The sequence below is a fragment of the Gorilla gorilla genome, chromosome 23 (genome assembly GCF_029281585.2).
Source record: "Gorilla gorilla gorilla isolate KB3781 chromosome 23, NHGRI_mGorGor1-v2.1_pri, whole genome shotgun sequence".
Classification (NCBI taxonomy): domain Eukaryota; kingdom Metazoa; phylum Chordata; class Mammalia; order Primates; family Hominidae; genus Gorilla; species Gorilla gorilla.
In genome coordinates, this window is record NC_086018.1 from 42,003,171 (window position 1) to 42,247,857 (window position 244,687).

The 244,687-nt window shown below is 50.0% G+C and overlaps 2 protein-coding genes, 1 long non-coding RNA gene and 1 other non-coding gene across 10 annotated transcripts; 3 read left to right on the plus strand and 1 right to left on the minus strand.

Moving 5' to 3' along the window:
• Positions 1-19,378: 19,378 nt before the first annotated feature.
• LOC129529544 (uncharacterized) lies at positions 19,379-22,071 on the minus strand. The gene is made up of 2 exons (XR_008675087.2): positions 21,551-22,071; positions 19,379-20,177 (listed from the first exon to the last, which is right to left on the minus strand). It is a non-coding gene; the product is annotated as an uncharacterized lncRNA (long non-coding RNA).
• A 14-nt stretch (positions 22,072-22,085) lies between these two features.
• PARVB (parvin beta) lies at positions 22,086-162,278 on the plus strand. Of its 5 annotated transcripts, none has more exons than XM_031005333.3 (13): positions 22,086-22,280; positions 89,599-89,688; positions 95,686-95,756; positions 111,358-111,460; positions 124,041-124,181; positions 125,432-125,547; positions 128,997-129,055; positions 132,662-132,681; positions 140,300-140,361; positions 143,896-143,964; positions 151,034-151,135; positions 156,901-156,973; positions 161,655-162,278. In XM_031005333.3, exons 1-13 carry the CDS (start codon positions 22,169-22,171, stop codon positions 161,729-161,731), a joined length of 1,095 nt encoding a protein of 364 aa, XP_030861193.2. In that variant the 5' UTR covers positions 22,086-22,168; the 3' UTR covers positions 161,732-162,278. The 5 variants fall into 5 exon arrangements, with proteins under 5 accessions (XP_030861193.2, XP_063560695.1, XP_055230803.2 ...); XM_063704625.1 differs by lacking the exon at positions 22,086-22,280 and adding an exon at positions 24,192-24,215; XM_055374828.2 differs by lacking the exon at positions 22,086-22,280 and adding an exon at positions 35,589-35,662.
• On the plus strand, positions 143,081-143,164 carry TRNASTOP-UCA (transfer RNA opal suppressor (anticodon UCA)). The gene has a single exon. It is a non-coding gene; the product is annotated as a tRNA-Sec (tRNA).
• A 12,465-nt stretch (positions 162,279-174,743) lies between the features above and the next one.
• Positions 174,744-204,278, plus strand: PARVG (parvin gamma). Of its 3 annotated transcripts, XM_019018491.4 has the most exons (14): positions 174,744-174,807; positions 175,179-175,355; positions 176,755-176,845; positions 179,238-179,302; positions 181,209-181,311; positions 182,547-182,687; positions 183,989-184,104; positions 185,481-185,536; positions 187,201-187,223; positions 189,512-189,570; positions 189,703-189,771; positions 191,975-192,076; positions 199,153-199,225; positions 199,711-200,576. In XM_019018491.4, the coding sequence occupies exons 3-14, from the start codon at positions 176,767-176,769 to the stop codon at positions 199,818-199,820; spliced, it is 996 nt and encodes a 331-aa protein (XP_018874036.2). In that variant the 5' UTR covers positions 174,744-174,807; positions 175,179-175,355; positions 176,755-176,766; the 3' UTR covers positions 199,821-200,576. The 3 variants fall into 3 exon arrangements, with proteins under 3 accessions (XP_018874036.2, XP_055230806.1, XP_055230805.1); XM_055374831.2 differs by lacking the exons at positions 199,153-199,225; positions 199,711-200,576 and adding an exon at positions 203,598-204,278; XM_055374830.2 differs by lacking the exon at positions 175,179-175,355 and having other exon boundaries at positions 174,751-174,807.
• Positions 204,279-244,687: the final 40,409 nt, after the last annotated feature.

Below are 244,687 nucleotides of genomic sequence, written 5' to 3' on the forward strand. Positions count from 1 at the left end.
ACTAAGTAATGTCTTTGCATTATTATAAATATAGTTTTAACCCAATGGACTCCCTGGAGGAGTATCAGGATCTCCAGGGGGCCGTGGACCACACTTCGGGAACCACTGATCTATCGTTGTCCAAAGCTAATTTTTTCAGCTTTCGGGGTCCTCCCCAGGTGACTTGCAATACAGTAATTGTGAGAATGCCCATAAGGGCTAAGCTGGGACTTAAGCACCCTCCTTTTATTTTCAGATGTAAATCATATTCACCTCCCTGCCGCAGATCCTTTGTGAAATGGGGTAGTCAAGCCTATCAGTATCGAGAGAAACAAAAGCGAAGTGCCTGGCACGTGGTAGGAACTCAGAAGTGGCAGGAGGGGGCAGTGGGTGTTGGTGGAGGGGCAGAGGCGGGTGCATGGTCTCTGCGCTCCTTGGGGTGGGTAAGAACCTGCCAGTCCCAGTGGGTTCTAGTAAGAGGGATGTCTTTCCTGCGTGGCTGTACACAGGAGAATGCTGTAAAGAGCAAGGACTGGCATTAAATTCTGCATTAAACGTGAGGCCCATTTTTACATTTACACATACAGATTTCAGTTTGCATAGTGAACCGTGGGAGGCCGTCTCAGTCGTGCCTTCCTGGGGTCAAACCAGCTGGCCTGTTTTCAAGAATGAAAAATGCTTTGCCAGAAAGTGGGGCGAATGGTAATCACAGACACACACATCTCGGTGCCAGAGTTGTAGCTTTATACATAGTGACTTCCTGACAAGTAAATTACTGGATTCCTTTGCCAAATCATTAGATAACTTTTTTAAGAGCAACAAACGTTCATGCAAAAGGAGATTCAGCATTATCTTGTTAGAAAAATAGTCATCATTTTTGAAAAGCAAGGACATTCTGTGAAGTTTGACCAACTGTGAAAATTACAGCCTTTCTTCCCTGTACTTCCCCCGTGCTTTTCAATCAATCAGTTTCTAATGGATGAAGCATTCCCTACATTTGTCACTAGATGGATGTGCCAGTCAATTAAAATATTCTGACTTCGCAGGGTTGAGATAATAGCCAGCCTGGATCCATCCGTCACTGTGAAATAGAAGGTGACCTTCCTGTATTGAGTCAGAGACCCAAATACAATTGCTTTGATCTTATTATCATAGCCAGAAATTACTGTTCATCTAAACGTAATTTCCCTGAAATACTGAGCGGGCAGAGCTACTGCTGGAAATACCAGAACATCATAAAGAGACTGTGGTGTGGCCTTGGGGATGAAAGGTGACATCTTGACTTGACATCCATTCCACCTGGCTGCAGAAATCAAGTGGAATGGAATTTCCTGGGATGTTCTGTATCTAGTAAAAACTAAGTAGGATTCATCACCAAACCTTAACCCAGAGAGATTAAGCCCTGTTATAATGTGCTGCGGCAGCCACGCCAGGACTGGACTCCCTGGAACCTGACCCTTTCTTTCCATTCCCACACTCCCAGGCCAGGGTCCTAGCCTTTCCTGTCTGTCTGAAAACTGCTCTTCCAGGGGTGGGGAGCAGGAAACCTTGTGTTGGGGTGGAAAGAGCCTGTGTTTAGGAGTTGGAGCTGGCTTTGGATTCTCACTTCCTTTGTTCGCTTATTCGTTCCTCCAACCTGGACATTGGGCCAGGTGCAGGGTGTTGTACGGGTGGCTCTTCTGGCAACCGCCGTCAGGTTTGCCCTCCTCTTTAGCCCCAGAGGTCCCACAGCCTCCTGTGTCTGCCCATCCCTTGCCTCCGATGTCCCCTTCCCTGAAGTTGTTCCAAATGACCTGTAGTTGCCGCTGCTGGGCCTGGCTTCTGCAGGGCTGGCCACTCCCCTTCTCCAGGGAGCCCCTAGTTCTGTTTGGAGAACTTTGCCAGGTGCTGGCCCTTCCCCACTCTTGGGATGGAAGCCTCTAGAACAGGATGGAGAGGGGTGTATCCATCTGCATGTCATTCTCTGGTCAGAGAAAATAAGTTCCACCTTTTCTGAGCTTGAGTGAGAAAAAAACAATCAAACTAGATGTTTGCCAAAGACATCACAGCAGACACGAAGTAGCAGAGCCATGGGCACAGAAAAGGGAGCCTGAGTACCCCCTGCTGGCAGAGGTGCTGGGGCAGGAGCAGGCGCTCCAGGTGGCGCGTGAAGTCAGTGAGGACCCTTTTGAGCTCCCCGCAACTGAAGAAGGAATTAATAAAATCAACTATAACCTAACAGTAGTAGTAATAGAAATTTTAAAATCCTCTCAAAGTTGCTGCAAAGTGTGACCCCCCCCTTACTCTCAAGTTAAAAGAGAATATTAACAGTCTGTCTTCTCTCTGTGGACAGTGGACCTTAACTATACTCCCCAACTCCACATTCCTCAAAGTTTATTGCAGGCCCAGCGAGTTCCTGCTTTCCTCCCTAGCATGGCTGCAGGGTCACAAGACCAATAAGTTTAGGTGGCAAGACATGTTTCTCTCAAGATATAAGAAATGTTGTAATGCTGTCTTTGTTTCTTGCTTCTGTAACTTGCTTCCCGCCTCACGTAGTTCCTGCCTTAAGATGTTTACAAGTAGAAAAAGCCCTTTGTTCGGGGCTCAAACTTTCTGGACCTATGTCCGGCTGAGCTGGTGATCACCTTAATTTAATAAACTCTCCTGAACCTTTTCGGTCTCTCCAGTCTTTGATTGTCCTGCAACACAACGTCCGGTTTGTGAGCATGCACTGCTTTTGTCTTCTGGGCTAAGCCAGAACAGGCAATAGGGTTAAGCACCTGAAGTACATTTTAAGGAGAATTAGGAGCCATTGTTCCAAAAAGATTCTAAAAATGGATGATTGATTTAAAAGGTTCTCAGGGACAGTGCTGTGTACTCAACAGACTCCTGATCGACCTTCTTATGAGCCTTGAAAACAGAAAATCTTTATTTTCCAATAAAGGTGGGAAAAATACAACAGCTCTTTAAAAATCAATGATTAAAAAAAATTTTATAGTTTTATTTATTTATTTTTGAGAGAGGGTTTCACTCTGTCGCCCAGGCTGGAGTGCAGTGGCACAATCACGGCTCACTGCAGCTTCAACCTCCTGGACTTAAGCAATCGTCCTGCCTCAGCCTCCCAAATAACTGAGACTATAGGTGTGTGCCACCATGCCCAGCTAATTTTTTCTTTTTCTTTTTTTTTTTTTGTAGAGACAGGGTGTTGCTATATTGCCTAGGCTGGTGTCAAACTCCTGGGCTCAAGCGATCCTCCTGCCTTGAACTCCCAAAGTGCTGAGATTACATGTGTGAGGTACCACGCCTGGCCGTTTTTTTTTTTCCTTTTTACGCAAATAATAGCATACTGTAGTTCCTGTTACATGCTTTTCTCTTTCTTTTCTTTAATTTTTTCAGAGACAAGGTCTTGCTCTGTCACCCAGGCTGGAGTGCAGTGGTGCTGAGGCAGGAGAATGGGTTCTGGAGGCAGGGTACCTAAGGCTGATTTGCACTGATTTCCTAGAGCTGAATCAAAAGGAAAACCCCACCTCTGCACACCCAAGTAACGAAAGGATCAGAGGCTACTCAACCCTCCCACCTTTCCACTGCATGGCAGATGAAAAATGGGAAGTTCCTCTGATTGGTCCCCTCCCACAACCAATCAGACTGGTCGCAGGCCACTTCTTCATTTACATCGGTTGTAATCAAGTAACAACCTAGAGGGTATTTAAACCCCAGACAATTCTGTAACCAGGGCTCTCAGCCACTTGCTAGAGCCTGCTCCCACTTTGAGGAGTGTACTTCTGTTTCAATATATCTGTGCTTCCGTTGCTTCATTCTATTGTTTCTTTGTTTGTGCATTTTGCCCAATTCTTTGTTCAAAACGCCAAGAACCTGGATGACTCATAATCAAGACCCTCCACTGGTAACAGTGCTATCATAGCTCACTGCAGTCTCAACTCCCTGGCTCAACGGATCCTCCCACCTCAGTCTCTGGAAGAGCTGGGACCACAGGCGCATGCCACCATGCCCAGCTATTTTAAAAATATTTTTTATAGAGGCAGGGTCTTGCTATGTTTCCCAGGATCGTCTTGAACTTCTGGGCTCAAGTGATGCTCCTGCCTCAGCCTCAGCCTCAGCCTCCCAACCCTTTGGGATTACAGGCACAGGGCACCACGCCAGGCCCATGGAATGCTTTCAATAGTGTATATCCTAGCATCTTACGCCACTCCAAGTGTAGTGCAGGAATCTGACGATACATTAGAAATGCAGAGTCCTGGCCAGATGCCGTGGCTCACGCCTGTAATCCCAGCACTTTGGGAGGCCAAGGTGGGCAGATCACGGGGTCAGGAGATTGAGGCCATCCTGACCAAAATAGTGAAACGCTGTCTCTAACTAAAATACAGAAAATTAGTCGGGCGTGGTGGCATGCGCCTGTAGTCCCAGCTACTTGGGAGGCTGAGGCAGGGGAATCACTTGAGCCCAGAAGGCAGAGGTTGCAGTGAGCTGAGATCGTGCCACTGCACTACAGCCTGGGGACAGAGCGAGGCTACATCTCGGAAAAGAAAAAAAAGAGAGAAAAAGAAATGCAGAGTCCCAGGCCCTGCCCAGTCCACCCTGTGGTTTTGCAAGATTCCCGGGTGGCCTGTGTGCGCAGTCAGGATTGAGGAGCACCCTCTAGGTTTGAACTCAGCACACTTTAATACCTTCAGCCCTCTCCTCTCATAGGTAACTCAGCTCCCACCTGCCACGTGGCAGGATCTCCTGGACAGGCAGCCAGAAAGCTAGTAACAGCAAAGCTTTGTTCCCTAACATTTCCTTCTATTTGTGTGCAGTACCTCCCCCTGTCATGCCCCGTGTGAGGGCAAATCACCTTCATCGCTGAATCTTTCACCTGGGCAAGTGCAGGAGGGGAGCCCCAGATCAGCTGCTCCCATCCATGCGAGTTCTGCTGCGCGGATGCAAACGGCACAAAGATCCCAGGGACCCATAGGAAGCTTCACAATGGTTACCATCCACCTACTGTCAGTAGCCACTACCTTCCGTTCATTCAACCGTTTGGGGGACAGCGATCAAGCTCTTAGTGTGTGCGAGGCTGCGTTTGCGGGTACAGCGGGCGGAGATGACACTTCAGGTCTAGTGGGGAAGAACAGGTCAGCAGGGGGTACCCAGGAAAGATGGGGAGGGGGTGCCCAGCTCCGCCTATGGGAGGAAGGTGGGCTGGGGGGAGTGGAGTCTCCTCCGAGAAACCCATCCTTTCCCGTGCTGCTTTGCAGTTTAGCATGGGGCCTGCATCAGGCTCTGCACTCCCACGCTGGAGGCCAGAGATTCATGTGAATTTCCAGTCATGGGTCATGGCCAGAGCATCCTTTATTCTCTTTCCCAAGGGCGGGCTCTCTGTTCACCCTCTTCTGCCTCTGGGAGCCTCTGGACTCATTTCTTCCCTCCCGCGCTCCTCAGCGGGAAGTCTCCATCTCCTTCCTTCCTGTAGATTCCTCTTCTCCACGAGAAAGTTTTAGAGGCTTTTCCAATCCCCCAAGGCAAGACTTTGAATTACCTTTAGTTTCAGGCCGTGATTTATGTGGGTTTGACAACAGGCTTTAAAAAAGTTTTTTTTGGTAAAATGCACATAAAATGTACCATTTGAGGTCTACAGTTCAGTGGCTTAAATCCATTTACACTGTTGAGCAACCATCACCACCACCCATCTCCAGAACTCTCTCATTCCCAAGCTGAAACTGCACCCATTAGGCACTCACTCCCAATTCGGTCCTTCCCAGCCCCTGCAGCCACTGTTCTACTTCCTGTCGCTATGAATTTGACTCCTCTAGGTGCCTCATCTAAGCAGGATCATACAGTATGTGTCCTTCTGTGACTGGCTTATCACACTTAGCATCATGTCCTCAAAGTTCATCTGCGTTGTAGGCTGAGTCAGAATTTCATGTATATATGCATGCATACACCACATTTTCTTTATCCCTTCATGTGTCAGTGGACGTTTGGGTTGTTTCTACCTTTAGAGACAGGTTTTTTTGTTTTTGTTTTTGTTTTTTTTTTTTTTTGAGACGGAGTCTTGCTCTGTCACCCAGGCTGGAGCACAGTTGCACGATCTCGGCTCACTGCAACCTCCGCCTCCCAGGTTCAAGCAATTCTCCTGCCTCAGCCCCCCCGCCCGTCTCCGAGTAGCTGGGATTACAGGTGCGCACCACCACGCCCAACTGATTTTTGTATTTTAGTAGAGATGGGGTTTCACATGTTGGCCAGGTTGGTCTCGAACTCTTGACCTCAAGTGATCCACCCACCTCAGCCTCCCAGCGTGCTGGGATTTCAGGCGTGAGCCACCACGCGCGGTCTAGAGACAGGATTTTATGATTGAGTGAATATACCTGGATGCCTACTATGTGCAAGGAAAGCATGCTTCTGAGAAAAAAAGATTCATTTTGCATTTTTCTTTTAGATTTTGAGAAAACCATACCATTTAGTTATAGAAAAGTATTTATCTTTTGCAGCGTACTTTGGCTGACTTTGATAACACTCAGACTGTATTAGAGATAGATGCTTGGGTCTGCCACCCTGAGGACAAGGGTCCAAGAGTGCTGCCACAACCTGCCTGTCTTTCTTGCTTGCTTATAAAAATAGAGATGACAGGCTGGGCATGGTGGCTTATGCCTGTAATCCCAGCGCTTTGAGAGGCCGAGGCGGGCGGATCACGAGGTCAGGAAATCGAGATCATCGTGGCTAACACGGGGAAACCCCATCTCTACTAAAAGTACAAAAAAAAAAAAAAATTAGCTGGGTGTGGGGGTGGGTGCCTGTAGTCCCAGCTACTCAGGAGGCTGAGGCAGGAGAATGGCGTGAACCCGGGAGGCAGAGCTTGCAGTGAGCCGAGATCGCACCACTGTACTCCAGCCTGGGCGACAGAACGAGACTCCATCTTAAAAATAAATAAGTAATAAATAAATAAAGCTCCATATTTTAAAAGCTCATTATAGTATTTAAGTAGCAGTGATGTTTGAATAGTCTTTTCATGCCTTCCATTTTACTGATTTCCTTGCGAATTTGAAATTTTGACTGTCTTAAGATAATTTAGCACACAGAATTGAGCTTTACATTTTAATATTTTCCTGATTTAAGAGGATAATTTGCTTACAGCTGTTCAGACCTCTGATCTCAATTGGTAATGAGCTACAGTAGGTATGCTATGTGGATGAGCATGAGACAGATTTTAACATACAAGTTGCAAACCCAAACCCATGAAAGTTTCTATCACTTTTATGTCAGACTGAGTTTTTAACTGATGATAATGCCTGTCTGAGTATTCATTTTCTCAATCAAAATATATTCTAATCAGTTTTGAAATCAGTTCTATTTGCTCTAAATAACATCAACTTGTTATTTTTTTGTACGGACAGATACAAAGGCAGAGTTCAAATCAGCAATTCACCATTGACAAAGTATTAAGGTAAAGTGGCATTCTGCCATAAAGCTTTATATATATATGTAAAAACCTATATATATACACACATACGTATGTAATATATAATATACATGATATATGTAATATGTTTTACATATATATAAAATAGGTTTTAAAACCTATTATATAAACTCTCTTGTTAATATATAAACCATTATTTAACCCTTTAAAAACCCTCTTTTATATAATAAACATTATATATGTAAAAACCTATATATACACATATATATGCTCATATATGCATACATATGTGTGCATATGAATCTTTTTTTTTTTTTTTTTTGAGACGGAGTTTTTCTCTGTCACTGAGGCCGGAGTGCAGTGGCATGATCTCAGCTCACTGCAACCTCTGCCTCCTGGGTTCAAGCAATTCTCTGCCTCAGCCTCTCGAGTAGCTGGGATTACAGGCACCCACCTCCAAGCCCAGCTAATTTTTTGTATTTTTAGTAGAGACAGGGTTTCACCATCTTGGCCAGGCTGATCTTGAACTTCTGACCTTGTGATCCACCCTCCTCGGCCTCCCAATGTGCTGGAATTACAGGCATGAGCCACCGCGCCCGTCCCCATATGAATCTTTAAAATTGCAAATGTAATTCCCATTAGAATGTAAGCTTGGCAGAGGAGGTCTTGTTCATTTTGTTCACGAGTGCACCCCACGGCCTGGAATCACACATAAACTGGCACTCAGTATTTGTGGAATGAATGAATCCATGAGTGTGCAAAGGAGAAAGCACAAGTTGCTTTTCTGCTTAACCCCATGTGATGAATGGCACCACGTCCCACTGAGATCACTCTGCCCTTTCCCCTGCCAGGGTGTCTCATAATGTTCCCTGGGGCGGCTGCACTGTCCTATAATTTGTGTAATCAAACAGGCACATTTAGGTGATCCCCGTTCCCCTGTATGACAAGCAGTCCTGCAGTGTGCTCATACCTTTGTATAATTGTGCAGAAACTTTCATGGAATAAATGATGAGAAGTGGAGTTGTTACTGACCCACTTTTGGAAGTACTGTGCTGACGCATTCCTAATGAAGCTCCCTTAGAGTTCAGAACAACAGAATCTGAATCACTGTTGTTTTCAAACATCGGTTTTTGGTGGTACCATCAGCATCACCACTATTAGGACTTTCAGGTAAAATGTGCAGTAAATGAATTGAATTTTGGCTGCTCTCTGCTCCCGAATCTGCATAGTATCTGGTTTTGTATGGCCTGCGAGTGAAGGATGAGTTTACGTTTTAAATGTTTGGGACCAAAAAAATCAAAAATTTTATGACATATGAAAATTATGTGAAATTCACATTTCTGTGTTCTTAAAAAAAAGTTTTATTGGAATTAGACACCATGCCTAATTTTTTTTTGAGATGGAGTCTCGCTCTCTCGCCCAGGCTAGAGTGCAGTGGCGCAATCTCAGCTCACTGTCAGCTCTGCCTCCTGGGTTCACGTCATTCTCCTGCCTCAGAGACAGGGTTTCACTGTGTTAGCCAGGATGGTCTCGATCTCCTGACCTCGTGATCCTCCCGCCTCGGCCTCCCAAAGTGCTGCGATTACAGGCATGAGCCACTGCGCCCGGCCATGCCTGACTAATTTTTTAAAAATATTTTTCATAGAGATGGACTCTTCCTGTGTTGCCCAGGTGGTTCTCGAACTCCAGGGCTCAAGTGATCCTCCTGCCTCAGCCTCCCAAAGTCCTGGGATGAAGGTGGGAGCCACACGCACCTGGCCTGCTTACACATCATCTGTGGCTGCATTCAAGCTACAATAGCAAAATTGAGTCCTTGTAGCCAGGCACGGCGGCTCACGCCTATAATCCCAGCACTTTGGGAGGCTGAGGCAGGTGGATCACTTGAGGTCAGGAGTTTGAGACCAGCCTGGCCAACATGATGAAACCCTGTCTCTACTTTATACAAAAGTTAGCCGGGCGTGGTGGTGCATGCCTGTAATCCCAGCTGCTCGGGAGGCTGAGGCAAGAAAATTGTAAGCCTGCTGGTGCTTGAACCTGGGAGGCAGAGGTTGCAGTGAGCCAAGATCGCACCACTGCACTCCAGCCTGGGTGACAGAGTGAGATGCTGTCTCAGTAAATAAATAAATAAATAAATAAATAATATTAAAAAAATTGAGTCCTGGCATCAGAGTCTGTCTGGCCCCTTACACACCCCTGCCCTAGACCACTGTGTCCTCCCTGGCCACAGCAATGTTCTCATGATGTGCTATGGCCGCCACATCCTTAGCTCCAGCATTGTAGAGCAAGTTCCCTCCCACAAAGCCCTACACTTCAGTTCTCCCCTACCCCCGTCATCATTCTCTCCTTCATCCAAAACACCACTCTCATCCCCTCACTGCTCTCAAATTGGGTGGGAGGAGAAAATAAAAACCTTTCATTTTGTAAGCAGGTGATACCTGGATGGCAAATGAATGGCAAAAGAAATTCAGACTAAGGTGTGAATGTCTAATAGACTTGGCCTTTGTTCTCCCACCCACCTAAGAGGTCCTGGCATGTTTCAAGGAGCTTGCTCATCCCCCATTTTCTCATAGCTGGTCAGAGGGGAGTCTTTTTTAAAGGGGGCATAATCTTTGGGGGACTTTCCCAGTTTTCCCCCATGGAAGACTAGGAACCAATAACTTGGTACCATGTTATTTATTCCATCTTCATCTATAAAATATTTAAGGGAACAAAATGCATATGTGGTTTACTCTGCCTGGTATGCAAAAAGAGAACTCGGAGGAATTGCTAATAAATGAAAATCCAACTTCCCTTGTCTCAGAGTTTGCTGATGCTTCCAAAATCATTTGAGTGAAAGACGGTTGATCAGTGTAGTCGGTGATTCATGTTCTGCTCACACGTGGCATGGGCAGAAGTGTTTCCATCACAGTTTTAAAATTCTAGGCAAGTCTGGTCATCTCCTCCTGCTCTTAGTATTTACTGTGAACATCGCAGGTTACTCTCTTGCCAGATCACTAAATTAGCAGACTGATTAAATAACACCATTTCAAAATGCTAGTTTAGATATTATGGTTACAGCGTGCTTGAAAAGCCTACCCCAAAGTGCAGTAAGATTGCCTCAAAAGTATAACCTGGGGGAAATAAGGCATTTTCTCCATCGCACATCAATTAAATATTTCCATCGCTTCTCTACACACTTCTAACTCGCCTAAAATTGCTTGGAGGTTTGAAAATGAGCAACACAAGAAGACATTTCACAGTCTTAGTATTCCCTGGAATGAGTTCCCTTTTCTCTCCCAAAGAGCTACAGGCGGTATTTATTTATTTATTTATTTATTTATTTATTTATTTATTTATTTTGAGAAATATCAGCTTCTTTTTAGTTCTATTAAAGAGAAGTGAAAGAAAGCTTACAGCTTTATTTACTTAACTTTTTTTTTTTTTTAACTTTTTTGAGACAGTCTCGCTCTGTCACCCAGGCTGGAGTGCAGTTGCGCGATGTCAGCTTACTGCAACCTCCCCCTCTCGGGTTCAGGCAATTCTCGTGCCTCAGCCTCCCAAGTAGCTAAGACTACAGGCACGCACCACCACGCCCGGTTAATTTTTTTGTAGTTTTAGTAGATACAGGTTTCACCACGTTGGCCAGGCTGATCTCGAACTCTTGACTTCAGGTGATCCGTCTGCCTCGGCCTCCCACAGTGCTGGGATTACAGGCGTGAGCCACCGTGCCTGGCCGCTTGCAGCTTCTAAGACCCTCTTTAAGCACTTAGAGTGCTGCCGTGTCATCCAGAAGGAAACTCACACCTGTAAAGAATCCAAATTATCCCATCCAGGGGTATCACATATTGACTTTCTTTTCCCCAAGAATTTATTGAGGTCTAATTTATATAGAGGGAAATGCACACGTTTCAGTGGAACGTCCGTTGACTTTTCACGTTTGTGTACACTGTGTGACTACCGCCAGATCACGCTGCACATCACCCAGCCAGCCTGCTGGTGCCCATATGCAGGGGAGATCCTCAGTGCCCCTCACCACGCCGGCGAAGCCACTATCAACACAGAACAGAGGTCACCTGCTCTTGAACTTCAAATAAGTGGATTCACGCAGTCTGTGCTCTTTTGCATCTGTCTGGCCTCTTTCATTCAACATAATGTTTTGGAGATACATTACATTGTTCTTTTTTTTTTTTTGGATGGAGTCTCACTCTGTCTCCCAGGCTGGAGTGCAGTGGTGCGATCTCGGCTCACTGCAACCTCCACCTCCCCGGTTCAAGCTATTCTCCTGCCTCAGCCTCCTGAGTAGCTGGGATTACAGGTGCCCGCCACCATGCTCAGCTAATTTTTGTATTTTTGGTAGAGACAGGGTTTTGCCATGTTGGCCAGGCTGCTCTCGAACTCCCGACCTCGAGTGATCTGCCCACCTCGGCCTCCCAACGTGCTGGGATTACAGGTGTAAGCCACCATGCCTGGCTCGGTGTAACTTCTATTGAAAAAGATTTTTCTCAGCACTCTGGGAGGCTAATGTGGGTGGATAGCTTGAGGACAGCAGTTTAAGACCAACCTGGGCAACACAGCAAGACCTCCATCTCTGTTTGAAAAAGAAAAGAAGAGAAAAAGATCCACATGTAAGTGGACCTGCACAGTTCCAGCATGTGCTGTTCAAGGGTCGTGTGTTTGGGTACTATACACAGAGAAACAATGTTTCCGTTTGTTCAAACACACTGGACTCCGGTCCCTCTTTCTGCAGGCCCAGATTCTCCAAGGCAAGAGTGTGGGTAAGGGAGGTTGACTGAGACCACACAGTGCAGGCCCCAGCATGGGGCACAGAGTGCGTGCAGCACCAGCTCAGGAAATGTTTCCTCCTTGTCCTTAATTAAGATTATATGGAACTGGCCTCTTCAGAAGCCACAGTTCAAAAGCAAACCAAATGGTTTTCTTTAATAGGGGCAGCTGCATGTAATCTGATTTTCATAATCATTTTCCAAGTGTACAATGTATGCATAGCCCTGGCACGAGGCATATGTGGGGAGCATATTAAGAAGCAAAGGCGGCATTGATGGAGAAGGAGCTAAGTTCATATTTCTGCATCTCATTAAATTCTCTCTTTTTATTAGAAAGTGGCACTTTCCAATCTTGAAGTTAATATTTATGTTTGCTGCTCTGCAAAGCAATTTGGAAAGTAGTTTTAGTGAGATTACCCCAGAGAGAAAGCTAGTTATATAAACTCCACAGGAGCCAGGCCAGGAAGGAGGAAAGTTTTTCCGGTTTGATCATTGTCCTTCCTTCCTCTCACCTTGAAAAGAAATACAACTTAGTCCACAGCCATCAAGCCAGTTCTTGATTGTCATCTGTAGCACAGACAAGACAAAAAAATCATTACAACAGACAGAACAATTTTTTTTTTTTTTGAGATGGAATCTCACTCTGTTGCACAGGCTGGAGTGAAGTGGTGCAATCTCAGCTCACTGCAACCTCTGCCCCCTGGGTTCAAGCAACTCTCCTCCCTCAGCATTCTGAGTAGCTGGGATTGTAGGTGCCCGCCACCATGCCTGGCTAATTTTTGTATTTTTAGTAGAGATGGGGTTTCACCATGTTGGCCAGGCTGGTCTGAAACTCCTGGCCTCAAATGATTGGCCTGCCTTGGCCTCCCAAACTGCTGGGATTACAGGCGCGAGCCACTGCGCCTGGCCCAGACACAACAATTAAAAAAAAAAAAAAGTTCTAACCTGCATTTAATAATGATACAGGAGATAGAAAGAAATTATTTAGACAGATAGTGAGGGTGAAAGAGTCCTTGACAAGATCTCTCTTCTAACAAAAAGCAGCCCCCCAAATTATTTTTTTTCTAACAAAGAGCAGCCTGAAAAATCAAGCTGCAAACATAGATAAACATGCTAAAAACTTACATGGGTGAATGCAGACAGCTGTGCCAGTAGAAAAGGGCTACCTGGGGCCAGGCGTACCCAACATGAAGACTCCATCTTTCCTTTTCTATTGTTACCACGTATACAATAAAGAAACGAACAACATGACACTGGCCAGACAGAGAATCCATCTACATAATACATAGGATTGGGGCTGGGCGCGGTGACTCATGCCTGTAATCCCAGCACTTTGGGAGGCTGGGGCGGGCAGATCACCTGAGGTCAGGAGTTTGAGACCAGCCTGGCCAACATGGTGAAACCCCATCTCTACTAAAAATACAGAAATTAGCTGTGGGTGATGATGCACGCCTGTAGTCCCAGCTACTTGGGAGGCTGAAGCAGGATAATCATTTGAACCCAGGAGACGGAGGTTGCAGTGAGCCAAGATTGTGCCACTGCACTCTAGTCTGGGCAACAAGAGCAAAACTCTGTCTCACAAAAACAAACAAACAAAAAAAGATTAGGGTGCAGACAGCCAACTTTTAACACCTTATACAAATGATACACCTAGCTCTAACCAGTTTTTCACGCCTTATACAAACGGCACACCTGGTCCAACCAATCGTTTGTGCCCTATGCAAATCAGACACCACCTTCTCAAACTAATCTGTAAAATCCCCTGACATTTCACCATGGAACCAACAATGCATTTTTTTGGGATTTCTCTCTGGGCAGAGAGCTCTTCTCTGTCTTTTTCTTTTTCTTTCTTTCTTTCTTTTTTTTTTTTTTGAGATGGAGTCTCGCTCTGTCGCCCAGGTTGGAGTGCAGTGGTGTGATCTCGACTCACTGCAAGCTCCACCTCCCAGGTTTACGCAATTCTCCTGCCTCAGCCTCCCGAGTAGCTGGGACTACAGGCACCCGCCACCAGGCCCAGCTAATTTTTTGTATTTTTAGTAGAGACGGGGTTTCACCGTGTTAGCCAGGTTGGTCTCGATCTCCTGACTTTGTGATCCGCCCGCCTTGGCCTCCCAAAGTGCTGGGATTACAGGCATGAGCCACTGTGCCTGGCCTAGCTCTTCTCTTTCACCTATTAACTTCCACTCTAAACCTCACTCTCTGTGTGTCCATGTCTTAGTTTTCTGTGGCTGTGAGACAATGAATCTCGGGTATCACCCCAGACAAATGAGGCCACTTCAATAAGACATCATCCTATCCAAGTGTAAACATGAAATTCGCTTATGTTTCATATACACCTTGTACACAGAGTCTGAAGGTAATTTTATACAATATTTTAAATAATTTTGTGCGTGAAACAAAGTTTATGTACAAGAGATATTACAGCTGAAGGGGGCTGGAAGGGTCTTTTTTCCCCTGGGGCTGCTGAATAAACTGTGTGTTATGTGCCTGGTGCTTCAACTGTAACCTGTCATGTAAGGTCAGGTGTGGAATTTTCTACTTTTGGCATCACGTCAGTGCTCAGAAATGTTCAGATTTTGAACCATTTCATTAGGGATGTTCGACCTGTGGCTGTCTTTACTTCCCCATTTCATTTTATTTTATTTTATTTTTTTTGAGATGGAGTTTCACTCTTGTTGCCCAGGCTGGAGTACAATGGCATGATCTTAGCTCACTGCAACCTCTGCCTCCTGGGTTCAAGTGATTCTTCTGCCTCAGCCTCCCGAGTAGCTGGGATTACAGGTGTACACTGCCATGTCCAGCTAATTTTGTATTTTTAGTAGAGATGGGGTTTCGCCCTGTTGGCCAGGCTGGTCTCGAACTCCTGACCTCTGGTGATCTGCCTGCCTCAGCCTCCCAAAGTGCTGGGATTACAAGTGTGAGCCACCGCGCCTGGCCAACTTCCCCATTTGAGATGTGAGAGGTAATCCACCCTAACCATAAATTAGTTTTTCATAGTGTTAAATAAGAAATAAATCATCTTACTCTCTAGACAAAGAGGTGCAAGGAAAATTGAGTGAATGAATGCAGTGCTTTGGGTCTGAGAATGGCAAAAGGTGAACGATGATAAACTTTACCAAGAAGGCCCTATTTACATGGGATTTCTTAGTAGCGAGTACCACGCTTGCATTTAACATAGGATTCCATCTGTATACAAATTAGGTCTATAAAATGCCAGGAACCCTTCAGTAACGCAAAGCCCAAGCCAGTTCCTCTTACAATTAAGCACCACTTGGTTGTCACTAGTTCTGCTTGAAATGTGGGGCCACTGTTCTTTCACACTGTAATGGCATATTCAAACTGTCTCTGCCATGTTCAAATTAGCAATAACCAAATGAAAATTGTAAATTCTGTGTGTTCACTGGCAAGCCGGAACCACTGACGAAAGCTTCAAAAATCCATTATTTCCTGGGCACTCACCAGACCCCCCACAGATGCATCTGTGTCTTCAGCCTCTGGACCTCGGCTTTTGCCCATTCACATCCCCCATGAGGATGGCTCTTGTCCATTTTCTCTCCCAGTTGGTGTTTCTTCTCCCCTTGCTCTCTCCTGGTTAGAGGCTCTTCACTGGGGGTCTGTGGGGTGCCAAGGGCAGTGGGGGTGTCAGGGGGGCCTTCCAAAGCAGGCTATTATTTCAGAATGATGTTGCATGTCACATGTCACACATGTGACATTGTGTGTGCTTCTCCAGACTAGAGGGTCTGTCCCATGCACCAGATTCTCAAAGAGGCCAGAGACCCCTGCCCTAGATGACAGTCTCACCCCAGGATACAGAGAGTACCCGGATCTCTGTTCAGCCCTGCTGTGTCACAATCCCACTGAGATGTCAATAACCACATCTCGGCCAGGCACAGTGGCTCACACCTATACTCCCAGCATTTTGGGAGGCTGAGGCGGGTGGATCACCTGAGGTCAGGAGTTTGAGACCAGCCTGGCCAACATGGTGAAACCCTGTCTCTACTAAAAATACAAAAATTAGCTGGGTTTGGTGGTGGGCATCTGTAATCCCAGCTACTTGGGAGGCTGAGGCAGGAGAATCACCTGAACCCAGGAGGCGGAGGTTGCAGTGAGCTGAGGTCTTGCCATTGCACTCCAGCCTGGGCGACAAGAGTGAAACTCCATCTCAAACAAACAAACAAAAAACTAACCACATGCTCGATGTTTCTGTGTCTTCCCTGCTGGTTAGTGACATCCAAGGCAGGCCACATGAGTAAGAACCCTCTGAGATCTTCCACCCTTCACTTCCCTAACCTGGAATCCAGTCATTCTCCAGGTTTTGGGGCTCCCAACTCCAAATGTTCATTCCTCTTTGTCCCCCACTTCCACGTGACACTGCCTGGGTGTGTAGCCTCAGCACCCCTTTTGTTGAATTGGTCTCTGGCTCTGGGGTTTCCTCGCTTGGTCCTCCACACTGGGTCAGTTCTCTCAATGGCCACCTCCTTCCTTGCACAAGATCAAGTGCAGACTCCTGACCTGGGTGCTGGAGGGCAGTCCTTTCCATCGCCCCCGTTTTCCTCACCCAGGTTCTCAGGCCACATGGGCGGGCTTGCCATGGTTATGGTTGACTCGTGCGCTGCCCCCATCTTGGTCCATTTGCATTGCTATAAAGGAATGCCTGGAGCTGGTAATTTTTTATTTTTATTATTTATTTATTTAGAGACAAAGTCTCGCTCTTGTCCCCCAGGCTGGAGTGCAATGGCATGATCTTGGCTCACTGCAACCTCCACCTCCAGGTTCAAGCGATTCTCCTGCCTCAGCCTCCCCAGTAGCTGGGATTATAGGCGCCTGCCACCATACCTGGCTAATTTTTGTGTTTTTAGTAGAGACAGGGTTCCACCATGTTGGCCAGGCTGGTCTCGAACTCCTGACCTCAGGTGATCTGCCCGCCTCGGCCTCCCAAAGTGCTGGGATTACAGGCGTGAGCCACCATGCCTGGCCTATTTTTATTTTTTTATTTTTGAGATGGAGTCTTGCTCTGTTGCCCAGGCTGGAGTGAAATGGCATGATCTTGGCTAACTGCAACCTCCGCCTGCCGGGTTCAGGTGATTCTCCTGCCTCAGCCTCCTGAGTAGCTGGAATTACAGGCATGCATCATGACACCCAGATAATTTTTGTATTTTTAGTAGAGACAGGGTTTCACCATGTTGGCCAGTCTAGCCTCAAACTCCTGACATCAGGTGGACTGCTGGCCTCGGCCTCTCAAAGTGCTGGGATTGCAGGCATGAGCCACCGTGCCCGGCTGAAGCTGGTAATTAATAAAGAAAAGAGGTTTCGTCGCTCACGGATCTGCAGGCTGCACAAGCAGCATGGCACAGCATCTGCACGGGTGAGGGCCGCAGGCTGCTTCTCCTGGCAAAAGGAGCAGTGGAGCCACATGCACAGAGATTACAGGGCAAGAGAGGAAGCAAGAAAGTGCGGGGGACGGCCAGCTCTCAAGGGAGCTAACAGAGTGCAAACTCACTCATTACTATGAGGATGGCACAAAACCATGAGGGATCCTCCCCAGGACCCACACACCCCCCCATCAGGCCCAACCCCCAACACGGGATTGAATTTCAATATGGGGTTTAGATATTTGGAGTCAAATATCCAATACATAGCACTCCCAAAAGATGCTGAAATCCTAATCCCCAGTACTGTGACTAAGACATTATTTGAAAATAGGGTTGTATGGAAAAATCAAACTGCCTTTCCTCTTCTCTCACACCACAAGAGTCAACACAGAGGACTCCTGTGATGAACGGGCTGAGGATTTCTCCCCGCCAGCAAGTCGGCACTCAGTTCTGCAGCGGTGCCAGTTGGATGTCCCCCAGTCCAGTTCAATTCCAGCACGGTCCATCTGCAGACATCACAAGATCCCACAGGGTGATGGCTCAGTCCCACAAGACAGTCACCACTTTTTTTTTTTTTTTTTTTTTTGAGGCAGGGTCTGGCTCTGTTGCCCAGGCTGGAGTACAGTGGCATGATCATGGCTCACTGCAACCTCGACCTCCTGGGCTCAAGTGATCCTCCTAGCTCAGCCTCCTGAGTAGCTGGGACCCCAGGCATGTGCCATTACACCCAGCTAATTTTTTATTTTGTACAGAGGGGGTCTTGCCATATTGCCCAGGCTGGTCTCGAATTCTTAGCCTCAAGTGATTCTCTGGCCTCAGTCTCCCATAGTGTTGGGCTCTCAGGCATGAGCCATTGCATCCAGCCACCTGCCCCCACTTCTGATGCCACTCACAAGCCCCAGCTAGTTCTGCCTGTGCTTCTGACTGGCTATAAATTGAGGTTCTTACCCCGCTCAGGTTTGATTAGCTGGAGTGGCTCATAAAACTCAGGGCAACACTGACATTTTCTGGATTATTACAAAGGGTGTTACAAAGGCTTCTGATGAACACCAGAGGAAGAGACTGGTAGGGCAAGGATGGAGGAGAGGCATTAAGCTTCCTTGCCCTCCCCAGGTGCACCACCCTCAGGAACCTCCATGTGTTTAGCTATTTGGAAGCTTCTCCAACTCTGTCCTTTTTTTTTTTTTTTTTTTTTTGAGACTGAGTCTCACTCTGTTGTCCAGGCTGGAGTGCAGTGGCGTGATCTCGGCTCACTGCAACCTCCACCTCCTGGGTTCAAGCGATTCTCCTGCCTCAGCCTCCCAAGTAGCTGGGATTACAGACATGCACCACCATACCTGGCTAATTTTAGTAGTGACGGGGTTTCACCATGTTGGCCAGGCTGACTCCTCCAACTCCTGACCTCAAGCGATCCACCCACCTTGGCCTCCCAAACTGCTGGGATTATAGATGTGAGCCACCGCGCCTGGCCCCCCTTTTGGGTTTTTATGGAGCCTTCATTGGCTAAGCACAATTGAAGCTGGACAATCATGTTGAAGTGTGATTGGACAAAAACAGTATGACTCAACACCATCAGTCAGAGTGCTGAAGCCCCGCAAGGCCTGTCTGTACAGCATTTCTTCCTCCTGGGCAGGAGGCCGGACTCCTCCTGAAATGGGGGTCTCGTGACCCTCAGTCAGACAAGGCAGGTCAGAGAATTTCTCCGTGGCCAGCTCCAAGATGGAAAGGTGGGGGAAGATTCAAGTATATTTTCATTTTCTATGGCCTGACTTGGGGAGAAAAAGGAGCAGGGGAAAGGAGGGAAGGAGAAAGAAGGTCAGAAAGAGAGAGAAACTACACCTGAAGCCTGCTTCCAAGGATCCAACATGATAACACAGGACTATCGTTCCCCTTTATTGCTCTGAAGCTGTTTCCACACTGCTTCAGGAACCAAGGAAAAAAGAACAAATATTGTAACAAAAGATCTGCTTATTGCTATAGTCACTGAGGAAATAACAAGGGTGATGGGAATTATGAGCCAGGCATGGTGGAGGAAAACCAATGCATAAATATCATCGTCTCACAGGGTCTTTGCGGATGATGAGGTGAAGATGAATCACCAGGATGGGCTCTAATCCAACATGACTGTGTCCCTGTAAAGTCTAGACTCAGACACACACACACACACACACACACACACAGGGCCTAGTAGAGATGGAGGCAGAGACGGGGCAATGCTTCTATAGGCCGAGGAACATGGAAGATTTGTTGGCAAACCCCAGGAGCCTGGAGAGATGCAGGGAACAGATTTGCCCGTGCAGCCTCCAAACGGAAACGAACCTAGCCTACACTTTGATCTGGATTTCTGGCCTCCTGCTGAAATCCTAATCCCCAGTACACAGGGGTATTACAAGGACACAGTCATCTTGGATTACAGCCCACTCTGGTGACTTCATCTTCACTTGATCATCTGCAAAGACCCTTGTGAGATGATGATATTTATCAATTGGTTTTCCTCCACTGTGCCTGGCTCATAATTCCCATCAACCTTGTTATTTCTCTCCAAGCTGTGAGAGAAGACGTTTCTGTTGTTCTGAGCCCTCCAGCTTGTGGAACGTTGTGCTGGCAGCCCGAAGACACCCCAGTGTCCTCTCCCTGTCTCTTCTGCCTGGTGGGTCTTCTCCTCCTTTACTGAAAGGAAAAGGGCATTTGATCCTTGTTCCAGGTCAAATGTCCCTTCCCTGCAAGCCTCCTCTGCCCACAACACTTCTCCCCCACCCCATCCACATGGTCCCTGTCCCTACTCCATGCTGGCCACGCTACATGCCCACTGTGTCCTGTGCCCATGTTCTCCTTGACCACAAACTCCTGGAGGACAAAGCTCTGTGCCCTTGGTCTTCACGCCCCTGGCTGAGGACTGGGCCTGGCACCAACTTGACCAACAGAAGCATTTACTGCATTGGGGGGACTGGGGGGCAGCCAGCACAAAGGGAGACAGAAAAACCATCTCAACCCACACACCCAGAGCTGAACCCACTTCTCCCCAGGTGCCGTCCTCTGCTGAGTGATCCACCATGGCCTGGCAGGACACCCAGCCTTCACTCCTCCTACTTCTTTTTTTTTTTTTTTTTTGAGACAGAGTCTCGCTCTGTCGCCCAGGCTGGAGTGCAGTGGCATGATCTCTGCCCACTGCAACTTCCACCTCCCAAGTTCAAGCGATCCTCGTGCCTCAGCCTCCCAAGTAGCAGGGATTACAGGCATCCACCACCATGCCCCGCTAATTTTTGTATTTTTAGTAGAGATGGGGTTTCACCATGTTGGCCAGGCTGGTCTTGAACTCTTGACCTCAGGTGATCTGCCTGCTTTGGCCTCCCAAAGTGTTGGGATTACGGGTGCGAGCCACTGCACCTGGCCTACTACTCCTCCTACTTCTTCAAGGCTGGGGCTTCTGGCTGTGAGCATCTCAGAAATCTGTTTGCTTTTCTCCTAAGTCACCGTCCCCCTGCCTGTGCCTTCTCTGTCTCCAGCACCTGCTGAGCAGCCATCAGCCAGAGGCAACATCTGTGACATCACAGCTCAAAGCCCTGCCTGGGTATCTAGGCTGGGCTTGGTGGCTCACACTTATAATCTCAGCACTTTGGGAGGCCGAGGCAGGCGGATCACCTGAGGTCAGGAGTTCGAGACCAGCCTGGCCAACATGGCAAAACCGCATCTCTACTAAAAATACAAAAATTACCCGGTCGTGGTGGCGTGCACCTGTAATCCCAGCTACTCAGGAGGCTGAGACAGGAGAATCACTTTAACTCAGGAGGTGGAGGTTGCAGTGAGCCGAGATTGTGCCACTGCACTCCAGCCTGGGCAACAAAGCAAGACTACGTCTAAAAAAACAAAACAAAACAAAACAAAACAAAACAACAACAACAACAACAACAACAAAATAGCCCTGTCTGGCAGTCCTCGGGATGAAGCCGCTTCCTCTGCTTCCAACACATGCGAGGCCTGCCTCCCCTCCTTTCCCCTCCTTGGCACCCCACACTGTCCCCAGGGCCTGCTCTTCTGCTCACCTCATGGTACCGGCCTGCAAGCCATTTCCTGGGGCCTCCCCGTCGCCTCTTCCAGAAACAACTCCTGGAACTCCCCTTGGAGGTCAGGCCAATGACCTGTGCCCCGCATTGCCCTCCATCCTCTAAGCTTCCCGTGGGTAGGGACAATTCCCAGTTCAGAAGGGCTCCCCCTGCCCCGGGCCTGGCTCTTGGCAGAAGCTTAACAACAGACCGGCCACGTTCGTGTGACCTGATTCTCTCCGGCTTTCAGGACGTCCTGAGGCTGCACCCACGTGGCAATGGTGTCTGTCGCGCTGTCCCCTGGATCCGGCACCACTAGGGGAGCCGAGCAGAGCCCAGGGCTCCAACGCGTGGGGAAAAGGCTGCGCCGCTCCCGGGGTGGCCCCACGCCCCTTCTCTGAGCTTGAGCGGCGGCGCGGGACGGGGACGGCTCTGCCTGGGACCAGCAGGCCTCGGGCATCCGGGACGCCGGGGCCGCGCTCCAGGCCAGGGGCGGGGGCGGGGGCGGGGGCGGGAGCGGGGCGGGGGCCGGCGGCGGGGCCGCGCCCTCGGCCACTCCCCGGGGCGACCAGGCGGCTCCACACGCGCTGCGCCCGCCGCCGGCCCCACGCGCGGCCCATGTCCTCCGCGCCGCGCTCGCCCACCCCGCGGCCCCGCAGGATGAAGAAGGACGAGTCGTTCCTGGGCAAGCTGGGCGGCACCCTGGCCAGGAAGCGGAGGGCGCGCGAGGGTGAGTGCGCGCCCGCGCCCGCCGACCCCCTGGGGACCTGCCCGGCGGTGCCCGCCCTCGGCCCCCAGCGCCCCACGAGGCCGCCCCCGCCCTCCCCCGCGCACCCCGCCCGGCCCACGCGGCTGCGCGACCTTCGGGACAGGCCAGGCCTTTGACCCAGGACCCGTAAACACCGGCCGGGACCTGGCGCGTGGGGCCGCGGTGGCCTCCGGAGTCTGCCAAACGCGCGTGCGGGCGCCTGCGCGGCGGGGACCTCGGGCCACCGTGCGGGGCCCGCGCCTGCTCTGACTGCCGGGTGTTCAGCTCTTCCCTGGGCCAGCGGCATCGCCAGCCGCGCGGGGTGACCGTTCATTCCATGAGCAGTGACGCTCACGTGTGCAGGGCACTCTGGGCAGACACGGCCTGGGGGACCCACTACTGGGTGTTGCGCGGGCGCCCTGCAGGGTGCGGGGCTCAGGGCGTGCAGGGCTGAGGCCTGGGAGGCCTGCGAGCAAGAATTGCAGAGATCCCATTAAAAAAAATTTTTTTTTTTTAAATTTTTTACTGCGTGTGCTCACGAAACACTACCAACCTCGTACGTTTTAAAGATTGTTAGAGTTGCAAGGGATAGTCTGGTGTCTTTAAGTGTACCGCTTGCCCAGGGCCTCCTGGGAGATACATTCTGGAATTTTCTGCTTGGGTGGGGAGGTTCTGCCCCGGGACCATGCCCTATAGTGAGATTTCGGATTGGTGAGAGGTGAGGGGAGCTGCTGTGGAAAGGCAGATGGAGAAAGGCCGGCCTCAGGTGGGTCCCCGGGAAGGAGCCCTCCCATAGCGGGTATGCAGTACGGTTTCCTTAAACCACCTGGGCCTGACATATCCCCTGGGAACTCTTCCTGTGCCTCCAGGGATTAGTGTACCCCGGGATGCAGGTCCCCCATTCATTTCTTCCCTGGGACTCTTGTATTCCTAGGGATGTGTGTGCTCTGGGAAGACATATGACAGATTTGCCTCTAGGCATGTGTGTGCCCCCATGCACCTGCTCCCCAGGATTTTTGTACAGTGCAGGGAAGGCTTGGTTCGCCAGACATTTTCTCCCAGGGATGCCTGTGCCCCCAGGGATGCGTGTCTTCCCACCCGTGATCCTGTTCCAAGAGGGCAGGGTCTTGTCCCCTTCAGTAGGTCTCCTGGCGGATAGGTCACTCTTCTCTCAAGCCTTACGCTGGAAGACCCACTGTAGCTTGTATTGGTCGGTGTTTGTCACGTCTCCTAAATGACATGATTAGTGGCTGTCACCCTTCTCTCTATCATCCCCACTGTTCTTCCATGCAGTCATCAGCACCCTCACCAGAAATCATTTCGGTTCCTCTTTATGGCTTGCAACGATTATAGACGCAAGTGACGCTCCCCTCCCAATTCAGCCCACAGCCTGTGGAGCGCCCACCATGGGCCAGGTGCTGCTCAGACCCCAGGAAGAAAAGAGCGGGGGCGGGGTGCTTGCTTTCGTGGAACGGGGAATGAATATATAGACAACTGGCGCTGTGATGACGTGCCCCGGAGCACATAGAACAGGGCGATCAGAGCCAGGGGAGGCCTCTGAGGAGGGGACACTTGAGTGGAGGCCAGAAGGAACCAGAGGAAAAAGTCTTCCATAGAATGGCAAGGAACCGGAATGTTCTGGGCTATTACAGCTTTTTCTAGGTGCCATTTACGCTCTCGGAATAGGAAGAACACACACGCAAAGTAATGGACTGGGCCCAAATTCCAAAGTACGCAGTGCTTCTCCTCCTTGCCTGTATGAATTGATGTGTGTCTAGAAAATTCAGGCCCAGCCTGGTTTAATTCAAATGCACCAAGAATTCCAGTAGCAGGAAGCATCCTGTGCAGAATAGAACGGGCGTGGAGGCAGGAGGAGGAGCAGGACGCCGGGCACTGCTGATGCTGCTTTCGCTGGGGGTGAGCTGGGCGCCCTGCCTCGGTTCTCAGGGTTGGGGTGCCTGGCAAACAGAGGGCCACAGACCCTCCTTGGATCCAGGCACAGGAATTGAGGGACAGGCTGGATTGGGAAGGGTTCCTAGCGGCTTCTGTGTGGTCTCTCGGGAAGTGGAGGAGTCAGGAAGACTGGATAATGAGGGCTTGAATAACAGAGTCGCTGGTATTTCTGCAAGCCCATTTGCCTTGGCAACATGCGCTTCTGCCACTCCAGGGTTGAGCAGCCCCTGGCTCTGACTTTGGGCCGTCAGAGCTATGCTCGGTTGCCTACCAGGGAGTGACAGGGCGCTTGGGAGGTTTCCACGACCCTGCCTGCTGCACCGTCGGCTTCATTTCCTCCTTTGTTAGAAAGTTGAGGGTGGATTTGGGAGAACGGATGTGGCTCCGACGTGTTCCTGAGTTGAGGACTCTAAGGGAGGAGGGGGAAGCTGGGGGAGGGGGCGGGCTCATCGGTGAGGTTCCAGATTCAGGCAGGGGTGTGACAAGGCACGGAGGGACTTTTGGGAGGGATGGTTGGGATGAGTGACTTGGCCTGTTCCAGAGGAGAGGGGTTAGGAAATGTGGGGCCCTGGGGTTTGGAGGAAGCAGTGCAGGAAGTGTCTGAGAATGAGCTTCACGGCGGGCGTGATTAAGACTGATGCGCTACGGGAGGCGTGTCACGTGGTGGGCTGGGTCAGAAAAGGGAACCGTGACAAACTGTGGGCATTCGGAAAATGGAAGGGAACGCCGGAAACCCCCAGGGCTCCCCCACAGAAGCTCTGGGGACATGAAAGGACAGCGTGTTTCAAACTTGGGTTCAGCTTTACTGGGGCTTGGAGGAGCCCGTGTGGAGAGAAGACCAACAACACACAGGGTTCCCCACTGTGACCATGTGATGAGAGGCCCCGTAGGTCCAGTGGGCCAGGATGGAGGTCGGGGACAGCCCAGCTGCTGCTGGAAGTCCTCAGAGGCGGACGGCCAGCCCTGGCCAGTGTGGAAGAGGTCGGGTGGAGTGCTCCACACTTTTGCCACAAGAGGCCTGTTCTGTGCTGCACCAGGCCCTGGACCTCAGGCGCCACTGCCCAGTGGCCAGGGTCAGGTTTCTCAGAGACAGCTGAAGCCAGCAGGGTGAGAGCAGCCAGTCTGGAGGTTCTGTCCCTCTTTTCTGAGCAACACGTTCAGGAAGTTTCTATCCCCTGATTACCTTAAAAAAATATGTATGTGTGGGCCAGGCGAGGTGGCTCACGCCTGTAATCCCAGCACTTTGGGAGGCTGAAGCGGCAGATCACCTGAGGTCAGGAGTTTGAGACCAGCCTGGCCAACGTGGTGAAACCCCGTCTCTACTAAAAATACAAAAATTAGCCGGGCGTGGTGGCACACACCTGTAATCCCAGCTACTCAGGAGGCTGAGGCAGGAGAATCACTTGAACCCGGGAAGCAGAGGTTGCAGTGAGCTGAGATCGCGCCACTGCACTCCAGCTTGGGAGACAAAGTGAGACTCTGCCTCAAAAAAAAAAAAAAAAAAAAAAAAAGAAAGAAAAGAAATCACTAGGTAGCTGCGACATTGAACTGAAGGTTGAAAGTATTAAGTTTCTTTATGGACTTTAAATAACCTTCAGGAGAGAAATCTCAAAGCTCTAAACCAGCAACCGAGAATTTCCTTCAGGGCATCCATCTTTTACATGGAGCCATCAGTTGTGTAGATGACGGGTTGCCCCAAAACACTAAGACGCACCAGTGAAGGGAGGGGAGCTGTGGCAGGGGGGCCTGCACTGCCCCCGCCTTTCCCCCAGCAACGCCTGGGCTGGGAGCTGGGGGTGGGTGAGACCCTGGCTCAGGCCCCACTCAGGATAGTTTGAGGGACAGGCACATGGGGGGACTGATCCATGGGGGTCTCACCACCCAGACTTGGGGTTTTGGGCCTCCCTGGAGGAAGTGGTCCTGGCTGAATGTCTAGGATGGATGGAAATTAGCCCAGGGATGGGGAGGGGGCTCCTGAGGAGACCCCCAGGCAGGCTCCCAGTGGCTGAGCCACGGTGTAGCCTGTGGGCTGTGGCCAGCCCTGGTCGGGGGCCAGAGAGGTGAGCAGCCCTGGCATCCCACAAGCACGGGAGCTTGGAACCCTTGCTGGGGTTTGGCAGGGGTGGCCGATTTCAGTGGGGCTTTAGGGAGTAGGGAATGGACGGAATGGGGGAATGGCGGGGAGGCAGGCTGGCAGGAATGTGGCACGGGGCACAGGCAGTGCCCCGAGGAGGCGGCGTGGGTGGGCGCAGGCGTGGCTGTGATTTCCACGCTGTTTTCTAGCGGGCTCCAGCCCCTCTGATGCTGAAATGAAAGAGGACCCAGATCCTTGTTTGTGGGAGGGGTGGGAAAGGATTTGCAAGGAGTGTAGTCTCTTTTGGACGATTTTTCAGACTTCTTCTCATTTCCAGGCCCTCTGTGCTCACGTGACCCCTCTGATAGCGTCAGGGCCCGTAGAAAAGTGGCTGTGGCATGTCGGGAAGGCCAGTGGGCCTCCTAGCCAACGAAAAGGGGGAGTGGCTGGTCCGAAGTTGGGGGATATAGACAGGTGAGGGACCAGGGCCATAGTCACTGTGGTTTCTATGGGGAAGAGGGGATGGTGGAGGTCCTATTTGGAGCTGTTGTGTTGTGAGGCTCTTTACAGACCCTGCCAACAAAGAGAAAGACAATTCCACACTGTTATCTCTAAACCCAAACCTCCTTCGAGCAGAGGCCGTCTCCGTTTGGGGATGGACAGCTGTTGGTCCCAGAAGGAAAGGCACAGTGAGGTCACTGCGATGCTGCCCAGCACCTTCATGGGAAACGCTCCTCAGGGTGGTGAGTGGAACTCCCTGGAGACCATTTTCCAGTGAGGGCCTGTCTCTTTCCTCTTGGGCTGAGAGGAAGTGGGTGGTTCAGCTACATTTCCTTTGATTATTATTCTGACTATAATCTTCAAACCCTACATTTCTCATTGTGTGTTCCGCCCATGCGTTCTGTTGTCCGGGGCAGCAAAGTCGACCTGCACCACGTGGGTGTTTTTGTTTTCTTTTGTTTTGTTTTGTTTTCTTGAAGGCCTACTAAGAGCTGTCAGAAACTCTGCTTCTGTAGAAAAGGTAAAGGCACTGCTTGGCCACAAGTGATGACTCTTCCCTGCCCTTCGGGGCTTGGGGAGGAAGGGCAGGTTCTCGGTGGTTCTCCTAGCACCTTGGTTACAAACCTCCCAGCAGAGTCAGATCACCTTGGCAACCCCACACTCATCAAAGGGACTCTGCCTTGATTCCCTCCCCACCGCTGTGGAATTAATATTGATTGCACATCCTGAAATTGCTTACCCTTGCGCTCCCTTTCCAGTCGTCAGAATAATTAAGGGGTGTTTATTGGATGTAAGTGGGTTCATCCCTGCTGCGAGTATGGATTTTAAGTGCTCCGTTGGATTGATTCCTCCCTGCTGTGGTTGGCACAGGGCAGGTACCTTTACCTAGCTGTTTGCTTCTTTTCGAATATGCGGTTCCATCACATAAAAGACATACCCTATGAAAATGTCTCTGCCTTAGCTGTACATGTTACACTTTAGGTTTCAGGTGAAAAATTGGTTTATCTCCTAATATGTTTGCTATTTGTTACATCACATAGAGGCTGCAAAACAGATTAATAAGCTTTGGAGGATATTATAAGCATATGTTGGCCCAATGGTATTAATTTGCTTATCCATACTAATTGCTGTCTTGGTAAAAGAAGGCAGACACAATGCAATCAATCCTAAAAGTGTTCTGTGGCTTTGCATCATGGAGATACCTCAGGCTGACATATTCAAATGAGAGCCTTCTCTCTGGTTACAAGAAAAAAATGGAATGAGCAGCAGTTTTGGCCTCGTCCAGTCTCTAGGGCTCCCAGCATCTGGGTAGTAACATGATCAGCCCTGGGAAACCAGCGGAGTCTTTTACCTCCTCTGATGTTCTGACTAAGAGTGTCTGGGCCGTGGGGACTGAACACACCCTTTGAGGCTATGTGTGTTAAAGTTTGGGGGCCCATTTCTTCATTTCTAATATGGGACAGTGTGGGCAGATCCCAGCTCTGCGTTTCTGAGCTGCTGAGTTTGCCCTGGTTCTGAGAATGCCCGTCGCGGTGGTGCAGCCCGCCTCCTTGCACTGGATCTGTTGCTTCTTCTCTCTAAGCCTCTGTTCCTGATGGTCCCTTGTGGAGCAAAGCAGCACTTGTGGTGTAAGGAAGGAAAGCCTCATCAGCAGTTGAGTGAGCGCTCAATCAGAATTCGTTATGGATGAATGTGGATGACTGGAGGCATTGACGCAGACACCAGACTCCAGAGCTGGTACATGGTACAGCAGAAGTGGCAAGTCAGCTCAGTTTAGGACAAGTACCTAACCCTGTGTTGAGAAGGATTCTGTGGCTGAGTCTGGGCTTAGGGAAAAAGAATGCTGGGTCCAGTCAGCCACACTACCAGTGTGTATGGAGGGTTAGTTGCTGAGTGGCTGTCACCTCCAGAACAGAAGCCTTTTCCAGCTCTAGTGCTGTGTCATTTCAGCAGCACTGGCTGCTTTATTCCCATTGAGTGCCGTGCAACAGCTAGTTGGCTGTTGGTAACAAAAGTTGTGTAAATCCTTTAAGATATTGCAATGAGAATGTTGGTATCTTAACTCTTCCCCTAGCTGTCTGTGACTAGGAAGCATCTCCAGTACTATTTTTTTTTTCTAGAGACAGAGTCCTGCTCTGTTGCCTAGGCTGGACTGCAGTGGCATGATCTCGGCTCACTGCAGCCTTTGCCTCCTGGGTTCAAGCGAGCACATCCAGCTAATTTTTTATATTTTTAGTAAAGACAGGATTTCCTCATGTTGGCCAGGCTGATCTCAAACTCCTGACCTCAACTGATCCACCCACCTCGGCCTCCCAAAGTGCTGGGATTGCAGGAGTGAGCCACCACTCCCGGCCCCTAATACTTTTTTGAGGTATACTTGGCTGAGTAACTGTTTAGCGTGTGCAGAGAAGCAGGTGTTTCTGAGCTGGAATTCCTTGTACCCAGAAATGTGAGGGCAACTCAAATGGGCACCAGGAGGCATTTTTGCCTTCCTCACCAGCCTACGGCCTCTGAGAACATTTGGCAGTCTCTGAGTGGGAGTTCTTTACGCTTGCCTGATAGTAGTTGGAGGCCTGCTCCTTTAAGCTTTGCCACTTGAAATGATGAGCTTGGTTTTGGCCTTTGAACCTTTACCTGCCAGCCACCCACAATCAGTCGGTAATGTTGGTTTCCCCAAGCAACGCCATCTTAGGAATTTCTTTGCTTGTTCTCTTACAAAGTCATGCATTATTATACTTGTTTTCATTTGAAAAATTACAATTCCACAGGATCTAGACTTGAATGTTAAGCTATTAAAAAGTTAAAGAGGGAGTGAAAATGTTAGCACTCCTAGGGCCTGCGTATGTTGCTTGCTCAAATCCAGACACTCCTGGAAGCAGCTGTCTCAGCGGAGCCCCGTCTGCCCTTGTTGTTTTCTGCTTCTCAAGTTACTCCAGACTCCAGGGAACTAGAACTGACCAGGCCTCACTTTAAACATGTGGATGGAGTGCCCCTGACAAGGCTGGAGAAAGGGGGAGGTCCGGGGTGGGGCCTCATGTGCATATGGTATTCAGAGTTTATTTTTGCTATAAATGGAATTTGAAGAATATATATATATATGAACATACAAATAAAAATATATAAAGAATATATGTATAAAGAATATAAAGAATAATTTTAGAATTCATTGCATTGTGTCTGCATTCTTTTACTGCAACAGCAATTATAATTATAATTATATTATAAAGAATATATATTCTTTATACATATATATTTGAGATGGGGGTCTTTATACATATATATGTTTGAGATGGGGGTCTTGCTGTGTTGCCCAGGCTGGAGTGCAGTGGCTGTTCACAGGCCAGATTATCAGACACTGTAGCCTTGAACTCCTGGCCTCAAGGGATCCTCCTGCCTTAGCCTCCTGAGTAGCTGAAACAATAGGTGCACACCACCATGCCCAGCTCTTGAGAAGCATCTGGCCCATAGCTTAATTTGAAGTGTCTTCATCCCTGTCTTTTTTCTTTTTGTTTTAAAATTAATAGAATTGACCCTTGAACAGCACAGGGGGAAAGAGGCGCTGACCCCCATGCAGTCAGAAATCCACGTGTAACTTTTTTTTTTTTTTTTGAGATGGAGTTTTGCTCTTGTCACCTAGGCTGGAGTGCAGTGGTGCAATCTTGGCTCACTGCAACCCCTGCCTCCCAGGTTCAAGTGATTCTCCTGCCTCAGCTTCCCGAGTAGCTGGGATTACAGGCGTGCACCACCACACCCAGCTAATTTTTGTATTATTAGTAGAGACAGAGTTTCACCATGTTGGCCAGGCTGGTCTCAAACTCCTGACCTCAGGTGATCCACTCACCTCAGCCTTCCAAAGTACTAGTATTACAGGCATGAACCACTGCACCCGGCCACCATGTGTAACTTTTGACTCCCACAAAACTTAACTAGTGATAGCCTGCTGTTGACTGGAAGCCTCACTGATAACATAAACAATTAACAATATTTTGTATGTTCTATGCATTATGTACCGTATTCTTACTACAAAGTGAGCCTGAGGAAAGAAAATGTTATTAGGAAAATCATAAGGAAGAGAATATGCATTTATAGTACTGTGCTGTGTTTATTGATGCTGCACGTTTACAACATGTGTTTACAAGATGAATACTCTGAAGTGGCCGGCAACTGCAGCTGCAGACCTCACCCTACCATACAACATCTCAAGCTATTCAGCTTCTTGGAATGTCAGACTTTTCTTTTTTTCTTTTTTCTTTTTTTTTTTTTTTTGAGACAGAGTCTCGCTCTGTTGCCCAGGCTGGAGTGCAATGGCGTGATCTCGGCTCACTGCAGCCTCCCCTCCTGGGTTCAAGTGATTCTCCTGCCTCAGCCTCCCAAGTAGCTGGGATTACAGGCATGTGCCACCATGCCTGGCTGATTTTTTTGTATTTTTAGTAGAAATGGGGTTTCACCGTGTTAGCCAGGATGGTCTCAATCTCCTGACCTTATGATCCGCCTGCCTCAGCCTCCCAAAGTGCTGGGATTATGGGTGTGAGCCACTGCGCCCGTCCGTCAAGGCTTCTTGGGAGCACTTACAGCAACACAAGTGGTGCTTTGTATGAGTCCCATAGTGTTATTCAGGGTTTACGGTATTGCACTAAACATGGTGAAAAATATGTAGGAACCCAAACAGATCACTTTTTTTTTTTTACTATGATATGGAATTTACTGGAGCGGTGAACTGCTCAAGTGGAGATAATTAACACCAAATAATGTTCTAAGCAATGCAATAGCAACAGGAGGCGGCTACTATTACAGTGGTGCAGTATGGACTGCAGTTAATTTTATGCAGTTATTATTGAATACTGCATCTTGGCTGGGTGCAGTGGCTCACGCCTGTAATCCCAGCACTTTGGGAGGCCGAGGCGGGTGGATCACTTAAGGTCAGGAGTTCGACACCAGCCTGGCCAAATGGTGAAACCTCGTCTCTACTAAAAAGATAAAAATTAACCAGGCGTGGTGGTGGGCACCTGTAATCCCAGCTACTCAGGAAGCTGAGGCAGGAGAATCACTTGAACCCAGGAGGCAGACGTTGCAGTGAGCCAAAATCATGCCACTGCACTCCAGCCTGGGTGACAGAATGAGACTGTCTCAAAAAAAAAATAAATAAATAAAGTAAATACAATACAATAAATAAATACATAAGTACTGCATCTTTACATTTGTTTACATTTCTCTCAACTGTGAACACAGTCTGCGTGTGTGTGTAAGTTTTGATACATTTTAACTTTTTATAGTAGATTTGTATGTATTTTATGGTGGTAAATGATAAAACAGACTAGTATCTACATATATTTTATGCATTTGTCGCATATCTAACTTTTTCTTAATTTTTAAAAATATTTCTGGGCTACGTGGTTTGCAGTTTTTTCAAATTGTCACAAATCTCCAAAAAATTTTCCAATATGTTTATTGGAAAAAATCTGCATGTAAGTGGACTCATATAATTCAAACCTGTGTTTTTCAAGAGTCAACTGTAATGTCTTTCAAAGTAAAATCTAAATTAGTTTATACTTGATATATATAAGTTTAATAGAAGGAGTGTGGTGGCTCATGCCTGTAATCCCAGTACTCTGTGAGGCTGAGATGGGAGGATCACTTGAGCTCAGGAGTTCAAGACCAGCCTGGGCAACATAGAGAGAACCCCTTTTTATTAAAAATTAAAAAAAAAATCAATCAGGCATGGTGGTGCACGTCTGTGGTCCCAGCTACTTGGGAGGCTCAGGTGGGAGGCTCGCTTGAGCCCAGGAAATCAGGGCTGCAGTGAACCATGATTGCGCCACTGCACTCCAGCTGTGTGACAGAGTGAGGCCCTGTATCAAAATAATCATCATAATAAAGATAGTCTGAGAAGTGAGGGTAAAAGTTAAAGGAAGATTAAAAACGAAAAAAATGCTTATAATCCCAGTACTTTGGGAGGCCAAGGCAGGAGGATCGCTTGAGCCCAGGAGTTTGAGACTAGCCTGGGCAATATAGTGAGACCTCGTCTCTGCAAAAGAAAACAAAACAACAACAAAAAAAGAAAAAACAGCTGAGCATGGTGGCACATGCCTGTAGTCCCAGCCTGGCCAACATGGTGAAACCTTGTCTCTACCAAAAATACAAAAATTAGCCAGGCATGGTGGCTTTTGCTTGTAGTCCCAGCTACTCGGGAGGCTGAGGTGGGAGGATCGCTTGAGCCTGGGAGGTGGAGGTTGCGGTGAGCTGAGATCATGCCACTTTGTTCCAGCCTGGATGACAGACTGAGACCCTGTCTCAAAAAAACAAAAACAAAAACAAATCGGAATGGAGCTTATAATAATGACGCCGTAGCTAAGACTCGGGCACTGCTGATGTCCCAGGTGCTGTGCTAGATGCTTCCTGCATTATTACCTTGTTTACTCCTCACACCAAGCTGGGAAGTCGGTGTTATGTGGTTATTCCCATTTTGCAGATGGGCAAACACAGGCTCAGAGAGGATCGAGGTCATCCTGCCAGCAGGTGAGATTTAACTCCAGGCAGTGTGGCTCTTCATTACCGCTGACCCTGCTTAAACTGGAAGAATGATTCAGATGGGCGTCATCTTCCCAGCTGGCTCCTAGTAAGCTGATATCATTCCTGGCATTTAAGCTGCACCCAGCCCCAGTGTTAGGAAGACGCGCTAGAGGAGACACATTAGATCCTTTTTCTGCTGAATGAACTTGTTGGTGTTTATAAGAAGAAGACAGAACCCTAGTGGCTTCATGCTACTCCAGGACCAAGTCCAGATTCTCGCCAGCCACCCAGCGCCTGTCCAGCCCAGGCCAGCCCAGCTCCAGCTCCAGCTCCCAGGTCTTCTCCCTTGGCCTGGCCATGGGGTCTTCGTTTGCTTTCTGTGGGTCCCATGATCTTCCTTGGCTGAAAGCCCTCACGTCCCCTGTTCTCTCTGATCTGACAACTCTCTGCCCTGTTGACTTAAATGTTGCACCTCCAGCAGGGTGGGGGCCCCTCTTTGCCCATTGGCACCATCATGTCCCTGCATTCCTGTTTCAGGTTGTTGGCACAGTTCCTGTCTTCCTGGGGTGTGGTGCGTTCCCATTTCACTGGGAGATAATGATGACCATTTACAGTGATCTTTGTGTATTTGCCCAGCAAGCAAGAGGCAGTCTAGTGTAGTGGTTAGGGTGACTGCTCTTGAGGCCAGACTGCATGGGCTTGAACTGATCTTTCTGGGCCCTGGAGCTGTGACCCTGGGGAAGGTACTTCCCCACCCTGTGCCTCAGTTTCTTCTTCTGTAAAGCCTACTTAACTCATAGGGTCATTAGAGAATTGAGTGAGTTATTAAATGAAATGATGTACTTAAAACTGGACCTGGGGCCGGGCGTGGTGGCTCACACCTGTAATCCCAGCACTTTAGAAGGCTGAGGTGGGTGGATCACTTGAAGTCAGGAGTTCAAGACCAGCTTGGCCAACATGGCAAAACCCCATCTCTACTGAAAAATACAAAAATTAGCTGGGTGTCATGGTGCACGCCTGTAATCCCAGCTACTCGGGAGGCTGAGGCAGGAGAATAGCTTGAACCCAGGAGGTGGACGTTGCAGTGAGCTGAGATCACGCCACTGCACTCCAGCCTGGGCGACAGAGTGAGACTCCATCTCAAAAACCAAAAAAAAAAAACAAAAAAAACAAAAAAGCTGGACCTGGTCAAGCCATCGAGTGGGAGAAAATGTTTGCAAAACACATGTTTGATAAAAGCCTGGGGTCCAGGAGATGGAGAGAACTTCCACAACTCAAGAATAAAAACGCAGTCAACGCAGTAAAAGAATAGATAGATAAAGGGTTTGAACAGACACGTCACCAAAGAAGATTGACAGATAGCCAATATGCATCTGGAAAAGTGCTCCCCATCACCAGCCACCTGGGAAATGCACATGAGAAGAACAGAGAATGCCCCGCAGACCCATGGGAAAGGCTGGAAGATGTGGTGAGAATAGGACAGCTGCTACTCACTCAGGCTGGAGGGATGTGCAGTGGTGTGGCCCCTCAGGAAATCAGCTTGGTAGTTTCTTTTAAAATCAAGTAACCATCCTTCCTATGACCCAGCAATTCCAGTAAATCTTAGATAGATTTGCTCAACAGAAGTAGGAATCTATGGCTGGGCACGGTGGCTCATTCCTGTAATCCCAGCACTCTGGGAGGCTGAGGCGGACAGATCACCTGAGCTCAGGAGTTCAAGACCAGTCTGGCCAACATGGCGAAACCTAAAAATATAAAAATTAGCTGGGCGTGGTGGTGCATGCCTGTAATCCCAGCTACTTGGGAGGCTGAGGCAGGAGAATCACTTGAACCCGGGAAGTGGAGGTTGCAGTGGGAGTCAATATCGTGCCACTGCACTCCAGCCTAAGCAACAGAGAGATACTCTGTCAAAAAGAAAAAAAAAAAAAAAGTAGGAATCTGTAAGAAGACTCTTGTACAGGAATGTTCATAGCAACTTCATTCATAAGAGCTGGTACTTGGAAACAGCTTGGGGACCATCAGTAGGTGAATTGATACACGGACAGCAGTAATTGACAGGACGGAATGCTCCTGGGCAGTGTCAAGGAACAAGGTGCCAGTACAGGAAATCACCTGAGACTCTCAAAACCACTATGCTGAGCAAACCAAGACAGACCAAAAGAGTACACACTGTGTGATTTCATTTCATTTCATTTTTTTCAAAGATGAGATCTCACTCTGATGCCCAGGCTGAAGTGCAGTGGTGCAGTCATAGCTCACTGCAGCCTCGAACTCCTGGCCTCCAGTGATCCTTCTGCCTCAGCCTCCCGAGGAGCGAGGACCACAGGTGTGTACCACTACGCCCCGCTGATTTCACTTTTACAATATTCTACAGCAGACAGAGCTAATCTGTGGTGGTTGCCTCTGGGGCTGTGGGCAGGAGTTGCTTGGGGAGGAGCAGGAGGGATTTTCTGTTGCTATGAAAATATTTTTAAAGTGAGAGTGGTTTGAGATACGCAGGTGCAGCATTTGTCAAAACTCTGCATGTGCACTTTAAATTTGTGCATTTCATGGCATGTACCTTTTAACTCCAAGGAAATAAAAGAACTATAAATAAATACTGAACTCTAATTAGTGATGTGTGTGCTTAGAGGGAAAAGTACTGATGTCTGCAACTTACTTTGAAATGTGTTAAAAAAAGATGGTATGGTAGACTGAATAGTAGTCCCAAAAATGTCTATATTCCAATACCTGGAAACTGAGAATATGTTCTCTTATGTGGTCAAAGGGAATTTGCAGGTGTGATTAAGTTAAGAACCTTGAGATGGGATTAGCCTGGGTTATTTGGGTGGGTGCAGCGTGATTACCAGGGTCCTTATGAGAAGGAGGAAGGAGGGTCAGAGTCAGAGAGAAGTGACGATGGAGGTGGAAGTTGCAATGATGTGGGGCCAGGAGCCAAGGAATGTGAGCAGCCTCTGAAAGCTGGAAAAGCCAGGAAATTGATTTCCTCCTGGAGCTTCTAGAAGGAATGCAGCCCTGCTGACACCTTGATTTTAGCCAGTGAGACCCATTTTGGAGTCCTGGCATCCGGAACCACAAGATAGAAATTTGTGTCCTATGGAGGCCGGGCGCGGTGGCTCACGCCTGTAATCCCAGCACTTTGGGAGGCCGAGGTGGGCGGATCATGAGGTCAGGAGATCGAGACCACGGTGAAACCCCGTCTCTACTAAAAATACAAAAAATTAGCCGGGCGTGGTGGCAGGCGCCTGTAGTCCCAGCTACTCGAGAGGCTGAGGCAGGAGAATGGTGTGAACCCGGAAGGCAGAGCTTGCAGTGAGCCGAGATCACGCCACTGCACTCCAGCCTGGGTGACAGAGCAAGACTCTGTCTCAAAAAATAAAAAAAAAGAAAGAAATTTGTGTTGTATGAAGTCCCAAAGTTTGTGGGAATTATTTCCAGCTGCAATTGGAAATGAATGCTGATGGATTGCTGGATAGATAGAGGGATGGACGGGTGTGGAATAAAACAAGTATAGACAAAGGTGGGTGGTGGACTGTAGGCTGTGGGTATACAAGTGTTCACTTCAAACTTTACTTGGCTGGGAGTGGGGGCCCATGCCTGTAATCTCAGCACTTTGGGAGGCTGAGGCGGGTGGATCACTTGAGGTCAGGAGTTTGAGACCAGTCTTGCCAACATGGTGAAACTCCATCTCTATAAAAATACAAAAAATTAGCTGAGCACAGTGACATATGCCTGTGGTCTCAGCTACTTGGGAGGCTGAGGCAGGAGAATCGCTTGAACCCGGGAGGTGGAGGTTGCAGTGAACTGAAATTGCGCCACTGCACTCCGGCCAGGGCGACAGAGCAAGACTCCCTCTCAAAAAATAAAATAAAATAAAGTTCTTTAGATGTTTCTATGTGTTTGAAACTTTTAATAATGAAATACTGGGGGGAAATGACTGGGCCTGATACATAATAAAAGCCCTACAGGCCAGGCACAGTGGTTCACGCCTGTAATCTCAGCACTTTGGGAGGCTAAGGCAGGAGGATTGCTTGAGCCCAGGGGTTTGAGACCAGCCTAGGCTACATAGTGAGACCCCCTCTCTACCAAAAAATAGAAAAAAATAGCCAGGCGTGGTGGCCCATGCCTGTGGTCCCAGCTACCCCGGAGGCTGAGGGGGAGAATGGCTTGAGCATGGGAGGCTGAGGCTGCAGTGAGTCGAGATTGCACCACTGCATTCCAGCCTGGGTGACAGAGCGAGACCCTGCCTCAAAAATAAATAAATAAATAAATACATACATACATTCATACTTACCCTACATAGGTGTCAGCCTTTGTTCTCATTGGCATCTCATCTCCATTCTTATTGCCACCACGGCTACTCCCCCACTTTATCCATCAAGTGGAGAAGAGGCCTGGGAAGAGAAGAGACCAGGGGCTGGGTTGGTGGTGAGCAGACGAAATAATAAACATACAATGAGGCCATATGACATATTGGGAGAATTGCTTTCACTTAAGAAAATCTAGGCTGGGCACGGTGGCTCATGCCTGTAATCCCAGCACTTTGGGAGGCCGAGGCAGGTGGATTGCCTGAGGTTAGGAGTTTGAGACCAGCCTGGCCAACAAGTGAAACCCTGTCTCTACTAAAAATACAAAAATTAGCCGAGTGTGGTGGTGGGTGCCTGTAATCCCAGCTGCTCAGGAGGCTGAGGCGGGAGAATCGCTTGAACCCAGGTGGCGGAGGTTGCGGTGAGCCGAGATTGTGCCACTTCACTCCAGCCTGGGCGACAGAGCGAGACTCCAAAGTGAAAGGGCTGGGGCTTTGGAACTGTAGAGGCTCATCTCCCCAGTAAGCTGTCACTTGTGATGTGGTTACAGCTGTAGGCATTTGCAGAGATGGGACGAGAAGACACGCCACCCTGGGAACTGGCCCGTGTCTTCACACGTCCTGCACTGCTGCTGCTGAGAACGTCTGCACTTTGTTAGGGGAAGAGAGTGTTTTAGTTAAATTTATCTGGAAAACATATTATTAGTATAATGAGATTTTAATGATTTGAAATTTTGTTGGAGCAGCGCAGGGAGAATTTCAATCTTACTGTGTGCAGCTGGGCATTGTTTCTATTTTATTTTGTTTCTTTGCTTGGGCCTCATTGCAAGGACACGTTTCTACAATTATTCTTTAGTTTTTCTTTCCTAGAGCCCTGCTTTGTTATAGCTCTTAATTTTCTTGTGTAGAAGATCTGCTGGAGAAAAAAGAATATCCTTTTTGTAAATACTTAGCTGGCTTGATCAGAACCAGAGAATGAGCATTGTTACCGAAGGAGACTTGTGTTTGTTTAAGGTTTACTGGCACACTCTGTGGTTGCCGTGGAGTGGACCCAACCCAGATGTCCGTTAACTGATGAGTGGATAAGCAAACTATGCTCTATCCATACGATAGAATACTATTCAGCAATGAAAAGGAATGACATATGGATCCATGCTACAACATGGGTGAATCTGGAAAACAGGCTCAGTGAGAGAAGCCATTTGCAAAAGGATAAATACTGTGTGATTCCATTTATTTGAATATCTAGAATAGGCAAATTGATAGAAAGTAAGATTAGTGGTTCCCAAAGCCTGGGGAAGGTACAGTGACCCCTCATGGGTACAGGGATTATTTTGGGGGGTGACAAAAATGTTCTTACATTGACAATGGTGATGGTTACACAGCTCTGTGAATATACTAAAAATCATTGAATTGTACATTTATTTATTTATTTATTTATTTATTTATTTATTTTGAGACGGAGTCTCGCTCTGTCGCCCATGCTGGAGTGCAGTGGCGCAATCTCAGCTCACTGCAAGCTCCGCCTCCCGGGATCACGCCATTCTCCTGCCTTGGCCACCCGAGTAGCTGGGACTACAGGTGCCCGCCACCACGCCTGGCTAATTTTTTGTATTTTTTGTAGAGATAGGGTTTCACCATGTTGGCCAGGATGGTCTCAATCTCCTGACCCCGTGATCCGTCTGCCTCAGCCTCCCAAAGTGCTGGGATTACAGGCGTAAGCCACTGCGCCCAGCCGAATTGTACACTTTAAAAGGGCAAATTGTATGGAATGTGAATTCTGTCTCAATAAAGCTGGTAAAAAAATAGCGTGGTACTGAGAGGCAGCGCTCAGAGCTTGTGAGATGTTTTTCTCCAGTTGGTATTCCTTGCATGTTTCCAAGGTGAGATCTTTCACCTTGGGGTGAGGGCGGGTGGATCCGGGACAGACATGGAATTTTCAGTCTTCTTCCTCCTCCTCATCTTCCTGTTCATTGCCCCTGCAGTGGTGGCAGCTGTCCCATATCAAGGTCTCACACTGGCCAGGGGCTGGACTTGGTGCTGTACGCAGATTGTCTTATCAGGACTATGAGGCTTTTGAGGTAGGTATGATAATATGTCCTCATTGGGCAAGTGAGAATAGGAAACCCCCAGAAGTTGTGTGCACTGTTTTGCCTGATCTCACATACTTTGGACAGAGACTTTGATCACATTCTTAGGGGCCCACAAATGGTCAAAAACCTCTGAACTGAGACAGCAGCATTTTTTGTGTTGTTTTGTTTTTTTTTTTTTTTTTGAGATGGAGTCTTGCTCTGTTGTCACGGCTGGAGTGCAATGGCCCGATCTCGGCTCACTGCAAGCTCTGCCTCCTGGGTTCACGCCATTCTTCTGCCTCAGCCTCCCGAGTAGCTGGGACTACAGGCGCCCACCACAGTGCCTGGCTAATTTTTTGTGTTTTTAGTAGAGACAGGGTTTCACAGTGTTAGCCAGGATGGTCTCGATCTCCTGACCTCGTGATCCGCCCGCCTCGGCCTCCCCAAGTGCTGGGATTACAGGCGTGAGCCACCACGCCCGGCCTGTTTTGTATTTTTGAGATGGAATCTCGCTCTGTCGCCCAGGCTGGAGTGCAGTGGCATGATCTTGGCTCACTGCAACCTCTGCCTCCCGGGTTCAAGTGATTTTCATACCTCAGCCTCTAGAGTAGCTTGGACTACAGGCATGCACCACCACACCCAGCTAATTTTTGTATTTTTAGTAGAGATGGGGTTTTACCATGTTGGCCAGGTGGGTCTCAAACTCCTGACCTCAAGTGATCCACCTGCCTTGGCCTCCCAAAGTGCTGGGATTACAGGCATGAGCCACTGTGCCTGGCTTGAGAGAGCAACTTTTAAACTCTCTTTTTATTTTGGATCCATGGTAGGAAATATATTTCCATAAAAACCCCAGTTCAAGCATACATTTACCTATATCCATGAATAAAAGTTTCATGAAATTATATCTTCCTATAAGCACACTGATGTTTGCTACTCTACTGTTCTTTCATTTCATTAAAGAAACGTGCTGTCCAGGCAATCTCAGTACTTTGGGAGGCTGAGGCAGGAGGATTGCTTAAGCCCGGTGGTTTGAGACCAGCCTGGTCAACATAGCAAGACCCCATCTCTACAAAAAATAAAATTAGTCTGGCGTTGTGTTGCGTGCCTGTGGTCCCAGCCACTTGGGGCAGGGGCAGGGGGGTTTCAGGTGGGAGGATCGCTTGAGCCCAGGAGTTTGAGGCTGCAGTGAGTTATGATTGCACCACTGCACTCCAGCCTGGGTGACAAAGAGAGAGTCTCTGTCTAAATAAATAAATAAATAAATAAATAAATAAATAAAATATGCTAGTCACAGTTTCCTAAATGGATTTTATGACTCATTGAGTCAAGATGATAGTTTAAAAATGTTGCTAAGAGAGATGTAAGGAGGAAAATGTGTTGGTGAGTGTTGAGGAGCCCAACTTCTTTTGAGGAATCATTGTTGGATCTGGTGTCTCATGTGTTACCCTGGGGTTTCAACTCCTGTTTTCTCATTCAGTTATTCATTGATCACCCCGTCTTCCAGGCATGCAGTCATTCATTCAAGGTGATTATTGAGCTCCCCTTGAGAGCAGGTATGGGGCTGGGGGTTGGAGATCCAGTGAGTGGTCCTGCTTGAGAGACTGGCCCTGCCCACGTGGCACTAGTGGGCTGGGACTCTCCCATCACTCTTGTCTCCATCTTGTCGTGTACTGTTGATGCTTCATTGAATGATCTTGGCACCTTTGCTGAAAATCAGTTGATCATCAATGTATGGATTTATTTCTGAGCTTTCAATTCTATTATGTTGATCAACAGGTCTGTCTTTATGTTAATACCACACTGTCTGTATCACTGTAGGTTTGCAGTACGTTTTGAAATTGGCAAATGTGACGCTTCCCACTTTGTTCTTCAACCTTGTGTTGGCTATTTGGGATCCTTCGAGATTCCGTATGAGTTTTAGGGTGTGATTTTCTATTTCTGCAATGAGCCACCATTGGAATTTTGGGAGGAATTGTACTGAATTTGAGAATTGCTTTAGGTAGTATCTTTAACAACGCGAAGTCTGCCAGTCCATGAACATAGGATGTCTTTCCACTTCCTTAAGTCTTCTTTAATTTCCCTTCACAATGTTTTGTGGTTTTCAGGGTACGAGTCTCTTGCCTCTCCAGGCAGATTTATCCCTGGGTGGCTTATGCTTTCGGATGCTGTTGTCAGTGGGATTGTTGTCCTTGCCAGTGGTCGCTGAGCCCAGCTGCAGCCTTGTCTTGCACTGCGGGGTGTCTGTGTCACCTACTTGCCTAGTTCTGGCCACTTTTCTTGCAGGAAGTCAGAAGTGTGCTTATCTGGAGTAGGACCCTTAGCACAACAGAGCTGCTCCTTGGTGCTAGGAGATGCATCCTGAGGCTGGCCATCCATGTCAGAGGACCTGGCGCCTCACCCTCATCATGGGATATCACTGACCACCACTGGGGGATGCACCTCTGCTGGGCTTGGCCTGCAAGGTAGGAGCTGACTGCAGGAGTGGGAAAGAGCCCATGGCCCCTGAGGGGGCCTACAGTTGGCTCTCCTGTGGTTACTTGGCATGTTTGATAGACGCCTGGGTCTGGCACAGAGAACACTGCCCGCTGACAATCATTGAGCCTCGGCAGGCTGGCCTCGATGACATGTTATCTCCCCACACAGCCCCTGGACACACTTGATTAAAGGTGCTTATTACTTTCATAGTGTTGGCTGGAGTGATGTGATAACTCCATAAAAGGTTCTGGCAGAATCCCAGACCTTGGGGTGTTCTCACCAGTGTCTCTGTGTTCAACGTTCAGCACAGTGTGGGGTGGCAGGAGATGGGAACTTGGAGACTGAGGCCAGAGTCTGCTGACTTGAGCCTCTGCTGAGGTCCTTATCAGTGCCGGGAGAGCAGCAGCCTAATCTCAAGATGGTTTAGAGGATTAAGCGGGGGCGTGCATGCAGAGTTGAGAACTGGCTCCTGGGTCGGTGTGTGTGTGTGGGGGGGGTGGGGATGGCCCGGGGGCCGTAGCTACAGTTTGTCTTCCTCCCCCACCGGCAGAGGTGAAGAGAGGTGTTTTGTCCTGGGGCCACCAGGCCTATCCACGGAGGAGCAGAGCTTCACATGGAGCCTGTGCCCCGTCTTAGTCTATTTCGTGTTGCTATAAAGGAACACTAAGGCTGGCTAATGCATAAAGAAAAGAGGTTTATCTGGCTCCTGTTTCTGCAGGCTGTACGTGGCACTGGCATCTGGTTTCTGGGGAGGCCTCAGGGGCTTCTCCTCATAGTGGAAGGTGAAGAGGGAGCAAGAAAGGGAGAGGAAGGAGGTGCCATGCTCTTTTCTAAGAAAACAGAAACACAGCTGCATTATTTTAAGCAAAACACATATTGGCTTAGGTCACTGTATTCATCTCCCAGGGCTGTGGCACCAAGGCACCAAACACTGGGTGGCTCTTTGGGAGGCCAAGGCAGGCAGATCACTTGAGGTCAGGAGTTGGAGGCCAGCCTGGTCAACATGGCGAAACCCCATCTCTACTGAAAATACCAAAATTAGCCGGGCATGGTGGCATGCACCTGTAATCCCAACTATTTGGGAGGCTGAGGCAGGAGAATCGCTTGAACCCAGGAGGCGGAGTTTGCAGTGAGCTGAAATTGTACTACTGCACTCCAGCTTGGGCAACTGAGCCAGACTCCATCTAAAAAAAATAAAAAATAAAAAACCCAGCAGAAGTGGATTCTCTCACAGTTATGGAAGCCACAAGCTTCTAGGGGTTAGAACTCCAACATATCTCTTTTTGGGGAAAGAGGGGCATGATTCCCCATAGAAGAGCCTGTAATCTCAGGGAGCCTTGGCCCAGGTATTTGACGTTGGTGTAATCTACTTGTGTATGTGTATTGGTGGACAACGGGGACTGGCCTCACATCCCTTCAGCATCTTGGGGGTGGGCGGTGCCTCCCCTCCGGCTCCCCTGAGTCAGCCCCAGGGAAGACCAATTGTGGGGCTGGATGGTGTGGGAACCCCCAGCTCCGTCCTGTCTCCAGCCATCAGTGAGGTGTGCTTGGCCATTCCCCACAGGACCAGTGGGCGGGATGGGGCAGCTTTGCAGTTGGAGAGGATGGGGGGTTCAGGCAGGCAGAACAGATGCACGGACACAGAAGAGCTGTGCAGAATGTGGAGTTGAGCTTCCTGGAAGGCCCATAGGAGAGGCGAGACTGAAATCTTCTTGATACTTTTTCACTGGGGCCTGAAAGCCTGGTGCAGAATGAGACTGAAAGCACTTGTCTCGTTGAGCAAATCATTCAACTTTGTTATTTCTGTAATTGAAATAATTCCTGGCATTAATTATTTGGAGAGCACTCATGACCATGTGGACATATCTTTTGGGGGCACATGAACTGAGGGTAATAATTTCACTCGAATTTTTTTTTTGAGATGGAGTCCTGCTGTGTCGCCCAGGCTGGAGTGCAGTGGCGTGATCTCGGCTCACTGCAACCTCCACCTCCTGGGTTCCAGCAATTTTCCTGCCCTAGCTTCCCCAGTAGCTGGGATTACAGGTGCCCACCACCATGCCCGGATAATTTTTATATTTTTTAATTTTATTTTTATTTATTTATTTTTTGAGATGGAGTCTTGCTCTGTCACTCAGGCTGGAGTGCAGTGGCACAGTCTCAGCTCACTGTAACTTCTGCCTCCAGGCTTCAAGCGATTCTCCTGCCTTAGCCTCCCAAGTAGCTGGGATTACAGGAGCTCACCACCATGCCTGGCTAATTTTTGTATTTTTAGTAGAGACAGGGTTTCACCATGTTGGTCAGGCTGGTCTCAAACTCCTGACCTCATGATCCACCTGCCCCGGCCTCTCAAAGTGCTGGGATTACAGGCATGAGCCACTGTGCCTGGCCTAATTTTTGTACTTTAGGTGGGATTTCATCATGTTGGCCAGGCTAGTCTTGAGCTACTGATCTCAGGTGATCTGTCCACTTTGGCCTCCTAAAATGCTGGGATTACAGGTGTGAACCACTGCGCCTGGCCTATTTCACTCCGTTATGCCGAGGAGGGAACAGAAGCGTGGAGTCCTCCCAGCCACATGGCCTCGGATCCGGGCTGCAGGTCCAGGCTTTCCGGCTCCAGGGCTGGTGCCCTCTGTCCTGTGCCACTTCCCCTGCAAAATGAGATGAAAATGAGTCTCATTTTATGATGAGGAAACTGAGGCCCTGAGAGGGGGTGAGAAACCAGGTCTCTGGCTGAATGCACCTCTCACTGAAGACATCTCTGGGTGCAAATGTTCTGAGAGCTGCTGTGTGTGCTGGTGTCAGAATGAACAATACCCATAGTGCTCGGCGTAGACAATCAGCAAAGCTAGGGACCCGTTTTCTCCTCCCAGCCCCCTTTCTCACTTCAGACCCTAGACAAGAATCGGAGGTCCGTTTCTCAAGTTTAGCTCCTGTCTGATTAAATTTGAGGTCCGTTTCTCAAGTTTAGCTCCTGTCTGATTAAATTTGGATTTGCTCCACTCTTTTTCACTGGCATAAAAATATCTGCGGAGTGAAAATGTGTGCAGAGGATGCACTGCGTGCAGGCTGCGACTTGAGGTCAATCAGATTCCTCCAGCGATAAAAGGCCTGCTGAGGAAGCGGCCCCACTCCCAGCACAGCCCCATTGATTGGTTTTTATTTTCCTCTGTTGCTGGAGTGATCCAATTTGAAGCCCTGTTTCTGAGCATGTTGCAAGGAACCCTAGGGGCTGCAATAGCCCTGGAGATACTGGCTGGAAATCAAATTCAAATTGGTGCTTTCTTCCTATTAAAGCAGGAGACCTCTGCCCGGGAACGGGCCATTTGGGGGCTCAGCCATCCGGCACACGGAGTGAGTAGGTTTTATTGCCAAAGCCGTCCCGGCCTCGGCCTCAGCCTCTGTGTGGCTCTGGTGGGGAGTGTGTCTCGATGTTGTACTGTGAATAAGCCCCATGCCTACTTGAGTTTGGGGTTTCTGTTTTACCTACACTTCCATATTGTGGGCATGTGGCTGCGGAAATGTGCCTGCACCTGGACTTGCTGTCACTCACCGGCTTCTCATGGTACAGCCTAGGGAGGGTTGCCCCAGCCGTATTTAGTTCTTCCTGCCTCAGATGAACGGGCCTCCTCTCCCGGCTCCTAATCAGGAGGGCAGAGTCTCGTTGGCGGCTCTCCCGTCCTGCTGCCGCTGCCTTTACACTTCTTCAGATACGCGGCCGTCTTAAGGTGTAAATGCCTTCCTCTGTTTCCTAGTGGTTATCTACAGCAAGGATTGGCAAACAGAATCCACACCATAGATTTGAGGTATGTTTGTAGTCCTCTTTCCTTCTTAAATTGTTAGCAAATAAGACATTCCTACAGGTGACCCCTTTCGGCCATTTTTTTTTTTTTTTTTTGAGACTGAGTTTCACTCTTGTTGCCCAGGCTGGAGTGCAATGGCACCATCTCAGCTCACCGCAACCTCCGCCTCCCGGGTTCAAGTGATTCTCCTGCCTCAGCTTCCCAAGTAGCTGGGATTACAGGTGCCTGCCACCACGCTAATTTTGTATTTTTAGTAGAGGTGGGGTTTCTCCATGTTGGTCAGGCTGGTCTCGAACTCCTGACCTCAGGTGATCCTCCCACCTCAGCCTCCTAAAGTGCTGGGATTACAGGTGTGAGCCACCGTGCCTGGCCAGTCCTGCACTCTTCAAGGTTCTGTGTGTTGCAGACTGGTGGGGTAGCAATATCAGTTAGAGAGACAGGACTGGGGTCACTTGTCCCCTGTTAGCTCAGTGACCTTGAGCTCAGCTTAGCCACATTGTCTCTGAACCACTGTGCTGATGGCAACACCTCCCTCACCTGTGTTGCAGTCTTATTTGAGGAATTAAATGCAATAACCTGGGAGAAAGTGCAGGTATGAAGTCAGGGCACACAGCCCGTCACCAGGAGCTTGAAGGAGGAGAAGAGTGGGTGGGGATGTGAGCACAGAAGCTGAGGTGGGGGCTGAGCCGGGTGTGTATTTCTGCCTGTGCCACAGGGACACCCCTTTCAGGCACTGGGCGCCTAGCTCCTGTTGTCTCATCTCCTAAGAGAGTCCCGGGAGGCCTGAGACTCCCTCACTGCTGCGGGCTTCAAGAGCAGCATCTGTGCTGAGTAACAGCCATGGGGGCAGAAGCAGAGATCTCCCGTGACAGAGTAGTTAGGCAGCCATAAAAATCCTACCGCCAGCTCGTGGAAAAGGTCTCATTTGACAGGTGCCATGCCGTCAAAGACCTGTGCTCTGCAGCTGCAAATTCCCAACTGAAAAATATCAACAATTCTTATGAAGAGAGAAGGGGAGCCCTGCAGAGCTGTTGTGTCACCCCATCTGTTTGTAGGCCATGGGGGGCTTGATGATGAGGTGGGGACTGTTCGGCTGGCCACACTGCCACTGTAGATAGCCTGTGACTCTGTGGCTGGCACCTGGCTGGCTTCAGTGAAGCCCTTCAGTCCCAGCTCTGACCATGTCTCTGGAGAGACAAGCAGGTGATAGTGTTGGGTGGGCAAGGCTGTGCTGGTGGCCTGCTTAGCAACAGCAGGAAAAGGAAGGGGATAACCACCCCAACCTTTCTTGCTGGAAGGAGCCCTTCCTGTTGTCGGCGCTGCGTGTAACCAATGAGGCGAATGCCGGGAAGCGCTTGATTTGTGTCAATCAGGGGAGAGGATTGTGCAGAAGTGCAGGAAGGGACCATGGGAGGAAATTGAGTGAAGGTCTCTGTTAGGGGTTTGTGTTCCCCTAAAAGGTATGTCCAGGTCCTAGTCTCCAGCCCTTGGGACTGTCACCTTATTTGGAAATAGGGTCTTTGCAGATGTGCTTAAGATGAGGCCTGTCTGAAGTAGGGTGGGCCCCTAATTCAATGTGACTGGGGCCTTTATGGGGAGAGGAGGCAGGACACAGACAGACACGGGACACAGAGGCTGGACAGAGATTGGAGAGATGCTGCCACAAGCCAAGATGCACCGAGGACTGATGGCCACCACCAGAAACTGGGAAGAGGCCAGGACGGATCCTCGCCTGGAGCCCTCAGTGAGAGCACGGCCCTGCCGACACCTTGATCTCAGACTTCTGGCCTCCAGAATTGGGAGAGAATCGACGTCTGTTGTTTTAAGCTGCCAGTTTGAGGTACTTTGTTAAGGTGGCCACAGGATGCGAATAGTCACCATCTGGCCTTTGATCCTCTAATTGCCTCGGCGTTTCTCCTGCCAGTAAGGGTTGTGAGTGAAACTTGAAGGTCACAGTTGGAAATCAAGTTAAAAGAATTAAGCTGGAAGTGCAACATGAGAGTCCGTCACCCTGAGAGGCGGTGTGAATGCCAAACACAGGCAGGCAGGGCTGGACCTGCATAAATTGTGGTTTGACAGCACCGGGAGAAAGAAGGCCCGGGCCTGCTCTCCTCACCTGATTCTGGGAATGCTGAACCTACCTGTGTTCCTGATATCACCCCAGTGCTAACTTCCCACCCCTTGAAAATGTCAAAACATTGTGTTATGAATGTTCTTCATTGAGCAATTGCGATCTCTTTCTGTAAAGATCCAAAGAATATTTCAGCCTCTGTGAGCCATCCTGCCTCTGTAGGAATCAATCAACTCTGCCTTGGAAGCATGAAAGCCCCTACAGACAGTTCATAAGCATAGCCGTGGCTGCGTCCCCCTGAAGCTACAAAAGTAGGTGGGGGGCTGGGTGTGGTGGCTCATGCCTGTAATCCCAGCACTTTGGGAGGCTGAGGCAGGTGGATTTCTTGAGCCCAGGAGTTCAAGACCAGCCTGAGCAACATAGCAAGACCCTGTCTCTACAACAAATACAAAAATTAGTTGGGTGTGGTGGTGCACACCTGTAGTCTCAGCTACTTGAGAGGCTGAGGTGGGAAGATCCCTTGAGCTCAGGAGGTCGAAGCCACAGTGAACTGTGATTGTGCCACTGCACCCCAGCCTGGGAGACAGAGCAAAGCCCTATCTCAAAAAACAAAACAAAACAAAACAAAACACCCAAAAAGACAGGTGGTGGGCCAGATTTGCTCACTGGCTGCAGTTTGCCAATCTATGGTTTAAACCAACAATTTAAATAACACACACACATCTTTGTATGATGTTACGCTTCTTTTTTTTTTTTTTTGAGATGGAGTCTCGCTCTGTCTCCCAGGCTGGAGTGCATTAGTGTGATCTCGGCTCACTGCAACCTCTGCCTCCTGGGTTCAAGCAATTCCCCTTCCTCAGCCTCCCGAGTAGCTGGGATTACAGGCATACACCACCTCGCCCAGCTAATTTTTGTATTTTTAGTAGAGACAGTGTTTCACCATGTTGGCCAGGATGATCTCGAACTCCTGCCCTCGTGATCCGCCCTCCTTGGCTTCCCAAAGTGCTGGGATTACAGGCATGAGCCACCGCGCCCAGCCTGATGTTACATTTTCTAGAAGTTCTCAGTGATGGGCATTTAAAGGATTCGGCTGCTGCTCCCTGTGGCTTTCACAGCGCTGCCCTGAATGGGTGTTAGGGCACCGTATGGGTAGCGGGGATGCCTGGGAAAGCCCAGACTCACAGCAACACAACAACAGTTAACAGACTCCAGTGACCAAATGTGTAGGTTTTTCCTGCACCAACTGGCGGATACCAGCTGGATGTCCCCTAATTCAATTCAATTCAGTTCTGACTCCACCTACCTGGAGATGGCATCAGATCCCACAGGGTGAGGGCTCAGTCTCCCAAGACTCTGAACAGTCGGCTGTAAGTCGGGGTTCCCACAGCCCCATCTTTGGGTTCAATTAATTTGCTAGGGTGACTCACAGAACTCGGGGAAACGTTTACTTATATTTCCTGGTTTATTATAAAGGATATTACAAAGGATACAGATGAAGAGATACATAGGGTGAGGTGTAGGGAAAGGGGTGCAGAGCTTCCATGCCCTCTCTGGGCGTGCCACTTTGCAAAAACCAAGCATCCAGTCTCCGGAAGCTCCCTGAATCCTGCCTTCCTGGGCCTTTTATGGAGCCTCATTGGATACGCATGATTGACAGCCATGTAGAAATAGGATTGGACAGCAAGGGTGTGATCTAACACTAACAGATGGACTGGGGAGGCCCTGCAAGACCTATCTGTGCAGCCTTCCTTCCTCCAAGGTGTGGGGGCCCCTCTCTGGAGTGAGGGTCTCATTACTCACAATCTGATGAGAGTCCTGCCTTGGGCAGGTGAAAGGAGGGCAGAAGGTTAGAGAGATTCTGTTTTCTGAGGCTAAAGTGCCCCAACATCTTTTATTATTGTTATTATTATTATTTTTGAGACAGGGCTGGAGTACAGTGATGCAATCTTGGCTCACTGCAACCTCACCTCTCGGGCTCAAGCGATCCTCCCACCTCAGCCTCCCTAGTAGCAGGCACTACAGCCGCGCACCACAACGCTTGGCTAATTTTTAAATTCTTTTGTAAACACAAGGTCTTGCTATGTTGCCCAGGCTGGTCTCGAACTCCTGGGCTCAAGCAATCCTCCTGCCTTGGCCTCCCAAAGTGCTCAGATTACAGCATGAGCTCCTCAGCTAGAAGAGTTAAACTCATAGAGAGAGGAAGTGGAATGGCAGTTGCCAGGGGCAGGGGTTGGGGGCTGGGCAGGGAGGGGACAGGGAGTTAGTGTTTCTGCCTTGCAAGAAGAAAAGAGTTTGGCGGATAACAGCGATGGTGGCACAGCAGTGAATGTCCTTAGTACCACTGAACCGTACACTTCAAGATGGTTAAAGTAGCCGGGTGTGGTGGCTCACACCTGTAATCCCAGCACTTCGGGAAGTCGAGATGGGCAGGTCACCTGAGGTCAGGAGTTTGAGACCAGCCTGGCCAACATGGTGAAACCCCCTCTCTACTAAAACTACAAAAATTAGCCAGGTGTGGTGGTGGGCGCCTGTAATCCCAGCTGCTCGGGAGGCTGAGGCAGGAGAATCACTTGAACCCAGGAGGCAGAGGTTGCCGTGAGCCGAGATCGCGCCATTGCACTCCAGCCTGGGCGACAAGAGTGAAACTCCATCTCAAAAAAAAAAAAAAAAAGGTTAAAGTGAGAAAATTTATGTATTTTATGTTAAATGTACCTTACTACAATTGAAAGAATGAAAAAAAAATACTGGGAAATACATTACACATACAAAAGAGTGTACATATGTATAGTTTACTGACTAATTTTAAAGAAGTACCCGCGTTCCTGCTATCCAGCTTAAGAAATAACATTACCTGTTCCCCGAGCCATATGCCCCGTACCTCCTGTGCGCCTCCCTCCCCACCAGAGGTGACCAGTGCCGCCTTGAACATTGCATTTAGCATGTTGTATTAGTTAGAGTTCTTTGGAGAAACAGAACCAATGGGAGATATGTAGCTCTCTCTGTCTCTTTTTTTTTTGAGAGAGTCTCGCTCTGTCGCCAGGCTGGAATGGTGTGATCTCGGCTCAGTGCAACCTCTGACTCCCTGGTTCAAGCAGTTCTCCTGCCTCAGCCTCCCCAGTAGCTGAGATTACAGGCACTGGCCACCACACCCGGCTAATTTTTGTATTTTTAGTAGACACGGGGTTTCACCATGTTGACCAGGATGATCTCGATCTCCTGACCTCATGATCTGCCCGCCTCCGCCTCCCAAAGTGCTGGGATTACAGGCGTGAGCCACTGCGCCCAGCCTGTCTGTCTGTCTGTCTGTCTCTATCCATCTCTCTCTCTCTCTATATATATATATATTTGAAGAGATTGATTATAAGTTATTGGCTCATGTGGTTACGAGACTGAGAAATCCCAGGATCTTCAAGCTGGAGACCCAGGAGGGCCAATGGCGTCCGCCCAAGTGCGGGAGGAGACCCACGTCCCAGCTGAGTGAATCCCCTTACCCTGCCTTTCGGTCTATTCAGGTCTCAAATGGATTGGCCGAGGCCTATCCGCACTGGGGAGGGCCATCTGTTGTACCCAGTCTACCGGTTCGAATGCTAACCTCATCTAGAAACACCTTCACAGGCACGCCCAGAATAATGGTTAGCCAAGCACCAGGCCACTCCCCGCCCAGTCCAGGCAGCTTGTCGGCAGGCCCTGCCCCACTTGCTCGTCTTTCCTTGCGTTTTGCACGCGTGCATCTCTGTCCCTCACTTTGTTCAGTTTTGCCCGACTTTGACCCCAATATGACGGGAGCCCCACCGTGCATGCTGTCCTATGACTTGAGTTTACGCAGTAGCCTAGCTTTGGGGCACAGCCCCATTTACTCGGGGCACCGCTGCCTCTGCCATGTGGCCGTGTGGGATCCCACACCAGGAGCACCGTCCCTTTGTCACCTGGGAGGAGTGATTCTGTGCCTGAGTTGCATGTGGATTTCCTCCTGCTGAGTTTTAATTAAGAGGCAGGGAGCAGGTGGGTGAAGGACACACACACAGATGCAGGGTTGCCTGGGTTCGAATTCTGCCTGCGCCATTTCCTGCCTGCTGAACCAGATCGGACAAATTACTCTACCTCTCTGTGCCACAGATTTTTTGTTGTTGTTGTTGTTTTGTTTTCATTTTGTCTCGTTTTGTTTTTTGTTTTTGAGATAGGGTCTCCCTCTGTCACCCAGGCTGGGGTACAGCAGTGCAATCACGGCTCACTGTAGCCTCGACCCTGTGGGCTTAAGCAATCCTCCCACCTCAGCCTCCTGAGTAGCTGGGACGACAGGCGTGCACAACCACACCTGGCTAATTTTTTAATTATTTGTTGAGATGGGGTTTCACTATGTTGCCCAGGGTGGCCTCGAACCCCTGGGCTCAAGTGATCCTCCTGCCTCAGCTTCCCAAAGTGCTGGGATTAAGTGTGAGCCACCTCATCTGGCCTTTGTGCCCCAGTTTTCTCGATCAAGTAATGATGATAGCTCTCAGGTGGTGAGGGTGACTGTATAAAATGTCTGGAAATGGCACCTGCTCTGTGCCCAGGGGTTAGAGGCTTGGGACCGAGCTGGGGGCTGAGCTGGGGGTGGAGCTGGGGGCTGAGCTGGGGGCGTTTTTGTTTCAAGGCTTTCTTGCTGATAAGTTTCTCTTTCTCTCTCTCTCTCTTTTTTTTTTTTTGTCCTGCGTGTCTCAACCTGACAAAAATGCTCAGTTTAGAAGCATGTCGTTCCATTTGTGGGAAAATTAAACACATTTAAGAGTAAATTAAATTAGGGGACTTGTGATCATTAGCTAAGTAAATTATTTTTTTAAAATGTAATGTACCAAGCATAACACATGTGGCACGCTCAATAAATATTTGTTAGAATGAATGATAATTTTATGAGCCAGTTGAGTCATATATAATGGGATTATTTGGTTCTAGAAGTAATGAAGTGACTGTAGAGCAATAAAGCTTCTAAAAAGAATCTCTGTGCTCACAAAAAAATCCAAAAGTGGGGGAAGAGGCTCATGCTGGATTTCACCCAAGAGTGAGGCCCGAGGTCGGCTGGGATGGTGTGTCCTGAGAGCTGTCCAAGGGGGGCCCTTGTGACTTGGCAGGGGTGGTTTTGGAGCCTGAGTTTTAGCCGCACTCTGGGTGGACTGGGTCTCGGGGGAGGCCTGCCTCAGCTCAGCTCAGGAGACCAGTGGATACAGCAGGAGGCCCACTTGCAGTTCACGGTTTATGTCGTGCCAGATGTGCAGGGGGCCCGGAGTCTCGGCACTTGGCACCTGTGGGACTGAGAGAGGAGTCAGTCTAGCACCAGACCCCCGCTTGGTGGGGGAGGGGAGTGGAAGAGGAGGGAGAGGAGAGAGAGGGGGCTGGAGCCCCAATCCCACAGCCTAGGTCCTGGGAAGCCCTATGGGTTCATGCTTGCCTTGAGGGGAGGTTGGACGGCTCAAGCAGGGACCAGGAGCCTCCCAGTGTGGCATGAGCTTTGCTGGAAGCCTGGGCTCTTTGAGAGGGGTGGGGCTGAGAGCCGCTAGACCTGGCGTCATCCTCCTGCCTGCTTTCCTGTCTGGGGTGTACCCTGGGAAGGGACATAACTTCCCTGAACCTCCGTTGCCTCCCCTGTCCAGTGGAGGAAAGGAAGGCACCTGCCTAACTGGGCTCTTGAAAATAATAAATGAGATAATACAAAATCTGCATTAATTTCCTAGGCCTGACATAAAAGAGTACCCCACACTGGCTGGCTTACAGAGCAGAAGTTTATTCTCTCCCAGCTCTGGAGGCCAGAAGTCCAAGATCAAGGTGTCGGCAGGGCCTCGCTCCATCTAAAGTCTCCAGGGAGGGATCCTTCCTGACTCTCTTGGCTTCTGGGGATGGTGGGCAGTCCTGGCATATCTTGATTTGTGGCCATGTCACTCCAGTCAGCCTCCATTGTCACAGGTGTCCCCCTTCATGCCCCTCTGTGTCTTCCTATGGTCTTCTCTCTGCATGTCAGCATCCAAATTTCTCTCTCCCATGTGGACACCAGCTGGGCCCACCGCAGTCCAGTATGACCTCATCCGAACTTGATTACATCTGCAAACACCCTGTTTCCAAATAAGGCGCATTCTCCAGTTGTCCAATTCCAGGTGGACGTGGATTTTTTTTTTTTTTTTTTTTTGAGATGGAGTCTCACTCTGTAGCCCAGGCTGGAGTGCAATGGCACGATCTTGGCTCCCTGCAACCTCCTCCTCCCGAGTTCAAGCAACTCTCCTGCCTCAGCCTCCTGAGTAGCTGGGATTACAGGCACCTGCCACCACACCTGGCTAATTTTTGTATTTTTAGTAAAAATGGGGTTTCACTGTGTTGCCCAGGGTGGTCTTGAACCCCTGAGCTCAGGCAATCCACCTGCCTCAGCCTCCCAAAGTGTTGGGATTACAGGCGTGAGCCACTGCGCCCATCGGACATGGATTTTGGATGAGACACCATTCAACCCACAGTACCTGGTGCTCAGTTAGTGACTAAAACCCACTAGTTATGGTCACTCAGTCACCCTTCTTGTTATTACTTTCATAGATGAGGGTGTGATGCGGGGGGAAACAGAAGCAGAGTTGATTGTATCTTCTTAGTTCTGCACACCCTGTGGCTTTTTTTTTTTTTTTTTTTTGAAAGGGAGTCTTGCTGTGTTGCCCAGGCTGGAGTGCAGTGGCACGATCTCAGGTCACTACAACCTCTGCCTCTCGCATTTAAGCGATTCTTCTGCCTCAGCCTCCTGAATAGCTGGCATTACAGACATCCGCCACCACACCCAGCTAATTTTTGTATGTTTAGTAGAGACGGGGTTTCACAATGTTGGCCAGGCTGGTCGCGAACTCCTGGCATCAAGTGATCCACCCACCTCAGCCTCCCAAAGTGCTGGGATTACAGGCATGAGCCTCCGTGCCCAGCCCCGTTGCTAGTTATTCGACTGTTCTAGGTCTTGATGGGAAAGGGGAGGAGGACTTGTTCTTCTCTTTGGATTAATAAAACACCGTAAGGCTTGTGTTTGCACAGTGCCCACAGCTTGCACACTGACAAGCCCTTTTAGGTTGACTTCTGCTGAGTCATTTCATCCTGTTCCATTTGTCAGCCATAAGGTAAGGAGCAGTTTTTCTGATGTACTCCTTTTGCATAAATGCTACTCTCCGTCAGCCTCGGGAAGTAGAAGGCGCTGGTATGGTATCCCAAGCTCATTCACAGGGGAGAAGAAATGCCTGTTGCCACAAAATGTGAATGTTGGGTGTACATTCAGGTGTCACGTACGTGGTGTTGATTGTCTCAGCTTAATAAAGAAAGATGCCGTACACCTTTTCCTTTAAAAAGTCTCGCTTGGCTTGTTTGACAGGCACAGAAGATGTGTTATTAAATACTTGCAAAGCCTGCTGTCATTTGGTTTTAAACAGCACTCGTCGTCTTTGGCGGGGCGTGTTCGCTCGGCATCATGGAAGGGGGATGTGAGGTACCCAGGTGGCAGTTTCTCTACCACGATGCTTTCTCTGCTTGCTATCGGGAGAAATGTTCTTTCCTATGTTGTGGGAAGGCGGAAAGGGCACTCTGAAATGCAAGGTGGCTTTTTGTATTAGAATTTCATGGCTGAGACCAGGCGTGGGGGCTCATGTCTGTCATCCTAGCACTTTGGGAGGCCAAGGCAGGTGGATCACCTGAGGTCAGGAGTTTGGGACCAGCCTGGCCAACATGGTAAAATGGCATCTCTACTAAAAATACAAAAAATTAGCTGGGTGTGGTGGCAGCCACCTATAATCCCAGCTACTTGGGAGGCTGAGGCAGGAGAATCACTTGAACCCAGGAGGTGGAGGTTGCAGTGAGCTGCGATTCTGCCACTGCACTCCAGCCTGGGCAACAGAGAGAGACTCTTTCTAAAAAAAAGAAAAGAAAAGAAAAGAATTTCATGGTTGATTGTCACAGGACCATCTGTAGTCCCAAGATCTGAGGCAAGGGAATCATTTTCAATAGGAAACTTTTAAATGTTTGAGCAGCAGAAAGGGAGATTGAGCCAGAAGAACTTGCTGGTGGAAAGATGGTGGAAGCTGGGAGCTTTGAGGTTCTAAAAATCCTGGTGTGTCAGGTCAGGTAGTGGGGCAACCGGAGCTTAGGGTGAGTTATACCTGATGGGACTTAACTGGGTAAATGTCATCTAGTAACCCAACTACATTAGGCATTAATATCTGGACAAAAGGTGGAATACACCCGGGGTCTTTGGGCACAGGCGAAGGAGAGGTCTCATAGTTTGATGTTGCTCAAGAAGGGAAAACAAGCAGGATGGGAAGAGGTCTAATCAGCCGGCTGGAGTGGGGTGCTGGGTTTAGTTCATTCCTTCTTAAACTCAGCCAGTTCTCATTATTCATGGTGGTTTTGATCTATAAAGTTGCCACAAACCCCGAGTTAGCCAATACTGAGCCATCACTCCTAGGGCAGTACAGCGCTCGGTTCCTGCGAGCCTCTGGTCACAACATTTTCAGCAACAGATCAATACATAACTTTTTCTTATATATGTTTCTTTTTAAAGATACGTTATTTAAAATGTATTGTTGATTGATTAACATTGAGCTCACGGCCAACAGCAGTATAAGTGCTGCCTGAACGAAGCTTCTCTGACCTGTGCTTTCTCTGCAAGGCATACCTCAGCCTTCTTGCACTTGGGAACACTAGGAGTACCCCTCGCCACGCATGGGGACCCACTTTAAACGGCAAATTTGGCTGGGCACGGTGACTCATGCCTGTAATCCCAGCACTTTGGGAGGCCGAGGCAGGCAGATCACCTGAGGTCAGGAGTTCGAGACCAGCCTAGCTAACATGGGGAAGCCCAGTCTCTACTAAAAATACAAAAAAATTAGCTGGGCGTGGTGGTGTGCTCCTGTAATCCCACCTATTCAGGAGGCTGAGGCTGGAGAATTGCTTGAACCCAGGAGGCAGAGGTTGCAGTGAGCCGAAGTCGCGTCACTGCACTCCAGCCTGGGCATCAGAGCAAGACTTCATCTCAAAAACAAAACAAAACAAAACAAAACAGTGAAGTCACCAACAAAAAGCAGAAAAATGTGAAAAACATGGCATTAAATAGACCATGAAATGGACACTTGTTTATGATGTGAGACCTCAGGCAAGAAGGCAGAGCGCCCCATGTTTGACCTCAGGTGGGGACACATCCAGCAACTCAGATTCTTTTTTTTTTGAGTGGAGTCTCACTGCGTCACCCAGGCTGGAGTGCAGTGGTGCAATCTCGGCTCACTGCAACCTCTGCCTCCTGGGTTCAAGCAATTCTCCAGCCTCAGCCTCCCGAGTAGCTGAGACTATAGGTGCGCACTACCACACCCAGCTAATTTTTGTATCTTTAGTAGAGACGGGGTTTCACCATATTGGTCAGGCTGGTCTCGAACTCCTGACCTCAGGCGATCCACCCACTTTGGCCTCCCAAAGTGCTGGGATTACAGGTGTGAGCCACCACACCCAGTCAGATTCTTTGCTTCTGTGTGCAGGTCTGTGAATGAATGTAGGCCAAGAGTATTGATTCTGAGCTTACAAATTTTAGCGAGTAGACACATTTACACATACAGAATCCATGAATCAAGGCGATTGACAGTACTTTGACAATTATTTGTTTAGCACTGTAGGAGGAACCCACAAACTGTTCCTTCCCTCTGCTCACATACTGCCCAGGGTAAGACTTCTGACACCAGAGGTGCAGGGATGCCTTCTGCCGCACCTGGCAGTTCTGCAGCAGACACCAGCTGGGTGTCCTGCAGTTCAGTTCAATTCTGACACCATCGACCTGTAGAGAGCCTCAGACCCCACAGGTGAGGGCTCAGCCCCACGAGACTGCACCCCAAATCAGGGTCCCCACGACTGCTTCCTCGGTTTTGATTAATTTGCTAGGACTCAGAACTTGGGAATGGGCCGGGCACGGTGGCTCACGCCTGTAACCCCAGCACTTTGGGAGGCCAAGGCAGGTGGATTGCTTGAGGTCAGGAGTTCGAGACCAACCTGGCCAACATAGTGAAACCCCGTCTCTACTAAAAATACAAAAATTGGTTGGGCGTGGTGGTGGGCACTGTAATCCCAGGTACTCGGGAGACTGAGGCAGGAGAATTGCTTGAACCTGGGAGGTGGTGATTGCAGTGAGCTGAGATCGCACCACTGCACTCCAGCCTGAGCAACAAGAGCAAAACCCTGTCTGGAAAAAAAAAAAAGAACACAGGGAAACACTGCATTTGTGCTCCCTGGTCTATTATAAAGGAGATGATAAAGGGTGCAGGTGAGCAGAACAGGAGGAGGCACACAGGGTGAGGCCTGGGAGGGCCCCCAGCGCAGGAGCTTCTGTTGCCCTGGAGTTGGGGTGTGCCACCCTCCTGGCACCTGGATGTGTTTACCCACCCGGAAGCTCTCTGCACCCTGTAGTTCAGGGATTTTTACGGAGGCTTCATCATGTAGGCATGTCTGGTTATTAGTTCAATCTCCAGCCCCTCTCCCCTTTCTGGAGGGTGGGGTTGGGGGGTGTGGAGCTGAAAGCTCCAGGCTTCTAATTGTGTCTGGGTCTTTCTGGTGCTCAGTCCCCACCCAGGAGCCACCAAGAGTCACCTCATTAGAATAAAAGATCCTTTTGTCTCCCCTGGAAATTCCAAGGGACTTTGTGTCAGGAACCAGGGTCAAAGACTAAATATTAGAACAAAAGATTGTCCTGGCACCTGGAAATTACAAGGTTCTTAGGATCTGTGTGCCAGGGACTGGTGGCAGAGACCAATATGAATATTTCTTTTTTTTTTTTTTTTTGAGATGGAGTCTCGGTCTGTCACCCAGGCTGGAGTGCAGTGGCGTGATCTCAGCTTACTGCAACCTCCGCCTCCCGGGTTCAAGTGATTCTCCTGCCTCAGCCTCATGAGTAGCTGGGACTACAGGTGTGCGCCATCATGCCGGGCTAATTTTTGTATTTTTATTAGAGACGGGGTTTCACTATGTTGGCCAGGCTGGTCTCAAACTCCTGACCTCAGGTGATCCACCTGTTTTGGCCTCCCAAAGTGCTGGGATTACAGGCGTGAGCCACCGCGCCTGGCCCAATATGAATATTTCTTATTATTTTACAAGCACTTGCCGTGTGTCCTGTGGTCTCCGTCCTCAGCGTCGTGGTTTAGAGGGTGCCTGACAGGCAGGGTGTGGGGTTAGTGGGGTTGGGGAGTGATTTCCGGGGCACAGTGGTCCCCAGAGTGTGTGTGGTTGTCCAGTTCACTCACTCCTCGTGGCCTGCTCGGTGCTGGGGGTCCACACTCACAGAGGGCATGGTCTGTGCCCCAGGGGATCAGGCAGCTGCTCCTGGTACAGATGAGTTGGGAGGTGACTTCCTCCAGGGCATGTGAGAAGCTCTCAATGACCAGGCCAGCTCGGATTCCCAGTTCTGGCCGAGCCGATGTGCTCTCTGTTGCCACATTCCGTGTCACTTCCCAGGCCTCCCCGGCTTCCCATTCTTGGGGCCAGGTGTTCCGTGGATGGGGTGCAGTGCGGCCTTTGATACCAGAGGCCTGGGATCGCTTTCCTCCTCGGTTTCTGTGTGGTCAGTGGTGCCCTCACCCGTCTCATGCCCTGCCATGCTGCCATGCAAGGGCAGAGGGCTGGTGCTGGGGTGGTGCTGGGGCCTGGGGAGTGGAATATCCTGCTCTGTTAAGATGCTGGGGATCGCATGTGTGATGCTGGCCACGTCAGCCAGTCTTCCTTCCTGCCGAGACCACCAGCCCTCGGTGCAGCCAGCCGTATCACCTGGTTATAGTCACGCCGAAACCCAGCTGTTTGGAAGAGTGGCTGTGGGGCCTTGGATCCCTTTTCCTTTCCACGTGTTTTGTGGAGACGAATAACACAGGCATGCGCCGTGCCCAGGTGGAGGCAATGTTAGGAAAGCAGGAAGGAGCTCAGAGCAGGGAATGTGTGTGGACTCGCGTTTGTTGAAGGGCCTGGCCGAGTTCCCCAGAGGCTGGGGTCAGTGTTCAAGTTCTGATGCTTCACGTCCTTGGAGGCCAAAGGACGTGACCTTGAAGAAGGGGCAGTTCTCACTTGTGGGCCTAGGAGAGGTCGTTGGCCTTAAGACATTACTCCAGGTAATTATACGTGGTTCCTACCTATAATCCCAGCACTTTGGGAGGCAGAGGCTGGAGGATCGCTTGAGCCCAGGATTTGGAGACCACCCTGGGCAACAAAGTGAGACTCCTGTCTCTACAAACAAAAACAAAAATAAACAGTTGGCTGGATATGATGGCATGCACCTGTAGTCTCAGCTACTCAGGAGGCTGAGGTGGGAGGATCACTTGAGCCCGGGAGGTGGAGGCCACAGCAAGCTGTGATGGCACTAATGCACTTCAGCCTGGGTGACAGAGTGAGACCCTGTCTAACAGCAACAACAGCAGCAGAACATTAATCCGGATAGTTCTAGGATGAGGGTTCTCAGAGCTAGATGGGCCTTTGCAAGTTCTTTGCACTGATCCCCAGGTTTGGTTGATTGTATGAAACCAAGAGGAAATGTACAGGGTTTTTGTGAAGAAAGGAAAGTGTCATTTCTTTGGGCTTTACTTTGAATGGCATTGGATGAGGTCCTCAGAACTTATGTGGGGCTAGCCCAGCCTGCCCCATGTGCCCCACTGAGACCCTGGAACCTCGGCTTTCTCCCACTGTGCTCCCAGTGCTCACTGACTAGTTTTGGGGTTTTGTGGGGACCCTGTATCTATCTGCTTCGTCTTCCCCAGATGAATCAGGGGACGTGGTGGTGCCATAGTGGTGCTGAGGGCTGCTTCTGGGTGGGGGTTCTCAGAAGGAGAAGTCTGTCCAGGAAGATTATATTTTATTACCTTCTCCCTCATCTTATTTATTTTCTGTTTTTTTTAGAGGCTGGGTCTCTATGTTGCCCAAGCTGGTCTCGAACTCCTGGGCTCAAGCGATCCTCCTGCCTCGGCCTCCCAAAGTGCTGGGATGCAGGTGTGAGCCACTACGCCCAGCCTCCCACCTCTTTCTTATTTCTTTATTGTTTATTTCAACAGGTTTTTGGGGAACAGGTGTGTTTGGTGACATGAATAAGCTCTTTAGCGGTGATTTGTGAGATTTTGGTGCATCCATCACCCGAGCAGTGTACACTGCACCCACTGTGTAGTCTTTTATCCCTCACCCACCTCCCACCCTTTCCCCAAGTCCCCAAAGTCCATTGTATCATTCTTATGCCTTTACATCCTCATAGCTTAGCTCCTGCTTATAAGTGAGAACATATGATGTTTGGTTTTCTATTCCTGAGTTACTTCACTTAGAATAATGGTCTCCAGTTCCATTTCCATCCAGGTTACTGCGAATATCATTATTTTGTTCCTTTTTATGGCTGATTAGTATTCCATGGTGTGTGTGTGTGTGTGTGTGTGTGTGTATACACCAAAATTTCTTTATCCACTCATTGATTGATGGGCATTTGATTGGTTCCATATATTTGCAATTGTGAATTGTGGTGCTGTAAACATGTGTGTGAAGTATGTTTTTTGTCTGATGACTTCTTTTCCCTTGGGTAGATACCCAGTAGTCTCCTACTTCTTTTTAAAGGAAGCCTTGCTCTTTCTTAAAAGCTGCTAAAAAGGAATGAGAATGGCGCTACAGCAAACATCTATTGAGCACCTACTGTGTACCAGGTGGGTGGCTATGGTGGAATCTACCACTTCTTAAAAGTCACCATCCAAGTTACCCTTTTTCTGAAGTACTTTGTCTTTCAACTGAATGCTTTGTTTTTAGTGATGGCCAGTGAAGGGCCCAATTCAAACAGAAGCAGAGCCGGGGGATACTGAAGGGCCTTTCTCCCTGTGAGCCCCTTAGAATTCAGGCAGAAATATTTTAGCAAAAAGTCGAATCTGTACTTCTCTGGCTTTTAATGGGTTATATTGAAAAGGATATGACCTGCCTATAAGGTTGTAACTTACTTTTGGCTCAGTCTTAATTATCTTAACAAGGGTTGCCTCCCCACCCATCATCCCCATACCTTGTATTTATGCATGTATTGACTTTTCTCCCACTTTGATAGCTTGAAGGCAGGGCTGCAGTGTTTCTCACCTTGGCACCCCAGGTTTGAGTGATGCCTGGCACACAGTAGGTGCACGGCACACAGTAGGTGCACGGCACACATCTGAGTTGAGATCCTGATACGCACCCTGTATAAGACCTTCAACAGCCTGTCGACCCCTCACTGCCTCCGTTTTCTCATCTGTTAGATAGGGATGATCATAAGGATTCTTCCTTGCTTGCCTTATGGGGCCTTGATGAGAATCAAATGAAATGATGACACCAGTCCCTTAATTATTTCTCCTCCTCCTCCTCCTCCTCCTCCTCCTCCTCCTTCTCCTCCTCCTCCTTCTCTTCCTCCTCCACCTCCTCCTCTCTTCTTCTTCCTTTTTTTTCTTCTTTCTTCTTTCTTTTTCTTCTTCTTAGGCAGGGTCTCACTCTGTTGCCCAGGCTAGAGTGCAGTGGAATGGTCATAGGCTCAAGTGATCCTCCTGCCTCAGCCTCCTGAGTAACTGGAACTACAGGTATGTGCCATTGTATCTGGCTAAGTTTTTGTAGAGACAGGGTCTCACTATGTTGCTTAGGCTGGTCTCCAACTCCTGGGCTCGAGCGGTCCTCCTGCCTTGGCCTCCCAATGTGCTGGGAGTACAGGTGTGAACCACTGTGCCAGGCCCCCTTAATTTATTCTGAAAATGGCGTGTCAGGAGCTGGGTCTTGGCTGCCTTGCTTGCATTGTGAAATCCCCTTGCCTGGCAGGTAGGAGGCAGTCGATGCATACAGGGTGAGTGAATGAAATGTTAGTTAGTTGCATTACATTGAAGTGGTCTAAACCTGACTCTAAGATGTGACTACTAGGCTGCTGATCCTTTTATGATTTTTCAAGTGCGTAGTTATTTTCCTTTTGAAAGCTAATCACATTTCCTTTCCTGACTGATCCTCTGTTATTTCTGCCTCCTCCCCCAAGGGGCTGAGCACCAGCCCCAGGCATCTCCTTGGCCAGCTCAGTGGATACACACATGTCAGGAAGACCCTCCCTTGCCCCAGCCTTCCTTCGTGGGTGGCACTGGACACTGGGCAGATGGAAAGGCCCTCTCCATGGAGCACTGGGCTGGCGAGGGCCTTCCTGTCTGTGCCTTCATGATGTCCTCACTTGGCTGTTGAGGCATCTCCTGGGCCATGAAGTGCTGTTTGCTGTCCTGGCCTTGGATTCCTGCATCAAGTCTCCCAGCAGGAAAACTGCTAAACCAAAACCAGTGTTGGGAACTGCATCAGAGTTGAGGACTGCATCAGCGCTGGGGACCTGGATCAGCATTGGGGACCTGGATCAGCACTGGGGACCTGCATTAGTGCTGGGGACTCGCATCGGCATTGGGTGTCTTTGTTGCTTCCTCAAGTCCTAGTTTTGACTCTGGATGAAGCTTGGTTTGTGCTGTGGGAGTGGAGTGTTGGGGGACAGGGGTGACCGGCGGGTGAGCCCTCACTGTTGATCCTGGCCTCGAATGGGAGAGGGGCACTAGTGTCCCTGGGAGTGGGCCAGGCATGTCCCAGTCCACTGGCTGCCCCAGAGCCCCGCCTGGAGCACCTGCTGGGTCGGGACATGGGCCTCCCGTGGGCCTCACCGCTTCCTGCTTCAGCAGAACTGGGAATTGTCAGTTAATCGAGCAACACCTCCAGGAAGCCAGCCTCAGGAAAGAGCTTCCACAGGGAGTTGGAGGACTGGTAATTGGAATAAATAAAAGCTAATCGTGCTTCCTGGATGCCAGGAACCACTAAAATTTGTGGATTCCCACAGCAGCGCATGAGGCTGGTCATTGTTAATAACCCCTTTTTACCGACGAGGAACCCAGACCAGACAGAGAGCCCGCCTGTGTCACCTGGTAGGGAGGGGCTGGGCCTGGTGTTATAAACCAGGAGAGGGTTCAGGCTGAGGAAAGGGGGAGCAAGTTGCCGGCCAAGGTAGGTATCATGCGAGTCCTGCTTCTCCCCTCATTCAAGGACCTTCCTTTGGGGAAGTGAGTGCTCCCGAGAGCAGCCTGCCGCCTCCGTGTCGGGGCAGCCTCAGCTTCTGCTTTCTGTGTCCGATATTTGATTTCTGTTGTCGTGGAAACGGGGTGACAAGTGTTCCATGTGTTAGCATTTGGTCCTCCTGACGTAGTCGGCACACGGGAGATGCAGCTGGGGTGGCACGTGCCCACGGTGGTGCCACTTCTTGCTGGGGGTCAGGCAGAGGAGACCCAGCTCCGTGCCAGCTTGCAGACCCCCAATCACTTCTCCTGTCTCAGGGCCCAGAGAGCAAAGGCAGTGGGAGGCCAATGTCTGTTGTTCAGTTTAGCTCTGAGCCACGTGCATCTTCAGTCACCCCAGGGGCCTGGGCGCGCCCTTCCTTCCTTCTTTGTGTGTGGGGGTTTTCCTGGGGAGCAGTTGCCCTGGCCCATGAGGCTGCTGGGAGTCAAGACAGAAATAGTGGTCTGTGGTCAGCAAGGAGCTATCGCTGGAAACACACCGGTCCTCCCACAGCCTGATCCTCTGTGACCTTCCTCAAAGGCTCCCCAAAGAGGCTTTCCCTTGAAGTGCAAGTCATAGTGGCGCCCCTGCCACGTCCCTATATGAACGGGGTGTGTGCTCTGCCTGCCCTCCGACATCCTCCGGCCGTGCTGGTCTGCAGAGCTGCCGCCAGCTGCACCCTCCTCACCAGTGAGTTCTGTTTGCTTTCATATCATTTTCAGCAGGAGCTAAACCCAGGCCAGCCCTTCTTTTCTTTTCTGCTTTATGGCAGAATGTTGTTTTGCAAGAATGGACCCTGGGTGGCTGCTTGACTTTTCCCAGGAAGGTGATGGGGAAGTTGGTGTTAGGACGATGGGCAAGGGGGTCCAGGTTGTCTCACTGCGGCCCCAGAGGGATGAGGGTCTGACTTGTGGAGTGAAATTTCCAGCACTTTGCTGGGGGCAAGTAGATCTTTGGGCCCAGAAGAATGGGATTTGGAACATTCTCAGGCACATGCTGCAATTAAGATTTTCTTTTTCATAGGGGTACCTGATACTGTGGGTTTCTCTCTCTCTGTCTCTTTTTTTTCTCTCTGAGATGGAGTCTCGCTCTTGTCACCCAGGCTGGAGTGCAATGGCGCGATTTTGGCTCACTGCAACTTCTGCCTCCCAGGTTCAAGCGATCCTCCTGCCTCAGCCTCCCAAGTAGCTGGGATTACAGGCGCCCGCCACCGCGCCTGGCTAATTTTTGTATTTTTAGTAGAAACAGGGTTTCATCATGTTGGCCAGGCTGGTCTTGAACTCCTGACCTCAGGGATCCACCCACCTCGGCCTCCCAAAATGCTGGGATTACAGGCGTGAGCCACCACGCCCGGCCGTGGGTTTCTCTTTAGTGGTCTTCAGTTCTGTGTTTCCCCTCTAAGTAGCTGATCGTGGCCAGTGCCTGGCTTTCCCGTGGTCACCACTAGATATTCTGTCTTGTCTGTGGGAGGCAGAGTCAGTAGAAGGTGCTTTGCACTGGGCATGCCTGGGAGTGAGCCCAGCCTTGCTGTTATTAGCGCCCATCGTGATGGTCGGCCAGGCTGCCCTATGTTCGATTTTTCCTCCTGTGAAATGGGAACAACAGTAGAGCTGATGTGTTCTGGGCTTTCTGCATCCCAGGGACTATCCCAGCTCCTTAACATGCTTTGCTCAGTGCTATCCTCCTAAAAAGTTTTCTTTTACAGTTGAGTAAGCTGAAGCCCAGAGAGGTTAAGTAACCTGCCCAAGATCACACAGCAGATTGGAATGGGAATCAGGAGTGTACCCAACAGCCTGGCTCCCTAGTCAGTGCTCTCAACCTCAGCTTGAAGGCCACCTCCCTGGGCCCTGCTAGGGGACCCAGTAAGATGATGGTTATTCACATTCTCCTTTGTTTCTGATACCAAGCAAACTCCTGGTAAATGCTCCTTCCCCACTTTTGTGGAATAAAGAATGCACATTTTTTTCTGAGCTCTGCCTGGGTATCCTTAAGGAGAGGGACGCTGTGCCTGGGACGCAGATGAACAAGATAGGAGCTATTTCCTGGAGGAGCTCCCAGGCTGATTTTTGCCTTTGATGTTCTGCATCTTTTTCACAGGCTTTTTGTAGATGTGTGGGGATATTTCTAGAGGAGAAACCAGAGGTGGAAGGAGGGGCATAATGAAATTGAATGCTGGGCATCTCTTAGCTCACATTATATGAGGCTCTTCAGGGACAATAGACCTTGCAATAAAAGGCAAAAAGGTGATTGCGCACAGAGTGCTCTTCCTGCACAGTGCCGGGCGGGATGGGATGGATGGGGCTTGGCGGCTGGAGGAGGGTAGACCCTGCCCGCGCCTCCTGGGACCTGTGCGGGACTTTGCTCACCTTGCTGTTTCTAACCAAGGTGCCAGATTCTCTTCACTCAGGTGTGTCAGATTTTAACCCTTGAGGCTAGAACCTTGCCAGGCTTGTTCGAAGTCAGTGGTTCCTAGTAGTCACAGGGCCCCTGCCCTAGACCCCAGACCAGGACCCCCCGGCCCCTGCCCGCCCGCCTTGGCCTGGTGGGGTAGGAGTCACTGTGAAAGGGGTCCTGGAGCCCAGGATCACTCCAGCAACATTTCCCAGAGAGCATCCTGGGGCCAGTGTGGGGTGTGGGGGAACAGATACTGAGCGCTCTGTCCCCTCCCCTTGGAGAATCTCACAGTACATTAGCAGAGTCAAGGCTCTGAGAAGTCCGGTAGGAAAAGACACCTGCTTTGCTTCCCTTAACTTCACGACTCCTCCACCTCCTTGACCTTTGCTTGATTCATGTGTGACCTGTGAACGTCTAAACTGCAGGACTCACTTTGGGAGATACTGATGGAGACCAAATAGGTGTCCTGCTCATATACCCTCCACTTCCTCAGTTTTGCTCAGGATCCACTGGGCTTCCTCAAATGCAAACGAATTGAAAAGCTGTGCTGAATGTGTTTTTCTCTGTCTGAAAGTACAGCCACCCATGAAAGGAGGAGGTCTCCTAAGTTTTCTTTTAGAAAAGGGGTCCCCAGGCTCTAAATGCTTGAGGACCTCATTGGGATCACCCCCTCCATTGTGGGCTACCCATTCTCCACCCACTGTGGCCTATTGATAACCTCCCAGCCACCACCTATGCTCCTAGAGGCCCTGACTGGAATCCCTGTCCTCACCCTGAGTTTGTCATCTCCTTCCAAACTTCGTGTCCTCTGTTGCAGTTGAGGACCTGGAAGTCATGATTGGGCTGATTAGTGATGGGTGTTTATTTTGAATTCTTAACTAAACAAGGAGGAATCACATCCTAGCTCCATATTTTACTAGTTATGGGACCTTGACTTTCCCAAGATCTACTTTCCTTGTCAGTAAAATGGCAATAATCGGGGTAACCCATACCTGATTGCCGAGGACCCCTGTAGGCGTCCATGCCTGGCCCAAAGCCAGGACCCAGGAAGGGAGGCGCAGCTGGGCGGCCTCTTCTGCGTCTCTGCCAGTTGCTGGCTTGGATTCTAACACCCTCCTTCCCTCCCTCCCTCGCTCTCTACCCGTGGGATCCAAGACCATGAGAACGTTTGAAGGTTTCTCAAGTGTCTGTGACTGCCCCACGTCTGTCGTTGGGTGGAAAGGACTTTGTAATTGAATGGAGTCAGTTGTAATGTGAGTGTCATGTGGAGCTGCTTTTCCTTGGCAAGTCCTTGCTGTGTGAGCCATTGTTTCCATATCTGTAGAACCCTCCCTACCCTGGCCCCCTTTCCGGGCTATTGGGAGGCTGAGCGAGCTCGTCATGAGGCCCCTGAAAGATAGTTTCTGTGCCCTGTGGAGCTGAGTCCCCGAGTCTCTGTCCCCACCTCACAGGCCCTCTCTCACCACCCTTTTGGGTTGGTGAATTTCAAGTTGGGCATCAGATAGGACAAGGGAAGGGGACTGGAGAAGGAAGAGCTGACAGTTTGCCCTCAGGACTTCAGAGTCACTCTTTTTTGTTTGTTTGATTTTTTGAGATGGAGTCTTGCCCTGTAGCCCAGGCTGGAGTGCAGTGGCGTGATCTCATCTCACCGCAACCTCCATCTCCCGGGTTCAAGCGATTCTCCTGCCTTAGCCTCCCGAGTAGCTGGGATTACAAGTGCATGCCACCATGCCTAGCTAATTTTTGTATTTTTAATGGAGACGGGGGCTTCACCATGTTGGCCAGGCTTGTCTCGAACTCCTGACCTCAAGTCATCCACCCACCTTGGCCTCCCAAAGTTGCTGGGATTACAGGTGTGAACCATCACGCCTGGCCCAGAGTCACCCTTTCTTTTTGTGCCTTATTAGACATCTTCCTGCTACAGGATAGCCCAGAGGAAAGGAACAAGCTTCCGTCATGAATAAGTCCCCTACCTACTAGGGATGTAGGGATAAAGGACTGAAACTCTCTTTCTTCACCCTGCAGGGCAAACTCCTTCAAGACTCAGCTCCAGGAAGCCTCTCTGGACTACTACACTCCCTCCTGAGCCCCCAGCCTTCTCACATACCTCCCTTATGTGTCTCCTGGGTGCTGGAGCCCTCAGAGCAGGGCCTGTATCTAAGTCCCCCTGTGGCCCACCCAGTGTCCTGTGCCAGGCCTGACCATAGTGGATGTCACTAAGCAGTTGTTCGATGAGTGAATGAACAAATGCAAACTAGGCCCAATCTTATCAAATTATACTAGAGTAATTGTATAAAAAACCAGACTTCTTTAAGTGGAGGAAATTTAAAGTTAGAAGTGGGCTCGGCACAATGGCTCACACCTATAATGCTAGCACTTTGGGAGGCTGAGGCGGGCGGATCACCGGAGGTCAGGGGTTCGAGACCAGCCAGCCTAGCCAACATAGCGAAACCCGTCTCTATTAAAAATAACAAAATTTAGCTGGGCGTGGCAGCGCATGCTTGTAATCCCAGCTACTCTGGAAGCTGAGGCAGGAGAATCACTTGAACCCAGGAGGCAGAGGTTGCAGTGAGCGGAGGTCGTGCCATTACACTTCAGCCTGGACGACAGAGTGAGAGTCAGTCTCAAAAAAAAAGAAGTGAGTGAATACGACCATACCTGCTTTTCCAGCTCTTGACTCTTAAACGTCTCAAATACCAATGCCAAATAAAGGGAACCAAGAGATGAAAGGTGTCACTGTCCTGATCTTCTTCAGATGCAGAAATTTCTGTGTAGCTGAGGAGGTGGGGCCCGCTTGCCCCCCTTTGAATTTTGGGGTGTACTTGAGCAGAAGCATTCATTGCTTGGAGAAAGCAGAGGAGACCCCAGAAGCACTTCCCTCTGAAAGGGAGAAGCAGGTAGGCCAAGGCAGTGGTTCTGGGACCAGCTCTGGGGCCACCTGCTTTTCCCACACTGGGTCTGTGGTGTGCTTGGCAGCTGGCCTGCACACAGGAGATCCTCAAAACAGATGAGCGAGCATGATTGCCATTTTTACACTCCCTCATTTAATCCGCAGCACTGGAGGAGGTGTGATTATGGTGTGTATTTTGTGCAGCCACTTGGTGGACACCTACCGAGGACCTGCCGTGGGGCAGGCTGCCGGCCGGGCTCTGAGGATGCTGACGAGGACCCTTATTTGGGATCATCTGTTCAGGTTGAAGACAGTTTATGAAAACATAAGATAACAGAATGGCCGACTCCGAGGCAGGAGCCAGGGGTTTGTGAGTGGGGGTCCTGGAAGGGGTCTCTGGAAGCCAGAGGAGGAGTGGTCCTCTGAGGCTGGCCAAGGCTCCCAGCAGAGAGATGGGGGCATGGGCAGAAGCCTGTCGTGCTAGTGAGCCCTGGCATTTCTGAGCCCCTGATCGGTTCTGTTGCCTGCACGACGGCCTGGGTGAGCAACACTGACAGGAGACCCCTGCTTTAGTACCATGTCTCCTGGGCTCTGGGTAGTGGCGCCTCCTGGCTGCAGCTGCCCAGGCCACACAGGATGCTGGCTACATGCTTGGCTGGTCTGGCCATCCCTGCATGGCCCCACTGTCACTGGTATCTGGAGATCACACCCAGCCAGAGCCCAGTGCCACCCTCAGATGCTTCCTTGGGGAGGGAGGATGCCCTGTTTCCATGGCAACCCTAGGTGGGAGGCCAGGGCTTCAGGCAAGCTGCTGAGCTTTTCATAGCCCTGGGAGTGAGGACCAGGGCAGGCTGACCCTGGCCTGTGGGGCAGAATTAGTAGAGGAGGATCCCCACCATCGCTGAGAAGAGGAGGGGAGTGGGGCGGGGAACATTAGACAATGTTCACTGCCCCTCCCTCAGCTTCCCAGCTGCCCACAGCAGTCCCAGGCCAGGCCAGTGTGGGCGTGGGGGGCAGTTAGAGCGTGGCCGTGTGGTGTGCCAGCAAGCAGTGCAACAGCCAAGACAATGGAGCCATCCCCTGCCCTTGGGCCCTTCCCTCCACCCCACCTCATGTCTGCACTAGGTGAGGAAGCAGAGGACGGAGGAGCCCGGTGGGCTCCGGGAGCTCCTGGGACTCCTGAGTCGGTGGGGACGGGGCTTCCCAGCCTCAACACTGAGGATTCTTGGTTGTGGAGCTCTCCTGAGCATTGTGGGGTGTTTAGGGGCATCCCTGGCCTCTACACACGAGATGTCAGTTGTGACAACCCAAAGTGTGTCCAGATGCCACTTCATACCCTCCCAGTGTGGGGGTGGAGGAATCATCCCCAGTTGAGATCTGCTGAGCTGAGAGGCTCCCTGGAAGCAGGGGGTGAAGGAAGGGAAGGCCCTGGGCCCTGGAGACATGGATGCCTGCCTGGGACACCCACAAACACGCACACACATGCACGCATGCATACACTCACTCATATGCACACATGTTCATGTATGCACCCACAGTGACCCTGAAGGGACACCCCCGCTGCTCTTTTAAATAATCTTTTAACTAGACTATTTTTAGAACACTTTTAAGTTCACAGCAGAATTGAGTGGAAGGTGCAGAGATTTCCCCTGACTGCACGGCCCCACCACGCACACTATCAACATCCTCCCCCTCTATCAACGTCCAGACCAGAGGGTGCATCTGTGGTACCTGGTGGACCCACGTGGCCATATCAGGGCCACCCAGAGTCCACAGTTTCCATGAGGGGCCCCTCTTGGCGTTGGACATTGTGTAAGGACAGGGACCCCCATGGTAGCAGTGACACTGCCCTGAGATCCCCGTGCCCCACCTGCTCATCCCTGTCTCCCTCTCACTCCTGGCAACCTCTGCTCCTTTCACTGTCTCCGTAGTTTTGCCTGCCCCACAGGGTCGTGCAGTTGGGATCACACTGTCTGCAGCCTTTTCAGACTGGTTTTTCACTCAGTGAGATGCATTTAAGTTTCCTCCACGCCTTTTCACAGCTGACGGCCCGTTTCTTCTTGGTTCCGAGTGGCTCTTTCTCCATTGTCTGGACGGATCCATTTGTTCCCTGTTCGCCTCCCAGAGGATCCGCTGCTCTTGCTGCAGATGTATAGCCCAGGCGCTGTGGAGTTGGGATGGAGCAGTCGAGCTGGGATCAGAGCCCAGGCCCCTGCCCTGAGGTTGGAGCTCTCTGACTGCACCTGGCCTAGGCCTGTGCATTGTCTAAACTGATGGCCGTGGGGCAGGGGACCTGGAGCGCAAAGCAGGAGAGGATGCTGAAGGGGGCAGGTGGGGCCAGGACTTGGGAGTGTCTGGAAGGAGGACCGCCTGCCTCAACCCAGGGCTGGTCTGTGGAGGCCAGAGCGCTCAGCCCCTCAATGCTAGGCCTGTTGTGAGTTTCTCCATGAGGTGGCCCTCTCAGAAAGAGTGGCTGCACAGCAGCTGAGTTGGGGGCCCCATGGCAGCTGAGTCGGGGACTCCATGGCCGCTGAGTTGGGGGCCCCATGGCAGCTGAGTCGGGGACTCCATGGCCGCTGAGTTGGGGGATGCGTGTCCTTGTAGAGACTGTCACCTCTAGGAATGGTGAAAGGGCGGCCACCCGCAGCCCTGTGTCCTCTTTCTAGTCCTCTGTCTTGTAAGCCCGGTCCCCACAGTGGCCCCAGTCCTCCCCTGCCAGAAATTCGTTCTCCTCAGAAATCCGTTCCCCTCTCTTCTTTCAGGCCTAGAGACAGGCTCTTCCCTCCGGAGGGTGCAGTCCAGGGGTTCTGGTAAGATACAGAGCCCAGCCTCAACATACCAGGAAGTTTTTCCACAAATGCACAGTTCTTCAAGACCACATGCAGCTGTGCGTGGGGTGTGTTTTGAAGGGCAATGGCAGGAGCAGTGTATGCCTCGTGGTGCAGGGAGCACGAGTTGTTCGTAGGCGTGCCTGGGTCCTGGGTCTCTGTGCACCCTCCTCTAGATTCGTGGGGCATCTGCCCACCGTGAGATAGATAAGCCAGGGTGCCTGCCCCTTTCTCAGGTGAGATGCTGAGGGCCAGAAACATGCTGCTGTGTGCCATGGAGGAGGTGGCCTGCCCCAACTCTCCTGCACCCTAGGGAGAGTGCCCACAGGCTGGGGGCTGGGGCTGGGTCCTGCGCCCCCTCCCCAGCCCTCGGTATGTGGCTCGCTGAGGTGTGCGCCGGAACGTTGGGCACATCCTGTCTGATACCAGCTTGGCTGGAAGTCGAATTATGATCAGAACATCACATGGTGTGTGGCCTGGGTCCCCGTTTGGTTGACATTCTTGAGTATGGGTCCTGTGCCTGCCCGGGGCCAAGCAGCAGGTGCAACCAGGCCTGCCCTGGGGCAGCATGGGGTGTGCTAGTGTCCTGGGGCCACTGTAACAAAGCACCACAACCTGGGCGGCTTAAACAACAGAAACATAGTCTGTCACAGTTTTGGAGGCTGGAAGTCCAAGATCAAGGTGTCAGCTGGGCTGTGCTCCCTCCAGGGCTCCGAGAGGATCCCCCTTGGCCTCTTCCAGGCTGTGGTGGCTCTGGTGTTCCCTGCCGTGGGCCACATCACTCCAGCCTCTGTCTCCCTCTTCACGTGGGCCTCCTTCTCCGTCTCTGTCTCTGTCCTCTCCTCCTCTTGTAAGGACACCCGTCATTGGATTAGGGCCCACCCTAATGACCGAATCTGCAACTTGATTACATCTGCAAAGACCCTGCTTCCAAATAAGGCCACAGTCACAGGTGTGGGGGGCCAGACTCCAGTGTGCCTTTTAGGGGAGATACAGTGCAATACACAGCACACAGTGAGGTCTTCCAGATCCCCAGACCTATCTTCTTCCAGACCGCCGGGCAACACCGAGAAGGGTGAAGTTGTCTCACGAGTCCTGGCCGGGATGTGACGGGGAGTCGCCAGGTGGGTGCCGGGGAGGTGTGAAGCTCTGCAGGGGATTGGGGAACCACATGTTGTTGCCCACATGTGACTTTAAACCTTAGCGATGATATTGGATGGGGGTAGTTACTCTTTTTTTTTCTTTTGAGACAGTGTCTCATCCTGTCATCCAGGCTGGTGTGCAATGGTTCTAGCGATTCTCCTGCCTCAGCCTCCCGAGTAGCTGGTATTACAGGCGCCCACCATGACACTCGGCTAATTTTTGTATTTTTAGTTGAGACGGGTTTTCACCATGTTGGCCAGGCTGGTTTCGAACTCCTGACCTCAAGTGATCCGCCCACCTCAGCCTCCCGAAGTGCTGGGATTGTAGGCAGGGGATATTACTCTTTACAGCTAGGGAAACAGTTGGGCTTGGTGACATGATAGAGACACCAGGTCCCTTGAGGACAGGGGGCCATTTGCAGAGCCGTGTGGTGGAAGGAGCCTGAATTTGGAGCCCCAAGCTCACAGCGTGGGTCCTTGTCACATGTCCTGTGAGCTCTGTTTGCATCCTTAGCTCAGGCAAGCTACTGCGTTGAACTGGCTGGACACAGTGTGTCTGTCTCTCCCTCTTCCAGAGAAGTCCTCACTTAAGGTTGTGTCACTGTTTTTACTGATGTTGGAACTGGCACTTGGAGATGTGAACTTTCCCAAGGCCACACACCCAGATGAGTGGTTAGACCCGGACCTGCCTAACTCCAGCATATCTTTTTCGGGGGGACACAATTAAATCCACGGCATGGACTGAGTTCCCCTCTTCTCTGCCACCATCCTGACCTTTTCCTGGCCAGGGTTACCATGTCGGGGCAGGCATGGGGGAAGTGGTAAGGGAGGTATCTGGACCTAGTAAAAGGCTCTGGTCCTCCTGCTTCCTCTTGTAAGGACCCTGTCAATCACATCGGGCCCCCTGAATAACCAGGCTAATCTCCCACCCCAAGGTCCTTACCTAATCACATCTACAAAGTCCCCCTCTTGCCATGTAAAGTCACAGGTTCCTGGGACTTGATGTGAACATCTTTGCAGGGACCATGATCCAGCCTTCCATAGAGGCAGTGACAGATGGAGTAGAATATAGGTCCTTTGAGTATTTATTTATTTAAGATGGAGTCTCACTCTGTCGCCCAGGCTGGAGTACAATGGCGAGATCTCAGCTCACTGCGGCCTCTGACTCCTGGGTTCAAGCAATTCTCCTGCCTCAGCCTCCCAAGTAACTAGGATTACAGGCGCAGACCACCAAGTGCAGCTAATAATTTTTTTGTATTTTTAATAGAGATGAGGTTTTACCATGTTGGCCAGGCTGGTCTCAAACTCTTGACCTAAGGTGATCCACCCGCCTCGGCCTCCCAAAGTGCTGGGATAACAGGCGTGAGCCACCGCACCCAGCCCTTGTGAGTTTTTACAAGAGACACTGCAGTAGAGAGAATGGTAGAGTCCTCAAACCCTGATTCAGTCGTTCATGAATTCACCGAGCACTCAACGATTCCTGCAATGTGTGTCCTCTTCTTTGCCAGCCTGCTGGTGTGCTCCTGGTGCTTGGTCCACCATAGATGGGTGTGCTTGGTCCAGGAGGCTGATGGTGCTGACATCTGGGCTGATATTCACTGTTTTTAGTGACTTGAATGACGTCCATGCAGAAGAGTTAGTGCACCATCCTTGTGTTTGATAATGCCCGGGCTCCAGCCTGAGAACCTGGTAGGCCAGTACTTGGAGGGACAGTAGCAGGATTGAGAAGCCATCTGTGTCACATGTTCTTGGGGACAAAGAGGAGACACAGGCTTAAGGAACAGCAAGGTTTGTGGGACACAGCTGTGTCTGAAAACGTCAAGCAATTGGCTCATCCCTGGCTACTTCCTGTGAACCCATTAAATCCCCAGGCTGAGGAGGACAGAGGGTGAGGGAATCTGACCCCTTACTCAGCCCTTTAGCCAGCGGCTGCTGTGCTAAGCCATTCTGAGAAGCCACCGGTGGAGAACTGACTTCAGGTCTTGCTGACTGTGAGGCCATCTAGTTGTTTTTGCACATTGAAAACAATACATTACACTTTGGGAGGCCGAGGTGGGTGGATCACTTGAGGTCAGGAGTTTGAGACCAGCCTGGCCAACATGGTGAAACCCCGTCTCTACTAAACGTACAAAAATTAGCCGGGCATGATGGTGGGCGCCTGTAATCCCAGCTACTTGGGAGGCTGAGGCAGGAGGATCGCTTGAACCCAGGATGTGGCGGTTGAAGTGAGCCGAGATTGTGCCACTGCACTCCAGCCTGGGGGACAGAGCAAGACTCCTTCTCAAAAAAAACATTGTTCCGGATTTGCTAATAAGGAGGCAACCTCCTCAGACCTTGGTGTCACAGGAGAATGGCCCGCGGCAGCCTTGGGGCCAGTTGTGATTTTATCCACAGTGTTGGTCAGATGCGTCCTCTGTGCTTGTTTAATATTCATTCTGGTTGCGTGAACAAAGCCATGTCAGTTTCAGTAACGCTTGTGTCAGGGGGGCACCTGGTGTGGAGCAGGGCTCAGTAAAACTGCTACAAAGAATGTTCCAGGCCTTTTGAAATTACTTGGAGTTGCTGGGGCTCTCTTGAGGCTGTTAATTTACTTAGGGCTGCTGTGACAAAATACCACAAACCCAGTGGCTTAAACCAACACAAATCTATTATTTTACAGTTCTGGAGGTCAGGAGTCCCAACATCAAGATGGCAGCAGGGCCGGTTCCTTCTGGAGTCTCCAGGGGAGAATCCCGTTCCTTGCCTTTTCCAACTTGCAGAGGCACCTGCGTTCCTTAGTGCCTGGCCTCTTCCTCTGTCTTCAACGCCATCTCCTGATCTTTCTTTGTCTCCTTCGCCACACCTCCTCTGGCTCTGGCCCTCCTGCTTCCTCTTGTAAGGACCCTGTCAATCACATTGGGCCCCCTGCATAATCCAGGCTAATCTCCCACCCCAAGGTCCTTACCTAATCACATCTGCAGACTCCCTCTTGCCATGCAAAGTCACAGTTTCCTGGGACTTGATGTGGACATCTTTGCAGGGACCAAGATCCGGCCTTCCATAGAGACAGTGACAGATGGAGTAGAAAGTACATCCTTTGAGTTTTTACAGGAGACACTGCAGTAGAGAGAATGGTAGAGTCCCGAAACCCTGATTCATTCATTCATGAATTCACCGAGTGTTCACTGAGCACCTGCCTCAGTCCAGGCGTCATGTTCGGAGCGGGGGAGACAGAGCAGGCCATGCATCTGTCCTTTCAGAGCACTGTAGACGCAAATCCTGTAGCACAGATGCACGGATGTGCCTTAGACTAATAGTGCCTCGAAAGGAGAGGAATGGGAATGGATGCGGGGAGTGGGGAACCTGACCTGCTTTGTGGGGCCACGGAGGGACTCTCTACCTGCTGTCATCCCTCCATCCCTTGTTTGGGGCTGTTCCTCCAAAGGTGCAGTCTCCAGCAGGGGTGTGGGGACCCCTGTGGGCCGTGAAGGCCTTTCTCCTTTGCTGCTGTGGGCATTGCATCTGTTCCTGATGGGTAGAGTTGTCTGTGCCCGGTGGGGCCCAAGGCAGTGCCACGGTGGTTCTTTGAGTATCTCAGGTGGGAACTGAGCTGCCAGCACCAGAGGCCAATGGCTTCCAGCACTCCCCAAATCCACCTGCTTTTGGAAGGGGCCTGTGTCCCAAGCAGGCCGGGTCCTCCTGTTGGGGGAAGCTTTCAGGCAGGTATCTGTGTCACTTCTGCAGGGGAGACAGCCGCTAGAGGGCACTGTCCTTCTGGCCTTTCCCACGTCCCCGTTTCTATGGCAGGTGCATAGTAAAGCCTTTTTTTTTTTTTTAAATGATTTAATCTTCTTATTTTCTCAGCAGACAACGCTTTGGACTTCCCTGGATACATTGGGACGTTACCAGTCACATTAATTAATACGAGTTTCACAACTCGGGAACCAGCGAACGTGCTTCTCCAGACTTAGCTTCTGCACGGCCGTTTCTGCTTTCCTTTTATGAAGTGCATTTCTCTAAGAGCCTGGCAGTCTCATGGGGCTCGTCTGTTGCTGGAAGTGAGCAGCGGGTTCCATTGCCCCCCGCCTCGGTGGGGCTCATTGTGCAGCTTGCTGGCAAGTGGCTGGGCTCGGAGGGGCGGTGACGGTGACACACGCCAGGGGAAAGGTCGGCATCCTCTTCTGAGAATTGTTCCTTTTGGGTTTCACACCCTGCCCCCACCTTCTGCTGCCTCGAGGCTCTTTTCTTCTTATTATTAACTAATGACAGATTTCATGACCAGTGACTGAAATCATTTGGAAGTACCCCCTGAAAGCCAGTGTGATGGGTTGGAGAAATGTGACAGATGCAGCCTCTGAAAATCACAGAGGCAGAGGCTTGCATCGAAGGACTTGCTAAGCAATTAGGATGAGAGTGGTCAGGAGGCAGTGGCTGCTGGGCACTGGAGCTGAGGGTGAGGGGCCGAGAAAACGGGAGGCAAATGGGGTAGCTCTTTTTCGGGGCGGGGGAGGCTGGCTTTGGGGATGTGTATCCCACTGTTCACCGCAAGGTGGGGGCATTGGGCGGTAGGTTCCAGTGCTCCGGAAGGGTGGCAATTGAAGGGAGGAATTAAAGAAGTTGGCCAGGTGCGGTGGTTCGTGCCTGTAATCCCAGCACTTTGGGAGGCTGAGGCAGGTGGATCACTTGAAATCAGGAGTTCGAGATCCACCTGGCCAACATAGTGAAACCTCATCTGTACTAAAAATACAAAAATTAGCTGGGTGTGGTGGTGCACGCTTGTAATCCCAGCTACTCAGGAGGCTGAGGCAGGAGAATCGCTTGAATCCGGGAGGTGGAGGTTGCAGTGAGCCAAGATCGAGCCACTGCACTCCAGCCTGGGCGACAGAGCAAGAGTCCGTCTCAAAAACAAAAACAAAAAACAAAAAACTGACTCACGTGGCTTTCAGTCTGAGAAACCAATCAGATCATCATTGTCTCTAAAGAATGCGTCCTCCTTTGTAGACAAGAAGCTCACCGGCCCCTCCATGCCCCGGTTTCTCGCCCAGGTGGGTTAGACGGCCAACCTGACATTTTACCGTGCACCTGGAAGTCTTTCTTCCTGTTCTCCTTCCCACAAAGGATTCATTTTTCTGTGGTTCTAACATTTTCCTGATCACCCCAGGGACAAAGGGGAAGAAAAGACCGTGTTTCTGGGCCAAGGGAATCATCTGTTTAACATGGGCTTCGGAGCTTTTTTTTACATTTCTATGTAAGCAACTTTTCGTATTCAGAAGGCCCAGTTTCCCTGAGCCAGATGGACTCCTTCCGTCTCGGGGTGGTCTGTATTTCAGATTCCTGCAGCAGGTGGCTGGTCTGAATGCACACCTCAGGAGGTGAGGCTGGGGGGATGTTGGCTCCTGGGCTGCTTGTACTAGCAAGTCCCTAATTGCGGAGCGGACTCCTTCCTCCTGAGCCCATCAGCCTCTGCGTGGCCACATCAGGGCATTTGGGTTCCTGGTGAACCATGACTGCCAGGCTAATGTAAACCTTAATGGAAACCCTCTTTTTCCACCCAATTAAGTGGCTGGAGGTAGGATGCTGTGTGAGAGCCGTCCGTTCAGTTCCCTGACTTTCTCTTGTAGAAATTATCTATGTAGCTCCATTTGGCCTACATAAGCTTAGCGTTTGTGTTCATTCATTCATTCATTCATTCCACAGATATTCACAGAGAAGTTATCCATGTGCTGGGTTTTATGCAGGATGTGAGGCTATGGTCATGAATGGGACCTGGCCCCTGTGCACTCCTTGCGGGGTTGGGGGGTGCAGGGAGGTGAGCACAGCCCACAATCACATGATCGGGGAATAGGGTTTGTCATTGTCGTGTGCACCGGGAGCTGTGGAAACCCAGAGGAGGGCCCCGAACTGTGCCCAGGGATAGAGGATGTGCAGAGTGTGCTTTCCAGACAGGTGGGAAGTGGGTAGAGCTAGCTGACCTGAAGTGAAGGGCATTTCAGATTGTGGGGACAGTCGAGGCAGAGGGGCAGAGATATGACCTCCAGAAGTGGCCTGGAATGGCCTCATCAGACGATGAGTGTGGAAGCATGGGAGCTACAGCTGTATTGATGAGAGGAGGGGTCTGCTCATTAAGAGTCATTGGGTACCACTATGAAGGGTTTGCGTTTTACCCTGGAGCTGGTGGGAGCCATGGGGTGCACTGCAGCAGGGAGTGACCAATGCCAGCTTTGTGTATTGGAAGGATTTCTACATCAGACAGGACTCTCTTGGTTTGCAAAGGACAGAAAACCCAACTCAAAATGGCTTAAAAGCAAAACAGAATTCACTGGTACATTTGACAGAATGGTCCATGGGGTTGGATGGCCTCAGGTAAGGCTTGATCCAGCACATAGAAGGTGTTGCTAGATCCTAGATTCTGTTCTCCCCTTCCCTGGGCTCTTTCGATCTGGTGCCTTCATCCCCAGGCTCTGTATAGTGGTAAGATGATGGGACGGCTTCAACCTCCATCCTTTCTGGGTCAAGGCCAGTGGGAAGGAGTGCCTGTCTCATTCTCTATTCCTGGTAAAGTCTCAGTGCAGCTCATTAGCTCCAACTGGGCCATGCCCATCCCTGACTGTGTTCCTGGGAGGCCAGTGTGCCAGCTGGCTTTGTCCTGGGATGCCTGCTCCACCCCAGAGCTGAACTACAAGGCCCGAGCACGGTGGCAGGAGGGGTAGCTCTCTCTGAGGGAGGCTGAGTCTTGTTTGCCTGAAAGGATCAATGGATGCTGGAGAAGAAAAGCAATGGTGTCCATAACAGTCACCTCCAGAAGGGGAGAGGCTGGGCTGGGGTGGGAAGAGTTTAGGGCAGGGCTTGCAGGGGCCAAGGTGGCCATCCTGGTGAGAGAGCCCCACTGGCCAACCCAAGAATAGCGCATGAGATGTGAGCCTGCCAAGGGTACTCCCAGGTCTGGCATCTTGGTTCTTTCCTCTGCATTCTTGGCACAGACACTCATGCCAGGGCCTTTGCTGTCACCCATAGTCTCAGAGTCATGTTATTATTCTGCAGTCATCTGTGGGGTTGGGACCATGCAGGACTTTCCCTCCCCAGCTTCCTCCCTCCTTCAGGGTAGCTCACTGTGTCCCCCGAGGCAGCCAGTGCTGCCGGGAGAGGCCCGAGGCTCCTTCTGGGTCTCAGAGCCATTTCTGTGATTGAACCCAGTGTGTGTCCTTCCCTGTAGAATTGGCTGCCCCTTTGTTTCCTTTAGGGTCCCCACTGCACCCTGTACATAACCCTGCCAGGACATCTGTTTATTTTCCATTCTTGTAGCTTTATTTTTATTTCAAAAGGAGTACAAGAACACAGTCTGGTGGCAAAGCCTCCCTCTGTCTCCTCCTTACCTTCAGCCACTGGGCCTTGCATCAGTAATGCTGCTCTTGTCATTCTGGAGTGTGCTCTTTCATTTCTTTTTCTGTGAATTTTGATACGTACACTTAGAAATAGATAGTGCTGAGTTTTCTAGTTGTATTTTTTACATAAATATCATGCTGTATTTATTTTAAAGTGTCTCACCATGTTGCCCAGGCTGGACTTGAACCCCTGGGCTCGAGTGATCCTCCCACCCCAGCTCCAAGTAGCTGGGACAACAGATGTACACCACCACACCCAGCCTTTGCTGTATTGTTCTGCAACATGCTTTCTTTTTCTTTTTGTTTTTAATTTTTTGAGACAAGATCTGGCTCTGTCACCCAGGTTGGAGTGCAGTGGCGTGATCTTGGCTCAATGCAACCTCTGCTTCTTGGCTTCAAACTTTCTTCCCAGCCTCCTGGGTAGCTGGGGCTACAGATTCACACCACCATTCCTGGCTAATTTTTGTATTTTGTGTAGAGATGGGGTTTTGCCTTGTTGCCCCGCTGGTCTCGAACTCCTGAGCTCAAGCCATCCACCTACCTCAGCCTCCCAAAGTTCTGGGATTATAGGTGTGAGCCACTGCAGCTGGCCCAACCTGCTTTTGCTTTTTAAAAAAATCTCAACACCATGCTATGTATTGCACTTAATTAATTGTGCATCAAATCCTTCACGAGCCTTCTGTGCCAGGTGCGAGGTCGGCTGCTGGGTGGAAGTGACCAGGATACGTCTTCCCTTGGCTACACGCCGACTCTCCATGGTGCAAGGGCAGGGCCTGCCCAGCCCCATGCCCAGCCCTTTGGCATCCATCCGCCAGTGTTAGATCAGCAGGCTGTCATGCCAGGGCTTCAGCAGTGAGCTCTTGATGTGGAGTCCGCGCCACCTGTTGACCTTCTTTGGATTTACCTTATTGAAATGTTCACACATTTCTTTTAGCTTCTCAACTTATTTCATCTTGAGAAATGGGCTGGAACCTCATGCCCCAGCACAACAAGCCCCATAAATCAGATGTTCAAGCTGAGCGATCCTTCCGGTTTGGGCCACAGTCACGAGGCTTTCTTACTCCTCTAGTCATGTCAGCACCGTTCAGAAACTCATCCTTGGCTTAGAGATGACAGTGAGTTACATGTATATAAATACACCGAGCTCATTACCCTGGGCCGGCATCCTGCATGACAAGGGCCCACATCCATTTCTCGGCAAAAACAAACTACATCTGCCACTTGAAACGTCAAGAAGCGCTTTCTTGTATGTTGTGCTCCATGGATCACTGGAAGTCCTTTCCCTCTTTTCCCATGTCCGGGCCAGGAGGAGCAGCTGCTCTCTGGCACTGTTAGCCTTTGCTGCCTTTTATCCTAGGCAAGACACTTTGTTATTCCTCTGATTTGTAATCCCAAGAACCTTGGAGACTGGACTTGGAGTTCGTAACCTCCTGGGGAGGGCCAGGCCTCACATTTCAAGGCCTTTGCATGCGTGATGTGCCAGCAACAGCTCAGCCCTTTGAATTATGATCCGCGGCTCCACCCAATCACCTTCTTTCTGCGTGTCAGGAAAGACTGCCCAACAGCTTCTCCTCCCAGCTGCCGAGGCTGATGATGTTTTTATTCTTATTTAGATCTCACTTAGGTCTTATTTTAACTCCACTGAGCTGCAAGATCTTCACTGAAGTACAACTGGACTTATTTTTAGAAAAACTGCCCTGTTAAGAAGACCTTCGTGCCTGATGAAGTTAATTATTCTGATAAATTACAGCTTCTACGAAGAAACCACACCCCTCTGAGTACAGATGGAAGTTGGAAAATTCATAGAAAGCTGTCATTTCATGGCAGAGGCCTGGAAAACCTCATTTAACAGAGATGTCTTTGGGTTCCTGCTTAAGCCCAAGCGAAGGATCCCGATGCCCCCTCCCCAGCTGGGAAGAGGAGCTGGTGGCGTGAGTTGGCACAGGGCCGCACCTTTCTTTCTCCTCCTGTATCCTCCCGCAAGCTCTGAAGACCACTGTGTTTCTTTGAGCAGGATCAGTTGTAACTAGAAGTGGGTAGGGCTTGAAAAGGGCTGGTTAAGTGTTTAAAATTGAGGCAGCTTTCCTGCCATTTTCAAGTTCTTTTAGATGTGCAGGGATGGAGAATGGCTGTTTTTGTTGGGGTTTTCTCTTTGATCCTGGTTCACATGGGGCCGTCTGAAATTTCTCGCCCTGATCTTTTGTTCTCTATGAAAACCAGGAATTGCATGGATGGTGTAGAAAGTCCCCATAGGTGGAAAAGCATCTCTGCTGTGTTGAAATGACACGCTTAGAAAAGTGTCAGAAAATGGAGTTGCCATTACTCTGGCCCCCCAGGGCCTGTGGCTCAGCCTCCATTGGGCCTTTGTGTCTGGGCCAGATCCTCCAGGCAAGCCCCCAGTGAGGCTCTTGGGCCCATGATTGCAAGGGCGCGTTGCCATCCCCCGTGTCCTGCCCTGGTTCTCCTAGTGGAGCAAGAAGCTGATCAGCCTTTGTGTTTTCAGATTTCTTCTCTCCATTAAGGTAACCTTGTTCTTTAAACCAGCTTGCTTTCAAAGTTGTTTTCCTAATAATATCAAAAGGGGGAAAAAAAAAGCTGCCTGAAAATCCTTTTTTGGGAAAGAGCCTGGGCATAAATAAATAAATACAACCATACAAAGAAGAAGATTAAAAAAAAAAAAATCAAAGATGGAACTTTCGCATTTGGCCTGAGGTATAAATGGCAGGCTTTTGATGACATGCTTTTAGTTTTTGATTCTCTTTCTTTCCTTTTATGTTCTTGTAATTCCAAATCAGGAACGATGGTGTTTTTTTTTTTTTTTTCTTTTTTCTTTTTTTTAAACCTTGCCCAATCTTTGGGTGGAGGCTTTGGAAGCTGCACATACTCCACCTTTATAGTTACTCAAAGCTGACACTTCCCGAGGGGTGGCTGCATGCTGGTGACTGTGCCGAGTGTGTGTCTCGCTGAATCTTTGTGATATCTCTGAGGTGTGTTAGGCCCCACTTTACAGATGGAAACTGAGGCACACAGAGCCGTCAAGCAGCTTGCCCAAGATCACACACCTTGTCAGTGGTCAAGTTGGGATCCAAAACCAGCAGCCTGGCTCTGGGATTCTAAGCTATCTGTTGTGCTGCTCCTTGAATATATTAAAAGGCCTACTATGTGCAGGAACTGGGTTGGCACTGGCAGGAAGGCAAGTTCGGGAAGGAGATAGTTACATGGCTGTTTGGCTTCAGCTGGGGAGAGGGGAACACCCAGGAGGGCTTCTTGGAGGAGGCGGCCAGTAAGATGAGGTTGAAGATAGGTAGGATTTAGTAGGGCACAGTGAGGTGCAAGATCAGGTAGAACTGGCTTTAGTCCTGACTCTGGGGCTTCACATCTAACAGCACAGGACCAGCCATTCCCTCACATACTTGTTTATTTATTATTATTGTTATTATTTTTGAGACAGACGGAGTCTCGCTGTGTTGCCCAGGCTGGAGTGAAGTGGCACAACCTTAGCTCACTGCAACCTCCACCTCCCAGGTTCAAGCAATTCTCATGCCTCAGCTGCCCAAGTAGCTGGGATTGCAGGCACCCACTGCCACGCCTGACTAATGTTTGTATTTTTAGTAGAGACAGGGTTTCATCATGTTGGTCAGGCTGGTCTCGAAGTCCTGACCTCAGGTGATTTGCCCACCTTGGCCTCCCAGAGTGCTAGAATTACAGGTTTGAGCCACCGTGCCCGGCCTCCCTCAGACTCGTTAGGAGACAAGGTGAATGGCTGGCATGGAAGATGCCCTGCACATAGTAGGTGCTCAGGAAACGTTAGTGGTGCTCTCCCCCTTTCCAATGGACAGTCAGCAATATGGGTTGGACAAGTATGTTCTGTAATCCGAGGTTGTGTGCCCTCTGGCTGGCCCACAAAATTTGAATTAATGGCTTATATTTATAAATGGGGAGATTCCACACCAAACCCCACATTTCCAGCTTTTCTTGAAAACTCAGATCTGGTGACTGCAGCCTGCACTTCCCACTCTGCCATCCCGGGCTGAGCGAGGAGTGCCTGTCTCCAGGAACAGTGTGCCAAAGGGCCCTCCTCCTGTCAAATGCCCTCCTGTCTCTCTCTTCCTACCTGGCCCCCCGTGCAGGCCACAGAGCGTGGTGCTGCAGGTGAACTCTGCTGCGGTGGGAACGAGTTGGCATCAACTCCCTCGTGGCTGGCTGCTGGGTTTCGTGTGGACAGAGGCATTCATCTTAGAACAATGCAGACACTTAGGAAAACAAGCACAAGGCGGTCTTTTTCCCTTAATCACCCATCTCATGAAATCAAGCCCCAGTCCCTTGGAAGCTCACACCCTCCACACCCTCCAGACACTGAGAGAATGCATGCCAGGATGCCTGTGCCAGCGTGCCTGTGCCAGCACACCCGGGCCAGCACACCCGGGCCAGCAGATCTTTCTCTGTGACTGAAGACAGCCGGCACTTCACATCTTTGAAGGGTTTGTCTTTCTGGCAAGTAGACCGGTACTTTAAAAACCAAAACATTCCTGGGATTCACTGAAAGCCACTAAACTGGCACCGTTCAGGTGGTGGGGGGGGTCGGGGGAGGGGGGAAGCCAAGGGTGTGAGAGGAGCCCCTCCTTCCAAAAATCACACCAATCCTCTGAAGGTGACGATCAGATCCAGGCTGCAAGTTCTTCTGCAAAGGAGCTGCGTCCATAAGGGAACCCAGGCTGCAAAATATAGCAAGGCCTAGAAGGGCATCCCTCAAACCTTCATGGGGTTCAGCTTTGGACATGCTGGCTGTGGTTTGTCTCCACTGCACTCTGCACAGAGCCCCGAAGGCCCTTTCTTTAGCCTGGCCATATTTCAAGGCCAGTTCAATTGCTGCCTCCTCCAGGAAGCCCTCCATGCTTCTCTGTGGAATGGAGGACCTCGCCTGCCTTGTGGTCACTCTTCCTCCAGTCTGTGTCTCTCTTGGAGCCTAATCACAGAGACCCTGTACATCCACAGCTGCCTCTCCCACTTGCAGGGAGTGGTTTGTGGGCCATGTGTGGGTGCTCACGGTTCCCCTTATTCCTCAGGAAATGTGAGGAAGTTCCTGTGAGGCCAGTATTCCCACCACCCCATGTTACAGATGGGGAAACTGAGGCTTAGTGCGGTGAGGGGACTTCCCCGAAGCCACACACCAGCAAGTGGCGATGCGAGATTTGGACTGGGGCTCTGTGGCCACAGGCCTGGGCTCCTCCTGCCAACTGAGGGGTCTGCCAGCCTGTGCCCCCCTCCTCCTGGTCCCCGAAGCCTTTGCTTCCCTCAGGCCATCGTGCATAACCAGCCCCTTCAGAACGCGCTGCTGAACAGGCCCTAGGCGGTGTTCGTGAGCGCGTTTCTCATTTATTAAGGTCACAAAATCCCTGGCCCTGTTTAGTGTCATCTTTGATGTTCAAGGGCGGTGTGGAAATCTCTGTTTTGATATGACCCAATTTCTAGGCTTTCAAAATGTGGCTTCTCTCCTCCTCCCTCTCTGTGTTTTTCAAATCAGGTGAGCAGGGCTGCCTCGAAGCGTTGACCACTTGCCCCGAGGTCTCCCTCCCCACCCCTCAGGGCCAGGCACATGGGTGCAGTGCCAGCTCTCGGGCCTTGCCAAGAGGACTCACGGGCGTAGCCCACCTGTATAATCCTCCACACATAGGGAAACTGGGTCTTTTGTTCTTCCTCTGCCATCAGCGTGAGCACTGCAGGCAGCTGTGCTGGACGGGACCTCTCTGCCCCTGTTGTGTCCTCCTATGATGCCAGCCAGGACATGGAACTTCCACCCCGACCCCCTGTGCTCCAGGGCTATCATATTCCCAAGGATTTCTGTGAAAAATCACTTTTCCCTGTTTCCTTTCTGCCTTTTAAGACTCTCTGCTGGTTACAACTCTCTTTGTAACTCGTCATGTGGTACAAATACTTGCTGAAATTTGGTCCGTGTTTTCTCAGCTGATCTGGGTGACCTGTGGGGGATCTTCTGGATTATTTTTAGGGAGGTGGGGCAGAGGGAGTCTCAAAACTCTATGTCTGTATCATTTCCCTGTGAAGGTATTTAACATTTGTCCACTGCTGGTGTAGAGTTATGCTAAGGATGTTGGAAATTCAAGGATGAGTGGTGCCTGGATCTTCCCTTAGGATGCTGGCTGTGGGTGGAGGACAGTGTGTGCGACAGCCAGGCTGGCTCGCGGCTGGAATGTGGGTTACCTGGAGAGGGCCTGCTTTTTTTTTTTTTTTGCTATTTAAAAAAATTGTTTTAAAATAGGCATAACGTAAACTTTACCGTCTTAGCCATTTTCAAGAGCAGAGTTCACTGGTATTAAGTGCGTTCTCATTGTGCAGGCATCACCACCACCCACCCACAACTCTTTCATCTTTCCAAACTGAAACTCTGCCATCATTCAACACTACCTCTCTATTTGCTACTTCCCCCTGCCCCTGGCAGCCACCAGACTGCTTTCTCCTCTATGCATTTGCCTGCTCGAGGGACCTCCTATTGGTGGAATTGTACAGTGTTTGACTTTCTGTGTCTGGCTTATTTCACTGAGCATAACATTCTCAAGGCTCACCCATGCTGTAGCCTGGTCCGAATGTCCTTCCTTTTTAGGGCTAGATAATATTCCGTTGTACACGTGGACTATGTTTTGCTTACTCATTCATCTGGTGTTCTCAAATGCCAAGACTCAGTGACTGCAGCAGTGCCCGAAGGTTCCCTCGAATCAAAAAACTTCCTAACCCCAACCTGTACCTAGGCTCTGATACTCCTGCATCAGGCAATCCTCTAGGATAAGGTGCCTGTTTAAAATGCAAATATATTACCTTCGGGGGAGTGGGTAACTGGCATCCTGGGGCCCCGCTGCCATTGTCCTTATGAGGGAGGGAGGTTGTGTTGTCCTGGAAGTCGGGTCCACGGTCGCGTCCTGAGAGTCCCATCACGTGCCATGCTCTGGGCTGGGGACTTGATGTTCATGGTTTGGTTACATTTAGCCCTTCCAAAGACCCTGGCGTTTTTGCAGTGTTACCTATAAATTCCATGTGCAGAAACATGGGTTATTTCCACTTTTTTTTTTGAGATGGAGTCTCGCTGTGTCACCAGGCTGGAGTGCAGTGGTGTAATCTTGGCTTACTGCAACCTCCACCTCCCGGGTTCAAGCAATTCTCCCACCTCAGCCTCCTGAGTAGCTGGGACTACAGGCGCACGCCACCACACCCAGCTAATTTTTGTATTTTTAGTAGAGACAAGGTTCCACCATGTTGGCCAGGATGGTCTCTATCTCTTGACCTCATGATCCACCTGCCTCAGCCTCCCAAAGTGCTGGGATTACAGGTGTGAGCCACTGCACCCGGCCTGGGTTATTTCTACTTTTGGGCTATTTTGAGTCCTGCAGCTATGAACATGGGAGTAAAAGAGGGTCCGCTTTTTAAGAAGCTGAGTATCGGCCTTTGCTGACATGAGAGGAGCTGGCATCCTTGGGCCCTGCTGCCATTGTCCTTATGAAGGATGGAGGTTGTGTTGTCCTGAAGGCTGGGTCCACAGATGTGTCCCAAGAGCCCATCACGTGCCATGATCTGGACTGGACGCTCAACATTCATGGTTACATTCAGCCCTTCCAAAGGCCCTGGCATTTTTACAGTATTACCTATAAATGCCATATGGAGAAACAGGTGCAGAGAGGTGAGTGGGATGTACCTGGGGTCTCACGGCCAGCATGAGTGGGGCCCTGTTGGCCTGCTGCTCCAAAGCTATCATGCCACACCCCCTTGCTATTCCATCATCTGCCACTGTGGAGTCTGGATGTCCAGAGCTAGAGGTGTTCAAGGTTTGAGGTGATTCTGGTGTTAAAAGAGGAAATACCGTTTTACTTCTGAACCTGTTTCATGGAGAAAGAGGTACAGCTCCGGGCACACTGGCCTGGGTACTTTTGCAGCATGTGATCAGGGACTGCTCCCCAGTGGCCCTCCACCAGTGCCATGAAAGTGGCCAGGGCCCTACCTGCACCCGGCACCATGGATGCATCTTGGGGCTGGAACCTGGAGTCCCACATGCAGCAGAGGCTGAGGCTGTAACTGTGGAGAAAGCGTGACATTACAGAAGCAAGGGTTTTGGCACCTGGTGTCTGTGTGGGTGGGTATTCCTCCCTGGTGGATGTGGCTGAAAGGCCTGCAGGGTCTCACTGGTGCAGGGAGATGAGGGGTCGTTTCTGGTTCTGGGATTGTCCCTAATCACTGGGCGTTCCAGATCCTGTAACTGTTCAGCACTCCCTTGAGACAGGAGGTCATGGTGTTTCTGACTTGGAGCCTCTGGCTCTCTTTATTAGATTCTGTTGCATGTTCCAGCCATCCTGACCTGGGTGTTCCATCAGATTTCTGTGCCTGTGAATGTGGCCATCACCAGTGACCCCACTTTAAACTCCAGATTCACCTGTATGCATGACCAGAGGGGGTTAGCATCTTGAGTCCGTGGTTCAGGACGCAGCCCCCCGGCAGAGGGAAGGCAGCCCCACTCTCTCATGCCCCATCGCTGTGGTCCATGCTTTGTCTGCCTCAGCAGTCTTGGTCAGATCTGGAAGCATCTGGAGGCATCTGGAAGCTTTGGTGTCTTAGTTATGAGTTTCAAAGGGCAGTGAAAACAGACTGGCAGAGCTCAGCGAGACCTGGGAAATATTTGGGGTGGGGAGGAACTGCAGAATGTATTCTTGGTTCGGAGCATTTTTCCCTCTGACTCTTTCTGGGCAACAGACCTTTTAGGAATGTTTGTTAAATGCTGAAAAAACAGGAATTGATTTCTCTCTGCATCCACAGCCAACATGTGAGGCCATGGCACTCTGTGTATACTAACCTGGTTTTTCTTTCCTTTTGCTCAACAGTGAGTGACCTGCAGGAAGAAGGCAAGAATGCCATCAACTCACCGATGTCCCCCGCCCTGGCGGATGTTCACCCTGAAGACACCCAGCTCGGTACGGGGGTTCCTCCGCTCCCTGCCCTGAGACAGTTGAGCTTCCGTGGCACTAAGTTGGTCTTGGGGAAGCCAATGAGGAGCCCGATAGATCTGGCCCCTTGATCAGATGCTGGGGGCATTTGGGAGTCTAAGTTCTTAGCTTAAGGTCATCTTTAGAAAAGTCCATTGGGAAAAGCAAGTCCTTCTTTAAGGGTTTCTGCCCTAGTCTTAAAACGTAAGTTTTATTATTCAGGTGGTGAAGCAAACAGATTGGGAGAAGACTGACTTGAAAAGATAGTTTGTTAAACTCATAGTTCTGAAAGGAGGTGTAGCAGGCCACTCAGGGCCATGCCATGCCACGCCATGCCACGCCACACCATGCCAAGCCACGCCACACCATACCACACCATGCCACAGAAGGCCACATGGAAAACACTAGTGTCAGGCAGAGGCAGAAGGAGCAGGGCTAATGCCTTTATTTGATATTTTATGTATATATTTTTTGAGATAGAGTCTCACTCTGTTACCCAAGCTGGGGTGCGGTGATATGATCACAGCTCATGGCAGCCTTTACCGTCCAGGTTCAAGTGATCCTCCTGCCTTAGCCTCCTGAGTAGCTGGAACTACAGGCATGTGCCACCCCGCCCACCTAACTTTTTAATTTTTTTGTAGATATGGGGTCTTGCCATGTTGCTCAGGCTGGTCTCCAACTCCTGGGCTCAAGCAGTTCTCCTGCCTTGGTTTCCCAAAGTGCAGGGACTACAGGTATGAGCCACTGCGCCTGGCCCCAACACCCTTACTGTGGCTTTCTCTGAAGGGCAAGGCTGGGTCAACAGGCCTAGGCCTGGCTTGTTGGAATCATTTCATTGGGCCTTGGGGTGCAGGAGCTGTCCTGAGTCTTCTCAGTAAGAAGACTCTTCTTCTTCCACACCACGTGGCGTGGCATGTCACCAGGGCCAGGGGAGATTGGGGTGAGGATATTGGCTGGGAGTGTAGGAGCCCCGTGAGAGCCCAAGGAAAGAGGTGGCTGGGGACTCTGGGCTCTGGGTCTCAGGCTCTGAGTGGTTTACATATGAAAGGTGTGCTCACAGAGGGTGGTTTACCATCTCTAGGAATTAGCTTGCCCTGGAGGTGCAATCTCTCCAGAGTCAGCAAGGCCCCAAGATGCCAAGCACCAGAAAATACAGAAAACAGGCCGGGCACGGTGGCTTACGCCTGTAATCCCAGCACTTTGGAAGGCCAAAGTGGACGGATCACTTGAGTTCAGGAGTTTGAGATCAGCCTGGCCAACATGGCGAAACCGCGTCTCTCCTAAGAATACAAAAATTAGCCGAGTGTGGCTAGCCTGTAATTCCAGCTACTCTGGAGGCTGAGGCAGGAGAATTGCTTGAACCCGGGATTGGGATGTTGCAGTGAGCCAAGATAGCACCACTGCACTCCAACCTGGGTGACAGAGCGAGACATCTCAAAGTAAAAAAAAAAAAAAAAGAAAAAAAGAAAATGCAAAACACAATTAATATGCTTCTTCCCTTTGGGCCAGCCAGAGCTGCCCGCGGCCTGGGCTTGCAGGGTGGGCCCTGCCAAGTGGCCCAGGCCCCTGCGCTCACTGCCTGATGTAATGGGTAACAGCCAAGACACATTTTCCTTAAAGTGTGTTTTGGGATCCAGCTGATCTGGAAGGCGATTATGGAACATTCCGCCTATTTCCAAACCCTGGTTCAAAGGGAAGTCCCGGTTCATCCCTTTTTTTGTGGTTTCCGTGACGATGCCAGGCCATCAAGAGCTTATGGAGAAGAAACGCTGATGCAAGTTCAGCCGCCAACCGACCCAAAGCCAGAGCTGGTGATGCTGCCTGAGGTCGCACCAGGGTCCACGGGGCTTTCTCTCCCTCCGCTTAGAAGAGAGTGGCCCCGCCAGGCTCGGTGGCTCAGGCCTGTAATCTCGGCACTTTGGGAGGCTGTGGCGGGTGGATCACCTGAGGTCAGGAGTTCGAGACCAGCCTGGCCAACATGGCAAAACCGTGTCTCTACTAAAAAATACAAAAATTGGCTGGGTGTGGTGGCAAACACCTGAAATCCCCGCTACCTGGGAGGCTAAGGCAGGAGAATCGCTGGAATCCAGGAGGCGGAGGTTGCAGTGAGCTGAGGTTGCACCACTGTGCTCCAGCCTGGGCAACAAGAATGAAACTCCATCTCATAAAATAATAAAATAAAATAATTAGCCAGGCATGGTGGCACACGCCTATAGTCCCAGCTACTCAGGAGGCTGAGGTGGGAGGATTGCCTGAGTCTGAAGAGGCTGAGGCTACAGTGAGCCAAGATCACACCACTGCACTCTAGCCTGGGCAACAGAGTGAGACCTTGTCTCAAAAAATAATAATAATTGAACTCACTCACTGAATATTTGCACAGCACCTGATTCTTTCTGAAGTCCTCTTTGTATATTTCATATCCTTTGGGCTCATAAATGTCGTCATTGTAGCGAATATTGGGGGTCCACTGCGAATGCTTCTACTCCTCAGTCCCTTCAGTGACCCTGTGAGGTGGGTTGTATCATCATCCCCATTGTATAGATGGGGAAGCTGAGGCACAGATCTAAGATCACAGAGATCACTAGTAAGTGCCAAAGTCTTGAACCCCGGGCATTTTGCCCCCAGAGCTAGGCTCCTCCCCCTGCTCTAGACCCTCTCAGTGAAGATGGTGGCCCTCATCAGAGGTGAGTAGGACAGGTCCCCGTCCTTGGGCACATTTTATTGCAGCTGGCTGTGATGCACAAGGTGGGGAGGGCGGGGGCTCGGTTCCCACAAAACACTGGCACAGAGATACCACCCTGGCCTCTGGGCGCTGCTTCTCCTCTGACTGAAGTGGAGAGAAACCTGATCCAGGCCCACCTAGCCTGTGTGGACCCAGACCTGCTGAAGATTCTGAGCCCATGTCTGACCCCCCGGCACCCCCTGGACTGGGCAGCGCTTGCTCTACCCACTGTGGTGTCCCGGGACTGTGGGCTCCTCGAGGGGTCCTGCCTGAGTCTTGGAGCCACCGAGAGGAGCATGGCACAGTTTAGCGACCACTAAAGTCACACAGCTCAGAGATGGCATGGTTGCTGGTGTCTGCTCTCAGCTTCCTTTTAGGAAAAACAGGGAGCCTCTCACAGCACTTTTCTTCTCTCCCAGAGTCCCTGGAGTCCTGTTTCTCAATGCAGGATGTCAGAAAGTCCCAGGGCACTTGGCAGTGAGGGTTCCTGGCCACCCCAGGACCTACCAAATGGGAGTATGCGGGCCCAGGCCCCTCTGCTTTAAACATGCCTGCAGTGACTCCGGGGCCCACTGAGGTTTGGGAATTGCTCCCCTCTAGGCCGCGTGAGCAGCCCGTAGCAGACTGAGGGCCATGATGTGCAGTGGCCTGCAGGGGCTTCATGTCCAGGGTGCCAGGTCAAGGCTAGCAGGTCCTGAATGCTGACAGGCAGCAAGGGCTGACTGTGAGCTCTGGAGCCCCCAGATACAGAGGTGTTTCTCATCTGGAGCAATTGCCTGCTCTGAATCAGGCCCCTGCCCCGTGAGACGCAGCTGCTCCCTGGTCTGTGCAGAGCCTCTGATTGTGGCCTACTGTCACCATCACCAGGTGGCCAGGAGATCCCGGCGGGATCTGCAGACACGGACACACTGCCACACATAGCTGCCTGCCTGGGGCCTTCCATCCACCCTCTCAGGCCCACTGTTCCCCTCTAGGTGGGGTCAGGAATGAAAGGTACCCCACGGGGACAGTTAAAGACCGGAGATGCCTCTGAGAAAGTGATTGGTAACAGTAAGCCTCGAAACGGCATCTCTGTCCTCCACCTTTCATAGTCCGTGGGTCAGACGCCCCATTCCTCTCCGTGGTCCCGCCGACTGAGGCAGGACCCCTCAAGATGCACGCAGTCCTGGGACATCCGAGCCACCATGGCATGCTGCCCAGTGCGGGGTCAGACGTGGGCTCAGAACCTTCGGGAGGGAGCAGCGAGTTCCCTGTGGGGGCCACATGAGCTGGGCGGGCCCGAATCTTGCTTCTCCTCAGTTCAGCGAGAGCAAGGTGTGGGGACATGCTAGATAGGGCAATGCTGAGATTTTTACTGTGGGTTGAAGGGGATGTTTCCAGAAACGGGCTCTCTGAAAGCTGGGATTGGGTAGTGACCTGCTCACTCTCTGTCCTGCACCCCCTCCCATACACGTGTGGACTCACGGCCTGGCCCTGCTCCTTGCATGCCTGAGATAGGTGGTCCAGAGGGGGTCTCAGACATGGGTCACACAGGCACACAAAGTCCTCTTTGGGGCTGGAGAGCTTGGAAGATTTGGCATTCGGGCTCAAGGATCTCAGCTGGGGAGCTGAGGTCTGAAGGGTGAAGGAAACATGGGCCAGGGAGAGAGTGTCGGACAGCAGGAGCAGGTGCCAAGGCTCAGGGCAGGTGGCAGCAAGGCTTCAAGGAGTGAGGGAAGGCCGGATGGGCTGGAGCAGATTGCGTCAGGAGGGCAGGAAATGAGGCGGGAGAGGGGCCTTGGAGGCCACATGGAGGACACCGGCCTTGATCCCAGCAGGAGTGGGAGGCTGCGGAGGCCTTTGCAGAGATATCATCAGGACTCCCGAGAACTCCCTGCATGTTACCTGGCGTGTCCTTCTCAGGCATCAGATCTGTATGACTTCAAAATTAGTTTCTCCACGTTGTCAGAGTTTACACTCTGCTGCTGGGAAGTTGCATCACATCTGTGTCAGCAGCAAAGTTTCACTCAAAGCCATTTTCTTTCTTTCTTTTGTATTTTATTTTATTATTTTATTTATTTTTAAAAATAGAGACAGGGATTTCACTATGTAGCCCAGGTTGGTCTGGAACTCCTGGGCTCAAGCAATCCTCCCGCCTCAGCCTCCCAAAGTGCTGGGATTGTAGGCATGAGCCACTTACGCTCAGCTTCAAAGCTGTTTTCATTCTGACCAACATGGTCAGTGTCCCCAGCCCCGTGGGAGCCTGTCTGGGCTCTGGGACCCTGGTCTCTACTGTGTCCTGGCCATCTCCACTTGTATGTCCTGGGGGTAACTGGCTTCTGCCTGGAGCCCCTCTTGTGCCTTTTTTCCTCTTTAAGAGAGAGGTGTGGTATAGAGCCTCCCGGTGAGTGGAACCTGGGCCCCACCCGATCCATGCTCTGTGCAGGTCCCGGAGCTGGACAGTGTGGCAGCCTGAGACCCCCTTGCCCTTCCCTGTGTGTGTTCAGAGGTGCTCGGCGCCTGCTGGCTTCTGTGTGGTGCTGGGCATTTCTGCTGTGGAGCACGCCTAGCCTTTGTTGGTGCTCCCCTCCGCAGTCCCGCCTCCCCACTGTCTCCACGGCACTGTCCTCCATGACGGGCTCGGCTGGCTGCCTGGTGTCTGTGGGATCCAGGCTGAAACATGGAGGGAAAGCAAACAGGTAGAGAAATAGAAAGAGGGTGAGGATGAGCCATTTTGCTGTTAAACATCATCCCCCCCCCACTTTTTTTTGCTATTTATTTCTCAATGTTTTTTCTGCATGTTATTTTACATACAACATTGCATATTGATTCTTTTCCACTGAATGTACCAAACATTTTCCATTTCATTATAACCATCCAAACTCTTCAAATGTATTTATAAATAGTGGCCACAGGGAACTACCTGGTGCCTGAAGCTTTCCCACATACCAGATTCCGGCCAGGGGAGGCATCTCATGCCCTGTGAATGCTGCTCTCTCCTTATTTCTCCTGAAAAATAGAAATGGTTTGGACCAGCTGCTGGCGGAGTCTGGGAAGAGCGAGGCCGGGCAGAATGATGAGTTTGACTTCATCCCTTTCCAGAAGAGGGGAAGGCGGGAGGATGCCCCATCCACCTTCCAGAAGGCGGTTCCTTGCAGTCACCCTCCCCTAGTGCTGGGTTCTCTGCTTCTCCATTTGTCAGAGAAGAGTTGGCCTCCCCCTGGTTCCCCGTGTCCCTGCCACCCCCACAATCGCTGACCGTGACTTCCTTTTGTCCCTGGCAGAGGAGAATGAGGAGCGCACGATGATTGACCCCACTTCCAAGGAAGACCCCAAGTTCAAGGAACTGGTCAAGGTAAGGAGCTCCGTCTTGGTTGGAATCTTCCTCTTAGGACGAGGACTTGGCTTTGGGGTTCAGGGCTCTCATGGACAAAGGGAGCTAAACCCGGGGCTCCTGAAAGGGATGTTGGTGCTGCGTGAGAAGGTGGGCAGACGTGTCGGCAGAGGAGGACGGCAGGGAGGATCCAGCCCGAAGTGCCAAGCGCCTCCCATGTGCCCTGCTCGGCTGGGGCTTTAACGACCAGTCTTGTGAACTCTTTGCTGGACAGAGCTCGGCAGGAGGGGATTTTAGGATTAGGAATGAGTGCTGGCGTGAGCTAGTGTAGTACCTTACAGATGGAGTTGGAACTCCGTCTGGAGCCTGGTGGGGTCTAGATTCAGATTTAACCCTGAAAAGCAGGAGGGGTCACCCTGGCCACTCCTGGCCAGGAGCCATCTGATGCCGATGCCTGCGCTGAGTGGACAGTCAGTTTCCACCACGTCTGGAGGCGTGAATCCCAGCTGGGCAAGGAACCTGGCTGCCCCCCTCCCAGAAGTCAGGGAACAGTGAGGGAAGGGGCCCATGGTGCTGGCCTTCTTGGGCAGTGGCTGTCCTTCTCCAGCGTGGCTCCTGCTCACCGTGAGGCAGTGCTTGTGTGGGTCCAAGGACAGATTGCAGTTTTGGTTGCTCTGATCGAAACCACGGTAGGGCTTGAGAGAGAATCCCCTGAAGAGGAGAGGCTGTGGGCTCTGCCTGACCTTGGTGAACCCAGGGTGGGCTCTTGGGCAGACGGCCGTGGCAGGCACTTGGCTTCCATAGCCCACGGCGAGCTTGGGCACCTCGGGATTCTTGAAAATGCCGATGGTGACAGTGTCTGCCAGAAACAGACATTTTTCTATTAAAAGTGCTTTTTAAAAAGCTTCTCCACCTTCACCACCACAGTGGACCCGATGCTGGGCTGTACAACTGTGTTTTCATGAGGGCTCATTCAGAATAAGTAAGACGGCTTGCAAGTTATATTCTTTTAAAATCTACATTGAGGCTGGGCGCGGTGGCTCACGCCTGTAATCCCAGCACTTTGGGAGGCCGAGGCAGGCGGATCACGAGGTCAGGAGATCGAGACCATCCTGGCTAACATGGTGAAACCCCGTCTCTACTAAAAATACAAAAAATTAGCCGGGCGAGGTGGCGAGCACCTGTAGTCCCAGCTACTCAAAAGGCTGAGGCAGGAGAATGGCATGAACCCCAGGGGGCGGAGCCTGCAGTGAGCCAAGATCGCGCCACTGCACTCCAACCTGGGCGACAGCGAGGCTCCGCCTCAAAAAAAAAAAATAAATAAAAATAAAAATAAAAATAAAATAAAATCTACATTGAGACCGGGCGCAGTGGCTCATGCCTGTAATCCCAGTACTTTGGGAGGCCAAGGCAGGTGGATCACCTGAGGTGAGGAGTTCAAGACCAGCCTGGTCAACATGGTGAAACCCTGTCTCTACTAAAAATACAAAGAATTTGCCGGGCATGGTGGTGGGTGCCTATAATCCCACCTACTCGGGAGGCTGAGGCAGAATTGCTTGAACCTGAGAGGCAGATGTTGCGGTGAGCCGAGATCTCACCACTGCACTCCAGCCTGGGCACCAAGGGTAAAACTCCATCTCACAGAAAAAAAAAAAAAAAAAAGAAATTCCAAATGTCAGTTTTAGGGTCCACCCAAAGACGTTGATTATTAATAACTTAAATTATTTAATTTGTTTTATTTTTTCCCTCTGAATACCCACTTTGTTATTTCAAATAGAAGAATATTGATGAGGAAAGTCACTGTCTTTTAGCCACAGAAATGTTGTTCTTGGGGGATATTTAAGCAAGGGATGCATGAGAATTGTCAGGCTTCTACAAAGAAACAGACCCAATTGTGTCAATATCTAGAGAGAGGTTTATTATGATATTGGCTCACTTGACTACGGAGGCTGAGAAGTCCCACGACCTGCCGTCTGCAAGCTAGAAAGCTGGAGGGCCAGTGGTAGAGATGCCGGCCTGCGTCTGCAGCCCTGAGTACCAGGAACAGGGTGGGAGAAGATCCAGGTGCTGGCACTAGCAGTCCCCGGCAGAGAGAGGTGAATCCCAACTTCCTCCACCTTTTTGTTCTGTGGGATCAGATGAGGCCCACCCGCTTTGGGGAGGGCTGTCTGCTTTACTCCATCCACCAATTCAAATGCTCATCTCCTCTGAACACCGTTCCAGACACACCCAGAAAACAACGTTTCATTGGCTATCTGGGCACCCCAGAGCCCAGGCAAGTTGACACAGAAGATGAACCATCCCATGCACCTTTCTAAAGATTTTTTTCTTTGATTTTTGGGCAATGCTTGAGAGTTCACAAACTCCATTCACAGGATTATCTCCTTGAAACAACACCCTGGGGAGCTGTGTCATTCTTGCTTCCATGTGGAGACTCAGAGAGAGGTGAAGGGGCTGGGCGCCGTGGCTCACACCTGAAATCCCGGCACCCTGGGAGGCCAAGGTGGGGGGGATCACTTGAGCCCAGGTGTTCAAGACCAGCCTGGGCAACATGGTGAAACCCTGTCTCTACCAAAAAAAAAAAAAAAAATTAACTGGGTGTGGTGGGAGGCACCTGTAATCCTAGCTATTCAGGAGGCTGAGGTGGGAGGATTGCTTGAGCCCTGGAGGTCAAGGGTGCAATGAGCTAAGATTATGCCTGTGAATAGCCACTGCACTCTAGCCTGGGTGACAGAGCAAGACCCTGTCTCAAAAAAAAAAAAAAAAAAAAAAAAAGACAGGTTTAAGTAACTCCCCACCCCCAGGTGCTGGGGTTAGTGATGTGTCTGGGCTTGAATGACTCTGTCCATTTGGTGCTGTGTTCACTGAGCCAAGTTGAATGCGGGGTCCTGTGCTGGGCCCTGGGATTCGGGGATGGATAAGTGACTTCCCTGCTATGCAGGATTTGATTTATGTTCCTCCTGGATGTCTGCAGTGCCACCCACCCCTGCCTTTGCTGCTTTGCTGCCGAAGACCCCCAGGCTGTTTTGGCCTTGGTGAGGCGAGGGCTGGGCTGCTGCGTGTCTGCCAGCCCACCATGGAGGGGCTGCAGTGTCTGTGGCAGCCAGGGCCAAACTGGAGGGACCCATGGAGGCTCCGGCTGCTTCATGTCTTCCAGGTTTCAGATTGAGAAGAAGGCCACATTGAGGGGCATGGGGTGGACTGATTGGGAAAGCTAATTAGCATCCTTTGGGGCAAAGTACAACTATGAGGCAAAATACAACTAAGAACAGGAAGGAGCTGAGGAATAAATGCCTCTCCCTGACTTCCCTGATGTGGGCTTCCGAGACCATGGCTCATGGAGATGGGCCGCATGGCTGAGCATCAGCTGGGTTTTCTTCTGAAGCCATAGCCAGCTCATGCACCTGCCTCACCTCCCTTCCCCTCCCTGTTGCTAGTCTAGGGTGCCCTCCCCTCACCCCCAAACCCCTGCCAAAGAAAATGCATCAGCAGTGAGCTTTGTCCTGGCTCTGTTTTGCAGGGAACCTGGGTCAGAATCATGGTCCCCAAAGATGACCATGTGATAATCCCTGGAGCCATTGACTATCATCTTACATGGCAAAGGGACATGGTGGGTGTAGTTAGTGGCCTTGCAATGAGGACGTCATACTGGATGGTCCAGGTGGGCCCAGTGTGTTTGCTAGTGTCTGTATAAGAGGGACATGGGGAGCTTTGACTGCCCATGAACATGGCAGCTTGACCCTGGAGGCAAGGTGGTAGCTTCTGGCTCTGAAGATGGAAGAAGGGGCCATGCACTAATGGATGCAGGCGGCCTCTGCCTCTAGAAGTGGAAAAGACAAAGAAATGGATTCTCCACTGGAGAACCCAGAAGGAACCCTGGAGCCTCCAGAAGGAACCAGCCCTGCTGACACCTGGATTTTAGCCCAGTGGAACAGATTTTGGACTTTGACCTCTAGTACTGCAAGAGAATCCACTGAGCCATTGGAAGCCCCTGGGTTTGTGTTAATTTGTTACAGCAGCCGCAAGCAACTAACACCATCCCGTTCTCCAGGCTGCTGCCTCCAGCTGCAGCTGGCGGGCCCTGGCCACTGGGGCCAGGCAGGATGGGTTTTGGTACCTGCAGTGGCAGCATCCTTGGCCATTTCCTGGAAGGGCCAGTTGCCAGACACTGAGATGCCTGTTACTGCAACTGTCCCACCAGCCTGGAGCACGTGTTTCTGGAGACAGGCAATTTCTGGAAGCCTTCACCTGCTCTCAGACTGCAGGTTGCGTCTCAAAGCAGGCTGGCAGACGTTTTCCACTCCTGATCAATCATTTTCCAAAATAAGCATAGACACAGCAACCCAGAGAGCAGCTTCGGTTTGGCTGTCAGTGGCGTGTTAGTTACTGTAGTGGTGGCACAGAGGCGATGTACGTTAAATATTAGTTCTCACTGACTATAGCCTTTTAAACAAAGCAGCGTGTGGGTGGCAGCAGGTGAGTTGGCTACGCTGAGCCTGGGCTGCCCTTGATTGATTCTCGTTTGTCAGGCATGCAGGGGGCTCTCTGTGCATCCAGGCATTTTCCCTGTCTGGATTTGCTCGTGTTCGTGGATTTTCAGCACCTCCTTTCTTCTGATTTGGGAATGAGTCAGGTCCTCACTACACAAGGCCAGAGCAGCATGCGTGTGTGGGTAGGGCTGAGCAGGTGTCATTCCCTGCCTCTGCTCCTCCTTCACTGCCCCGGCCACCCTGACCACCTTGCTGTTCCGAGGACACACTGAGCCAGTGCCCACTGGGCATCAGGTGAAAGGGGACATCCCACAAGCCCACCCTCACTTCTGACACCAATGGCAAGTTCAGGATCTCCAACACTGCCCTGAGGTTTGATCATTTGCTAGAGGGACTCCCAAAACCCACTTAAAGCTGTCACCCTCACGGTTACAGTTTCTGATGGTGAAGGGATACACATGAAAATCAGCCGAGGGAAGAGTTGCCCAGGGCAGAGTTGAACGCACCCACACAGCGCCTCCATTGTCCTTTCACCATGGGGTCATAGGCAGCGTTACTCTCCCGGTGATGTGAGACAATGCGCATGCAGTATTGCCAGCCGGGGAAGTCGTCTGAGCCTCCGTGTCCAGAGTTTCTGCTGGAGCTCACTTGCATGGGTGTGGCTGACTGTCCACATGGCTCATCTGTCTCCAGCCCCTCCAGCAGCTGGCTGATAGAGTGCAACCCAAAGCCCCCTCCCTGAATCACATAGTTACTCCTTGGCTGGCCCGAGGGCCCCAGGTAAGCAGAGGTACTTTATCTGGCAGGGCATTTCGGAGCTTAGGAGATCACCTCCCAGGGGCTGAGGTCACAGGCCCAACCTCTCTGTGGGCAAGGTTAGGTTCATTATCACGTACCTGGTCTTTGGACTTTCAAAGGCCCATGCCTGGAGCTGTCTTCAACACTTCTTTCAGTTTTCTCTCAATGCTTCCTCCTTGGAGACCTATTTCCTGCCCCTGTCACTCCATCACTCTCCTCCTAACCCCAGTTACTTTTTCTTTGCTGGGCTTGCTGCAGCCTGGTGTCATTTCCTATTTACTAGTTTGTTTTTGGTCTTTCTCCTCCCCTAGAATGTAATCTTATGCTGTGGGGGACCATGACCATTCTCTTCCCAGCTAAATCCCCAGGGCTGGAGTTGTGCTGCACATGCAGAGCTAATTCATCATTGATAGATAGTAAGAGAACCGATGGGGGTTTGTGTCAGCAGCACCAACATGAGGTTCACACCAGCGTCTCCCAAGATGGCATGCGGCTTAGAGACAAGACAGATGTGGTTGCTTTTTGTTGTTGTTGTTTTGTGTTGTTGTTTTGAGATAGGGTCTTACTCTATCACTCTGTCACCCAGGCTGGAGTGCAGTGGCATGATCTCAGCTTACTGCAACCTCTGCCTCCCAGGCTGAAGTGAGTCTCCTGCCTCAGCCTCCCAAGTAAATGTGATTATAGGTATGCACCATGATGCGCGGCTAATTTTTGTATTTTTAGTAGAGAGGGGGCTTCACCATGTTGGCCAGGCTGGTCTCAAATTCCTGACCTCAAGTGATCTGCCTGTCTTGGCCTCCCAAAGAGCTGGACTTACAGGCGTGAGCCACTGCATGCCCAGCCAGATGTGTTTTTTTTGTTTTTGTTTTTTTTTTTTGCTCTACCCCAAACCTGTGAGATGGCAGGGAGGAGGCTCTGGGAAGAGGGGGTGAGGGTTGGGGTAAACCTGTGGATTGGATGCTGATGTAGGTGGTCCCAGGTGCTCCCTTGGAAGGTGATGGACAGTCCGGATGGTGCAGACAAAACACCTCCATCCACATTACCTGCGTAATTCTCTTTGCTTTCCAGAACATCCTTTGTGTACTGTGGACTGTGATGATTTAATGCTAGTGGATTACATCTAAGTAGGCCTTAGTAGAAGCCACCTCCCAGTGGTTCCTCGGAGGCATTTGGTCCAGAAGCAGATGATTTTAGTGCAAAGCACAGACCGTATGCAGGCCTGAGCAGATCAGGGGACAGGCAGATCTGGCTGACATCCTGACCCGCTGGATATGGTGGTGTGGCCATTGCTTGTAGACACATTGCAGTCTTGAATGTCCCCCTTGGAAATGGGGGACATTTCCAAGGATGCCTGCCTGGTCCTCTAGTTTTCTCTTTCTCTGTTTTCTGTCATCTGCACTTTTTTCCTCTTGTCTTGATTGCTTGTCCTGTCTCCCCTAGTAGATACCCCCTCTGACCTCTGCTGCCTCAGGACTGTTGCTGTATAAAATGTGAGCTTCCCTCTGCTCCTGTTAAAAAAAAAAAAAAAAAAAATCCTTAGCTCTGGGTAAGCTAGGCACTGAGAATGAGGCCAGTCATTCAAAACTTGTCTCTGAGCATTGATTATACTCATGTATTATACTGTTAAGGGGTGAAGGTCGGCTCTAGGGTCAGCTTCCTGGATTTAAATCCCAACTCAGATTAAAGTGGGAGAATAATAGCACCAACCTGACAACCTCAAAGTGTCATTTGTAAGGATAATGTTAGATCATACACTTGATCACCCGTTAGCAGTGTCAGGGCAGTGCTGGGAATATGAGCATGAACAGGGCAGCCCAGGAGGGAGTTGAATGGACAGATGGGCAATGCCAGTTTGGAAGTGGGTGCATGCATCCGGTGGGTTCAGGAGCCTGGAAGACTTATCCAAAAGTCATCTTTGCTGGTGTTTCTTCCTGTGTATTTTCTCTAATGTTCTCCAGCAGTGACCTGAATTACTTATGGGTGAACACTGAATGCTGCCCAGGCAACTAGAGGTTTATAGATGAGATACTTTAAATTTTTAATGATTCTTAAAAGAGGGAGTGGCTATTCTTATGCTTTCCAGAATGAATAGCCAAGGGAAACCTATACAGTTGCCATATAAGGAGAAACCTAGACCTGGCCTTAGCCTCTAGGTCCTGGTGCAGATTCTTAGCACGTAGCACCTAAAACCTTTGCGATTTCCTGAGTGATAGGAGCGTCTTTTGTTATTCATAATGAGATCTGGGTTTATGCTAATGAGGTGACTCAGGGTGGGGGCTGGCCCCAGAGTAACCAACACAGGATTAGAGGGTTGGGGCTATCAGTCTTACCCACCCCCAGCCTCTGGGTGGGGTGGAGAGGGGCTGGAGAGTGAATCAAATCACCAATAGCCAATGATGTAATCAGTCACACTTACATAATGAATCCTCCGCAAAACCCATCAACAGTGGGGTTCAGAGAGCTTTGGCGCTGGGAAACACACATGGAGGTGCTGGAGGGGGACACGCAGGGAGAGGGCATGGAAGCCCCGCCTCCCTCCCTGAAAACTCTGTCCTGTGCAGTGTTTCTTATTAATTACACTGTCCCTGAGTTCTTTTTTTTTTTTTGAGACGGAGTCTCACACTGTTGGCCAGGCTACAGTGCAGTGGTGCAATCTCAGCTCACTGCAACCTCTGCCTCCTGGGTTCAAGCGATTCTCCTGCCTCAGCCTCCCAAGTAGCTGGGATTACAGGCGCCCGCCACTACGCCCAGCTAATTTTTTGTATTTTAGTAGAGATGGGGTTTGACCATATTGCCCTGGCTGGTTGCGAACTCCTGAGCTCAGGCAATCTGCCTGCCTCAGCCTCCCAAAGTACTGGGATTACAGGCATGAGCCACCGCGCCTGGCCTGCTGTGCCTGAGTTCTAACCTTTATAGTAAGTTGGTAATCCTCAGTAAAATGCTTTTCTGAGCTCTGTGTGTTCTGCCAAATCACTGAACCTGAGGTGAGGGTCCTGATTTGTAATCAGTGGGAAGAGGCTCAAGTAGCCTGGGAGCCCCATCTGCAGCTGGTGTCTGGAATGAAGTCAGTTTGGTGGGACTGAGCCCTCAGCCTGTGGGGTCAACTGTAGCTAGTGTTAGAATCAGACTGAACTCTAGGACACCCCATTGGTATCAGATAATCAGAGAATTGCTGTTGGAATTTTCATGCGCGTCCCTGTGAAGAGACCACCAAACAGGCTTTGTGTGAGCAACATGGCTGTTTATTTCACCTGGGTGCAGGCGGGCTGAGTCCAAAAAGAGAGTCAGCGTAGGGACATAAGGGTGGGGCCGTTTTATAGGATTTGGGAAGGTAATGGAAAATTACAGTCAAAGGGGGTTGTTCTCTGGTGGGCAGGGGTGGATCTCACAAAGTACATTCTCAAGGGTGGGGAGAATTACAAAGAACCTTCTTAAGGGTGGGGGAGATTACAAAGTACATTGATCAGTTAGGGTGGTGCAGGAACAAATCACAATGGTGGAATGTCATCAGTTAAGGCTGTTTTTACTTCTTTTGTGGATCTTCAGTTACTTTAGGCCATCTGGATGTATACGTGCAAGTCACAGGGGATGCGATGGCCTGGCCTGGGCTCAGAGGCCTGACAGGAATGACACATTGGGTGTCAGAAAAAAACCACAGAAAACTCCCTAAGCAGATTGGTTGAAAGCAGGCAGACTGCATGTCATCTGGGGGTGCGTCTCCCCTCAAGAGCAGGTTTCACATCTCATTCCCCGGTTGATTGGACAAGACCCTTCCTGTCTTTAAGTTCTGTTTTCTTCCTCCCTTTGTCGCTGCAAAGAAAATCAGCTGCATGAAAACGATCCTCTGGGCAGAAATTGGTGCTGTTGGAGCCGCACAGAGGTGCCCTCCTGTGCCCCCTGGCCCCCACCGGGCCGTGTCTCCTCCTGCCTGTTGCAATCAGCCCTCGTCCGACTCTTTTTGGAAGTGATTAAAACATAACTGTCATAGCTCTGGGGGAGACAGGCTGCAGATCCTGATTATAATTCAGAAGGATCTAAAGAAAAAGTAATTTTTTAAAAAAATTCTGGTTAAAGCCAAAGCTCATAAGACGTGTGTGATGGAGTGGTATGCAAGAGCACAATTAATGTATGTCCTAGACATCTGCCCACAGGATTCAGGGCTGGCAAATGAGTGCATCCCTAAAAATAATGACTAGTGCTATCTTTAAAAAGTCTTTTGTGGCATAGCAGATTAAGATGGATGGCCTGGGAAGTACAGTGGCAGCGTGTGCTGTGGTATCCAGGAATAAGTTGTACCTCCTCGGGGTGGCAGTGGAACTGGGCCGTGAACAGCTTTTGCTTCCCAGAGAGGACTGTCATGGCCTGCTGCGTGGAATTTGATTTTAATCTGTTTGTTATTTTTGGGTTTCGTCTTGGACTGGGTTTGAAATCCAGATGTGACTTTTTTTTTTTCTTTTTTCAGTTTTCTTTATAGCAGCAATGTTGTCTCTTGTGTGTTTCCTAACAAGACTGAGCTCTGAGCAAGGCAGCCTCTGGAATCAAATGTCTGCATGCCCAGGAGACCTTTCTAGAAAGTTCATAGGCGGTTCTGCAGTTTGAGCCCCTTCTGTGGGTCTGTGCCTGCTTTAGCCGCTGGAGATATGTCATTGAACAAAACACAGGCCCCGCCTGGGAGAAGCTGCCAGGCCAGCTGGGGAGACAGACCTGATAAGTGAAAATGAGATCACATGGCCTGCATGCTCCGAAGAAGACTAAGGCAGGAAGCAGGACTATTTTCTCCCGACTGAATTGTCCTGGTGTCCTTGTTAATATCAGTTGACTGTGACTTGAGACATATCTTGGACGCCCCTTTCTGTTCCATGGGTCTGTGTCTGCCTTGATGTCAGTCCCGCAGTTTCGATGACTGGAGCTTTGTAGTCAAGTGTGAAACAGTGGAGTGTGGGTCCTCCAGTTTTGTTCATCTTTTTCAGATTGTTTTGGCAATCCAGGAGTCCCTTGAATTTACATATGCATTTTATTTTATTTTAATTATTAATATTATTATTATTTTTTAGATGGAGTCTTGCTCTGTTGCTGGAGTGCAGTGGTGCAATCTCGGCTCACTGCAACCTCTGCCTCCCAGGTTCCAGCGATTCTCCTGCCTCAGCCTCTCGAGTAGCTGGAATTACAGGCATGCACCACCATGCCCAGCTAATTTTTGTATTTTCAGTAGAGACAGGGTTTCACCATGTTGGCCAGGCTGGTCTCAATCTCCTGACCTTAAGTGATCCACCAGCCTCGGCCTCCCAGAGTGCTGGGATTACAGGCGTGAGCCATTGCGCCCGGCCTATATATGCATTTAAGACCTGCTTGTCAAGTTCTTTAGAAGCCATCTGGATAGTGATTAATTTGTAAAAATGATACTTATTATCTTTTTGAACTGCCAAAGTAATATATGCTGCTAAAAACCTGGAAGACAGAAAAATCCAACAGAAGGCAGGGCTAATTTTTTTTTTTTTTTCATGTATGTCCCTTCAGGCTTCTCTGTGTTTTTCATTTTTCCTACCCAAATTTGGAATCATTCCAGAGCTAGTAAGCATCTAGGGCCACATTCGGATTAGTACCTTGGGATAAATTAGAGCTGGAATTGCCGGGTCATATAGTGTGCACAGGGCTAGGGATTGACTTATTTTCCTTTCTGAATGAAGACTCTGAGGTCTAGAGAGGTTAAGTGAGTGACTCAAGGTCACACAGCTAAAACTCTGGTGGAGCTGGGTCTTAATGCAGACCCTACATATTCATGCCATGCTGTATTTACACAGACATGTACACGAGCAGGTCGGGATTTTAGGGGGTGTTTAAAAATTTTGCCTGCAAAACCTTTTTTTTTTTTTTTTTTTGAGACAGGGTCTTGCTCTGTTGCCCAGGCTGGAGTGCAATGTCACCATCACAGCTCACTGCAGCTTCCTCCCAGGCTCAAGCAATCCTCCTGCCTCAGACTCCTGAGTAGCTGGGACTACAGGTGTGCACTGCCACACCTGGCTAATTTTTAAATTTTTTTGTAGAGATGGGGTCTCATTTTGTTGCCCAGGGTAGTCTCAAACTCCTGGGCTCAAACAATCATCCTGCATCAGCTTCCCAAAGTGCTAGGATTACAGGTATGAGCCGCTGCCCCAGGCAAACCCATTTTAAAGCCATGAGCCAAAAATTATAAAAGACATGCAAAATATTATGAGTAGTCACTTATCTAGTATTTGTGGCATCTCTCAGGCTTGGGGCTTTGCTGGGAGCTCTGAGGAGGTGGAAGAGGCTCTGTCACTGGCCTTACCTGGCTGTCAAGGGCTGAGTGGTTGGTGGAGGGAAGAGGTCTGCAGCCTGGGAGGCTGCAGGTCAGAAGGAGGTCAGCCGGGGAGCTGGGAGGATCATGGGGAACCCGTGGTGGAAATCAGGGTGGCGAGAGAGTGGAAGCAGGCAGAGGAGGGCTTTGAAGACCAAAAAGGGTAGTTAGGATTGCTGCTCTGTGTGTCTGTGAACTTAGTGTTGTCTCTCGAATTTAAATGACACGCTTTGAAAACAAAACAACAAACAAAAACCAAACCCATAAAATCTGACTAAGTGGCCAGAGCAAGTTCCCAGGGGGTGGCGCATAGATGCAGCGGTCTGGGTTCTGTGGCTGGGGGAGTTGGCTTGGGGTCCGTGGCTGGGTCAGTCTTCAAGAGCCACCCTGGGTGGCACTCCAGGTCTCTTGGTCTGGGGGGAATACCCTGACCCGAGCGGTTTCACGGCCCCCTCCCCCCTCAGCCTGGGGGAGAGTCCAGGGTTGGCCCTGTCCCCCTCCCCCCACTCCTGTCACTATCAGTCCCCTGTGCTCAGCTCACTGGCAGGGTTCCTCCTGGCTGTCCCCTCTGCCTCCAGTGCTCTTTCCTCAGGTGTCCACGCAGCGCGTCCTCACCCTTTTCTGTCTCTGCTCAGATGCCGACTGAGACTCCCAAAACAGGGTCTCACTCTGTTGCCCAGGGTGGAGCGCAGTGGTGCAATCACAGCTCACTGCATCCTTGACCTCCCAGGCTCAAGCGATCCTCCTGCCAGCGAGCTTGTTACAATTCCTGCACCAACACGGATACATTGTTACTAAGGCCCTGTACCAACACAGATAGATTGTTACTAAGGCCCTACACCAGAACGGATACATTGTACATTGTTACTAAAGCCCTGCACCAACACGGACACATCGTTACTAACTAAGGCCCTGTACCAACACAGATACATTGTTACTAAGTAAGGCCCTGCACCAACACGGATACATCCCATTACTAACTACGGAGGTGCTTTATTCAGATATCCTCAGTGTCACCTGCTCTCCTTTGGCCGTCTCAGGGTTCCTCCCAGGACACCACATTGCATTCAGTCCTGAGGCTTCTCTGGGCTCTGACAGTTTCTCAAACTTTCCTTGTTTCTGTTGACCTTGACAGTTTTGAGGAGTACTGCTCAGAGAGTTTGTAGACTGTCCCTCTGTTGGGGTTTGTCTGATGCTTTCTTCATGATTTGATCGGGTTGTCACTTTGGGGAGAAAGTCTGTGAGGTAAAGTGCCATTTTCATCGCATATCGGGGCACACCCATCTGCACACCTTCGCGATTGGCGTCGGTCGTCATCACCTGTGCAGGTGTGCTCACCCGGTTTCTCCACTGGATCCAGCTTTATTTTCCTTTCTATCAACCATCACAATCTGAAACTGTGGGCGTCCGTGTGTCTCTTGGTGTCTAGTAGAATGTAAGGCCCTCAAGGCAGAGGCCTCGTCTGTCCTGTTTGTCACCAGAGCCTGGTCCGCAGTGGTGCCTAGTAAGTTAGTCCACTGATTCACCACATCCTTACAGAGCTCTGGTGCCAGGCAGCAAGTGCTGGTGCTGGGGACAGAGCCACAAATAAGCTGGTCATAGCTTCTGGCCTCATAGACCGTGGAGTCTAACAGGGGAGAGCCTTTCAAAGATTTGCTCCCATTGCTAATGGGACTGGATGAGACAGGGTGCTGGGGGACTGAGAGCTGTGATGGGGGATGCTGCCTGGAGGGCTGGGGTGGTCTGAGCTCTGGAGGAGGGAGTGCTGCTCAGGCAGTGAGGGAGGGGGTGGTATCTGGGTTAGGGGAAGTGGCGTGTGCAGAGGCCCCGTGGCGCAGATGAGCTTGGGCTATTTGAAGAACCCCAGCGAGGAGGCAGGGTGTTCGGGTGGCTGTGGCCGTGGCCCAGGGGCAAGAGGGAGATGGGGAGGAGTGGAACCGGTTAAGAAGTGGACAGAAGTAGGGTGAGAAGGCAAAGTCCAGGATCTGAGACAGGAGGATGGTGGCCTTCCTGCCTCCCTTCCTTCCTGCCTTCCCTGGAAAGGAGCACGCCTGGGGTGTGGTGAGTCCTGTTAGAGATGCTCACGGAACCGCCCCTCCTCCCCGCCCCACCCCGTGGCAGGGGCATGGAGAGGTGGGCCCTGTGCTTAGGGGGTCCTGGGTTAGGGACGGTGCTGGAAGTTGCAGGAGGGCAGAAACCGGCCTCTGAAGAGAGTGGGGAGGGAGAAGTGGAGCTGTCCAGGGCCCTCAGGCATGCACCATGTAAGGGTCACGGGAGTCAGGGAGGATCCCCCAAAGGAGGCTGTAGAGGGTGAAGGAGGAGGGCAGGAAGCCAGTGAGTGGGGGGGTCTGTGGGCCATGGGGGGTGGGGGAGGCAGCTCTTTGGGAACTGAGGGGGTTCAGGTGCAGCCCTGGGACTCCCAGGCCAGTGCTCTCCCTCCCCCTGCCAGCCACCTCGCAGAGAGAGCCCGGGGTGGAAGCAGGGTAGTTGGTGCTGTGCCCTGACCTTCAGAGGTGGCATTGACAAGACCAGAATGCCACAGGGCCATGCACCTCTCCCTGCAAGCCGCCCTTTAATTTCTTTTTACCTCTGTTCCTTGTGGGCTTGTGTGTCAGGTTCGATATTTTTATGTTACTGGGAAAATAGAATGTGCTTCACAGAAATTTGCCTTGTGGCCAATGTCGCAGGTTGCAGCTGTTTCAGAGTGACAGGGGACGGTATATTCTGGACTTGTGCCCTTTTGTTCATCTCTGAGAGGGGCCATAAACTCCCATTTCCGAGAGGTTACTGGGACCAATGAGATCATTGTATTAGTTTTCCTTGCACAGGAAAATCACACACTCTGTGCCATTGATTGAGTCCATTTTATTTTGTGGAATAGACGTGTCAGAAGCAGGATTGGCCAGGTGGAATTGTGTTTGGCGGGAGTCCTGTCTTTCCGTAGGTACTTTCATAATGGAAGCAATCTCCTTCTAAAGTGTATCACCCAGTGAACTGAATGGAAAATCTCTTGTGAAAAGGCTTAAGAGGAAGGCTGGCCTGGAAAAATGAAACTCACATCCACAGAGAGACTTGTACCTGAATGTTCATGTCAGCACCACTCACAGTACCTAAAAAGGGGCGATAACCAAAATAACCATCAACCAAGGGATGGAGAAACAAAATGTGGTCCCCCATGAGATGGAATATGATTCAGCATAGGCATGAAAGAAGGACGGAAACATGCTATAACATGGATGAACCTTGAAAACATGCTCAGTGAAAGAAGCCACACACGAAAGGGCAGACATCATCGGCTCCTATTAATATGAAATGTCCAGAAAGCCAAATCCATGGAGAGGGGAAGTAGATCAAATCACACACTTTTAAAGGATGAATTGTGTGGAGTGAGAATTCTATCTCAATAAGGGTGCATACAAAATGCAGCTGACGGTGGTCACACCAAGCTTGTCAGTAATGATGCATAACTTCCCTTTGCTGTCCTGGGTTAGGGTGGGTTGAGGCTTAGGGTGACCAGGGAGGAATGGATATCTTGTAGGTCACCTTGACTGTCTTGGGGTGATGAGAGGGCAGTATTACCAATGCTTAATCATTTGCCCCCCCTCCCATACCAAGGTGAACACAAGACGCTCTGGTCCTAGTGGCTGCAGAGTTGTGCAGCCTCTGTCCCTGTGCTAGCTCTGGACCTGGTGGTGGCCGCAGAGCTGTGCAGCCTCTGTCTCTGTGCTTGCTCTGGTCCTGGTGGCCACAGAGCTGTACAGCCTCTGTCCCTCCGCTTGCTCTGGTTCTGGCGGCTGCAGTGCTGTGCAGCCTCTGTCTCTGTGCTTGCCCTGTCCTTGTGGCGGCTGCAGAGCTGTGCAGCCTGGCCCCAGAGCTGTGCAGCCTCTGTCCCTGTGCTTGCTCTGGTCCTGGTGGTGGCTGCAGAGCTGTGCAGTCTCTGTTTCTGCACTTTCCCTGGTCACTGCCTCATCGCCATGGCACTGGTGGACTGAGGCCATAATGCCTGCATCTCCCGCAGGTCCTCCTCGACTGGATTAATGACGTGCTGGTGGAGGAGAGGATCATTGTGAAGCAGCTGGAGGAAGACCTGTATGATGGCCAGGTGCTGCAGAAGCTCTTGGGTGAGTCTATAGCAGGGACAGCTCTGTCCCACCCCCATCTCCCTGCAGCGGCCCTGGGCTGGGCCAGGATTCTCTGCATAGTGACATCGGCCACAGGTCCTAGGAAGACACTCAAAGCTGCAGTGTGCATCTCCCAGGTGGTGCCCAGGCCCTGGGCTGTGGCTTCAGGGTCCTTTCTCCCCTTGCCGTTTCTACAGAGCACCCAGCCATGGGGCAGCAGCAGGTTGGGGACAGCTTCCAAAACTGCCTGCGGCTCCCATCCTGTTGGGTCTCAGGCCCACTTTGTGTCCCTGCCACCCTCTTTTGACTTGAACTCCTTCAGTTCAGGATGGGAGGCAGCAGGAGGGAAGCGGGTCTGCAGCAATATTCTGTGAGTGAATGTGTCACCAAATACATGATAGCTCATGTTCCCTCACCAGGGGTGGGCTCTAGTGTCTGCATTTGCTGGGTGAGGGCAGTTTAGTGATCTTCCCGGGACTGACTGATGCATGGTTTGATGTGCAGACAAACCGGTTGTTTATTCATCAGATGTTGGATGAGTCCCGAGGGCTGGGTGCCAGGGATACAGTGATCTTTGAAACAGACGTGGTCCCTGTCCTCAGAACTTACAGTCTGTCTGAAAAGACAAATATTTTTGAATAGTTACAGTTACTGTTCAGATTGCTTGTGATGAGGGCCTTCGGAGATGCCGCAGGTCCTGAGTAGAGGACGCCGGCCTGGCCTGGGGGTGGGGCAGGCTTGCAGCTCATATGGAAGAACGAGCGAAGAGTTGCCAGGCGAAGAACAGAAGAGCAGAGTTCGCAGATGATGCATGAGAGGAATTCTTGGACTTGTAGTGGGTTCTCACGGTGCCTGGCAGTGTCATGTCTCATTGTCACAATGGTCCTAGGGGGCAGTACTGCCATCGCCTTCGACAGGTGGGGACGTTGGGGCCCACAGTCTCCTGGTGAACAGCCGGGAAGCCTGGCCCCAAGCATAGCTCTTGAGCCCGGCCGCGGGGCCTTTCTCTGACCTGTTTACGGAGCAGCCCCAGGTACAGGGCCTGGGTCAGGCGCTCCTGCATGATCACAGCTGGTTCTCACAACAGCCCTGGGGGTCTGGCTGAATGAGCAGATGTCCCTGGTTGTCCCCACGATGCCTTTTGTTTGGATCTAGGAGTGAATCACACATGAACGTTTGTCTCTTCTTTTAGGCTTCTTTCATCTGGAACCGCCTTCCCTTTCCCTCTCTCTGTTCTGTTCTGTCTTTCTGTCTTTTATGACGTTTTGGAAGGGTCTGGGCCTCTTGTCTTGTAGAATATCCTCCCATCGGGATCTGTCTGTCTCCTCACGATGAGATCTGGGTCACATGTTTCTGCTGAGAGTGTGACTGCGCTGCCTGCTTGTCCTCCTGGGGGCATCATATCAGTAGGAGCACACAATGCCAGGCTGCCTGTCATTGGTGGTGCTAACAATTTGATCACTGGGTTAAGGCAGTGGCCTATGGGTTTCTCCATTGTAAAGGTGCTTCTTTCCTGTTAAAAAAAACCACTTTTTTATGTTCTATTTTGGTAGAGTCAGGGTCTCACTCAGTTGCCCAGGCTGGGGTGTAGTGGGGTGAACATAGCTCACTGCACCCTCAAACTCCTGGGCTCCAGTGATCCTCACACCTTGGCCTCTAGAGTAGCTAGGACTACAGATGTGTACCACCACACCTGGCTGTTTTTTTTTTCTTTTTTTGAAATGGAGTCTTGCTCTATCACCCAGGCTGGAGTGCAGTGGTGCGATCTCAGCTCACTGCAACCTCCGACTCCCTAGTTCAAGTGATTCTCCTCCCTTAGCCTCCTGAGTAGCTGGGATTACAGGCACATACCACCATGCCCAGGTAATTTTTGTTTTTTAGTAGAGATGGAGTTTCACCATGTTGGCCAGGATGGTCTTGATGTCCTGACCTCGTGATCCACCCACCTCAGCCTCCCAAAGTGCTGGGATTACAGGTGTGAGCCACTGTGCCTGGCCGGCTAATTGTTTTGTATTAAATTTTTAAATTTAATTTTTTTGTGTTAGAGACAGGGTCCTTGCTTTGTTGCCCAGGCTTGTTTTGAACTGGCCTGAAGCAATTCTCTCGTGTTGGCCTCCCAAAGTGTTGGGACTACAGGTGTGAGCTACCATGCTCAGCCCTTCTTTCCTTTTTAACACATGGTCTCTAGAGGGGCAGACTCTGGGACTGTGTGAATGTCCTGTTCACCCATGATGTGCTCCCTATGATTTTATCATCCGCTGATTATCATTCTCTAAATTATGCTAAATATCATCTCTAAATATTATGCTGGAGGTTGCAAAATAGTGATTTCTGTATCTTTATCATGGCTTCCCCACTTATTAGCTGGCATTTTCTTCTGTAAATAAGTGCTTTTCTTCTCCTGTGTCCTTTTTTTTTAAAAAAAAAATCCCCTAAAATAGAATAATACATTCCCCTGGACTGATGAATTATTTTATGTTCAAAAGAGAATGATAATTAGATAGCAAAATCTGGGCCTTATGGGTGCTTGTGGCTCCTGGGGTGTCATTGCTTCTAGTCTCTTTAAGCCAAAAGAGGTAGCAAATATATAGTTTTTTAAAAATTGTGAGTTCACACTGCTACTTCTAATTCCAGTTCAGTGCTACAAGTTTATCCCCTAACTGTCAGCATTCTGTATTCCAATCTCCAGGGAGAACCTTGGTTCCAGAAATATATTTGCTATTTACTCTGATTGCATACAAAAATAGTGTCAGAATTACGATACCAATACCTCTATCAACTACAAACATGCTAGGTACAAGATTTCTTTGCCATTATTTTTTAAGTACAATATATCCACTAAGAGTATATAGTCAGAATTCTGTGTTCAGAACTTAACTGAGTTATTTTCTTTTTGAGTGGTCATGTCATCCATTTAATGTATAAATAAATTAATTTGTTTCTCTCTGTATTTAGTTTTTGTGTATATGTTTACATTTAATTTTATTTAATATTACTTTTAAAAATGTAAAGCATTTACATGCTTCAAAAGTCAAAACTATGGAAATGACATACCTTGAAAGGTCTTAGCCAGGTGTGGTGGCTCAGCCTATCATCCCAGCACCTTGAGGGGCTGAGCCAGGAGGATCACTTGAGCCGAAGAGTTTGAGAACAGCCTGGGCAACATAGTGGGACCTCGTCTCTACAAATTACCAGTGGTGATGTGTACCGTGCACCTGTATTCCCAGCTGCTCAGGAGGCTGAGGCAGGAGGATCACTTGAGCCTAGGAAGTTGAGGCTGCAGTGAGCCATGATTGTACCACTACATTCCAGCCTAGGCAACAGAGTGAGACCCTGTCAATTGAGAGAGAGAGAGAGAGAGAGAGAGAGAGAGAGAGAGAGGTCTCACTGCTTTCTCTCCCACATATACACTCCCAGGTAACAATTTTCAATGGATTCTGATTTTATCCTTCTTATGTTTCTTTACAAAAATGTCCATACACACACCTACTCATTTCCCTTTTATTCCTTGCATAAAAGGTGATGTATTTTATACATTCTTTTACACACCCTGCTTGTTTCACTTAATATATTCTAGGAATCCTTGCATGTGGAGATCAGCTTTCTTTTTCTTTATGGCTGCATTGTACTCCACTGTGTGGATGTTCCTTAGTTTATTCACCCAGTCTCCTATGTGGGGCATTTTTGTCATTTCTAATATTTTTCTATCACCAGTAATATTGTGGGAATATCCTCGTGCAGATGTTAAAGAAACTAGAATTGTTGACCTCAAGTGTAATGGGTTGCTTCCTTGAGCTGACCACTGTAGAGGAAGGAATTCTCAAATTCTGAGAGGCTTCACCTCTCTCACCTCTGGCCTTCCCAGGTCTGTTGTGCCTTGGTTGATCTTTTCTGTAGTCACTTTCTGTCTTTCCTGGACTGTTCGGTGTGCAGACATGATGTAATATTTCCATTAAAAAATGGCTCCCTTGCTCCTGCAACACTCCAATTTCTCTGCATCACTCAAATGTATTGACCATTGGATGTGGCACCGGATGGGTCATTGGTGGCCCAGATGAGAGCAGTTTTGGCACAGCAGTGGGGGTAACACACTGATCGGGGAGGGTCCAGGGGCAGAGAACTGTGCCTTTGAGGTACATGATTTTGAGAGGGAGAGAGAGGAAGGGAGTGAACCTGTGGTTGCTGCAGCTGCTTTTCTTTTCAAGACAGGGTCTCACTCCATTGGCTGGCCTGGAGTGCGGGGGTACAATCATGGCTCACTGCAGCTTCCATTTCCTGGGCTCAGGTGATTCTCCCACCTTAGCCGTCCGAGTAGCTGGGAGTACAGGTGCATGCCACCATGCATGACTTATTTTTTGTATTTTTTATAGATACGAGGCTTTGCCATGTTGCCCAGGCTGATCTTGAACTCCTGGGCTCAAGCAATCCACCCACCTCGGCCTCCCAAAGTGTGGGGTTTACAGGCATGAGCCACTGCGCCTGGCCAATACGAGGCTTTGCCATGTTGCCCAGGCTGGTCTTGAACTCCTGGGCTCAAACAATCCACCCACCTCGGGCTCCCAAAGTGTGGGGTTTATAGGCATGAGCCACTGCGCCTGGCCATAGTAGCTCCTTTTCATGTCTGTCCACTGGGAACCATCCAAGCTGCCTGCTGAAATTACGTGGATGGAGCCCCTGGCACAGTGCCTGGCACAGGTCTGTCGTCAATAAGCAGGAGTTGTTATTGCTGTTGTTTTTTAAACAGACAAATAAATGCCAAGAGCAGAACTAAGGAGTATCTGGCTCGCTGCTGGGTACCCCATCCACCCCAAGTCCCCTGGGTGACTGGCACATGATAAATATTTGTTGATTAAGTCAATGAAAGAATTCCTGCAGTTTCATTACCTATGAAGATTGTGGGGTCCTCTTGTGGGACATGAAAGGGGGACAGATAGATGAGTATTGTTTGGATTTTTGGTCCTCAGTGCCATCCACAGACTCCAGAAGGGATCAGCTATTTGCTGAACAATCTTTCAGTTCTCATAGAGCCCTGATATGTTTTCAGGGTCCACAAATGCCTGTGACAGTGGCCTCGAGAACTCAGTGTCCCCTTGTAGGTGGGATAGCATACCTCTTAAAGGTCAGCATGAGATTCCACCCATGTCATCCCCAGCATTGGTGGGGTCATCAGATCCTCTGTCTGGGGTTTCTTTTCTGCTCAACCTCCCTGCTTTGATGGACTGCACAGACAAGCCCCATCTTGGTGGAAGGGTCTCCCCATGGGCTGTCCTGGAGGGTCACTCCCACAGATATGCCCCATCCTGGTGGAAGGGTCTCCCCGGGGGCTGTCCTGGAGGGTCACTCCCACAGACAAGCCCCATCCTGGTGGAAGAGTCTCCCCATGGGCTGTCCTGGAGGGTCACTCCCACAGATATGCCCCATCCTGGTGGAAGGGTCTCCCCGGGGGCTGTCCTGGAGGGTCAGTCCCACAGACAAGCCCCATCCTGTGGGAGGGTCTCCCCGTGGGCCATCCTGGAGGGTTAGTCCCACAGACAAGCCCCATCCTGGTGGAAGGGTCTCCCCGTGGGCCATCCTGGAGGGTCACTCCCACAGACAAGCCCCATCCTGGTGGAAGGGTCTCCCCATGGGCCATCCTGGAGGGTCACTCCCTCAGGGCAGGGCTGGTGACTGGGGTGGGATCATGTTTTTCTCCACTGTTGTGACAGAGGAGTATCTGCTGCAGGGGATACGTGGACTGCGGGGGGACTGCCACAAGGATGTGAGTGGGTAGGGGGTGGGGTGCTGTTCAGGAGAGAGAGAGACTAGGGGACCCCCTGCCAGAGAAACTTGGCCCTGGAAACACAGGGGTGCAGCATCTGTAGCTGCCTCTGGACAGAGTTTGCACACTCTGCACAAATGGCTCTTACAGACCAGCTCTTGGAGGGAAACCTCCTAGGCTTGTGACAGGTGGTGGTGAGGGTGGGGGGATGAGGTGCTGGGGAGGCCATGTCCCATAACTCACTCTGAAGGACACAGTGATGCTTGGACCACATTGTTTGTCCTTATTCAGCTGGCCCTCAGAAAGTATATTTGGAGGGAAACATGTCTGTGTTTGTTTTGGTCACACATTCATTCATTCATCTGATGAATGAATGTTCATTGGCTTACATGTGTCGGGTGGCTCTTGGCTCTAGAGACACAGTGGGAAACAAGAGAGATGAGCCCCCACCCTGTCCCTGCCCACTCCCCCAGCACACATTCTAGCAGAGTGAAGAAAGAGAAGTATTATGGGGTGGAGTGGTTCAACCTGAAACATAGATGATGTTTTAAAGGAATGACAAGTGCTAGGAGGAAAGTAATAGGTTATGGGGTACAGTGGTGGGTGGGGGTTGGGGAAGGCAATCCAGGGCAGCTCTTCTGGGGAGGCGACATCTGAGCACATGTCTGCACAGTGAACTTGGGAAGGGCGTTCTGGGCTGAGGCTCTAAAGCAAGAAAGAGCCTGTTGTGTTGGAGGAGCAGTGAAAAGAAGCGGAGGCGGGGCCGAGGTGGCAGAGAGGGAGGGAGAGAGCCAAGAGATGAGGCTGGGGCCAGATCTCATTCAGCCCTGCTAGACAACAGTCTTTATTCCAAGTGACAGGAAGCCATCGGAGGTTTTGGGTAGGGCTGTGACGTGGATTGGGTTAGAGTTTAAAAGGTCACTTAGGCTTCTGGGTGCAGGATGGATGGGGAGGAGAGTCAGGAGTTGGAACTGAGAGATCAGTCAGGACACCATTGCCATGGCCCAGGCATCTGATGAAGTAGCTCAGCCCCCAGAGTGGAAGGGCAGACATGGGGAGGTACTGTGCAGTTAAACTGCCATAGGAATCAAGACTGATGGCCAGGTTTGTGGCTTGAGCAACTGGTAAATGGGAAGCCCTTGGGAGTAGGGTGGGAGGTTGGGAAGGTGGGGGTCTGTGTTGTACATGCTGGGGCTGAGATACCTGCCCTCTTGGAGGTGATGCTGAGCAGGTGAGCCTGGAGTCCAGGCTGTAGTGTACGTGTGAACCCAGCAGCACTGAGCTGATGTTTAGCACCATGGGACTGCACGGCTTCACCCAAAGGAGGGTGTTCCAAATTTTATTTGGCTGAATGCCGAATGCCCAAGAATTAACATCTATATTTGGCTAAGGTGAGAATCCCCATCTTAGAATGAGATCCCATGGTACAAGAATAAGTCTGAAATGTTCATCAAGATTGTGTCGTAATTATCACAATTTTATTATTAAAAACGTTAGTGGCCAAAGTTTTGATGTTTTGCATTGCAGTATCAGTACAGTCACACCTAGCACTGTTGGGTACCAGTTGCTCTTGAGGTCTTCAAACCAGACATTTGTGATGCTAGATGCTCACTTTCAACTCAGAAGGCTGGAGGAGCACATGGACCTTTGGCTGATGCTGTCTGAAGGGATACTCCTCATGTGAAGCTGCCCCTGGGCTGTCAGTTTTTCTCTCTCTGAGTGGCTGGTTATGGTAGAGACTTACCTCCTCTTTGATCTTGGATGTGAAGATTTGGCTGTTGCTGGTGATGGCCCTTTGTTGAAGTAGTCCGCCCAATTGGTAGTTTGCTCCCTACCTGAAGCAGATATTTTCTAATATTTTCAGAAGCAAACTTGAGTGTTTTGTTCACTTTCATTTTTCATTTCTGATTCTTTTGCCTGCACCTGTGGCTTCTCCCACCCAATGACTTGAAACAGTATGTCAGCAAGCCTTGTATCTGGCAGCCTGGCTGTGGAACTGGCCCTCAGAATCTCAGGACAGGCGCTGAATTTGCATCTGCATCTCAGCCATGGTTGCCTGTAAACCATGCCAGTGCCTTCTATAGAGTAGAATTACAGGGGCATCTTTAAAGCCACATCTTCCCCTCTCAAGGCACATCCTTTTGGTTCCCTCTTCAGTTAGTGCTAGCAAATGCAGCACTTACTCCGGAGTTGCTGTGATTGTCCATGAGTCCTGCTATATCAGTTGTGTTATCCATAAAGTATAACATGAGGCTTCCTTTGGCTCAAGCAGCCTTTTTCTTGTGGAGTAGCTGCTGTTCCATCTTGTTTGAATAATCACATAAGCACTTGAGAAGGCAATTCTAAAATCTCTTGAGTGTCAAGTGGTTTGACATATTAAAACCACTTTTTTTTTTTTTACTGAAGAAAAGAACAATGGACTAGAATATTCAGATAGTAACAGAGCATCAGAATGTCTTGCCTCGTTTTGTGAATGTTGTTACACTGAAATGACATAATATACTGTTGATGTGATATTCTCTTGATGTGATCACCTGATCCTTGTGCTCTGGGATGCCAGGAATGACACTGATGTAGGCATTCAGCTCTTTGGCTTTCCAAAGGCAGAAGCCCAAACCAAATAGGAGATTTTAGCTGAATACCAAGGTCAAAGCCAACTTCTGTGAGTCTGTAGTAGAGAAGAGGTCTGAGGACTGGGTCTGGGCTGTCAGCCATTTGTGGTCAGGAAGAGGAAGTTCTGGCAAAGGTCAGTCACAAGGGAGGGGAGCCACAGGAGTGTTGCATTCAGGAAGGGTAAAGGAGGTGTTTCTAGGACGTGAGAGGAGGAAAGAGAACAGACTTCTGGTTTGGCCATGTGGAAATTGCCCAGAGTGAACCAGCAGGACCCCTGAGGAGTCCCTCTTCTTTTTTTTTTCTCTTGAGATAGTGTCTCACTCTGTTGCCCAGGCTGGAGTGCCGTGGCATGATCACAGCTCACTGCAGCCTTGACCCCTAGGCTTGGATGATCTTCCCACCTCAGCTTCCCCGGAAAGCTGGGATCACAGATGCATACCACCATGCCACCATGCCCAGATAATTTTTGTATTTTCTGTAGTGCTAAGGTTTTGCCATGTTGCCCAGGCTAGTCTTGAACTGGGCTCAAACGATCCTCCCACCTTGGCCTCCCAAAGTGCAGGGATCACAGGGATGAGCCACTACACCCAGCCGAATCCCTCTTCTTGAGAGAAGATTCTGGAAGCAGCTGCCGGGTTCTCTGCCACATGCCAGATTTCTGGGGGTGTAGCTCCCCTGTGTTTGCAGTGCAGCCCTCAAGGTAGACTGCATATGGCCAGAGTGAGGTGCCCGTGCTGTGGGAGCTCCTGGCTGTCGTCCTGCTGGTCACTCACGGGCACACCCTCTCCTTGTGTAGGTGAAGTTCTTCATCACATGTGTACTCAACCCCACATGTGGCCATCACTCAGGGTCACCTGCTACATGGGAGAATCCTCCCCAGTTTTCTCTCTTTCTGTGCTAGGAAGATAGGGGTCCTGGCCGCAACAGAGCCCTGAGCTGCTCCTGCGGCCCCCGTCAGTGGGCACAGTGATGAGCTGCTCCTGCGGCCCCCGCCAGTGGGCACAGTGATGAGCTGCTCCTGCGGCCCCCGCCAGTGGGCACAGTGATGAGCTGCTGCTGTGGCCCCCGTCAGTGGGCACAGTGATGAGCTGCTCCTGCGGCCCCCGCCAGTGGGCACAGTGATGAGCTGCTGCTGTGGCCCCCGTCAGTGGGCACAGTGATGTCTGATGATGCAGGTGATCATGTGCCGTATTCTCTGTTGCACAGGAGTCACCCAAGACCCAGCCTAAGGCAGCACACAGGCATGGCCAGTCTCTTTGGTCTCTGTTGCCTGCTGTTTCCACCACCAAATTCATATTTTCAAGTCCTACATGCAGGGCCCACCCATGTGACCTCATTTTACCTTAACTGCCTCTTTAAATACAGGCACATTGCAAGGTATGAGAGCCTCGCCCACTAGGAGAGATGGGTAGCCTGGCAGCCTCCCACTGTCCCTGCTACCAGCCAGCCCTGCAGGTTGAACCTCGGAATGTGACTGTATTTATAGAGATAATAATAGGCTGGGTGTGATGGCTCACACCTGTAATCCCAGCTCTTCCGGAGGCTGAGGTGGGCAGATCACTTGAGGTCAGGAATTCGAGGCCAGCCTGATCAACATGGTGAAACCCTGCCTCTACTAAAAATACAAAAATTACCTGGGCGTGGTGGCACATGCCTGTAATCCCAGCTACTTGGGAGGCTGAGGCAGGAGAATCGCTTGAACCTGGGAGGCAGAGGTTGCAGTGAGCTGAGATGGTGCCATTGCACTCCAGCCTGGGTGACGAGAGTGAAACTCCATCTCAAAAAAATAAAAAAATTAAAAGAGGTAATGAAGGTAAAATGAGGCCGTACGAGTGGGTGGGCCCTAATTCAATATGTCTAGGGTTCCTATAAAAAGAGGAGATTAGGACACAGACATGCACAGAGGGAGACCGAGTAAGGACACAGGAAGGAGAGGGCAGCCATCTACAAGCCAGGAGAGGGGCCTCAGAAGGGTCTACCCTGCCGGTGCCTTGATCTTGGACTTCTGGCCTCCAGAGCTGTGACATAAATCTCCGTTGTTTAAGCCACACGGTGTGTGGCATGCTTCGTTGCAGCAGCCCAGGCAAACGAATCCAGTGTCCTCCGCTCCTCTGCCGACTCCTCTTCCTCCACCCTGGGTGACGTGGCCATGTTCAGTCTGTGGGGCTGGATGGTGGCAGGTGCAACGGGGGCGCGTCAGGCTTCCCATCTCCCTGGTGGGCGAGGCTCTCAGACCACCCAGTTCTGTATGATCCTATCTCTGTCCTTCCTTCTCCAAGCTGCCCTGCTCTGCCCTTTCCATGGTTGTTGAACACCTGTGGGACCTACTTGCTCTCTACTTCCAGGGCGCAAATTCAGACAGACAGCTGTGGATGACTCAGCGAGGAGCTGTTAGATCCAGATGGAGGGAAATCAGATGAATAAGCGGGAATCGTTTCCACTCCCCTGCAGGATGTGTTTTGTTGGGCTGCTTTGTCTTTTCTCTTGCAGTCATTGCCACCCAATCAGATGTTTTTTACGGGTGTTTATCTCCCCACTAGGGACCTCTGTTATCTGTGCCATATCCAGCACCTAGGACAGTGCCTGTCCCATAGTAGGTGTTCAGTCCCTATCTGTGAGCCTACAAACGCATGATCGAAGGGGTATTCCGAGCCCAGCAGGCCTTGCTGTAGAATTTTATTATCCTGAAAGGGATGCCAAAGCTGTTTGTTTTCTAATTGAGGGAGGGGAGGCTGCTGGGGAGATAACACTGAAGACATGGGGGCCTCCAGCTAAAATGTTTTAAACAGAACTTTGTGCTGGGAACCACTTGCAAAACAGAAACCCCATTTGTGACTGGCCTGGACTTGATTGCTTTCATGATGGCATGTCAATGCCGGCGTCACTGACAGCAGCTGTGTATTGAAGGCTCTGTGCTGAGTGCTTGCAGTCACCCTCCCAGTGAACCATCTCACGATGCTCTGTGATGTCGCTTTTGTTGTTTTGCAGAGTGGATCTATCAGTAAACACTGGAGTCTTAGAATCGAAGACTAGCAGGGAAACTGGGGGTCCTTCCTGCCGTGTGGCCCTGCAGTGAGTGTGGGGTGGGGCGCTGGTGGCCAGCACCTGCCAGTACCTACTGCTAACAAAAGGGAAATTGAAGGAGGTGCAGGCTCGGCTGGAGCTCAGTCTCAGTAATTGAATCTTGACGAAATGTGACAGTTCTTGTCCGCGCTCCTCCAGATTGTTTCCTGTTCATTCTTGGTAATAAAATCATCGCCAGTTCTGTGAATATCTAATCTAACTTCCTATTGTGGTGTTAGAATGTTTAAGAAACAAGAATGGGAGCCTCAGGTGTGTGGGGAGGCAGAGGCAGCTTTTAAGACCTTTTTTAAAATTATCTTTATCAGTCCTCTCCCTTTTGGGACCCACAGGGACAGTCTTCTCACCTCCTGACTTCCACTCTCATTCTTCCCAGGTAACCTCCTTGCCTCTCAACTACATCTTATTATGTTTTTTCCATTTTGTATGCATAGAATGTTCCCGAGTATAACACCCACAGTTTTATCCTTAACTCTTCTTCCCTTTTCAATCTGGCATCATTCTCTAAGGAAGATTAGTGACCTGGAAGCTCAGAGTTCATGGTTCAACATCTCAAGACGCCCCCATGGCCACATGGTAACCTGCCCCGCTTCGGGGACCTCCTTGAGGCTGGGGTCTTGGTGGTTCTGAGTTCCTCCAGTATATCTCTCTCCCCTTCCTTCCTTCCTTCCTTCCTTCCTTCCTTCCTTCCTTCCTTCCTTCCTCCCTCCCTCCCTCCCTCCCTCCCTCTCTCTTTCTTTTTTCTCTCTCTCTCTCTCCTTCCTTCCTTCCTTTTTCTTTCTCTCTCTCTCTCTCTTTCTGAGGCAGGGTCTCACTCAGGTTGCCCAGGCTTGGGTGCAATGGCGTGATCTTGGCTTACTGCAACCTCCACCTCCCGGGTTCAAGCACTTCTCCTGCCTCAGCCTCCCGAGTAGCTGGGATTACGTGTGAGTGCCACCATGCCTGGCTAATTTTTATATTTTTAGTAGAGACAGGATTTCACCATGTTGGCCAGGCTGGTCTCGAACTCCTGGCTTGAAGTGATTCACCCAGCTCGGCCTCTCAAACTGCTGAGATTACAGGCGTGAGCCACTGAGCCTGGCCCTTCCAGCTTTTTCTGACCCTCTTCTCTTGTGCTTCTCATTGCAGAAAAACTGGCAGGGTGCAAGCTGAATGTGGCTGAGGTGACACAGTCCGAAATAGGGCAGAAACAGAAGCTGCAGACGGTGCTGGAAGCAGTACATGACCTGCTGCGGCCCCGTGGCTGGGCGCTCCGGTGGAGCGTGGACTGTGAGTTCCACGCCACAGGGGGAGGGACTGTTTGGAGGGAGCCCGTCCTCTCGACATTCGTCATCCACGTTTGTCATCCACATTCATCATCATCCCATCTGGCCTTGCATCTTAAAATGGGGTTCATCTCCCTGCTCTGTAAGAGGTAGAACATTGCAGGGGAGAAGAACAGGAGAAGGGTTAGGGAGATCCTAGAAGAGGGACCTGGTCAGGCCACAATTCTCCATCCTCCCCATGCTGCAGAGGAGAGAGGCAATGTTTATGGATGGGTGGATCAGAGGGACTTTGAGAGAGAGAAGCTGCCTTGGGGGGTTCTTGTTGGGACTCAACCCCAAATACTGGTGGCAGCAACACCTAGTGGGCTGTTTGCCTGTGACCCTGGCATTATGAGATGTGACATCACGGTATTTTCAGCCAAGACATGAACCTGGCAGGTGAAAGACTAAATCAGGAGAAGCTGGAAAGTTCTCCTCGGTCCTGCCCACTCCTTCCCCACCTCCTTCCCCTTGAAGCAGGGCCGTGAGGGTGTGGCTTCAGGGCTCTCTGTGCTGGGCCAGAGGTCTCCGTGCTTTGGTGAGCTGGGCTATCAGTGGTAGGCAGGAGACCCTGGAGCCTGGCTTTGCACCCGGTTTCTTGGTATCGAGACCTTGGGCAGACCCAGGCTGTCTCGTGGGTGGCTGGGTCCGTGGGTGGGGAATCGGGTGCCTTGTAAACTGTAAAACCCTGCAGGAGAAGTGGTGATGCTGACCAAACCTGAGTCCGCATGTTGAGGAAGAGAGAGGACAGACTCAGGCAAGGCAGGGGCTAATGTCTAATGTCCCCAGAGTGGCCTCTGCTCTTGGCAGCCTACCCTTGTTGGGATGGTTCATTGCGGAGAGGGAGCCCTTTTTAGTGCCAGAGATAATAATGCACATCCTTGTGATGGGTAAGTGGCCGTGACCTGCTTTCCATGATCTTTTCCCTTCTGTGCTAATTTTACTATCCTGTTCCTTCCCCTCATCACTGCCCAATTTATTGCTTTTAAAAACGTGCTTCTAAAAGTGGTTGCACAAGTCACCTTAGGCCAACAGGAAAGGAGACATTGAAGCTAGAAGTAAATTCACCAGGTTGCTCATCAGCTTTCTTGATTTGTCCACACTTCGCTCCATCCTTGTCTCGCTGGGGTCTCATTTAGATGCCGTGTCTCTGTTGCCTTCTGCACGTGGGCTCAGGTTCCTGTGTAACCTTCCCCTTCCTCCTTCCTCCTGCAGCAATTCACGGGAAGAACCTGGTGGCCATCCTCCACCTGCTGGTCTCTCTGGCCATGCACTTCAGGGCCCCCATACGCCTTCCTGAGCATGTAACGGTGCAGGTGGTGGTCGTGCGGGTGAGTATAACCGAGTGGTCGGCCTGCCCGTAACTCCGCCAGAGAGGCAACATCTTCCTCCTGCAGTTTTCCTGCCCTTCCCCTCCTTTTTTCCCCCCAGGAGGCTACCTTCTATTTTTCCCTTTTGACAAAATGTGTGTCTCACCCTGGCTCGGAGATAAATGATTGGAACGGGAACAATGGCATTGATTTGATGAGAGGCAGAAGCAGAGGCATGAGGGTGTTGAGGTTTAATTTTCCACATTTTTGAAAAGAACATTCATTTCTCTCCAAAGCCAACTGGTTGGAATTCAATCCCCTTGAATGTGCTTATTACTCATTGGAGGAGGTTGGCCCCGCGGGATGAAACAGACACCCAAATTAAAGCCGCTTTGCATTCGTCGGGGATTATTCATCATGCCCCATCATCTCTTTTTTTGGGTTCATTTCTCTTGATTCACTTGGAGAAATGGAACCAGAACCCAGGTCCTTCTAACAGAGGGTGAAGTAGAGTTACCTTTCTCTTGCTATTTCCCTTACATTTATTTTTTATTTTATTTTATGCTTTGCGAAAGGGGTTCACTCTGTTGCCCAGGCTGGAGTACCATGGTGCAGTCATGGCTCACTGCAGCCTCAACCTCGGGCTCCAGCAGTCCTCCTGCCTCAGCCTCCCAGGTAGCTAGGACTACAGGCACATGCCACCGTGCCTGGCTAATTTCAAATTTTTGTAGAGACAAGGTCTCGCTATGTTGCCCAAGCTGGTCTCGAAGTCCTGGGCTCAAGCGATCCTCCCATCTCAGCCTCCCAAAATGCTGTGATTATAGGTGGGAGCTGCCATGCCTGGCCTTATTTCCCTTACATTTAAGTGGACAGTCGCTGCCTAGGGTTCGTGTGTGCAGTTTCCCTCAGTAAATGTGCAATGAGCGCCTACTATTCTCTAAGCACTCAGCATAGGCTGCCGAGCCACTAAAGGAGGAACACACGCCTGGGGTCTGCGGGGGTGACCACTGCGGCCAGAGTTGAGGTCACGCTCGGAACCTTGGATGCCTCTGTGTTTATTTTACTCGAGACATCCGGCTCCACTTTCCTCTGGTTTTTAAACTTCTCAGTCCCGTGGTCTCTGTGGTCGGGGAGGACCTGGCTCTTACTGTGTTTTCCGAACCCATTCTGGCCCCTCTGTTACCCTGGGAGCTCAGTCTTGACCGGACGGGAATGCTCCTCTCTGGCATCCGGCAAGGGCCACCTGCCATGTCTCCATGTTTCCTTCCTAAGGAGGATGTTTGTGGCTGGTGGTGGTGACTCGGGACCTGGGGGGCCATTCCTATGGCCCCGTGTCTTGGCCACTGGTTCACAGGCAGCCGGCCTGAAAAGGCTTCCCTAGGACACATTGGGATGTGGTTCCGAAGCCTACCTACGTCAGCTCGGGGCCCCAGGAGCCCTGTGCAGGCTCAGAAAGTGGAGTATTTCCTTTCAGGCTTGCACTTGGGTCCAAGATAATCTTTGGGGTTTGCAGAAAGTTTGAACCAGGCAAGCACTTGCTGGTCCTTCCTGCCATAACGGGTTAGAGGAGTGTTGTTTGGACCACGACCAAAGCAGAATGAAACGGGAGCAGGGGGTCCTGTGAACCGGGCGCAGTTACTCCCCAGACCTTAGAGCCGCCTTCTGTCTTCTCTGCAGCCCCCTGGCTTCTGAGCTTGCTCAGGGGACCCCTTATCTAACCCCAGGTGGAGTGGTTGGTGTAAGGGATGCGGCATTTCCAGGGTGGAAGGAAGGAAGGAAAGGGCCTTATTTACTGCCTGGCCACGTGGCTTTGGGCTGATCACTTGCTTTTGCTGAGCTGCAATGCTTTTCCCCATAAAACCAAGATTTTACTACAAACCTATAAAACATCCAGCTTCATGTCTCCAATCCTAGACCTGGGCCCAGCACCTGGTGGGTGCCTCAGGCATGTTTGATCCTTGACTAGGTGAACACAATGTCTGGACCTTCCTTGGCAGGCACTCCTGAGAATCAGGATAAGTGTCACCCACGCTGTTGTTCAATAACAAGCACCAACCCTGAGTATTCCCTGGAGGTCAAACTCAGGAAAGGGATGGAAGCCCAGATCTTGGTGGTGTCCACTGTGGGCTGGCCCAGTGGGAAATGAGTTCCCAGTCCCTTGAGGGGTTCAGTGGTGGTTGGATTAGCCACCCAGGCTCCATCTGGAGCTCCTGTGACAGGCAGGCTGCCACCCCTACCGTCACCACTGCCATGCCCCCCTCACTACCATCATTACTTTTTTTTTTTTGAGACGGAGTCTCACTCTGTCACCCAGGCTGGAGTGCAGTGGCACGATCTCAGCTCACTGCAACCTCTGCCTCCTGGGTTCAAGCGATTCTCCTGCCTCAGCCTCCCAAGTAGCTGAGATTACAGGCACGTGCCACCACGCCCAGCTAATTTTTGTATTTTTAGCAGAGACGGGGTTTCACCACGTTGGCCAGAATGGTCTCAATCTCTCGATCTCGTGATCTGCCTGCCTTGGCCTCCCAAAGTGCCGGGATTACAGCTGTGAGCCACTGTGCCCGGCCATCATTGCTTTTCTATACCTGCCACGCTCTGGGAGAAGTGTGACATATACTGTGTCAGTTTCCTAGGGCAGCCATAGCAAAGTACCACAAACCGGGTGGCTTAAAACAGCAGACATTTATTCTCTCGCAATTATGGAGGCCAGATGTCTGAAATCAAGATGTTGTCAGGGTAGGGTGTCCTCCCTCACGTCTCCTCCTCTAGGGGAGGGGTCTTCCTGCCTCCTCCAGCTTCTGGTGGTGGCTGTCAGTCCCTGGTGTTCTTGGCTTGTGGCCACATCTCTCCAGTCTCTGCCTCTGTCATCACATGGCCTCCTCCCTCTGTCTGTTTCTGTGTCTGTTTCCTCTTCTAATAAGGAGGTGAGCCATATTGGATTAAGGTGGGGCTCACCATAATCCATGATGACCTCATGTGAGCTAGTATCTGCAAAGACCCTTATTTCCAAATGAGATCATGTTCTGAAGTTTGTGGTAGATATGAACTTTGGGGGACCCTCTTCAGTCCTGTGCACACACATGATTGCAGGGGATGTTCCCTGTTATTTATGCTCCTTCCAATTGCATGCCTCACCTCTCCTGGCTGCAAAGCATAGAGGATCCCTTTGGGGAATCCTGACCTGGGGTGTTTCTCCTGAGACCCACACAAATGCCAACTCTCAAGGCCACGTGGAGACCAGAGGGTGGGGAGGAGGATAGGGACAGGTTGTGGTCGCTGAAAGGCACCCTGCCCAGGGTCCCCTGCTGTGTACTCACCCAGGCCTGGCATGCGTGTTCAACACCACCCCTCCTTCTCCTGTTGCTCTTTTCTAAGATGATCTCCGGCCCCACAGCTTCATCTGCCCTGTCAGTGCATCTTTCCTCAACTCTCCACTGCCTGATTTTGTATGTTTATTTTGGGATTTTCAGAAACGGGAAGGCCTGCTGCATTCCAGCCACATCTCGGAGGAGCTGACCACAACTACAGAGTAAGTGGACCCCTGTCTTGCCCTTCCAGGCCCTGCTGCCCCGAGTGAGCGGGACCCCAGGCTGCCACTTCAGCCAGGGACACCAGCGCCCATGGGGCTGCTCCCACTCCACACCCCTTCTCTGTAGCATGTGATTCTCATGCTGGTTCCCACCCCAGCTCTCCTCCCTCTGCACACTTTCTTCAGAGTTTTTAACATTAGAACTGAGTTATCTTCCACAGACTTTGAATTTTTTCATTCCTATCTTAAAAGGTGAGCTGTAAGAACATTGCAAAGTGGGGCAGGCAGAGAGAGTTCAGGATGGTTAGAGAGAACCATTGTCTCAGTTCATTTATCCATCTACATTAGCCCCATCAGAGGCGGGAGCTACATCTTTAAACCAGAACTTTCCTTTGACAGACACTACTAAGCCATCTGTTATCTCCTAGAGAAAGCCAGAGGGCAGGTGTTCAGAAGTCTAAAAGGCTTCAAATCTATTGAAAATAGCAAATCAAACAGTATCTGTGGTATGTGGTTTTAAGGACTCCTTGTGATAACCTGCTAAGAATCTTTAGAATTCACTGCATTTGTGCCTCTTGACTAAACCTGTTTCAGATGAAACAGAACATTTAAAAATTGATTGTCTCAGCTAATCCATCAGCTAAGTTCACAGAGTGATTAATTACTGTGTTGTGAATTCATGGATGGTATTTCAAAACTTGGAGCTGACACAGGAAACCACTCGTGGCTTGCAAGCTGTCAGGGAAGATGATGGGACAGTGGAGTGCAGGCTGATGCATGTGCAGAGGCCCATGAAGAGGCCTCCCAGTCTGCCCCAGGCCCACGAAGGGAACAGGGAGAGCTGGAAAAGGGGAGGATGAGAATGTGGTTCTGTGCCCAGCACAGTGGGCCTTTGGCAGCAGCTCTGCCTATTCAGCAGTAGGAGAAGGGCTGCTCGTGAGGAACTGGGATTGGGCTGGTGTCTTAGTTGTTTATTGTTGTGTAACAAATCACCCCCAAAGCCAAGTGGCTTAAAACAACATCTGTTTCATTTGCTGCTCACAATTCTGTGGGTCAGCAATTTAGGCTGGGCTCAGCTGGGCGGTTGTTCAGCTAGTCCCGCCTGGTGTTGCTCATATGATGCAGACACCTGAAGGCTGGATGGAGGCTGGGGAGGCTGAGATGGGCTCCCCCACCTCTGGTGGTTGGTGTTGGCCTCCCCTGGGTCTCTTTCCTCCTCACAGTGCTGGGCATCTTCCCAGGGTGCTCTCAGGGTCCTGAGAGAGTGAGAATGCAGCTGCAGTCCCCTTGAGGCCTTGTCTTTGACATCCATACCCATGTCCTCAATTCTGTGAGTCAAAGTGAGTCACAGGTCATCCTGGATCAAGGTGCAGGAAACAGACTCTGCCTCCTTGTGCAGGAATGGCCTGTGCACATTGTTGGGTGGTGGGCATGCTGTGATAGGAGTTCCCCTCTAGGTGAGGGGGTCCCATATGAGGACAGCAAGGAGGAGCTGGGCCCCCTGCCATAAAACTAGAATGGTCCAGAGACAGAGAATGAGCAAGTGGGTGGGAGAATTGTCTCAGCTATTCATCAGCAGTAAGTGGCCCCAAGGACCTGCTGCATGCCAGCCTCCCTGCTGGATCAACAGAGACACTGAGAGGTGGGCTGAGTGCAGTTCCTCTCCTCCAGGGCGACCCATCCTGCTGATGAGAAAGGATGCATCCACAGACATGTACAGTCTAACACAGGGGCTTGTGGGAAGTGCCTCAGGGCCCTAAGGGAATTTCCAGGAGGAGGGGAGCACCCCAAAGTTAGGGAAGGGGAGATTTCAGTGAAAGCCACCTCAATCAGATATCAGATGGCCCTGAGCAGTGAGGAAGGGAGTTGGGATTTTCTAGCCTGAGTCAGCGTCCCTCTGCCAGCCAGGGCCAGGGTAAAGGAGAGGCTGGGTCACCTCTCCAGGATGATGCCCCAGGTAGGTTCTCCTCAGGGCTGGTCATCCCATCCTTGTCTCCTGTTCCTTCCCCTCCCCATGGCTGCAGAGGCTCTGACGGAACATTTGAATCATTGGATGTCTGCAGAAAACCAGCGGCCCAAAGATCCACATTCAGTTTCCTAAGGCAGCATTGCCACCTCCTGTCCAGTCTCAGTGTTCCCCTTTCTCTTTCAAGAGGTGGCTATGAGGTCACCCCTTCCAGGAAGCCCTCCTGTCTGCCAAGCAGGAGTGCTTGGCTTCCTGTTAGTTCCTGTAGCCTCTGGACACATGTGGCCAACATTGAAATATTGGCTTACGAGGTCTGTCACTCCCAGGCATCCTGAGGGCAGGGCCACATAGTGTTTATCTCCAGGGGATGTTAATTTCTGTATCTGCGCAGCCTGCACATAGTAGGTACTCAAGTAAGTGCTTGTTAAATAAGATGGAGCCAAAGGACTTGAGCCTAGAGGGATTTGGGGACAAAGTAAAGACTTCCTTGCCTCTCAGGAAGGCAGTGCATGGAAAGGATCTGTGCACTCACTCACTGGGAATCTTTGAGGAGAAGCTGCTCACCACTCCCGTCTCCCCCATTGCTTCCGCTGCCGCCTGCCTGAGATCAGGGCCTGGCCTCGTGGTTCTCCAGGATCCTTTAGTTCCACGAGTCCTGCAAGTACATTGTGTTTACTCCTGGAAACATGAGTAACCTGCAACCTTGTGTGTGTGTTTCTTTGTTTATTTATTTATTTGAGACAGGGTCTTGCTCTGTTGCCCAGGCTGGAGTACAGTGGTGCGATCCCAGCTCAGTGCAGTCTTGACCTCCCAGGCTCTAGCGATCCTCCCACCTCAGCACCCGAGTAGCTGGGACTACAGCGCACGCCATGACACCCAGCTAATTTTGTATTTTTCTTAGAGGAGGTTTTGCCACTTTGGCCAGGCTGGTCTCCAGCCTTGCATTTTTTTGTTGTTTTGTTTGTTTGTTTGTTTGTTTGTTTTTTGAGACGGAGTTTCACTCTTGTTGCCCAGGCTGGAGTGCAATGGTGCAATCTCTGCTCACTGCAACCTCCACCTCCTGGGTTAAAGTGATTCTCCTGACTCAGCCTCCCATAGCTGGGATTACAGGTGCCTGCCACCATGCCCGGCTAATTTTTGCATTTTTAGCAGAGATGGGGTTTCACCATTTTGGCCAGGCTGGTCTCGAACTCCTGACCTCAAGTGATTGACCCGATTCTGCCCCTCAAAATGCTGGGATTACAGGCATGAGCCCCTGTGCCCGGCCCAGCCTGTGTTTTGAGCGTTCCACGGCTGCTGGAAGACCTGTTGTCTGCTGAAATCTTCATATTAACCACTCTTCTGATTTAAGTACCTCCCCTCCAAACAACATTACCAGGGTGGTTAATGTGCAAATAGAGATGGTGATTTGCTGCTGACCTTGTGCAAACATTAATAATTCACACAAGCACTTCTCGTTTATAATTAGAGCAGGCTGGAACACAGCACCATGTGACTTGCATTCTTATCAGTAGGCCTTTACCTGGGCAGCGAGGGCCCAGCTTTCTGGCTGGCTCTGTCCCTCATCCTCCATTGTGCTGCTTGTGAAACTGTGTTCTGAGTGACCCATCTCATGGCTCTCTCTGTGTTCTTGTTTGCAGGATGATGATGGGCCGGTTCGGTAAGTAACCCCGGGGAAAGTGGGGAGACGGAGGCATGTTAGGGCTCCCCCAGGAAGCTCCCAGAGAGTGTACATGGTCATCTGGAGGGAGTGGGAAACTAGATGGGTCTCACTGCCCCCATAGTTCTGGAATCCTAGAGAAAGTGCACAGCCCACCCCCACCTTTCTGTACAACGGGCTTGTTTCTCAGAGCTGAGAGTGGCTGGGTTGTGCTAGGAGGAGTGGGGTGGAAGGCTGGGTGACCAGCTAGGGGAGCAGGAGGGGCCTGGGATGTAACACTGGCTGGAACTGTCAGGGGCTGGAGCAAGAGTGGTTGAGGGTAAAAGGGAGGGAGGAGAGGCGGCCAGCACATGGATCGTCGTTAGCTGGCTGGAAGAGAGTGGCTCAGCTCTGTGGATGTCCTTCCATGTGTATTATTTCCTCCTGGAAACCACTGGTTTAGCAGACTTCCTTAGAGTCAGGCAGCCAGGGCTCATCCCTGGCTGGTGGCTTGTGGCCTGCCCCTTCCTCTCTCTGCTCCTCATCTGTGAAATGGGAGTGTAAAAGGCTCTCCCCAGGCAGGGGCTGCTGTGAGTATTGGGTGAGATCACAGGTGAGCGCCCTGCTTGGCCGGGGGACAGCCCTCTATGTGGGGTGGTTTTATTAGTGTTGGTTTTCAGTGGCTCTTCCCAGAGAGAGAGGTAATCACTCTCTCTTCCCTCATTAAAGCCTAAGACCTCATCTTCAACTCGGTGAGGGGTGGTAACGTTTCAACCCTCAGTACCAGGATACCCCGCCCTCGGCCTGGCCAGCCTCAGTGCTTTGGGAAGCATTTCAAAAGAGAAACCTCTTGACCCCCAAATACCCTGTTCTCCAGTGAGCAGGGAGGGGAGGACAGCTCTTAAAAGGAAAAATGGAAACCAGATAGAAGTTTCCCACCTGCCTCTCTAGTGGAGCTGATATCTGTCTTTTGGGGGCCCTCTGGGTGGGGGTGCCACCCCCTGAGTCCTATACAATGAGGGCTGGGCCAGCTTGGCCATGGGGCTCTGTAACCTCAAGTTATTATGGGGACCAGCTAGGATGCCATTGCTGCTTATCTATTGTATTAGGGTTCTCTAGAGGGACAGAACTAATACGATAGATAGATAGATATAAAGGGGAGTTTACTAAGGGTATTAACTCACACCATCACAAGGTCCCACAATAGTCCTTCTGCAAGCTGAGGAGCAGGGAAGCCAGTTTGAGTCCCAAAGCTGTAGCACCTGGAGTTTGATGTTCGAAGGCAGGAAGCATCCAGTATGGGAGAAAGATGGAGGCTGGGAGACTAAGCCAGTCTAGTCTTTTCATGTTCTTCTGCCTGCTTTTTGTTTTGGCTGTGCTGGCAGCTGATTAGATGGTGCCCACCTAGATTAAGGGTGGTCTGCCTTTTCCAGTCCACAGATTCAGATGTTAGTCTCCTTTGGCAACACCCTCACAGACACACCCAGGAACCACACCTTGCACCCTTCAATCCAATCAAACTGACACAGTATTAACCATCACGCCTGTGGAGAGGGGAAGTGGCTCAGATCCTGCGGGGCTTGAATTCAGAAGATGCAGCCAGTGTGTGTCCCCTAGGCTTTCTTTACTAGACCTTAAGCTGTGCTGGGAACATTCACAGGCCTCTGTTTTTTGTTTGTTTGTTTTTAAGGAGAATTCCAGCTCTTTTAAAATGTCTCTATTATTAAAAAACAAATGCAGGAAGAGAAAGAGAAACATCCTGTATATAGTTGCTGAGGGAGGCGAAACCTCAGTGGGGTCACAGCTCATGGGGCCGGGGTGAGGCGTCTCCCCACCCTGCGTCTAGGTAGAGGTGCGTTTTGGGGGCACAGTGCCCCCCTCTGTCACCTCCTCTCCATCCTTTCTTCCTGGAAGAGGCTCAGAACCCCTTTGGAATTGTAGAGGCCTAAAGATGAGGAGAGGGCCGGGCGCGGTGGCTCATGCCTTTAATCTCAGCACTTTGAGAGGCCGAGGTGGATGGATCATGAGGTCATGAGATCGAGACCAGCCTGGTTAACATGGTGAAAGCCCATCCCTACTAAAAATACAAAAAAATTAGCTGGGCGTGGTGGCGGGCACCTGTAGTCCCAGCTACTCGGGAGGCTGATGCAGGAGAATCGCTTGAACCCAGGAGGAGGAGGTTGCAGTGAGCCGAGATTGTGCCACTGCACTCCAGCCTGAGTGACAGAGCAAGACTCCGTCTCAAAAAAAAAAAAAAAAAAAAAGATGAGGAGAGTGGGCCCCTCAAGCATTTTTGAGTCTTTTTGTTTTTTTGTGGCGCTGTCACTTTTGTGTTTGGTTCGGTCCTTGTTGGAGGTTTAGGGAAAAGACAGTCTGTTCAGTTCAGTTGGGAGCACATGGGCCTCAGGCTGTGTATAGCACCCTGTGGCCCGAGGGCCCAGAAGCCTGGCCCCGGAGCCCCTGCCACCCCATGAATGAGCTTTAGGGTCTGACGGCTGGGGCAGTGGCTCCCTAGGTAAGAGCCAGGTGTCACATGTGAAAAGTGGACCCAGCTGCCACTCCAGGGGTGGGAGGACTGTGGAATCGCAAGACCATGTACAAGAGGCTGATGGAGTTGTTCTCGTTACTTTGTAGGCTTTATGTGCTGTGCTTGAGAAAATGCAAACAGGCTATTAGTCGGTGACAGGCAATTAGTTCCGCCCCCGGCCTTGCTGCTTCTGCTGACGCAGGTTCCGAAGTCTCCTGGTTACCCAGCCTGGCACCCTCAGGCACAGCAGGGTGTCTGGCCCGGCACCCGCCCCTGTGGGGGCAGCAGCACGCCTTGTCTTGGCTTCCCTGCCATGCCATTCCCCTCCTTCAGCCCCCGAGAGCACCCCAGGGTGCTCTCTCCTCCAGCAACCTTCACCTGAATGCTCTCCCTCTAGATTACCCCATGGCTCACTCTTTCAGCTCTGCCAGCTCTTGGTTCAAATGTCACTGATCAGGGAGGCCCTCTCTGACTCCACTGCCCCAAACTGGCCTCCACTGGCTCTCCTCCCCACCCCTGCCTTAGTTCTTTCTGTACTCATGTGACACACCAAGCAGCACTCAGCTCATGGGGATGGCCTGGCTCCTCTTCCCTGCGCCAGTGTTTACACAACGAAGCTTGCACATGTCTGGCAGACACTGGTGCCAGCAAACTTTCAGGGGCACCCACAGCCCCTGCCTTTCTCCTTTCACACATGGCTCCTTGACCCAGAGGTGCTCTGTGGGCTGGAGCTGACCCTTCCTTGGGGTGCACCCTACCCCCTGCCAAAGCAGCCAGCCCTGGCCACAGTCTGCACGCAGCTGGGGGCAGATGTTTTAGGAGCTTCTGGAAGGCCGGGCAGACCCTCCTTGGCTAATGTGCTGGGCTTTGCCAGGAGTGGTCTTCTGGGCCTGAGTTTCCCCAGGAGTACCCTGAGCCAGGGAGGGATGGGGACTCTGTTCTGCCCACTCCCCATCATTCCGGTGAGGGAGGTGGCTCCACAGGTCCTCGCTGCCTCCTGACAGCATCACTGTCCTGGATGAGGTGGGTGAGGAGGCTTCTCTCCACGGAAACAAGTCTCAGGGGATCCAGGGAGGTTGCAGCCTGGTCTCCATGGCAACGGGTGAGCTGGTGCGGCTTCTCCGCGGGCGGCCCTTCCCCCTCCTGGGCCTGCCCTGGGCTGGAGGCTCTTCCTGAGGCAGAGGGGAAAGAAGGGGGATGTGCCTTCCTCACTCTCTTCCCCCTCATTGTAACTCCTAGTAATTCCCCTTCACGTCTCTCCCATTTCTGCCAACAGGGCTTGTTCCAAAACCTCTGGCTCCATCCCATCACCCGTGGCTCCTGACTGTGCCCTCCATAACTCCCACGTTGCAGGCCACAGCCCCTGTTAACCCCTCTCACAGTCCACCCGGCTCTTGAACCTGCGCTGGGCTTTCTGGCATCTCTCTCTCCTTGTGCCTGCTGGTCCCTCGGTGGAGCGCCTTTCCTCCTCCTCTTGCCCCAGCAAGCCTGGCTTGAACCCCAGGGCTGCTTTGTGAAGCCTTCCTCAGGTCCCCCCAGCCCTTGGTTCATGGGTCCCAGACTCAGGTGTCTCCAGGGACCAGGCTGATAATATAAAAGAGGAGAGTGTCTAGATTATGCAATGATAATGTCATCTGCCCCTTCACCCCAGGGCTGGGTCTGGCGCAAACTGGAGAGTCCACACCCCCATCCCCAGGGGCAGCTTATTGCTGCCAGGTGGGAGTGCAGGCTCACTGTTGCCACAGCCTCCACTTCTTCAAGAGAAGCCAGAAGTTCAGAACTTTTGGACAAACTTTCCAATTTAAGAACTGTTGACTCTCGCCAGGTACCGTGGCTCACACCTGTAGTCCCAGCACTTTGGGAGGCTGAGGCGGGTGGATTACTTGAGGTCAGGAGTTCAAGACCAGCCTTACCAACATGGCGAAACCCCGTCTCTACTAAAAATTCAAAAATTAGCCAGGTGTGGTGGTGCACGCCCGTAGTCCCAGCTATTCAGGAGGTTGAGGCAGGAGAATTGCTTGAACCCGGGAGGCAGATGTTGCAGTGAGCCGAGATCACGCCACTGCACTCCAGCCTGGGTGACAGAGTGAGACTCTGTCTCAAAAAGCCTGAAGACCAAAACAAAACAAAAGAAAACAAAACAAATGAAAACTGTTGACTCAAATCAAAACATTACAGGGACCAAGCTGAGCATTCCTGCAGATTGAGCTTGGGCAGCCCTGGCATATGGTCAGGTCGGTTGGCCCCCGTCTGGCTTCCTCTTTTCTGACACTAACAGGGTTGCAAGATCATAGTTTACTCCCTCTCCAGGCCCTCCCCCAAGTCTGTGCCTCTTCCAAGAGCGGAGTCCCTCCTTGTTTATCTCTGTGATGTCCCCAGAGCCTGCGGAGGCTCTGGGGGACAGGACGAGCGGGAGCTGTAAGGACTGAGGACCGACAATGCTCCTGCCAGGCTCCGTGCTCCTGCCTCTACTCACTGCCCCACTTAGTTCCACACCAAGAGCGAGGCAGGGGCTGTGAGAATGCTGCCTTTATGGAGGAAGAAAGGGGGTTGGAGAGGGAAGGATTTGCCCAGTCATGGGGTGTGAAGTGGGGCAGCTAGAACAAAATAGGATCTATTTTCGTTCCCAAGGCCAAGCACATCACAGGGTGCAGTATTCTGTCTCTGTCTCTCTCTCTCCCCTAGGTCAGGGTGGTCCCTGGGGAGGCCCCTGGGTTACCCCAAGACAGGTGGGAGGAGCTTCCTACCCCACCCTCTTCCTGTCAAGCTGGGCTCTGCGGCTCCCAGGGCTGCTCCTTGTATTGGGGCCCCAGCCTGGCTGGTAACAGAGGGTCCCTCCACTGGGCTGTCTTCTGAGCATGCTCTGCCGCCAGGAACCTGGAGGATGGAAGTTGGGGGCCCTGGGTCCCTTCCAAATGCCCTTGGGTCCTGTGCCTGGTCCCCAGTGCCCATTTTCAGAGCCCCTGGCCCCTCCCTGCCTTGTGGACTGTGTGATGTGATGCCAGTCCCCTGGGTCCAGGGGCATGGCAGCCGGCGGAGAGGCCTCTGCAGCACCAATGTCTCCTTGAGTGGCTTGACTCTGCCAGCCCAGCGGTGGCCCAGCTAAATATACCCTGGCTGACGTCAAGCACTCTTCTGCTCCTGGGGTTTTTCTTAAGCTGCATTTATGGTTTGCGTATTGCTTTGTAAAGATGTAAAAATTTCACTTTTTTTTTTTTTTTTTTTTTTTTTGCCTCTTAGCAGACTGTCTTATTGAGTGTAGTCTTAGATGATTATGAAAATCATTTACAGCTGCTGCATTAGGAAGCTGGCGTGTGTCCAGAGGCAGGGCATTTTGGTCAATGTTGGTCTTTAAGTGAAGAAAACTTCCCTCCCCTCCCCCAGTCACGCACATGCTCACACACGCTCACACACGCACACACACGCTCACACACACGCTCACACACGCTAACACGTGCTCACACGTGTACACACGCCCTCACACACGCACACACGTGCTCACACATGCACACACGTGCACACAGGTGCTCACACGCACACACGCTCACACACGCACGTGCACACATGCGCACACGTGCCCACACACATGCTCACACGCGCACACACACTTGTACACACGTACACACACTTGTGCACACGCGCACACACACGTGCACACGCGCACACACACGTGCACACACGTGCACACACGTGCACACACATGTACACATACACTTTCCTTCTCTCCTTTCCTCTTTGTTTCTCACCACCTCCACAAGGCCACGGAAGAGGCTACTTGGGCTGGGCTGGGCAGGGTGGTGTGAGCTGCCTCCTGGGGCCCAGCCTGGGAGGAAGGGTCAGCATGCTTCCTCTGGGAGGAGGCCTGGCCGACTTCTCTCCCTAGGTCTCTGGTTTACCTGGTCCTAATCCCTTCCTTCTTTTTCTGGGCTCTCTTTGTCTCTCTCCTAGGCCAGGGCGGTCCCTGAGGAGGCTCCCCTAGGCCACCCACTAGATGGGCGGGAGGAGCTTCCTACCCCACTCTCTCCCTGTCAAGCTGGGCTCCGCAGCTCCCAGGGCTGCTCCTTGGGTTGGGGCCCCAGCCTGGCTGGTAAAAGAGGGTCTCTCTGCTGGGCTTGGTCCTCTGAACATGCTCGGTCTCCAGGAACCTGGAGGATGGAAGTTGGGGGGCCCTGGGCCCCTTCCAAATGCCCTACTCCCTGTCTCTTCTGTCCTGGCAGTGATGCCCCACAGCTCTGTGTCTACCTGGAGACCTCAGCCCTCTGCTTGGGGTCCAAGTCTCTGTTCCATATACCCCTATGGAACTCCCCCCTCCATGGCAGCAGGAGCAAAGGCTCTGAGGCAAGTGTGCACCAGTGTCAGCAGGAGCAGCTGGGAGGCCGGTTGGTGGAGTGAAGTCAGGGAGGGTGCGTGTAGGAGGTAACGCTGAGTCTGAGTGTCCCATGGCACGTGGGAGAGAGGATGGATTTTATCTGAGTGTCCCATGGCTCGCAGGAGAGAAGATAGATGTTATTCTAAGCATGATAAGAAGCAGTTGGAGGGTTTTAGTTGTGGTGGGAGTGGAGGGGGGAAACAAATGATCCTGTTTGCACTTGGAAGGGCTCACTCTGCCTGCTGGGGAGAAGGGCTCAGGGGCCAAGAGTGGAGTAGGAGGCTGCAGCTGCTCCCAGGCGAGGGGCAGTGAGGCGTGAGCAGGACATGGCTACCGTCGCGGGGGAAGTGGTTGGATTCACAGGTGACATTTGCCAGTAGACAAGGAGTGTGGGAACAGGGAGAATTCAGGACGCCTCAAGTCCTAGGACGTGGCAGGGGCAGATGCCAGATGCCATCTATGTGTTTCATATGAGAAGGTAAAAAGCAGGTGGAAGGGACCTTCTGCAGGCTCTATTCCACGCTGTTCTGGTTGTTCCCAAGTGCTCTTGCTCGCCTTGGTTTGGCCGGGACTGATCATTAGGGTCAGCCCTTTCATTCTGGTAGGAATTGGAAGGATTCTAGGCAGGTGTGGGAGTTGAGGCTGAACCTCCTGAGGGATCAGAAGCTGGCAGGTCCCTGGATTAGGGCAGCACCGCGGGTTTCCATAAACGCTCCTTCGTGTCTCTCTTTGCATGTCCTCAGAGCGGGATGCCTTCGACACGCTGTTCGACCACGCCCCGGATAAGCTCAGCGTGGTGAAGAAGGTGAGCTATTGGTGGGATGTTGGATGTGCTCTCCCCTGGCTTGTGGCTTTTTGACAGCACAAACGCCCCGCTGGGAAGAAGGTGGGAAAATGTTTGGAATCTCAGAAATGTTTGCCACATGGATTGAAATGTAATTACAGTCAAAAACATAACCACATTGCATAAAATTAGCGCCTTTTAACTCAACCTCGCTGCTCCCTGGGTGTCTTCCTGCCCGCCCGCTCCACTTCTGTTAAGTGAATTACCCAGCCCCCATTTCTTTCTGACTCGAGGCCTTTTTTCAATGTGGAAATGTTTTTAAGCATGTCAGCCTGCTGCTCTCGCTGGCCTCATTTACCATCTACAGCCTGCCCAGTAAACACGCAGGCCTGTGCAGCTGAGCTGTGCCATGCATGGATTTGGCCCGTTTCCCTCCAGACAGAGAATGGGCCCTCACTAGCCCAGGCAGCCTGCTGGTCAATCTGTGGGTGGAAAAATCTCCGAGGCTCTGGAGTTGGGGGCTGGGTGTGATCAGCTTCTGGGGGATCTGCCAGGGAGGCTTGTTCCCGTCTAAAGGAACTGGAGCCCACTGGCTGCTCATTAACTTATCCGAGTGCCTGCAGGCATCCCATTCAGGAGGCTGTGTGCATCCCTCCTTCCCATAACATCGGAAGAGTGCTCATTTCAACCCATGGTGCAGGCAAGAGAGTTATCCTTTGTCTAGGACAGCTTACCCAAACAGCTTTCTTAGTGCAAGACTTGTCAGAACCTTTAATAGGCTGACCTATACTGTACTTCTCCAAGAGGGAGCTTGGTAGGAAGCATTTTTCAAACTTGTTTGTTTATAGTGGGATTTATTTATCTATCAATTTTGGGGTAGGACGCATTGTATTTTAGTGGAACCCACTTTTGGAAAATGTTGGCCTGGGTTTGGACGATGAGATCATTCATTTTTGGAAGCATTTTGCAAAAGGCTGTTGGAACCGTGCTAATGGTCCTTCTGGGACAAAGCCTTCTTAGCACTCTTGGGTGGTGAGGGATATACTTGGAGCCTCAGAGTCCCCCACCTCCACCTCGTCACATGTGGCCCCCAGGGACCCTGACAGAACTGGTTCAGGGAATGAATCAAATCCAGCTTCCCCACTTATCAGCTGTGTGACTTCTGGCGAAGGGCGAGATTATACCCCCCAGCCTCAGTTTCCCCATCTGTCAAGCGGGGACAGAGATGTTACCCACCTCTCAGGGCACTGTGAGGATAAACTGGGATTCTGTCTGTGCATGGGCTTAGCCTGCAGCGTATAGTCATTGGTAGCATTGAGAATGGTGTGGCCTGAGGTTGCTTTCATCTCTCAGGAGATACCATGTTAATTCATTCTGCGAAAGACACATTTTTGGCACTGGAGCCACCAGCAAGGAAGAAGACAGAATCCTTTGATTTGCCTGGTAGCTTCCCACTCCAGCCTGTCCCTTCCTCACCTCCACATTGCAAGTTTAGGTGTCTGTAGCTCTCTGTGCCCCAGAATGAAGTCAGGGGCCCCTGCCCACCTCTGCAGGTTTCTCTCTGGGTCGTCCCCTCCTACTCCTTCCCATCCCACCCACATCCAGCCACAGCCTGAAGACCCCAAAGGGTTTGCAGATGTGTCTGGGTGCCCACTCGGCTCACTCTCACCTTGCACTGGCCCACCCTCAGGCCCAGCTCCAATGCTCCCTCTCCATGGTCTTAACGGGGGTCCGCACACCCGTTAATGGCTCATGAAATCTCCCCTGCATTGCGTGTTTCCCTGCAGTGCCCTATCTCTTGACTTCTCCGTCCCACCACTACACGCATATGGAGAATCACATCACAGGCCCTTTGGCGGGGGCCAGGGGTTCAGCTCACTGACGGTGTTTGTGTCCTTAGCACCAAGCAGCATGCCTGGGACATAGTAGCTGCTCAGTAAATTTGAGCAGAATGGGTAAGAAATCATATCATGGGCAGGCCGGGCGCGGTGGCTCACGCCTGTAATCCTAACACTTTGGAAGGCTGAGGTGGGTGGATCACAAGGTCAGGAGATCGAGACCATCCTGGCTAACATGGCAAAAACCCGTCTCTACTAAAAAATACAAAAAAATTAGGTGGGCATGGTGGTGGGCACCTATAGTCCCAGCTACTTGGGAGGCTGAGGCAGGAGAATGGCGTGAACCCGGGAGGTGGAGCTTGCAGTGAGCCGAGATTGCGCCACTGCACTGCAGCCTGGGCAACAGAGCGAGACTCCGTCTCAAAACAAAACAAAACAAAACAAAGAAATCATGTCATGGGCAGTGGTGGATGATATTGAGTTTCCATCAAAGTTGGGTTTGGTCACTGAGGAATTACAGGTGACAGGTTTTAAGCTTGTGCCGGAGAGAAGCCAGTGCCCCTTGGTACCTACATAATAGGGCTCAGAGAGATCACCCTGGGTGGATCTCCCCATGTATTGCAAATCGATAGGCAGGCTGGGCATCGTGGCTCACACCTGTAATTTCAGCACTTTGGGAGGCCAAAGTGGGTGGATCACCTGAGGTCTGGAGTTCGAGACCAGCCTGATCAGCATGGGGAAACCCCATTTCTACTAAAAATACAAAATCAGCCGGGCTTGGTGATGGGTGCCTGTAATCCCAACTACTTGGGAGGCTGAGGCAGGAGAATCGCTTGAACCTGGGAGGTGGAGGTTGCAGTGAGCCGGGATCATGCCATTGCACTCTAGCCGGGGCACCAAAAGCTCGGATGATCCTCAGTGGTCTGGGGTGCAGGCTTCAAACCTGTAGCTGTCTAGCGACAGAGTGGTTCAATTCCACCTTTGTAGGCCCGGTGCAGTGGCTCACGCCTGTGATCCCAGCACTTTGGGAGGCCGAGGCGGGTGGATCACGAGGTCAGGAGATCGAGACCATCCTGGCTAACACAGTGAAACCCCATCTCTACTAAAAATACAAAAAAATTAGCTGGGCGTGGTGGCGGGCGCCTGTAGTCCCAGCTGCTCTGGAGGCTGAGGCAGGAGAATGATGTGAACCTGGGAGGCGGAGCTTGCAATGAGCCGAGATCATGCCACTGCACTCCAGCCTGGGCGACAGAGTGAGACTCTGTCTCAAAAAAAAAAAAAAAAAAAAAACTCAGTAGGTGTGGCTCAAGGCAGCACTTTCCTCAGTCCTCTGAGTGTGCCGTTTACCGTTCCAGGTCACACCTAAGATACATTTGCAAATGTGATGATCCTCCCCTGGCAGTTTCATCTTTCTTAAGAGCACAGAGTGCTCTCCAGTATGATTGTTAAATATGGCATGCGTGCACGGATTGGCATATGTGTGCATGGGTTGGTGAGCAGAGACATGTGTAGCCAGGATAGATGTGGGCATTATGCCATGAAAACTAGGGGCTACTGTCAGGATGTTGAGTTTGAAACATGGGCTTTTTATTTTAGCAAACAGGAGATGATGAAAGCGTTTCGCAGAGCTGGGGCTGGCAGATGTCAAGCCTGCCCCTCCAGATGGGACCTGCACGCGGGCCATTCATGGCTCCTGTGTCTCTGTTATTCTTGGCAGTCTCTCATCACTTTTGTGAACAAGCACCTGAACAAGCTGAATTTGGAGGTGACGGAACTGGAGACCCAGGTATGTGCTGCTTTGGCTTGAAGGATCCTTTGTCCACTGCCATTTTCAGTCAGTGTTTTGATCCCAGGTGGGGCGCGTGAACAAAGCTGGCGCCATTTTGTTCATCTCACAAGGAACTCCCGTGGTGCAGGCAGAAATAACCACCGTGGCCTTCTCAGCCCCTCTGTCTTCCTTTCCTGGGGCTGCTGCCACAAAGCACCACAAACCTAGTGGCTGAAACAACAGACCTTTGTGTCCTCGAAGTGCTGGAGGCCTGAAGTCCAAAATCAAGGTGGGGCCCGGGTGGGTTCCCTCCAAGGCTGTGAGGGAGGAGCTGTTCCTGGCCTCCCTCCCAGCTTCTGTGGTTTTGCCGGGATCTTTAGCATTCCTTGGCTTGTACACACTTCACTCCCTTCTCTGCCTTCATCTTCATGTGGTGTCGTCCTTGTGTGTGTGTCTCTGTGTCCAAATGTCCCCCTTTTATCAGGACGTGGTCATGTTGGATTAGAGCCCACCCATGGCTTCATCCCAACCTGACTGCATCTATGTAAACCCTGTTTCCAGATACGGTCACATTCAGAGGTCCTGGTGATTAGGGTTCCACTGTATATTTTTTTTTTTTTAAAGACAGAGTCTCGCTCTGTCACCCAGGCTGGAGTGCAGTGGCGTGATCTTGGCTCACTGCAACCTCCACCTCCTGGGTTCCAACGATTCTCCTGCCTCAGCCTCCCGAGTAGCTGGGACTACAGGTGCATCCTACCATGCCCAGCTAATTTCTGTATTTTTAGTAAAGACGGGGTTTCACCATGTTGGCCAGGATGGTCTCGATCTCCTGGCCTCATGATCTGCCTGCCTCAGCCTCCCAACCACTGTATCTTTTTTTGGGAGACACAAGACCCCAAAACACCTGGGTGGTGTTATTCAACCCATAACACACTCCAGGGCTCCACCCCAGCCCAACACTGGGGCTTTGCACACGCAGTTCCTCTGTCTAGAACGTGCTGGCCCCTTCAGCCTCTGCTCAGTGCTGCTGTCACACTGTGGCCAGGACCTAGCAAATGTTCCCCTGGTAAGTATGTACAACACATTTCTTCTGCAATAAGTATATCAAGTCTACTTCCTCAGCCCCGACCCCTACTCAAAGCTAAAGGAGCATCCTTAAATTATGTTTTTGGGCACTCCGCGAGCATTAAAGACAAAATATGATTTTCCCAGGATTAGCAGGGTGCTTGAATGCGGAGGTTTTTGAGCTCTTGGTACAGACATCCCTAATGCACAGCTGATCCTTCTTAAACCCCAAGGTGAATGCATTCATTCCCTTCTCTTTCTTTAACTTTTCTCATTTGCTTTCTAATTAAAAAAGTAATTCAGGTTCATTGTAGAAATGTCTGAAAATGCAGATAAGCAAAACAAATAAAAATCACCCATAATCCCGTCACCCGGAGATGAATGCACAGAGGGTTTTGTTCAGGCCTTTTCTCTACACATACAGTGAGTCATGGACAGCGTGGGTCTGTATATAAAAGCATCACGGTCTGTTTTTAATGTGTGTATTTATTTGTGTATCATTGGCCAACACATTTCTTATTTTCCGCAGTTTACAAATGTTGCACATTTAGCCTCAGATTATTTTCTGTTTGAGACATTAACACCCCAGAAGCCGCTGAGGTGAAAAGTAAAAATCTTCCTTTCTCCTTTTCTGGAGACCTCCCCCTTCAGACTCTCCAGGGGCAGCTAACTGCAGTTCATGGTTGGATGTGTATTTTTCTAGATATTTTCTTTTTCTTTCTTTCTTTTTTTTGAGACAGAGTCTCACTCTGTCCCCCAGGCTGGAGTGCAGTGACACAATCTCAGCTCACTGCAACCTCCACCTCCTGGGTTCAAGCAATTCTCCTGCCTCAGCCTCCTGAGTAGCTGGGACTACAGGTGCGCCTCACCATGCCTGGCTAATTTTTTTGTTTTTTTAGTAGAGATGGGGTTTCACCGTGTTGGTCAGGCTGGTCTCGAACTCCTGACCTTGTGATCCACCTGCCTCAGCCTCCCAAAGTGTTGCGATTACAGGTGTGAGCCACATTTTCTATGCACAAAGGTATTTTTCTAAATAACAGTGGATCTTACTGCCCACTGTTTTGTAATGTGTTTTGTGTCACTAAATACACTGTGGGCATCTTTTGGTGTAAGAGAAGGTGTGTGTGTGTGTTTCTGTCTGATCCTGTTTCCCTTGCTCGATCTATCGGTCTGTCTATATTTTGTCACTTTTAATGGGAAGTGTATCTCATCAGCGGGAAGGCTGCACTGCACCTCATTAAACCAGTGCCTCACGACTGGATGTTTTTCTGCTCCTGTAAACAGCAGTGCAGAGAGCAGCTTTGTGCACGGCTGTCTGTGCTCGTGCCTGCTTCCTCGGAATAAAAGCCTAGAAGTGGAGTCATTAGAGCGAAGCCTGCACCGCACACTTTGAAGGCTCAGGAAGATTTGCTGTGTGGGGGCCCCTGGTACTGTCATGGGGCGTGTGAGGGGCACTGCTCCCCCACATCCATACCAGCTGTCCCCACAGCCCTTCTCAGAGGTGTCTGCACATCAGTATTAGCAGCTGAGCCTCTTACATTGAGACTCTAAAATTAAATTTGCATTTGTTTTTATTTACTCAATATCTTCATTTTTTTTTCCCGATTAATCGTACTATATAGAGTCTTAAAAGTACATTTAACCACTGGTCCCCCAGAAAAGGTCGCTGGTCACAGAAATGCAGGGATTTTTGTTTTGTTTTGTTGCAGAGGAATTTGGGTATTTTTATAAATACCATATATCATTTATGAAGACTGTAAATCGTTAACGTCTTGATGCCCTAGGAGTCGGAGAGGCCCTGGTTTAATTTCTTCAATTTCTGTTTGTGTGTGGGTGTGTGTGGTTTATGTAGTCTGGTGTGTGTGTGTGTGTGTGTGTGTGTGTGTGTGATTTATGTAGTCTGGTATGTGTGGTTTATGGTGGGGGGTGTGTGTGTGTGTGGTTTATGTAGTCTGGTGTGTGTGTGTGTGTGGTTTATGTAGTCTGGTGTATGTGTATGTGTGTGGTTTATGTAGTCTGTGTGGTGTGTATGTGTGTGGTTTATGTAGTCTGTGTGGTGTGTGGTGTGTGTGGTTTATGTAGTCTGTGTGTGCGGCTTATGTAGTCTAGTGTGTGTGTATGTGTGTGTGTGCATGTGTGGTTTATGTAGTCTGTGTGGTATGTGTGTGTATGTGTGGTTTACATAGTCTGTGTGGTGTGTGGTGTGTATGGTTTTTGTAGTCTGTGTGGTGTGTGTGTGTGGTTTATGTAGTCTGGTTGTGTGTGTGGTTTATGTAGTCTGGTGTGTGTGCATGTGTGGTTTATGTAGTCTGTGTGGTGTGTATGTGTATGGTTTATGTAGTCTGGTTGTGTGTGTAGTTTATGTAGTCTGTGTGGTGTGTGTGTGTGTGGTTTATGTAGTCTGTGTGGTGTGTGTGTGTGGTTTATGTAGTCTGGTGTGTGTATGTGGTTTATGTAGTCTGTGTGGTGTATGTGTGTATTTGTGGTTTACATAGTCTGTGTGGTGTGTGGTATGTGTGGTTTTCGTTGTCTGTGTGGTGTGTGTGTGTGTGGTTTATGTAGTCTGTGTGGTGTGATGTGTGTGTGTGTAGTTTTTGTAGTCTTTGTGGTGTGTGGTGTGTGTGTGGTTTATGCAGTCTGTGTGGTGTGATGTGTATGTGTGTGTGTGGTTTTTGTAGTCTGTGGTGTGTGTGTGTGGTTTTTGTAGTCTGTGTGGTGTGTGTGTGTGATTTTTGTAGTCTGTGTGGTGTGTGTGTGTGTGTGTGTGTGGTTTTTGTAGTCTGTGTGGTGTGTGTGTATGTGGTTTATGTAGTCTGTGTGGTGTGATGCGTGTGTGTGTAGTTTTTGTAGTCTTTGTGGTGTGTGGTGTGTGTGTGGTTTATGCAGTCTGTGGTGGGGATGTGTGTGTGTGGTTTTTGTAGTCTGTGTAGTGTGTGGTGTGTGTGTGGTTTATGCAATCTGTGTGGTGTGATGTGTATGTGTGTGTGTGGTTTTTGTAGTCTGTGGTGTGTGTGTGTGTGGTTTTTGTAGTCTGTGTGGTGTGTGTGTGTGATTTTTGTAGTCTGTGTGTGTGTGTGTGTGTGTGTGTGTGTGTGTGGTTTTTGTAGTCTGTGTGGTGTGTGTGTGGTGTAGCTGTGTGTTTTCCCTCCTTTTCCAAACCATTCTTACATTGCGGACAGCGTCCCAGCTCTGTGATGGTGAGTGAGCTCCTCAGCCTCCCTGAGCTTCTGTCCACAGGATTAAACTGGAGGCAATGGGCAGTGTGAGGACTGGGTGAGATGGCGCACTGAGATCAAGTGGGCAGGGCTCGGCAGGGGTTAGCACTGCGGACGAGGAGGTGGTGGTGGGGCCTCTGGGCCTCCGCGGGGATTCTGCTCCCTGCTGAGCTAGACAGCAGGTTGTGGAGAGAGGGCACCACGCTGGGTGCTTGTGAAAGTGGAGGGTCACCCGCTCGCAGCTGGGCCCCCCAGCCCTGCCCTCTCCGTGTGGCCGTCCCTCCCTCCTTCCTGTGACACCATGTGCTGGGACAGTGAGGAGACACCACGGAAGGAAGAAAAGACTCAGCAGGCTCAGGGCCTGCGGGAGCAGTGGCGTGGCCACCCCAGACCTCCTGGGGAGAGGTGTGGGTTGGTGCCTTCATTCACGTGGCAGCTTCCATTCCCTGGAAGTTAGTCCACGGAGACATGGGCATGGCGGCTCAGTGTTGTTCTGCTGGGAAAGTGCCAGCACGCTTAACCAGGGTGCTGTGGGCATGAAGCTTCCATGTGGAGACACACTTAAAAGAATTCTTCAAACCCGTCTGATCTCCTTAATGAAAGGAGTGGCTGGCTGCTTTGTGGTGTGGAAGGCTGAGGGCATGTGACATGGAGGCCAAGTGCCATTTGCCCATCAACTGACAGCATGTTGAATTTCCAGGGGCAGTGGCTCATGCCTGCAATCCTAGCACTTTGGGTGGCCGAGGTGGGTGGATCATGAGGTCAGGAGTTCAAGACCAGCCTGACCAACATGGTGAAACCCCATCTCTACTAAAAATACAAAAATTGGCGGGTATGGTGGCACGCGCCTGTAATCCCAGCTACTCGGGAGGCGGGGGCAGAAGAATTGCTTGAACCCAGGAGGCAGAGGTTGCTGTGAGCCGAGGTTGCAGTGAGCCGAGATCGCACCACTGCACTCCAGCAGGGCCCAGACCCTGTCCTGAGTCCCTTAAGGGACTGTTGCCCACTGGCACTTGCTTTATGCTTTACAGCTCTAGCTGCAGCTCCCCCTGCTAAAGGTCAGGGCTTCTGATATTGGATGTTTGTGATTTCGACTTTTCATCTTTTTTTTTTTTTTTTTTTTTGAGACAGTTTCGCTCCTGTTACCCAGGCCGGAGTACTGTGGCGCGATCTTGGCTCACTGCAACCTCTGCCTTCCAGGTTAAAGCGATTCTCCTGCCTCAACCTCCCGAGTAGGTGGGATTACAGGCATGCACCACCACACCCGCTAATTTTTGTATTTTTACTAGAGACGGGGTTTCACCGTGTTGGTCAGGCTGGTCTTGAACTCCTGACCTTGTGATCCACCCACCTTGGCCACCCAAAGTGCTAGGATTACAGGCGTGAGCCACTGTGCCTAGAAATTTTTAATTTTAATTTTTTTAAAAATTCAAATTTAAGAATTCTGGAGATTGTTTGTACACTAATGTGAATGCACCTGACATGATTGAACTGGACAGTTAAAAGTAGTTAAGATGGTAAATGTTATGGTATATTTTATGGTATATTTTACCACAATTTAAATTAATTAAAGAGAAAGGTTAGCATAAGCAAGACACAAAAGATAAATGGATATGCGATTCCACTTACGTGAGATACCCAGAGGAGTCAAATTCATAGAGACAGAGAGCAGAATGATTGGTGGTTCTCAAGGGCTGGGGGGAAGGTAGAATAGAGAATTGGGGGACAGAGTGTCACTTTGGGAACATGAAGAAGTTCTGGAGATGGGTGGTGGTGAGGGTGACCCAACGATGAGGATGTACTTAATGCTACTGGCCTGTGTGCTTACACACAGTTAAGAGGGTACATTTCAGCTTATGTATATTTTATCACAATAAAAAATAAGTTAGCAACTTTCAAACAAAAACATTTTAATTTAAATAGCTGCATGTGGCCATTGGCTACCATGTTGAATAGCAGCTCCAGAGGCCCCCTGGAGAATGGGGCCACAGTCACTGTGGTCTCTGCTGCAAGACAGAGTGGTGAGGGCCACCAGGTCCCAGCTCTGCACCCTGCAGATTTGAATGAATCCTTCCAGCAGCTGATGCTGATGGAGCACTCACGTGTGCTAGGTGCTCCCTCCCAGCTGTCTCGCTGTGTCTTCATGACAGCCCTGAGTGATGGGAGTCACTACTATCCCTGGGGTCAGGAGTGGGGGACAGTTCCAGAGGCACGGTCCTAGCCAGGCAGCTGCACTCAGCTCCAAACACTCATCATATTTGGTCTTTGCAGTGCCCCATGTATTAGAGCCCCCTCCCCTTTTGCTTTTTTCTAGATTAGGAGCCAGATCTCAAAAGACTTCACATTCAGGCCTTCACTTGATTCCAGATTCTCCTGCCTAAAGTGAGAGGAGGGATGGATTGCTTTACTTTAAAATATTTCCAGCTGGGTACAGTGGCTCCCACCCGTAATCCCAGCACTTTGGGAGGCTGAGGCAAGTAGATCACTTGAGCCCAGGAATTTGAGACCAGCCTGGGCAACATGGTGAAACCCTGTCTCTACAAAAAATACAAAAATTAGCCGGGCTTGGTGGTGCGTGCCTATAGTCCCAGCTACTTGGGAGGCTGAGGTGGGAGAATCGCCTCAGGGAGGATCACCTGAGCCTGGGAGGCCGAGTGGCAGTGAGCCTTGATTGCATCAGTGCACTCCAGCCTGGGTGACAGAGTGAGACCCTGCCTCAGAAGAAAAAATATGCCCCTCTTAAGTTTGTGCAAAGCATTTGCCAACTCCTTACCCTGCCCGGAAACATCACAAGTCTTTCTCTGCAGTTTGCAGATGGCGTGTACCTGGTTCTGCTCATGGGCCTTCTGGAAGACTACTTTGTTCCTCTCCACCACTTCTACCTGACTCCGGAAAGCTTCGATCAGAAGGTATGTGCATGGTCTCCATCCTTGGTAGGGGCTCAAGAAATGCTCATTGAAATGCAGAGCATAGACTATCCCAGCAGCTCTTCCTGCAGCCTGGCTGCATTCTTCAGAAAGTAAAAAATGCACAAGTGATATTGCAATTAGATGTAACTCTCAGCAAAAGAAATAAGAAGCCCATCAGCTGTCCACAACGCATCCGAGTTTTTTTTGCCACATTTTCTTTGCAGTCTTTTCCATGGGACCGTGTAGTTTTTAATAATTGTGATCACATCTTGGTAGAGTTGTAAACCCTTCCCCCATTCTGCTGCAGCTCCAGCACCTGTGGTTTTCCCTGCTGCTTCCCAAGCTTTCCAAATACCATCTCCAGTGGTGGCACGAAGTCCCAAGGATGGCTCTGTTACCAGCGTCTTTCCATTCCCCATTCTTGGGCAGTCAACTTGAACATGTTTCTATTGTTTTTCCCTACTGAAACAACAGAGCATCTTTTTGATACAGATTTTTTTTTTCATTCCTGTGGATTGTTTTCTTAGGAAAATTTCTCAAATAGGGTCAAATTTGGGGCACTCCTTTCAATCTGGGCTGGCCCACGCCACCCGGTCCTGCTGTCACTGCCCTCGTGCGTGGGCCTCTCCCTGCTGTCTGCCCTCTGTCCAGGGCTTCCCGCAGCCAAGCCTCTCACAGCAGTATTTAGCACATTGCCTTTAAAAACTTGGCCATGGATGGTCTATGTTGCTTTGGATTCATGGGCATCTGTCATTTTATTTTCCCAAAGTGTTAGACCCGTGAGTCAGGGAGGCAGACAATGTAAGCTGGTGGCGGCAGCCAGAGAAATAGCAGAAATGGGGCCAGTGTTTATCAATCTGCCCACTTCTGGCACGTTGCAGTCTGTTTGCTTGTGGCCAAATGTTGTTCCTATCTTGCCTGCTGAGATGGAATCAGGACAGATTAGAGAGGTCTTGGCACATGGAGTCCATGTTGAATTGAGAGAGAGAGAGAGCGAGCGAGCGAGCAAGAGGGAGTGCAGAGGGAATGAGCAGAATTGTGCAGAACTCACCAGGAAACTCACCGGGTGCCTGTGCTGTCATCCTGGAAATGAAAGGTCAGACCATCCAGCGAAGAAGCGCATGCATTTCCAGGCCCTGATATGGCTGGTTGCAGACACATTGTTTTGGAGAGATCTTTTCTTTGTTCAAACTAATAAGAACGCTGGCGAGAACAGTGAGTTTAGCCAGGAGACCTAGAGCTGGTTTCTTTCCAAGACAAGGCTTTGTACAAATGTCAGAGGCATCATCTCCTGGGCCCTGGCCTTCTTCCCTTTGAAACTGGGATGAAAGTCTTTGACAATTGCTGCCCTGGCCTGCGAGGCTTGAGGAGGCTTGAGTCATCTGCCTTCCCCTCTGAATCGGAGCGAGGAAGGGAAGGCTATTTTCAGGTATAGCATGCAGCACACCATTCATCCTGTTCACTCAGGAGAAAGGGAGCCTGGGGTGGCGGTGTGGCTCTGCGGGTAGCTGGAACACTCTCCTTCGGAGGATGGGAGGCTGTCAGTAGTTCCTCCTCCAGCCCCTGCCTTTTTTCCCTTTGTCCTCATGGCAGCTGCTGGCAAGGTCTTCGTGAGCCCATAGTATTTATTATCTACCTTGTAGTCTTCATGAATCCTGGACAGGTGGGTGGTCCCTGCCGTGGAGGACTCACCCACTTCAGGCTGGGCCCAACACCCGTGTACTCAAAACTGCTTGCGGATGGGACTTTGATGGCATCCCTTGCTAATGTCTTCTGTGGGCTGAGACCCCAAGGTGCGTTTGCTCTGGCCCTGGGAATCCTGACAGCTGCTCCACATTTTTGGAGGAGGGACTGAGGTTCAGTGAGCAAAACCAGAGATGCGTCGTGAGCTGCTGTCCCCGAGGGTAGTAATGACTTATGGTTTAAAACAATTGCATTGGATTAAAAAAATATCACACTGGACAGCTCAGAGCCTGTAGGCTCATGCCCCGTGAGCTACCTCAGAGGCATGAGTGTGGCCTTTGGTTTTTTGTTGCAAAGCCACTGTTTGAGCCTTACCCTGCACTGGCCACGTGCTGAGCACCTTGCACCCATTGGTCATCATTTTGGGAGACTCTGCAGGCTCCCTCTCTCTGTCGAGTGGGGTGCATCCTGGAGACGTGGAGATCTTTCCTAGAAGAAGACACGAGTTGCTTCCCCCTTAGCATTACTGGATGAGGACAGGGAATCTCGGGAAGGCTTAGAGACCAGCCCAGGGTTGCACGGCCAGCAAGGGCAGAGCCAGGAGGGTCAACTCCTATTCCAGAACCCTCTATTCTTTCCTTACCTGGCCAAGTTGATTAAAACCTTTTGAATTGCAGAGAGAAAGGATTTCTGCCCATGTGGCTGGCTCGAAGCAGGTGTGTATATGGCCTGGTCTTTGCTGGGCCTTCGGGCCTCCTACTGCAGTCACAGCTGGGGTGAGCGGTCCCCAGGCCTCGCCGGGAGCCGTGTGCTGGGTATCCAGGGACCTAGGCTCAGGGGACACTTCTCTGCCTGGCATGAAAGAGGGCTGGGGGAGGAGGCATGGCCTTGAGAGATAACAGGCATGGGAGGGTGGCAATTTCCTGCCTGGCATTTCCTCAGCCTGAGAAGAAAGCAGAAGGAAAATCTCACGTCAAAACCACTTACTGTGGGGCCGAGTGGCTGCAGAGCAGTGAGGCTTGGAAGGGGCTTTGCTCTCCCCTTAAACTGTTCTCTCATGGTGTAGGGGTGACCACCTCGTCACCCGATCACACTCTCCAGCCGTCTCTGAGTGTCTCTGCGTGTCATGCATCTCATCCCCAGCCCCTCCTGAGCATCCACTCCCTCAGCATGGAAGAGGATTCCTCAGGCTTAAGAGGTGCACGGGAGAGGCATGTGAAAAGACCAGTCCAAATTGGTGCTGACTTTTACAATGGAGAAGAATCTTTTCTTAAAAGAAAAATCTTGTCCCGCTATTCCCCCTCTTTGCTATCCTGTCTCCATCTCGATGTGGGGTCAAGCCTGTTGTGTGTGTGTGTGTGTGCATGTGTGCATGTGCATACGTGTGTGTGAGCTCATTTGATGATATGGACGGTGGTCAGCTAAAGGGAGCTGTGTTGCTAGGGGAGTGGAGGTGGGAGGCTCTTGGAGGAGAACGGGCACAGATTCTATGTTTCAGTCCTGGTTCCATGCCTTTGAGCCCTGTGCCTTTTTTTTTTTTTTTTTTTTTTTGGAGGTGGGGAAGGAATCTCACTCTCTCACCCAGGCTGGAGTGCAGTGGCACGATCTCGGCTCACTGCAACCCCCGCCTCCTGGGTTCAAGCGATTCTTCTGCCTCAGCCTCCTGAGTAGCTGGGATTACAGGCACATGCCACCATGCCTGGCTAATTTTTGTATTTTTAGTAGAGACGGGGTTTTACCATGTTGGCCAGGCCGGTCTTGAACTCCAGACCTCATGATCCACTCGCCTCAGCCTCCCAAAGTGCTGGGATTACAGGTGTGAGCCACTACATCCAGCTGCCCCATGCCTTTTTAGGGCACCAATGTCCTAGCCCATCTCAGCCCAGCACCACCCTCCTTTGTGAAGGAAGATGATATCCACCTCATACAGGGCTGGGAGGGGAAAGGGAACCTGTATGGAATACACTGACCCCATGGTGGATGCCCAGCACCCGCAGGTCGCTCCCTACTCTCTCCTTAGGGGAACTGCGTTCTGCACCCTCCGCACAGGCCGTTCTCACTCCTCCCCCATTGCCAGTGTTTGGCCATCCTCAGGCCCAGCCCTGGTGCAGCACTCCCGCATCTCCAGGCAGGCTGTCCTGCAGGGTTGGGGTGTCTGCCATGTGGCCCAGTGTTCCCATTGGCAGTTTCTGAGTTGGCCTCTGGAGCAGGGTCTCCGTCTGCTGCACCCCCGCCCCTGGGTGGACATGGCCTGCCCTCCTGCCGGGCTGTGTCTTCCCCACTGACCCTATGACTAGCCAGACCCTCTTGCGGTTGGCGCTGGCAGGTCATTCGCCCCTTTGCTTCTCCAAGCACAGGCTGTGTGCATTGTGGAAGCTTTTCCAAAGCACCCCACACTGTTTTCCAGTGTTGTTCGTTTGATTAACCCAGGGAAGCCTCTTTTTCCTGGTTAATTATTAAATTACATTGCAAGTAAAATTGTTCTTGTTTCTGATTCATTGGCCTCAAAATCATGAAAATATGATCGTTGAAAGGATTTTTTGTTTGTTTGTTTGCTTGTTTTTTTGAGACAGAGTGTTGCTCTGTCACCCAGGCTGGAGTGCAGTGGCACGATCTCAGCTCACTGCAACCTCCGCCTCCTGGGTTCAAGCGATTCTCATGCCCCAGCCACCCAAATAGCTGGGATTACAGGTGTGCACCACCATGCCCGGCTAATTTTTGTATTTTTAGTAGAGATGGGGTTCCACCCCATTGGTCAGGCTGGTCTCGAATGCCTGACTTAAACTGATCCACCTGCCTCGGCCTCCCAAAGTGCTGGGATTACAGGTGTGAGCTACCACGCCCAGCCAGGATGTTTGATTACTAAGAGCCCTGAAGTCCCTTGCACTATGACATCTGTGCTTGTTTGCTGTTTGTTTGTTTGATTTCCCCTCCTCCCATCAACCTTGGCTTGCGGCAGGTGAGTGGCTGGGTGTAATCTGGTTCATTGCCTGCATCCGTCTGAGTGGTCTTTAAACACAGCCCAGAAGGCTTTTATTTTAAACCTGTTCAGCTATCATTAGCAGAATAAAAGCTTCAGGTACATTTGGGGGCTGAGGAGTAATAGACCCTTTAATTTCAGGGGAAGTCACGGTAGGGCGGAGGTGGCCACCTTTCTGCAGCATCTAACAGGACCAAGGTCCTGCAGGCTGACGCTTGCAGCCACCATCGGTCTGACTTCCGTTCTGACTGGTCCACTGTCCCTACTCAGTGCTAGGGCCCTCCCTCCCCTGAGGGCACCCCATCCTGCAGAGACACAGCCTCACGTGGAGGTCTTTACAGCCCTTCCTGGGGCAGTGCCAGGCCTGCGTGCCTCTGCACGGGACTCATCCTCTCTGGGCCTCAGTTTCCCTGTCTGTGAAATGGGGTCACTGTGGGCCAGGTGCAGGGGCTCACGCCTGTAATCCCAGCACTTTGGGAGGCTGAGGCGGGTGGATCATTTGAGCCCAAGAGTTAGAGACTAGCCTGACCAACATGGCAAATCCCGTCTCTAAAAAAAATAATACAAAAATTAGCCGGGCACAGTAATGCGTGCCTGTAGTCCCAACTACTGGGGAAGCTGAGGCAGGAAGATGGCTTGAGCCTGGGAGGTGGAGGTTGCAGTGAGCTGAGATCTCGCCACTGTGCACTAGCCTGCACTCTAGACCCTGTCTCAAAAAAAAGTAAATAAGTAAATAAATAAACAAAGAAATAATAAATAAAATGGGGTCCCTGTGACTTCTCATCATATGGCTGGCATCTGGGGCAGAGCAGGCTCTTGGTGGCCGTGAGCCCTCGAGAGCAGGCCAGGCACCTCATCCTTCCATCTCTCAGCCCAGATCACTGGTGTGAGGGGTGAGAACCACCTAGTAAGTGCACGTGGCCCTCCGCAGCCTTCCTCACCCATCTCTGCCCACCTTGTGGCCTGCCCCGGGCTCACTGGGTCCTTGTGGACGTCAGCGTTGCAGAGGCTCGGTCCTGTCCATGCCGGCTGTCCTCCAGCAGTGGGCAGTGTGTGGGAATGACTGTTGGACCCTAACGCTGACCCACCCCTTCCTTGGCAGGTCCACAATGTGTCCTTCGCCTTTGAGCTGATGCTGGACGGAGGCCTCAAGAAACCCAAGGCTCATCCTGAAGGTAATGCCCCTGGCTCAGGTTCCCCCAGGAGGGGTGTGCATGGAGGGGAAGAAAAACGGGTCCTAGAAGTGGCTGGAAGGCTGGCATGTTGTTCCCCAGATGGGCCCCACGTCTCTGGCTCTGGGGCAAGGGTCTGCCAACCCCAGCTCCTCAGTCTCCTCATTTTGGGAACCAGGAGGACTTCGCTGGTGGATCTGGCAGTGCCGGTTCTTTAATAACCACTTGACTTTCAAGGACGTGGCCTCTGCCCACAGACCTCAGGATTAAGTATGTCTCTAGCTGGCCACTCAGGCTGGAAATGCAGCTTCGTGCCCTGAGAAGATATTAAAGGCTTACTCAAATGTAATGACTCTTGGGCTGGAGGTCCCCTGATGCTCAGCCAAAGGCAGTACTTGGTAGCAGGGACTTGGCATGCTCCTGCTCTGCGTGGGTTGGAGCTGGAGGCAGGAGGCCAGCAGAGCCAGGGCGGGCAGTTGCTTCCCTGTCCCCCCCGGCTCCTGTGCCAAGTTACCTATGGGAGGACTCTCTAACCTGAGTGAGCGTCACAGTTCCTGGGAAGGCTTCTTCCTAGGTGTCTGGGGACAGCCAGGCTCAGCAGAACATGGGTGGCACTGCCTGTGAACCCTGCTGGAAAGTTACAGGGCAGAGCTGAACATTAAAGGCTTTGACAAGTCCTACATAAAGATGTCTGTTTGCCTCCATCAAAACCTTTGCCATGCAGGAGGAGCCCACAGAACTCAGACACTGTGGTTTAGTGCCGTGGGCCCCCACTTTGACCGTGGCCCCCTACCTAGCCCTGCTCCCTCTCCTGAGTCCCCCGTGGCGCTATATGAGTTGGGCGCCCATGATGCTTCCTACACCTGTTGCCAGCATCCGCTCAATGGCGGGCTTTGTAGAGTCTCCAAAATAGCTAGAAAATGGATCCTGTCCCTTCCATCTACCCGCTGCAGCCACCGCTTCCTGCCAGTCCACGCGGAAGGTTCCTGGCCGGTCCCTTCCTGCCTGTTCATCCTCCTCTTGGGGTTTCACAGGACAATTTCACACCCTCCTGTCTCGTGTGTATGGCTGTTTATTCTTTTTTGTTTTGAGACAGGGTCTCACTCTGTTGCCCAGGCTGGAGTGCAGTGGTATGATCACAGCTCACTGCAACCTCTTCCTCTTGGGTTCACACCATCCTCCCACCTCAGCCTGTCGAGTAACTGGGACTAAGGTGCATACCACCATGCCCAGCTAATGTTTTAACTTTTCTTTTTTGTAGAGACAAGGTCTCACTATGTTGCCCAGACTGGTCTCGAACTTCTGGGCTCAAGCGATTCGCCCATTACAGGCACGAGCCCCCATGCCTGGCCTTGTTTATTTTTTATTGTCCCTCCCTCCCCACTAGAACAGAAGCCTCAAGGGAGCAGGGCTTTGTCCCCTGCATGCCGGTGCTGAGAACGGTGCCTGGCCTGGAAACTGCTCGACAGCACTGGATCAAAGCACACGTCCAGCGGGGAGTGTGGCGAGCTGCTGCTTGTAGAGACCGGCCCGGCCTGGGTCTCTGGGACCCCTCGTTGCTGCTGCCCTGCAGCCCTTTTGTTGCCGCGAGGCAGGGCCATGAGGGAGTGGCTAAGGGCCCGAGGGATGCTGCTTTGCCTCTCCCCAGCTGTGCGTCCTTGAACAGGTTACTTTGCCTTTCTGTGCCAGGGCCTCCTCATCTGTTGAGGGGAGTGATGATGGCACCTGCCTCCACGCGTCTCATGGGGTCGCTGGGTGGGGGGCGGATGTTCATCACACAGGACTTGTCAGAGCCTTCACTGTTCAACTCTGCCCTGTAACTTTCCAGCAGGGCTCACGGGCAGTGCCACCACGTGCTGCTGAGCCTGACTGCCCCTGAGCACCTATTACGCTCAAGTGAGCTGCTCCCGTGAGCACTGGAAGAGGGTCCTGCCCACAGAACACACCAGGTCCCTGCTGATGGTGGCTGCTAGCTCGGTGTTAGTGTCTGGCGGGTCGCACACTGTCAGGGAGGAGAAATCCTTGCTCATGTCCACTGTGGGCTTGGCTGGGGCTTCCTTTAGTTTCCTGTAGCCCAAAGCCTGGGCCCTATCTGCAGCATGGGGTGCTTCCCCCGTACCCTCAGAAGAGCCCCTGGTGGCCCTTGGCCTCTGAGCTGCTGAGGGAGCCCTGCTCCTTTGTCCTCCCGAACCCCCGACTTTTTTTTTTCTGAGACAGAGTCTTACTTTGTCACCCAGGCTGGAGTGCAGTGGCGCGATCCCAGCTCACTGCAATCTCTGCCTCCTAGGTTCAAGCAACTCTCTTGCCTCAGCCTCCCAAGTAGCTGGGATTACAGGCACCCGCCACCATGCCTGGCTAATTTTTCTATTTTTAGTAGAGATGGGGTTTCACCATGTTGGCCAGGCTGGTCTTGAACTCCTGACCTCAGGTGATCCACCTTCCTTGCCCTCCCAAAGAGCTGGGATTACAGGTGTGAGCCACCACACCTGGCCCTTTGTCCCGTTTTTGAGAAGTGAGGCAGGAGCCTGTCCAGAGGCCAGGATATCCTCTGACAGGCCGGCCTCCTAGGAGGGTGTTTGCCCCTGAGCCCGGATGTGTTTCCTACGCATCTGCCGCTGGAGGGCACATTAGGGAACCCACCACGGACATGTGGGAACCAGGCCAGAGGCAGAGGCACTGGTCCAGGGCAAATAGCAAGTTCTGCAGCCTCCGAGGCAGGGTCCCTTGGGTGTCCCAGGGCCTCTGTCCAGCCCAGGCAGGGGGCAGAGCTGGTCTGCAGTGCTCATTAGCACCTTCGCTGGGCCAGCACTGGGCAGGGGCCAAGCCGCAGAGATTTATGAGATGGGGTCCCTGCTGGGCCTCTTTATTTTGTGGCTGATGCAATGAATGAGAGACTTTTCCTTCTTCATTCAAAATCAGCTGGGGAGCAAGAATCAGGAGGTAACAGAGATGAGAATGACACGGAGAATGGGGTGCAGTGGCTGCGGTCTCCCTGACACCCTCCTCCGAGCTTGGCAGACTTACCCGGGTACCCAGGGCTGGTGGGGAGGGAGGCAGTGGCTGTGGCCTCCCCTGCAGGCCTGAGACTGCCCTGTTGGTCCCCACCCGGAGGAAGCAGAGCAGTCTCACACCCCCTGCACGTGGGCGGGTCTGAAGAGCCAGGCCCGCACCTGGTTCCCTAGGCCCCCAGCAATGATGGGCATCCTGGCCCCCTGCCCCCTTGTGGGGACCTGGCGGAGACTCCAGTGGGGTCCCCGACCCTGCTCTTAAGGAGGCCCCTTGCCTGGGAGAAAGGCTTGTGGCTCGCTCCAGATTCACAGAGCCGAGTGCAGAGCTGGATGGTGGGGTGGGTGTTTGGGGAGCACAGAGGGACTGAGGTTCATGGGTCACAGAAGGGGATTCCTATCCCTGGGCGCAGGTGCTAAGGGGTGGCTGTGGTTAGCAGGTCTGGCAGGGGTGTAAGGGTTGAGTTCTGTTTGTCCAGCGAGGCTGTCTCGAAGTTCTCAGAGCTCAGACCTGGGGGCTGCTGTGTGGGGGCATCGGTGTCAGACTGCTGCTCTGGTCTCCCTGCGAGTCCACCATGGGAGTGGAGTCAGAGGGGGCCAGGAGGTGATGGCCCCCACCCCTGGGAGCTCCTCTGTCCTTGCTGCCCCCCTCGCCTTGGCCACCTCCAACTCCATGGCCGCCATTCTCCCTCCCCTGCCTCCACTGGGCTGTTGGGAGCTGGGGTGGACTCTTCAGGTCAGGGGGAGACCCTGGGATCCCCGACAGAGCCCCGGGTGTGTCCCCAAGCCCGCCGAGTCGAGTTCCCCGACAGAGCCCCGGGTGTGTCCCCAAGCCCACCGAGCTGAGTTCAGCCCTGCTTTTGCTCTGACAGCACACTCGTGGGCAGGTCATTTCTCCATGTGAGTCTTGGTCCTCTTTGTAAAACGAGAGGGAAGGAAAGGAGGCTGTGCAGGCTCTGATGAGGGTGTGCGAGTCGAGAAACTCCATGCCCAGTGACAAGGACAGTTGCTGATTCTTAGCATCCACCCCACCTGCTCTCTCAGTAACCGATGTCATTTCTTACTCTTGTGATCAGGACTAAAGCACAGGGTCATCCCATGGCTGCTTTTGGATCACAGGGAGTCGGGACTCCAAGGGCCTCGAGCATTATCTGGTCCAGGCCCATTTTACAGATGAAGACACTGAGCCCCAAATCGCGGAAGTCACTTAGAGGTCACAGAGCAAGTGAAATGAACAAGGTGTCTGATTCCCAGGAAGGTTCTTGTCCACATAAGGAAAGTGGCCCAAGACTTCCAGGGCCCCAGAGGGAGCTGTCGGGTCCATTAAGTGTTACTGGGGTTTTTGGTCCCGGTAAGTGTCATTAGCCATGTGCCCCAACCGGTTCTTAGACATGTCCTGATGCAGATCCAGGAAGGGCTGTGGGAGTGTCTCTGTTCTTGTCACCCCAGGTGCCTGTCCCCGCAGGGTGTCAGCCCGCACCGGGAGCTCTCACACAACCTGTGTGTCTGGGGAGGCAGTGCCCAGAGCGTCCTGGACATGGTGGTGGCCAGTCTTTAAGGGGAAGCACTGTGTGTGGATGCGGCAGCTGGTGTCATGCTGGAGACATGGCTTCTGAGAGTACTTACCGCAATGACAGGAGGATGGCACGCCTCTGAAGTTTCTCTGTTTCCTTCTGCAGACGTGGTTAACTTGGACCTCAAATCCACCCTGAGGGTTCTTTACAACCTGTTCACCAAGTACAAGAACGTGGAGTGACGGGGGAGCTGTGGATGGTGGCAGGAGTGTCCCAGCAAGAAAGGCGGCATCCGTCTGTGCCCTGTGCCTTTCCAGGGAGCCAGGCGCCATGGGCTTCTGGTCCAAGCTGTGTTGACTGTCATCCCCACCCCACCCCTACCTCACGCCTGCCCCACCCCCTGCCTCTTTCGGTTGTTGTTCTTAATCTCCTCTCCATGTAGTTCCCAGTGGGCAAGAGCCTTTGAAAATGCAGGATTCTAAACACTCGTGCTTGCGTTTGAGGCCTCGCGTCACTCAGTTGCGTGGGATGATGAGTCCGTTGTTGTCTGCCTTGGCTGAAAGATGAAGAAAAGCCTGAACCCCAACCCCCAGCTGACTGAGAGCACCCTGCATTCTGCCTCATGGTGCAATTAGCGATCACAGGCCTTCAGAAGTACAACATCAGCTCAGCAGGAACGCCAGCTCCCCGAGGACCCGGGCTTGACGATTCACCGGGGATCTCCTGGGCTGGGCTCTCCTTGGAAGTGAGGCCTTTTATTAAAAATAAAAGGGTTTTGCAGTTTGAAAACCTTTAAAGTCCCAGAAGCTTAGATGTGACATGGGTGTCCTCCACCCACATTCCTATCACTTCTTGGTCACTCGTTTTAATGTAGCTTTTGCACAAACATCCAAGACTCAGGATGGCCCAGCTCCCACAGTCCTTGAAAGGAGCTGTTTGCTGGGGACGTTTCTTAATTTCTTGCTGTGGTTGAGGGGCTGGGTCTGGAGATGGCTCTAATTGTGCTGCTTGAGACAGCTTGGGTCACAGCTTTCCCCTTCAGAGGCTGTTTTTGGGAATGAATGCATCTTTGGAAACTTTAAAATGAGGGGGTGCATTGGTTCACTGGCACTGTGTAGTAAAGTGCCACAGGGGAGTGGCTCAGACATCAGAGAGTTACATCCTCAGCCTTTCGCCTGGGCTTGTAGATGCCGGCTTCTCCCCGTGTCTTCACATGGTCTCCCCTCTGTGTGTCTGTGTCCTCACCGCCTCTTTTATTTTATTTTTGATTTTTATTTTTATTTTTTGAGACAGAGTCTCGCTCTGTCACCAGGCTGGAGTGCAGTGGTGCGATCTCAGCTCACTGCAACCTCTGCCTCCCGGGTTCAAGCGATTCTCCTGCCTCAGCCTCCCAAGTAGCTGGCATTACAGGCAGGTGCCACCACACCTGGCTAATTTTTGTATTTTTAGTAGAGACGGGGTTTCACCATGTTGGCCAGGATGGTCTTGATCTCCTGACCTCATGATCTGCCTGCCTCAGCCTCCCAAAGTGTTGGGATTACAGGCGTGAGCCACTGTGCCCAGCCTATTTTTTTTTTTTGAGACAAATTCTGACTGTGTCACCCAGGAGTAAAGTGGTGCCATCTCAGCTCACTGCAGCCTTGATCTCCCAGGCTCAATTGATCCTCCCACCTCAGCCTCCCAAGTAGCGGGGACCACAAGTGCACACCACTAGGCCCATCTAATTTTTGTATTTTTTTGTAGAGACGGGGTTTCACTGTGTTGCCCAGGCTGGTCTCAAACTCCTGGGCTTGAGCGACCCGCCCACCTCAGCCTCCCACAGTGCTGGGATTATAGGCATGAGCGGCCATGCCCAGCCTGCGCCCCTCTTTTTAGAAGGGCTGCGGTCCTATTGCATTAGGGCCCACTTATATGACCTCATTTAATCTTGATTACCTCCATAGAGACCCTATCTCCAAATACCATCACATCAGAGGTGCTGGGGTTAGGACTTCAGCATGTGGATTTGTGGGGGGCATAGTTTCCCTTGTACCGGGAGGAAATGAAGTGTTCATCTCACTCTCCCTGTAGCCCTGAGAGCATCTCCCTTAGAGTATCCTATAAAAGGAGTCACTGCTCACTCAGTTATGGGGTGTTCAGCCCCTCGCTCACCCCAGCTCTGCAGAGAATTGGGGATCCCATCGGCCATGCTTTCTGGGCTGGCCTCTGGTCGCAGTCAGTCCCTCGCTGTGGCGCCCCCTCCCCAGCTCCTTCCCAGGGTTATGACCCTCTGACCCCCTGGGGTGCTTCTGCTGCAAAGCAGCCCCCTTCCTTGGCATCTCTCAGCATTCTCCATAGTGAGCCTGGCCTTTCTGATCTTGTTAGCTTTTTTTCTTCCTGCCACAGATCAGAGCTGTGGAGTAAGTTTTAATATGAAATCGAATGCCAACACCGAAGTTTTAGAAAACAGTTTAATATTCCCTCTCAGTTCCGGCTGTTGCTAGGCTGGGGATGGGTTCAGAATAGCCATTTTGATGGAGGTGATTTCCCAGCAGGGGAAAGAAATAATTAAAACAGCATTACGGTGTCTCCTGCGGGATGCAGTGACATTAAAGAGCCACACTGACAAAAAGCCTGGGGCTGGAACGTTCTGTGCTGCCTGCATGGCATGTACAGGACCGCGGCCCCCTGGAGCTGGTGGAGTGGCCCAGCCTTGCCCTGCTCACAGGTGAGCCTGGATAGGGCACTGTGCCTTCCCAGGGGTTGGGATTTGAAAAGAACAGAGCTTGGCCAGGTGTGGTGGCTCATGCCTGTAATCCTAGCACTTTGGGAGGCTGAGGCAGGTAGATCACTTGGGGTCAGAAGTTCGAGACCAGCCTGGCCAACATGGTGAAACCCTGTGTCTACTAAAAATACAAAAATTAGCCATGCATGGTATGTGTGCCTGTAATCCCAGCTATTCGGGAGGCTGAGGCAGGAGAATTGCATGAACCCGGGAGGTGGAAGTTGCAGTGAACCGAGATCATGCCACTGCACTCCAGCCTGGGCAACAGAGTGAGACTCTGTCTCAAAAAAAAAAAAAAGAGAAAGAAAGAAAAAAACAAAACAAAACAGAGCTGTGATTTTCAGCCAAAATGAGCAGTCCTGGCCCATTCTGTGTCATCAGAGGGGAGAGGACAGTTACTCTGGGCGGGGGCTTCAGCTTCTCAGGGAGGTCCTGGCGGCCCCCATCTAGTAAACCCATGCCTATCCTCATGCTCACGTCACACTCTTGTGGGTTTCAAGTCGAACAGTAAAAGGAATCATAAGATCTGTGGGGAAGCTACATGGGCACTCGTGTTTCACAACAGGGACCCTTAAAGGCGATGTTTCCAGCAAAGGACGTGATTTTTTTTTTTTTTTTTTTTTTTGAGATAAGTTCTCACTGCGTTGCCCAGGCTGGAGTGCAGTGGTCATTCACAGACACACACATAGCAGACTACAGACTACAGCCTTGAACTCCTGGGCTCAAGTGATCCACCCGCTTCTGTATCCTGAGTCCCTGGAACTGCAGGTGCACACCACCACACCCGGCTTGGATGTGATCTTTTGTCCACATTTTTTTCCAATTGGTTCAAAGGTGTAGGTATGCCTTTTGCATACCTGGGAAGGGCCCCATTAGGCTCGACTCCTCCCATTTTTCTCCATTCACTGTCAGTTTGAGTCTGAATTCATAGCATGGCCTGGACAGATGCATCAAGGGGCCAGTTCCAAGGCAGAATTCAGGGTGAACTCGATTCCTATAGGCTTGGGATGAGTGGCTGCTGGGACATGAGGCTTGGGTGTGAGATGCCCCGTCTGCTGCTGCTCTTGGTTCTTAGTTCAGAGAAATTCTGGGACCCTTCCTCCTCCCGGCACCACATTTTCAGTGAATGGTTCTTTGAAGAGGAACCCTGGTCCATAGGAACTGAGTGAAAGCAAGGCCAAGTGTGTCCACCCATGGGGACAAACGTCCCAGCACAAAGGGGTCTCAGGCCTGCAAGGCCCAAGTGGACGCTCGGACAAGGGCAGGAAGGTATTTGCTGATTCTCCTTCTCTATGTGACATGTCTCTCAAGCCACACCAGTTAGGGGAGCCTCCCGCAGCTTCAGTTCCCCTTTGACACCCACACAGTGTTATGCAAGCACCGAGCCCAGAGTCCCGCTGGGCCGTGGTGTCCTAATTGTCTTGGTGACAAAGAGCAATTTTATTTTAAAGCAACTGAATCCTTTCCCCCTGTTTTGTGTGCCAGTATTTTACTGTCTTCTTAATTGTTTTAAGCAATGTTTACTTTGGATTTCTGGATGTTATATAAAAGCCACGAAAACCCTGGCCATGCTGTCTGTCAGGCCCACCTGGCTGAGTGCAGGAAGCAAGCGCTTTTCAGGAGCTCACTGCAACACCGGGCAAACACTTCTTCAGCCAGAGATGCGGTTAGGACAATGCCGCGTGGCGTCATAGTATGCTGTTATTTATTCCAATAAAGACCTCATGAGCATGGGCCTGTCCACCGTCTTTGTTTGGCTGCTGTTTTAATCTTTCATGCATTTAGCAGTCATGGATGGTGCCAGCGAAGGAGCAGGTGCCAGGGCATTGTGACTCCACCCAGCGCTGCTTCCCGGGACCTTCCAGTTGGACAGGAGCTGGGGGAAGAGCTGGTTCACAGCCCTTTGTGGGGGATGGGACTTGGGGAACCCCAAACTTCTGCTGGGACCACAAGGAGAAGAGGGCAGCAGAGTCACAGCTGCAGGTGAGTAATAAAGGCTCATCTGCCCCTCTGCCTGGGTCCAGACCATACGTGCACAAAGCTAGCGGCCAGGGGAACAGGCTGCATGACCCATGGAGGTGGTCTCCTTACTTTTCATGATGTGACGTCACTGGGCCTTGCATGCTGACCAGTAAGTGACCGCTGTTGACTCTGAAAGGCAACGAACCCCTGTGTGACGGAGATGGTGGCCTGCCCTCCGTGCTGGCCCTGCCATAAACCCTCCTCGGCACAGGTCGTAGCAGGTTTCAGGCGCGTCAAATTTTACAAAATGATGATAAAATTGTGACTAGTCCAGGATGGGTAGCCTGGAGAGAAAGGCAACCACGCTATTAAAAAAAAATAAGCTAAAAATTATAAACTGTGGATGGAAGGAATCTGGGCTTTGGAGAAGTGCCTGGGTTTGTGTCCAGGTTTGTCACTGTGTGACCATGACTGTGGGGAGCGAAGTAATCCACACCTTCCAGCTGAGGATTCTGAGGGACAAATTCAACCTCCTTCTTTCAAAGTCAGCCATCGTCAGCGGAGAGGGAGGGTCTGCCCCTTGGGGGATCTTTGGCAATGTCTGGAGACAGTTTGGGTTCTGGGCAGGTAGCTGGTGGGACCTGGGTTACAGCTTAACATCCCACAGTGCACGGGACAGGCTCCCTTCTCCCCAGCAAAGAATCACCCGGCCCCCCTGTGCACTGTGCTGAGGATGGAAAGCCCTGCAGTAGAGTGCCAGGTCCTTGAGCTGGCCTGTCTTCGCCTGTGCTTTTATTGGGTAGGACTTAACTGTTACTATTAATGAGGATAAAATATTTTCCACTGAAATGCCGAGTTTTCAAGGCCAGCAATGGTGCAGAACCTTCTGGGGATCTTCCGATTGGTTCTGTTCAGTAGTCATTTACCAAGGGTCTGGTTTGTCCAAGGCTGGGGCAAGTGGCCAGTGAGAAGAGTGTCCGCTGCCCTTGAGCCGGTGGAGTGAGAGAAAACACCCAGAAAGGAGGGGTGCGGGTGGGGCAGGGGAGTGAGAGGGAACTCCCAGAAAGGAAGGGTGCAGGTGGGGCAGGGGGGTGGTTACCTGTCTGGAGAGGGACAGCTGAAGCCTGGAGATGGTGTGGTGGAAGCCAGTCTTCGAGAAGGAACAGGACCTGAGTGCTTCGGGTAGACCGGAGTAGGGACTAATCCAGGTGGCTTTAATTCTTTGTCTATTATAAAAATTGGTTTTGGGCTGAGACTAGTGCGCTCTGGCTCATGCTGTAATCCCAGCACTTTGGGAGGCCGAGGTGGGTGGATCACTTGAGGCTAGGAGTTCAAGACCAGCCTGGCCAACATGACAAAACTCTGTCTCCGCTAAAAGCAAACAAACAAAAAAACCTCACAAAAAATAAAAATTAGCTGGGCATGGTGGTGCACACCTGTAATCCCAGGTACTCGGGAGTCTAAGGCATGAGAATCACTTGAACCCGGGAGGCGGAGGTTGCAGTGAGCCGAGATCACCCCACTGCACTCCAGCCTGGGTAACAGAGTGAGACTCTGCCTCAAAAACAAAAAAGAAAAGTGTAGGTGATATAGGACGGTTCTGAAGATGCTCTTAGCCTGACCTGATTCTCCGACCTTTCTCACTTGTTCTCAAATATAACTGCCGTCTGGGCCCAGTGGCTTATGCCTGTAATCCCAGCACTTTGGGAGACTGAGGTAGGTGGATCACCTGAGGTCAGGAGTTCAAGACCAGCCTGGCTAACATGGTGAAACCCTATCTCTACTAAATATAAAAATATTAGCCAGGCGTGGTGCCAGGCACCTGTAATCCCAGCTACTAGGGAGGCTGAGGCAAGAGAATCACTTGAACCCAGGAGGCAGAGGTTTCAGTAAGCTGAGATTGCACCATTGCATTCCAGCCTAGGCAACAAGAGGGAAACTCGGTCTCAAAAACAAAACAAAACATTGCTTCTGTCCCATTCTTTCAGGCCAATGCACTGGTGTGAGCTGCATATCCCCAGAAAGGCCCCCCAATTCAGCTGTCACCTCCCCAGGGGGCCATGGTGGGGAGGGGGCTCTCTGCTTAGGACAGGGCCCCTCCTTTCCTGGTGGCCAGTTTCTGGGGAACTGACATTCCATGGCCACTTGCCCTCAGATGTGACAGAACTGGCAGAATCTGAGAATCTCGAGAAGGAAGGGACCTTCTGAGGTCACCTCTGTTCATCCTTACCCAGGCAGGAATCCCCGGCCACTGCAGGGACAGGCATCTCTGTTCCTTCTGCAAGTACAGTGCCCTGGGGTTGGGCAGCTCAGAATTAGTGAAGTTTTCCATGGAAACCCACTCTTTGGGGTTTAAATTTGATTTAATACACCGTCATCATCTTCACCAGGGTGAGGCTTTGCCCTGGGGCAGGGGGTGGGGAATCCCTGTGTCCAACCCAGTAGGACCTAGAGCATTCACTGGGTCAGTGAGTATTGGGAGCCTGCTGTGTGCCGCTGAGGTGTTGGGTGTGGGGAGGGGGGGGGGTGCCAGGGCACAAGAACCAGGAGAGAGTGGAGTGGCAGGTGGACAACACAGTGAGGCCGATGAAGAAATGCAGCTGGGGGCAGGTCTGGGACGAAGATGGAGCAGAGGGCTGCATCTGGGCATAGAGGCGGGTAAGGAGGTCTCTGACACCAGGGAACTGGGGCAAAGGCCACATATTCTTCCAGTCCCCAGCCCCTCGGATTTAGGTGGCCATGTGGCTGGTCCTAACAGCTGGGACATGGTCACGCCAGACAGCTTTTAGGAAAGACTGTCACCTTAAAGTATGCAACACCTTTGTGGATGTTTGGTGTGTTTTCGAAACATCCACACAGGGTTCTGATGTTCTAGATGGCTTTGGAATGTAGTGCTAGATTTCCTCCCACAATCTCATTCTTAAAATGTATTGCCAAGGTGAGCCTGAAACACTGTGCAGGAAAGCAGGGAAGCACAGTCGTCCCTGGTATCCTCTGTGGAGGGAATCCGGGACCCTGGAGGATACCAAAATCTGAAGATGCTCAAGTCCCTGATATCAAACTGCACAGTATTTGCATATAACCTATGCACATCCTCCTGCATACTTTAAACCAGCTCTAAATTACTTATGATACCTAATACAATGTAAATGCTATGTAAATAGTTGTTACACTGTATCACTTAGGGAATAATGACAGGGAGAAAAATTCTGTATGTGTCTGGTACAGATGCAATTTTTTCTTGATATTTTTAATTCGTGGTTGGTTAAATCCATGAATGTGCAACCAAGGATATGGAGGGCCAACTGTACTCAAGGAATGATGGGGACATGTCAAAAGGACAGAGGCACAAACAGCTTCCACATTTTGGATACTTCAAGCATCTGAAGGAGCAATGTGGAGTATAACACATTGGATTTTTTTTTTTAATTCGTGCACTTAGAGTGATATTAAACTAGGATGAGAGCAAAGGCTTTTTTTTTTCTTTTAACATTTTACTTTTATATAGTTTCAAACCCGCAGAAAAGTTGCAGGAATACTACAAAGAGTTCCTATGTGTATTAATCCATTCTCATGCTGCTAAAAGAGACATACCCAAGACTGGGTAATTTTAAAAGGAAAAAGGTTTAATGGACTCACCGTTCCACATGGCTGGAGAGGCCTCACAATGATGGTGGAAGGCGAAGGAGGAGCAAAGGCACATCTTACATGGCGGCAGGCAAGAGAGTGTGTTTAGGGGAACTGTCCTTTATAAAACCATCCAATCTCATGAGACTTATTCACCATCATGAGAACAGCATGGAAAAACCCGTCCCCAGGATTCAATTACCTCCCACCAGGTCCCTCTCATGACACGTGGGGATTATGGGAGCTACAATTCAAGATGAGATTTGGGTGGGGACACAGCCAAACCATATCACTATGTTTACCTGGAGACTCATGAATGTTAACATTTTTACTTTATCCTCTTTACTCTCTTTCTGTCCCTGCCTGTCTGCCTCTCTCAATATAATAATAATGATATATATTTCTTTAGATGCACACATTTACCTGGTGATATATATATTTTCTGAATCTTTGAGGGTAAGTTGCACGCATTATATCCTCTTCACCTCTAAATACATCAGTGTATGCTTCCTAAAAGTAAAGACATTCTTTTCCATAATCTCAGTATGTGTCGTAATCAGGAAATAACACTGATACAATGGCATTGTTTAATCTACAAACCTTAATTGTGTTTTTTTCCATTTGTCTCAATGATGTCCTTTATGCCAAAATAAGAGGCAGGACAAGGCATTGAATGAGTTGTCCCATCTCTCCAGCCTCCTGTAGTCTGGAGTGGCCCTTCAGTCTTTCCTTATGTTTCATAGCCTTGATTCTTTGGAGAATCCAAGCCAATTATGTTCCAGAATGTCTTGCAGCTTGGATTGATCTAGTATTTTCCTCGTTATTAGATCCAGGTTATGCGTTTTTGGTAGAAGTGATGTGTTCTTCTCAGCGCATCATTACCAGGAGACATGTCATGTTGATTGTTTTACTTTCTTATGATGTTAATTTTGATTACTTAGCATGTGAGCACACGTCTGTGGTCCCAGCTACCCGGGAGGATCACTTAAGCCCAGGAGTTCAAAGCCACAGTGAGCCGGGATCACACCACTGCACTCCAGTCTGGGTGACAGAGTGAGACACTGTTTCTATTTTTAAAAAATATATATTACTTAGTTAATATAGTGTTTATCAAATTTGTACACTAAAAAATGTAACTCTTCTTTGTAATCGATCAATATTTATGAGGAAAGAATTTTCACTTTTGGAGTTACCTTTCCATCAGGAATAACTAGAAGCCTCCACGAAACACAGGAAACGGTTACTTCAGACATTGGACATGCCTTTGCTCCCCCTTCACCTTCCACCATGACTGTGAGGCCTCCCCAGCCATGGTGGAACTGTGAGTCCATTAAACTGTCTTTCTTTATAAATTACCCAGTCTTGGGTATGTCTGTTTTAGCAGCATGGAAATGGACTAATACACATAGGAACTCTTTGTACTTTCCTGCAGCTTTTCTGTGAGTTTGAAACTATATAAAAGTAAAATGTTAAGAGGCAAGTCAGATCTGTGATCCCCAAGAAAAGGGTGGCAAGTGAGGTGAGCCCTACCCTGGTCTTGGCTTTCTGCGTGGACATAATTCCTGGACTGTGCTGTAGTGAGGGGGACCCAGACAGAGCCAGGTCTCACTGATTTAAGGAGACAAAGATCAGAGCTTGCAGAGATTACGCTTATTAAAAACAGACACCAAAAGAATAGTTCTGCCAGAAAAATTCCAACACTTCTTAAAGAAATGCAACAAAATTCAGCACGCAACGACATAAAAATTTAATGTCTAGCATTCAATAAAACATTATTATAAAGAAGCAGGAAACTGTGACCCACAATCAGGAGAAAAATCAGTCCACAGAAGCAGACCAGGAAATGACAGAGGTGATAGATTCTACAGGACAACTGACCTGGATGTTTAAAAAATGTTAGTGTCGTGAAAGATTGTTCTAGATTACGGGGCTCTAAAGAGACATGAAAACGAAATGCAATCACATGTGCTGTGTGATGCCTGAATGGATCTTGGAGTAAAAAAAAAATACAGCTGTAATAGACATTTTTTGAAGCCTTGTTGAAGTTTGAATGTGGATGAAATATTAGAAAACCTTCTATCAATGCTAATTTTCTTAGGTATTATAATGGTACTGTGTTATGCAGGAGAATGTTTTTAGGAGAAACATTCTGAAGTATTTAGGGATATCCCTAAAGTGATATGATCCCTGCAATTTATTTATTTTTATTTTATTAATTTTTAAAAATTTTAGTTGTGGTTAACAATACACGTAACATAAAATGTACTGTCTTAACTCTTTTTAAGTATACAATTCAGTAGTGTTAGGCATATTTGCACAGGTATATTTCACACCGTGTCTCTGAAAAAAAAAAAGGCTGGAATAATTCCCTTCTATCCATGCCTTTCTCTTAATTGGGGTTTGGGGGTGCTTGGACTTATCTCCATGTTACTCTTCCAATTCTTAGAGTCCCTCTCTTCCCCTAAACAATGCTCTACACACGAGAGGCTTTGTGAGTTGTGGATTTAGTCTGTTGTAACTCCACACCATACAGGATTAGATTTCGCGTCTGATTCTTACATCAGCCCTGCAGCCCCAAGAGGTAAGAGATGCTTTGAGGGCTATCAGAGAACTCCCTGTATTCTGCACATACCTTGAGCTGAGAATGTAAAGCCCTGGGACTGTCCTTTTCTTGCTTTAAACTCTTTGGTGTGATGATAACAAGCTCACCCCACAGTCCTTAGATAACCTGTGCTTGCATTGCGTATGGAAGCCACAACTCTGCCAAAGCCACAATTTAATAGGTACTTCGTTCTGAGTGATGACAGGTAATTATTTTGCCATCACAGGCTACGATCTATTAGAACTCCATTCTCTAACAGTTACTAGGTCCCCACTGCCTTTAAATCAACCAGAACAAGTAACCAATCCCAGTTTCCATCCTGGAGGTCGTGTTGCCTGCAATTGTTTCAGGTAACAAATCCGAAGTTAATTGGGATTCAGTTGCCGATGATTAGAGTCTCTTCAGTTGTTTGGAGGAGAAAGGAATCTAACACAGGAAGCTGTGTGATTCTCAAGCTGTTGGCAGGCTGGAGGCAGCGCCTCCAGCAGGGACTCTTGGAAGAATACTGCAGAGCTGGCTCCTGAAGGAAGCTGCCGAGTCAGGCTGGCCCTAGAAGCATGCTTTCTGGGTTGAATGCTTTAGGTTCACCTCTGCAGATCCACTCCCCACCATTTTCTCTCCTCACATCTATGGGCCGCAGCAGGGGACTTCTTTTCTCTGGCTTCTGGCTGGATGTGGGCAGGGGAGGCCCTGCCAGGAGGGAGGAGAGTGAGGCTTGGTCATTGATTCCTCCAGCTGTGCCCTTCTGCTGGTTCACCATGAGCTGGCTGTGTCCCTCTACCAAAGGCCACAGCTCCTATCCCGAGGCCCCTCTTAGAGCTTTAGTGATTCTGTTCCTGGGCTCTGCCACCCACTCCCTCCTTTGCCCTCTAGGTTTTGAAGAAGTAACAGCTCCCCATGTTGCTAGCCTGGGGTGTAGCGCCGTCTCTTCTGGGTTCCTTTAACCCTGCCCCAGCTGTCCCTTTATTAAACAGTCTTCAGCTAGCACATGGGAATATACCGTCTCTTTGCTGCTGGGACTGTGACTGCTGCTACATCTATGTGGCTGTGATCCAGAGTCAGAAGCCACCACCAGAACCACTGGGTCCAGAGCTGGGCTGAGCCTGCTACACACGCCCCAGCAAAATAGGTCCTGCACGGTGGCTTCTCTCCCCACCTGTTACAAGCCCCAGTCTAGCACGGGCACTTCAGAATGGCAGGGACCGACTCATGTGCCTCAGTGTCTTCCTCTGTAATATGGGGGTGATGATTGTACCTACCTCACAAGGAAGTTTCCAGTAAAATGAAAGCCCTTAAAATTATGTTTGTTTCATCACCAATGACTCCATAAATATTAGCAACAATACCAGTACTAAGTTTTGTCATTTTTTATTAACTTCTTGTAAACAACCCTACTTTCCTGCTCTCACACACTCCTTACACCTGCATCCCACCTGATTTAGCCACTTTCTGCCTAACCTGTCAGAAAGGGTAGATAGCTTCCCAGTCACCTGTTGCTAGGGAAACTCACCATTTCAGGCCGGATGGTGAAGATTCCAGCTTGAGAGACCAGCTCGGGTCTGAAGTGTTTCTCTATCTACTGTGCTGAGATCTCTCCTTCTCGAACCCTGCTATGCCTTTGCATACGCTGTTTTCTCCACCTGCCACGTTCTCACCCCTTCTTCTTCGACTGCAAACTCCTATGCAGCCGTCAAGGCCCCATTCTCCTCTGGAAAGCCTGCCCGATCCCCTTGGCAACAACCACCACCAATATTTATTCACTGAGCCCACTTTGTGCCAAGCATTGTTCTAGACACGGGTATGTAACCGTGATTGAGAGAGACAGACCATAGCAGCTTCTGAGGAGCAAAGGTCTGGTGGGGAGGCAAGTGTCACACACCAGCTGACTGACTGGCTGAGCCAATAATGCCATGGGTTTAAGTGCCATGAAGGAAAGCTCCAGGGGCCGTGCTAAATAATTATAGGGAGGACCTACTTCAGGTATGGCAATCAGGGAAGGCTTCCCAGAGGAGGAGGCGTTGAAGCAGGTGTGAAGGATAAGGACTCAGCCACATGAAAACTGGGGCAGGGGCTTCCAGGTGGAGGGAACAGGACATGTGAAGATGCCAAGGCAGGGAGGCAGGTGGTCGCTGTGGCCGGGAGAGAGGTTAGGGAATGAGGACGCAGGTGTGGCTGGCAGGTTACTTATGCTGGGGCTCATGGGCTGGGCTGCACAGCCTGGATTTTATTTTAAGAGCTATTGGGCGCCATTGGTGGGTTTGAGTGAGTGGGGACAGGAAGTGACTCACTCCTCCGAGGGCCTGTGGGAGCCTCAGCTCAGGGGCGGGCAGGGGACGTGGGGAAGTCTGCAGTTAAGAGTCCAGGTAGGAGTCTCCTGCGTGGTCCCGGCAGAGGAAGGGGCCTGGCCGGGGGCGGGGTGTGGAGGTGGGAGGACGGTGGTGCGGGATGGAGCGTGGAGGCCAGGCTGACAGGGTGCTGGTGGTGGGTTGTGGGGGTCGACCCCAGGCTCTGGCCTATGTAGCTGCCGTTTTGGAGGTGAACAGCCTGCGGGGAAACTGGCATGGTTTGGGGAAGGCGGGGAGAGGGGGAGAAATAAAAGCATTGAGTTTAAGTGGCCTGCAGAACCCCGGGGGCCCAGGCGGCACGGCGGGCGCTGGGGCTCCGGGCAGAGCTTTCTGGAGGTTTGTGGCAGCTTCACTTTCACGGCATCCACCCTCCTCGGGCTCTGCCGCAGAGAGGAGGAAGCTCCTGCGGGCTGAACGGGCCCTGGAGGAAGTGAGCAGCGGGGCTCCTGCCTCCCGGCCTGGTCCCCGAAGACCCCAGAAGAACCCGGAACTTGCTTCCATTCGGAACCCAGGGACCACCCTTTGCACCCACTAGGCCTTTGTTTTCCTGCGTGGAAAGCGGTTGGGTGAGTTCTGGCATCGGGGCCACCATAGTTGAGTGTTGGGGGTCACGGAGGGAGGGGCCCAGACACCACCTGGGAAGGATCCCAGAGTGCAGTCCCAGCCCAGGCCACCCGGGGAAGGGAGTGGGTAAAGTGGGACCTTGAGTCCCCATGGCCCCTCCCGCTGCCCCTGCTCAGAGGCTGCTCGGCGTCCTCCCTCCCTGTTCTACTGAGGAGTTGCCGCCTCTGAACTTCAGCCAACCCCTCCGTCTCCAGGTGAAGAAACTGAGGCCCTGGGGTCTGGAAGGGGCTTGCCCAGGCTGCTGATCCCTTTGGGCAGCATCGAGTCCAGGCCCTCCTTGTAACCATGCATCAGGACCAGAGAGGGCAGGGGGTTTGCCCAGCGTCACACAGCCTGAGTGAGGAGGAGCTGGCCTGGGACCCAGGCTTCCTGATGCCCAGGCCAGGCGCTTTCGTTTTCTCTGGCCATGGCCCTCAGCTTGGATATTAAGGGGCTGGGAGTCAGTTGTGTCCCCACCACCTCCATGCTACAGGGCAGGATGGAGTCTGGCATCCCCCACCCCAGGCTGGCTGCTGGTGTGACATGGGTGGCTCCAGTCGAGCGAATGCCTCCGTCTCCCACAGCTCAGGGGGCTCCCTGCTCTGGCCACCAACTTCTGCCGTGTGACTCCCCTACCTCAACGTCTGATTGAGTTTGAAAACACTGACAAGACTCAGGGGCTGAAAAGGGAGGAAGAGGGAGGCCAGAAGGCGCCAGCCGAGCCAGTGAAGCCTTCACAGGAGAGGAAGTGGGCCAGGGGAACAGGAAGGAGGGCTGGGCTGGCCTCTGGGTCTGCCCCTGTCCCGGGCATGTGGTGAGCCCAGCCTTCTGCCTGTAATGAGGAGGAGGAAGATGAACAGTGCCTCTGTCAACTCTCGCCCTTCCGGTTTATGGGATGGGAGATGTCACCATTCCACGTATCCACCTCAGCCAGCCCCACACAGGCCGACCGGGGAGGTTTCCCTTGAGCTCAACCTGACAAGCTCTGAGGAGTGAGCTGTACCTACTTTGTCCTGTCTGGGATAGGGTGGGGGGTCCCTGGGTAGGGGGCTGGGGGTGCAGGAGCACGGTGGGCGGCCGCTCTGCACCTGCCTGAGGAAGGACCACTTCCTCCACCAAGCCTTTGCTTGGCTGTGCCCTCCCTCAGCTTCTGTGCCTTTTTCTACCCCATCACCCCGCAAGGGTTGGCTCAAGGGCTCTTTCTCACAGGGCCCGTACCCCCTGCCTAGGCTGGCATGGTGACGTGTCCCCGGAACCTGGCTTCTACCCTCCTTCTGTGCCTCCAGTTCTAGAGGAAATGAGGGGCTCAGTGAGTTTGGGGCTTCTCAGACTGTGACGCCCTCTCCTGCCTCCTCTGTACAGGCTTGGGAGGCGATGGAACCAGAGTTCTTGTACGACCTGCTGCAGCTCCCCAAGGGGGTGGAGCCCCCAGCGGAGGAGGAGCTCTCAAAAGGTGTGTGCCCACGCAGGTCTGAGGGTGGAGGGTGAGGGTCTGTGTGGCAAGAGTGAGCCTGGCCATGCCTGGGACTTGCAGTGCCTTCCCAGCTGTCAGCTGAGTGCCCAATTCTGCTCACCCCTGCCTCCACCTTCTGCTTTATGCTTGACCTAACTCCTCCTCCTGGGACCTTCTGCAGAGCTAGAACCTCTTCTCTCCAGATGAGAGGCGGTGTGGATTACGATGGTGAATACCGATTGCTCTCGTCCTGTGAGCCTTCTGAGTGCCCCTACTGCACCAGCACGTCTTACCGAGAGCAACTCATTTATTCTCAAGGGCGGGCATCAGTGCCTGCTTTATACAGATGAGGAAACTGAGGCACAAGGGGTAACGTGCCACAGTAACAGGAAACTCTTAGCAAGTGGTGGACCTGGGTTCTGAGCCCAAGGAGGGTGGTCCCAGAACTGAGGTTCCACACGGACCACACAGCGATGTCCACCATGGAGTGATACTTTGCAGGGTGTGGGGCTCCTGACGTGCTCCCCTCACACGTGTGGGTCTCTTTCAAAAGTGGGGTGAGCATAGGATGGAGCAATTCAACGAGTGTAGGTCGCCCTTTCAGTAAAGCTCTGTGTCATGAGCCCTTTGGGGGGTTGGCGGCCACAGTTCCTGCAACCTCCCTTCTAGGAGATGGCTCAAAAGAAGGACAGGGGCAGGTACCCAGAGCTGTCACCCTCTCTGTGTTCTCTGAAAGAAACAAATGAACAACAGCATGCAAGGAAGCAGCCAGATGTCCCAGTGGGGAGGGGCTTTAGGTGAACTCATTGGAATTTATGTAACCACAAAAACATAAATGTGCTGACAAAGAAAATGTGTGAAATAATTTAAGGGAAGGGAGCAGAATGCGGCTTTCTCCAGCTCCTGTGAATACCGCCTTTTAATGTTTATTTATTTATTTTTTTTCTTGAGACAAAAATCTCACTGTGTCACCCAGGCTGGAGTGCAGTGCCAGGATCTCGGCTCACTGCAGCCTCCGCCTCCCAGGTTTAAGAGATTCTCCTGCCTCAGCCTCCCAAGTAGCTGGGCTTACAGGCACCTGCCACCACACCTGGCTAATTTTTGTATTTTTAGTAGTGACGGGGTTTCACCATGTTGGCCAGCCTGGCCTCAAACTCCTGACCTCAAGTGATCCACCCGCCTCGGCCTCCCGAAAGTGCTGGGATTCCAGGCGTGAGCCACTGCACCCAGCCCTGAATGCCGCCTTTTAAGTGGGTATTATGGAGCGAGAACTCCAGCGCCAACAGGGTCCCTGGCACGGCAGATGAGACCCCAGAAGGGACAAGCTTGGTCCAGAGTCACCTGGCTGTCTTCCTCACCATCTGGTATTCTGTGTTTAAAACATTGAAGATTAGAAAGTGTCCTGAGGAAAGCTACTGAGTTAGAATAGTAGGACTTAGTTACTACCAAACAAAACAAACAAAAAAACCCGTTAATTTTTTGTTTTACAACTGATTTAAGATACTAAAAGTTCTGGCAAGCAGAGCTGGGACATTGGATGATTCAAGCGGCAAGAAGTCTGCTCCAGGAAGGAGCAGCACCATATCCATTCACTCATTCCTTCATTCCTTCATTCATTCATTCGCCTGCTCACTCGCCCAAGTGTTTGCTGAGAGCCTGCCCTGTGCTGGGCACAACAGCCCATGACGCTGTTGCCTTCCCTTTCATCAGAAGACATGGGTCTGGGTAGTACTTGAAGGTTTTCAGAATATCTAGGAAAAGCCTTTATTGGGGTCACATGAGAGATGATGCATTTTGTGAATTTAGGCAAGACAGTCGCCACTGCTGACTCAGTATCCCCCCATGTACATTGGAACTAGTTGATCTCAGAGGTCCTTCTTGGCCCTGACATTTTGTGGGTTCTGTGAGTCTAAAATGTGGGCAGATGCTGGCCATGGCCTTGGGGAAGGGGAGCTGCTGGGCCTCTGGGGGCCACCCCGGGGAGTCTGACTACGAGAGGGGCCATGGAGGGGCCTGGCAGACCTGGGGTAAGTCCCACCTTAGCCCCTTAGAGCCTGGTGAGCCTGGGCACCTCCTCCCCTCTCTGGCTGGGGTTTCACTTTACCTAAATAGGTAGGGTTGCCAGATATATCAAACAAAGGATACCCAGTTAACTTTGAATGTCAAGTAATCAAGAAATAACTTCCGAGTTTATGTCTCAAAGTATAAATGCTGCAGTGTCTGAGGATGAGCTGGTGTTCGTGAGGGAAATGAGGGAAAGCACGCTGGGGCGGAAGTGGCAGGACCGGTGCCCCTGGGTCTGCGGTGCTGAAATCTGTGGGTGACCTGCAGGGAGTGTGGCCAAGCACCCCACAGGGTCCCCATGCGCTTGTCTTACCCACTCTGCTTCCAGGAGGAAAGAAGAAATACCTGCCACCCACTTCCCGGAAGGACCCCAAATTTGAAGAACTGCAGAAGGTACAGCAGCCTCCACAGCCCTGACTTCCCTGGGTGCCTCTTCTTGGCAGACCAGGCAGCGGCCTCCACGGGGCGGGGACAGCAGGCCGTCCCCACTCCTTGGCCTCAGGCTGGGGGGTGGCGACCCCCGAAGACCCCTGGAAGGCCTGTTGAATGGAGCAAGTCACCCACAGAGCCTGCATGAACAAACATCTATTGAGCACCAACTGTGTGCCTTCACATACACCATCCCAGCAACCCCATGGGATTTGAGGGGAATCTATTATCCCTTACATCCCGGGGACAGGACAGACAGCAAGGCTTAGACAGGTGACCTCATCTGTCAGGGGCACGCAGCTGCCCGTAACGGAGCTGTGGTTTGACATGAGCTGCCAGCCCCTAAGCCCGTGCTCCTCCCCAGCTTGTCTGCCCAAGGTGTAGGAGAACTGGTGAGGTGGTGGCGGTGGGCCTGGGTCACCCATTCTTAGTTCTCTCCTTGGTCATGGGTCTGCTGCTTTGGCCACTGGACCAGCTGGGCACAGGTGGGCTCCAGGCCTCTGTTTCCCTCAGCCTCTGTGTCTCCAGTCTCCACATGGCCTCTCTGTTGCCTCCTCCAGGGAGGCCTCCTGGCCTACACCATCTTCCATACCCAGAGGCTTTGTGGGCCATTTCCCATCCTCCTTCCTATTCCCTCACTCCATCCATCCACCTTTCCCACCTTTGACCAGCACACATGGCCCAGCCCTGTGACTGGCACTGGGGACACCATCCGTGGTCTTGCCCGGAAGACTTGGTGGGGTGCTGACACGTCGTCCCAGCTCGGGCTCCTCCACAGGCTGATCCAGAGACAAGGATTTGGATGCCAGTAGTTGAGTTGGGAGGTTATCCCAGGGGTCATGGGAGGGAAGGGGCCAACACACGGTTAGTGATGGAGCTGGTCATGGTTCTGGGGGCTCAAGCCTGCTGGGTACCCTGGAGCCAGCATAGAGCAAGTTCAGAGCATTCCTGCCCAAGGGGTGATGGAGCTGGGGTATTTATACACCACCACCCCTGCCCCGACAACCTCCTGACAACCTTTAGTGAACAGCTGCTCCCTGAGAAAGGGCTGGGCCTTGATTCCCTGGCACTCTGACCTTTTGAGCACAGCAGAGTGGGGACAGTTTCGAGCAGAGCTGCAGATGGGAGCTGGGCCAGTAGGCACCAGTCAAGGAGTGGGCAGGGCACCAGCAGCCCCTGCATTAGCTTCCTAGGGCTACTGTAACATGTGACCACAGACTGAATGGCTTAAACCACAGAAACCTACTGTCTTACAGTGCTGCAGGCCAGAGGCCCTCAACCAAGGGGTCGGCAGGCTTGGCTCCTTCTGGAGGCTCTCAGGGGACCCCTGTCTTCTCCCTTTCCCCCAGCTGTGATGGCTGCAGCATCCTGGTCTCCCAGATCTGTGGATGCATCGCTGCAGTCCCCACCTCCATCTTCACATCCAATGTCATGTCCCTCATTTCCTCCTAGGACCTCAGCAGGGGCACCTTTAACATCCATATTTCTACTGACCACCTCTTCAGGGCAATCTAGGCTTTTTCTATCAAGTGCTTATTGTCCAGTTCTTTCCATTCCCCAAGCCATTTCCCCATTTTTGGGTATTTGCTATGGTAGTACCCCACTTCCTGGTACTAAAACCTCACACATGATAATGACAGCCCCACACTGCTCAGGTTTGTGATGGAGAGAAGCAGGGAGTCTGCAGGAACCTGGAGCAGGCCCCTAACAGCCTGGGAGATCAAGGAGGGCTTCCCAGTGGAGGTGACATTTGACCAGGCCTTGAAGGATGGGTAGGAGTTGGCAGGCGAGAGGCAGGCATTCCGAGCCAGGTGGAGGGCCAGATGAGAAGTCTCCATCCCCCCAAAAGTTGTCCCCTTGGAGCCTGCAGGTGTTGATGGAGTGGATCAATGCCACTCTTCTCCCCGAGCACATTGTGGTCCGCAGCCTGGAGGAGGACATGTTCGACGGGCTCGTCCTACACCAGCTATTCCGTAAGTGGCTGTTTCCGGGGCTGCCTGGGCCTCGGCCCCATCCCCCTGACCCGGCCCCTCCAGGGCCCACAGGTAGGCTCTCCCCTTCAGTCCCCACAATGGTCCCGGGTTTAGGGACACCTGTCTCACTTTCTAGATGGGCCTGGGCTGGGGAGATGGAGGCGCCGTCCACAGCCCATGAGTGAGGGGGCCGAGCTGGGGCTCAGGGTGGGGCTCTGACGCCAGGGTTGGTGCTCTTTCTACCACACCACACTGCCTCTCTAACACTTATTGAGTGCCTGCTGTTTTGAGGTGCTGGGAGTTAACAAAAGAACCCATGGTCCCCGCCCTCGGGCTGCCCTAGGCTGCTAGAGAGAAAATGGGTAGTCCTGGGTGGCTGGGGGCAGGGCTGGGCTCCTGCCTCCATGTTCCTCCTCAGTCTGGAAAGCTCCAAGGGGCTTTGCAGGGGGTGTGCATTCTCAGGGCCTCCTCCTGGTCCCGGGCAAGTGTTCCCCACAAGCCCCAGAGTCACCCTCTCCTTTGCCCTTGTGTGGTCATGTCTGGTCTACGCATCTCTTCTGCACACAACTGTGGTCTCGGAGGCCACAGAGAGGCCCAATTCCATGTCCTTAGCACTTGGCCTGAGGCCAGCCTCCGCAGTGTTCGCCGAGCTCTTTGGAGATGGGCTGCACAATCCCACTCATGCGGCTAGCACTTCCGGGCATGTCCCATGTAGCAGGTGCAGTTCATCCTCAGAATAGCCCTGTGCTGTTACTATCCCCATTTCACAGATGAGGAAAGGGAGCCTCTGAGAGGCCTCATAATTTCTCCAAGGTCTCATGGTTAGGGAAGCAGGGGGGTCAGGATAGAAGCCTAGGAGTGTAGGCTTTAACCACTAGGCCACACTGCCCTGCAGAGATGAAGTGGACACAGCTATACAGAAGGGCAAGGGCTGCAGGCACAGGCTGATCAAGGTGAGGTGGGCTCTCTCAACCAGCTCAGGGGGCTGAGGCTTGCTCATGTCATGTGGCCTGCATGGCCCACCAATCCTGTTCTGTGTAGATGAGGGTCTCCTGGAAGCTGGAGGGCATACCCGATTGAGGCTATGAGTATGGCCCAGGGTCCAACACCAAGAATGGGCTCTCCAGACCCATGTTCCCTGAAGCACCAGGCAGGCTCAGCCTCCTGGAGGGTCCCTGAGGTGCTCTCTGGTCTGTCCCCGGCCAGGGGTCCTCACCACCCTCTCCTGCCTCCAGAGAGGCTGGCGGCACTCAAGCTGGAAGCAGAGGACATCGCCCTGACAGCCACAAGCCAGAAGCACAAGCTCACAGTGGTGCTGGAGGCCGTGAACCGGAGTCTGCAGCTGGAGGAGTGGCAGGCCAAGTGGAGCGTGGAGAGTACGTGGGCCACAACCTGGCCACCCCTGGGGAGTGTGGGGCCGCTGGGGTCCTTCTGCTCCAGGCTTCTCACCCACCAGGAAGGCGCACTCATCCTTCTCCCAGCAGGGGTACAACCTGGGAGTCAGGAAGGAGGTAGAAGCCTCAGGCAGCCACAGTCAGGCATCTGGCTGAGCAGCCAACAGCCCAGCACACGTCTGTGCCCTAGAGGGTGTTACTGCTGCAAAGTGCAGCCCAAGGATAGCAAACAGTCTCTGTTTGCTATCTGAATGACAGCCACTGTTGAGTTCCAAGTACCGTGGTCCACCCATCCACACTCTCATTTCATTAAAGTATTGGAATATCTGCAGGGCCTGCTTGTACAAAAAATGAGTGTGCCTGGCCGGGCGCGGTGGCTCACACCTGTAATCCCAGCACTTTGGGAGGCCGAGGCGGGTGGATCACCTGAGGTCAGGAGTTTGAGACCAGCCTGGTCAACATGGTGAAACCCCATCTCTACTAAAAATACAAAAATTAGCTGGGCGTGGTGGCGGGTGCCTGTAATCCCAGCTACTCAGGAGGCTGAGGCAGGAGAATCGCTTGAACCTGGGAGGCAGAGGTTGCAGTGAGCCCAGATTGCGCCACTTCACTCCAGTCTGGGCTACAAGAGTGAGACTCCTTATCAAAGAAACACAAAAACCAAGAGAGCGTGCCAAACACCTAGACTTCCCCACCCCACCTGGTTCACAGTTTGGTATAGATTTCCTTCCCTTCAATTCTCTATATCCCCCCACCCCACACAGATGAGAAAACTGAGGCTGGAAGAAGTTATGCAGCTTCTCCAAGGTTGGGCGGTGAGGATTTAACAGAGTCCATTTTCAAACCCAGGTTTTGTTGGGTCCCATGCGCCTGCATTCGCAGCCTGTATTGTAAGGTCTCACAATCAGTAACTGATGTTGATGAAATCAACCCTGAATTAAGTCACATGCAGCTGAAATCTAATGATCGTTCAGCCGGTGCCTTCCCAGAGGTCACTTGGTTGTTTCCGATTGTAAACAGTGCTGCAGTAAACATCTTTGTGTCTAGAGCTCCTTCCACAAGGTAGATCATACCCCTGGGCTATATTCTAAGAAGTGGGACGATGGGGTGAAGTGTGATGATTTGTACGTTCTGAACACGTATCTCCAGATCTCTGCTCTCCAGAAGGCTGGACACAGACCTCCTTGGTCTGCAGATGGTTGTTCTGACAGTGAGGAAGCCTCCATTTGGCTGCATGTTTTGGCGGCCTCCTGGGCTCTGACCTGTCTCCACTCTCTTCCCAGGCATCTTCAACAAGGACCTGTTGTCCACCCTGCACCTCCTTGTGGCCCTGGCCAGGCGCTTCCAGCCCGACCTGTCCCTCCCAACCAACGTCCAGGTGGAGGTCATCACTATCGAGGTAGCAGCCTGGGCCCCAGGGATTTGTAAGCAGAAGCTGAGCCTCTTGGGCCCCCGTTGCCGTACCCTGCATGGGTGGAGCTGGCTGGGGTGGGGCTGACCCAGGGTGAGTTTCAGGGAACCCTGAGAAATAGAATCCAGCCAGGATGGTCAGGGGGTGCTGTCTGGAGCTGGGGACGGGCTGGTAAGGGTCTAGTGGGGCTTGCAGAGGCCTGGGGGCATGAGGAGGTCCACGGCTGGCCAGCTCCACTTGACCTCAGCAGAGGGCATCTGGCTGGTGGAGGCTGAGGCCAGGGGCTGTCAGGCCATATCCCTGAGCCATGTGTGGCCGTCTGTTCATTGCCACGGGGAGCCTTCACGCCCTGCGGCAAAACCAATGCTCTCACCATGAGGGTACTGTCTCCTGTGAGATTACCGATGGCTGTGACAGTGCCCTGTTCTCTTTCTAGGAACCTTGCCGGGTTTCCCCACCCTCAGATGTTCTGTCTAGCATGCGGCCTGCCTGTGCTGCGGTTAATACCCAGGAATCCATGACTTCCCTCTCCAGACAGACTCTGAGCATCACAATAGGGGGCCCCACCAGCCCTTTGCTTCTCATGACCGCCTCCACCCCACCCTAGCCTCGGGTCCCTCATGCATAGGGGCTTTGTGTCTGAGGGCTTGCCTCTGACTCGCCCCAAGAGAATAAGCCAAGTTTGGCCACACCCAGTCAGAGTCATTTCTATTTTTTTATTTTTTTTTTTTTGAGATGGCGTCTTGCTCTATTGCTCAGGCTGGAATGCAATGGTACAATCTTGGCTCACTGCAACTTCTGCCTCCCCGGCTCAAGTGATCCTCCCACCTCAGCCTCCCAAGTAGCTGGGACTACAGATTTGAGACACTGTGCCTGGCTAATTTTTTGTATTTTTGGCAGAGATGGGTTTCACCGTGTTGCCCAGGCTGGTCTCGAACTCCTGAGCTCAAGCCATCCACCTGTCTTAGTCTCCTAAAGTGCTGGGATTACAGGCGTGAGCCACCACACCCGGCTTTCTACTGTTTTTTAAAACCATTGATTATAATTCCCTACCAAGCAGTTGTGTGGCTTGGTCTATACTGCCAACATAAATCAGAAGTGACTTCGTTGATTCACTCCTTCACCATTCATTTGTTCATAGTCACATGCTCATTGATACTGCCCTCCTCCCACTGTGAGACTCTGGGGATGCCTTGGGGAGTGAGGCAGACACATCCCCAACCTCAAGACTCCTGGGGAAGAAAGACAATTAAGCCAGAGGCTGTCCTGAGGAGGGATGATACAGAGCAAACGGATCACTGGGGCTTCTTTGGGCCCCAGAGTTTTCTGGATTATTTAATTTCTTCCCCCTTTATTTTTCTTAGAGCACCAAAAGTGGTCTGAAGTCAGAGAAGTTGGTGGAACAGCTCACTGAATACAGGTGAGGGAAGGATGAGGGCCCATGGGTGGGGCCGGGGCTCACAGCGGTGGATGGGGGCAGGGCGGGGGCCAGGGCAGATCTGCCTGACCTTTGTGGGAAGGGCCCTCACATTCTGTGGCTTTCTCTCAGACCCGAAAACGCTGCGCTGACCTCTCAATCCCACGGCAGCACACAGGACCCCTTTCTAGCCTCCAACCAGGTCCCTGCCTGGCCCCTCCCAGCCACCCTGCTTTGTTCTCTAGGGTGGGGGCCCCTGGGTTTGGGGTACAGGGCCCAGTGAATCTGTCTCTCTAGCGTGAGCAGGATGTTCCTCTTTCCTTGCAAAGCTGTTAAGAGTTAGAGGCCCCTGCATGGCCAGGGGCTGGCCGTCTTGCTGCCTGCCCACTTTAGGGTGTGACTGTCTTGCTCCCCGCCCACTTTGGGGGTGTGGCCGTCTTACTCCCCACCCACTGGGGGGTGTGGCCATCCTGCTCCCTGCCCACTGGGCATGGCTACCTGTTCCCTGCCCACTGGGGCATGGCCACCTGCTCCCCACCTACTGGGGTTGACCATCCTGCTCCCTGCCCACTGGGGCTGGCCATACTGCTCCCTGCCCACCGGGGGTGTGGCCATCCTGCTCCCTGCCCACTGGGGCTGGCCATACTGTTCCCTACCCACTAGGGCTGGCCTTCTTGCTCCCCGCCCACTGGGAGCATGGCTGTCGTGCTCCCCATGGAGCAGAACAGGTGGGGCCTGAAGAGGGATGGGCCCAGGGGCTGCACAGGCTGCCAACAGGTCCACCTTTGCTGGCTTCTGTGTGGCGCTAACTCACGATCTCTCACAGGGATGCAGCCAAGATGCTGGCCAGGTGGGGCTGCCATCCTCTGAAGGCTTGGCTGGGCTGCAGCTGTGTGGACAGCACATGGTGTCTGTCTCTCCTGGCAGCCTTGGCCTCTGTGCTGAGCCCAGGTCTCTGTCACAGGCCGCTGGGCTCTGCCCCGTGGGCCCCAGCTCTCTTCTGGAGGGCTGTGGTTAGAGAGACTTGGCCTGCCCTGGACGTACAGAACTTCTCTTCTATGGGGTAGGGGTGGATCTAAAAACGTGACCAAAAAAAAAAAAAGAAGAAAAATTGTTCAAAAACAATAAAAACGGAGTGAAAGAAGCCAGACCCAAAAGAGGACACGCAGTATGGTTTCATTTTCATGAACTTCCAGGACAGGCAAAACCAACAGATGGCAAGAGAAATCGCAGCTGTGGTCAGCGTAGGGAGGGAGAGGATGGAAGGGAGAACACGGTGGGTGCTGGGAGGTTCTGCAGCATGTAAGTGGGGGTGATCACACAGGTGTGTATGTGTAAAACGCACAAGCTGTGAACTTACGATTTGTGCACTTTATGATGTGTGTGATGTATCTCCCTCAGAACAGAACACGAACAACAAAACCAGCAAAGTCCAAATGTTTCTAGGTGTGGAAGCCTCAGGGAAGGGCATGAACCTGTTTCTGCCCTTTGCTTCCCACAAAGACCTTCTCTGCTATCTGCCCTACCTACAAAGCTGCCAGGAAAACCACAAGCATGCCAGTTTCTTTGCAACCTTGCCAGCACTGAGGCTTGTCATACTGAGAAATTGTAGGTTTGCAGGGTGTTTTTTTTTAACCATTTGTTTGCTTTTTCCACCCCCTGCACAGCACAGACAAGGACCAGCCTCCAAGTGAGTACTTTCATCATTTTTGGAAATCTGTTCCTATCTGATGCGTGTTAATGCAGACAAGTCTTAATGCAGGGTTAATTGCTGAGCATTCTCTCATTTCCCTGTCACTTGCTGTTTGTATCTCAAGCCTCATTCTTATTCATTTGTCCCTCTTTCTCTCTGTCCATCCATGGAGCTGGCTGCTCCTTCTCATGATACTGTTCCTGTGGGGAGAGAGATTTATAATTCACATGGGCAGTGATGGTGGAGTCTGTTAAATGTGTGGGCTCTGGAGTCAGTGGCCTGGGTTCAAACACCAGTGTTCCCACTCATTAGCCACTTAAGTTTGGGCAAGTATCTTAACTTGTCCGTGCCTCAGTTTCCTCATCTATAAAAGGGCACTCACCTTTTAAACTGGCAGTGAGGGTTAAAGGAGATAATGTATGAGTGTGTTCAGCATGTGGGCAGTGCTCAATAGTGAGTGGGCAATAATGTGGCTTCTGCTCTTCTGACAGAGCTGTTCACCAATCAGTTGATTGTTCTAGTTGTTACTTCTTTCATGCATCCATTCCTTTGTCTCTGGTCTGGCCAGCTCTTCCCCCTCCCATCCATTAATCTATTTATCCATCTATTGATCCATCCTTTCTTCCATTCATCTATCTACTTACCCACTTATCCACCCACCCACCTATCCATCCATCCATTCATCCACCCATGCGTCCATCAACCCATTCTTCCATTCATCTATCCACCCACCCATCCGTTTATCCATCCCTCCATCCATCCATTCATGCCTCCATTCATCCATCCACCTACCCATCCATCACCTGTCCATCCATCCATCCACCTATCCACCCATCCATCCACCCACCCACCTATCCATGCATTCATCCATCCATCCATCCCTCCATCCATCCATTCATGCTTCCATTCATCCATCCGCCTACCCATCCATCATCTATCCATCCATCCATCCATACACCCACCTATCCATATATTCATCCATCCATCCATCCATCCACACACACACCTATCCATCCATCCGTTCATCTATCCACCTATCCACCTATTCATCCACCCATTCATCTATCTACCCATCCAACCACCTATCTATTCACCCATATCCATCCATCCTAACACTATTTTTCCTCCCTATACCCTCCCCACTTAGACACATAGCTATGTGGGCAGGGATGCTATGAGGGGCACCTTCCCTGCAGAGGTAGAGATAATAACCTGCCAGGAGCTTCTGAGAATGGGGGCTGAGGAAGGCTGAGTTTGGGGAGAAAGGAGGGGCAAGGAGGGCTGGCTGAGGATCTGTGTATGTAGCAGGAGGGGCAGCCTGAGGACATGAGGGGTTGCCCAGGGAGCAGTATTTTGGGCAGGGGGCAGCATGAGAAGTGGGTGTCAGAGGGTGAAGAAAGGACACAGAGCAGGGGCATTTTAACGTGCATGATGCTATTTGGTGCTACTTTTCCCCCTTCACTAACAAGGGAACTGAAACAGAGAGAGGTGCTGTGACTTGCTTAGAGTCACACAGCTGCCGAGTGGCAGAAGCCACAGCAAACTCAGGCCAGTCTGTGTATTTGGTGCCCAAGGACCAGTGTCCCCATGGGAGGTATGTTAGCTGCAAATAGCAGGAATCCAGCTAGTGCACAAAGGGCATTAGCCTGAGGACATGGGCACCCGAGGCTGGACCCCAGGGCCTGAGCCGCTGTTCCCAGACCCCAAGGGAGTGACTGAGTTGCTGAAAGAGCTGGCCTTTTGCAGGCAGCAGGTTCAGACACTCTTGGGGGTGGGGGGAGGCAGCAGGGAGCAGTCCTCACTCAGCCAATTTAAAACCAAGAGGAGGAGACTCATGGACCCTGATCACCCACCTGTGGCAGCTCCCGTGGCCCTGGGGAGTGGAGTAGGGCCCTGGGAGGAGGGAGTGCCAGCTGGCAGATAAAGGGATGCAGCTGTGCCGATGTAGTAACAGGTGTCAGCTGCAGGAAGAGTGGCTGTTTATGAAGTCCTACTGTGTGCCCAGTCACTGTGCCATGGGGCCAGGTGTGTTATCTGCTATCGAATTCCATCTCTGCAACAACCCCAGCTAGGGAGGCACAGAGAGAGAAGGTGACTCCCCCGGGGCCACACGGCCAGGAGAGCAGTGACTCAAATCCAGGTCTGTTTTATTTGAGAACCATGATGTAAAACAACAGCTCCCTCTGGACTGGTTATTCTAAGAAACTTTTGTGAAAAAAAAATTCCCTGTTTGGCACAAAGATAATAGCATCGTAATGAGGTGTTTATTGGATCTGTGTCTGCAGAGGACGTCTTTGATGAATTATTTAAGCTGGCTCCGGAGAAAGTGAACGCAGTGAAACAGGTAGGAGAGATCAAAGCTCTTAGCGGCTCTCAGGCCGCCCACCCCACCCACCGCCCACGTGCGCTGTAGGAGGGAATCACGGGTCCTCGCATCCACCTGCTGTGTGCTAGGCCCTTGTTCTTCCCTGGTTAGGCCATCGTGAACTTTGTCAACCAGAAGCTGGACCGCCTGGGCCTGTCTGTGCAGAATCTGGACACCCAGGTAGGGACTGAGCTGCGGCGTCCCCAGGCAGGGCAGGGCCACTGGCCGTAGGAAGGAAAGAGGGTTCTGCAGGCCCTGGGAACCTGCTGTGTGGTGGGGGTTGCATCACCTCTTGGAGCCTTAGGGTCCCCCTCCCCGGTGGGACTGTTGCTGGCAGGCAGCAGTGGTCACCAGGGACATGGTGGGATCCTGGGGGTGGAGGTGTGGGAACACTTCACAAAGCTGGAGTCACCTCGGCTGTCACTGCTTCTCATTGTTATAATTTTATTTTATAATTAATCTCAGACTAGCTGATGCCAAGACTTGAAGCATATGAGTCTTCCCTGCGTGGTTGTGTTCGCCCAAACAGAATTTATTAGATTTGTCCCATGTGCCAGGCGTAGGTGACAGCGCAGCCCCGCCGTCTGCAGGCTCCATGTCTCTCACAAGCACCCTGAGGAGCCCAGCCCCTCCCCCGGCTGGCTTAAGCCGAATTTTCCCAGGAGCAGGAGCAGAATCTCAGGGGGTCAGCACCCACCATGGGCTGTGGCTTTCCACAGTGAAGCTGTGTCCCTGTAGGCTTCCCACACTGCAGGGGAGCAGGGGGTGCACAGTAGCAGAGCGGCTGCCAGCCCGGGGCCTGCAGAGTGGGCATGGAGTCTGCTGGATGCCAGTGGCCTGAATGGGACATGACGTAGGCATCTGGCCACCTGGGTTCTGCTGGGTGCTGGGGTCTGGGGTGGGGAGGGAGTCTGGTCCCAGATGGACCAGTTGGCTCATGAAGATCGTAGCCAGAGCTGCTGACCTCTCAGAGAGACTCTGGATGGGCATTGGCTGGGGAGGGAGGGGTTAATGTACTCCCATGCCTAGTAGCTAAAACCAATAAAGCCCTCACTATGTGCCAGTCCCAGGGCAAAATGCTTTCCATGCTAACTCATTGAATCCTCTCCATAATCCTCTGAAGTGGGAACTGTACTACCCCACTTACAGAGGAGGATGTTAAGGCACAGAGAGGTTAATTAACTTGTCTAAAGTCACACAGTGATAAGTAGTGGACCTGGGATTTGAACCCAGGCAGCTGGGGCCAGAGTTAGTGCTTATAACCACCTCACATGGTGGCCACGTGAGAAGTTTGTGTGTGATATGGTGTGGCAGCATGGCAGGGTGGAAGTATCACGCTCTGTAGCCAGACAGACACATTTCCCTCCTGCCTCCACCACTTATGGGCCCTGGGGTCTGCTGAGAACCCTCCACATTTGCTGTGTGACCTTGGGTGAGTTACTGGACTTCTCTGAACCTCAGGCTCTTCTTCTTATAAAGTGGGTACAAGACAGCAACTTGGTAGAATTGTGAGTGATACATGAGCTGGTGAGCCCCACGTGTTTGGTATATTACCTGGCACGCTGCCAGCATGAAATAAGTGAGAGATTTGTAGTTTTATTATATTTTATGTGGGTATAAACAGGATGATTTCTGAGATTTACATTCTACCTGTTCTATCTTTATCTCTCCCTTGGTAAAATAATGGGTTTCAGAGACTCATGGCATGTGCAAAGGTGGTATTTAGAGACTGTTCAATAAAATGGGGTAAGGAAGTCCCTTGCATTTCAGTTGTATTACCAAGGAATAGCGGCAGAAAAGATTTCAGGCCCAAACTAATAACATCGAAGCAGACTTAATATGAGGAAATTCCATTAAGGGCTTTGAATGGCAGTTCCTTCCAGTATCCCATCCTGTGTTTTGTATCTTTGAAGAGACTCAATAGGATTATATTAACATATGATATGCTGGCGGCAGGGACGACAGCTTTATCTCTGAACATACAGACAGAACAGACAGAAATATTAATGTGGCAGCCGGTGAGATGAGCCTGGTGTGCTGCTCTCTGCCTTTCCCTGATGGAATAATTTTACACTTAACTCTGTTTTCCCCTGTGTTTCTGTAGCTTGTGGAAGAGCGTGCTGTTTAAAAGCTGATATGAGGCTTTTCTGCAGTAAGTTTAGAAAGCACTCTTTTCACTGAGCATGTACTATATACCAGGCAGCCTGAAACCACTTTTTACCTGCAACCCTGTGAGGTCAGGCATGTCTTCCCCACTTCTCACCAAGGAACCAGAGGCTCAGAGAAGTTGTATGACTTCCTTAGGGCCACACAGCCTGTAAAAGACAGAGTGGGCTTTTCCAGGCTTCTTCCATGTGACTGTCTCCAGTTCCTTCCTTTGTAGTTTGCAGACGGGGTCATCTTACTCTTGCTGATTGGACAACTTGAAGGCTTCTTCCTGCACTTAAAGGAATTCTACCTCACTCCCAACTCTCCTGCAGAAATGGTAAGTTTTCCAAGGATTTTTCTTTATGGTCTACCTCTGGGTGAACAGATATACAGAACTGACATGACCAGTCTGTTTATTCACTTCCAGGTGAAGTGAACGGTGTAGGGGAAGCTTATTTGTCTATATGTCTGCCTATCCATCCATCCATCCATCCATCCACCTATTCACCTATCCATCCATCTACCATCCATCCATCTACCCATCCATCCACCCACCCACCCATCCATCGATCCACCCATCCATCCACCCATCCATCCATCCATCCATCCACCCACCCACCCACCCATCCATCCATCCATCCATCCATCCATCCATCCATCCATCCATCCATCATCTACCTATCTATCCATCCCCATCTACCCATTATCTACCTACCCGACCGCCTATTAGCCCTCCTGTTCACCTACCAAGCCACCCACCATCTATGCACCCATCCATTTAACTGCCTACCTGTCCATCCACCTAACTGCCTACCTGTCCATCCACCTACCTGCCTGTCCATGCACCTATCTTCCTGTCTGTTTATTCATCTACCCAGTCCATCCATCCATCCATCCACCCACCAACCTGCCTGCCTGTCTACCCCCCCATAGGAAGTTTATCTATATGTCTGTCTGTCCATCCATTCATTCATCCATCCACTTGCCTACCTGTCCATTCACCTGCTTGTCCTGTCATGCATCCATCTGTTTGTCCTTCAATCCATCTTCCTGTTCTGTTTATTGATCTACCCAATTTACCCATACACTTGCCTGCCCATCCACCCACCTGCTCATCCACCCATCCCCTACCCACACGCCTGTTCCCCCATTCCCTGAGGGCCTGTTTAGTGCCAGGCCCTGAACTGCATGGGATGTTAAGTTGATCCAACATAGCTCTTGCTTTCAGGGAGCTCTCAGTCTGTGCCCACTGTTCTCCTAGTGACGTGTGGTCTTGCAGGGCCACAGTGAAATGTGTTGGTTCAGATGCCTGGGTCAGAGGAGGGGCCTGGAAGAATGAGGGCTTAGAATAATCTCAAGGAGTCAGGAAGGGCATTGCATCAGAGGGGAGCTGGGAAGTTGATTAGGGATTGGTTTGCAGAGTTATCAAGGAAGGGCTTGCAGAGGGGAGAGAATAGCATCAGCAAAGGCTCAGAATGTGGCAAGAACAGGAATGAGTCAGGGAGGTGTCGGTGCTTCACTCTGGCTAGAGGGGCTGGAAGGGTGGGGCCTGACCTGGGGGGATCAGCAGTTCCCACGTGGACCCTAGAGGCTGGTGGACTGGCTGGGATCTGGCTGCCTGCTTCCAGGCATGAGGGCTGTGGCTTGACCTGGGGAAGAGGGATGAAGAGAGTGATGGAGGTGAGGTGGGAGGGCAGGTGAGCCTGCAAAGATGCAGCTCCCACTGCCTCTTCCCCAGGTACAGCCTTCAGTGCCCGCTGGCTAGTCCTGCCTCCACCCCCACCAGACCCCTGTTGTGTGTGCCACCACTTCCTCCAGCTCCCTGGGCTCTCCCATCTCTGGGCTTTGCCACAAGCTGTTCCCTTCCCAGGAGCACCATTCCTACCCGGTAGGCCTGGCCCATGAGAAGGGATTTTACTACTTTCCAAATAAGGAAACAGAGGTCCACGGGCAGCCAAGGCTTACCCCGGGTCACTGCCAGGCAAGAGGCCTGGGTCTTGTGCTCTTCACCACCAGCTCCCTGCCTGCCTGGACCTCAGGTTTTCTGTCTCTGAAAATGGGCTGACAATCCCTGCCCCCTACTCAGGCCACACAGGTAGTAAGAAAGAGTTTGGAGAACCATCGAGGAGAAAGCATTGAGGGACATGTGGTCCCTAGTATCCCCAGGCTTGCCTCTCACAGGAGGTGACATTGGAGGCGTGCATCCCAAAGGACAGGCTGGAGTGTTGGTGGCTGGTGGCGTGCCCAGGATCCCGGGCAGCCAGCTTATCTCCATCCATGCCAGGGTTCCCGTGGCCTGGGGCAGGAGGACCTCTTTATCTCTCTGCAGCAGTAGCTTTTTCTAAAGAGGTGAAGCAGGAGGCAGGACCACATGCCCAGTCCCAGGGCCAGCCTCTGGGGCTGTTGCTGGGAGAGACAAAGGCTTCCATCCCTTTCACATGCTCAGGGCGTCCTTGGCCCTGGATCAGGCCTCTTGGCCTATCTGGGGCCCAGTAGCAGGTGAGGTCCCCCCTGGACCCCTACCAGACTCCCCTTCCACCTGGGCCCTTCTTCTAGGCCCCTCCCCTTAACCTTCCTGGACACCCACCCTTGTGCCTCTCCCCTACTTCAAGTGGAGCACCCAACTGCCAAGCCCCATCTGCCTCCCCGGCCACGTCCCCTCCTCCCTTCCTGCCGACTCCCAGCCACAGCCACATGACCTCTGGCCCCCTTCCAGCTCTCCAGGGCCTGGTCCTCCCCCATTCCCTCACATCCACGCAGGCTGTGCTCTCAGCCCAGCCTACCCTGGCTTTGCTTCCCACCTGCTTCCCTGGGCGGGCGGCCAGCTCTGCCCACCTTCTCAGCTCCTCTGCAGTCCCTCGGCGCTCTGTGGGGCCCTGTACCACGGTCCACACTCCCTTGGGGTTAGCTCCCTGCACTTTGCCTCTCCTGGCCGTCTCCCCACTCACCCTCCCTCCTTGCCCCTGTGAGAGCGGGGCAGGGCTGCATCTCCATTTTACAGAGGGGAGCCCAGGGCCCGAGAGGCTTACCCAGTACCACCCAGCTGCTCAATGGCAGCCTCACACCATCACAGCCTGCCGCCCGCAGCCTGCCATGTCCCTGGCCCCCACGGGGATGCATCTTGAGTGGGTGTGGCCTCCACCTTCCCTGGAGGCCAGGTGCTCTGGACTTGGTTCCCAAGAGCTGGGATGTTGGGTCAGAGCAACGAGGCCGGGGCAGTCAGTGTCTACGGTCCTGGTGGTTGTGGCAGGCACGGTGGCTGCTGCTTCCTAGGTTCTTCCATTCAGAGGAGCCGCATCAGCCAGCCATTGCCACAAACGTGCTGCTTAACAAACCACCCGAAAACCTAGGGGCTGAAAACCATGCTCATTTCTTCCCACAGACCGGCAGGTCGGCTGAGTTTAGCTGCTAGAGGCTCAGCTAGGCTTTGTCACTCCTCCGAGGACTGGATGGGGATCAGGCTGGGTGGCTTGGCTCTGTGCCACAGCCTGCCATGTTCCTTCTGGGACCAGCAGCTGGCCTGGGCACGCTTTCCTCCTGGCAATGGCAGACACATGAGAGACCAGGCAGGAGGCATGAGGCCCTGGCTCAGAATGGGCAGGCTGCCACTTCCATCGAAGCAGGCCCTGTGGCCTTGACAGTGACATGGGACAGCCCTGCAAAGTGTGTGGGTGCAGAATTGGGCCGATGGTGGGATCTCCCACGGGCAGTGTGGACGAATGTGCTAGCAAATCCTCATGTTGGGTCTTGGAGTTAGGAACTCTTCCCATCCGCATTTCCACAGAGGAAACAGTTGAGAGAGGCACAGAAGTCTGGCCCAGAGCACACAGTGAGTTAGGGTCCTCCCTGTTTCCTCGTGTGGAGCCAGTGTGAGTCTCTGGGAGATGGAGGGGTGGCAGGGCTCAGTGGGGTTGAAGCCAAGGCTGAGACTGGGGTCAGAGCCTGCCTCGGGAAGGCAAGGCACTGAAATGTGAGCGGTGAGGAGAGAAGGTGGAGGAAGGGGGCAGGCAGGACCACCTGCGGGCTGAGGGCCTGGGGCTCGGAACCCAGCTCAGAGCCACTCTGGGGTGCCCCTGGGCTGCAGGGCCTCTGCTCAATCTGTTGCAACATCCAAGCCCCAGTTACAAGACGGGAACAAACGTGCAGACTTCCATGTTGCTGTGCAGCCGCTTTGCTGAATCCACTGATTTTAGAACTTACTTCTGAATATGAGTCAGATTAGATGTGGGGGAAAAGCAGCAGCCTCTTAGCTCAGACTCCAAGAATGAATTTTTACAGCATATTGTGGGCAATCTCTGCTGCAGGAATGTGTAATCAAAATGCTGAAGAGGTCGTCAGCTGAGGAGGGCGGGAACACCAGCCCTTGCTGAAGGTGGGCCTCTGCGGAATTGTTATCTTGGCAGAGTAGCCTCTTGAAATTGGATTTCTCATTACCAGACCCTCTTTGCTGATGGTGTTTATGTGAGATAGTTATTCGTTGTGGGCACGGAAGTTAAGGACGGAGGGAGAGAGGATCATTCGCTCCCAGAAATAAAATCCCCGGAGCCAGGAATCCTTGGCGTCCTTCCACGTTAAATTATTTTCCCCAGGAGGATTTGCACGTACCCTCCCGGGTAGTAACCTTCTCTCAGCTCCGTGGAAGGTGGTAGTTTTATCTTCATCTCAAGCCACACGCGGAAGAAAAATCTCTGGACAGAGGATCGTGAGATAGCTCTGGAGCCAGGGTCAGCTCTTCTGGGGGATGATCTTTTGTTCAGATTGAGTGTCATTGAGGAAGAGTATGACAAACAGAAGCAGATGTCATAATTTTCAGTGTTGATAGCAGTTCCCAAAGCATAAGCTCCATGAGGGCAGGAGGTCTGGTCTGTTTTGGGCACTGGTTGTATGGCTAGCTCATAGTAGATGACAAGTATTTTTTTAAATAAGTGAATGAACAAAGTGTTTCCAAAACATTGGTCCCAGGAGGTGTTCTGTGACAAATGGGTTCTATGAATAAATAACTTGGGGAAACATGTCTAGTCTTGAAGGTTCATGAGACCCACTAACACATTCAAGGCTCTGATAAGTCCTGCAGTGAAGGACTTCCATATTATTTTATTTAATCCAACAATTTCTAAAAACGTTTGGCCACAGATATCCCCTTTCCTGTCCATCTTAGATCACAGTTTGGGAGATGCTGGCTCGCTGAATGTATCAAAGGCGGAGCGTTGAGGCAGGAGAGCACAGTGTGGAGTCTGGAACCTCAGGTTCCTCAGGGTCTTGTTCTCACTCTGACATTTATTCTCCATGTAACTGCAAATAATATTCATGATGAGAATGCGAACAATAGCAACAATTGCAACCCTAGTTTCCCAGAATATTCCAGTCTAGGAGGAAGAACTGGGGACACAGTGATGGGAACTTCCGGTGATGCTCTGGTCTGTCCACTCGGAGCTTCCCATCCATCTTGGTCTGGACAGCCTCAGAGTTTCACCCCGCATTGGCCCCTGCAGCATGCTGCAACATTGGTGCCGTGTGATAGCCTTTGTTTCACTCTTGTCACCCAGGATGGAGTGCAATGGTGCAATCTTGGCTCACTGCAACCTCCGCCTCCTGGGTTCAAGCAATTCTCCTGCCTCAGCCTCCCAAGTAGCTGGGATTACAGGCACGTGCCACCACACCCAGCTAATTTTTGTATTTTTAGTAGAGACAGGGTTTCACCATGTTGGCCAGGCTGGTCTCGAACTCCTGACCTCAGGTGATCTGCCCACTTTGGCCTCTCAAAGTGCTGGGATTACAGGAATGAGCCACCGTGCCTAGCCTGTTTCTTCTTGTTGGCTGACTACAGAGGAGTGGCCCTGCTGCTGCTGCTGGGCACCCTGCCCATACACTCCTTTCCATCTGGGACCCGCCCTCCATCTTCATGTCCCCAAGTGGAGAAGGACTCTGCTCACCCACTTCCAGCTCCTGTGCCTTCATCATCCTCACCTTCAAATCTTGCTTTGTGGCTTCAATTCTGTGTCCGTCATCACATTGGACGCACATGGCAGCCTTGGAGAGGAAGGCAGACAGGTGTATCATCCCCGTGACACAGATGAGGCACCTGAGGCCCAGCCAGGATTTGTGACTTGTCTGAGGTCAGACACTTAGTGGCAGGGGTGGGGGTGGCAGTACACAGACATCCAAGCTAGATCCCAAGAGTCCTCTTGCTCGGGCCATCCAGCAGGTGGCTGGAGGTGGCCTGGGCCAGGCTGGCATTTCTGGATGAGTCTTGCCTGGCCTTGCTCATCCACCGCTCGGCCAACCTGGCCTCTTGGCCCCTGGTGGGTTGCCATGGGAACTGCCCTGCCCTGGTGGGGCTGGTGTGGCCAGGCAGATAGGGAGGGAACGGGACCAGCACAGCTGACCCCCAGGCTGGGATGTCCACCCCCTCTAGTGGATCTACGGGTGGCTAAGACATTGAAGGGAGGACCTGTATGAGGTCACAGTGAACCAGGAGTTCATCCCTCTTCACCCACACCAGGCTGCTGCCCTAAGGCAAAGGGCTGGGACCTACTCTGCTTGTAGATGAGGCCCAAGGGAGAAGCTAGAATGGAGAGGGAGGGGACCTACTGTGGGAGGGCCGGCAGGCTCCTGGGCTCTCACCATATCCTGTAGCAAGGCACAGGGGAACTGTGATGAGCCCACTTTGCAGGTGAGCAAGGGGAGGCCCTGGGCAGGGACTAAGCTGAGCTCTGAATCACTGGGGGACCTGACTGATGCCCGGGCGCTCTCCACCCTAAAGGGAGCCATCTCTGAGACTGCAACCCAGGCAAGGAGTGGCGGAAAGGACAGCCACCTGGGTGGGGGCCGCTCCAGTCTCTAGCCTGCTTTGCATGAGCATTGGAGCGGACAGAACTGGTTTGAGCGCTTTCTGTCTCGTGAGCTCCAGTGATCCCCTTGGCTCCTCTGAGCCTTGATTTCCTCACTGTGCTTTGCCCTGGGAAACAGCTGTTCTCAAAGGGGCTCTGCCACCCCAGGCCCTTGCTCCTTTCCCTGGGTAGTTCTCCCTGCCTGGCGGGACTCACCACCAGGCTTCACCTCCACCAGGAAGCCTTCCCTGATCCCTATTGGATATCCTCCTTGGTGATTGCCTTTTTCACGGGCAGTGGCCCCTGGACGCAAGCGTGTGCCCAGTGTGGTATAGCACCTGCTCAGAGTGGGGCCTGTGAGTGGCTGAGGAATGAGACATGGGTTGCTTGTGTGACAGAGTGAGCTGTAGGGAGATGCTGGATGACCACGGATTGTGGTTGTGGTCAGGGATGCCCACCTTGGATGGGAGTTTAGGCTCATGATGGACATCACAGACAACAGGAAGGGCTTGGCACTTGGGACCCAGGGCCTGGCCTGGGGCTGCTGCTTGTGCCCACATCTGATAGGGCCTTGTCATCATAGCTGCACAACGTCACCCTGGCGCTGGAGCTGCTGAAGGACGAGGGCCTGCTCAGCTGCCCTGTCAGCCCTGAAGGTGAGTGCAAGGCAGATGCCCATACGGTGGCCAGCCCTGGGTGGCAGCCTTGTGCGAGAGCCACAGAACAGGGTGCAGGGCATTGGGGGATGAGAACGCATTGGCAGAGTCCTCTTGCCTGGCAGGGGTGGAGAATGGGCGCTTGCCAAGGTTTCCTGGGAGGGCCACTGCAGCCTCAGGGGAAGAGGTTCTGGGAAGGGGGAGACCAAGGTCTCTGGGGACAGGCTGTCCAGAGAAGCCAGACCTTAAGGAGTTGCTGTGTTGGGGGCCCCACAGGAGGGTTCAGAGGAGGGCTGGCCAGGAGGAGGAGGCAGTCACGCAGCGGGCGCGGGCTCAGGCCTGGAGGGACCAGCTGTCCTGGCTTCCAGGGATTCTCCTGGGATTAGCACTGAAATCCTGAATGCCAGGAAACCTTGACCACATTGGGACAGTCGGTCACTGCCACCCAGGCCTGACTGGCTGCCCTGCCCTCCTCTGGCCCGCAGATATCGTGAACAAGGATGCCAAGAGCACACTGCGAGTGCTCTATGGTCTGTTCTGCAAGCACACGCAGAAGGCACACAGGGACAGGACGCCCCGTGGAGCCCCGAATTGACCCTCACTGCCTCCAAAGCCCAGAGCCTGCCTGTCAGCCCAGCTGGAGGGCCCGAGGCTGCAGGGTGTCCTCCCACAGTCCTGCTGTTTCCTGTGCATTCGTGACCCGCTTCCCTCCCACCCTGTCTCCTGTCTCCATCGTTGGATTATCTTTGAACCCCCTTGTGTGGATCATTTTGAGCCGCCTGACCTTGCTCAGTTTATTTTAATAAAAGTATTTCTGGGAGGGATTCTGGGAACGTGCCAGGGTCCTGGGGAGGGCCCTTAAACCTGCAGCCTCCCTCCCATGGGGTGAGTGTGTGTCACATCAGTCTCTCATCTCTGGGCCCAGGCTAGTGACCGCCCAGAGAGGTGGCATCACTCAGGGCTGGGGACTCTCAGGGACAGGGCCCACAGCCCCAGACCCCACCTTTTCCAGCCCAGCTCCCCACACCCACCTGCTTCTCACTCGGGATGATGGGCCCCAGAGTCACCCTCCAGGGCAGGAGCCCGAATGGCTCCATAGCCATGCCCCCACCCACCGGGAGAAGTGGATTCAGTGACTGTCAAAGCAACCCGGGCTGTGTCCTGCAGCTGCCCTCGTGAGTTTTGCCCAAAAGTCACAAAGAAGCAATCTTCGTGGTTGATTAGTGGGTTCAGGTCATCTCCAGTCTGTCCTCGGGAGCTGTGGGTTCCCACTCGCTCCAGTGAGACTTGGCATTTTCTGCACATAAAGAAGAGTCGTGTGGGAGAATTGCACATAGTCAGTCCAGGGCATCCAGAGTGGGGCAGAGCTGATGGCTGTTGGGAACCGGGGAGGAGGCTGGCGGGGAGGGGTGAGATTGGTGGGGAGGGCTGGGGCTGGCCGGGAGGGGTGGGACTGGTGGGGAGGGGTGAGGCTGGTGGGGGGTGAGGCTGGCGGGAAGGGGAGGGTTGGTGGGGATGGGTGAGGCTGGCGGGGAGGGGTGGGACTGGTGGGGAGGGGTGAGGCTAGTGGGGGGGTGAGGCTGGCGGGGAGGGGAGGGTTGGTGGGGAGGGGTGAGGCTGGCGGGGAGGGGTGAGGCTGGTGGGGAGGGCTGGGGCCTGGCGGGGAGGAGTGGGACTTGCAGGGAGGAGTGGGACTTGTGGGGAGGGGTGAGGCTGGGGAGAAGGGCAACCACAGCCCCAGGCTGCTGCTCCTCCCTGGACCCTGAAGAGGCCTCTGGGTCTGGGGTTTTCACAGTTTGACAGCTGAGGCCTTGGGGAGGGGCTTTAGATGGGGGTTAGGGGCTAGGTCATCATTGACACCCACTGGGGGCGCCTGGGCAGATGTCTTTCGGGGGAGCAAGATGGGAGCCAGGGACGCAGTGCCAGGTCAGCCCTGGGAGCTGGTGTCTGGGTGTGAGAAGGCATTGAGAGGTCTTCCCTTCACCTAGCCTCCCATCTGCCTGCCCCTCTCAGCTCCCAATTCACAGGGCAAACCCAAGCCCATAAGCGTGTTCCACGTGAGCACTCAGATGCACCCCCCTTCATGGATACCCACCCTACTTCCCGGCTGCCTCTGGGAAATGTGCATCCTCCCACACCAGGTACCTGGAGCCCAGCTCCTTCCACCTGCTCAGGTGCCCCCTCCATTGAGATGCCCCCTCCAGCACCTCAAGTCCTCTCCTGGAGCTTCTGGGGACACAGGCTCAGCCTCTCTCAGCTGGCTTCATCCCAAAAGGCTGAAATCCAGCCCCACTTCCTGGGGCCTTTGCATCCTCACTTGCTTGGGCCCCATCCGCTGCAGGCTGGCTCTGCCTGGCTGTTCCACGTCCTCACTCTTGTTCTATTTGACAGCAATTTAAAAAAAAGTGACTTTTTTAATTTCTGTAGCTTTATTGAAAAATAACTTCCCAGTTTGAAGTGTACAATTTGATGAGTTTTGACAAATGCATGCAGTCATATAACCACCACCATCGTTATCCAGACATGGGACATTCCCATCACCATGCAAGTTTCTGCATCTGTCTGCAGCCAGTTCCCTTCTCCCAGCCCCTGGCCCTGGGGACCACTGATCTGTTTTCTGTCACCATCATTTAGACTTGTCTAGAATTTCTTATAAACTGTATCCTATGGTATGTTGCTTTTTGTGTCTGATTTCTTTCACTTAGCATAATGCTATTGAGAGTATCTCCATTGTTTCTTGTATCAACAACTCATGTCCTTAGTACACAGCAATTTGTGTATGCATTTGCCAGTTGATGGCCCTTTGGGGTTCTTTTGGGGTTTTAGTTTTTATGAGTGGCATTGGTATTCATGTTCAAGTCTTGATGTGGGGCCTATGTTTTCATTTTTCCTGAGTAAGTACCTAAGATTGATGTGGCTGGGTCATATTAGTGTATGTTTTACTGTATAAGAAACCGCCAACTAGGCTGAGTGTGGTAGTGCATGTCTATAATCCCAGCACTTTGGGAGGCTGAGGTGGACAGATCACCTGAGGTCAGGAGTTCAACACCAGCCTGGCCAACATGGTGAAACCCCATCTCTACTAAAAATACAAAAATTAGCCAGATGTGGTGGTGCACACCTGTAATCCCAGCTACTCGGGAGGCTGAGGCAGGTAAAAACTCTGGAACCTGTGAGGTAAAGGTTGCAGTGAGCTGAGATCGCACCACTGCACTTAAACCTGGGCAACAGAGCAAGACTTTGCCTCCAACAAAAAGACTGCCAACTGTTTTCCAAAGTAAATGTACCATTCCAGCAATGTATGAGAGTTCCAGTTGCTCCACATCCTTGCCAACACTTGGTATTGTCCATCTTTTCCATTTTAGCCATCCTAGAGGGTACAATGGTATCACATTGTAGTTTTAAATTTATTTCCCTAATGACTAATAGTACTGAGTATGCGTGTTAGTCAGCTCAGGCTGCAGAATACCATAGAGATTTATTCCTCACAGTTCTGAAGGCTGGTAAGTTCAAGATCAAGGTGCAGGTAGATTTGGCTCCTGGTGAGGCTCTCTTCCTGGCATGTAGATGGCTTCCTTCTCTCTGTCCTTACAAGGTCAAGGGAAGAGAGAGAGAAAGAGAGACAGACAGAGAAGGGGAGAGAGAGAGAGAGAGAGAGAAGAGAGGAGAACAAGAGCATCAGAGTGCTCTGGTGTTTCTTCCTCTTTTTATAAGAAAACGAATCCCATCATGAGGCTCCATCCTCGTGACCTGATCTGACCCTAATCACCTCCCAGAGGCCCCACCTCCAAATACTACTACACTGGGGGTTAGAGGTTCAACATGTAAATTTTGAGGGGACACAGACATTTAATCCATAACAACATCTTTTCATGTACGTTGCCATCTGTATATCTTTGGTAAAGTGTCTGTTCAAATAATTTGCCATTTTTTTTTAAATCTAGAAGTTTTATAATTTGAGCTCTTATATTTAGGTCTATGATCCATCTTGAGTTAATCTTTGTATATGGGGTGAGGTAATAGGTCATTTTTAAAATTTTCTTTTCTTGCCTGTATGTGCGTATATATATATATATAGATGCCTAATTTTTCCAGTACTATTCATGTAAAGATTTTCCTTTCCCCATCAAATCACATTGGCACCTTTGTAGAAAATCAATTCACCATATATATTTGGGTTAGTGTCTGGACTCTCTATTATGTGTTATTCTGTTCTGTTGATCTACATAATCTACATCTTTATGTGGATATGTGTATTTTTATGCCAATACTATAGTGTTGTGATTACTGGAAGTTTACAATAAGTCTTGAAAGCAGGTAGTATAAATCCTCAAATTTCTTTTTTCTTGAGATGTACTTTCACTCTATCCAGGTGGATCAGCTGAAGTCAGGAGTTCGAGACCAGCCTGGCCAACATGGTGAAACTACGTCTCTACTAAAAATTCAAAAATAAGTCCTCCAATTTTGTTCTTCATTTCAAAAATTATTTTGGTTCTTCTAGGTCTTTTTAATTCTTTTGGTTTCTACATAAAATTTAGAATCAGTTTGTCATTTTCTGCAAAAAAGCCTGCTGAAATTTTGACTGGAATTGTGTTCTTTAGATCAAACTGGGGAAAACTGACATCTTAAAAATATTGGGGAGCTAAGATCACTGATTTGAGAATATTTTTCTTTTATATAAATATTTAATGCTGGATTTTTTTTCTAAGCACAGCTTTAGCCGCATCCCACAAATACTAATATGTTGTGTTTTCACCTTCATGAAGTTCAAAATATCTTCTAATTTCAAATGTGACTTCCTCTTTCACTCATGGGTTATTTAGAAGTGTATAATTTCCAAATATTTTGGGATTTTTTTTGCAGCTATCTTTTGGCATTGGGTTTTGTTGTGGTCAGAGAAGATACTTTGTATGATTTAAATCACTTAAAATGCATTATGACTTGTTTTATGTACTGGATTATGGTCTATCTTGGTAAATATTCTGTATGCACTTGAAAAAGAATGTGTGCTCTGCTGTTGTTGGACAAAATGTTTCATAAATGTCAATTAGGTCAAGTTGGTTGATTATGTTGTTCAGATCTTCTATATCCTTACTAATTTTCTCTCTACTACTTCTGTCAATTACCAAGACAGAAGTGTTAAAATCTTCAACTGTAACTGTGCATTTCACTATTTCCCCTTTCAATTCTATCAATTTTTGTTTCATACCTCATATAAGATTATAATGTCCTTTTGTCTCCTTTATCCCTTGTAATATCTCTTACTCTGAAATCTGCTTTGTCTGATATTAATATAGCCACTCAAACTTTCCATTAGTATTAGCATGGTATATCTTTTTCTATACTTTTAAACTGCGTCTGTTTAAAGTAGGTTTCTTATAGACACAAATAATTGTGTCTTTTTATACAATCTGGAAACCTCTGCCTTTTAATTAGAGGGTTTAGTCCACTTACATTTTTTATTGTGGCAAAATATACATAGCACAAAATTAACCATTTTAGCCATTTTAAGTGTACAATTCAGTGGCATTAAGTACATTCATACTGTTGTGCAACCATCACCTCCATCCATCTCCAGAACTTTTTCATCGACCCAAACTGAGACTCTGCACCCAGGAAATACTAACTCTCCATTCTCCCCTCCCTCAGACCATGGTAACCACTATTTCTCCCCTCCCTCAGACCATGGTAACCACTATTCTACTTGCTGTCTCTGTGAATTTGACTATTCTACGTACCTCTAGTCCATTTACATTTAATGGAATTATTAACGCCATCTTGCTGTTTGCCTTGTTCATATGTTTTTCTTATTCCTTTTGGATGGAAGACTTTTTAGCGATGTGAATTTATTTCCATTATTGGCTTACCAACTGTATTTCGTTATTTTCATTTCCTAGGGGTTGCTCTAGACTTTATATACACATTTGCATTCATATCCTGTCATTGCTGTAACAAATTACCACAAACTTCTTGGCTTAAAACAGCAGAAATTTATTCTCCCACAATTCTGGAGGCTAGATGTCTGAAATTAAGGTGTTGGAAGGGGCACGTTCCCTCTGGAGGTTCTAGAGGGAAAGCTGTATCTTGCCTCTTCAAGCTCCTGGTGGCTACCAGCATCTCTGGGCTTGTGGATGCATCACTTTAATATCTACCTTCACAGTCACTTTGCTTCTTTCTCCTTTCTCTGTCTATCCCTCCTCTGTGTCTCTCTTATAAGGGCACTTGTCATGAGATTTAGGACCCACCTAGATAATCCACGATTATGTAATCTCAAGATCCTTAATTTAATTATATCTGCAAAAACCTTTTTTCCACAATTATCTAATCTCAAGATCCTTAGTTTAATTGTATCTGCAAAAACCTTTTTCCCAAAGAAGTTAACATTCACAGGTTCTGGGGATTAGCATGTAGACAAATCCTTTTGGAGGTCACCATTTAATCTACTATAACATCTTAACTTATTACAGTCTACCTTTAAGTAATATTACTTCCATTTTACTCTTCTGTGTCCTATTGTTGTCATGTGTCTCATTTCTATAGAATAAATTTAACAATATATTATTTTTGCTTAAAAATGTCAATTGTCTTCTTTTGAGACAGGGTCTCACTCTGTCACCCAGACTGAAGTGCTCACTGCAGCCTCGACCTCCCGGGCTCAATTGATCCTCCCACCTCAGCCTTCTCAGTTGCTGGGGCTACAGGCATGCACCACCACACTTGGCTAACTTTTTTAGAATTTTTTCTTTTTTTTTTTTTTTGTAGAGCTGGGGTTTCCCTATGTTGTCCAGGCTGGTTTCCAGCTCCTGGCCTCAAGTGATCCACTTGCCTTGGCCTCCCAGTATGCTGGGATTACAGGCATGAGTCATAGTGTCCAGCCACATCGATTGCCTTTTAAAGAGTTTTTTTTTTAATTGAGAAGAAAGTCTTTTATATTTACCCATATACTTATTACTCCTGGTGCTCATCGTTTCTTCTTCCATTTGGTATCATTTTCTTCCTGCCTAAAAGACTTTCTTTATCATTTTGTGTAGTGTTGGTTATATGTTAGTGAGCTTGTGTACCTACAGAAATAGATTCAGTATTGGTCCTTCCCACTCCAAACAGCTTTCCTGGCGATGCCTTCTGCTTCTAAAATTCCTGTCCCTCCTCCCTAAGGGTCACTCTCCAATCTCCACTGCAGCTCTAGCCCTGAGCTCCAGACCCACATTTCTTTCTTTTTTCTTTTCTTTTTTCTTTTTGTGTGTGGTAAAATACACATAACACAAAATGTACCATCTTACTATTTTTAAGTGTATTCAGCAGTATTAAGTACATTCCTATTATTGTGCAACTGTCACCACCCTCCATCCACAAAACTCTTTTCATCTTGCAAAACTGAAACTCTGCATCCATTAAACAATAACTACCCCCATCTTCCTCCCCTAGCCCCTAGCAACCACTATTCTACTTTCTGACCTAATCTACATTTTGAACTTCCCAGGGCATAGCTGTGCCTGGGGTGCCCACCCCAAGCTCACCACATCCAAGTCAGAGCTTGCCCCGTTCCCTAATCTTCACTCGAACTTTCCAGCTGGCCTCCCTTTCACAAGAAAGGGACTTCTTTCTTGTGACTTCACTTCTGCACCAGCAGCCAGGGCGTTTTTGTCCTGGGAACCCAGTCTCACTACCATCCTGCTCTAACCTTCCCAGGCCCAACCTCCGGGCAGCATCTGGACTGTGGGTGCTCTGGTGCTGCTGGCTTTGTGGTCCTCCTGCTCACTATGTTCTGTGTCCGTCCCTGCCTCAACTTTTCCACACTGCTTCCAGTTATATCCCTGACATCTCTGCGATCTTTCCAAGTCTTTCTGATGCTGTTCCCTCTGCCCAAGATGCCCTCATCCCACCTGCCCCAGGAACTTGTCATTCAGAAAAGGAGTGGGGACATTCTTTGAGAAGAGAGTGGGGAAGAGGGTTCACCATGGGACAAGGTGGATGCCTGGGGGCCCTGGGGGCCTGGGGGTGGGTGGAAGAAGTGGTTCTCACAAAGAAATCTGAGAAGAAGCAGGATCAGGGAGCCCTTTCCTCCCCTTATTTCACTATCCATGGCCTTCGCTCTTTTTCTCTCTTCCTCCATCCCAAGAAATCTGACTCCAGTAGAAGTTGCAGCCGAAGTTGGAAGCAGGATAATTATAGCAAGCTGAACAGGAAGGCATCCAGGGCCAGAGAAGGAGCTGGCAGCTTGGGCTGGGTGTGCAAACAGCTTCGAAGCGAAGGGAAATGCCTCGAAGGCTGGGGTGCCTCGGTGTTGAGCTGCTTCCCAAAATAATCCAGAGGGCAGCTGTCTTGGAGTCTGAAACTGGGTCTGGCCGCCTGAGCTGCAGGAAGCCCCAGGACTCACACCAGCTCCACTCTGGGAACAGATGGAACTAAGATTTTTTTTTTCTTTTTACCAAAGTCAGCTGGTAAGCGAACAGCTTGTCTAGAGAAAAGTGTGTTCCTGCCCCCATATCTTCTGGCAATGGATCAAAGCTGCCAGTGCCATCCCAACCCCCATCCCTGCCCCACCAGCCTTCTTTCCTTGTACGACTTGGGCAATGGTGAGCAGAGGGGCATCATGGACCTAGAGACACATGGGATCGCCACCCCCTGGGGGTGTAGCCCAGGGAGTGTCCTGGGCCCCTAGGTCAATGGGGGACTGGGCTGAGGGGCCTGGCTGGTAAGAAAGTAGATGATGAAGATGTTCCGGAAATGATTCTTCCAACAAGAGTCAGCCAATGGACCTGGGCTGGCCAACAATTGCATGAATTCATTTATTTATCCACAAGCATTTCATATGGGTTGGTTTATTATTACCTAGAAAGGTGATGCATTAATACCTAGGTGGGTTTTTACAAAGGTACAAAATCATAGTGCACACACCATTCATAAGAGAACTTCTCCACCTACTGTGTGCAGGCCCAGGGCACAGAGCTGGGTATAAAGAGAGTGCTCAGACCGAGGCTCTATCCCAGAGGAGGTGTAGCCCAGGGTGGAAGGAGCTGGGTGGTGCAGTGGTTAGAGTGTGATGCTTGAGTCAGACCCTGGGGTGTGAATCCTGGGCAAATCCTCACCTCAGTCTGTGACCCCAGGCAAATCACTTACCTCCCTAAGCCTCAGTTTCCTTCTATGTCAAATGGAGGCAATAAGGAATCTATTCTTCATAGGGCTATTTAAAAAGTTGAGTATCTGGAGAGCTTGAAGCTTGCTGGACACATAACATTCAATAAATGTCAGATGACATCATGGGTGTCATCATCACCATCACCACCATTGTCACCATCATCACTATCACATCATCATCACCTCCATCATTATCACCATCATCACCACCACTGTCACCATTATCACCATCGCGGTATCATCATCACCATCATCATCCTCATCACCTCCACTGTCACCATCATCACCATCACGTCATCATCACCTCCATCATTATCACCATCATCACCTCCACTGTCACCATCATCACCATCACATCATCAACACCACCACAATTATCACCATCATCACCACCACTGTCACCATCATCACCATCACATCATCACCTCCATCATCATCATCATCACCTCCACATCATCAACATCACCATCATCACCACCACAGTTATCACCATCATCACCACCATCATCACCTCCACTGTCACCATCATCACCATCACATCATCATCACCTCCATCATCATCAACATCACCATCATCACCACCACTGTCACCATCATCACCATCACATTGTCATCACCTCCATCATTATCACCATCATTGTCACCATCACCACCACTGTCACTATCATCATCATCACATCATCATCACCATCATTATGACCATCATTATCACCACCATCACACCACTGTCACCATCATCACCATCACTGTCACTATCATCACTATCACATCATCATCACTATCATCACCATCATCACCATCACTGTCACCATCACCACTACTGTCACTATCATCACCATCACATCATCATCATCATCATCATCATTATCACCATCATCACTACAGGAACAAAAACAGTGCTGGAAGTCCCTCCATAGGTCCTAGTGAGGATGCAGTGACATGAGGTACGTGAGGTTAGAGGCCTGGCATGCCTTTGGCACTCAGAGTTAGGCACTAAAAGGCCAGCTCATCAGGTGAGTCCTACCTGGATTTTGTGTCCCTGCTTCTAGGCTTTGCTTGTTGGAGACCCACAGCAGCACCTAGCCCTGGGTAAATACTTGTGGACTGACCCACTAACGTGGCCTCTTAACTCTCCTGGGTGAGTCAGATCCAGAACTGCTGCTTCAACTTGCAGCCCACCCAGCTGGCCACCCCAGCATCCCAGGATGCCAGCATTCAAGCGGGGCTTAGCTCTGACTTGAACCCATCTTCTTGGCCCCTGTGCTGGGCCAGTAGGCTCACCAGCTCAGCTGAAAACACAGGGACAAATGGAGGACCTCTGGCTCCATGATCCCTCTCCTTTCCCCGGTTGTCTGGAGTAAGAGGCAGGAGTGTGATGTGGGAAGTCCTGGCTCCAGTCTTACTGGGCCCCTTAGCAGCTGTGTAGTCTTGGACAGGTCACTACCCCTTTTTGAGCCTGAGTTTCCTCATCTGTAAAATGGAACGATCCTGCCTGCTTAGTTCAACCCCCATGATGGGAATCCATCTTAAGGATGAACTGCAATAATGGCGGGCAGGGTTTTGAAAAGTCCTATCAGCTAAACAATGGCCAAGGCTAGCACTGACTGGGATCTCCACCTTTCTTCAGCAGCCATGGCCCAGATGGCCTGGCCACCTACCAAGCCCATCTGCTCTTCCTGCTGGGCACGCAGCTGGACTGCATGCCCCACCTTCTTTGCAACCCAACGCGGTCAATAATAAAATGTGAATCAAGTAAAACACAACATTGCTGAGCCTGGTCCTCAAACCCAGTCCCCTGCATGACCTGATACTCCTGTACTCCCTGATGCTCTGGTGATGCTGACTAGCCTGGTGAGATTGGAAGCCGTGTGCTGAGATGCTGGAGCCACAGACGGAGTCACCCTGGGAGGAGAGCTGCCTGCCAGTCAGGAACACTCGTTTTGAACAGTATATGAGCAAGAAATATTTGAACTCCTACTCATTTGGTGTTTGTTACAGTAGCGGTGGAACAAACACTATAGCACTTGACTAAAACAGCTGCATCAACTCTATTTAATCATTCATTTTATTTCAATTAGATATTTTTTTTTTTCATTTCTAGAAGTTTTATTTGCTTCTTTTTCAAAATATCTTGGCCTTTGTATAGTATGTTGTTCTTTATTCATATTATTCGTATTTTTGAACCCTTCCTCTAATTCTTTCTATGGATTATCTTTATTTTCTGTTCTGTGTCTGATGATGCTAATATCCAAACCTTTGCAGCTTCACTGTGCTGTCTGTTGTTTACCTTGACGCTTGCTCATGGTGCTTTTTCCCTTGTGGGTCTTTGTGGGTTTTGATTGTGGTCCTTTCAACTTAATTGTGGAGAATTCTTCAAGGCCTAGGTTGAAAATGGGAACCTCCAGAGATTATTCACATCTGCTTCTGCCGGATGTGTAGGGTCACTCCAATTTGGCTCTTTTATGTGAAAATCCTAGTCTAAGGATTTGGGGTCCACACAGCTAGTGTAAAACCCATATTACGGCTGTGGTTATGAGCCCTGGCTAAGCCCATCTGGCTTATGGTTATGACTCTTTTTTTTTTTTTATTATACTTTAAGTTTTAGGGTACATGTGCACATTGTGCAGGTTAGTTACATATGTATACATGTGCCATGCTGGTGCGCTGCACCCACTAACTCGTCATTTAGCATTAGGTATATCTCCCAATGCTATCCCTCCCCACTCCCCCCACCCCACAACAGTCCCCAGAGTGTGATATTCCCCTTCCTGTGTCCATGTGATCTCATTGTTCAATTCCTACCTATGAGTGAGAATATGCGGTGTTTGGTTTTTTGTTCTTGCGATAGTTTACTGAGAATGATGGTTTCCAATTTCATCCATGTCCCTACAAAGGACATGAACTCATCATTTTTTATGGCTGCATAGTATTCCATGGTGTATATGTGCCACATTTTCTTAATCCAGTCTATCATTGTTGGACATTTGGGTTGGTTCCAAGTCTTTGCTATTGTGAATAATGCCGCAATAAACATACGTGTGCGTGTGTCTTTATAGCAGCATGATTTATAGTCCTTTGGGTATATACCCAGTAATGGGATGGCTGGGTCAAATGGTATTTCTAGTTCTAGATCCCTGAGGAATCGCCACACTGACTTCCACAATGGTTGAACTAGTTTACAGTCCCACCAACAGTGTAAAAGTGTTCCTATTTCTCCACATCCTCTCCAGCACCTGTTGTTTCCTGACTTTTTAATGATTGCCATTCTAACTGGTGTCAGATGATATCTCATAGTGGTTTTGATTTGCATTTCTCTGATGGCCAGTGATGATGAGCATTTTTTCATGCGTTTTTTGGCTGCATAAATGTCTTCTTTTGAGAAGTGTCTGTTCATATCCTTCGCCCACTTTTTGATGGGGTTGTTTGTTTTTTTCTTGTAAATTTGTTTGAGTTCATTGTAGATTCTGGATATTAGCCCTTTGTCAGGTGAGTAGGTTGCGAAAATTTTCTCCCATGTTGTAGGTTGCCTGTTCACTCTGATGGTAGTTTCTTTTGCTGTGCAGAAGCTCTTCAGTTTAATTAGATCCCATTTGTCAATTTTGTCTTTTGTTGCCATTGCTTTTGGTGTTTTGGACATGAAGTCCTTGCCCATGCCTATGTCCTGAATGGTAATGCCTAGGTTTTCTTCTAGGGTTTTTATGGTTTTAGGTCTAACGTTTAAATCTTTAATCCATCTTGAATTGATTTTTGTATAAGGTGTAAGGAAGGGATCCAGTTTCAGCTTTCTACATATGGCTAGCCAGTTTTCCCAGCACCATTTATTAAATAGGGAATCCTTTCCCCATTGCTTGTTTTTCTCAGGTTTGTCAAAGATCAGATAGTTGTAGGTATGCGGCGTTATTTCTGAGGGCTCTGTTCTGTTCCATTGATCTATATCTCTGTTTTGGTACCAGTACCATGCTGTTTTTGTTACTGTAGCCTTGTAGTATAGTTTGAAGTCAGGTAGTGTGATGCCTCCAGCTTTGTTCTTTTGGCTTAGGATTGACTTGGCAATGCGGGCTCTTTTTTGGTTCCATATGAACTTTAAAGTAGTTTTTTCCAATTCTGTGAAGAGAGTCATTGGTAGCTTGATGGGGATGGCATTGAATCTGTAAATTACCTTGGGCAGTATGGCCATTTTCACGATATTGATTCTTCCTACCCATGAGCATGGAATGTTCTCCCATTTGTTTGTATCCTCTTTTATTTCCTCGAGCAGTGGTTTGTAGTTCTCCTTGAAGAGGTCCTTCACATCCCTTGTAAGTTGGATTCCTAGGTATTTTATTCTCTTTGAAGCAATTGTGAATGGGAGTTCACTCATGATTTGGCTCTCTGTTTGTCTGTTGTTGGTGTATAAGAATGCTTGTGATTTTTGTACATTGATTTTGTATCCTGAGACTTTGCTGAAGTTGCTTATCAGCTTAAGGAGATTTTGGGCTGAGACAATGGGGTTTTCTAGATAAACAATCATGTCATCTGCAAACAGGGACAATGTGACTTCCTCTTTTCCTAATTGAATATCCTTTATTTCCTTCTCCTGCCTGATTGCCCTGGCCAGAACTTCCAACACTATGTTGAATAGGAGTGGTGAGAGAGGGCATCCCTGTCTTGTGCCAGTTTTCAAAGGGAATGCTTCCAGTTTTTGCCCATTCAGTATGATATTGGCTGTGGGTTTGTCATAGATAGCTCTTATTATTTTGAAATACGTCCCATCAATACCTAATTTATTGAGAGTTTTTAGCATGAAGGGTTGTTGAATTTTGTCAAAGGCTTTTTCTGCATCTATTGAGATAATCATGTGGTTTTTGTCTTTGGCTCTGTTTATATGCTGGATTACATTTATTGATTTGCGTATATTGAACCAGCCTTGCATCCCAGGGATGAAGCCCACTTGATCATGGTGGATAAGCTTTTTGATGTGCTGCTGGATTCGGTTTGCCAGTATTTTATTGAGGATTTTTGCATCAATGTTCATCAAGGATATTGGTCTAAAATTCTCTTTTTTGGTTGTGTCTCTGCCCGGCTTTGGTATCAGAATGATGCTGGCCTCATAAAATGAGTTAGGGAGGATTCCCTCTTTTTCTATTGATTGGAATAGTTTCAGAAGCAATGGTACCAGTTCCTCCTTGTACCTCTGGTAGAATTCGGCTGTGAATCCATCTGGTCCTGGACTCTTTTTGGTTGGTAAACTATTGATTATTGCCACAATTTCAGCTCCTGTTATTGGCCTATTCAGAGATTCAACTTCTTCCTGGTTTAGTCTTGGGAGAGTGTATGTGTCGAGGAATGTATCCATTTCTTCTAGATTTTCTAGTTTATTTGCGTAGAGGTGTTTGTAGTATTCTCTGATGGTAGTTTGTATTTCTGTGGGATCGGTGGTGATATCCCCTTTATCATTTTTTATTGTGTCTATTTGATTCTTCTCTCTTTTTTTCTTTATTAGTCTTGCTAGCGGTCTATCAATTTTGTTGATCCTTTCAAAAAACCAGCTCCTGGATTCATTGATTTTTTGAAGGGTTTTTTGTGTCTCTATTTCCTTCAGTTCTGCTCTGATTTTAGTTATTTCTTGCCTTCTGCTAGCTTTTGAGTGTGTTTGCTCTTGCTTTTCTAGTTCTTTTAATTGTGATGTTAGGGTGTCAATTTTGGATCTTTCCTGCTTTCTCTTGTGGGCATTTAGTGCTATAAATTTCCCTCTACACACTGCTTCGAATGCATCCCAGAGATTCTGGTATGTTGTGTCTTTGTTCTCGTTGGTTTCAAAGAACATCTTTATTTCTGCCTTCATTTCGTTATGTACCCAGTAGTCATTCAGGAGCAGGTTGTTCAGTTTCCATGTAGTGGAGCGGCTTTGAGTGAGATTTTTAATCCTGAGTTCTAGTTTGATTGCACTGTGGTCTGAGAGATAGTTTGTTATAATTTCTGTTCTTTTACATTTGCTGAGGAGAGCTTTACTTCCCAGTATGTGGTCAATTTTGGAATAGGTGTGGTGTGGTGCTGAAAAAAATGTATATTCTGTTGATTTGGGGTGGAGAGTTCTGTAGATGTCTATTAGGTCCGCTTGGTGCAGAGCTGAGTTCAATTCCTGGGTATCCTTGTTGACTTTCTGTCTCGTTGATCTGTCTAATGTTGACAGTGGGGTGTTAAAGTCTCCCATTATTAATGTGTGGGAGTGTAAGTCTCTTTGTAGGTCACTCAGGACTTGCTTTATGAATCTGGGTGCTCCTGTATTGGGTGCATATATATTTAGGATAGTTAGCGCCTCTTGTTGAATTGATCCCTTTACCATTATGTAATGGCCTTCTTTGTCTCTTTTGGTCTTTGTTGGTTTAAAGTCTGTTTTATCAGAGACTAGGATTGCAACCCCTGCCTTTTTTTGTTTTCCATTTGCTTGGTAGATCTTCCTCCATCCTTTTATTTTGAGCCTATGTGTGTCTCTGCACGTGAGATGGGTTTCCTGAATACAGCACACTGATGGGTCTTGACTCTTTATCCAACTTGCCAGTCTGTGTCTTTTAATTGGAGAATTTAGTCCATTTACATTTAAAGTCAATATTGTTATGTGTGAATTTGATCCTGTCATTATGATGTTAGCTGGTGATTTTGCTCATTAGTTGATGCAGTTTCTTCCTAGTCTCGATGGTCTTTACATTTTGGCATGATTTTGCAGCGGCTGGTACCGGTTGTTCCTTTCCATGTTTAGCGCTTCCTTCAGGAGCTCTTTTAGGGCAGGCCTGGTGGTGACAAAATCTCTCAGCATTTGCTTGTCTGTAAAGTATTTTATTCTTCCTTCACTTATGAAGCTTAGTTTGGCTGGATATGAAATTCTGGGTTGAAAATTCTTTTCTTTAAGAATGTTGAATATTGGCCCCCACTCTCTTCTGGCTTGTAGGGTTTCTGCCGAGAGATCCGCTGTTAGTCTGATGGGCTTCCCTTTGAGGGTAACCTGACCTTTCTCTCTGGCTGCCCTTAGCATTTTTTCCTTCATTTCAACTTTGGTGAATCTGACAATTATGTGTCTTGGAGTTGCTCTTCTCGAGGAGTATCTTTGTGGCGTTCTCTGTATTTCCTGAATCTGAATGTTGGCCTGCCTTGCTAGATTGGGGAAGTTCTCCTGGATAATATCCTGCAGAGTGTTTTCCAACTTGGTTCCATTCTCTGCATCACTTTCAGGTACACCAATCAGACGTAGATTTGGTCTTTTCACATAGTCCCATATTTCTTAGAGGCTTTGCTCATTTCTTTTTATTCTTTTTTCTCTAGACTTCCCTTCTCGCTTGATTTCATTCATTTCATCTTCCATTGCTGATACCCTTTCTTCCAGTTGATCACATCGGCTCCTGAGGCTTCTGCATTCTTCACGTAGTTTTCGAGCCTTGGTTTTCAGCTCCATCAGCTCCTTTAAGCACTTCTCTGTATTGGTTATTCTAGTTATACATTCGTCTAAATTTTTTTCAAAGTTTTCAACTTCTTTGCCTTTGGTTTGAATGTCCTCCCGTAGCTCAGAGTAATTTGATCGTCTGAAGCCTTCTTCTCTCAGCTCGTCAAAATCATTCTCCATCCAGCTTTGTTCCATTGCTGGTGAGGAACTGTGTTCCTTTGGAGGAGGAGAGGTGCTCTGCGTTTTAGAGTTTCCAGTTTTTCTGTTCTGTTTTTTCCCCATCTTTGTGGTTTTATCTACTTTTGGTCTTTGATGATGGTGATGTACAGATGGGTTTTCGGTGTGGATGTCCTTTCTGTTTGTTAGTTTTCCTTCTAACAGACAGGACCCTCAGCTGCAGGTCTGTTGGAATACCCTGCCGTGTGACGTGTCAGTGTGCCCCTGCTGGGGGGTGCCTCCCAGTTAGGCTGCTCGGGGGTCAGGGGTCAGGGACCCACTTGAGGAGGCAGTCTGCCCGTTCTCAGATCTCCAGCTGCGTGCTGGGAGAACCACTGCTCTCTTCAAAGCTGTCAGACAGGGACATTTAAGTCTGCAGAGGTTACTGCTGTCTTTTTGTTTGTCTGTGCCCTGCCCCCAGAGGTGGAGCCTACAGAGGCAGGCAAGCCTCCTTGAGCTGTGGTGGGCTCCACCCAGTTTGAGCTTCCCGGCTGCTTTGTTTACCTAAGCAAGCCTGGGCAATGGCGGGCGCCCCTCCCCCAGCCTCGCTGCCGCCTTGTAGTTTGATCTCAGACTGCTGTGCTAGCAATCAGCGAGATTCCGTGGGCGTAGGACCCTCCGAGTCAGGTGTGGGATATAGTCTCGTGGTGTGCCGTTTTTTAAGCCGGTCTGAAAAGCGCAATATTCGGGTGGGAGTGACCCGATTTTCCAGGTGCGTCCGTCACCCCTTTCTTTGACTCGGAAAGGGAACTCCCTGACCCCTTGCGCTTCCCAGGTGAGGCAATGCCTCGCCCTGCTTCGGCTCGCGCACGGTGCGCGCACCCACTGGCCTGCGCCGACTGTCTGGCACTCCCTAGTGAGATGAACCGGGTACCTCAGATGGAAATGCAGAAATCACCCGTCTTCTGCATCGCTCACGCTGGGAACTGTAGACCAGAGCTGTTCCTATTCGGCCATCTTGGCTCCTCCCCCCGGTTATGACTCTTTAGGGGAGGGTTTATTCATTTTTTACTCATGTCCAAGACTGATATAGACAAGTGTCCTTGCTTTCCCTTTCTTCAGCCCCCCTTCCCCATCTTATTCCAATAGTGAAAGCATAGTCCTTTGGGGGATACCAGCTTTATGTGGGGTTTCCTGATTTTTTTTTTTGAGACAGTCTCACTCTGTCGCCCAGGCTGGAGTGCAGTGGCGTTATCTCGGCTCACTGCAACTTCCACCTCCTGGGTTCAAGCGATTTTCCTGCCTCAGCCTCCCGAGTAGCTGGGACTACAGGCACCTGCCACCACGCCCAGCTAATTTTTGTATTTTAGTAGAGACGGGTTTCACCAAGTTGGTCAGGCTGCACTCGAACTCCTGATCTCAAGTGATCTGCCTACCTTGGCCTCCCAAAGTGCTGGGATTACAGGCGTGAGCCACTGCACCCCGCCAGGTTTCCTGATTTCCTTTGATGGGTGGGCCCTGGCTTTCCTCCCATCCTCAGGGCCAAATGCCGACCTGACAAAGGAAGATCAGATAACCAGGCATGGCTGAGGTCCCCCAGGCAAAGTCAGCTTTGGCGACTGCTCACCTCTTGGGATTTCACTTTCACTTGAAGTTCTCCGGTTTGTATTTTCCTTGTTCTTGCTTGCTCAGTGTGGCACATTTTAACACATACATTATAGATCTCTATGTATATATGCACATATAAAATACATTCATATACATACATACATATACATTATATTTTCCGTTGCTTTGCAGTGGGACTCTTGTTCAGTGATTAAGTCTGCCATACTGTGGAAAATAGAAGCGTTCTCTGGTAGCACATAGTAGATTTTTAATAAGCAGCAAAAAGTATCTTTAAAATCCTCCCTCTCCATCTCGAGTCCCCACATGGAGGCATCTGCTCTCCCACCATCCGTTCTCCTCCATTCAGGAAAGCCCTCCGCCTGCCTAGCTCTGTCTCCCAGCCCAGCCCCTGATCCAGCCAGACAGTGGGGGAGGGGTAGCATGTATCTATAGATAGTCTTCTCCATCACGTCGGTACAGTCGGCCTTCAATGTCTGCGGGTTCCACATCTTCAGATTCAACAACCTTGGATCAAGCATATTCAGAGGAAAGGCAGGGCGCGGTGGCTCACGCCTGTAATCCCAGCACTTTTGGGAGGCCGAGGTGGGTGGATCGCTTGAGGTCAGGAGTTTGAGACCAACCTGGCGAAACCCTGTTTCTACCAAAAATACAAAAATTAGCCGGGTATGGTGGGACACGCCTGTAATTCCAGGTATTCGGGAGGCTGAGGCAGGAGAATCACTTGAACTCAGGAGGTGGAGGTTGCAGTGAGCTGAGATCATGCCACTGCACTCCAGCCTGGTGACAGAGTGAGACTCTGTCTCCACAAAAAAAAAAAAAATACAAATTTAAAACTATTTACATAGCATTCACATTGTATCAGGGATTATAGGTAATCTAGAGATGATTTATAAGTACACGGGAGGATGTGTGAAGGTTATATGCAAATACTATGTCATTTTATATCAAGGACTTGAGCATTTGTGGATTTTGGTATCCTCGGGGGGTCCTGGAACCAATCCCCAGGATACTGAGGGACGACTGTATACACCGGCCACAAAAGGCTTTGGTGCTTTCTTCTCAAGGACACAATTAGTGTGGGGTGTGCTGGGAGATGGAATCTTCTTGAAGAGCTGGTCCTGAGTCTGCTAGAGGACAGGGTAGGCTGGGGTAGCTGTTCTGGAAGAAGGAAACGGCCTGAGTTCCAGGGGCTGAGGGAGGCAAGAAATGGGTGCGAGGGAGCCCACAGCCTGAAACAGAGACTCAGCTTCCCCGTGGGCTCACCTGCGGGAGGCAGAGGCCCCAGGTGACCGGGCGTAGCAGGCAGGTTCTATATCAGCATCAGGCAGAGTGGGTTTTTTTTTTTGAGACAGGGTCTTGCTCTGTTTCTCAGGCTGGAGTGCAGTGGTGAGATCATGGCTCACTGCAGCCTCAACCTCCTGGGCTCAAGCAATCCTCTCACCTCAGGCTCCCGAGTAGCTGGGACTATAGGCCTGTGCTACCATGCCCAGCCAATTTTTAAATTTTTTTAGAGATGGGTTTGCACTATGTTGTCCAGGTTGGTCTCGAACCCCTGGCCTCAAGTGATCCTCCTGCCTCAGCCTCCTGAAGTGCTGGGACTACAGGCGTGAACTACTGTGCCCGACCAGACAGAGCTTTCTAATGGGCAAGAATGGCATCCATGGCCTTAGAGGCAGTGAGTCCCCATCCAGAGGGGTGTCAGCAGAGGGAAGAACCGCCTTTTGAGGAGTCTGCACAGGGTTCTGGCCTCCAGTGTGCAGGGCAGAATGGGGTGCTCCTAATGGGTTGGGTTCCACACCCTGGGCCAGTGCCTTGTTCAGGCCACCCTGGGCACAGACTCTATGCCCTGTCCTGTCTGCTCTGGCTATCAAAATCGGGCTGTGGTGGTCAGACAGGGCCCACCAGCTGATGTCCATTCACCATTTAGGAGACCCTGGGGACCGGCAGGATGTCACTGGGACCAAGGGTAAGACCAGTATCCCTGGGTCACATAGAAAGCACCGGTCATGCTGTTCTCATGAGGCTGCTCAAACCTAATCATGCGTGTAACACCCTGGGGGGTACAGGCAGACCGACTCTGAGGGGACAAGGCCCTTCCCTGCTCACAGCCTCGGTCTCCCCCCTTTTAGGGCAGGAGGCTCCAACCTTGAGATTCCAGGGCATCACCCTCTCTGCTCTGGGCTTCTCAGAAGCACCCCCACCCCCACCACCCGAAACACACACACATCTCTGGCTGAATCTCCCTGGGAGCAGCAGCTGACAGCAGGGCTCGTGGTGCTGCAACAGTGGCCTGTTGTGGTGTGGTGTGACGTGGTGATGGTTTCCGGAGCAAGGGGCAGGATCTCTGAAGAGCAGAGTGGACTTCCTAGGAGCTGGGGAAACCTCACAGCTCCTCCCTCCCTACACAGCAGCTTCCAAGGTACTGGGAGGGCCCCAGTAATGCATGTGCAGTGGCGTGATCTTGAATCGCTGCGACGTTCGCCTCCTGGGTTCAAGTGATTCTCCTGCCTCAGCCTCCTGAGTAGCTGGGATTACAAGCGCCTGCTGCCACACCTGGCTAACTTTTGTATTTTTAGTAGAGATGGGGTTTTCACCATGTTGGCTAGGCTGGTCTTGAACTCCTGACCTCAGGTGATCCGCCTGCCTTGGCCTCCCAAAGTGCTGAGATTACAGGCATGAGCCGCCGCGCCTGGCCCACATGGTATAGTTTCTATACACCTGGTAAGAGGAGAACATCTTTGTGTTTCTTTAGTTAAAATGACAGACTGTAGAAGCTTTGCACCCTGTAATGCCTGACCCTGGACCCGGAGCTGTTGAAATGAGGCTGCTCCAGAAAAGCTGTGCTCTGAGACCGCTGGGGCTGGGACACTCGGCAACTTCTTTCCAGTGGAACCTCCAGGCCTGACTGGCCTTCCCACAGCTGGGGGATCCTGCAGGTCTAATCAGGTCCCCTGACTTCACACCCAAGCTACTCTCTAGCAAGGTAGCAACTGCGGGCGGGCTGATAGCCGGGTTCCAACCCCTGCTCACGCTTTCCCTGCGTGGCCACTGCACCAGACAGGCTTCCTCATTATGGGGGTGGGGATTATGATGCCAATCATAACAGCTTCCCGTCTTTCCTGTCTTCCAGTTCCCTCCAGCTGCCTGATAAACCTCCCAAACACAACTGTGTGAGAGAACCCTGGTTTTGGGTCTTGCTATGTTCCTAGCCTCTGTGGTTAAGGAATCCAGCCGGGGACTGGCGGGCGTCTCAGCTCCCCTCCCCAGTTTCTGGGGCCTCAGGTAGGAAGGCTGGACAGGCGGGAGGTGACCGGATGCTGGGGCTGCACTCATCCTGGGGAGGCAGTTCACCCCCACCTCAGGTCCCAGGTGGACTTGGCTCGTACTGCTGATGGAGCGAGGGGGCACAAGTGGCCTTCCTGTGTGCCTTGGGCTTCTCAGGACGTGAGAGCCGGGCTCTGAGTGTCCTGGGAGTGGTCACACTCCCCGGCCTCACCATGCTTTATGATGGAGGCAGTCACGGTTGCCTTGTCCTCTGCAGAGGCCTGAGGTGGTGCAGGGCATCACACGGTGAGGGGCTGAGTGTGCTGGCTCAGGTCTCTCTTCCTCCTTATATAAAGCCACTAATGCCACTCTCGTCATAACCCATTAATTCATTAGTCCATTCATCTATTAAGCTTCTAATCTGTGCATGGATTAACCCATTGACGAGGGCAGAACCCTCATGATCCAATCGCCTCTTTTGTTTGTTTGTTTGTTTTTTGAGATGTAGTGTCACTCTGTCACCCAGGCTGGAGTGCAATGGTGTGATCTCAGCTCACTGCAACCTCTGCCTCCCTGGTTCAAGCAATTCTCCTGCCTCAGCCTTCAACTAGCTGGGATTACAGGCGTCTGCCACCACACCTGGCTAGTTGTTTTGTAATTTTAGTAGAGACGGGGTTTTGCCATGTTGGCCAGGCTGGTTTTGAACTCCTGTCCTTAAGTGATCCACCAGCCTTGGCCTCCCAAAGTGCTAGGATTACAGGCGTGGGCCACTGCACCCGGCCCCAATCACCTGTTGAAGGCTCCACCTCTCTTGGCCGGGCATGGATCACCTGAGGTTGGGAGTTTGAGACCAGCCTGACCAACATGGAGAAACTCCATCTCTACTAAAAATATACAAAATTAGCCGGGCATGGTGGTGCACACCTGTAATCCCAGCAACTCAGAAGGCTGAAGCAGGAGAATCGCTTGAACCTGGGAGGCGGAGGTTTCAGTGAGCTGAGATCGTGCCACTGCACTCCAGCCTGGGCAACAAGAGCAAAACTCCATCTTAAAAAAAAAAAAGGCTCCACCTCTCAACACCGCCAAATTGGCGATTCAGTTTCCCATAAGTTTTAAAGGAGGCAAATATTCAAACCATATCAGTGGGCCACTGTGGCCTCAAGAGCCTTGTGGGGTTTGAGATGTGAGAGCCGAGAACCACCAAGGAGAGGGGGCCATGGAAAGCAAATGATGACCCAGCAGGGGATGGGGCCTCACGCAGGCTCTGTGAGCAGCTGGCTGTGCACAGCTGTTGCCCGCTGGGCAGGCAGCTCAGATCCTCTCCTGGTTGAAGACAAAATGTTTGGAATGCAGCTTTCCTGAGGGCACAGCTTCTATCTCAGACCAACTCCTGGGACAATATGGCCCGTCTGGAGGGAGCTGGGAGGAGGGCACTGGGAAGGTCCTGGGCCCTTTCTCTTCCAGGCGCCGGCAGGGAACCCCGCCCTGGCAGGCGTGGGGAGAGGCCACAGCGGCAGGCACCATGGCCAGCTGGAGCGGGGACGCATCTGACAAAATACTTCCCCCACCCCCGATTTGTGAATCTAATTTTAGGAAAAATTTTACACAGTGTAAAAGCCTTTAAACACACGTAGCTACACATTTTACAAGCTGCTTCTATCGATAAGAATAAAATTACATGTAAGAAACATCAGCTTCAAGCAAAACTACCCTCCATTCGGGGACACATCTCACTGGGATCACTTGCTGTGGAGGTGGAGGCGCACTGATGCGTTGGCACTCATGGCTGCCCCCGGCATTTTGCAGGTATTATTTGAGTTCCCGCACACTCATTTGACAGGAGCCCAGAGCTGCCAGGTAACAGCCACAGCATGGCTGAGCAGGGGGCCTCCATGGGATGCCCCGGGGGCCAGGGCAGGATTCAGGAACTGGGGCCAGATGCTGAGAGTGGCTGTGACCTTGCAGTGTTGAAGGAAAGAAGGTGTGCGGTGGGGGCGCTCCACTCTTTGGGACCAGCCTCTCATCCACGCATCCCACTCATATTTATGGAGCACCCGTCACCTGAGTGGTTTTGATCCTTCTGTGAGGTAGCTCAGGGTTACCATAACATATGACCACAAACTAGGTGGCCTAAATCAACAGCAGTGTCTTCTCTCACCGTTCTAGAGCCCAGCGTCTGAAATCTAGGTGTCGGCAGGGTTGGTTCCTTCTGGAGGCTCTGAGGGTGAGTCTGCTCCGGACCCGTCTTGCCCAGCCTCCAGTGGGTCCTGGAAGCTCTCGGCATTCCTTGGCTTGTGGCCGCATCCCTCTCCTCTCTGCCTGCAGTGTCACGTGGCCTTCCCTGTGGGTGCCATCTGTGTCTGAGTGTCTCAAACCTCCCTCTCCTTCTTCTCATGAGGATGCCAGTCAGTAGATTTAGGTTGGGCTTTGTCTTAATCACATCTGCAAAAGCCCCATATCCGAATAAGGTCACATTCACAGCTCCTGGGGTTAGCATGCAGATGTGTCATTTTGAGAACACCATGCAGCTCACTGCAACCTCAGAGAAGGCCCAGGAGGGATGGGGTTTTCCTTGATGAGGTCTCTGCAGGGCTGCCCCCTGGGTGAGGGAAGCTGGCACATGGGCCCAAAGGGCAGAGGGGGGCCGCTGGCTGAGGGGAGGGAGACAGAGGGGCCTCAGTCACAGGAGGAGCTGCCTCACAGTCTGGCAATCACAGTAAGTCTGGGGCTTCAGGGAGCAGCCAGACCCGGTGTCCTGACTCAGCCCCTCCTCTGTGGGTGTCTTAGTCCATTTTTTGTTGCTTATAACAGAATACCTGAAACTTGGTTATTTATAAGGAAAAGCAAATTACTTCTTACAGGTACGGAGGCTGAAAAGTCCAAGGTCAAGGCACTGCATCTGGTGAGGACCTTCTTGCTGGTGGAGGCTCTCTGTAGAGTCCTGAGGTGGCACAGGGCATCACATGGTGAGGGGCTGAGCATGCTGGCTCAGGTCTCTCTCCCTTCTTGTATAAAGCCACTAATGCCACTCGTGTCATAACCCATTAATCCATTAGCCCATTCATCTACTAAGCTACTAATCTGTGAATGGATTAACCTATTCACGAGGGCAGAACCCTCATGATCCAATCACCTCTAAAGCCTCCACCTCTCAACACTGCCAAATTGCCAATTAAGTTTTACATGAGTTTTGAAAGGGGTAAATATTCAAACCACAGCCGTGGGCCATTGTGACCTCAAGAGCCTCCTCAATGTGTCTGCCCTCTGTGATTCCAAGCCCACCCAGACCCTCCTCCCAGCACCACTCAGAGAAGACAGGAAGGCCAGAAGACCTAGAGTTGGTGGGGGTGGGGAAGGTGGGGAGGTGACCTGGGGGAGGGGCTGCTCAAGGATGATGCACACCCAGACAGGTGGCCCATGCCCTGCGACCAAGTGCCCAATTGCCTTACTCCAGGTTTGTTTTTTTTGTTTTTTTTTTGTTTTTTTTAAACGGAGTCTCACTGTGTTGCCCAGGCTGGAGCACAATGGCACAATCTCCACTAACTGCAACCTCCACCTCCCAGGTTCAAGCAATTCTTGTGCCTCAGCCTCCCGAGTAGCTGGGATTACAGGCATGTGCCACCATGCCTGGCTAATTTTTGTGTTTTCAGTAGAGACAGGGTTTCCCCATATTGGTCAGGCTAGTCTTGAACTCCTGACCTCAAGTGATCCACCCCGCTTGGCCTCTCAAAGTGCTGGGATTACAGGCATGAGCCACTGCGCCCAGCCCTCCAGTTTTTGATCCTGGGACTGACTCTTCCACAGTGAGAATGTCAAGGGTGCCTGCCCACCTCTGGGAATTCCCTCTGCAATCCCGTCCCTCTGTTCAGAATTCTGCCCTCACTTGGACCCACACATAGAGCTCCTTCCTGTCACCCAGCTCTCAGCTTAGTCGACACTGCTCAATGTCAACTAATGCAAAAAGCCTCATCACCCTCTCCTGTGGCCTTGCGTCCTCTGCACTGCATAAGCACGAGCTGGACTCTCCTCCCTCTCCTCCCTGTGCTGCTGTGTGTAGGTTCCTATTTGTCTCTCCACTGAGGGCAGGGACCCTGAAGGACCAGTTCACGGCATCCCACGTCTAGAGAACTGCTCAACACATTACAGGAATTCAAGAAAGAAGTTTGTCAAATGAAGGAACTTTCTAACTTTCTGAACCAACTAGCGATGGCATGGACCACTTGGTGGTAGTGAGCTCCCTGCCATTGGTGGTATTTAAGCAGTAGTTGGATGACACTCAGAGGGTGCATTACAGAGACAAACGCAGGAGGTAGAGTTCAAGCTTAGGGCAAACACAGATCCTTCCCAGGGTCTCTGACCATTCAGTGTCCCCTTCCCTGCTACCATCTTGCCCTGAGACCCTGGGGGATGCCTTTCTTTTCTCTGAGCTCTTGTCTCTCAACAGTTCTAGAAAACGAAAGGTGGCAGCATCTATTTGGCTGAGCCACCCACATAGAAAAGGCTGCGGAAGCAAAGACCAATATTTATTCATTATCATATTCAGAAATTAGACTGGGGAGCCACAAATAGACATTTCTAACAACAGCCTGTCTGTCCCTGCCTCTCGGGTTCATCCTGCACACTCCTCGTTCATGTCACGTCTTGCTGCCTCCCGCACTGGGGGTTTGGCTTGAATATTTGCCAGCCACTCAGTTATTTTCTGGGGTGATTCATGGGAACGTGGGACGTCCAACTGCAGTTGGGATGTTCTTTTAAAAGAGCATGTGCCGCTCCCAGTGGGGCCGCATCTGAGCGAGGCACAGGGCTCGCTCTCCTCTGGGGATGGGCATGCAGGGGTGGGGAAGAGCATGTGCCACTGACTGGAAGGGGCCCCATCAGAGCCCGGACTTTACCAGGGAGCAGTCCGTCTGTTTTGTGCCCTGCCACAGGTGCTCCACTCCTAGCATCAGCATTCATGCACCCACTGTTTCTCCATCTTTATTTTATTTTATTTTATATTTTACTTTTTGAGATGGGGTCTCACTTTGTTGCCCAGGCTGGAGTGCAGTGGTCTGATCACAGCTTACTGCTGCCTGGAATTCCTGGGACTACAGGCATGCAACACTACATCAGACTAATTTTTACAATTTTTTTAGAAACAGGGGTTTCATTATGTCACCCAGACTGGTCTCAAACTCCTGGTCTCAAGTAGTCCTTCCTACCTCAGCCTCCCAAAGTGTTAGGATTACAGGTGAAAGCCGGTGTGCCCTGATTGTTCCTCCATCTTCAAAAACAATCTTGATCTCTACTCCTGCCCTCTGCTTTCATGTTTGTTTGTTTGTTTTAAATGTAGCCCAGGCTGGATGGAGCACAGTGGCACGATCTCAGCTCACCGCAAACAGCCTCCTGGATTCAAGCGATTCTCCTGCCTCAGCCTCCCGAGGAGCTGGAATGCCTGGCTATTTTTGTATTTTTAGTAGAGACGGGGTTTCACCATGTTGTCCAGGCTGGTCTCAAACTCCTGACCTCAGGTGATCTGCCCGCCTCAACCTCCCGCTGAGATTACAGGTGTGAGCCACGGCGCCCGGCCACTTCCATGTTTCTTTCCCCCTCTGGATAGCAAAGCTCTTTGAAGGAGCAAAACTCCTCCCCATCTTTCTTGAACACCCCTCTTCAGCACACTCTTGACCCCATGGATTCCCTGAGGCTTAATGAAGTCAGCAGTGACCCCCAACCCAAAACCCAGGGTTGGCTGGCAGACGTCAGCTGTCTGAGCCACCCTCTGAGTCTGACTCTGCTGGCTGGTCTCTCTCTCCTCCTTGCTGCCCACTCCTCACCTGGCTGCCAGGACTCTGCTGCTCTCAGCCTTGTTCCCATCTCTCTGGTAGTTCCACCTCAGTCCCTTGCTGGCTCTTTTTTGTGTCCTTGACCTTGAACGTGTTGGCGTATTCTGGAGCTCAGTCCTTACCGTGTCTTGTTTTATTACCCTCTCATTCCCTTACTGATCTCATCCTGCCTCGGGGTTTTAAATGCCCTCCAGATGCCAGTGACTCCCATGTACGCCTCCAGCTTGGACCTCTGTCCTGACTCCTGACCTCCAACTAGGTTTTCAACGTGGATGTCAAAGACACCTCTGCTCACATCCAACACGTCCAACACTGATCTCCTCATTTCCTCCCACCTCCCCATCTGGGTTGGTGGCTGCCCTGTCTTCCCCGTGGCTTGGGCCAGGAGCCTGTGTTTACCCATGGTTCCTTTTTCTGCTGCACTCTACATCCAATCTGTCAGGAAATTGTCGTTTCATTGCCCCAGTGCATCCGGAATCTGATGGCTTCTCTCCACCCTGCCCCATTTCCATCCTAGTGCAAGCCACCTTCATCCTTGCCTCTGCAGTCTGTTCTTAGCACTTCAGTCAGAAGAAGCCTTTACACGGTAAGCCAGATTATGCTGCTCCTCTGCCCAAACCTTGCCGAGGCTCCTCCTTTTCACCTGAAATGCAAGCCAGCGTCCTTCCCGGACTCTGCAAAGCCCCAGATAATTTGACTGGCTCCCTGCACCTTCTCTAACATCCCCTTCTATTACCCCTCCTGCATTCCACCCCCCTTCACTTTCTCCTGTTCACTGGGCTCCAGCCACACTGCCCTCCTTCCCATTCCTCCAACCTGCCAGGCATACACCTGCCCCAGGGCCTTTGCACTTGTGGTTCCTTCTGCTCAGATGCTCTTGTCTCAGATATTCGCTGGGCTCACACCCTCACCTCCTTTACCTCTGTGCTTACCTTCTCCATGCAACCTCTCTCAACCAACTTTTTTAATAATTCAAACACCTCACCTGTCCCTGCTCCACAATGCAATAGCTACAGATGTGACACACTTTAAAGTTGAATTTGCGTCATTAACATTTTCTCCATCACTTGCTTAAGTCTAGACAATCAACAAAACAATCAATCAGGCCCTGATGTGCATTGTTTGCCAATTCCCATGGTGTATATAGTTCCACCAAGGTCAATTTTAAACTACCTATGTGACGCCACTGAACACAGTCTTGGAGAGGGATGCACAGAAGCACGCCATTATATAGTATTTTGTAATAAATATAAGTCACCCTAGGAGCATCCATAATAGTAAAATGAGGTAAGATAATTAGGACGTGATTACTCTGAGTATGCATTACCTTTGTTTTTAATAAAATGTACTTAATTGGAAGTTTGTGTAATTTAATTTTTTTATTGGCTACATTTAACAACTGGCTCGCAAAAATTCCTGAAAAATTAACAGTAGACTTTCACCAGCCAGTATATGCTGGCTCCAGCATACCCCTGAGAATGGTTGATTAATATGGAATGGCCATGCTGTGGAATTTTATGCAACTATTTAAAATAATGAATTGGAGCTCTATAGGGGATTTGGAGGAATTTTCACAAAGAATTGTCAAATAAGAAAGCAAAATATAGAACCACAGAGTCATTTGTATAACACAGTGATCCCCTCCTCAATAAAACCCTCTCTATATGTGTCTGTACACATTAATAAATAATTGCATAAGTATCCAGAATCAACTTGATTTGGGGGCATAGGATGTGATGTGTGGGAAGGAGAAAAGGAAGCCAAGCAAAATAGGAAAACAGAACCAAAAAGACTGCCAGGAAAGCAAATTATACAGATGGTAACACATTTTGGCATTTAAGCATAATATATGTATTTGTTCCTATCATTAAAATACATTTTTAAACCAAGTCCTCATTTGGACAGTTGTTCAGGTTATCTATTGCCTGACAACAAACCACCCTAAAACTCAGTAGTTCAAATTGCCAACAACCATTTATTATGACAAGCCTGTGAGTCGCACATGTGGTGTGTCTGCTTCACATGGTGTTGGGATACTGGGATGGCTGCAGGGTTCAACACGACCTCCCTCACATGGCTGGGGGTTGATGCTGGCTGCAAGCTGGGAGTTCAGCTGGGCCTATCAGGAAGGGACCTGAACTCTTCTCTATGTTGACCTCTCCACGTGGCTACTTGGGCTTCCTCACAGCATGGTGACTGAGTTCTAAGAAGAAGCACTCCAAGAGGCAAAGGCTGGAGCTGTGTCATTTCCGCCATATTCTATTGATCACAATGATGACAGGTCAGCTCAGATTCACGGGGAGGAGATACAACATTCACCTTTTGATGGAAGTGGCAAGATAATATCACAACAGTGCATGTGGTAAGGGAAATTTTGTGGTAATTGTCTTTGGAAACACAAAAGACCACAATGATCCAAGCCCCTGATCATGTGGCACAAAGTCTTCACTTCCCTGGGGTGAAGACCCAGCAAAACCCTCAGTGACAACCCCCAGGAGGGTTTTCTTCCAAGTTGACTGAGCTGTCTGTGGGTAACATTACGTTATATTTGTATATTGGTTGCAACTATCAACTGGCTGCAGGTACAAGACTTTGGCAAAAATCAAAAAAGCATTCTGTGAGAATCAGTTGAATATATACATTTTATAAAACAGAGTATCATATATTTTATTATTATTTGTAAACTTTGTGTCACAAATCTTCTAGTGTTAATAAATTTTATAATAAAAGTAGACATGTGTGTATATATGATATATATGTGTATATGCATTTTTCCCCTGTAGCATATACAGTCTTCCTCTGCTGATAAGCATCATTTTGTTTCTATTCTACCATGGAATTCCATTTTACTCATGCTGGGTTCAAAGGGTATGTGCATTTTTAATTTTAATAGATATTTTCAGATTGCTTTCAACAGAAGTTATAATTCTCATTTCTAGCAGCAGTGCATGAGAGTACCCTTTTCTCACACAGCTGCCAACAATAGATTTGTAGATTTATTTTTTGCCAGTCTGAAAGGCATAAAGTGGTATCTCATTATTTCAACTGGCTCCCCTCTGCCATCCCAGGAAGTCTGAAGGTCTTTTCTTATGTTGGGTGACATTTGGCTTCCTTCTGTGACTTGCCTCTTGGTTTTTCTGTTTTTCTATTGGGTTGTTTATTCCTTCCCAGTCAATTTGTGCATGTTCTCTGTATATTAAATTTCAGCCTTACAAGTGGCTCTGTGTTCCAAATCTCAATTATATATTGACTTTACATCATCTTTTGTCATACAAAAATTAATTTTTGCATTACCAAATGTTTATCATTCCTTCTATAGCTCCTGGGTATCTGGTCTTGGTTAGGAACCTGTCCCTTTGTTGAGAGTGTTGATATAACCCTTCAGAATTTCTTGCTGAATTTTTATTGTTCTGTTTAAGCCTTTAATATAAATCTTATTTTGATATATGGCTAGAACAGGAGTCCAATTTTATTTTTTTTCTGGATAAGTACCTGTTATGCCAGTTAAATCTTTGTGGTTTAGTGAAAAACAAAATAATTATGTATTAAATAATAATTCCCCACTGCACTGAAATGCTACTTTTGTTATATTAAGTTATTATATATACTCACGTATATTTTATATTCTAATCTGTCATTCTTATGCCAATGACATATTGGTTTGGTCATAGTATTTTTGTAGTATGTTTTAATTTGGGGGATTTTAGGCAGGCAATATATAACACTATTTCTGGGATGAAAACAATAATTATGTATTAAATAATAATTCCCCACTGTATTGAAATGCTACTTTTGTTAAATTATTAGCTATACTCACATATATTTTATATTCTAATCTGTCATTCTTATGCCAATGACATATTGATTTGGTCATAGTGTTTTTGTAGTATGTTTTAATTTGGGCGGTTTTAGGCAGGCAATATATAACACTATTTCTGGGATGAGGTCATGAAGAGTGCCTCTTTTATTCTGTTTCCCTTTCCATGACATTCACTGCTGGGAGGCTCTGTGTTGAAATTGTGGAGACACAAGATGAAGGCAATTGGATCCCTGTGTCACTTTATGGAGGAGAGTTTCTTCCCTGGAGCTTTGCCTGATTGCATCATCTTTGTGTGAGCAATAAACAACCCTTTGTTTTTTTACCTCAGCATAGCCTATCCTGTCCCAACTAATCATTGGTGCTGCTGTATCAAAAAGCCAAAATATACAGCATTAGCTTAGTGGCTGGTGGTGTGTGCCAAGGACACTGCTACTGGAGGCTGGGGCATGACAATCTGTACTATTAATGGTAACACACTTGTTAAGTGGCATACTTGCATTAAGAAGGCTAAGAAAGAAGGCTATTGTAAGCGTATCTTGGCTGTTGATTTTATTCAACAAAGTCTTACAAGAAATAAGTGGCTAGTTTGTGAGCAGCAATAAAGGAAATAGAGAAATTCCAGAAAGTTAGGGCTTTGCAAAATTAAAAAGCTGACTGCTTCCAGATGCCAACTAACTTGATACAGGATTGACAACACCATTGAGCAACAAAGGCCCAAACTACCTCAGGGCAAAAGGCAGATTAAAAACATCCAGCTTCATCCATGTCCCTGCATAGGACATGAACTCATCCTTTTTTATGGCTGCATAGTATTCCATAGTGTATATGTGCCACATTTTCTTTATCCAGTCTGTCACTGATGGACATTTGCATGTTCTCACTCATAAGTGGGAGTTGAACAATGAGAACTCATGGACACACAGAGGGGAACATCACACACCAGGGCCTGTTGGGGGGTGGGGGGCTAGGTGAGGGATAGCATTAGGAGAAATACGTCATGTAGGTGATGGGTTGATGGGTGCAGCAAACCACCATGGCACGTGTATACCTATGTGACAAAACTGCATGTTCTGCACAGGTACCAGAGAACTTAAAGTATAATAATAATAAATTAAAATTTTAAAAAGTCCCCTTGAAAAATAAAATAAAATAAAAAGATCCAGATAGACTCAAGGTAAGTGCCATGATATTGTGTGTGTGGGAGAGATGGGGGAGCAAAGAAGGTAAATAAGTTGAGATCTACCTCTGAAAAAGAACTTTTCAGGGAGTTATGGTACAGGGAACTCTTTGGAAACAAATCAAAAGCAGACTAAGTTTTTAAGGACATGGTATTACAAAAGAAACCCACAGTTTGAACTAAAAAAGGCTTGGACTATTCATGACTTAAAACAAGCTATGGCTCCCCAATTTTCCATGGGCCAACAGCAGCTGAGTTTCACAGTCCAAACACAGCATATTCTTCCATGTCCATTTGAGATGTGGCCAAGGAGGGTGATGGAATGACAAAAGGGCCAGGGAGAACGAGGAACAAGGGACTTCTTCCTAGAGAAGCTTAATGAAGAAATCTTCTCTAACGAGGGTAGGAGCTTTCACAATGTCTACTCAGAAGGATTTCAGAATTGTTACCCCTACTTTTCTTCATTCTCTCCATTTAAAACTAAAAGTGTTTACTGCAGTTGTCCTAACCCCACTCCATCATTGAATATTGGGTCTGTATAGGAGGAAAGGAATATGTCTCTTCTAGTTTATAAATCTCCAGACCAAGAAGAAGCAGGTGTAGACCTGATGGAGAGCACTAGGCGTTCACTTGAAGACCCTCAATTTCTTTTTCTTTCTTTCTTTCTTTTCTTTTTCTTTTTCTTTTTTTTTTTAGAGACAGGGTTTCACCATATTGGTGTATTGGTGACTGGCCTCAGACTCCTGACCTCAGGTGATCCACCCGCCTCGGTCTCCCAAAGTGTTGGGATTACAGACGTGAGCCACTGCTCCTAGCCTAAGAAAACTCTCAATTTCAAGCTGGATTTGCTGACTTATGGGAGTGGGGCTTTCTCTCTTGAGAAAGCGAGAGTATGTTCTACATATGGGAAAAACAATGACCAGAGGGGCATGCAGGAAGATTACACTTCCTACTTCCTGGTAGTTAGGTGGGGCCATGTGACTAATTCTAGCAAATGAAATGTGAGTGGAAGTGTCATGTACCACTTCTGGCCAAAGTTTAAAAGTTGATGTGTTTCCCTAACACTCTGTCTTTCGTCATGGTGACCTTGGAGGCCACCAGTGAGGTGATGGTGGACAGGATGAAGGATGCCTAGAACTAAAGGGGTTTTCACTAACCCACATTAGATTTTGCATGAATGAGATAACATATTGCTTTCTCTCTCTCTCTCTCTCTTTTTTTTTTTTTTGAGATGGAGCTGCGTTATTGTTCCCCGGGCTGAAGTGCAATGTGCCTCACTGCAACCTCTGCCGCCCGGGTTCAAGCGATTCTCCTGCCTCAGCCTCCCGAGTAGCTGGTATTACAGGCATGCACCACCATGCCCGGCTAATTTTTTATTTTAGTAGAGATAGGGTTTCTCCATGTTGGTCAGGCTGGTCTCAAACTCATGACGTCAGGTGATCTGCCCGCCTCAGCCTCCCAAACTGCTGGGATTACATATTTCTTAATGTTTAGCTACTGGGAATAATTTATGTTAGATTATTTTAGGTTTTCTACCTATACAATCATATCATCTGTGAAAGGTAATGTTTGAAAATTTCTTCCTTTTTGATCCTTACACCTTTTGTTTCTTGTCTGCGTCTTGCTGTACTGCCTGGGACTTCGTAGTCAATGTTGGGTAGCAGCGATGACAGCTGGGACCATGGACTTGCTTCTTACAGGAAAGGAAAGCTTTCCGTATTTCAAGTATTGAGACAAGTAAGATGTTTTCTGTAGTTTTTTGTGGCTATCTAGTGTCTGTTAAAACAAAGTTCCCTTGGACTCCTAGCTTGCCTAGCTGTTTTTATCTTGAATGGCTGTTGAACTTTACAATTTTTTGTATCTCTTGAAATGATCATATATTTTTCTATTAAAGAAAAAATGCGAATTCTCCTGATTATACTTATTGTTTTCTGATGTCAAAGCAACCTGATTGATATGGTTTGGCTCTGTGTCCTCACCCAAAGCTCACCTTGAATTGTAATAATCCCCAGGTGTCAAGGGTAGGACCAGGTGGAGATAATTGAATCATGGGGGGTGGTTTCCCCCATGCTGTTCTCGTGAGAGTGAGTGAGTTCTCAGGAGATCTGATGGTTTTATAAGGGGCTGCCTCCACCACATCGCTCTCCTTTCTGCTCTCATCTGAGACGGAGTTTCGCTCTTGTTGCCCAGGCTGGAGTGCAATGCGGCTCACCGCAACCTCTGCCTCCCGGGTTCAAGCGATTCTCCTGCCCCAGCCTCCCGAGTAGCTGGGACTACAGGCATGTGCCACCCTGTGCCACCCTGTGAAGAGGTGCCTTCTGCCATGATTGTTAAGTTTCCTGAGGCCTCCCCAGCCAAGTGGAACTGTGAGTCATTAAACCTCTTTTCTTTATAAGTTACCCAATTTTAAGTATGTCTTATAGTAGTGTGAGAATGCACTAATGAGCTGACATTTCTGATCATATACCTGATTAGGTCATGCTGAATTCTGTTTGTTGTCTTTTAATCGGGATTTTTGCGTCTATGCTGACGAGTGAGACTGACTTTGTCAGGTTTTAGTATCAGGGTAATTCTAGTCTCAAAAATGAATTGAGGCCATTTTATGCTCTTTAATATTCATTTTCTATTCTCTAGAAGAGCTTGTATATGGTTGGCATGGTTTCTAGAAGAGCTTATGATTGGCATGGTCTCTTTCTTAAATGTTTGGTTGAATTTGTAGGCCTGGGTTTTTTTTTTCTTTTTACTTTTATTTTACTTTAAGTTCTGGGATACAAGTACAGAACGTGCAGGTTTGTTACATAAGTATACATGTGCCATGGTGGTTTGCTGCACCTACCAACCCGTCACCTAGGTTTTAAGCCCTGCAAGCATTAGGTATTTGTCCTAATGATCTCCCTCTCCCTGCCCCCCAGCCCGGACAGGCCCTGGTGTGTGATGTTCCCCTCCCTGTGTCCCTGTGTTCTCATTGTTCAACTCCCATTTATGAGTGAGGATATGTGGTGTTTTCTCTTCCTGTGTTAGTTTGTTTGCTGAGAGTGATGGTTTCCAGCTTCATCCATGTCCCTGGGGTTTTCTTAGTGGGAGAGATTTGGTTATGGATTCAATTGATTTAATTACTATAGGACCCTTTACATTTCTATATTTCTATATCAGCTTTGAAAATTTGTACTTTTTAAAGAAAAGTATTTCTTTTACATTTTCAAACGCTTTGGATATTATTTTTTCATAACAATTTCCTTTTTAGTCGTTTTGGGCTGCTGTAACAGAATACCTCAGACTGGGTAACTTACAAACAATAGAAATTAATTTCTCACAGTTCTGAATACTGGGAAGTCCAAGATCAAGGAACTGGCTGATGTGGGGTCTGGGGAAGCCTCGCTCTCTGCCTCCAAGATGGCGGCTTGTTGCTGTGTCCTCTGGGGAAGAATGCTGTGTCTTCACATGGTAGAAGAGATGGAAAGGCAAAAAGGTCCAGAAAGTCCCCTCCAGCCCTTTTATAATGTCACTAATTCCATTCATGAGGGCTCCATCCTCAAGACTTAATTACTTCCTAAGGGCCCTGACTCTTAATACTATCACATTAGGTCTTAGGTTTCAAAATATTAATTTTGGGGGAAAACATGCATTCAAACCATTTCAGCCTGTTTACATTTTTGTGCTTGCTGGAGGTGTAGTGGTGTCTTCTTTCTAATTTCTGATATTGGGAAATTGTGTCTTCTTTCATTTTTATCATATGAGTTTTGCCAGGGATTTTATTTTATTTTTTAAAGAACTAACATTTGGCCTTGCTGATCATCTCTGTGTTATGTTTTCCTTTTTCTTTAGTTGTGTATTTATCTTCATTGTTCTGTTCCTTTTTATGTACTTTGTGTTTATTTGACTGTTCTTTCTTTTTTTTTTTGAGATGGAGTCTTTCTCTGTCACCCAGGCTGCCACCCTCCACCTCCTGGGTTCAAGTGATTCTCTTGCCTTAGCCTCCCGAGTGGCTGGGATTACCGGCGTGCGCCACTGCCTGGCCAATTTTTTGTATTTTTAGTAGAGATGGGGTTTCACCATATTGGTCAGGCTGGTCCTGAACTCCTGACCTCGTGATCCGCCCACCTTGGCCTCCTAAAGTGCTGGGACTACAGGCATGAGCCACCGTGCCCGGCCAACTCTTCTATTTTTAATTTGTGAAAAGTATGGCTGACATTAGTTTTCAGTCAGTTAAACTTGTGTATCAACTTGGGGAAAATTGACACATTTACTGTGTTTTCTTCCAACTCATGAACATGCTACATCTCTTCATTAATTTAGATGTTCTTTGATGTCTTTACCAAGATATGCTCTTAAGCTTGAATTTTCTTTTAAGCACTTATTTATCTGAATCACATAAGTTTAAATATGGAACAATTCCCTTATACTCAAATGTATTCTAATTTTCATTATGATTTATTCTTTGATATTAGCCTATTTATATTTCTTGTTTTCCAAACATATAGGAATTTTTATATTTTTATATATATATATAAAATTTTTCTTTTTCTTTTTTTTTTTTTTGAGACAGAGTCTTGTTCTGTCACTTAGGCTGGAGTGCAAGGGCACAACCTTGGCTCACTGCAACCTTCGCCTCCCAGGTTCAAGTGATTCTCGTGCCTCAGCCTCAGCCTCCTGAGAAGCTGAGATTACAGGTGTGCACCACTATGCTCAGCTACTTTTTTGTATTTTTAGTAGAGATGGGGGTTTAGTATATATATATAAATATATATAATATAAAATAATTTATATATAAAATTATATATATTTTATATATAATATATAAAAATTATATATATTTTATATATAATTATATATAAAAATTATATATAATATATATTATATATACTATATATCTATTATATCTAATATATATCTATTATATCTAATATATAATATCTATTATATATTATATAATATCTATTATATATTATATAATATCTATTATATATTATACAATATCTATTATATATTATACAATATCTATTATATATTATACAATATCTATTATATATAATATATAATATCTATATCTATATAATATATAATATCTGATATATATTATATAGATATATAATATAATATAGATATATAATATAATAATATATATAATATATAATATATAATATATAATATCATATATAATATATAATATCTATATATAATATATAATATATATAATATATAATATCTATATATAATATATAATATCTATTATATATAATAGATATAATAGATATTTTATATATAATATAGTTTTTCTAGTATATATATGGACTATATATGGAACTATAGGAATTTTCTAATGTATACACACACACATATATATACACACACTACATAGATATATATTTTTTCGTGTGTGTGTGTGTGTGTGTGTATGCTAGAATATCCCCATATGTTTGGAAAACAGCATTCATCCCCAGAGAACACAGCAACAAGGTGCTATATTGGAGGCAGAGAGTGAGTCTTCCCCAGACCCCACATCTGCCAGTGCCTTGATCTTGGACTTCCCAGCCTTCAGAACTGTGAGAAATATAGTAGAAAATTCCTATATATATCTATTTTATAGAATTCTATCTTAATGGTATTGTGGTCAAATAAAGTCCTCTGAAGTTCACTGATACTTGCTTAATTATACCGTATAAGGTAACTTTTTGTAAAAGTTCTGTGTCTGCATGAGGAAAATGTGTATTGGTATGTGTCGAATGCATTGTTCTAGATATCTCCATTAGGTAGATTTCTTAATCACATTCAGTTCTTCATATTCTTAATTGTCTTTCATCTGATTGTTTGACCTGTTATAGAGAGAAGTATGCTAAAATTTCCCAGTATAATTGTGATTTTGTCTACTTCTTATAGTTCTATCAGTTTTGCTACATATATTTTGAGGTTATGTGTCAGTAGGTGCCTACCAATTTAAGATAGTTATATTTTCTTGTAGAATTGGCTTTTATCATTATGAAATGTTATCCTTTATCTTTGTAATACTTCTCATCTTTATGTATACTTTATCTAATATTATTACAGATACACTAGTTTTTCTGTTTATTGTTTGTTTGAGTTGGTGCTTGCACAGTATATCTTTTCTCATCCTTTTACTTGCGCTTACTTTTTGTGACCTAATGTTGTAAATGTCTTTTATAAATAACATATCGTTGGTGTTTTTTGTTTTTTTTAAAAATCCAATCTGATAGTCTTTGTGTTTTAAATGGTGCATTTCATTCCCCTATATTTGATGTAATTACTAAAATATTTGGTTTTAAATATTTTAATTATGTGATTTTTTTTTTTGGTCTCACCTGTTTTGTATTCTTCTTTCTTCTCAATTGTTATTTTCTTCTTTTGGATAAGTGCATTTTGTCATTCCATGTTTTCCTTTATATTAGCTTGGAAGTTATATTTTCTTTTACTGTTATTGCAACGGTTACCCTGGAGATTACAAAATGCATCCTTAACATAATATTGTAAATATTGTTTGGTATTCCTGGACAATCCGAGGTCCTAACAGTACTTTAACTTATACCCCTTCTGTGTTCTTTGCAGTTGTTGTGTATTTTATTTCTGTATATTTTAAAACTCATGAGACATTTTTACAACCATCAAATCAGCCATTCTTTATTTAGATTTGCCCCAGATATATCCTTCCTGTTGCTCTTTATTCCTTTCTGTGTCATCAACCTCTGCCTGGGATCATTTGTTTTACTGCCTAAAGAATACACTTTGGTATGTTTTTTAAAGTTAGGGTCTATTAGTTATTAGTTATATATTTTAAAAATTTTAATCTTTTCTAAGAAGTCTTATTTTATCTTCACTCTTGAAAGATATTTTTGCTAGGTTTAGAATTCTAGTTTGGCAGTTTCTTTTAACATATATACTGTTTGATATAATAGTATAAAATAATATTATATTGTCCTTTAGTTTCCAGTACTTTTATTGTAGTTTACAAGTCTAATTATGCTTCTTGGAAGTTAATCTCCACTCCCACCCCCACCCCTTTTCTGACTGCTTTTAAGGTTTTCTCTTTGTCTTCTACTTCAGTTTAGTAGAGCTTCTTGAACTTGTGGCTTGATGTCTTTCAGTAGTTGCAGAAAATTCTTAGCCTTTTATCTCTTCAAATAGTATTTCTCCTCCAATCCCTTTCACCTTGCCTACTGGAACAATTATATTTCAGTTATATATCTCCTTTCAGTATATATATCATATACATATATATACACACACATATATATGTATATACATATGTATACATATATATGTGTGTGCGTGTATATATATATGACTGCTAAGTACTTTTGTGTGTTTTTCATCCTTTTATCCCCTGATCTTCATTCTGGATGTTTTCTTGTGACATATCTTCAGGTTGATTAATTACCTCTCCAGTTGTGTCTAATCTGATGTTTAAAATTAAACCTTTTTATTCTGAGATAATTGCATATGCACGTGCAATTGTAAGAAGTAGTACAGAGACATTCTTTTACCTGGTTTCCCTCAGTTGCAGCATCTTGCAAAACTACATTACAATATTACAACTAGGATGCTGATATCAACACACTGAAGATACAGAGCATTTCCATCACAAGGATCGCTCCTGTGGCTCTTTGATAGCCACACCCACTTTCCTCCTGCCCCACCCCCTCCTTAATCCCTGACAATCATTAATATTAATATGGTATCCATTTTTATAATTGCATCATTTTAAGAGTATTATATAAATACAATATGTAACTTGTGGTGGTTGGCTTTTTCATTAAGCATAATATCTGGAGCTTCATCCAGATTTTTGCATGTATCAATAGTTAGTTACTTTTTATTGTTGCATTGTATTCCATGTTATGAATGTACTACAATTTGTTTATTCATTCTCCAGCTGACATACATGTGGATTTTTCCCACATGTGTTTTTCGTCATTTTATCTCTGTCATAAACAAAGTTGCTATAAACAGTTATTTACAGGTTTTTGTATGAATATTAGTTTTAATTTAAATGGAATAAATGTGCAGGAGTACTGTTGTTGGGTTAGATGGTAGTTGCATGTTCAGTTTTCTTTTTTTTTTTCTATTTTTTTTTTGAGACGGAATCTTGCTCTGTCGCCCAGGCTGGAGTGTAGTGGCACGATCTCGGCTCACTGCAACCTCCACCTCCCAGGTTCAAGCAATTCTCCTGCCTCAGCCTCCCAAGTAGCTGGGCTTACAGGTGCCCACCACTACGCCTGGCTAATTTTTGTATTTTTAGTAGAGATGGGGTTTCACCATCTTGACCAGTCTGGTCTCAAACTCCTGACCTCATGATCCAGCTGCCTTGGCCTCCCAAAGTGCTGGGATTACAGGGTAAGCTGCCACACACAGCCACATGTTCAGTTTCTAAAGAAACTACCAAACTGTTTTCCAGAGTAGCTGTAACATTTTATAGCCCCACCAGTAAGGTTTTTTATTTTTGCTATTCTGATAGGTGTGTAGTGATATTACGTTGTGGTTTTAATATGCATCTGCCTAATGATTAATGATGTTAAATATTGTTTCATGTACTTATTTGCTGTCTGTATTTAACAAAACAGTATAAAACTTATATCCTGAAAACTGTAAAACATTCTTGAAAGAAATTTTAAAAGGTCTAAATAAATAAAAAGACATCCTATGTTCATGGATTGGAACACTTAATATTGTTAATGTGACAATACTCACCAAATTGATCTATAAATTCAACAAAGTCCTTCCAGAAATCCTAGCTACCTTATTTGCAAAAATTGACAAGCTGATCCTAACATTCATATGGAAATGCAAGAGACCCATATTAGCCAAAATAGTCTTGAAAAAGAAGAACAAAATTTGAAGACTCACACTTCCCAGTTTTAAAACTTATGACAAAGCTATGCTAATAAAGAGAATGATACTGGCATAAGAATAGACATATTAAAGGAACAGAATTTAAAGTACAAAAAAAAAAAACCCCTCACATTTATGGTCAGTTGGTTTTTGATAGTGGTGCCAGAACAATTACAAATTGTACTGAGACAGTTGGATATCCACATGAAAAAGAAAGAAGTTGGACCTCTACCTCACCATATACAAAATTAACTCAAAGTGGATCAAAGACCTAAATGTAAGAGCTAAAACTATAAAGTTCTTAGAAGAGAACATATGGGTAATTCTTGATGACTTTGGATTAGGCAGTGGTTTCTTAGATATGAAACCAAAGGCACAAGCAACAATATAAAAAATAGATAAATTGGACTTCATCAAAATTATTTGCCCTTTGTATATCCTCTTTAGTAAAATGTCTCTTCGTGTCTACTTTGTTTTTGTCTTTTACTATTTACTTTTGAGTGTTTTTTTGTGTCTAACTACTAGTCCTTTGTTGGATATGTGTTTTGAAATTTTTTTTTTTACTGTCTGTAGCTTGTCTGTTCCTGCCTTTAACAGGGTCTCTCACAGAGCAAAACATTTTAATTGTGATTAAGCCCAATTAATCAATTTTTATTTTAAAGAATATTTTCCCCAAATTTTATAGTTTTACATTTAACATTTAAATTTATATTCTACCTTAATATTATTTTTACTTAGTATATAAAACTTAGGTACTTATCTCAAGGGTCTATTTTCTTTTATCTTTTTCATATGAATGTCCAATTGCTCCAGCACCATTTGTTGGAAAGCCTATCTTTCCCTTATCAAACTGCTTTTGCACCTTAGTCAAAAACCAATTTGGCAAATATGTGTGGGTCTATTTAAGTTCTCTATTCTGTTCCATTCATCTGTGTGTCTGTCCTTCTAACAAAACCACGTAGTCTTGATTGCTATAGCTATATAAGTAGTAAAATTAGGTTGAGTGATTACTCCCATTTCTCCCACTTTATTCTGTTTCAAAATTATCTTAAGCTATTCTTGTCGTTTGCTTTTCTGTATAAATTTTAGAATAATTTTGTCTGTCTTCAAAAAATCTTCCTGGGATTTTGGCAGGAATTGGAGATAATTGACATCAATCTGATTTGGGGAGAACTGGCGTCTTTACTTTGTTGAGTATTTCAGTCTATGAATATGTCACATCTCTTCATTTATTTAGATTTCCTTTGATTTCCTTCAGCAGTGCTTTCTCTTTGTATAAAAATAATTCATTTACTTATTTATTTTTTCTTTTTTTAAGCAGTGTTTTGTAGTTTTCAGGATACAAGTGTGAACCCAAAAGTCTCTGAGACAGATCTCAATCAATTTAGAAAGATTATTTTGCCAAGATTAAGGACACACCCATGATACAGCTTCAGGAGATCCTCACGACACGTGTCCAGGGTGGTTGGGGCACGGCTTGGTTTTATACATTTTAGGGAGACATGAGACATTATAATCAATATGTGTAAGGTGTACATTGGTTCGGTCCGGAAAGGTGGGACAACTCAAAGTCGGGGAAGGGACTTCTGGGTCATAGGTAGGTAAGAGACAAATGTTTGCATTCTTTTGAGTCTCTGATCAGCCAGCCTTTCACCAAAAACACAATCTACATGTGGGGTGGTGTAGAGGAATAGCCACTTCTACCTTAGTTTGGCTTAGTGAAACAATAGGTCAGAGGAAGCAAATCAGACATGCATTCGTCTCACGTGAGCAGAAGGAGGATTTTGAGTTCTGTCTGTCCTTTGTCCCCAAGGAATTTCCTTGTAGGAAAATCATAATTTCAGGTTGGCTTCTTTCACTTAGTAATATGCATCTGTGTTTCCTCCATGTCTTTTCATGGCTTCATACCTCATTTCTTTTTAGCATTGAATAATCTTGTATTGTCTGGATGTACCACAGTTTATATCTATCCACCTACTGAAGGACATCTTGGTTTCTTCCAAGTTTCGGCAATTATGAATAAAGCTATAAACACCCATGTGCAGGTTTTGTGTGGACATAAGTTGTCAACTCCTTTGGGTAAATACAAAGAAGTGTGAATGCTGGGTTGGATGGTAAAAATATGTTTTGTTTTGTAAGAAACTGCCAAACTGTCTTCCAAAGCGGGTACCATTTTGCATTCCCACAGCAGTGAATGAGAGCTCCTGTTTCTCCACATTCTCATCAGCATTTGTTGGTGGTGGTGGTCTGGATTTTGGCCATTCTAATAGGTGTGTCATGGTATCTCATTGTTGTAATTTGCATTTCTGATGGCATATGAGGTGGAGCATCTTTTCAGATGCTTATTTCCTGCCTGTGTATCTTCTTTGGTGTGGTGCCTCTTAAGGTCTTTGGCTTATTTTTTAATCATGTTATTTGTTTTCTTTTCTTTTCATTTTTTTTTTTTTTTTGAGACAGAGTCTAGCTGTGTCACCCAGGCTGGAGTGCAATGGCGCATTCTCGGCCTACTACAACCTCTGTCTCCTGGGTTCAAGCGATTCTCCTGCCTCAGCCTCCCAAGTAGCTGGGATTGCAGGCATGTGCCACCACACCTGGATTATATATATATATATATAATTTTTTTTTTTCGTATTTTTAGTAGAGATGGGGTTTCACCATGTTGGTCAGACGGGTCTCGAACTCCTGACTCAGGTGATCCATGCGCCTCAGCCTCCCAAAGTACTGGGATTACAGGCGTGAGCTACCATGCCCAGCTTGTTTTCTTTTTTGAGACAGGGTCTCACTGTAGCTACCAGGCTGGTCTCAAACTTCTGGGATGAAGTGACCCTCCTGCCTCAGCCTGGCAAATGGCTGGAATGACAGGTACAAGCCACTGTGCCTGGCTCTGTTTTCTTATGGTTGAGTTTTAAGAATTCTTTGTATATTTTGGCTAATGATCCTTTATCAGATGTGTCTTTTTGCAAATATTTTCTCCCGTTCTTTGGCTTGTCTCTTCATTCTCTTGGTAGTGTTTCACAGAACAGAAATGTTTAATTTTAATGAAGTCCAACTTATTAATTCTTTCTTTCATAGATCGTGTCTTTGGTGTTGTATCTAAAAAGTCATTGCCAAACCAAGGTCATCTAGATTTTCTCCTATATTATCTTCTAGGAGTTCTGCAGTTTTTTTTTTTTTCCACTTAGGTCTATGATCCATTTTGAGTTAATTTTGTGGAGTGTAAAGTCTCTGTCCAGATTTGTATTTTTCCACGTGAATGTCCAGTTGTTCCAGCACCATTTCTTGAAAAGACTATTTTTTCCTCCATTCTATTGCTTTTGCTCCTTTGTCAAAGATCAGGTCACTATTTTATGTGGGTCTATTTCTGGGCTGTCTGTTCTGTTCATTGGTCTGTCTGTTCTTTTGCCAATACCAGGCTGTCTTATATAATCTGTTTTTAAACTCATTTACTGAGACCTTAATTTGGGTTATTATGTACTTTAAAAAAATTTCTACAGTTTCTAATCGGCTCTTTAAAAAATTTCCTGTATCTTTTTTTTATGGGTTTCAGATGTGATTCTATGTATTTGGAGCACAGTAAGTGTGGCTGTGTGAAGACACGTGTCTGACTGCTCCTGGGCTTGTAGCCTCTCTGCCTGTCTCCTAATCCTTGTGCCTCCGTTGCTTCTTCACATTGCTGCCTTGTGTACCTGGTGATCTCTGATTGTGTGCCAGGAAAGATACACTTGATACATTGTTGGCAGAAATATTCTGACGCATCGGATGATGATACCTCTCTAGAGGAAAATAGTATTTGCCACCATCCATTGTCTGGGGGTGTCAGCAGTCTGGTATCCCCACCATCAGATTTCCGGTGTTGGGGGCCTCTGGGCCCCAGGTGAAGTGGGACTGGGTTGCAAGGCCTGGTGCAGCTTTTCTCCATGGTGCAGCCTGTCCCTTCTCCTGCATCCTCACTCCTCCTGCTGGCAGGTGGGGCCAGAATTGACTCTGTGTCCAGCGTGAGGGATGGTAGCTTTTCAGGAGCACAGTGCTCATTAAAGGAGCTTACTCTGTCCCCTCACCAATGAGATGACAAGAGGCACCTGGCATGTCACACCAGGGGCCACGGATGGCATGCCATCTGCAGTGATGCCCGCCCCCCCACCCTCCAAGTGCTTTCGGCTCTGTCTTGTCGGGTGCTAGTGCCAGATTCAGGGCT

Coding starts and splice junctions, on each gene's coding strand:
- PARVB (XM_031005333.3), top strand. CDS start 22,169: ATGTCCTCCGCGCCGCGCTCGCCCACCCCGCGGCCCCGCAGGATGAAG. Junction 140,362..143,895: donor AGCTCAGCGTGGTGAAGAAG/GTGAGCTATTGG, acceptor TATTCTTGGCAG/TCTCTCATCACTTTTGTGAA. Junction 156,974..161,654: donor ACCCAAGGCTCATCCTGAAG/GTAATGCCCCTG, acceptor TTCCTTCTGCAG/ACGTGGTTAACTTGGACCTC.
- PARVG (XM_019018491.4), top strand. CDS start 176,767: ATGGAACCAGAGTTCTTGTACGACCTGCTGCAGCTCCCCAAGGGGGTG. Junction 181,312..182,546: donor CGTCCTACACCAGCTATTCC/GTAAGTGGCTGT, acceptor TCCTGCCTCCAG/AGAGGCTGGCGGCACTCAAG. Junction 192,077..199,152: donor CCAACTCTCCTGCAGAAATG/GTAAGTTTTCCA, acceptor TTGTCATCATAG/CTGCACAACGTCACCCTGGC.